The sequence below is a fragment of the Cynocephalus volans genome, chromosome 16 (genome assembly GCF_027409185.1).
Source record: "Cynocephalus volans isolate mCynVol1 chromosome 16, mCynVol1.pri, whole genome shotgun sequence".
NCBI classification, from domain to species: domain Eukaryota; kingdom Metazoa; phylum Chordata; class Mammalia; order Dermoptera; family Cynocephalidae; genus Cynocephalus; species Cynocephalus volans.
The window spans coordinates 26,688,539-26,976,896 of record NC_084475.1 but is presented as its reverse complement, the minus strand read 5'-3'; the positions used below and the strand labels follow the sequence as shown (position 1 = coordinate 26,976,896).

At 38.0% G+C, this 288,358-nt stretch overlaps 1 protein-coding gene across 5 annotated transcripts; it reads left to right on the top strand.

The window, feature by feature from the left end:
• Window positions 1-86,457: 86,457 nt before the first annotated feature.
• Window positions 86,458-260,131, top strand: AGTPBP1 (ATP/GTP binding carboxypeptidase 1). Of its 5 annotated transcripts, none has more exons than XM_063080498.1 (27): window positions 88,818-88,872; window positions 97,295-97,403; window positions 106,872-106,937; window positions 120,691-120,815; window positions 130,828-130,895; window positions 133,272-133,335; window positions 133,752-133,898; window positions 137,215-137,346; window positions 139,547-139,640; window positions 146,402-146,439; window positions 150,040-150,248; window positions 152,054-152,111; window positions 159,013-159,110; window positions 161,805-161,921; window positions 172,496-173,208; window positions 182,575-182,658; window positions 184,276-184,362; window positions 184,447-184,595; window positions 198,769-198,856; window positions 208,707-208,851; window positions 211,651-211,804; window positions 212,828-213,008; window positions 214,353-214,482; window positions 215,475-215,606; window positions 220,957-221,133; window positions 223,569-223,729; window positions 259,039-260,131. In XM_063080498.1, exons 3-27 carry the CDS (start codon window positions 106,906-106,908, stop codon window positions 259,214-259,216), a joined length of 3,561 nt encoding a protein of 1,186 aa, XP_062936568.1. In that variant the 5' UTR covers window positions 88,818-88,872; window positions 97,295-97,403; window positions 106,872-106,905; the 3' UTR covers window positions 259,217-260,131. The 5 variants fall into 5 exon arrangements, with proteins under 5 accessions (XP_062936566.1, XP_062936568.1, XP_062936564.1 ...); XM_063080494.1 differs by having other exon boundaries at window positions 151,934-152,111; XM_063080499.1 differs by lacking the exon at window positions 133,752-133,898 and having other exon boundaries at window positions 151,934-152,111.
• The last annotated feature ends 28,227 nt before the right edge of the window (window positions 260,132-288,358 follow it).

The following is a 288,358-nucleotide window of genomic DNA, read 5'->3' as shown; positions in this document are numbered from 1 at the left end:
GCAGAAAGAAATATGATTTTTTTAAAAATAAAATATAGATACTATCAGTTTTGTTAGTCCTACTATATTTATGTTCTCCTTTTTTAAAGTCCTACATTTACTATGTCTTAAGAATACATAATAATCTTGGCTGGCCGGTTATCATAGTTGGTTAGAGCATGGTGTTATAACACCATGGTCAAAGGTTTGGATCCCTGTACCAGCCAGACACCAAAAAAATTTTTTTTCATAGAATTTTTTAATACTAAGAAGTTATTTGCGTTTAAACCCAATGTATTTTTAATAAATGTGCTCCCTACTTAAATCATCAAGGGTCAGTTTCTGTCACTTAAAACCATAAACCGTGGCTGATAGAGTCTCCTTATTTGTGTCGAGGCTGTGATTGACCAGAAAGAAACTCAGTTTTCTCATCGTAACATGGGATGTAATAATAACACACACTTCATAGCATAATTAGGAAGATAAAATAAGATTACATACGGAAAGCTTGGAATATAAAGAATTTATTTTTAACAATGTCTGGCACATAATAGATGCCTACATCTTGGCCCTTGGAAATGGTTGTATGGGAAAAAGAAAGCAAGATATCATAGGCAGTGGTGGGATTCTAAAGAGTCAACGAAGCAGTGGAGACAAGGAGTCACTCACCCCAAGCTATGGGAGCAACCACTGATGTCCCCACAGGAAGTGGATGAGGGGATGGGATATAGTGTTTCAGGTAGGGGTATAAAGAGTTCCCCAAAGCAAGAGGTGGAAAGCACGTCTTGAAAATCTAGTGACAAAACTTAGCGGACAAGAAGAAACAGAAACACACTGGCAGAAAGCAAAATCCGTACTGTGGGCAAATCCCAGAAACCCTGCCAACTACAGCCTACCCTTGTGCACCAACTCAACATGGAATGGACACAGATTGCCTGCTCTTGAAAGGCAAGCCCAAGATGAACTGAAAAAATCCATGATCAATAGTAGAAGCTGCTGGAAATTATGTTTAATCACCAAAAATATTTCTCTTTCCCATTTCACAGCCTTTATTTCTATAGCAGCAGTGGTTCTCAACCTTGATTGCACACTGGAATCACCTAGAGAGCTTACAGAAAAGATTAATGCTTGGATCCCAACTCCAGAGACTCTGATTTAATTGGTCAGGGGCAGCCTAGGCACAGGGACTTTAATAGGCTTCTCCAGTTGATACAGAAGGTGCTGTTTTCCTGGGCTTGGGTTTCAGGACATGCCTCTGGGTTTCCAGCTGCTCTCTAAGGTCTCAGGCCCCCTCCTCTGGGCTCTCCCCTGGAGGAAAGTGACTTGCCAGTCAGACCTATTTTTAGCACCAACACAGGGAAAATGAGACCACAGGAGGCTGGCTTATGCAAATCCAGTAGCTGGGCACGCTCAATAGAGAGCACAGAACATTCTGGTGCATACAACTGGAAACCACCACCTTAACTGAATATTTACTAGATAGAAAAACCATAAAAGCCGAATCCCAGCTGAAGGCAGGGTTGTTGCTCACTTTCCTGGAGGCCACCTGCACTTCCCTGGCTGAGGTATATATATTTTACTTTGTATCTAGCTTACTTTCAGCAAGCAGCTGCTCATTCTCTTGAGCCAGCCTGCACTTTGTACTGAACTCAAGGATGTTTCTCTGGCTTTTGTGTTAGACTTGATGTCTGTACTGAACTTACTTTTGTGTTCGACTTGGTGTGGGCCCTGCTCAGTGTCTGGAGCATCCCACACTCTCTCTATGGAACCTGTATTTCTTATCTATTATATTAAACCAGTTCTCACTGTCTACTGTGACTCTGCCCTTGAATTCTTTCCTGTGGCAGAGTCAAGAGCCTGGTAAGAGGACAGGGTGGGCTGAGGCCGACTATCAGGCCCCCTGGATCCTACCTCTGACATCACAATGACTCTAATGTCCAGCCAAGGTTGAGAACCAACTATCAAAGTCTTCATGACTCTTCCATGCTCAGTTTCTATAAAGCAAAAAACAAATTAACAACAGATCTTATTTCAAAGAATCCACTATCAAAAATGTTTAAGTCGATGGTCGAAAGCAGTTTTTACATTGAGGCTTAAAAGGGTCAAAAGAGAATATGTTAGGAAGGTTTCCTTGGAGAGAGTTGTTCTATGACTCCTACCTCCAGAATGAAGGGATAAGGGGTGCCTTCTGCTCCTCCTCAGTTAAGAGAGAGGGTCTTCAGCAAGACTACTTAGAAAATTTTATGTTCGTCCTAGGTAGCCAGGGAAACATAGTAGCCTGGTATCTGGAATTTTTTTTTTTTTTAGTTAAAGATCTCATTGGCTTTATTGCAACTCTAGAATTGGGCAACACGTCATACCATCAATTAGAATAAGTGTTCCCCTAATAGAAAATTTTAAAGGCAGAAGGATAATCACTACTTCAATGTGGGGATGCAAGGACAAGTTAGCTGCTTTGGGATGGGCCTGCACTTCCAGTTTGTCAGGGCAAAGGAGGCCTAAGCAGACTGCTCAGAAGAAACAAACTTGCATGGCCCTGGAGCCTCATTCCCTGTTCTTTTAGTAAAGAGCTGGCTCACAAAGTCTGATTTCACTCAAAGGGAAAGCAGCTAGTCCACGACAACTTACCTTAGAAGGCTTCCTCTTTCTAGTAAGGTCTCTTTCCCAAGTAGGAATTTTCCATCGTTGCACAGGCGCACAGGTGATTCCTATCCCTCTTCCTGTGAACATGGAATGCATGTGGGAGTGAGGCTCCTCTCTAGGGAAAACGGCCATGCTGCTTCCAGTGCACACAGGCTGGGTCGAAGCACCGTTCCCGGTGGAATAATGGGAGCACGAAGTATTTTCTATACTCTGCCACATCTCTGCTTATACATTTCTCCCAATAAGCCTTATTTTATATTTGTAACAAGTGGCATTGATGGAGTGCATGAATCCATGCCCCCTCTGCAAAAGGATCCCTAAGGAGAAAGCGCTAATCTGGAGCCTTTTAAATCCCACCCAGGAAGGACTGCCTGGGGGAGCTACAGGATCCTAACAGAAAAAGTCTTTGGGGAGTAGGGTCAGCCAAAAGACTAGGGGCTGAAGGGGAGCAGAAAGTCAGAGGAAACTCTAGCGCTCCTGTCATGGAAAGTTGAATGTCCCCAATGGAATCCTCTGAATAACCCACATACAAAGTATCAGCTTTAAACACTTACTAGGCCCATAAAACACTGTCTTACAATACTACTCAGAATGTCCCTGACTGTTTACCCCCTGTCCCTCTCCTTCCAGATAGAAAGAGGGGAAAGTGAACACAGAGAAAAGAAAGATGGTCCTTTCCCTGGTAGAAGATCCCATCAAGGGAAGGAGAGAGATTTTAGCTTAATTCAAATTTGAAGATTTCATAGTTAACATACTTTTAGTTACTGAACCAAGACTATGTTTTTAATCAAGGTGACCAAGATATTCTTAGTTTCTGAAAGTAAGAGAAATGTCATGGGAATGCCGAAATTTTCAAGCAGGAAAAGGGAAGTACTTTCCCACTGAATAAATTTAAGGGGAGTGAAAGTCAAAAGATGGATGGAAGGAAAGAAGGAATTTTATTGTTACGTTCCTTGAATCAAGTCCAGCTAGATTAAGATACTGGGCATACTATTTATACCCATAAGATTGGAAAAACTTAGAATATCAGATAACACTAAATATTAGTGAGAATGCAGGAAAATGGAACCCTCATACTCTGTTGGGGGAGTCATTCAGTCATGTTTATTCTGGAGAGTAATCTGTGAATACTCATTTGGATACATGTACTATGTACACTACGACCGAACAATCTCATATCGAATACACCCAGAGGAACATATGCACAGGTCCCAAAGGCGATATGGGCAAAGATATTCATTGCAGCATTATTTGGGATGACCAGCAATTGTAGGATATGGATAAGTGAGAGAGTCTAGTTTCCAGCTTCTGTATGGAGCAGAGTGAAAGGGCTGTTGAATCAGGCAATCTACAGTATCCCAGATCATTTAAGTCTGGCTTAAACCGGAATTCTTAAGATCACACAAGAATATCTAATGAACCTTAGAGAACACCTGACTTCTGGAGTCCATGTCAGATATAACTAGACACTAGCAAGGTTCCCTTGTATTTCTCCAAACAGCAAGCCTCTATGACTTTTAAAAATTCTGGATATCAACAATGTATTCATTGATTTGGTTCTTTTCATATAGGTTCTACATTCTGTGCTTATTTTTTATAGTTGTGCTGTCTATATTTTAAGGGCATATCGCTACCGTATATTATACCATCTCCCTTACTAGCGTGATGTTCTAGAGGTAATGTACACTGACCACAAGACTTATGTCAATATGTCTCTCTTCTGTTTGTTCATTTGAAGCGCATTATGTCTTAGATTTCTCAGGAAATCTAAAATAACCACTGGAATAATACTTTCCAAGTGTTGCATGTTCATCAAAATTTGCAAAGGCCTTCATTTTTTTTTTTTTCATTGAGGTGAAATTCACATAAAAAAAATTAACCGTTTTAAAGTGAACAAATCAGTAGCATTTAGTACAGTGTTGTTCAACAACCACATCTAATTTCAAAACATTTTTATTACCCCGAAAGGAAATTACCCTGTCTCCATTAAGCAGTTACTCCCAATTCCTACCCCCTCCCTGACCCCATTTAGCTCCTGGTAACTGCCAATCAGCTTTCTTTTTCTATAGATTTACCTATTCTGGTTATTTTATGTAAATGGAACTACACAGCACGTGATCTTTTGTGTCTGGCTTCTTTTACTTAGCATGATTTTTTTGGCTCATCCCCATTGTAACATGTATCAGTACTTCATTCCTTTTTATGGGTGAACAATATTCTGTTTATGGATAAATCACATTTTATTTATCCATCCGTTGATGGATCTGTTGCTCATTTTCAAAGTGAAATGACATTTTCTGTAATCATTGGAGGGAGGGATGAGCTAGGACATATTTTCAAGATTCTCAGCTCTAGATTTCCCTCTTCTGATGTTGGCATGAAGTGATCTCAAACATGTCCGCTCACTTTCTGAGTTCTACCTCCTCTGCTCCCCTCTCCAACTTTTAACTGGACCTCTTTACATTTGCCCTGAATTAGTTTCCCATCATTGCTGTAACAAATTAACACAAAGTTAGTGGCTTAAAACAATAGAAACTTACTGTCTTATAGTTTGGAGGCCAGAGGTCAAAACAAATCTTATGGAGCTAAAAATCAAGGTGTCTGCAGGGCCACCCTCCTGCTGGAGGCTCTAGAGAAGAGTCTGTTTCCACGCCCGTTCCATCAAGTGTACTGAAATGCTGACTGCAGCACCGTTGGTGATAATGAAAACCGTCAAAACATCTGAGGGTATAATCCACTGATGGATACTTTCTCCTCTCTCCAGGAGGTTTGAGACCTTTTGCTTTCTTGCAAGGTTAAAAAATCTGGTCTGGCCAATTAGCTCAGTTGGTTAGGGCACAGTGTGGATAACACCAAGGTCAAGGGTTCCTAACTCCATAAAGCCACCAAAAAAAAAAAAAAAGAAAGAAAGAAAGAAAATCTACAACAGTAGCAGTCATAATTCCCAAGTCTTATTTGAGGTGCGTTCCTTTCTCACCAAGTAATTTCAAAACTCCTTAATATCCATTTCTCTTGGGGGTTCCAGTACTAAATTTAGTGACAGAGAGTCCAGTCTGTCTTAAGTAGTGGGCCTTTTCAGGCTGAAGCCACAATATCAATTTCTTCTGTATAAGGCTATAAGAACAAGAAATCGCTTAAGATTTCTCTTATGCTCCTCCTTAGGATGACCACATAATCTATCTCCAAACCAAGACTGGTTTAGGAATGGAAGTCACTCTATTAATAATTATCATACGACAGTAGGTGAAAATCAGGACTATCCGAGGCAAACTGGTATGACTATCAACTTATATGTAATTAACCAATCCAGAGCCAACCAGTCTATGTAGTGGGCAACTCTTGAGCCCTTGACAAGCGACATGAATTCAGTGTTAGATCCTTCACAGTTCCCTACCTGGTTCTGAAAGCATAATGAAATAAGGGATATCTTATTTACTAAGGACCACAAAGAGAAAGAAAAACAACTGACTTGTGATTTAAAAGCAACAAATATTGTTCTCCCCTCAAGGAATAGTTTTTCTAGAAAATGTAAACTCCCAAATCTCAGAAATAAAAATCAGAATGTACCAATAACCAATCTACCAATGTCAGTTTTTATAAAGGCAGTGACAGTAAAAAAAAAAAAAAAAAAAAAGGGCCATCCCCGATCCCTGACATAAAAGCCCAGGCACTGATTTTTGTAAACTATGTAACCAAAAATAAGAGGTTCCGCTTTATTTAAATATTTGTATTTGATTGACTTAAAATTAATATTTTAACTTTGATACTTGATATTTATTAGTTTAAACTTTATATTTTGCCCTTTAATTTTTTAACATGAAGAATAATTTACATTGAGTTAAATACACAGATCTTAAACTCACAATTCAATGCATTTTGACAAATACATACACTAAATAATCCCACATTCATCCCACACCCATAATTGATACGGTAATAGTTTGGGTACATTTTTGAAAATCCTGTCTGCTCATCTTTAGCTCTTAATTAGAGTATTTGGCTTTTATATTTAATGTAATAATTAATGTGGTTGGGTTTAAGTCTACCATTGCTACTCATTTTCTATTCATCCCATGTGTTCTTCGTTCTGTTTCTTTCTTCCTGTCTTCTTTTGGCTTAATCACTTTCTTTGTTGTTTTTTGTTTATCATTACCATGATGATGATATATATATCTATATATATTCATTATCATAATATAGGAAATATATATGAAGTAGAGTTGATAAACTAGAATAAAATAAATATAATTATATATAATCATATATATCTATGTTCATTATCACAATATATATATCTTTGAGTTATTTCTATAATTATTAATCATACACATAATACATACATTATAAATATATGTACGTTATAAATATGTGTATTATAAAACCCAATATATTGATGCATTAGGTTTGCTTTAAAAATCAATAATATTTCCTAGAAATTAAATAGTGTGATTCAATTTAACATATATTAAAAGGTCTTTAGAGTGTTTATACACTTACTCTTTCTGATAATACTCCTTCCTTTTTGCAGGTTCAGTTTTCATCTGACATCACTGCCCTTCAAACCTAAGGCACTCCCCCAGCATGTCTTATATACTGGTCTGGTAGAAACTCCTTTTGTTTTTGTTTGTAAAGGTACTATTTTACCTTAATTTTTGAAGGATATTTTCACTGGATATAGAATTCTCGGCTCACAGTTTTTCTTTCAGCATTTTAAAGATGATGTTCCATTGTCTTCTCACTTCCATTGCTTCTGATGAGAAGTCAGCTGAAGTTTTTGTCATTATCCCCCCATCTGAAAGCCTGGATCTGTGAGTTGTTTCCCTGCTTCCCATCAGTATGGGGAAGTTATTATCTATTATCTCCAAGTATTTCTTCTTCCCCATTCTCCTCATCTTCTTGGACTCCAATTATACATACACATGATAATTTTATTTTGACCCACAGGTCTCAGAGGCTGTGTTCAATTTTTTCACTTATTTTTCTCTTTCTGTTTCAGTTTGGATACCTTCTATATTCAAGTTCATTGGTCATTTATTCTACTCTATCAAGTCTGCTACTAAACCCAACTGATGAAATCTTTGTCCCTAACACTGTATTTTTCAGTCCTAGCATTTCCATTTGCATCTTTTCCTTAGTTTTCATTTCTGGGGTGAAAAACCCCACTGCGTGTTGTCCATCTTTCCCCTCCAATCTTTTAACATATATGCTGTTGTTATTTTAAAGTCCTAGTCTGCTAATTACAACATCTTGTCCCTCTTCTTTATGTGTCTCACAATTACAGCAGCTCTAGCAAACTAATATACTGCCTGCTTCTCAATTGATTCAGAACTCTGGAGAGTGAGGATGTGTGCTATTTACCAGGTGCACTAAAATTCCTCAACTACATGGCAAGCTGTAGTGTTCAATAATTGTGTGTAGAATCAGAGCTTTAACATCTTCTTGATAGGACAAATCTAAAAGTACAAATTGCTTTTGGTATTTGTTCTGAGTTTGTATGCCCAACAGTACAATATCTTTACAGAAGTTTAGACTTTGGCACTAACTATCTACTGCAATGGGCTTGGGAGAGCAGTTTATGCCACATTGATAAGGGTAAACACTGCACAGGAAGAGAGATGGCTGTACTGAGCATAGATCCAAACTCAGATGACCTTCATGTTTTCATATGCAAGGCAGCCTTAAAAAGGGGGTTAAAACCACAGCTGAAATCATTACTCAGTTGGTTTGAATCCTATCTCCAGAACTGAGTGACCTGGCAACTACCTAATGTTTTGGTGTCTTAACTTTTTTTATTGAAAAGTGAGATGATGCTAAGGCTTCGTCTCACTTTAAAGCCCTTAGGACATCAAATGGCACATGGTAAGTCATAAATGTTAGCAGTTGAATTTTTGAGGGAGGGGTTCAATAAATAGTTCCTCTCTTTCCTGCCTGTATTCTGAATCATTTCAGAAATAAAACGGTAGAGCAGAGGAAACATCAAAATAACACCTATGTTACTGGTAAAGCTATGTCGGAGAATTTAACTTATTGTAGAACAACAGGGTCTTGAATTCCTCATTCCAATGGTCCTCAGAGTGTGTCCCAGGATTACTGGTCTCACCTGGGAACTAGTTAGAAATGCACATTCACGGGCCCCACCTCAGATCTACTGAAAGATACTCCTGGGGATGAGGCTCAGCAATCTGCGTTTTCACAAGATCTGTGAGCTTGACAACCACTGCCTTCTCCACCCCACTCTACAGCTTGGGAAAACCCACGCTAGAGAAAGACTGTCAGATCAGAAGCCCTTTCTCATGATCTAGATGGAGGAGAGTGAAGAGGAAAAAGTAGCATTTAACGTGACCATGGTCAAGAATGTTCAATACATGTCACGGAAGAATAGGCAGTAATGAGAAATAGCCCTTTGAGGAATTTCACTACAAAGGGAACAAAGAGATGGAGAGGTTCACTGAGGGGCACATGGAGTCAATATGAGCATTATAAATGGGATTGGCTTCATGGATTCATGGTCTATCAACTTAAAGATGATTCCTAAGGAAATAATTCCCACAATTTAGAATTTTGACAATAGCATCATCAAAACAAGGATGTAATTGAGTTCAGGAGTGAAAATCGTTTGATTAAACTAAAGTTTGCTGAACACCAGATGCGTTATGTATATTTAAGATTCACAGATTTAGGGCCGAGCCCGTGGCACACTCAGGAGAGTGCGGCGCTGGGAGCGTGGCAACGCTCCCGCCGTGGGTTCGGATCCTATATGGGGATGGCCGGTGCACTCACTGGCTGGGTGCCGGTCACGAAAGAGACAAAAAAAAAAAAAAAAAAGATTCACAGATTTATAAATTAGGTGTCATTATTTCCATTTTATAGAGATTAAGGAGTAGGCCCCAAACTGAGAGTAGAAATTTTAAACCAGGCATTCCGACTTTTCATGTAGTTACCTATACACATACCAACTCTCCTCTTATAAAATAAAGAGAATTTAAAAGACTCTCTAATCAAGGTCTAATGCCCAAGAATCTGTATGCACTTCAGCAGAAGAAATATAAATACTGACACCATTTTCATTCAGTGGGGAGATGAATCAAGAAGCATGTTATTATTACAGAATCACAAGACCTCAGATTCAAATGTCACATTAAGTGACATTACCATGACTGGCCACGCCTTATTTCTGTCACTTTTCCTTGAATAAATCAAGAAGGAATCAAATGACTTATTGGATTGGTAAAGGGTATTATTTCAAATACACAGAGAAAAGGAGCTGCTTTATTCCTATTGGAGTTTGGGGTCCCAGATAGGCCCTATTTGGTTAATGAGAAATCTGTGTATTGTGCATAGGAGAAATCCACAAAAGCAGCTTTGTCCATGATGAAATGCCTCCCGGGGTGACGAATCCTTTGGAGCCTGGCTGTTCTTACCACTACTCCTAGAGGGCAACACTGGGAAGGTCGCACAGGGAGAGAACTTGGTTTCCAAGCTGTGAGCCTCCTTGGGAGCACCCAGTCAGCCCCAGCCTGTCTCTCCCACACTGTCAGGTCCTCCAAGAGAGCAGACAGGCACAAGACGGGAAGCCATCAGGCGCTGGGGACTAACGTAGCATGTGACTTCCAGGCTCCAAGGACCATGGGAAACTCCTTCCATTCCTTGTCTCATTCCACCTTTGCCCTAGCGGGAGAGCGCTGATCAGGACAGCAGGAGTGTTCCAGGGCTCTACCAGGTCCCTCACTGACCCACTCTTCTCCAAGGTTACCCTCCAGGATAGGGTTGAAGAACGTCCCAGGGTGGCAACAGCAGAGGCAGCTACAGAGCCCCAGCAGTGACAGGGTTTTGGACCTTTGTCAGCAAAGTCTTCTCTGAATTGTTGCTGGGAAGGAAGGTGAGAGTTCCTAGGCCTGATGCAGACTGTGGCAGCCAGTAACACAGGGATCTCCTGGCTGCAGGAGGAGCCCCCCAAATCTCACCAGTGTGGTGGCTCCCTGAGTTCCGACCCCCATGTGACTGAATTGTAGCCACCACTTTGGAAGCAGGAGCAGTCACCATATACAACACTGCCTGGAGTCAGGGTGGAGCTGCCAATGAAAGAGCCTGCGAAAGGAAGCAAGCAGAGCTATCAGTGAGTGGAGTGGAGTGCTCGGTGATGAGAGCGGTGGAGAAGACCTGGCCCAGCGCTGCAGATCATGAGCCAGAGACTTCCATCCTGGCATTAAGGCAGGAGAGCACCAGCATTATTAAGTTTGCAATAGTTCTTTTAAATTATTTTTGAAAATGCTTTTTTAACCTTTAAGAATCAGAACACCTGGATTTGGAGCACTTTCTGTATCAGCCAATTTTTAGGTGTTAGAAACTGGTATTAAGCCTAAGTGGAGGCTTAATTGTGGAAAGTGTCTTTTACAACAGCTTCAATGTTGAAGAAAATATTTTTAGAAATAAATTTTGGTTCACAGGAACACACACTGATAAGCTGAGGTGTCCTGATGTCTGATGTGGCCACGGTTTTCAGGAGAAAAAGCAAGTGCTTGCCACTCTTTGAAACAAGCTCTGTTGAAACATGCTGTTGTGTATGCATATGAACCCACTTTTATGCTTGTATTTTTTTGTTTACTATATAGATACTATATAGATAGATAGATAGATACTATCTATATATATAGTATCTATATATATATAGATATATATATATATATCTATATATATATATATGGGGATCCACACCCATGACCTTGGTGTTACAAGGCTGTGCTCTAACCAACTGAGCTGACTGGGCAGCCCCCTATATTTTGAATTTGCATAATTTTGATTTGATTCTTCATCATTTTTCATTTTGTGGAACAGCTTCCACTGATCATGAAGGATAAATAAAAGAAATAAATGTGTGGGGAAAAAAAACCACCCTTAATGGGAGGTGAGCCAGTTTAGTGAAAATTGTGATAGGGAAGAGCTAAGATGAGACCCCAGCATTTCATTTTGCATATGTTGCTAAGCCTCCTTTGAAGAATCGTATTCAGAGATTTACTACTACTTAATAGTTTGTGTAGGCAGAGGTCCATTTCCTCCTCAGCCAATTCCTGGGGCCTCCAAAAAGATATCTCGGCTGCAAGACACCGGGAAAGGAGAGAAAAAGAAACTGCCAAATTATGGCTCTCCCTCTGTCCCCAGCCCTGCTCCTTTACTACCTTTGAAGGGTTGGATGGATGGGTGTGCCTGATAGGAACAAACCTGAGAGAGCAGATTTTCAGGTTGAGCATGTTTTGAAGCTGGAGAGAATTAACTCCACTCCTAGCTCAAATGGCCTGATGTCCCACCCAGCTTGGGTCTTCTTGCAGCTGGCAGGAGTAATGCAGAAACCCCAAAACACTTTGTTCTTGCCTGTGTTACAAGGGTAGACCAAGTTCTTGTGGGGGTGCCCTTAGCTCAGCCCCTCACCCAAGGCTGGTCAGGTGGGTCCGAGTGTGGAAAAGGGATAGCCTCAGTGAAGGTGGTGTTAAGGGCACTGGTTTTGAGCTTGCACTGATTTCCTATTTGTTAAATGAAGAAATGGTTTCATTCCCCAGCCCCACTTCCCACCCTCCCCTCCACAAACAAGCTTGCAAGGAAGAGGCACTTTAGCTTGGATCCTGGCAGTACCAATCTTATGGCACAAAAGGTGGCACAAAGGAACATGCCAAATGAAATGCAAGTGAAGAAGTATGAAGCGGACAAAAGGACAGAGTTTGTAGCATTCTGAAGTTCAAGTGCAACACCTGCAAAAAGAGTTTGTGCATGAGCGTGCCTGAAATATTCAAAATGGCCAACGCAGAGGGTTCTCCTGTAGATCAGAGATGGTGGAGAATAGAATTTTAGCCTGCAGATATACAGGAATCCTCTCTTTAATGACTTACAATTAAAATGTTCATATGATACCTTGAAAACAATTAAAGAAAATGCAAAGAGTTGTTAGAATACCATGAGAGAAATTTGTGGAGGTAACCACGCAAATCATTTTGGTTCACCTTTTCTATGATCTTGATGGACCATGTCAGTTAAAGTACGTTTAAAATAATTTACAATAAGCAGTGAAGTTTTTGAAGGCCTTTCTTCAAAGTCAAAGATCTTTGCCCTCTGTATTCAAAAAACAGAATGGCATTAATTGACCAACTTGCCAAAATTAACCTTACTTATAATGAGATAAACCAACATCATGTGCTTCCTGATATGATGCACCAAGAAGAATATTATTTCTACAGTTTTCTTTCCAAAAATGCATAATTTGAATTTAATTACAAGAAAGCATCAGATAACACCCAAACTAAGGGATATTTTGCCAGAAAAACTGTCCTGTACTTTTTAACTATCAAAATCATGAAACACAAGAAGAGACATGAATTATTCCAGATTAAAGGGGATATGGCAACTAAATGTGAGATGTGATTCAAGACCGAGTCCTCAACTGGGAGAGAACGGATAAAAAGGACATCATTAGGACAATTATCAAAAATTGAATATGGACTTTGAATTAAACAGTATTATTGTATCAATGTTAATATTCCTGATTTTAATTATTGAATTATGATTATGTAAGAGAATGTCCTTGTTCATAAGAAATAAGCACTAAAATATTGAGGAATAAAGAATCGAGATGTCTGCATTTGCATCTGTTTACTGCTTACCTTTTGTAGAAGTTGGGTAAGAAGTAAGACACACACAATAATAAAAAATAAAATTAAAATTAAAAATAAAACACACACAAAAACAATCTACAAAACTACCTGAACAATACTGTTGGGAAGGAAAAACTTTTCTTCTACCTTCCTAGGTTAAGTATCTGGGGACCTGTTAATTTAACTGGCAAAAGACAGATTAACAGGAGAGAAAAAGGCTTATTCGTGTGCATAAGGGAGCTAACAAAAAGTTTGCTAGCTCACTAAATGGTTAAAGTTAAACACCAAACTTAGTAAGCAAAAAGAGAGGGGAGAAAAGGCTTCTATGGAAGAACAAACAGGTTTCTTCAGGAAAGACAAGGGAATTTTTGGAGATAAAGTTTGTGATGTTTGTTTATGCAGGTGCAAGTGGCCTTTCATCTTCTTCACGGCCTCGAAACTCCCCCAGAGAGATGATTTATGCTCGCCTTTGTAGAGCTAAGGCTGGGTCTGGAGCTCACAGACCCCTCGAGCCCATCCACTAGCCCTTCGCACACAGGTCTATGAGCTGGGTAACCAGCAAAAAAGTCCTTGGAGCCTTGGTTGAAGTAAGAACAGTCTTTAACACATCTGAGAGCTGCGCAGTACAAAGAGAAACTCAGAAACAACTGCTACTGTCAAAGCCAGAGAAAAACTGAGCAGCTGCCAGCAGAATAAACATGCTCTATTTTTAGACATGAGCTCTGCTGGCCAGCTCTGCTTCACAAACTGCAGAACACACAACAGCAACAAACTAAAATGATAGATGGGTGCACAGGTGCACTAACTCCACCCACACACTTGTGTACAAGAAATGTGCTGCACAACTCCCAACCAGACCTAAGTCAAGGGAGCTTGACCAAATTATTCTGTTTTCCCCACAGCCTTGTTTCCCAGAAGTGGTGCTTTTGGTCAGATAAGGGAAGCTTGTCTGACAGCTGTTGAATCTCAAACATCTTCAGCTTAAAATAATCTTTATACCAATTCTGGGGTTCCAACTGGGTCTCCACAACATGCTAAAAAAGCCAAAATGGCAAGAAAAAGAGATATACACCAAAAAATAAAAAGACGGAAGAGATGTAAAAAATAAGACATGATAAAAGATAGGCATAATTTTAATGTTAAAATCAGAAATAAGTAAAAGGGAGAATAAAATAAACTGGTAGATAATAAACATAAGGTAAAACAATAAAAACTAGACAATGTAAAAAGCAAAACATTGAAAGTCAATAAAGTACATTAACACAGAAATAATAAAACAGAATAATTAAATCAGTAGGTCTAAATGAGTGTATAAAAAAAAAGATTAGAGGGCAGTACAGTACAGTGTCAAAAGAATGTGATATGGGGCCAGGGACCAACAGGTTGTTCCCTTGGAGCAGTTTTTCATATTCTTTTGGCATGGGGGGTAACTGAAGGGGAGAGCCTAGGATTTAGAGCTTCAGGGCATAGAAAAGCAGCCATTCATTCAGACAGAGAAAAGGTCAAGAAAGCAACAGTTTAATCATAATCTCCACGTTGATACATTATCATGACATCTGAAATTTCTTTCTGGTTTGGTTAATAAATCCCAGCATGTTATACAGAGCAGGCGGCCTGAATCAGGGTTGGTTCAGGCCTATTATTCTGTAGGTATATAAATGCACAGGTCTGAAGTCAGAAACTTCCTGCGTTCAAATTCCGATCCTGCAATTAACTTGGTCTGTAGATGTTTCTACTTCTAAGAAGTGGAGTTGGTAACAGTACCACCACATAGGACAGTTCTGAAAATTAACTGAGGTAATTGAAGTATATGAAGTGCTTGGAACATAGCTAGTGCTGTATTATCTTGGTTCTTTCAGATTGCTACAACACAGTGCCGCAGACTGGGTGGCTTATAAACAACAGAAATGTATTTCTCACAGTTCTGGAGTCTGGGAAGTCCAAAATCAAGACCTACAACTAGCAGATTCTGTTTCTAGTGCCCGCTCCCTGTGCCATAGAACGCCACGTGTGGCAGAAGTGGCGAGGGAGCTCTCTGGGTCTCTTTTTAGAAGGACATTAATCTCACTCATGAGGGCTCCACCCTCATGACCTAATTACCTTCCACAGGCCCCACAACCTAATACCATCATTAAACCTGGGACTAGGTCTAAACATATGAATTTGGGAGAGACATAAATATTCCATCTATAGCATATATGTATTTAAAGAAAACAAAGGATAGTAAGGGAATTAACACCTGAAGGAATTGTATTTCTCATTACCCATATAAAATTGCGAAACAGAGGCATTTGCATTCAAAACAGCAATATGACATTATTCTTAAGTCAATGCAGAACTTTCTGTCCCTTATGGGTCTGAATGGGGGGCCAGCACCTGACAACAGTGGGAAACAGTGAGAGGAAGGAAGTGAGGTGGAAAGGGTGGCTGTGTTGGGATGTATGAGTGTGTAGTACAGCATGATGAATGGCAACTTCAGCACACTAGTTTCTCTAATTTCTAATTTGCTGGGGCTGGGGAAGAGGTAACAGGGGAAGAATTCAAATATAAATCATTTGCAGACCCGTAACATGAGTCCTTTCACTTGCGCCTTTATTTCCTTTATTAGTTACATGGCATACATACTAGTTATTTTCTAATTGTTAACAGAGAACCAAGGCTGCAGATCCAAGTGGGAACCTGGTCAAGGTGTGGGGTTCCTTGTAAGTAGCAGAGGTTTTCAGGAATAACGAAAACTGGAAGAAGTTCTTTTAAAGCAAAACAAGTTCGAATGGAAACAAAACTTGCACAGAAAGTGAAATAAATAATTAATTAAAACTTTATCTTGAAACGTAAAACTAAAGTGTATAAAAAATTTATCTTATGTTGACTATAACTGAGGTTTTAACTTCAGCTAAGCGTCGAATCACAGAAAGAATAAAGAATACATCAAGTATTGAATTCTGCAAGATAATGGAGGATGTCCTCCTTTATAATCGACTTTCACAGCACAAGTATTTTTTGCAGAAATACTTAAAGATGCCATCAGATTTCTTAAGAAGCCTTTCTGAATCCTTTGATGGTTCACTCAAGCTCCTGTCATGCCTTCATTATATTTTTTCCTTAATTTGTTAACTGTCCTAGATATTCAGATCATGTGGCCTCTCCTCTCTTTTTCTTAAATGACTTTTGCTTCCCTTCACAACCTTGTTTCTGCAGGAGTTAAATAACAAGTATTCAGAAGATAAAATCCTCTCAGAATAATTTTTGGTCTCATCTTCTGACAAAGTGTGAAGAACACTGTGTTTGATATCATCCACTTCATGTTTTTTGAACCATTATAAACATTTATAAAAGCATACTATTCCTAAAATTGCTTAAAAGTTCTGTTTTAAAATAATTCTAATATTATTTTTAATATATAAAAATATATTGGTTTTGGAGCAGGAATGTGTCTTGGTCGGTATATTTTTATAAAAGTTTACCAACTGCACTTGTGCTTTTGACATTGACAATGTCATAGCTACAGTGGGAACAAATGGAAATGTTTAACAAATGGAAATGTGTCTGAGACCAGCTACTGTCCATTTTTTGTCATTAAATGATCTATATCCCAACTTAAAAATTAAACAAGAGAGCAGCCAAAAACACTTGCATCCGCACAAAGAGCATATATAATGAGGTTACAGTAATTAAAATTGATTAGTAAAATCAGAAACAGAAGTTAGTAATTACTACTTCTTTAAATCCTCAGGGACCCCCAATCCAGACATCCTGAAGCAGCTGCTAAACCTGTTCATCTTTTGCACGCATTTGACAAACGAACATCTGCAATCATAAGTATTTTATTATAAATGTGACTTTTTTTTCCAATTAAATAAGTGCTTGAGTGCCAACCAGCCACGTTCAAGTGCTGTGGAGTTCTCTCCACACATTATTCCTACTGGAGTAAATACAGATTTCTGTGCTCACGGCTGCCTCCCTCCCATTGTTTTGGCCTCCTCCTTAAGGCCCTTCTCTGGCCAGCTCACACTGCACTCCTGCATCACTATCGTATTATCCTGTCCCATTGCCTTACGACCATTGAAAATTATCTTGTTCATTCATTTGGTTATTTCCTGCCTCCCTGCAAGACTGTAATCTCTACAAGGATAAAGACTGTGCCCATCTTGTTCACTGCTATTTCTCCAGTGTCTAGGGCAGTGCACCTGGCATGTAGCAAATTTGTTGAAGAAATTAATGAACTATCAAATTTTAAAGCGACAGTCTGAGTGAGTCTCAATGTTTCATTGAAATAATTGCATTAATACATTAATTTGCAAAAGGTTAACTTGCAATTATCTACAGAATGCAATGCAAACATCACCTACATGGTCTTTTCCAACCCCAAGATTCCAAGTATCTTTTGTCAGCTCCTGAAATAGCTTTTCTGCACTGAATTGGTAAATTTGGAACAAGTGCCAACATTTGTATGCAAGTCCAGCATTCTCCTTATCTATTTCTTAGAAATTTATATGCTGTCCAAAGGTAGGGAGACTAGACAGAAAATATGTGGCTTGAATGAGACTTGCTTCAACTGGAGGCAATTTTTATTCTGAAAGCCAACCGAAGGTGCACACTCATCTTACTCTAAAAATGAAATTCCCTCTTATCTTTGCTAGAGCAATCCACATGACTAAGACAAATGTAGATGTCTAAGGACACAGAAATCATTCCATGGTAAAAATCAATGTTTTATTTTCAGTAATTACTAGTTTCTCATTTTAGCATACACTGTAAATTTTTATATATATGATACATTGGGTTGTCAAAAATATTTGCTTGTTTTTAAAAATACCTCAATAACTAAGAAAAAACATTATTGCCCATATTATATAGCTAGTTCTTACATATTCCTACTCAAAGGTAGGGGTAGCATAAATTAATGAAGACAATGTCCTGTTTCTTAGCTTATTCAAGTTTATTCATTAGTTTCAGCTTCTCTTCACTAAATCTGCCACTGAAATATAGAATCATGCAGTTAATGTTTTACCATTTGTTGAAATTAGGCGAGGCTGATTCCCACGATTCCCGTTCACTAAGAAGGACCTCAGCCTTCTGGTATTACTTTAAGTCCAATGCCCTGAGAGCATCTTCACCTTGATTCTCTGAGCCCAGTGCCCTCTGAGCCTCAGATGAACCTTTTTGTGACTTTTCGGAGAGTAGGGGAACTTAGTCTACTTTGACTATGGCTTCTGGTATCTCCGAAGGCTATTTCTACTTTTACCTATTATTCATGCTTTGGGACCTGTTGAGTTTCTCCAGGGGTTCAAACATCCAGTGTATTCCAATGTGGCATCTTCTTAAAAGTAATGTCCAGCAGTTCCAGTGCCTGCAGATGAACGAGAAGCTGGATTATCATACTTTTTCTAACCTAAGTCTGCAGATTTGCATGTTACTAATAGTTGCCTCTCTGTCCCCCTCAACTGATGGAAATGAGAGTTGCCATCACTACTGAGACTGTTGGGGCTAGTCTGATAAGCAGACCCGGAGTGTCTGAATTTCAGCTGGACATCTAACAAAGCTGCTCATGCTGACTTCATGGACAAGTTGGAGAAACGTGAGCTGACTACGCAGGCAGATTTATTAATGTTTAAATCCCCATACCTTCAGAAGGCTGATTAATAGGTTAAAGTCAATTTAGAGAAAGTTCTTCAATGCCTGCTTTGAAGCACAGTCATCAGATATGTTATATTCAATATTTTTTATCAATGAATAAGATGAAAACACAGAAAGTATGCTTTTTGTATCATTTCTCAATGATAGGAAACTAAAGAAAGTGCCAATATGACGGATAACTAAAGCAGGACCCAGAAATAATCCAATAAACTGGATTAGTGGCCAACTATATAGCAGGTTGTTTTCATAAATAACATATAAAATGATGATCAAGTAAAAATTATTAAAAAGAACATGGGATATGTAAATGGAAAAAACAGGTAGCCGTATTCATATATTTAAAGGAATGTCATATGGAATTAGGGACAAACACATCGGGTCTCCGTAAAGCAGAAAGATGATATTTGTTTGGGGCTCGATAATGAAAGGACTCTTAACATTTGGAGGCATTAGAAAATAATTATCTTGATTAAGATGTAGTGGAAGTGAGATTCCTGTGGTTTATAAATTTACACTGAAGCTGAATGTCAGCACATAGTCTCATGTAATAGATAACCTGGAGAAGATGAAATCTTCATTTTCTTCCCTGGGGTTTTTTTTTTTTTTTTTAATAGGTTATGAATATTCATGGTACAAAGCTGACTGTCACCACTCGTGCTTGAGTTGTGATGGCCAGATCAATACTGGCAGCATGCCCGTTACCACAAATTGCGATTATACCCCATGTCCACCACCCAATTAATCCCCAACCTCCTTCCCGATCCCCGTTTCCCCCACCACACTTTCTATCCCTAGGCATGCTCTCCTCCTAAACTAGCCTGTCATTCTTTGTGTTTTAATTGGAGAATTTAATTTGCTTTATTTACATTTACCATAATTATTGATGTATTTGGTTTTAAATCTACCAAGTTATTAGGTGATTTATATTTGTTCTGTCTGTTCTATGCATTTTTTCTCCATTCTTGTATCTTTTGAATTGATTTTTTTTCTATTTCTACTTTTAATCTCTATTTGCTAGGAATTGATACACCTTTTACTCTTCCTTTTGTAGTTGCCATAGAGATCACAACATGCAGTTTTTAGCTTGTCAAAGTCTATTGTTAACAGGTGCTTTTGCCTTTTCCCGTACAATGGAAGGTTTTTAGAGCACTGTATGTAACTTTGTGTAACACTCTCCCAAATTATATGCCATTGTGGTCTTATATTTAATTCTGTAGATATTGTAAATTGCATAAGACATTATCATTTTTGTTTTACATCGTAAATATTCATTTAGACTTACTAGCTGCTGTGGTCGGAATTTGTCCCCCAAAATTTGTGAGTTGGAAACTTACCCCCCAATTGAACAGTGTTGCGAGTTGGGGCGTTTGCAGGGGTGTTAGGTCATGAGGGCTCTGCTCTCATGAATGAGTTAATGTGCTATAAATAGGGCTTGCAGAAGTGCATTCAGTCTCTCTTGCCCTTCTGCCTTCTGCCATGTGAGGATGTGGCAAGGAGGCCAGACCAAATGCAGCGGTTTGTCCTTGAACTTCCCAGCCTCCAAAACTGTGAGAAAATAAATTTCTGTTATTTGTAAATGACCCAGTCTCAGGTATTCTGTTACAGCAGCACAAATGGACTAAGATACTAACATAATTATTATTTTCATTGTTCCTCATTCCTTTCTGTATCTCTGACCTTCTGTAATGACTCTTTCTTTTTGCCTGAACAACACCTATTAATACTTGTAGTATGGGCTTGCTGGTGATGAATGCTATTGTCTTGAAAATGTCTTTATTTCAATTTTATTCCTAAAAGATGTTTTTGCTATTTGTAGTTTTTTGTCAATTAACCATGGCAATTATTTTCTTTCAGCAAATTGAAGATGCCATTTAATTGTCTTGTGGCTTCTGTTGATAAGCAAACTACCATTTCAGTTGTTCCTTTTAAGATGATCTGCCTTTTTTCCTCTGGCTGCTTTTTTAGAGTCTCTCTTTTTATTGGGGTTTCAGCAGTTTTACTCCAATGTGCCGCAGTAGGTTTTCCTTTCCCAATCCGGCTTGGGGCTTGTTGGGCTTCTTGAATTGGTTGGACTGATGTCTGTGCAAAGTTTACTTCTCATGTTACCCCAGATCCATGAACTAGCCTTGTTGTCACAGATTCATGTTAACCCCCCTCCCACCTCTGCCCTCTATGGTGGCTGCTCCTGTCCCATGTCCCACTTGAGCACAATCTGCCAGTGTCTTATCTCATGCACTTGCTATGTACTTTCATCCCCTGCCCTGGGGCTTTCCCAGTATGGCTGAAGCATAAGATTACATGGTACACACTCAGTGCTCACATGTGCAGAACCTTGAAGTGCAGGAGTTATCACCCCATGCAGCAAACTCTATCCAATGACAGAGCGAAACTGGTGGATAATTTTCTTTCCCTTCCTCCTCAGAACTGGATTGGTGAAGTATCAGTTGCTCATATACCTTCTCGGATGATGCCTCGTGAGACTACATAATAAACTTGCCGTAAGTGTATGCCACATTGGTGTAACACACTCTTTCTATCTGTACTACTTTCATCTCTCTCTCACACCGCCTTTACCTCCATCCTGTTAATACACATAAGCTTTTGCCACAAGCTCTGTTTCCCAGGGGATCTGGGCTAGGATAATGCCTTTACTCAGTCTGGAAAATTTGCAGCTATAATCCCTTCAAATACTTATTCTGACTACTTTCCCTTTCCTTTTCTTCTGGAATCCCAATACATTGCATGTTAGATGTTTTCACCACATCCTCTGGGATTCTTCTCTTCTGTAATTTTTATCTGTTTGTCTCTCCATGCTTCATTCTGCATAACTTTTCTGTCCTATATCATAGTAATCCTCTTTTTGGCTGTGTTAAACCGTTGTTAAACCCATCCACCAAATTCTTAATGTCAGTTATTATACTTTTTTCATTTCTAAAATTTCTGGGTACTTTAAAAAATCTTCTATGTCATTTCTATGTACAGTTTTCAGTTTTCTGATGAATTTTCTATCCTAAATTTTGTTTACTTGGATACAGTAAGCACAGTTATTTTAATATCTATATCTGATAGTTCCAATATCCACAACCCCTATAGATCTAGCTTTATTGCTTATGGTTTCTACCGGTCTTCATCTTGTCTTGTCTCCTCATGTGACTGGCTATCTAGGAGTATGATGTGCTGGGCATTTTATCTGAAACACTTTCACATAATTTGAGCCCTAGAATGATATCTTTCCCCAGAAAGATTTCCATGTGTTTTGATCAGGTGTCTATGAGCACTATCATCTTGGATCAGCTGAATCCAATTTCAGAGACAGATTTTTATGGGCCACCGAGATAACTGGCATCTGGGCTGCAGTCTGAGGAAGAGCTGTTTTGTTTTGTTTTGTTTGATTCACCCTTAATCCTAGAACACTATCCTATTGGTAAAAGTGGAGGGTTTACTAGGACCTTTCCCTCAGTGAGTCCAGGACTCAACTTTCATCCCACTCTTACATAAAGGCTGTCAAAAGAACCACTCACCCTTTCAGCTGAAATATGTCATAGAGGGAAATAACCACAACTGCCAGGATTCCTATGTTTGAAATTTTGGCCCAGCAATTCTTCACCAGCCTGTTAGCTTTCTGATGACTTCAAGTAGATGCTTTATATATTTTGATCACATATTTTCTGATCATCATCAGTGAGTGTACTGGTCAAGCAGAAGAGAAATTCCAAGTCTTTCCTAAAGACACACTTAGCATCTTCACTTCTGGACTAATATCAATATATTTTATTAGCATTTATAACTTGGAACAGGTATTTTGGTTGCTAGAGAAAGATTTTGTAATGTATATATTTTATTTTTACAATTTCATAAATAATAAAATAGTAATAATGTGTTTTATCATGATAACAGAGAACTCAGACTTAATTTGTCAGACCATGAAAATTCTATTTTAATTTTAATTTTTAGAATGAACATAAAGTTGGAAACTTTTGTTGCCAAATACATTAAAAATAGTAAAAATTAATGTCAACTATCATTTTTTTTTTTTTTTTTTTTTTTTAAAGAGAGCTTTAATGCCAAAAAAATCAGTAAGGACATTATTTTATAAAAGGCCATCCTTTAAATTGCATAAATTATTGTTATGTAAAGCTCACTATTTTGTTGTTATTTTTCTCCTTTCATCGTGGATCAGTGAAAACTTGATGGTCAAGAAGGAGAGGTGTACAGACTGGCATTTTGGAGCTATCAACTTATATTATTTAGTTCATTCTCCAAAACAGTATTTTAACTTATGAAAATACTAAATGTTAAATTTATTATTGAATAAAATGCATGTAGGTTCCCATTGAAAGTCTCTCTAAGTCACCAAACTGATGATAAACTAAAACAGATTCTCAAATTTTATGCCAGCAGAATCAAGCTGGCAATGATCCTTTTCTGGACTGATAAATCTGACAGGTATTTTTATACTTTAGGAATACAGAGACATTCTGAAAAGAAACTGCCACATCACAGCTCCAAGTCAATATTATGCCCAGAGATACAATTTATCAAGTAAAAAAGGCAATCAAAAGTACAGATTATTTTGGAGGTTATTTTCAAAGGACATGACAATAATTTTTAGTGTGTGTTTTTCACGAGGACTCTGGTCAAATAATATTTCCTGGAAAACTTTACATTAATAGAAGACTAAACACATAGATAATGTTAATGCAAATTTGCATAAGTCTTCTTATCTCACAAGCAGAACAAGATGAGCAGTTTTATGAAAGTTTTCAACTTATCTTATCAAATAAGGTTCTTTGAATTTGATTCATGACATGAAGCAAACTCCTCTCTATAGTTGCAGGGGAGATGGTACATCACCTTCATTTTTGAAAAACAGACTCAGTTAATTACAAGGACTCAAGTTAATTAGCATTTTTATATTTTAAAAAAGCCTGTGGAAATTGAACTTACTTGCAGATATGGAAAAAAAAGACAGACAAGGATGTTACCTACTGTGGGGAAAACAGAATAATTTAGTCAGGCTCCCTTGACTATGGTCCAGTTGGGGGTCATGCAGCACATTTCTTGTAAACAAGTTATGTGTGGATGGAGTTAGTGCGCCATGTATCTTTTTAGTTTTGATGCTATTGTATGTTCTTCAGTTTGTGAAGCAGAGCTGGCTGGCAGAACTCATGTCTGAAAATAGAGCATGTTTACTCTGCTGGCAGCTGCTCAGTTTTCTTTGGACTTTGCCAGTAGCAGTTGAGTTTTGGTGTTTCTCTTTGTACTGCCTAACTCTTAGAGGTGTGTGTGTGTGCTGAATAAAGACGACTCTTTCTTCAACCTACGGCTCCAAGGACCTTTTTGCTGGTTACCTAGCTCATAGACCTTTGTGTGAAGGGTTTGTGAATGGGCTCCAGGGGTCTGTGAGCTCCAGACCCAGCCCTAGCTCTACACCTACTAACAATGAAATCAGGAGTTTACAGCATTTTTATTCTCTAGTCTCCCATTTGTGTTGTTACCAGATTTAAATGTGCATGAAATTTCTTATGACTTGAACTTCAAATTTGCTTTCTCTTAAATACAAAATGTGCATTTTTAATCCTTATAGAAAAGAAAGCTTTTGGTGCATTCCTTAAAGACTACAATATACACAACGTTTTATCGGTATTACCACTATATACAGGCTTGCCAGAGTTCACAATATTGCTAACATGCCTTATACAATTTTTACCTCTAAATTTCCCAAATGGCTATCAGTCCATGTAACTCAGTCCCATCTCTCAGACTGTGGAAATATGGCAGCTTCTTTTTGCATGTGAATACACAAATCCTAGACAAGTTCTAATTGATAAGAATATTGGTATTTCATTTATTGGCAATAAGAGCATACAGTCCTCTGTTGACTAAGGTGAAATCTAGAGCCATGAACGTCCAAAGCACCATGGCCTTAGTGGCCACTACATCAGTAGAGGGCAGATTTTAGAGATGTAGCCAAGGCACTGCCAACTTGTTCCAAAAAGGCCAGCTTGGTCCTCAGTCTCTGAATAGAGTATAATACTCCAGATGATGGACATATACTATTTTATTCTTCCAAACTGTAGTGTCTCACATGTCATGGAAACTGTGAACTTTTACCAATATGCAGAATTGGGAGACGACTTGTGTTGGAAGTACTATAACAAATATATATAAGGTGAACATACAATTTCCTACCCAAACTTGGCATGCTTCTGAGAATATAAGGAGGTGCTATTAATAATTATACTGAGATCCCAGGTGTAAACCATCATAGTACTGTGCAAACTTGAACTAGGCTCACCCTACCTATGAGGCCAAATATATGGCAAACAAGGGCAAGCATAGGTACCACAAATAGAATAGGTGCTCTTACGAATTGTAATATTTTTCTTCTTAAAGCTGCAAGTTTCATCCCAGGAACAAAAGGGAAATCTATCTTGCAAAGGTCATAGTTTTTAGCCAGAGCCTAGGCCTGGTGCCACCATTGATATACCACAACAATCCAGGAACCCAGTTTTTCCTCAATGGGATGAAACAGAGAATTACCAATTAGGCAAAGTTAGAAGTCTGCCATACCCAAATCAATATTCAGCTAGAGGGGGCTGGCCGGTTACCTTGGTTGGAACACAGCCTTACAGCACCAAGGTCATGGGTTCAGATCCCCATACCAGCCAGCTGCTAGGAAAAAAAAAAAAAACTATATATATATATATATATATATATATATATATATTCTACTAGAAATTTGCCTTCATCTGCCTAGCCATTACACCTATCATCTGGGTGAAGGAAAGGCAAGACAACATAGAGGTTCCTTACACAGTGATGGTGTGTGAGAGCAAATACATATATTAGAGATATTTACAAAAACGCATGGTTACTGTATTCACAGGCTACCGAGTCATGTAAACAGTCAACAGTTACCAGTTTGGGCCCATTATTTCTAAAGAAGGTCCATTTTACTCTTTCCTTGACAGAGAATCTTGTTCGTCTTACAACTGTGACCTAAGTCCAGGTAATTCGCTGTGGTATTGAGCAAACATCTGGGTACTAAACTGCTGAAACACACTTTTGATTCCACTGATGATCTTTATACAATCTTTGTCGATAAAAGACAGTATTAACAATCTTGCTAAATCCCCACACTGTGTAAAAAAAATCCAAAGAAAGGACTTATTTCCTGATGAAAATAAACTTTAATAAGTTTCTAGCAAAAATAGGTTATCAGTAAATCAGGCTACCCAGCATCTGAACTCTGTTCACAGACAAACAGGGCGGTATTGACAAGACTATTGAGCAATTACAAAGAAATGAGGGATGGAAGCATACCAATCTTACCTAATTATTTCTAGCATCCCCCTCCTGGGTTACGTGAGCAAGGTGAGGGGTACACGTTGGTGTTACCAGGTAACCATATGGGAGCTCCAGAGGATACCGTGTCAGTTTTCTGATCTTGGAGAAGTACAGCAAAGATGTCTAAGGACAAGAAATGGCCACAGCCATGGATGGATTAACAACAGAATAACAACTTTTTATGACACCCACAGCAGAAGGCGAAAAGCTCCATTAGGAATTTTAGCTTGCCCCAAAGTGAGAAATCTTTAAAGGCTTTTGTTTTTGTTGTTTTGCTTCTTACAGTTGTTTATGGACATGAAGCACCCAAAGGCATAACCAGCAGCATGACTATTAACAGGTTTTTGAAAAGTGAGAGCATACACCCGGATCTACCGTGGGAAGAATGCGCAAAAGGCAAAGAAAAGTTGGACTCCCCCACGTGGAAACACTGTAAACTCAGACATGCACTCTTCTGAGCCTCCGGCCCTCTGTCCTCTGTTACACCTGAGATTCTTTCATTCACCAATTCTTTCATACACAGATATCAAGACCTTGATATGTAAGTATACATGACATGTACACAGTCATACCATATCAGACAATGTTTAAGTGACAATATGGTCACAACTCTAAAACTCTAGCTCTTAAAAGACATAACGGAGCGCAGAGCGGTTCTCTGCTCTCCTGCGGGCAGCAGGAGCTGTGGTGGTGGAGCCCCCGGCAGGCCGGGCACCGTGGCCGAGAGCGCGTCGCTGTTACCAGAAAGCCACCGAGCCCCAGAGGCTGGTGAGGAACACCGCCCGGGCTTTCAAACCAGACCTGCAGGCTCAGAGACCAGCTGGGGAAGCTCCCTGCCGGATCTGCTGCGAAACACTAACCTGGGGGCCATCCACGCTGAGAGTCACCAGCACGCCCATAGCATTCAGGTGGCTCGCCGGATATGTGCAGAGAGCGTTAAAGTGAAGGGCAGTTTTTCTGGCGTTTTATACTAAATTCTGTAAAATACTTTTCGTTTGAGACTTTTTTTTTGGTAAGAAATGGTTTAGAATATGTTGCATTTGTGCTTAAGTCATTCCATCTTTCACTCAGGATGAATGCGAAAGGTGACTGTTCACAGACCTTGGTGATGTGAGCACCACTGGTGGGATGCTGATATGAAGAAGGGATGGGTGACATTTCTTGCTTCTCATGATGCATGTTTCTGTATGTTAACGACTTGTTGGGTAGCTGCTAAGGTACTAGACTTGATAAATGTGTAGAGGGTCCCTTTGCAATAAAACTGGTTATGACTTGATCCAAGTGTTTAACGGTTGGGGCTGACCATACATCACTGTGATAAAATGTGGCCTTTTCCAAGGGTGGAAGATACAAGTCTTAACCACAGTGTAACTTATGGTTTCCTTGGGGGGGAAAAAAAAAAAGGTAAACCTGGCAGCTACAGAATACACTACATGCATTTATAATAGCTATTTTATATATTGTAGTGTAAACAGTTTGAAATTAAACATTTTACATTCACAAGTGGTTAGGAATCTTGTCATTAAGGTGTATGTAATTTTCTCCTAACTAGACTGCACTTTGTTTTCATAGTAGTAAAACGCTATGCACATTATACCTTGCATAAGTCTTCATTCTGCCACATGTTAATTAACACTCTAACTGATAACGCAAACACTAACTGAGGGATTTTATTTATAAGGGCTCTAGAATAAAATGAGTTATTCTCACCAGCATCATCTGTTGTTAATATTATGAACTAGTTAGTGCAGCTTTTCATTGTGTACTAGGTTGAGTTTTTCTTCTCTACTAAGAGGAAATAATACTGAAGCTATTTTCCTTGCGGAGTTTGTATTATAATTACCCTTAGCATAAACTTGCTGTGGGGGAGAAGCACATATCTCCAGCTTACTGAACTTCTGCCAATTAAGATGGTGCTGGGTTAGGTGATATCTGGTCACCGTCCTGGGAAAATCACTTTTACAGAGATGGCCTTCCAAATGGTTTAAAAATTTATCCTTCTATTGAAGTTTTTAGGTCAATTACATATGTTGACAAAATTTACAAATAAACTTGTTTATAAAAAAACATAATATTACTAAGAAGATTAAAAGACAATGATTAAAATACATTGATTGCACCATCATAATTTGAGTGTTATGAAGAAGAAATAAATTTATACCTGACCAAAAATACTTAGTTAAAAAACACATACTAGGAACTTCTGCTTCTGGGACAATGGAGTAGACATACTTTTCCCAATTCCTCCCACTAGATACAGCTAAAAACCCTGGACATTATATATAGAAGAAACATAAGAAGACTATGAAAGATGGGAAAACAAGGCACACCAGCTAGGGAATTGAGGAGTCAAAGAACACAGTGGTGAGTTTTGGGGTTCTCTTTTTGTCTTATATATCTAAGACTTAGAGCTAAAGAAGTCAGCAACCTGGAAACACCAGTGGGCACAGACAAAAATAACCCCAACAAAAGCCTGCTCTTACTAGCCAAAAGGGCTAGAAAAGGGCACCTTAGCAAAACAGAACATTTTTAGACGATAAACACTCTTCTCCAGCCAAACACCACAGAAAAAACTATGGCTCCATCCCCACCCATGCAAACAAAGGAAGAGTGGAAAGTCTAGACATCTAAACTTGGGAGGCTGTAGCAAGGGACCTTAAAACCCCTGCCAGGGTGATATCACAGAAGGCTGAGTAGGGAGTCAGGACTTTTATTCCAGTAACCAAACTCCACCCCCAACCCTGCAGTCTAGACCTCTACCCTCAACTGGCAATAATGAAGCACCCTTCCCTCTCCTTGCTGGGGGTACTGCCAGTGGAGGAGACCAGGAGAGAAGGGAGTCCCATGCTGCACATACTAATGGGGTCGCCCCTCCTCAGGTGTGAATGGGGGCCAACTAGAGAATCTGAACATACACCTCCACCTGGCCGTAATGAGCAGCAACTCCCCCTTTCCCCTGCAGGAGCAGTGCCAGAGAGCGAGCTCACTAAAACAGAAGAAGGGCTAAATTAGATCCATAGTTTCATTATCTAATAGAAAAATAACCAGTTTTCAAACAAAAATCACTCATACGCTAAGAACCAAGATCTCAAAGTGAATGAAAAAGGACAATCAATAGACGCCAACATCAATGTAGCAGAGATGTTAGAATTATCTTGAGGCACCCATGTTCTCCTGACTGTGCCCCACCCTGCTATCATACATATGCCCAGCTGTGCAATGGCTGACACAACATTTGACTTTGCCACCCTGTTGTAACGGCTAATGGACCAGGAACTTTTCCTTCCTACATGGAAGTTATAACCATATAAGGTCAGCCCTTTACCCCACTGTAAAAACTGGAAGTGTGACAATATAAAAGAAACAGCCCTGCTGGGTTTGGGGCTCAGCCTTCGTTACACGAGTCCACTGAGCCGTTGCCAGCATCAATAAACTCTGCTTCCTGCTTGCAAGTCTCGGTGTCCTGCCTCTCCTTGAGAGTTCACTATAACATGACTGTAACATGCTGTTAGCATTTTGGCAAAGATTTTAAAGCAGTCATGATAAAAAATGCTTCAATGAGCAATCATGAACACACTTGAAGCAAATTAAAAGATTGAAAACTTCAGCAAATAAATATAAAGTCTCAGGAAAGATATATAAAATACAACAAACTAAATGAAAAATATGGAATTGAAAAACACAATAACCAAAACAGAATACTTAGTAGATGGGCTGAATGGTAGAATTAAGGGAACAGAGAAAAGAATGAGTGAGGATTTTTAAAAAATTACCCATTCTGAAGAGAAAACAGTCTAAAACGACATCAATAGAATCTCAGAAACTTGTGGAAATATAAAAAGATCTAACATTTGTGTCATGGGAGTCTTTAAAGAGGAGAAAGAAGATGGGGCTGAAAAACTATTTGAAAAAATAATGGCTGAAAACTTCTAAAATGTGGTAAAGCACATAAAGCTTCAAGAATGTGAGTAAACCCCAAACAGGATAAACTTAAAGAAATTCATGCCAAGACATATCAACCAACAGGTTCCAAATAACACTTACAGAATACTCCATTAAACAACAGAAGAATACATGTTATTTTTAGGTGCCTATGGAACATATATCAAGATAGATTATATCCTGGGCCACAAAACATCAATGAATTCTTAAAAACTGGAATCAGTGTGTTCTCTGACCAGAATAAAATAAAAATAGAAACAAATAACAAAAGATAACAGAAAAATTTCCAAACGCTTGTAAACTAAACAACACGTCTAAATAATCCATGAGTCAAAGAAGTCTCAGGAGAGGCTGGCTGGTTGGCTCAGTTGATTAGAGCACGGTGTTATAACCCAAGGTCAAGGGTTCAGATCCCCTTACTGGCCAGCCACAAAAAAATAAAAAATAAATAAAAAAAGAAGTCTCAAAAGAAATTCGAAAATGCAGTAAATTGAATGAAAATGGAAACATATATCAGAATTTGCAGTATGTAGCTAAAGCAGAGCTGAGAGGGAAATGTATAGCACTAAATGCATACATTAGAAATGAGGAAGTCTCAAAAGATTGATCTAAGTTCCCACTTCAATAATCTAGGAGAACAGCAAAATAAACCCTAAGAAAGCAGAAAAAAGGAAATAATAGAGATAAGAACCGGAATTGATGAAATTAAAAAACAGAAAAATAGAGAAAATAAAAGAAACCAAGAGCTGGTTATTTGAAAAGATGAATAAAATTGATAAGTAAATAATAGGAACAAAGCAGAGAATATCACTACAGACCCTGCAGACATTTAAAAAAACAAACAAAAAAAAGCTTTCCTTCTAAGATTGGGAACAAAACAAGAATGTCTGTTTTCATCACTCTTATTCAATGTAGTGTTAGAATTTCCAGCCAGTATAAGAAGACAATAAAAGAAATTAAAAGGCATACAATTTGAAAAGAAAAAATAAAACTCCTTATTTGCTGATGACATGATTGTCTACATAGACAACCCCCAAAAATCTACAATAATACACCAAGAACTAGTAAAATGAGTTCAGCAAGATTGCAGATACAAGATAAACATACAAAAATAAATTACATTTCTATATACTAGTGGTAAACATGTAAAACATGTTTACACTGAAATTAAAAATACAATACCACTTACAGTTGCTCCAACAAAAGAGAGAAACGTCTAGGTATAAATGTAACAAAGCCATACAATACCTGTTGCTGAAAACTACACAATGCTAAAGAAAGAAAAATCTAAACAAATTGAGAGACATACTGTGTTTATGGATTGGAAAAGTCAACACAGTAAAGATGTCAGTTCTTCCCAAATTCCTGTACAGATTTAACACAAATTCTATCAAAATCCCAGCCAATTGTTTTTGTAGATACAGGCAAGATTATTTCAGAATTTATATGAAAAAGTGAAGAAATTAGAATGGCTAAAATAATTCTGAGGAAGAATAAAATGGGAGAATGTAAAGCTAGGGCTGTCCAGACTGGGTCACAAACCCTCCACAGGCAGGTGCAGCAGCCAGTGATGGGAACAGGCCCTGGCAAGAGGTAAGAGGCTTTATTCAGAACCAGGAGCAGCCGCCCTCGTGGCTTCCCGGGGCTACTCGAGAAACTGACTGTATCAGGGCCCTTAGCCCATTATATTCAAGTCCATAACCCAACACACCGTCACAGACGCAGAACCCAAGCCCAGGACCCCAGCAGCAGCGCCATGAGGACCCAGCACCAGAAAGTTCCCTGGAAAAGATGGCGGCAGTGGGCGGAGCCGCACATGCGCAACCACATTACACAAGAACAAGGAACACCTGTGCGCACGCGCATATTTACATCAGATGCTCGGCAAGATGCTGAACATGAGGGGCCATGACCATGTTTTACGTTTTTCCCAACAGAGGAATTGGTCTACTTGGTTTCAAGATTTATTGGATAGATACAATCATCAAAACAGTGTGATATTGGGAAGAGACAGACACAAATATCAATGAAATAGAACAGAGAACTCAGAAACAGACCTGCGTCAATTTTTGGCAGAAGTACAAAAGCAATTCAATGAACAAAGAATAGCATTTTTGACAAATGGTGCTGGAGCAGTTAGATATTCACAGGCTAAAGAAAAGAAAAGAAAAGAAAAAGAACCCTGACCTAAGTCTCATACCTTATACAAAAATGAACTTGAATGTAAAATATAAAATTATAAAGCTTTTAGGAAAAAAGCATAGCAGAAAATCCTTGGGATCTAAAGCTAAAAAAGAAGTTCTCAGACTTGACTCTATAAGCGTGATCCAGAAAAGGAAAAATTGATAAATTCCTCAAAATTAAAAACTTTTGTTCTGTGAAAGACTGATAAGAAGATGAAAACAAGGTACACACTGGGAGAAAATATTTGAAAACACGTCTGACAAACAAATGGTATCTAGAATACATAAAGAACTCACAACTCACCAGTAAAAGAGCAAACGGTGCAAATAAAATATGGGAAAAGATGTAAGGAGACATTTCACTGAAGAATATACAGATGGCAAAAAAGTATTTCAAAAGACGTTTGAAGGCCAAGCCGTGGCGCACTCGGGAGAGTGCGGCGCTGGGAGCGTGGCGACGCTCCCGCCGCGGGTTCGGATCCTATATAGGAATGGCCGGTACACGCACTGGCTGAGTGCCGGTCACAAAAAAGACAAAAAAAAAAAAAAAAAAAAGACGTTTGACGTCATTAGCCATTAGGAAAATGAAAATTCAAACCACAATAAGACGTCACTACACACCTACCAAAATGACCAAAACAGAAAACAGTGACACCACCAAGTGCTGGTGGATTACTCATACAGTGCTAGTGGGAATGTAGGATGGCACAGCAAAGTCGGGGAAAGTGGCAGCTTCTTAAAATGCAACATGCAACTAGCCTACAATCCAACACTCCTGGACATCTGTTCCATAGAAATGAAAACTTAATGTTCACACAAAAATCTATATGTGATATTTATCGCTGTATTCACAATAACCGCAAACTGGAAACAATACAGATGTCCCTGAATAGGCAAGTGGTTAAATAAACTGATACATCTGCGCTGTGGGACACTGTGAGACATCTGTACCATGGAATATGGTTCAGCAGTTGATACATGAAACAATCTGGATGAACCTCCAGAGGATTAGGCTGAATGAAAAGAGCCAGTCCTAAAAGGTCACATATTGCCTAATTTCATTTCTAAAGCATTCTTGAAATGGCAAAATTACAGAAATGGAGAACAGAGTAGTGGTTGCCCAGGACAAAGGGTGGGGTGAGGGTGGTAGGAAAATGGGTGTGGTTATGAAAGTGCAACTCCTTGATGGAGCTGTCTCCTGTCTTGATGTATCAATGTCAGTATCCGGGTTGTGATACTGCACGATAGTGCTGCAAGGTGTTGCCATTGGGTCCAACTGGATAAAGCTTACATGGGATCTCTGTTTTTCTTACAACTGCATGTGAGTCTACAATTATCTAAAAATAAAAAGTTCATTAAAACACACAGTATATCTCTCTGTCCCTCAAAATGTTAACTTTAGAAAATTTCTTGGTGACTTAAGATTCCTCATTAATTGCCTCAATTTAGTGTTATTTTACGGTATCTAAGTTGACATTAAATTGTTTAATCATTGTCGATATTAAGAATTAATAAGTACAGCCATTATGGAAAACAGTGTGGAGGTTCCTCATATAGAACTACCATATGATCCAGTGTAAGGAAAGTAGAAAAAGTTCAGTCAGGCTCACTCACCTCACATCTGTTACAAATAGGCAAGATTCAGCACATTCACTAGAAACAAGTTATAAAAGTAGTGTAACTGCTCATGCCTGTCCATGTACTGATTCAGCATGATTGTTGTAATTGTGTAATGCTTGGCTTGTAGCTGCTATTGTGTGCTCAGAGCACGGAGGGTCGGCAGAGCATGGAAGGTCAGTGGAGTAGAGCCCGAGTAAGTGTCTGACAATAAAGTTTGTCTGTGAAGCTCACATCTGAAGAATAAAGTATATCTATGTTGCATAAAGCTGCCAGGGTCTTCTTTCAATTACCTGACTCACAACCTGCACAGGAAGGGACAGAAGGATCTGAGATCTCAGCACCATCCAGCAATCCCACTACTGGGTATGTTTCCAAAGGAAATGAAATCAATATGTCTAAGAGATATCTGCACTCCTGTGTTCCTCACAGCATTATTCACAATAGCCAATATATGGGATCAACCTCAGTGTCTACCAATGAATGAATGGACAAAGAAAATGTGGCATGTGTACATAATGGAATACTATTTTGCCTTAAAAAGAAGGAAATCCGGTTATTTGCAATAACATGGATGAACCTGAAGGACACTATGTTAAGTGAATTAAGTCAGGCACAGAAAAACAAATACCTCGTGATCCCACTTATGTATGGAATCTAAGAAAGATGAACTCATAGAAGCAGAGAGCAGAATGGTGGCTACCAGGGTGGGTGGTGGTGTGGGAATCCCAATTAGATTGTAGGAGAGCCAGCTCTTAATACAAAGATTTCAAAATCCCTCAGCAGAGCCTCTTACTAGCAGGATTCCATGCCTCTCCCCCGCCCAAGCTTGACTGGGCTCATTTTTGTATTTCTATGAGATTTATCTATTTCTTCTGAGGGAAAGAAATAGATTCATCTTGAGCCAGCTTCAGGTTGCTTGGGTAGAGACTAGGAAGGAAAAGTCTTTGTGTCTAAATGCCTTCTCACCTGCAGTGTAAATTTTAAAACATGAGAGGATGCATTCACACATGTTCTGAGCCTCCCACAAGCCAGTCTTTCTCTCAGGTGATCATCCTCCAGGTGGCAGCAGTCCCTGTTACCAAGGAAAGGCCATCTTGCCAGCTCTGGTTTTGTGTCCAGGTGTGTCTTCAGGATATACATCCCAGTTCACCAACAGTGGAAACAAACTCACTCTTCCAGACCAAAATATTATTAAAAAAATCTTCACCTAAATTGTAACCCGAACAACTCTCAAACCTAGAAAATAGCCTCCCAAATAGCTGTAATTATGAGTGGCGTCTTACCAGATGTGGAAGAAACTATTAGCTATGCATATACAAAGCATTTCCCCCTCCTTAAAGGCACAGTTAGACTACATTTCCCAGCCTTCCTTACGCTTAGATGTGACTAGGTGACTGCATTTAGCTGATGGCTTATGAGTGAAATTGATTTTAGAGAAACAAGTGTACACTTTGTATTGCCTTTTTCCACTTCTGCCTCTGGTTGCAGACAAGGAGCCCCTAAACTAAAGCCACAAGATGGAAGAGCCTGGGTTCCTGAGTGACCTCCTGGAGAACAAACACCCTTATCCCATTGACCAGGACTGTTACATTAATGAGAAGTCTCATTCTAGTGCGGTTGAGCCCTTGCATGCCTTGGGATTACTTTGTTATAACAGTTTAGCCTAACCTTACACTATACTTAATAAACTATTACTCTGGAGATAATGTTAAAATTGACATATCTGAATTTTTCTTCATATATAAGTGTGATCAGTAGGGACATCTATTAGATATGTACAGCCTTGAGTAAATTAAGACATTGACTTAAATCTCTCTTATAATACTTGCTTCCAAGTAATACAAAATGTTTGTTTCAAACTTATCTTTTCACTTTCAATGCTTCTTAAAGGTAGTTTCCAAATATTGTCAAAGAATATTCTAGAATGCATGCTTTTTATAAGACATGAACATTTATTCATTTATTTTAAGGCATAGTGTAAGAACCCACCTCTTGTGTTCTAACGCTGAAGAAATAGGATACATGCATAAATAACATTAGAATAATAATTAGTGATAATTCCAAGAACTGGTTTAGAAATTGTTAAATTTGAGAACATTCAGTACCAAAAAAGTATGTATACATGTTTGGGTGACTCATAATTGTCTCAGAAATGCAAAATGTAATAATTCTAATAAATTGTTTACTAAAGAACAATGATTAAATAATTTCTACTTTTAGTTATAGGAATGGAAAAATAGAAAAAAAAATTTTAAATGCTGTACAGATGTTTTCAATGTTCAAAGACCTCAAGTACTACTAAAATAAACAACTATTTTAAGATCTGTGGGAAAAGACCAAGAGAAAACCACCAGTCTTGAATGTAATCAGGGAAATTTTAGAAAGACTCAGACAACTATAAAAAAAAGGTATATCTAACATTGTTGCAGCCAAAAAATGACCATTCCTTATTTCAAAGGTCCCAGGTTCTTAGAGGCATGAAGAACCTGCTTTGACTACACTATGTTAGTGAAACTCCTACATGTACTTTAGAGTGGATTAAAACTGGTTTTACTAATTGCTCAAAATTGGACAGCTCTCTTCAGCTTCTAGATGGTGGTCTGATAGGTGCAGCTGTTCGGTAATAATTCCAGACTGAGACAACACTTCCAAATGCTCACTGTAAGGAAGGTAGAAAAAGTTCAGTCAGGCTCACTAGCCTCACATCTGTTATAATTGGGCAAGATTCAGCACACTCGTTAGAAACAAGTTATCAAAGTAGTGTCATTGCACATGTGTGCCCATTTACTGATTCCGCGTGATTATTGTGACTATGTAATGCCTGGCTTGTGGCCACTATTGTGTACTAAGAGTATAAAGGTAACTGCTCTGAACTGCTGGTCAGCAGAGCATAGAGGGTCAGTGGAATAGAGCCAGAGCTCTTGTCTGAGAATAAAGCATGTCTGTGAGGCTCATATCTGAAGAATAAAATATGTCTACCTTGCATAAAACTGCCAGAATCTTCTTACAATTGCCTGACTCACGACCTGCACAGGAAGGGGAAGAAGGATCTGAGATTCCTGCTCGACACTCACTATGGATTTCATGAAATCTTGAAAGCAGAATAAAATTTTTATTCTTGACTTTAGTGAGGCTATTAAATTATCAAAGGCACATTTCACCTTTTTATAAGGAATGTGACAATTAATGGTAGGCTTTCATGGTCAGCAAGACGGTTTCCACATTTTCTTCCATCATGTTCATAGTTCATTTCTTCTCCCCTACTATATGAATGCATGTATTTGCATAAATATTATTGCTAAGATCCTTTGAGGCCTACCTAATATATGCTCCAATGTGAGTGATTTTAATTTGAGGGATTCAAGAATGTTTTTTTCTAAGCAAAAACTTTTCTTTTTTGTTTGTATGCTAGATTTACTTGCAAAATAAGTAACAGCTCTCTGCTAATTGAGCAAAAGCAAACTATGAATGGATATTAGTGAAATACATTTTTTACATTCTAATTTTCCCAATGCTATACGGTAGAGGTCTAGTACTCTATATGAATTTAAATTATATGAATTCAACTACATGCACTTGACAAAAAAGAAAAAACATTACAAATATATACACATACATTTTTATGTGTCTGTCTGAAGGGATTTTCAAGAGTAATTCTGACTAAATTCAATTTTGGTCTTTTGTATTAAAACCTAACTCCCAGGTATTAAACAATTCTATAGTATCTAATTTTTTAAAATCCCATTACCAAAAGAAAACTGGAGCTTGGCAGCTTTCCTTAAGGTGTAAGTTGAGTTCGATAATATTTTTTAGAGTTTGTACATAATAATTATCAACTTTGCAGTCTTTATAACATAATTTTAGATTTACTGAAGATAAAGTCTTTTAGCTGTCTTAAAGGTTAAACACTTAATTACCTAAAGAACTCTGGACTTATTTCAGCTGAATCATCCTTGCCCCACAATCTGTGAGAAAATTTCCTTCTGTTGCTTAGCGAAGCACCCAGCTGACAGTCACTGTTTTCATTTTGCCTTTTTAAATGCTTTTGGATTAGCTGCTTGATTTTGATGCACTTAACTTTTGAGATACTATTCTTATTCTATAGCTAGTCTATTTTAAAACCAACATTTTTAATTCAAGAAGCAATTATCAAGTACTTTTTATGAGTCACAGTGCTTGAGAAAAAGAGAAGAGACAGCCATATCTCTGCCTTCATAGTAAATACTTGTGATACATGGAATGTGTGGAATAGCTACTAAAATGAGTTTTGAAAGTAACATGAGATAGGGGCTCTCAAAAATTAATAGTTAATTCCAACCAGGGAAGGATCTGGAAAGACTTCAAGGAGGAGGGTGCATTTGAACTGGACACTAAAGGGTAATAGTGGGAGTGAGTCTGGATTTCTCAAGTCATAAAATCAGTGTATAAAAATGTAACTTTATTTTCCTAAAAGTGAACTTAATTTCTACCTCAAGTCTCCATTCCTGCCTGATATCAGAAAACTTAATCTAGACACTTTCAGATAAGCTCAGCCAAACATAGAGAATTCTTATAAATTTCAGCTGAAATGCAAACTCAGCCTTGCTACTCACATTGTGGTCCATGGGCCAGCAGCATCAGCATCAGCTGGGAGCTTGTTGGCACTGCAGACTCTTGAGCCCCATCCCAGATCTCCTGAATCAGAATCAAGAGTTTATCAACATTCCCTGAATCAGAATTCGTAGTTTAACAAGATTCCCAGGTGATTTGTATGCATACTAAAATTTGAGAAGTCCTGAAATATAGTATTTATCTCCCCGCTCCTCTTCAGAATGGAATCTGAGCTCCGGAGTTCCTGAAGTGTGCTGGAATCGGGGGCAGGCATCTAGGTGTGTGCTGTCAGCTGCTGAAGTTGCTACAGGGAGTCAACCAGTCTGCTTCTCGGATGGTTGAGCCCTCCACGGTGGCCAGCCTCAGCTCAGATGGAAGCTTGTCTCCATCTGATTTCTAACCTCAACTTCTCTCCTCTACAGTGGTTTTCTCTTGCCCCGGCTGCAAAACCTTTTTTTTTTTTTTCCTTCCCATCCACTCTGGCTGCAAAACTCACATTTCTCTCGTGTTCTGAAAACTCCTCCATTTCCCCAGCAACTTCGTGGCTTGTTCAGCCTTTGTGGAAGCCTGCTAGCCCAGGCACCTGAGATTCAGTTAGTCAATTACTGTGCCACAGGGGCAGTGCTGGCCTCCTAATAGTTGGGGGATAAGTCGCAGAGGCTGTGTTTGACTGTATACTGCTGAGTTCATGATAGGCAGATATCAAGTGGAAGTGAAACGGAAAAGCTGCTGAGTGTAAAGTCTCAAATTCTTCAACAACTTCCTTAATTTAGACGCCACTGATTTACTTGACAGTCCAGACAAGGTCTGGGATGATGGTTACTTTATCTGAAATAGTATCTGATAACCAAAGTTCTTTCTAGCTGCAAGTTTATCCTTCCAATGAACATTTGATAAGTGATCAATATATCTCAGACACTGGACTAAGAATTGGGATTGAAAAGATTATAGTCCCTATTGTCAAGATTAGGTGATACACTAGTTATGCATAAGGGAAATAAGAGTAATGAGAAGAGACTGTAGACACATAGGACACCTTATCAGTGGGGTGGAGGAGAGAAAGGGCAAACTTAAAATCCTAATAAAATTACAAAGAATGTTAGGCATATATTAATAAACAAATTGCTTTCCTACAGTTTTAAAATCCAGTTACAGATATTGTACTACATTTGATGATTCTTATATTACGAAAAGCAATTCCTTTATTAGTAAATGAGAACTTTATTAGTCAGTGCAAAATTGGCTATTAATTTCCTAACTCTACAAATGTGAAAATAATAAAACTATTTTTAAAAATTATTTAATTCAGTTTGTCTTATTTCAAATTGGTCTTCCAAATGGGAAAGATTTGAGTGCTAAAGCAACAAAATGACACGGAGAATAAAAAATAGAGAACCCAATCAGGCATTAAAATGTAGTGCCTGTATTCTTTTATGAAAAGAGTCAGGATATCAGTGAAATATTTTTTGTTTTCTAGAATAAGAGTGCCCATAAAAATAATATCCTCAAACTAAATATAGTCTTAACATATGATCCAGCAATCACACTACTAGGTCTATCTGCCTATTTGAGATGAAAACCATGAGTGCACAAAAACATCTGTAGTATATCTATACAATGAAATTTTATTCAGCAATCAAAAGAAATGAGCTATCAAGCCACAAAAGGACATGGAGGAAACTTAAATATTGCTAAATGAAAGAAGCCGGTCTGAAAAGGATATGTACTGTATGATTCCAACTGCTGTATATGACTTTCTGAAAGAGGCAAAACCAGAGACAGCAGCGAAAAAGTGTAGTTGCCAGGAATTTGGGGGGAGGGTGGAAGAGATGTACAGGTGGAACACAGGGGATTTTTAGAGCCATTAAGCTATTTTTAAGACATTGTAATGGAACATACACGATGTCATGCATTTGTCAAAACCTATAGGACCTTACAACACAAAGAGTAAATCATAATGTATATGATTTTTTAAAATCATATGAGAAGTCACGGGATACCAGGAAAAAAGGCGAACTGTGACAACAGAAAGTAACTGTACAGATGCTCCTTGACTTTGATAAATGCATCAGAAGTTGAAAATATCGCAAGTCAAAAATGCAGTTTCTACTTATGTTATTTTCAACTTACGATGGGCTTAGCAGGATGTAACGCCATCGTGAGCGAGGGGTGTACTGAATGCATATTGCTGTCACACCATTGTAAAGCTGGAAAATTCGTTAAGTCGGGGACTGTCCGTATTACACATGTATGAAACAACCTTCCTGAAGGGAGCAGGGGAAAAGTTGCTGATCTAAATAACTTTGGAAATGAATGGAGTCTGTAAGACTAAGGGCAAAAGGAGCTTCACATGGTACTGTACTCTAGTTGCTAAATGTTTTCCCTTGGAAGTACGGGAATTCTGAAGCTGCTCCACTGAAACAGAACAACTAAGTTGATGGATGACATGTGTGGAAACCAGGTTTCTCATTGTTGAAATGAGAATTGACAGATCACTAAGGTTAGGAGACTAAAGTGATCCATGCGGTAATGGATTAGAGTTGGAGTTATCAGTAAGAATTTACGTTTAACTTCATATAGATACAGATGATTACATATAAAAATATTGATGTTTGTGTGTATATACATAGGTGTTTTAGTTTGCTGTGACTGCTGTAACAAATTACCACACCTGAGTTGCTTAAAACAGAAAATTTATTCTCTCACAGTTCTGGAGGCCAGAAGTCTAATATCAAGACTTTGGCAGGGCTGTACTCTTTCTGGAAGCTCTGAGGGAGAATTTGTCACTTGCCTCTCCCAGCCTCTGGTGGCTCCAGACATTTCTTAACTTGTGGCTGCATCACTTCAACCTCTGCCTCTGTGGTCACACCGTCTCCTTCTCTTGTATGTCTCACCTCTTTGTGTCACTTTTAGAAGTATATGTGTGATGGCATTTAGAGCCCACTTCTAATACCATCTAGGATTAAGACCCTTAATTTAATCACATCTGCGAAGACCCTTTTCCCAAATAAGTTAACTTTCACAGGTTCCAGGGATTTGATGTGGGTATATTTTAGGGAAGCCATTTTGGGGCCTACCACAGTCCACCCTCTAGTTCCCACAGATTTATGTTCATCCCACATGCAAAATACATTCACCCCATCCCAGCATTCCTAAAAGTCTTAACCTGTTACAGCATCAACTCAAATCCAAAATTACATCCAAAAAAAGTGTCCCAGATCTCATCATCTAAATCAGTGATGAGTGAGACTCTGGTCTGATTCATCCTGGAGCAAAATCTCTTTCCAGCTCTGCACCTATGAAACTAGAAATCAATTATCTGCTTCCAAAATATAATGGTGGGTCAGGCACAGGAGAACAGTTATAGATATTTCTATTCCAAAAGAGAGAAACTAGAAGATAGAAAGGAGTCACTGGTCCCAAGCAATATTAAAATCCAGCAGGACAAATTCCATAAGGTTTCCAGAGTGGAAAACAATCCCCTGCGGCTTGAGGATCAGCACTCTGTGCCCACAACTCAGTCCTCTCAGTCATTTTTCCTTTTCCCTGGTGGATAGTACATGTTTGCTGCTGAGTAGTTTTATCAGCCTGTGTCATGACTGTACAATCTTAGAAGTCTGATAGGTTTCTTTCATTGTGTGTTACCTCTGTCCTTTTCGTGCAAAACTGACAGTGTTTCTGCTGATAGGACATGCTCAGAAACCTTGTGGGTCTTCTGTGTATGTCATGAGGATCTATGCCATTATACAAGAAGGTCCTCCTCAAATCTTTCCTGGAAAACTCCATCTCTATTCCTGGCTCTTGTTGAGGTGGTTGAGTGGATCCACAGTCACATGCCTGATATCTTCAGCAAAAGGACGTCCAACCATAACCTTGGCCTTCTTTCCAGAGTATGCTTTTCCCAACAGTGAACCTCTTGCATTCTAGACAGGCTGAAAACATCTCAAATCATCCACTGATTTTTTTTTTTTTTTTTTTTTTTTTTGCTTAACAATTTCTTCCTCAATATATCTCTTTCCACTTGCATTTTACTATAATCAACAAGAAGAAAGTAGGTCACATGTTCAACTCTGCTCAGAAATCTCTTCAGCTAGATATATAAGTTCATAAATTCTGCTTTCCAAACAAATATGGGACACAATTCAGCCAAGTTTTTCTTGCTATATCAAGGATTATCTTTCCTCCAGTTTTAGTAGCAGTTCCTCATTTCCTTCTGAGCCCTCCCTGGCAAGGCTTTTAGCATTCATATATTATCTGTCTGTTCAAGGCAATCTAGAGTTGTTTTTATCTTGTGCTTCAAATTCTCTCAGCCTTTACCCATTACCCAATTCTAAAGGCATTTCCATATTTTTAGGTGTTTGTAACTGCAAAATCCACTTCCAAGTACCAAAATCTGTATTAGTTTGCTATGGCAGCTCTAACCAATGGCCCCAAGTGGGTGCTTAAGACAACAGAACTTTATTCTCTCACAGTTCTGCAGGCCAGTGATCTGAATTCAAGGCGTCATCAGGACTTCACTCCCTCCTAAGTCTCTAGGTGAGAATCTTTCTTGCCTCTCCCAGCCTCTGGTGGCTCCAGGGATTTCTTGGCTTGTGGCCATATCACTCTGATCTCTGCCTCCACAGTTCTCTGTGTGTCTCTCTGTCTCTCTTATAAGGACATTTGTGATGGCATTTAGGGCCCACCCAGATAATCCAGGATTATCTTCTCATCTCAAGATCATAAACTTAGTCACAATAGGAAAGACATTTTCCCAAATTATGTAACATTCACAGGTTCCCAGGGATTTGAGGTAAACATCTTCTAAAGGGGCATTTTTAGCCTAATACACACAGGTTAGTATATACACATATATTTCTCTATTCTGTCAGCTAAGAGGGCCTAAAAGATACAACATCCTGGTAGCAACAAGCACACTCACCGTCGAGAGCTTGGTTTCTGAGACTATCCTCCAGCAGGAGGAACCAGGGCTCCTCGGAGAAATGGCTGATTCTAGCACTGGGGCAGAACGCATACAAATGAGCCTAGAGCTTCCCATAGTGCCAGAAACTAAGACATTGCTCAGAAACAAACAAAAAAGCACATTTATGGGAGTATTTAAAAGGGGCACAGGAGCCAGCTGCAAGAACTTTCAATGGCCACATCTAGAAGAATTTGAATAACAAAATAAAGTAATATTGGATTACAACACAAAGTACAAAATAAATATCCATGAGTTCATACTGACACAAATAAATGGTTGAATTAATAAATGGAGGAAACCACTTCTTGGCCTTTTGGCTAAGATCAAGTATAATAACTGGGGGAGAAGAGACAAATCTGTGTAGAAAGTAACGTACGTGGATGCTCCACTCTACAGAAGGGGAGCAAAGCTTCTCACCCCTCAAGTGTGAGCTGCTCATTTTTACTTTCTTCCAAATAACACAGCATGGAAAAGGGGGAAAAGATGATAATTTTACTATGGAGAAACCTGACCGACCCTCCTTTTGCCGGGTGAGGAAGGGTCAACACCAACAGTTATGAATCATGCTGATCATCTGTGCCACTGACCTGATGGGGTGAAAATGACAAGTTTCCACTTGACCCAGTGATCTTCCTCCACGAAATTCATACCTCTAGTCTTATCGTGATAAAAACAGAGGCAAACTTAAATGAAGAAACATTCTCAAAAATACCTCACCAATACACATCAAAACTGTCAAGGTCATTGAGGACAAAGAAATTCTGAGAAACTGTCATAGCCAAGAGGACCTAAAGGGGTATGATGATTAAATGCAATGTGGTGCTGTATAGGGTAAATGCTGGACATAGACCTATCCCCTCCCCACGCACACCAGCGTGCCCCTCCCCACTGGGAAACTACCTGGGGCCAAGGTAGTTCCCCAAGGAAAGGCAGGTCCCCTGTAGCAAGACTGGAGGAAGCCAGAGCCCTGAGTAAATGAATGAGCGTGCAGGAGTTAGCACACTGGTGTTAAACTACTCAGGCACCCAGAGGGTAGCCAGTAGGTTACCTTACTCTTCAGCCAGATGCCCCAGGGCACTCTCAGTTTTGTGAGCTAAGTGAGGGTCTGTGCATAAGCCTGCAAATGATTTACATCCCTACTTGGATCTGTTCACTGCATAACTGTTGTACGTACCCCAGGGTGGTGCAGATTTCCAGCTGTCCTGCTGCCTCCAGCAACTCCGTACATCTAATAAACCGATGTCTCTACCTATCGGCCTGAGCCCGGGTGAGTTCTTTGGAGTAGGCAAACTCGACGGAGTGCCCTCTCAGATTTGGGGCTCCTGTGATACAGGTATCCTAATGGGATTCTCAAACAAAATAGTTATTAGGGGAAAAATGAAAATCTGAATAATGGACTTTAGCTAATTATAATATATTGATATTGACCTGTTAATCGAAACAAATGTTTCATACCAACATAAAATGTTACTAATAGGGACCGTGTGCAGAGATTGGGGTTAATATATTGGCCCTCTCCGTACTATATGCTTAATTTTTCTGTAAATCTAAAACTGTCCAAAACATGATGAAATAATATCTTTATTATCTCACTTTCTTCACAGTTAGCCTTTTTTGGGCGGGTGGGGGGGGGCAATTTAAAGAAGAGCTTCTAGCTACTAACGCTAAGGGGTGGGAGAATGTGTGCATGGGGTGGAGTGAGCCAGGATCCTGCCTCCCTCAGTGACCTGTGTGAATTTCCACAAGATTCTTAACCTCACTGTACCTCAGTAGCCTTGTGGATATGATAACAACATGTTTCAGTTGCCTCATGGAGATCATAATATTGTACCTCTTCCCTTAAACTTGTGAGATTCAGATGAGATAGTATCTTGGGGGTAAGTTCCATGAGGCAAGGGATCAGTGTATATTTCACCCCCGTCTACCTAGTACAGGGGTACAGGGGTTGGAAAACTTTTTCTATAAAGGGTCAGATAGTAAATATCTTAGGCTTTGTAAGCTATATGGTCTCTGTTGCAACAGTTTAACCAGCAAGTTCTTGGAGGGAGCCCTCCCAGGGATGGGAAGGGATGCTTCAAAGATCTCTGAAGTGCCTTCCAGGTTCCTCCCATACTCCTGATGATTCCTTCTTTCTGTTCTGATCTACTTAGCAAAAGGTCGCTGGGCTGTACCCTTGATTTTCTCTACCGAACAGGCTTTATTACTCTTTATGTGTCCTATGTCTTCAGAAAAGCAGGCATAGACAATATGTAAATGATGGGCGTGGTAAAACGCCAATTAACTTCATGAACACTGAAATTTGAATCTCAAGTATAATTTTCATGTGCCATGAAATATTATTCTTCCTTTGATTTTTTTTCCCGCCAACCATTTCAAAATGTCAAATCTATTCTTAGGCAGGATCTGAAGTTCACTTCAGACCTCATGCACATAAACCACTACATACCAAAGTCAGCGAGCCAGAAAGTTAAGCTCTTTAAATTTCCAAAAAGGAAAAATAAATTGGCTGACTATGAAGAAACTGAAATAGCAATGAGAATTTTTTAAGATCCTAAATCCAGACAGTGAGCTAATTTATTTATTTAACATTTATTTGTTTGTTTGTTTTGAATATTCATGAGATACAAAGCTGATTGCCCCCCGCCCCCGCCCATGATGTGGGGGCCAGATTCATACTGGGGACATACCCATTACCAGAAATTACTTTTGTACCCTTTGTCCCCTTCCAATTATCCCCCAACCTCCCTCCGCCTCCCGCTCTCCCCTCAACTTCAAGATGTAGCTCTAGGAATGTTCCCTCCCTCTGTTGGATCATGGCACTACTGTGGTCTTTCTTTCCTGCCTTCCTTTCTCTCTTAGCTCCCACATATGAGTGAGCACATGAGATATTTATCCCTCTGTGCTTTGCTTCTTTCACTCAACATGAGTTTCTCCAGGTTCATCCATGTTGTTGCAAATGGGAGAATTTCATTCTTTTTTATGGCAGAGTAGTATTCCATAGTGTATATATACCACAGTTTCCTTATCCAATCATTTATTAATGGACATTTAGGTTGGTTCCATATCTTGGCAATTGTAAACAGAGCTGCAACAAACATGGGAGTGCAGGTATGTCTTTGACATGATGGTTTCCATTCCTCTGGAAATATACCCAGAAGAGGGATTGCTGGATCATATGGAAGATCTATCTGTAGTTGTTTGAGAAACCTCCAAATTGTTTTCCAAAGTGGTTGCACTAATTTACATTCCCACCAACAGTGCAGGAGCGTTCCCTTCTCTCCACACCCTCGCCAGCATTTGTTATTCACCATCTTTTTGATTATAGCCAGTCTAACTCGAGAGAGGTGGTATGTCAATGTGGTTTTAATTTGCATTTCCCTGATGACTAGTGATGTTGAGCATTTTTTCATGTATCTGTTGGCCATTTGTATGTCTTCCTTTGAGAAATGTCTATTCAGCTCCTTTGCCCATTTTTTAATTGAGTCATTTTTTTTTTTACTGTATAGTTGCTTGAGTTCTATGTATATTCTGGATATTAGTCCCTTGTTGGCTGCCTAGTTAGCAAAAATTTTCTCCCAATCTGTAGGTTGTCTTTTCACTGTTGATTGTTTCTTTTCCTGTGCAGAAACTTTTTAGTTTGATATAGTCCCATTTGTTTATTTTTTCTTTTGCTGCTTGTGCTTTTGGGCTCATGTTCATAAAGCCTGTGCCCTGACCTAACTGCTGAAGTGTTTCACCTATATTTTCCCTTAGTAATTTTACAGTTTTGGGTCTTATACCTAGGTTGTTAATCCATTTTGAGTTGATTTTAGTGTATGGTGAGAGATACATATCTAGTTTCATTCTTCTGCATATGGATATCCAGTTTTCCCAGCACTGCTTGTTGAAGAGGCAATCTTTTCCCCAATGTAGATTTTTGTTGCTTTTGTCTAATATGAGATGGCTATAAGCCTGAGGAGTGATTTCTGGGTTCTCTATTCTAAGACACTGGTCTGAATGTCTATTTTTATACCAGTACCATGCTGTTTTGGTTACAACAGCTTTATAGTATAATTTGAAGTCAGGCAGAGTTATGCCTCCGGCTTTGTTTTTTTGCTCAGGATTGCTTTGGCTATTTGGGGTCTTTTGTTTTTCCATATGAAAGGTAAGATTGTTTTTTCCATTTCTGTGAAGAATGTCATTGGTATTTTGATGGGGGTTGCATTGAATCTGCAGATCGCTTTGGGTAGTATAGACATTTTCACAATGTTAATTCTTCCAATCCAAGAGCATGGAATATTCCATCTTTTTGTGTTTTCTTTAATTCCTTTCAGAAGTGGTTTGTAATTCTCATTGTAGAGGTCTTTAACCTACTTGGTCAAATTGATCCCTAGGTATAGTATTTTTTTGGTGACAATTGTAAATGGGCTTACTTTCTTTATTTCTCTTTCTGTTAATTCATTACTTGAGTATATAAATGCCACTGATTTCTGGGCATTTATTTTGTATCCTGCAACATTACTGAAGTTATTAACCAGCTCTAGGAGTTTTTCGATAGAGTCTTTAGGTTTTTCTATACATAGTATCATGCGATCTGCAAATAGGGAAAGTATGACTTCATCTTCTCCAATCTGGAATCCCTTTATTCCTTTCTCTTGCCTGATTGCTCTAGCTAGTTCCTCCAGTACCATGTTGAATAGAAGTGGTGAGAGTGGACATCCTTGTCTTGTTCCTATCCTTAAGGGGAAGGCCTTCAGTTTTTCCCCATTCGGAGTAATACTGGTGGTGGGCTTGTCATAAATGGCTTTTATTGTGTTAAGATATTTTCCTTCTATACCTAATTTGTTGAGAGCCTTTATCATGAAGGAATATTGAATTTTGTCAAATGCTTTTTCAGCATCTATTCAGATGATCATATGGTCTTCATCCTTGAGCTTGTTGATGTGATGTATCACATTTATTGACTTTCATATGCTGAACCATCCTTGCATCCCTGGGCTGAATCCCACTTGATCATAGTGTATAATTTTTTTAATATGTTGCTGTATTCTAATTGCTAATATTTTGTTGAGGATTTTAGTATTTAGGTTCATCAAGGATACTGGCCTATAATTTTCTTTTTTTGTTGTGTCTTTATCTGGTTTTGGTATCAAAGTTATGTTGGCCTCATGGAATGAGTTTGGGAGAGTAGAGTCTGTTTCATGAGAATTGGTATTAACTCCTCTTTAAAAGTTTGATAGAATTCAGCTTCAAAGCCATCTGGACCTGGACTTCTTTTTGTTGGAAGATTGCTAATTACCGCTTCAATCTCCTTGCTTGTTATTGGTCTGTTCAGGTTTTCAGTCTCTTTTTGGTTCAGTCTTGGTAATTTATATGTGTCTAGAAAATTATCCATGTCTTCCAGATTTTCAAATTTATTGTCATACAGTTGTTTATAATAGTCTCTAATGATTCTTTGTATTTCTGTGGTGTCAGTTGTAACGTCTCCCTTTTCATTTCTGATTTTTATTATTTGGGTCTTCTCTCTTCTTTTTTTTTTTTGTTAATCTAGCTAATGGTGTGTCTATTTTGTTTATCTTTTCAAAAAACCAACTTTTAGTTTTGTTAATCTTTTCTGTTGTTTTTTTGGTCTCTATTTCATTCAGTTTTGCTCTGATCTTAATTATTTCTTTCCGTCTACTGCCTTTAGGTTTGGATTATTGTTGTTTTTCAAGTCCTTTGAGGTGTAGCATTAGGTCATTTATTTGGAGTCTTTCCATTTTTTTTCACCAGTAAGGAGATCGCAACCTTCGGCATGGTGTGGTCTGCACCACGCTCAGCCAGCGAGCGCACCGGCCATCCCTATATAGGACCCGAACCCATGGCCTTGGTGCTACCAGTGCCGCACTCTCTTGAGTGAGCCACAGGGCCAGCCCTCCATTTTTTTGATATAAGCATTTACTGCAATAAATTTCCCTCTTATTACTGCTTTTGCAGTATCCCACAAGTTTTGGTATGATGTATCTTTGCTTTCATTAGTTTCTAGAAATTTTTTGATTTCCTGTTTAATTTTTTCTTGGACCCATACATCATTCAGGAGCCTTTTATTTATTTTCCATGTATTTGTATATCTTCTAGCGATTTGCTCATTATTTATCTCCAGTTTTAGTCCATTGTGGTCTGAAAAGATTGTTGGAATTATTTCAGTTTTTAAAAATTTGCTGAGACTAGATTTGTGGCCTAATATGTGGTCTATCCTGGAGAATGTACCATGAGCTGATGAGAAGAAAGTGTATTCTTTAGCTGCTGGGTGAAATGTTCTGTATATATCTGCCAAGTCCAGTTTTTCTAGGGTGTAAATTATATCCTGTGTCTCTTTGTTGACTTGTTGCCTGGAAGTCCTGTCCCATACAGAGAGAGAGAGGTGTTCAGATCATCCAATATTAATGTATTAGGACCTATCTCCTTCTTTAGGTCTAAGAGTGTTTGCTTGATGTATCTGGGTGTTCTGGTATTGGGTGCATACAAGTTTATGATTGTTATGTCTTCTAGCTGGATAGTTCCCTTTATCATTGTATAATGGCCTTCTTTGTCTTTTTTAAGTTTTTTTGGTTTAAAGTCTATTTTGTCTGATATAAGAACAGCTACTCCTGCTTGTTTTTTGTTTCCATTTGCATGGTATATCTTTTTCCATCCCTTCATTTTTAGTCTATGTGTGTCTTTACAGGTGAGGTGGGTCTCTTGAAGACAGCATATATTTGGGTCTATCCTTTTAATCCAGTCAGTTAGTCTGTGTCTTTTGAATGGGGAGTTTAGTCCATTCACATTTAGAGTATTTATTGAGAAGTGTTGTTTAATGCCTATCATTGAATTGCTATTTAGGTGGTTTAAATATCTTTTGATCATTATTTCCCCTTTTATTTCTCTTCTTCAATGTGAGTTGGGGATTTAAGGTGGAATAGTTTAGCTTCTTTTTCTTTCTTGCTGGTATTTTTGTTCTAACTGTGGGTTTTGCTCTTTCTTGTGTATTCATGATAATGGTCACCATTATTCAGATTCCAGATGAATGACTCCCTTGAGAATTTCTTGCAGGGCTGGTCGTGTGGTGGTGAACTCCCACAACTTTTGTTTGTCTGGGAAATACACTATTTCTCCCTCATTTCTGAAGGAGAGACTTGCTGGGTGAAGAATTCTTGGCTGGCAGTTTTTTCTTTTAGTATTTTGAATATATTGTTCCATTTTCTTATGGCCTGTAGGTTTCTGGTTGAGAAGTCTGCTGTTAGTTTGATGGGGGTACCCCTATAAGTGACCTGACACTTTTCTCTTGCTGCTTGTAGAATTCTCTCTTTGTCTTTGAGCTTTGCGAATTTAACTATAATATTTCTTGGGGAGGATCTTTTTGGGTTGAATCTGTTTGGGGACCTTTGAGCTTCCTGGATCTGAAAGTTTGTATCTAGCCCTACACCTGGGAAGTTTTCTGTTACTATTTCCTTGAGTAGGTTTTCGATACCTTTTCCCTTCTCCTGCTCTTCAGGAATACCCACAATTCGGGTGTTAGAGTACTTGAGATTGTCTGCTATCTCTCTTAGGTTTTCCTCATTATTTTTAATTCTTTTTTTTTTTTGTCTGCCTGAGTTATTCCAAAAAGACCATCTTCAAGCTCTGAAATTCTTTCTTCTGCTTGCTCTACCCTGCTGCTCAAGCTCAGTCGTGTTTTTTATTTCATTGAGTGAATCTTTCATTTCTAGAAGTTCTGCTACACTCTTTTTTATGGTATTAATTTCTTTGTAGATTTCCTCCTTCATATTCTGGATGTTTTTTCTTGTTCATTGTGTTCTCTAATTGAGTCTTCCTTTATTTCTTCAAGTTTTCTTAAGATCATTACTCGAAATTCTTTTTCAGACATTTCAAGGATTCCTTGCTCCATGGAGTCTGACTTTGGGGCATTACCGAATCCTTTTGGTGGTGTCATTTCTTCTTTATTTTTTATACTTGTAGTGTTTTTTTTTTTTGCTGATGCTTGGTCATTTGGTAGGGGGTTTGCTTCATCTATTACACTGAGGTTGGCTGTGGAGTGGCCTTGATTGCTACTGTTGGGGGTGAACTGTCTTATTTGACAGTAGGTGTGGTGGTAGTTATGTTAAACCAACTTGGTTCCCATTTGGGACTCTGTGGTCTCGAACCCCAGAATGAGCCCCTAACGTGTGGAGCTCTGCTGGTTCAAACTCGGTGGGTCAGATCTGTAGGCTGGTGCTCCCCCTGCCTGGGTTCAAAGCAGCGGGGTAGGGGGCCATGTGGAGCCACATGGTTCCACTGGCTGGCTGGCGCCAGTGGGCTCACAGTGAGCTAATTTAGCCTGCAGGTCATAGTTTGCTGAGCCCTGGTCTAGGACAAGGTAAATAATATTCATTAAACTCAAAAGGAATTTCCTAGTATAGTAATAGTATCATCTATTTATTTTATGTTTCTAGCAGCAAGAAGATGCTTAGAAGATCATGCAATTTTGCTTTATACTTTTAATTGTATATTTGCAACAACCTCCTTTAGAAACACCAAAACAGTGCCTTCCTATCCCAGACCTTAAGTTTTGCACTGACTGATCTTTGCACCCTTAACTTTGGGAAGGGTTAACAACACTGAAAAACAAAGTAAAATCATTTTGCCTTTTCTTAAGTTTCTTTCCTAATTCTGAGGTTTTAGAAGTAAAATATGAAATAAAAAATTAGTGAGTTCACTTTTTAAAAAATAGGTACTTTGTAAAACTGTTTCAACCAACTTTTATAGAAGGTTTTCTGGAGATTCTAGTTAAAAATTTCAGAGAGAAAAACAGCTGTTGCTATGTGGAAATATTACATAATTCTTTCTGACAGCACATTTACCTTGTCTTCCCCTAGGCTCTGTTCACAGTGGGAATAGTCTGTGTGTCTGAGGGACCTGCTGTGCATTACCTTATTTCTCTTACCCTGAATAGAATTGTGGAAGCTCTTCCCAGGACGAGGGGTATGAGCCTAAAGCCAGAAGACAGGTTTTCCACCACTATTCTGAAGACAAAAAAGAAGCAGCATTTTAATTTATTCGCAAACCCTGGTTCAAAGTCTTAACATTTAATGAAGCTTCCCAGAAAAGTATGTATTGTATGCAAAGTAGTGCTGTTTTCAGGGAACAAAACTGCTTGGAGATTGTTGTAATGGCTTTTTAAAAATCCACTTGATTCTTTTTTTTTTTTTTTTTGCCTTTTTCGGGACCGGCACTCAGCCAGTGAGTGCACCGGCCATTCCTACATAGGATCCGAACCCGTGGTGGGAGCGTCACCGCTCTCCCAGCGCCGCACTCTCCCGAGTGCGCCACGGGCTCGGCCCAAAAATCCACTTGATTCTTAGTTTCTAGAGTCAAGCACTGGGCCTTGCCTTCTGTAGTATCCCCGACAGCACCTAGCAACCACTTTCCAAATCATGTGCTGCATTGTGAAAGGGAATTGCAAATTCTTATTAATTTAATTAGCTATTGGAGTGGAATCGAGAATGTATAGAGGGGTCTGAGCCAGATAACAGTTGGGAAGAAATGTGAGTTAACCTCCTTTCATTACATAAGGCTCACTCCAATACACTGGCATGCATGCCCCATCTGATGACTTGGGGCAACAAAGTACAAATCGCCAATTAAATCTTTATAATTTTCAGGAGAGGATGATGTGCATCTTTTAGAATCACATCTCACTTGAGAATAGGTCCACAAAGAGCCTTCGTGAATCAAAGATTTCTGTAAACTGGGACGTTCTAGGCAAATGTAAGGTTTAACAAAATGACTCTTATTACCAAACAAAATAATTTATCTTATTTAAAATTGCTTACGGAGATGACTTCAAATTAACAATCAAATGGAAGGACAAATTTTAAAAATAGGTTACTGATAGGGAGGAGAGAATGGAGACAAAAGACAGAGAAGCTCGATTTCTTCAAATACGTTTTGTTTATATATTTGATTTTGGAACCAAGTAAATGTTTTAAATAATTATAATGTAAAATTAATATCCAAATAAATGAACTTAAAAAGAGATCCAGTTAATGGCATAACTACAGAGAGGCATCATTCTGAATGTCTTTAAAATACAGCAGTTTGATTGCATATACCTAGAGACATATACCCTAAAGACAAAAAGAACTAAAAATAACCCTAGCTATATTCAGTGATCATATTGTTGGGGATGGTGGTCGACAAGGAAAGTGCTGCTCGGATCCCCCCATAAAGGACGTCTTGCGCAGGGAGTGGGTAGCCCGGACTGTCACCTCCTCCAGAGCTGACCTCAAACGCAGAGCCACCACTCCTAACGTCATGCCCCTTCTGGGGCACCCCACCTCTGGTGACCAAGTAGGACAGGAATATAAAGTCTGGCCAGTTTGGCCCAACACGAGACATCTGTGACGGGCATTGTTTATTCCAGAATTCCTTGCTGGGTGGGCCAGGGTTTTGAGTGACCTGATCACATTAAATCATGTTGGACAGTCTTCTGCTCAAGTATTCCTGGTCCCCCTTTCTTTTCTCATATCGTACCCCAAACTCCACTTCAGTGTCTGCTTCCAGAGAACCCAACTTGTGACAGAGGTAGCATTAGTACTATTTTTCGGAGACCTTTATATGTGTAGATTAAGATAAAGCAAGTGAGTTATTATGTTTATTTTGTTTAAAATCAGAAGTTTTGGAGTAAAAGTCTCAGTGAAAGATAACTACAAGGCTTAAATAAAAACCCTGTAGATTTGGATTTTAAAGTATTAACGTGAACACATGATGTACTTTATCTTTAAAATACATATTTTTGTATCAGTCAGCTTTTGCTACTTAAACTACCCCAAAGCTTAATGGCTTAAAACAATAAATTTGTATTTCTCATGATTCTATGGGTCAGCTTGAAAGAGGAGGTACTCAGTGTCCGTGGGTTGGGGTTTCAGACACGCCTCTGGGTTTCAAGCCAGTCCCTGCGGCCTCAGCCCCCACTCCAGACCCTCCCCTAGCCCAGAGCTACTGTTGCTGGTTGGACCTATTTTTGGCCCAAATAAGAGACCTCAGGGGGTTGACTTATGCAAAGCCAGTGGCTGGGTGTGCTCAGTAGAAAGAGGTTATATAACCCTAATAGCCAAGCATGCTCAGTAAAGTGGAGTTTATATTCATTAGATAGGATGAATATGTATTAGACAGTGAGACTATAAAAGTTGAAGCCCGACAGAAGGTGGGGTTGTTCCTCACCTTCCCAGGGCTAACCTGCACTTTGCTTGCTGACGTGTGCATCTTGCTTCTGTATCAAAGCTCCTTTCAACAAGCGGCTGCTCAGTCTCTTGAACTGGCCTGCACTCTGTACTAGACTTTAAATGGGTATATCTTACTTTTGTATTAAACCTGGTGCAGGCCCTGCTCGGTCTCTGGAGCTAGGCCGCACTCTCTGTGTCTCTTATTCATTGCATTAAATCTGTTCTCACTTTCTACTGTGACTCTGCCCTTGAATTCTTTCCTGTGGCGGAGTCAAGAAACTGGTTAGAAAACAAAGGTGGATTGAGGCCGGCTATCGGGCCTCTCAGACCCCTTCCCCTCTGGCATCAAGCCGGGTGGTTCTTTCTGGTTTGGGCTGGCTGGTTTGGGGATGGATTGTATAGGATGGCATAGTTCTCATCTAGGGCCTCAGCTGGGACAACCAGAATGGCAGGTACCACTTTCAATGCGTTCTTTTATCCTCTAGGAGGCTGAGCCAGCCTTGTTCCCAGTAGCTCGGTGAGTGAGCCACACGTGCTTTTCGAGTCTCTCCTTTTGTCACTTTTGTTGTTGTCCATTAGCCAAGTTAAGTTGCATGGCCAAGTGCAGATTCAAGGGATAGAGAAATAAGTTCCACCTCTCAATGGAAGGAGTACCAAAGTCAGATTGCAAGGAGACATGTTGCATTCAGGAAGGGGAGGAATTTGTGTCCAGTTTTGTAGTTTACCATATTTTCCTTACACTATTTAAAAGACCTAGAAACAATGACCAACTGACCAGGAAAGAGCACCAGGACACCCTGGAGAAATGGCTGATTCCAGGTTTGGGGCAGGAAAAGTAAAAGATAAGGCTGGAATATCGTATAATACCAGACAACAAGAAAACTATCAAAGACTACCAGGGTGGTATCAAAAGGACTTGTCACCAATTTGAATGGACTCCCACTGGCTGGAGATGGATGAATTTGAGCATTAATAAGGATAATAACTGCGAGGGATTGAAATACTTCAGGTATGTTTAAAATCTATGAGTTCATAGTGATTCTAAGGAAAAATTACCATTGGCCATCTTTGGAAGATGCTGGAGAACCTACTTGTTACATTGAAAACTGGCAATTAAAGGGGAAAGAATAAAGCATTTATTTAGTCTTTTGTATATCAGTTGTACCACAAGGTAAACCAATAGCTGATGAGTAGAAGTTTCTCTTTAATAGGTATATTCCAGCTAATAAATGAAAAAGAACAATAAAATTAGGCTATCACCATTTTCACTTCCTAATAAATTAATCAGTCTAGGCAACCATCACCACCAGCTGCTAACACACACACAACTAGACACCACGTGCCTCCTGAGGGAAGAATGTACTACCACCTGAGAAACAGTCTTGCCAAAAAAAAAAAAAAAATTGAACCTGAATCTGATCAAGACTTTAAATTGAACCACTGGTGTAAAGGTTAGTGGAATATGTTAAATGACACCCAAGGGACGTAATCAGAAAACCTAGCCCTGTGGTAAACAACCTTGTTTCTTAAACAAAAAGTTGAGTTGCAAGGCAAGGCACAAAAAAGAGGGGGAACTTTTAGATTAAAAGAGGCATATCAACCAATTGCAATATATGGACTTTATTGGTGTCTGGCTAGGCTAAGGCCTGAAATCCTCACAGCACCAATTGTCTAGCTCTTAATCCTGTTCGTGACGCCAATTGTAAAGCTAGGGGACCATGTCAGTTGTCGGACTCTTTTACCTGCCGGTAATCCTGCACCAACTGGCCGATGGTTGAGCTAGGGCTGGGTCTGGAGCTCCCAGACCCCTCAAGACCATTGTCCAGACTGGGTCACAAACCCTTCATATACCAGGCTGGGTCACCAGACCCCACACATGCCAGGCTGGGTCACCAGACCCCTTCACACAGGTCTGTGAGCTAGGTAACCAGCCAAAAGGTCCTTGGAGCCATAGGTCGGAAAGCATGGCCACACCAGGTGGATGCCCAAGGCCAACGCCCACCCGCCTGCTTCACTAAACTCTCTCTCTCTCTCCCCTTCTACACCTCTCTCTCTCTCTCTACCTCTCTCTCTGCCTCTCTCTTCTTTCTCTCTGAAGAACACAAGAATTGCAACAACACTAAAAAAATACATTGGTGTGCATGCACACTAACTCCACACACACACACACACACACACACACACACACACACACAATTTGCCTACAATGGACGTGCTGAACCACACCCAACTGGACCTGAGACAAGGGCCCTGACCAAACTATTCTATTTTCCCGACAATTGGGATTCTGACTCAAAAAACAAGAGCATAAAAACAAAATTTTATAAGAAAATCAGTGACCTGTGAAACCTGACTGCATATTTGATGATATTCAGGTGCTGACAAAGGTTAATTTTTTTTTAGCTGTGGTAATGATATTGTACTTTTGTTTTTAAGAGTCTTCATATTTAGCAATATATTCTGAACTGTGTATGTGTGATGTCTGGAATATGCTTTAAAATAATTTAAAATTATCTAGAGTGGGCAGGAATGGGACTGTGCAGGAGAAAAAATTAGCCATGAGTTTTTAATTGTTGAAATTGATATAATAGAAGTTTATTATATTCTCTTTATTTCTATATATGCTTGAAATTTTTTGTAATAGTTAAAATACACTTGCATTCATCTATTTCTGTTGCTTATGACAGAATACTTGAAACTAGATAATTTATAAAGAAAATAAATATATTTCTCACAGTTTTGGAGACTGGGAAGCCCATTGTCCAGGGGATGCATCTGGTGAGGGCCTTTCTCTTGGTGGTGGCTCTCTAGGGCAATGCAGGGTGTCATGTGGCAAATGGCACGAGCAAGAGAGAGCTGACCTCATGTGCTCTCTTATAAAGCCATCAGAACCACGCCCATGACCACCCATTAAACCGTCAATAGATTAATCCACTCACAGTTCTCACAATCCAATCACCTCTCAAACGTCCTGCCTTTCAGATACCATGATTGGATTTCCCACCCTTTTAACACTGTTACGACAGGGGTCCAGTTTCCAATACATGAACTTTTGGGGGACACATTTAACTCATAGCAATGCTTAAAGACAACATTAAGATTAGGGCAATAATAAGGTTCCAGCGAAAAAATAATAAATATATGTATGACAAGAAGGAAAACTCTGAGAGTGAAGGTCAACACACCTGACACTTAAGTTGAAGATTTCTGTCACGTCTGACTTTCACTTTTCTGTGGTCTGTTTTCTTTATTCTCTCAAGGGAACCTTCTTTTGTGTGCCTGCTAGTTATTCTCCATTTGACCACCCAGGATCCGTTCTCTGCCCTTCTTTGCCTTTTTGATGTTCCTGGAGGCCACCTCTAGGGATTGTACGACCTGTGCTCCCTTACAAACGGCCTTCTGCTTGGGTATAGTAGGGCAGTGTAGAGGAGGTAACGTGGCACTAATTCCACCATCTCCTCCCTACTTGGGCTCTGTAGTTTGACAGTGGCACTTTGTTCCACAGCTATAGCTCTTGCAGGACGGTCCTTCCCCCCAGCTCTGCTCCAGCTGGGCTCTGCTAACACTATTTCCTCCCCTTGCACCTTCAGCCCTTGGGATGGTAATGGATTCCCACTGTTTCAAGCTCTAGGTGCTTCAACGTCCCTTACTTGGTTCTTATGTGAAGGGACTCTTTAAGGAGTCCTTTCATCAAAGCCTCCTCATTTAAAACATCTGCGCCTGATTTTTCCTGCCTGACCTGAATGAATATAGCTCATGTTACATTCTGTTTTCAACATTAACCTTGTTTTTCTTACTGTAGTTTATGTGATTTAAATTTGGAACTGAATTAATTATTTAACAAATATTTACTGAGTACCTACCACGTGCAAGGCTCTATGTGTATACCTAAGTGTACAACGGTGAATGAGACAGATGAGGTCTATGCCCTCACGGGGAATGTCTTAGTCACTCAGGCTGCTATACCACAGTACCATAGACTAGGTAGCTTATAAGCAACAAGAATTTATTTCTCACAGTTCTGGCATCTGAGATCAGGGTGTCAGCATGGTTGTCAAGTTCAGGTGAGGGTCTCCTTCTGGCAGACTGTCCACTTTTCCTTGTATCCTCACATGGTGGAAAGAGGGTGACAGATCTCTGTGGGGTCCTTTTCATAAGGGCGCTAATCCCATTCATATGGGCTCCACCTTCATGAACTAATTACGTCCCACAGGCTCCACCTCCTAGTACTATCATATTGAAGATTAGAATTGCAACACATGGATTTTGGGAGGACACAAACATTCAGTCCACTGCAGGGTGTACAGTCTACTAGGAGAGTAGGACGATACAGCAAGATCCTTTGAGTTGTGAATGATAAAAAACCCGAACTCAAGGTGGCTTGCACTAGTCTGGAAATAGGGCTTGCTTCCTATGAAGTTTTTTCTAGGACCTCAAGCAATGTTGCCAAAACCCAACTCCTCTTTCTCTCATGCTTCTGATTTGACTTTCCGTGTGTGAGCTCAGAAAGCTCTCCACTCAGTGCTGCAAACGTGCTTGAACAGTTATGGGGAAAGCGCAGGTCCCATAATGTCTCATTGCTTCTCGTTGGCTGTTAGGCCAGGGAAACATGATGACCTGGCTGGGCCGAAGCCTCTTGGCCATTATGAACACTGGCAGTGGAGCCTCCACTTGAAGCACCAGAACTGAGAGCGGAGGAAGGAGCTTTTCCAGAGGAAAACTGCAGCGCTGTTTCCAAACGAAAGATGCCCCAGAAGCATCAGATGTTCACAAGCACAGACAAACAATGACACCTCCTGAGACGTAGATTAAAGATGATCAGCACTGGAACGCAAGATGATTTAAGGGGTGCTTATTTTAGCAAGGCCATGCTCTCCAGTTGATCCCCTGGTGATTTCAGCTGCACCTCTGGGGTCAGTTCCCATGCTTGTGGAGAGTGTTCCACCTGTAATTCTGCCTCCGGGCTTCCCTGGCAGCATCGGTCCTGGCTCTGCTTTCATACAGGGCAAACTGGAAGGGTGCACCTGGGGCACCCTTAACCAAAAGAGGAGAGAAGTTGGTGGGTAAAAGCTCAGCCCCCAATCCTTCACGGACAATTCTGTAACATACTCTCCGTGGTTCATCAGAAGGTTCCTAAGGAGTGGGAACCTCAGTTCCTCATAACTATAACCAGCCAACAGGGGGGTCCTTGACTGGGTTTTCCTCCTTTCCTGTCTCTCCATTTCCTCACTGCTCCTTCCAGAAATCACTTCCAAAGTGAGCCCTTATCTCAGTCTCTGCTTAGGGTATATCAGACTGAAACCCGCTGAGACCCATTGTTAGAAAGGAGCTGGCCACGCAAAGAGCAAGGGGAAGGGGACAGTTTTGAAAAGGAGAGCAGAACTCTGTGATCAAACAGGACACATAAATTATGTCCTCTTCAGGCTGTAGGGCCGAACTAGGAAAGGCTAAAGTGATAAAGTGCATCTAATGAAGGGAAAAGTTTATAATGTTGCTTCTATAGTTTTATATTAATAAACATTCTTACAATTGTTTGCATATTAACATAGTTTATCATGTACCTAAATGTAACGTGTATAATTATTGTTGTTGATTAGTTTTTCGCCCCATGTACTGCAAATTTTTTGAAAGCAGGAAGCACTCCAAACTGACACCTCTAAATTAAGTTAAATTCAGCAAATGTGCATTGAGCACATACTATATTCAAAGCACTTTTGAGTGCTATAGAACAAATTGCCTTGCGCAACAGGCCCTCGGAGTCTAGTGGAGGCAACAGATAGACATAAATGGCCAGCTTAAGACTTATCAAGGGAACAACGAGATTATAGATATAATGCCAGGCACCCGGTAGCCACTTAGTAAAGATCATTCATTCATTCTTTCATTCACCTTTTACTAAACACATATCTGATACCATATCTGTAGGTGGGGCTGTCTTTTTTAAATTGTTTTTACTATTCAGGTGCAAAAAATATTAATGTGTCTTCAAAAGCCAACTCTTCTTATAACTACCTGCAAGTTTCCTCCCTTTGCTGTAAGCATCTTTCCTGCCTTTATGAGATTCCCGAAAGAAAGCCCCCCCATTTGGCCTTTTCGTGGCCTTCCACACATATTTCCTGAGGACATGGAACCTCTCCCTCTGGAAAATGCAAACGATACTCTTACAAATACACAGAATGTTAGCTCTGAATAGGACCATGATGTTTTCCAGTGTTCTTCATAGAAATTGGTATTTATACTGCATACCAAGAAAAATGGATAGGACAGTTTGTGGCTGGAAGGGGCAGGCCCAGGATCTCCAGCTGCCCTGAGGGCTGAGGGGCTCAGTATCTCTGATACCAGTGACCAGAGGTGATGCAATATTAACAGCTTTAATATCAACAGCATAGGCACCTACCAATCAGAATGGACACTGGGCTGGCTAGTTAGCTCAGTTGGTTAGTGCACAGCTTTTAAACACCAAGGTCATGAGTTCAGCCAGCCACCAAAAAAAAAAAAATTGGACTTCCAATCAAGACCGTGGAATAGACGGTCCCCAGCATCACGCTCTCCCACAGTCAACCAATTTACAACTATAAAAAAGCAACGAGAGCCAAGCTGGGGCTACTAGAGCTCAGGGGAAGAGGAGGAGAGACCTGTGGAGCATGAAGGTGGGAGAAGCCACGATGAGAGAAAGAAAGGGTCGCTCCCACCATTTCAAATCCCGGCTGCTTCAAGACTGGCGCTGGTGAGCACATTGAGCAAGAGCTGGCAAAAGCCACAGCTGTGCCCTTCGTATGAAGTTGCTTGGAGGTGGCAGGGAAGAAGAGGGTCTTGGCCCCCAGGCCAGCAAGACCACTGACAGGGTTCCTGTGGACCCACATAGGAGTGAGGGGCCACAACAACTGAAGGACAAGAGCCACTCAGAGGCTGGTGAGTCATTGTGAGGGACTGGCATGTGGCCTGCCCCATGGGAAGTCTTTGGAGTGCAGGGGATGGGGGAGATGGGCCTACCGAAGGAACACTGGGGCACAGCAAGGACATCTAATCTACCCTCCAATCAGCACAGGACCACTCAGTGGAGACTGGTCAGGAATACAGAACTGCAGGGGGTGCAGTTTGATGAAAAGACTCAGGTCCAGACCAGAGTTTCCACACAACCCAGGTGCACCAGACCTCACAAGACCCAGAAATGCTTAGAAGGTCAACCATTAAAACCTGAGCTGCACAAAAAGCCTTCCCCAGGGAATCGGCAGCAAAGCAGCAATTTAGCTCAACCACAGGGCTCAAGGGCTGGTCCCCACAGGAAGTTCCCTCATCTTAGAAGTAACCAAAGGACAACAAATTAGTTCTAGTGCATAGTTTAAGTGATGGGAATAGAGACTAATCCAAAACGGAACTGAAAGGAAAAACAAAAAACCCACAAACAGAGACAAAGTTTGATATTAACTAGTAAAGGTCCAGCACCACCAAAGAACACCTGTAACACCTAGAAGGACTGGAAGCCCCTGGGCTCCCAAGCCAGGGTGGGGGAGGCCACGGTCCTCAGCCACACTCCCTGATGTCTGCACCCAGCCCAGCTATGACCGAGCCACCGCTGGGCTCTGGGGTGGTGGGGCGACCATGGGCCTCAGCCACACACCCCAAAGTTCACATCCAGCCCAACCCCAACCAAGCTGCTGCGAGAAGCCCCCGGGGTGCCCCTGCCGGAATGAGGGCGTGCGGCAGGCCTCGACCATGCTCCCCAGTCCTCCCTTCCCCCGCCCTCTTCCCCTCCCCCAACTGGCCTGCAACATCTTAGAATGTAAAAATAAATCATACTAAATAAATTAATTTTTCAAAAAATTTATACTTTCATACCAATCTGGTATTGTCCTATCTTTTAAGATGAAAGCTATTCGTATACTTTAAAAATCAAGGGGCACTTGGAAAAGAATGAAAAATCACCTGAGAGATCATAAACTCTTGAATAAAACAGTAAAAAAAAAGACACTGGGCACCAGGATGGCCAGACAGGGACATCCACATGACTGGCAGTTTGCTCATGAGCCACCCCCGTCACATTAATGTTTCTTGGCCCACCTGCTTGAAGATAATGCTTTAGAGATTGTTGAGCCCAGCCCTCTGTTTATTTTTCAGCTCTTCAGTGTTACAAAGGAGAGACCCAAGGCACAGAGAGGCGGCAGGGCTTACCCAAGGGCACTCACTAATCTGGGCTTGTCCCCACTCCATCTACAGGAGGGTCCTTTCAACCTGTAAGGTCCTTTCACAGTGCTTCTAATCCCAACTCCCTACGCATTTATGCTTTGCCTTTTGTCTGCAAGGCCCTCTGTTCCATTTTCCCACTCCCAGCTCCTCCTCTCCTCTTGGTAACTGCCTGTTCCTCCGTCGAGGCCCAATTATTCACTACCTCCTTCGTGGAACCTTCCCTAACCTTTACCCTGGCCAATCAGTCACTCCCTCTTCTTTTACCATTCCTTTCTTTTTTACCAGTGATTTTTTAAAACAAACAACTTTAATAAGGTGTAATTTACATACAATGAAATGTACCCATTTTAAGTGTGCAGTTCAATGAATTTTCACAAATGTATAGACCTGTGTATCCACCGCTAGGACCTGTATACAAAACATTTCCCTCGCCTCTAAAAATTCCCTCCTGCTCTTTTCAGGGAGTCCCCCCCACCCCCATGCAGCCCTAGGAAATCACTGATCTGCTTTCTATCACTACAGGTTAGATTTGTGTTTTCTAGGATTTCATACAAATGCGATCAAACAACACGTACTCTCGTCTCTGGCTTCTGCTCGGCAGGATAGTTTTGAGATTTGTCTCTGTTGTGTGTTTCAGTAGTTCATTCCTTTTGTGGGTAATATCCCATTGTACAGATAGACCACAATTTGTTTAACCATTCCCCTGCCGGTGGGCATCTGGGTTGTTTCCAGTTTTCAAAGCTGCTCTGCACTCCCAGTGTTTGACAGTGACTTGTACTATCGCACTTTTCATATTGATTGTAATTATAATTTTGTAGGAGGGAAGATGTACCCTCTACCCTCTGAGGGTTTGATAACTGAGTCTGTGAAATAACTGACAATAGGCAGACTAACAGGAAAGTGCTTTATTTATTATGTGCACAGGGGCATCAAGGGAAAGGAAAGTGGATAACCAAAAACCCAGTTAGAGCTGGAAGCTTCTATACTGTTCTCATAGGGGAGACGAGAGGGGGTAGGAGGCAACTTAGGGGACAGTAAATGATTTGGGGAAAAGATGAATGGGCCCTTGGGAGAATAGGTGACAGTTTGGACAGTCTGTCTGGGCGTGGTGCTGATGTCCAGGCTCCTCTCCTATGACAGGACTTCAAATTCTCTGGTTGATGAGCACCCCCCCAGGGAGGGGACTGATGACAAGTAAGTTCTCTTTGGAGCATCTGTCTTTCAGCAGGTAAGGGGAGCTCAGAGAAAGTCTCTCCCTGCAACTGCTGTCCCCCAAGTGACCTTGGTTCAAAGTAATCAGCATACCAAAGTGGCATATTTGGGGGTGGCATTTCCTGAACTCCTCTAGTTTATACATAGTGGAAAGAGCACGAAAGCCAGAGCTGAGCCCTATGTTTCTGATTCTACTGCTGTTCTTTTCAGCTCTGTAACTGTCACTGTTACTTAACCACTCTGAGTCTCAGTTTCTTCATACGTAAAATAAGAAATTTCCAGGGTCTTGCCCACATGCTGACTGGCACTGCGAGGGTTCCCCAGCAATCGACTAGAGGCTTGGTGGGGGATGCTTTCCAGTGGTCAGTTTAACCATGGAGGGTCTAACTTGAGACTTGTTGGGAGGGATATGCTAAGCCTGTGCAGGGACAGGAGCACTGGCTTACAATGAGGGATGCAAAAGACAGTAGATTGTGCCTGTGAAACAACTATGTATAGTTGAGAGGCAGCAGGAAGCTGGGGAGGGATGGGTGCAGGGGCAGCAGTGACTTTAGTGGAAAGTTACCTGCAGAAACACAGGAGGTGGGTGGAGCGTTCCTTTGAGCATGTCCAGGATGGTCCTAGGTGTTGAAACCAGTCAATTATGATGATTCCCCCCAAATAACTTTGATTTAGAGCTAAGGATACCCAGCCAGGCTCAAGGTTGCACAGTCTTTTTTTCTGCAGCTCTTTGCTAATCAAATTAAACCCTTCTTGCCAATAAAGGAGTCTTCCAAAAAGCTGACTGGAAGGATCGATTTTGCACATATTATGATCTGGCTTTCCAGTTGCTTCAGGCTGCCTGTCTCAGCTCAAGTCCCTCTTTCTTTTAGCTACTGTCTCCTTTCATCTTCCTGTAATCGTTAGTGATACCTGATCCCATTACAGACTGGTGACCTTCCAGAAGCATTCTGTTGACTAACACTCATGATAGCTGCTAATTCACAGAGAAAAAGGCTCTGTACTGGGCCGGTACATTTTCACAGCAGTCTCATACACTTTGCAGTTTCAGCTGCAATGCCAATGGAATTTAAAGCACTTTAGTTAGAAAAGAGAACACTGTGCTTCATTTTCCAGAATCACGTATGTGCAAGAACCAGTGCCAGCAACAGAAATTAAAAGCTCCCTGTGCCTTGCTCTGCCTGGAGCTTGCACACAGCACTCTTCCAGGCTCTGAACCATTCCTTCATGACAATCTCTCTTCTGTGGCCTGTTTTCTTTTCCTTGAATTCATAAATATCTAAAATTTGTGTTTCTAACTGCTAAGACATCTCCTTCATAGGTTAAATATTTCATAGCTATAAATTTCTTTGGAGAATTGTAATTACCCCAAACAAATGACTTCTAGGCTGAGAATTCCAGGCAACTTTATGTACATGTAGTCTTGAAGATACTTTGGGGTCGGCTGGTATTTTTACTTTTCTTTACATCACATCAGCCACTAATGCTGGCTAGCTGTATTAGTCTGTTTCTGTTGCTTACAACAAAATACCTGGAACTGGGTGATTCGTAAGAAAATGAAATTTATTGCTTACAGTTTCTGAGGCTGGGAAGTCCAATGTCCAGGGAACACAGCCGGTGCAGGTCTTGGTGGTGACAGTGATGACAGGGTATCACATTTTGATATGGTGGAAGCAGAGAGAGAGAACCTCTCATGTGCTCTTCTTTTAAAACCCTCAGAACCACACCCCTGACCACCATTTTTAATCCATTTACTATGGCACGGTCCTACAATCTAATCACCTCTTCAAGGTCCCACCTTTCAATTATCATAATAGGATTTCCCACTCTCTTTACACTTTCACAGTGGGACTATGTTTTGGGGGGACATCAATCTATAGCACTAGCATTGCCTAGGAGATAAATAGAAATATTTTACAGTGCACAAGATGGTAGCTGACCTTACATGATTCTTCAAAAACTGAACAAGGAACTATTATGGAAAACAGAACTGGTCATCCTGGTCTTCAGTATGAACTAGAGCAGTGGATAATACACAGTAAAACTAGACTAACCCAATTATTTGTTCAGATCCAAATTTTCCATGGCCATGTAAACACAGCATTTTTTAAATTGTCTATCTGGCTTCCAGGAATACACAGTAGCATGATTCATAAGGCAGGAAAAGTCCTGTAAGGTATGAAATCATCAGTCCAAAGGGATGTCTACAATTTGTCAGAAATTGCTGCGGTCAATAAATAGTGGAGTTTTCGGAACGTGGCTGCTCTCTGAACAAATCCAGTAATGATAAACACATGACAAATCGATTTACCTTTTACAGGAACCATCCAGAGATGGTTTGCAGGCATAAGATTGTTAGAGTTTTAGAAAACCCCTAAATGCTATAAAGGTGATCTAGACATAGGACAGGAACATCACCAAAGAAAGCTACAGCCTAATAAGCTGTATGATAACCTGAGTGTAGGAGCTAATAAGGGAGGAACAGCAGGCTGTGTTCTGTGTGGGCACACAGGGAATTGGAATCAGCGGGGGCTTCTGCCACTGTTGTGCTGGAGTCAGCCAGACAGGTTTACAAGAACTGGCCAATACTCAGGAATTTCACAAGCCCTTGTGAAATTCTGCTGGTAGCTTGAGGTCAGCCACTGTGGGAGTGTTTGTACCACAGAAAATGGCAGCTGTTGTAGACCAGGGCTTTCTTGGGTAGTTGCATTTTGTTTGTAGCAGGCTGGTTTACCAGCCCCCCACTGTCTAGGGCTGTTGAAGGCAGAGTGATTCTGTCAGGAACGTGTGTCCCCAACTCTCAGAGTGGTACGTGCTATTTGGAACTGAAAAAACTCACTGGGCTCTTCCTGGAGCCTGGATTTAGTATTCTTCCAATTCTCTTTGCTTCAGGTGTTTGCTCACCACGCAACCTTTGCTTATCCATTTGGTACCAGATGAATAGGTGTTAAATTGTATTCCTTGAAGTCTTGGGGACTCTAAGGAGCCCTCTCAGGGGACATGTTGGGGAAGGGAGGGGAGGGCACATGAAGCTGACCAGGTCCTTCCCCTGTCTTCAGCCCAAGCAGCTTCGTTTTCTCTGTTTTACATATTGGTCATCCACAAAAACAAAGCAAAACAGTTGCTTGAAGAAAAAGCATACCACTGCTAAAATTAAAAAAACAAAAAACCACAGCTTTTGGAAATAGTAGGCCAGAGCTTGTTTGTTCACCAGAAAAGCACCTGCCTTAATGTTAAATTATTATTCAGCCACTTGTGAGTTTAGTTAACATCAATTACTTTTCTATCAACTGATAAAGCTGGGATGCACCTACTGAAATAGTCAAATTTCTTGGCCAGCCCTGTTGAAGAGCAGACCCACAGTGAGGAATTGCTCTTGTGGGATCTTTGCCAGGGTGATCAGCAGGCTGTCCTCTCTGACTGCTGTCTCAAATGCAGCAGCTGAGCAATGTTCTCTTTGCTACAAGGAAACCGGAAAATGAGTCCATTAGCTGAGGTGGGCTCAAGTCATAGGAAGTTTTTGCCTTTTAAAATGGTTTGGGGGGTAGAGGGAAGGAGGAAAAGGAGGAAATGGTAAAGGGACACGAAAATCAACTTGTTGTATATTATAAATTAAAAAAACAAAACAAAACAAAACCAAAAAACATTCTCCATGGGGGGAAAAATGGTTTCCCTATTTTTTTTTTGTTTTTTTATTGAAACATAATTGATTGTTATTAGACACACTTCAGGCTTTCCCATTTATGAATTATTTCACCTGTCCTTCCATATTTGTTTTAAGAGACGATAATAATATCTACCTCTCAAATTTATTGACAATGTGCATAACACTAAGGTCAAGAGTTCGGATTCATACCAGGCAGACGTCAAAAAGAAAAGAAAAAAAAAAAGGCTTTCCTTCCAATTAAAAAGTGACCCTGTGTTCCTTATAAAAATTTAGAAAATTAAGGGAAAAAAAAGAAAAGAAACAATAAAAATTTAGAAAATTAGAAAACCAAAAGCGAGAAAATAAAAATCACTTATCCAGAGAGAGAGAGAGAGAAGGAGAGAGAGAGAGAGAGGCAGACTCACCTCTTCTTCTTCTTTTTTTTTTTTTCGTTTTTGTGACCGGTAAGGAGATCGCAACCCTTGGCATGGTGTCGGCCGCACCGCACTCAGCCAGTGAGCGCACTGGCCATCCCTCTATAGGATCCGAACCCGCTCTCCCTAAGCTCCCAGCGCCGCACTCTCCCGAGTGAGCCACGGGCTCGGCCCCTCACCTCTTCTCTTAAAGCCCTCAGAACCACGCCCCTGACCACCATTTTTAATCCATTCACTCCTGCAGGGTCCTATAATCCAATCACCTCTTCAAGGCTCCACCTCTCAATTACCGTAATAGGGTTCCCCTGCTCTTAACAGTCACAGTGGAGGCTAAGTTTCTAATATATAATATAAAACTTGGGGGACACAATTCAAGCTTCCATGAGTTTTGGGGGGACATAATTCAATCCACTACAGAGAGCATAATGTAATGCCACTTGACTGGTTATCAGCATGGTTTTCTCATCCGTAACACATGAGTATGGGTTGATCTATACATGAAAAGCCTCTTATGTAAAATCCTAAATCGAAGCTAACGTAAAAGCTCCACGTTTAAAAAAATTCAAGTACGTAGTTATTGTAGTAGGCACTATGCACGTGTGGCATAATCTAAAGGTGAGATATGGTATTCAACAAGCGTAAGTCTTCCTCCCACCTCCACCCCACAGCCTACCAGTTCTTCCCAGAGGTAACCACTGTTATCATTTCCTTGTTTATTTTTCAGATACTCGGTGCATATACAATCATATATGTAAATTGTACTAATTAAGAAAATATTTCTGGTTTATACAAAGGTACTTCAAAAAGTTCATGGAAAAATAGAATGAAAAAATAATATGAATCTTTCCATGAACTTTGAAGTACCCTCATATATGGAAGTAGAACTAAAACATTTTCAATCTTTACTAGAACCTTTTTAAAAAGTGTTTTTTGTTTTGTTTTTATGCTTTATTTTCCTTTATGGCTAGAGAAAGCGTCTCATCTATGTTAATTACTATTGTCACAACCATCAGCAAACAGGTATTAAATACCTACTGTATACAGGTTACTATAATAGCATCTTCACTCAGAGAATTAATTAGCCTCATTTGGTGAGGGGAGAGTTTTTGGTAAGATGATAATTGTATAACAATGAGACTTTCTCCAGTTTAGAAGTAAAGAACATATCTTCATTTTCTGTCTAGAAAATGAAAACGAGAAAAATGCCAGCATAATCACATTTAGAAGTAGGTAATGTGTGTTTAAGAAGTCAGTGCAGATATAAATAATTCTCAATGGTGGGCCCATTACTTATGCATAGCCAACATGAAGGTGGTATCGGTTTTCTATTGCTGCTGTAGCAAATTACCAAACCCTAGTGGCTTAAAATAACACAAATTTATCATATTCTAGTTCTGTAAGAAGTCCAACACAGGGCTTATTGGGCTAATATCAAGGTGTCAGCAGGGCTGCAATCCTTTCTGGAGGCTCTAGAGGAGAATCTCTGTCCTTGCCTTTTCCAGTTTCTAGCAGCCACCCCCACTTCTGGGCACATGCCCCTTTCTCTATCTTCAAAGCCAGAAATGTTGCATCTCTCTGACCCATCTTGTGTAGTCACATCTTCTGACCACAGCCAGGAAAGGCTCTCTGCTCTTAAGGTCCCATGAGATAAGACTGGGCCCAGATAACCCAGAATAATCCAGATAATCCAGAATAACCTCCCCATCACTAAATTCTTAATTTAATCACATCTGCAAGCCCCTTTGCCATGTCAGGTAAGATATTCACAGGTTCTGGGGAGTAGGATGTGAACCTCTTGCAGGGAGGGCATTACTCAGCCTACAACAGAGAACGAGAGAAGTGATTTCCAAAGGAAAGAGACATTCCTTCTATGCTGCAGTGTGTTAGGAGTGATTCTTGGGAAAAAATCCCCAGATGGAGCCTGAGATGTCCAGCCCTCCCTGAGTAACAGTTTTTCATTTCTTATGGGAACAAAATATTAGCATATTTTACCATCATTCATAAGCAAGGCAGGCCAGGGTCACTCTGCTTTTCCCTGTAAAATGTTCTTCACGTTTCACTGACTAATACCCACTAATCCTTTGACTGGCATCCCTTTCATTTATGAGTCCTGTTTCTTCACCGTGTAAGGAAAAGACAAACTGTTTTTCCTCTTCATTACTCTCACAACACTTCTGCTCACTAAAATTGTCAGGTTCCTTTCCCACACACCAAGCAATTCCCTACTTCTTGGCAGACACCGACTGGGGGTCCCGCAACCTAACCGAATTCTAACACTCTACCTGGAGATACTGTCAGACTCACAGGTTACCAGCTCAGTCCCAGAAGGCGGCCCTCACTTCAGACGCTAATCACAAATCCAGGTTGTTACTTGTGCTTCTGACTGACCAGCATAAAACAGCGGTTCCCAGGACCCCCTTCTCGGGTTTGATCCTTTGCTAGAGTGGCTCGTAGACCTCAGGAAAATGCTTTCCTCACTATCGCCATTACCTTTACTATAGAAGGATACAACTCAGGACCAGCCGGATGGAAGAGATGCGTGGGGCGAGGTGTAGGGGAAGGGCTGCGGGCCTTCCACGCCCTCTCAGGGTACAACACGCTCCCAGAACCTCCACATGGAAGCTCTTCAAGCCAGATTTCTACATTTTCTAATTATTTCCTTATAAAACCCTACAGTGAATTCCTATGATTTCATGTTGCCTGAACATCTAATTTTAAATCCTCCCCTGTGTCTTATCTAAATGACATACCTAAACCTAATTCTGTCTTATCTAAATGACATATCTAAACCTAATTCATGCTCCATCAGAGCATGCCTAAAAAATAGCTGATAAAACCTGTCAGGCCAGAACTAGAGTTTATAGCCACTTTCCAGAGAGAATCCTCAAGACTAATTAAAAAAAAAAATACAGCAAATGCAGTTTTGAAGAAAATGGTATTTTGTCCATCCAGAGGAGCTTTGGAAACATTCAGACTTAACAGACAACATGCCTTAGGCTCTTTGTTGAAAAAAGAAAGTCGAGTTCCTTCTCTGTGCCTTTAGATACAGATCTTCTATCTTGTTCCATCTAGGAGTTATTCCCTTTGGAAATAAAAATTTAGGGCGGCTTAGTTACCAATCGCTTGGGACAATGAAACAGTAATAAACACTGATAGTCTGAGAGAGAAAGAAATTTTCTGTGTTTTTTTTGTTTCTGTCTGTGCTATTCGTTTCTGTCTGCACTTGGGACCCAGGATGGTGAAGGGGGGAAACATGGACAAGAGCTCCTATATCTATCCAGTATCTCAAAGGCCCTGGCTAAGAGAAGACTGGTTGATGCAATCTTGTTTTCTCAAAGGGAAAAAATTTTTAAAACAATATTCTGATATAACAGAGGAAAGCGTCATAAGTCACCAAAATAATACTCTTTTAAACATCCCTTTCTGATGGCCGGTGCGCTCACTGGCTGAGCGTGGTGCGGACGACACCAAGCCAAGGGTTGCGATCCCCTTACCGGTCACAAAAAAGAAAAAAAAGAAAAAGAAAAAATAAACATCCCTTTCCTTAATGAACTTGATGAGAACCTACTTAGTTCAGTTAAAAGATATTCATTAAATTGGGCAACTGCCCAGACTCATGATCTTTCTAATTTGACTAATCAGCTCTCCAAAAAAAAGATAAGAAAAGCAAGTTCTCTAAAGACATAAGCTTAGAACTTCAGCAGCTAACTAGTCAAACTATCTCTTTTAAGAGAACGCAGATTGCCACAGGCAAACAAAAAAGTAAGGGAGGAGGGGGTCTGCTTTCACTATAACAAAGCAGGCCACCTCAAAAAGATTACAAATAACTTAAATGGAGGACCTTGTTTTCCAGAAAGGCAGTTCAAATATACCTACTTAAAATAAGTAAATTAGGTAAATGGTATTAAGATAAATGTTTATGCATGAACTTAAGATTAATTTCAAAAAATCTTCAGTGATTTAAAATCTTAGATTTGGCACGTTCAGGGTGGTATGTCCACAGACGTCGTCATCAGTCATTTAAAATTTTAAAGTCATGTTATGTTGAATTAAGTAATAGGTATTCATAAGATGTCGGAGTCGTTTCTAAGTAAGTTAAAATACTAAAAACATTAATTATTAAACATGGATTTAAGTTTATATATTTTGACATCTTTTTTTATATGGTATAAAAAAGCCAAATATATTTAGATCTGTTAAAAAAATGAAAGAAACATATCTTTCAAAAAATTAGGAAATGGTTTCATCTACAAATATTGACATAAAACACTTCAAAATTGCTTGATTCCTAGGTTTTTCACTAGAAATTAGGGTTACTAAGAGTTAATACTATAGTTATACATATGTAATTAAAACCACTAGGGATAAGAGAAACAATTCTACATACAGAGTGTATAAGAAAAGTAGGATGTAAGGAAGTAAAATGTGTTTTTGGTAAAAAAAAAAAAAAAAAAAAGGACTATAATAAAGACATGAGGATATGGTTTTTTGGAAGGAAAAAAACATGTCTAGTTTAAAGTGTATTCAGAGGTTGTTTAAAATTGAAAAAATATTACAGACAAAACTAAATGAAAATAATTGAAAAAAATTGTAAGAGCTTATAAAAGGTTTATAAAAATCATATCTTGTATGGTCAAACCTGACTGAAACTGGATAGATTAATTTATAAGTGCTTATTAAAATTAGCTTTGATATTAATAATACACTGATTCAAAGGTAAAATTTGGTGTTCTCTTTTAAACAAGATTTTCAGGTAGTATTGATAAAAAAAAGTAAAAAAATTTGTGTTCATCTTTTGAGCAAACTGCAGGAAAAAAAGTGGAGGGAGTAAGAAACAGATTATGTCTTTATTAGTTTTGATTTCTTTGGAAAACTGAATTAAAAATTTAAGTTTTTTCCCTCAATATAGATAATTTTATATTTATATAAATGTGTTATCAATATTGGTTCCAAAATTATATAAAATTCCTAACAGTCTGACATGTCTTGGTATATGTTATCGGTCATAAATACGGATATTATTTAAAATTGTTGTAGGCCATAGAAATAACCAAATTTCTTTGTCAATTGTATCTTCAACCATTTTAAATCTTGATCGTCCACAGTAAATTGTTTTACTCTGATGCTTCTTCTAAAAGATCTTCACAAGCAACTATAATCCCAAAGTGTTGTATCTTCATAAAAGTTCATAAAAGGGATAAAAAGACTAACAGATACTCTAAAATACAGACCTCTACTAATGATTGAGACTATTCAATTGGACAAGGTAAAAAACTTCAAAACTCAATGAAAAAACTGGACTTATAAAATTGCTAACCTAACATCAAGGAAAACAAAAGTTAGTTACATGGGACTGAACTGATAAAGAACTAAAAGAATTTTTAATGATTTTTTAAAAAACCATTTCTAATTCTTTTTATGTTTTGTTTTCCAGATTTAAGAAAAAAAAATTTTTTTTTCTATTTTGGGCTGTTTATAACTTTACAGCAATTTGGGTAAGTAACTATGGTGCACCTAATTCTAGCCCTGTCCATTGTACTCGAGTTTTTATTATCTCAACTGAATGCTGAATTTTTAAAAATCTCCTTTCCTGAGGAGTTCCCTCTGGGCTCCACAATGATCAAGAAAGATGCTTCACTGGTCAAATAACTTAGTCCATTTGCAATATATGCCTGAAGGCTCTTGCACTGCTAATGGCTTAGCTTGTGTTCTACACTGTTTGAAAAGTGTCCGCTTTCTCCTTTTAAAATAATAACAGGTAGACCTATGTGCCTAGACAAATGGCTTTATAAATCAGCTCTTCTAAAAAAGTGATATTCTTTATTACCATCAAGGCCTTATAAAGCTCCTCACTAAAATATTCTAAATCTGTAAAGGATTCCTTCCACAGTGAGCTCTCAGGGGACGAAGACATTAAAGACTCTGGTCTGCAACCCAGAGACTTTGCTTATTGACAGCATCATCAGGTGAACAGGCTGCTTCCATCTACATTGAAAGGGATTATGTCAAGTATTATTAACCAATCCCTGTGCATGTGAGCTTAAAGCATTGACTAATGGATTCATGTTTCTTATTTTAAAAAGGCAGATCCACCTGAATGGACCTCCTGCATTACTGGAGATCTTCGGCTGAAGCTAACTCATACCCAGACACCTCACTCTTGCAACCAGGATGAGTAGATAGCATCGGGACAGACAGCTTTTCCCAAGACCCTTGATGTGACCTAATGACAACTCCTGATCAACACTGCTGAAACATTTTGGACTTCTACTTTTACTCCTGTAAATTGTTATGGTCTCAGGCTTTTGTCAGACTGTGGGTCTTATTTCTTAATTCACATTCTAACCAGGTCATATGCTTCAAGATTCTTTACAAAGTTAAACTCTTGCTTTAATATTCACTTTCCAACGCCTATGCCAAGTTAAACTTACCAGCTAGTTTAAGTTGCCCTTAGATTTTTTTTCTCTGTTTTTGAACATATTTCTATAATGAACACACTCTTTTGCCCAAGGGCACAACTTCTCTTCCTGTCAGATGTGTGACAAATGCCCCTATCTAGTTTTTCAGGTTTGCCAAGAATTAAAGAATCTGACTACCATCCCATCTCAACTCCCATGTTGCTTAAAATTTGGACTTATACCTAGAAGGCAGAGCCTAATTTCTTTCCCTCCTACATGGCACATGACTTTCTAGGAATCAGCCTTCCCAGCTATGAGGCACCAAAATGTCTACCTGAGTTGATCAACAGTGCTTTCAGATAAAAGATTTTTGATCACAAGGGGGAAAATCTCAAACAATACAAAAGTTGTAAAAGTATTTTTACCCAGAATTAAAGCCTGCTGAATGTGCAGTAAGGTCATGGGAAACCAAGCTGTTGTCTGCCCTTGATATATCAGGAAAGAATTACAGGTCTAGAGTCCTTTGAGAAATTGAAGAGTCCCCCCTATAGGAGGAAGGCTGAAAGCATTACCGATAATACGTAGATATTTTTGGGTTGCATACATGACCAGTTGTCTGAGGAAGAAAAAAAATCAGGCCTGGTTTACAGATGGACCTGTACAAATAATAGCACTATCCAAAAGGAGAGAGTTGCTGCACTACAACCCATCTCAGGGGGGACCCTGAAGGACAGTGGTGAAGGAAAATCCTTCCCAGTGGCAGATCTTTGAGCAATGTATTTGGTTGTCCTTGTCTGGAGCGAGAGATGGCTGAAGAATGGAGCTACACTGCTTCATGGGCATTTACCAATTGTTTGGCTGGGTGGGGGCAGTGGGGAAGCAGTTAGGGGCTTGGAAGAAACATGATAGAAAGATTGGTGACAAGGAAGTTTTAGAAAGAAGTGTGTGGATGGGCCTCTCTGAGTGGGCACAGGCTGTGAAGATATTTGTGCTCTATATAAAAGCTCACCAAAGGGCATCCTCCGCAGAGGAGGCACTTAATAACCAGGTGGACAAAATGATGCTCTCTGAGGGTGTGAGTTTCTTTCCCAGCCATCTCAGTGTTTGCTCAATGGACCCATGAACAAAGTGCTTGTGGTGGCAGGGATAGAGGCTGTGCATTGGCTCAAGAACATGATCTTACCATTACTAAGGCCGACTTGGCTAATCTGCCAACAGCAGAGATCAATATTAAATGCCCTTGGGCACCTTCTCCAACACATGGCTTCTGTGACACATGGAGACTACCAGCACCCAGTGGCCAGTAGATGGCACCCTTTCAGACAGTTTCACAGTGGAGCATCTCGGGTGAGACACCTCCCTGGGAACAGCAGGGAGATTTCCAGAAAGTTCTGGAGGATATATTTCTAGCAAGTTCCACTGACATAGCATCACAGCAACTTGTCAGCCATCCAATGAGTCACTGCTGTGCTCTCTCCAAGGTCTGGATCTCAGACCTGGGGGGTGGATACAGATAGACGATAAATAAGCCCTTTCCTTGATTTGATTGATTACTGTACTGAAATTTAAGAAGAATCAAAGTTTTGGTCTAATCCTGAAAGGATGAAGGGATCCTCAAATACAACATACAACACTAAATACAATATTAGTAAGTAATATTTCTTCAAGAATTCATGAAAATTTGTTTCTTATATTAAAACCTGAAGCTGAATATAGTAGATAAATCTGGAAAATTTGGCTTTGTAATTTGAAAAATCTAAATCCTTCATATTTGCATAAACTGTTGTTTTAAAGATTGTGACATAGGGGATGATTGAGACTTTCTAATACTCGCCTTTGATTTCAAGCTAATTCAGTCTTTTGCTCCCTGTGTTGCTGCTTTAAAGCTGGAAAAATAATAATTAACATTTGTAAGTGCTTTATGATTTACAACCTGCTTTTACATACACTATATCTTTTAATCTACTCAAAAGCTTTCAAAGTTATTTATTACAATTTAAATAATGAATGCTTTACTTTTTCTTGTTAAAATATATGTTCATTGTAGAAAATTTAATAAACATTGAGAAAGAAGAAGAAATTTTAAATGACCTATAATTCCACTATCAAGTGATAACTACTGGTAGAACTTTAATGTGTATTCTTTGTTTTATTTTTTTAAAGATAAGGACATGTTTTTATAAAAATGAAATCATGTTGCGTGTAATCTGCTAATTCATCTAACAAAATATTGTAAATGTGTTTTTATGTCATTTAAGTGTATTCCTCTTAACCCATGTTTTTAATCCTTTTGAATTAGGACCTCATTAAGAATTTAACAAAAGCCACATTCCCTAGGCTCCAAAAGAAGCAGCTATGCAGATAATATACACATGTCAACTTTATCATTGAATCATCAGAGGAGGATCCAGGATTTGTGGGACTTGAAACATATAATTTTGGGGGCTGTGTTTTATTTCTTTGTTTGGAATTTTATTTTATTTTTTTGTTAGGTTGCATGTTTATTTTAAGAATATTTAACACTGCAAAATATAGAAAGTAGCAATACCTACTGCACTCTAGCCCCAAGTAATTCTAGTCAGTAGAATGGTATTTCTTCTTACAGAACTCAGTTTATGAAACTATGAGTAATACTTTCTATTGTATTGATTTAAAAAACATAAATGGAATACAAAGAATCATTAGAGACTATTACAAACAATTATACACCAATGAATATGAAAACCTGGAGGAAATGGATATATTTCTGGACACATACAAACGACCAAGACTGAACCAAGAAGAAATAGGAAACCTGAACAGACCAATAAAAAGCAATGAGACTGAAGCAGTAATAAGCAATCTCCCAACAAAGAAAAGCCATGATTACATGGCTTTACTGCTGAATTCTATCAAACTTTAAAGAGTAAATAATACTAATTCTCTTCAAGCTATTTCAAAAAATTGAAACAGAGGACATTCTCATAGAATGAGTTTGGGGCCAACATCACCTTGATACCAAAACCAAAGATACAACAAAAAAACAAAACTACAGACCAATATCTGTGACAAATACATATGTAAAAATCCTCAGCAAAACATTAGCAATCAGAGTACAGCAACACATCAAAAAAATTACACACCATGATCAAGTGGGATTCATTCCAGATGTACTAGGATGGTTTAACATGTGCAAGACAATAAATGTGATACACACATCAACAAAATAAAGGACAAAATCCATATGGTTATCTCAATAGACACAGAAAAAGCATTCAACAAAATTCAACATCCCTTCATGATAAAGGTTCTCAGCAAATTAGGTATAGAAGGAAAGTGTCTCAACACAATAAAAGCCATATATGACAAACCCACTGCCAACATCATCCTGTATGAGGAAGAGCTGAAAGCTTTTCCTTTAAGACAAGGATGCCCACTCTCACCACTTTTATTTAACATAGTATTGGAAGTACTAGCCAGAGCAATCAGGCAAGAGAAAGGAAAAAAGGGCATCCAGATTGGGAAAGATGAAGTCAAACTGTCCCTGTTTGCAGATGACATGATCCTGTATATAGAAAAATCTAAAGATTCTACCAAAAAAACTTTTAGAGCTGAGAAATGATTTCAGTAAAGGTGCAGGATACTTAACAATTTGCAAAACTCAGTAGTGTTTTTACACTCCAGTAATGAACTAGCAGAAGAAGTCATGAAAGCAGGCCCATTTACAATAGTCACCAAAAAAATAAAATACTTAGGAATCAATTTAACCAAGGAGGTGAAAGATCTCTACAATGAGAACTATGACACACTACTGAAAGAAATTAAAGAGGACAAAAAGTTTGAAAGACATTGTATTCTCTTGGACTGGAAGAATTAACATTGCAAAAATGTCCATACTACCCAAAGCTACCCACAGATTCAATGCAATCCCCATCAAAATACCAATGACATTCTTCACAGAAATAGAAAAAAACAATCCTAACATTCATATGGAACAAAAAAAGACCATGACTAGCCAAAGCAATCCTGAGCAAAAAATAAATAAATACAAAATAAAGCCAGAGGCCTAACACTACCTGACCTCAAATTATAGTACAAAGCTATAGTAACCAAAGAAGCATTGTACTCAAATAAAAACAGACACTTGGACCAATGGAACAGAATAGAGAACCCAGAAATCAACTCACATACTTGTAGCCAACTGATCTTTGACAAAGGCAACAAGAACATACATTGGGGAAAAGACTACCTCTTCAATAAATGGTGCTGGGAAAATTGGCCATTCATATGTAGAATGAAACTAGACCTATGCATCTCACCATATACCAAAATCAACTCAAAATGGGTTAAAGATTTAAGTATAAGACTTGAAACCATAAAACTACTAAAAGAAAGCATAGGGAAAACACTCCAGGAAGTAGGGCTGGGCAAAGACTTTATGAATAAGACCCTGAAAGCATAAGCAACAAAAGAAGAAATAAACAAATGGGATTATATCAAACTAAAATGCTTCTGCACAGCAAAGGAAACAATAGAGTGGAAAGACAACTTACAGAATGGGAGAAAATACTTGTAAACTACACATCTGACAAGGGATTAATGTCTAGAATATACAAGGAAGTCAAACAACTTCACAGCAAAAAAAAACCAAATAATCAAATTAAAAAATGGGCAAAATAGCTGAAGAGATATTTTTCAAAGGAAAACATACGAATGGACGACAGGTGCATGAAAAAATTCTCAACATCACTAATCATCAGGGAAATGCAAATCAAAGCCACATTGAGATACCATTTCACCCCAGTTAGACTGGCTATTATCAAAAAGACTGAGAATAGGAAAAGCTGATGAGGATGTGGAGAAAGAGGAACCCTCCTGCATTGTTGGTGGGAATGTAAAATAGTACAAACATTATGGAAAACAGTTTGGAAATTTTTCAAACAACTACAGATAAAACTACCATATGATGCAGCAATCCCGCTGGTAGGTATATATGCAAGTAATGGAGATCATCATGTTGCAGGGATACCTAAACTCCATGTTCATCACAGTTGTATTTACAATAGCTAAGATTTGGAACCAACCTAAATGTCCATCAACGGACTACTGGATAAGGAAAATGGGGTATATCTACACAATGGAATATTACTCAGCCATAAAAAAGAATGAAATTCTGCCATTTGTAGCAACATGGATGAGCTTGGAGAAAATTATGTTCAGTGAAATAAGCCAGACACAGAAAGAGAAATACTGCATGTCCTCATTCATAAGTGAGTGCTAAGAAAGAAAAGAAAAAGAGAGAGAGAGAGAGAAAAGAGAGAAAAGAGAGAAAGAAAGAAAGAAAGAAAGAAAGAAAGAAAGAAAGAAAGAAAGAAAGAAAGAAAGACCACAATAATATGATGAACTTTCAGAAGGACAGAACAAATCTATGGTTACTAGCGGTGGGAAAGTGGGAGGAAGATGATGGTTAGGAAGAAATTGGGTAAGGGGCACAGCACAGATAATAATTACAATTTGTTGTTGCTTTGCCTCCCATGGATTTGTCACCCCTTTTCCGCTGGGTGACAGAGCTGCCAAAGATTACTCAAAGCCCATCTCTTCTGAGCAGTGAGAAGCCCCGAAAAGGAGTTAATCTCCCAGAATCCTCAAGAGAAAGGCATTCCTTCCATTTGGGAAATTAACCCCAAATTGGGGTTCTCTTCCCGCATTTATTCTCTAGACCAGGAAGTTACAGGAAGAGAGCATGTGGGGTTTTTGCTAAGTACAGTTTAACAAGTTTAACAACAGAAGCTGGTAACATTCAGTAAGACAAGCAAGGTGACCTTCCATAATGCAATTTGCAACAAAAACTTGATTTCAGCAAACATTTTCTTACAGCAATTTCCAAGTATCTTTACATATCAATCAGTAACCTGTCTGTCTTTGAGCCAGGAACCTTGCTGTGTTACCATTCTTTATCTTACAAAAGAGATTGTAGCTTGGGGAAAATTTCCTGTCCTTTGCAAGGTCAGTATTTGAAACTGCAAGGCTTTGAAAAACCAGGCCCTGTGAAGTACATTTGCTTTATGCATACTCCACAATTTGTAATAATGAATATGCTAATACCAATGGTTTGATCATCACATATTGTTTACAAATAATGATAGTCAACACTGTACCCCAGAAATACATATAATCAATTATGCTTCAAAAAAAAAAAAAAAACCCACACAAATGGGATCATACAATCAATACAGTTCACTAACTTCTTTTCTCACTTAATGATATACTAGACATTGAAGTATATTTCATGAATGTCAGAAAGTGAATTTAGGGCCGACCCTGTGGCTCACTCAGGAGAGTGCGGCACTGGGAGTGCAGCAGCGCTCCCACCGCGGGTTCGGATCCTATATAGGGATGGCCAGTGCGCCCCCTGGCTGAGCGTGGTGCGGGCGACACCAAGCCAAGGGTTGCGATCCCCTTACTGGTCACACACACACAAAAAAAGTGAATTTAGACTATCGAATTTTATGCTTTGATCTAATTAATGGCTGATATAAAACTATGTTTTTTAAATGTGTTCAAATCAGCTACTTATTAGTTTATTTTTTAAAGAAATCTGAACAGTTTTATTAAATAAGAAAAGGAAGTGCTTTTCATGTTAGAGATTTTTGATAAAAAGTTTATTATTTTATTTTGGTTATTAAGAACAAAACAAAACACTTGTCTAGACTGCAGGATTGAGAAACTGACTGAAAGTGATGGGAAATTTCCTTTTTCTCACACGTTGGGAAGGGCCTCTAAATGAAAAAACCCACAAAATTATATATAAATATGAATATTTATTTAAAATGAGAAATCACAATATCTTAATGGACACTTGGAGATTCAGGTCGTTTTTAGGTGAGATCTGTTCAGAAAATTTGGCAGAAATGTTCATGTAGAAATGTTTCTGATTGGGCTTCAAGTCCCACCTGGCTTCTTCCTCTCAATTAGAAAATTCTTTAACTCTGTAAGTCAGCACTCATAGGTGCCTGTTTAAGTGAGTGGTTCTTTGGCTCTCTTAGCCCCTGCACTAGCCTTAAGGCAAATGCATGTCTGTTCATAAATGAAACCCGTTGGGCCCAGATTAAGGATCCCTGCTCTACGACATCATTTTTAATGGCTTCCTAGTGATCTACTGCATGGATGTACAAAAACTTTTTTTTTAAAAAATTTTTAAATTTTTTTTAAATTTAATTTTGTTGATATACATTGTAGCTGATTATTGCTCCCCATCACCAAAACCTCCCTCCCTTCTCCCTCCCCCTCTCCCCCCCAACAATGTCCTTTCTGTTTGCTTGTCGTGTCAACTTCAAATAATTGTGGTTGTTATATCTTCTTCCCCCCCCCCCGGTGTGTGTGTGTGTGTGTGTGTGTGTGTGTGAGAATTTATATATTAATTTTTAGCTCCCACCAATAAGTGAGAACATGTGGTATTTCTCTTTCTGTGCCTGACTTGTTTCACTTAATATAATTCTCTCAAGGTCCATCCATGTTGTTGCAAATGGCAGTATTTCATTCGTTTTTATAGCTGAGTAGTATTCCATTGTGTAGATGTACCACATTTTCCGTATCCACTCATCTGATGATGGGCATTTGGGCTGGTTCCAACTCTTGGCTATTGTAAAGAGTGCTGCGATAAACATTGGGGAACAGGTATACCTTCGACTTGATGATTTCCATTCCTCTGGGTATGTTCCCAATAGTGGGATAGCTGGGTCGTATGGTAGATCTATCTGCAATTGTTTGAGGAACCTCCATACCATTTTCCATAGAGGCTGCACCATTTTGCAGTCCCACCAACAATGTGTGAGAGTTCCTTTTTCTCTGCAACCTCGCCAGCATTTATTGTTCAGAGTCTTTTGGATTTTAGCCATCCTAACTGGGGTTAGATGGTATCTCAATGTGGTTTTGATTTGCATTTCCCGGATGCTGAGTGATGTTGAGCATTTTTTCATATGTCTGTTGGCCATTTGGATATCTTCCTTAGAGAAATGCCTACTTAGCTCTTTTGCCCATTTTTTAATTGGGTTGCTTGTTTTCTTCTTGTAAAGTTGTTTGAGTTCCTTATATATTCTGGATATTAATCCTTTGTCAGATGTATATTTTGCAAATATTTTCTCCCACTCTGTTGGTTGTCTTTTAACTCTGTTAATTGTTTCTTTTGCTGTGCAGAAGCTTTTTAGTTTGATATAATCCCATTTGTTTATTTTTCCTTTGGTTGCCCGTGCTTTTGGGGTCGTATTCATGAAGTCTGTGCCCAGTCCTATTTCCTGAAGTGTTTCTCGTACAAAAACATTTTTAACCAGGTGATCTGTTGAACATTTAAGATATTATAAACCACTCTGGGATAAACATCCTTGTAAGTAAATCTTTTCACACTTCCCCAGTTATTTCCTTAGGATAAATTCCTATAAGTGGATCACAGGGTATGCCAAATCTTAAAGCTTTGATTTGTCAGGAATATTTAAGTTCCATTTCACAAATGCAGAAAAAGAAGGTATAGTGGTATGCAGATATGGATCTTTAAATTCAATTTTCCTGACCCTGGATCATATATTATTCACAGTTTACCATACGGAAGCCATTTGCCACTGTAAGAGATTTTGCACCCAGAACCACTCTGTTGTGTGAAATGCGGTGGTCGTTTCCCTCCTTTGCCCAGCTTTTGGCACATTCATTCAGATTCAGGTTCAGCGCAGGTTGTTCTTACTGCATTTCTGTTCCACGGTCTATTTGTGGTAAAGTTTGACACAGGGCTACTTTTAGGTATTTTGTTGAGCATTATCATTTGCTTAATTCCTCAGATCTTAGGAGGATCTTAAGACATCCTTAATAAATTGTTGATTGTTGAATGATGTTGAATAGTTACAACAATCCTACAACTCCAGAGGACGGCTTATGTTTCAGAAACCTCATGATCGATGTTGCTCTACCAACATTTATGTTCTTGTTGGAAACTTTTCGTCAAAGTAGACTTTTTGAGAGGTCCATGACTGTCCTAAAACTTAAAACTATAGTGTTTTGTTATAAAGTTTGTTGCATTTTGTATGTTACCTTACTAAAGGCATGGAGGTAAGGAAATTAGCAAAAGGAGAAACAGTAAACTGGGTTCCAAAGCTCACCTTTCTGTCCCCGTGCCTAGTCCAAAGTTGAAACAGTGAACGTTTACTGAACACAAGGCCGTGGCTACACTGATTTGAGGAATCCCAGATAAATGAATATCATTATACGAATAGACTCTGAACTACACCTACAATTACTTATATTTAGTTTTATATATAATTATTTATATTAGTTTTATATATCATAAAGGTTTGTTGAGAAGCTATTTAAAATAGTGAAAGAGTGACCAACATAGACAGGCTCTGTGCTTTGTGCGGTTCAAAGAAAGGAGATGCTCAAAGTGTGATTTCACAAATCACATGGTTTATAGCCATAAAAACGGAAGTTTTTTTCTTAGGTTCACAATGCTTAAGGGGGGGAGAGGAATAAGGAGAACGAATCTCACAGATATTACACTCCATAGACTCAGTAATTCCCTAAATTATGAAAGCCTAGCTGTTCTAGGACGGAAGCAGGCCAGTGTGGAAAGTCAAGTCGAGTTCAAGATTGAGGCAAGGTCCCTCACGGCTAGAGGACGGCGCCAGTGTTGGCAGGTCAGGCTTCAGAGATTAGCTCCAAGGTTAACAGGGTGCGGCCCAGTCCCAGCCCGAGCTGGCTGTGTTCATAGAAGCAGCTGGCACAGGGTAGCCTGCCACTGCCTGAGTCTCGCAGTGTCTGTCAGACTCTTGAGTTTATACGTATTTTGAAGTCCAGTAGTTGACGTCAGTAAATCACACATGGGGTCTGATAAGGTGTGACGTAACATTCCCAGAGGGAGTTCACGCCAACTTCGTACACGTGGGGTCCCATAAGGTGTGAAGTCACCTTCTCCAGGGGAAGGGGAGAACACTGCAAGTTCTTATCACAGGAAAACGTATCACTCACTCCCAAAGCAAACTATGTGGCTGGTATCACTTCAACACTCTGCTATTTACCTAGTTGTGTGGGTTCATCTCCTGGGTCTGTGTCCTGGCCATCAAACCACACAAACTCTGCTTTGCTAAAGTGGAATTCGAGTTCTACAAACACACACTTACCCACATTTATATCTATATCTTTCTATAGTGCAAGTTGATTCATTTGGGAACATGTTTTTGGATAAAGTTTCGTGTATATTACATATATTTCATTTTTGTAAAATGCTAAATATTCTTAGATAATTAGGTGTTTTTAGGCAATGCTTTTCAGATTGGGTGGTTTGGGGTGGAGTTTTAAAATTATTTTAAATACTGCAACCTACCTTTCGGTGCTCACAATGGGGGAAACAATGACATCTGTAAAACGGGACTCCTGTTATCTGAGTAAAGGCATCTGCCAATGGCAAACGGCAAGAAGCACTGTGGTGCAGCTGAGATGATTTCTGAATAGCCCTCATACCTGCTTAAATTTGTTTAAGCAAGATCTTAGGAAAGCAAAACAAAAACCTCACAGCTCTCAATTTATTCTCTTATCTAGCTGTAATAATTTTACATTCCTTACCAGCTACCGTAAACAGCAGCAAACACGATCTATGCGACGTAAATAAAAAGTGGATGATGTACTTATTAACAACATATTACATGCATTTAAGTGCAGTCAAAACAGAAGGCTGTATCGGTAAGCGCTTTGACACATGACTGGCTTAGATAGAACGTTCTGTCTCTGCCTTCAGAGGCTATAGCATTACCGTTTTCCCGACTATGTATGTGCATGCACCTTAACAAAAAGCCAAAAGAGAAATCAGAAAGCTGTTGTGTTCGCCGCCGTACTCGGCAACTACTCCGTCGAGGTCCGACCGCAGGTGCAATTTCGTTGTTTGCTGGGAGCCCAGCTGTGGTCACTGCAGGTCCCCTCCAACCTCTCGTCAAGGTCTCTGTTCGAGGACAGGACAAGTCTAAGCGTTCCCGCGGCCCCCAGGGTTTGATGCGACCTCGGCATCACGTGGAGAGTGAAGAACGGCTTGTCCGGTGCTAAAGGCGCTACAGGCCTTGTAGGACGGTGGGTGGTGGAAGGCGGTGGGAGCGGGCGCCGGCTTAGTCACGACAAATGGCAGAAAGGGGATTTGAGGAACGTGGGGAGCCGCCCGCAGACCAGTTCGGTGCAGTTGGGCGGTGGCCGCGGGGAACCAGGGGCCGGAGGCGCGCGCAACACCACCCCCACCCCACCTTCGCGCGCGCGCGACACCACGCCCACCCCACCCCACCTTCGCGCGCGCGCGACACCAGCCCCCACCCTACCTTCGCGCGCACGTCTTTCCCCTCCCTCTCGCCCAGCGCGCGCAGAGGCGGGGCGTATCGCGCGCTCCCGTCCCCGTCGTCCTCCTCCTGCGCCCGCCCCGCCCCCCCGCGCGCCCCCGTCCCCCTGGAGCCTCCTTCTGCGCCCGCCCCGCCCCCCCGCGCGCCCCCGTCCCTCGGGGGCCTCCTCCTGCGCCCGCCCCGCCCCCTCCCGCTCGGCGCGCGCCAGCCGGCAGGACCAGGCGTGTGGTGGGCGGGGCGCCGCGCTGACGTCATTCGGGATGCGGGCAGGTTCCGCCGCCGCCTTCTCCGCCTCGCCTGCCGCCCGGGTTTGTATGAAAACACCGGGCAGCGGGCGGCGAGGGATTCGCCGTGGGCCGGTGCCGAGCCCGGTGCTGCGGCTGTGCGCAGCCCCCGCCAGCGCCCCATCGGAGCCGGTGAGCGGCCCCCACCGTCCTCGCGTCCCTCGGCGCTCCCGGAGTCGCGGGAGCAGCCCGCAGCGGCGTCCTGGGGCGGGAAGGGCTGAGGGAGGAGCGACCCCGGCCCCTCCACCCCTGACCTGACGGGTGTGTCGCGCACGTCTTTCGGGGGGCGGGGGGCAGATTCAGTCGTGAGGGAAACCGCTGGCGGGCTGCGGCTCTGGCTGGTGTCTGGAAAGGCCGCCGCCCGCCCCGGTGTCCGCGGAGGGGTCCCGGCGCGGTCCCTGGACGGGGGAGGCCGCCTTGCCCTGCCCTTTTTTTCGGGCCGAGACTCGCCCGGGGGCGCGAAGCTGGGGGCAGTCGCTGGCCTCTGGGCTTCAGCGATGCCAGGGTACCGGCCGGGCGCCCGCAAGGTGGGATTGGGCTGAAGCGTGTTCTCTGTTTACAACCTGTCGCCTTGTCATCTGATTTGAATCTGAATAAGACCCCTCTAGGTGACACTGCAGAGTCTCTTGCCGCTGCCTGCCTTCCTGAGGTGCGGGTTCTCAGTTGCAAGTGTGCAAGGCTGGCTCGGCAACACGGCTGCTTTCCCCTGTGCCCGGGAAGCCTCGTGTGAGGACCAGGACAGTTGGAACTGCTTGGGTTCCTTGCCTGAGCTTCTGTCCATTGTACAGCGAAGTTTGAATACATCGTAGTGTAAACGATGTGAACGTTGGAAATGTAAAGGCCGCTTCCTGTTTTAACGTAGCTTGTTCAAGTGCTTGAGGGTAACAGAGGAATTTTCTTGGCAATATTTATTCTGTCTGCCTTTTTTTTATCCTTCAGGTGTTCAGAATTGTGTTTAACTATAATGCTTGACAATTTGTAGTTAGAAAGGGCTTTAATAGTCTTGAACACTCATTTTAACTTTCCTTTTATGTCCATGTTTTAATCTTTATGTAAATCGAATGACCACTGTCTTTATTAACCTCTGAATTATTCTTACAGATTTTTTTCCCCCTGAGAAAATCAGAAAGTTATTTTTGAAATTGTGTTGTGGAATGTTTTCAGTTCACTAGGCCATAAAAGAAGGGATTTATTTAAGGCACTTTAAATGGTACATATTTTAAGACGTGCCAAATGTTAAAGCCAAACAAAACCCTGGAAGATCTGTATTTCCTATGCAGAATTACTGTGAGATACTTAGCAATGCCTTATCCACCCCTAGTTTCTCATCCTGAAGTCAGAGTTATAATATGACTTGTTCAGTTTCCCATTACACTTTTGAGTTAAATTCTACAGTGAGGTTATAGGTTCATTTTTAATGACCTCAAAACTCTCCCTTGAAATGATTTATCACATATTTAGAATTACAGTCTCACTTTGAACACTGAAATGAAGGGAGTAGGCTTAAAGTTATCCTTGTATTTAGCCAACATTGCAAAACATTCAGATGTATTAATGTAATTTAAACTTTTGTAGAAGCAATTTTTATAAAGCTTTTTCGATTGAATCAAGGCATTATTCTCTTTAGAAAAGTCTAGCTAGACTGCTGTATAATAAGCAGAGGGAAAAGAGGTTGAAGACTTGTGAAATTTTGTTTTGTAATTTCTATTTTATTCTACATTTTGGATTTTTAAAAAACCTCCTTCATGGTGTTCATCTACCAAAATCTACTCTAGCTTGAAATCTCCCAGTTCCTGGAAGTTGAACAGTGTGTGCACGGTAAAGGACAAACCTGTCACAGAATCCTCTGCAAGTTGGGAGCTTCCCATAGGTAGTGGGTCTCAATGTAAACAACAGAAATTGTCTAGGCTGGGCACCGAATTTTATTTTACTTATTTATTTTCTTTGCAGCTGTCTGGGAAGAGGATCCGAACCGTTGACCTTGGTGTTACAAGGTGGTGCTCTAACCAACTGAACTAACTGGCCAGCCATATGGGCACTGAATTTTAAGCTTCGTATGTTATTGTTGGTTGCTGTGTCTGTGCACTGTAGTACAGTGGCTGAGGTGCTGGGCTTAGAGCCAGATTGGCTGGCTTTGAAGCTTGGCTTTGCTTTAGGCAAGTTATTCATCCTCTTTGTGCTTCAATTTTCTCAACCCCCAAAATGGTGATAATAGTGGTGTATATCCTCGGTGATCTCAAATATTAAATGAGTTAGTAAATGTCAAGTGGTTAGTCCATAGTACCTGGCACATGATAGATGCTCAGAAATATTATTACTGCTACTGCTTTTCCCTAATCTTCCAAGGGATCTAGTAAGCTGAAAAAGGGCTTTGGGCTGATGGAGCAGTTTTAGTGCAAATTAATTCCACTATGACCCATTTGCTCCTTTGGGGATAAATGAGAGCTTAGTCTTACTGTCCTGCCTTGGAAACATGTAAGTCAGTTATATATATTATATATATGTGTGTGTGTATATGTATATATATATTTATTTTTTTTTTTTGTGGCTGGCTGATAAGGCGATCTGAACCCTTGACCTTGATGTTACAACACCTCTAACCAGCTGAGCTGATTGGCCAGCCTGTAAGTAAGTTTTAAATAGAACAGCTAGACCCTGAGCTGGGTGCCCTGGGATGCTGCTGGATAACTGCTGAAGTGTCCCTTACTGCCCCTTGGAACAGAACCTTGGATTGTCTTCCTCATGGTGGTGGTGGCTGCTATTTTAATCACCTATTTTTGAGTTTGTGATTGGGTATTTCCTTGAGCCATGTGCTCCTATAAAAAAATCATCTATCAAAATATTAATAGGTATATATGTGTTTACCTGATCATGATATTTCCAGGATATAAAAAATCACTCTCATTGAGCACTCTTTGTTTTGTTTTGTTTTCTTCTTTATTGATGTTACATAAAGTTAGTTTTGATCTGACATTGTGTCATTTTCAGCTTTCATGTAAGTTTCCTAGGAAAGTTCCCCCCCCCATTAATGATTTTATGTACTTGTCGGTCTTCTTGGTTTGCAGGGATCTTATATTAATACTGTATTTTTAAATCAGATGTTCTCAAAGTTTTGGTCTCAGGACCCTTTCGCACTGTTAAAAAATTACTGAAGACCTCCCGAAGTGGATGATCTCTATCTGTATTTACTGTATTATAAATGAAAACAAATATAAAATTTTTTGTTAATTTACTTAAAGTGACAATTATGAACACATTACATGTTAGTATAAACAACATATTTTTAATGAAAAATAACTTTTCAAAACAAAAGATAAAGGAGTGAGAAAAGTGGCAGTGTTTTACATTTTTGTAAATCTCTAATGTCCAGTATAATAGACACAGCTGGATTATCATATCTTCTGCTTATTTTGCAATATGTTGTTTGGGTTGAAGTATATATGAGGGTACTTCATTTTTTTTTTTTTTTTTAAAGATGATCGGTAAGGGGATCTTAACCCTTGACTTGGTGTTGTCAGCACCAGTGAGCTAACCGGCCATCCCTACGTGGGATCTGAACCCATGGCCTTGGTGTTATCAGCACCACACTCTCCCGAGTGAGCCACGGGCTGCCCCTATATGAGGGTCCTTCAAAAAGCTTGTGGATAATACACATCTTTCCAATAACTTTTTGAATTCCCCTTGTATATGGAGAAAATTCAGCCTTACACAGTTAATGGCTGGAAAAAGGAGGGGCATTTTAAAAGCATTTTCAAATAATTGTGGATATTCTCGTTTGGTATTACATCAAAACTCAACAAGTAGTAGTTTCTTAGAATTTGATTGCAATGTGGAATCTGAAGTCATGTCAATGGGTTTTTTAATACTCTGTTACATTAAAATCCATTAGTCTGAACTTTAAGCGGATTTTATACCCATGCCTGAATTTGTAACATCATTCCTTGGTCATTTGTAAACATTGGTTCAGTGAGTTATGCAGATCCTCCAAATTTTGACATATTTCATTATATAATATCAAAGAAAGTAACATTTGTCAATATCACCACCCATTCCATCAGAAACAAATTATTGGGAAGCTGTCTAGGTTGTGACATGAAGGTGGATATGAATTTTCCTTAATTTTGATTTTTGTTTGAAAGTTCAAATTTTATCATTGGCAATAAATGTGACTGCCAGTTGTTTCCTTGAAGTGACAGGCAGTCTTACTTCATTCATTTCTGAGAAAACCTCTGCCACAATACCCTTTGAACAGCCACAGTCTGCCAGTCATTCTTTCAAAAGGGTGTTTCACGAAAAAGGAGGCTAATTCAAACTCTCAATTCAGTTACAGGAGTACTTTGCTTTGAGACAGCTGTGAACTGTTGTAATTCAGTATGTAGCAGAAATGTTTGAGGCGCACTTCCCATTTTGTCACACACAATATTAAAAGGGCTGGGATTTAATCAAATTAATAATTTTTACTGATTCAAGGACATTCTTAAGTGAAACTGGCTTTTTCTTTCTTTAATCGATGCTTTAACCATGGTGCTCGATGGTTAAAAATATGACAAATACATTTTGGTGCCACTACCTTAATTTGTTACAAGATGCCAGTAATTTTAATTTAAGATTTTAATCTTAGTATTGTTATAAAAAATTGTTTTGGTCTTGTGGGCCCCCTAAAAGAGTGTCAGGACCTTAGGGTTGGGGGGAGGGGGTGTCTATGGACCATGCTTTGAGAACTTTTGGATTTAAGTCTTAAATAGGATTCCCACAAAATTTTGATTAGGAAGTTTAGTGGCAGTAACAGTCTCTAGTCTGTTTTTTGCTTCAGACTTTCGGGCACTGGTAAAGGCCTTATTAAAAGAAAAAAAGTACAGTAAAGGTTATTCACAGAAAGTTGAGAGATTTCTAAATGGTTTTAGTCAGGTACTGAAACAAGGAGATTGATAGTAATTTGGAATGATACCATCTAAAAACAAAAATCAGATTTGGTAGTGCATTTCTATATAAATGTTCAAAGCTAACTTTTTTGGGAGTTTTTAGTGTTAAATAAATAGAGAATGCATGCTGTGAAAAGCTCAACTAATATCCAGCTCATAAGCTAAAAAAAAATAATCTGCATGGCTTCCTGTCTTAATCTCTGTTCATTTCTCACTTAATTCATGCTGAGAAGGAACCATCATAAGGAGACGTGTCCAGCACTTGCTGTCTTTGCCTCACAGCTTTCTTTATGGGGAAAATGATGTAAGATTATGAAGATTATAAGGATATATGTTATGTTGGGAGTAAAAAACAATAATAATGTCAGTGAAGGTTTTATGGTAGACTTTAATGTTAATGAAAATTTGAACACTGCCTACATATAATAGAGTTTTTAATTAATTAAAAAGAATACTATTTTTGGCAATAACTTCAGATTTATTAACTTGTGGTAGACATACTTTCTAGGTTTTGTTTCTTTGCCTGGTTAAATTTAAATTTCATCTATTTAAATTTCATCTCAATAATTTTACTTTTTATTTACATTTGAAATGACTTTTCCCCCCAGTTTTTAACACGAGGTTCATATTTTGATTTTTTAAAAAATTGTTTATTTAAAAAAAAATAGTGGTAAAATATACATAACATAAAATTTATTTATTTAATCTTTTTTAAGTATTTAGTTCAGTGGCATCAAGTACATCCACACTGTTGTGCAGCCATCATCACCATCCATCTCCAGTACGTTTTTCCTTTTCCCAAACTGAAACTCTGTACTCATTAAACAGTAACTGTCTTTCCCTCTCTTCTTCCATCCCCTGGCAAGCGCCATTCCACTTTCTGTCTCTATGAATTCCACTGTTCTAGATATGTTGTATGAGTGGAATCATAAGTATTTGTCTTTTTGTAACTGGCTTATTTTATACAGCACAGTGTCTTTAAGGTTCATCCATGTTGTAGCATCATCAGAATTTCCTTTTTAAGGATGAATAATATTGTATGTATGTACCACATTATCCATTCATCTGTCAGTGGACACTTGGGTTGCTTCTGCCTTTTTGCTGTTGTGAATAATGCTGCACTGAACATGGGCATGCACATATCTCTTAGAGACCTTGCTTTCAACTCTTTTGGTTATATATTCAACACGGGAATTGCTGGGCCATATGTTAATTGTATTTTAATTTTTTTGAGGAACTCATACTGTTTTTTATAGTGGCTGCACCATTTTACATTCTCACTAACAGTGCCCAAGGATTCCACTTTCTCCAATTAACACTTGCTATTTTTTGTTTTTATTTTTATTTTTTGGTAGTAGCCATCTTAATGGCTACTATTATAGTTTTGATTTATGCTGCTGTATTCAGTTTGCAAGTATATTTTTGAGGATTTTTGCATCAGTGATCATAAGGAATATTAGTATGTTTCCTTGTAGAATCTTTGTCTGACTTTGGTATCAGGGCAGTGCTGGCTTTATAGAATGAATTAATGTTAGTTAATGTTCCTTCCTCTTCACTTTTTTGGAAGAGTTTGAGAAGGACTGGCGTTTGTTCTTTAAATATTTGGTAGAATTTAACAGTGAAGCCATCACATCCAAGGCTTTGTTTTATCGGGAGGTTTTTGATTACTAACTCAATCTCGCTAATAGTTATGGGTCTATTCTGGTTTTTGATTTCTTCGTGGTTTAGCCCTGGTAGGTTTTGTGTTTCTAGGAATTTGTCCATTTCATCTAGGTTATCCAATTTGTTGGCATACTATTGTTCACAGTACTCTCTTATAATCCTTTTAATTGCTGTAGGATTGGTAGTATTGTCTCCACTTCCATTTCTAATTTTAGTAATTTGGGTTTTTTTTTTTTCTTTTCTTAATCTTGCTAAAGGTTTGTCAATTTTGTTAATTTTTTCAGAAAACCAACTTTTGGTTTTATTTTCTCTATTGGTGTTCTACTCTTTATTTTATTTATTTCTGTTCTAGTTTTTATTATTTCCTCCCATCTGCTACTTTTGGGTTTAGTTCTTTTTCCAGTTGCTTACATTGTAAAGTTAACTTGTTGTTTTGAGATCTTTCTTCTTTTCTAATGTAAGCATTTATAGCTATAAATTTCTCCCTTAGCACTGCTTTTGCTATGTCCCATAAGTTTTGGTATGTCATATTTTCACTTTCTTTCATCTCTTAAGTATTTTCTAATTTTCCATGTGATTTTTTTCTTTGACCTATTGGTTAAGAGTGTGTTGTTTACTTTGCACAAATTTGTTAATTCCAGTTTTCCTTTTATGGTGTAGGGTAAATGCTGGACATAGCCCTATTCCCCCTCCCTGTGCATACCAGAGTTCCCCCTCCCCCCTGGGATACTACCTCTGGCAAAGGTAGTTACCCAAGAAAAGGCACGTCTCCTTTAAGATAAACAGAAGACTGGAGGAAGCAGGAACCCTAAGTGAATGAATTAACACGCTGGTGTTAAAGCACTCTGGTGCCAGGAGAGTAACGAGTAGATTAACTTATCTACTCAGCCAGATCTCTTGCACTCTGAGTTATGTGAGTTGGGTGAGGGTCTGTGTGTAAGCCTGCAAATGATTTACACCCCTACTTTGATAACTGTTGTATCTACCCCATGGCACGGGTATCTAGCTGGCTGGTTGGTCGTTGATGTCTCTACCTGTTGAAATACTGGGTGAGTCCTTTGGAATAGGCAAACACTGCATGAGTGCCCTCTCAGATTTGGGGCTTCTGCATTACATATGGATTTCTAATTTCTTCCTGTTGTGGAGTCAGAGAAGACACTGTGTGGTCAATATCTCTTAAAATCTATTGAGGCTTAATTTGTGGCCTAATATTACAGTCTATCCTTGAGAAAGTTCCATGTGCACTTGAGAAAAATGTGTATTCTCCTGTTGGGTACATTATTCTGTATATATCTGTTAGATCTAGTTCATTGTGTTAAGTCCTCTATTTTTTACTTTTGTTTGGTTGTACTGTTCTTATTGAGAGGAGGGTATTGAAGTCTTCAGCTGTTATTGTAGAAGTGTCTAGTTCTCCCTTTAATTATCAATTTTTGCTTTCCATATTTAGATGGTTAAGGTGCATAGATATTTATAAATGTTATATTTTCTGGCTCTGTTGAACCTTTTATTAATATACAATATATTTGGTCTTTTGTAAACTTTTTGGATTTAAAGGATTAAAATGTTTTGTCTGATATTAATAAAGCCACTTTTGCTCTCTTTTGGTTCCTATTTGCATGGAATATCTTTTTCCATCCTTTCACTTTCAATGTATTTGTGCCTTTGGATCTAAAGTAAGTCTCTTGCAGACAGCATGTAGTTGGATCATGTTTTTTAATCCATTCTGTCAATTTCTGTTTTTGATTGGCAAATTTAATCTACATTTAAAGAAATTACTGATAAGGAAGGGCTTATTTCTGTTGTTTTACTGTTTGTTTTCTATATGCTTTATTTTTTATTTTATGCTTTTTTTCTTCCTCATATCCTTTATATTTTGATTTTTATTGAGATATTTCTGGGAGTTGACTTTGAGCTATGGTACTTTCCTTAAAAAAAACCAACAAACTTTCAATCATTTTAATGGGTTCCAAAAGAATTTTAATGTCATCTATCATCTATACAGACTTAGAAAATTTAGCATTTGATTAGTTCTGAAAATAGTTGAAATCTGGGTTGGGGAAAGTTATTTTTAATAAATTATTTAATAATTGAAGTGTAATGAGTTTCTGCTTCCCAAATAGTGAGACTTCATTTGTTCATAGTAAATTTAATATGTTACATAGCACAACAAATTAGACCTTTTATAAAATGTCTGAATACCTTTTCTGGGGTACTGTGTGAACCATCCAAACTTGTTTGTTTTTAATAAGGATGCATGATCAGGAAAGATATAAGCTTTTTATATGCTTGCTGTTACCTACATTTTTTGATAAAATTAGTGATAATAATAAAGGCAAAATAAATTTGCTGGTTTGTAGACCGGGCTAAAAACAAAATAATCATTGAATGTCATATGAACAAAATAACTAGATAAAAATGTATACCTTAATGTAGTAATTTAGACAGATTAACATAGCATGAGCCACCTCCAATGTACATATTTCTCTCTTAATTTACATGCTAGGCTGAGGTAATAATCTGTCTATTGCTGGGAATGTTACTCCTCTTTCCTTTAGATTATAAGACTTATTTACCTCCCTCCCTCAAAATTTCTCATTTTTTTCTTTAGTGATTTTGCCAAGGTTATGGACATCTTTGGGATGTGTCTTATTAAATAATCAGGATTTACAGTTTTCCATCACTTTTTTTTTTTTTTCAGTTTTCCATCACTTTGACATAGCTGATATGGGGGAATAATAGCTCCCTTTGCCTAGTAGCTCTGAAAGTGATTTCCTTTCAAATCATGGAGCATTTAGAGAAAGCTGATAAAAGATGATGCCTTTTCAGTGAACTTGTTTTTCCACCCTCCATGGCAGAACTGCTACCTAGATCTTTTTCAGCTGCAGTCTTTCCCCAGTTGCCACACCCATTCCAACAAGAACATTATTTAGTATCTAGCAGTAAAGGTTATCATTTTGGATTAGAGCAATGTTTCACAAATGTATTTAAACAGTGGAAGATTTTTGTCTAATGATATCTTGCAGGGAGACCCATATGTGAACAGATGAGAGTAAAATAGTGAACATGTTCTGGTTCGGTGGGAACTGGACCAAGTTATTTAAAGCAGGGATAGTCAAAAGGGAATTATGTCTCCTTACATTGTATGAGCTGTGCATGTTTTTACTTTTTTTTAAGCAGTTTTTCTGACTTAAACTTAAAAGCATGTTTATTTGAAATATTTATGTACAACTTTAGTTTTGGGGTGTGTGTCAGAATTTCTTCTATGGCTTGTTTGCAGAATGAAAATTAGAACAGTTAAAGTGTGTGAAATTCTGATGCTCTGTGTGTGTTTGTGCTGCTGGCTAGCTGATGATCTTGATTTTCAGCTTTTTTTTTTTTTTTTTTGGTGGCTGGCTGGTACAGGGATCAAACCCAGGACCTAAATGTTGTCAGCACCACTGTCCAAACAGTCGAGGTAATCAGCCAGCCCTGATTTCAGTCTTAAGTCAGTGAGAACACAGGTTTTCAGTTTTTAGATTCTCTGTGCTCTGGAACTAGCTCTAGTTGAGAGCAAAAGATCAAGATAATCTCAAAACCCAGGGCTGGATGAACCTTGAAAACATTAAGAGCAGAAGCCAGTCACAAAATACCACATTATTATATGATTCCATTTATTTTATTTTATTTTTTAATATTCTTTTTTTTTTGGCGGCTGGCCAGTATGGGGATTTGAACCCTCGACCTTGGTGTTTATTGATTCCATTTATATGAATTATCCAGAATAGGTAAATCTACAGGGGAGAAAAGTAGGTTAGTGTTTGCCTAGTTCTCAGGGAAATGGTTCCCTAGGTTGGGAGGTGATGGCAAAAAGGTGTGGAGTTTATTTTGGGGGTAATAAAAATGTTCTAAAATTGATTGTGGTGATGGCTGTATAACTCTGAATATGCTAAAAGTATACTTTAAGTAGGTAAATTGTATGGTATGTGAGTTATATCTCAATAAAACTTTTTTTTTTTTAAAAGCCAGTCTTTTTGGGAACTTTCACAATTTAACCATTCCTAAATTAAGGTTAGGAACTTACGGTTCCTCAGTGCCTGTTTCCCATGATAGAATACAGGGTCCTTTTACATGAGAGCAAAACTACCGAGCCACCTTAGTTCCAGAGCACAGGGAATCTAAAAACTGAAACCCTGTGTTCTCACTGACTTAAGACTGAAACCAGGCTGGCCAGTTAGCTCAGTTGGTTAGAGCATGGTGCTGATAACACTAAGTCCAGGGTTGGATTCCTGTACTGTCCATCAGTACTTCTTTCTATGACCTAATACTAACTATTCCATTGTATGGATATATATCACATTTTGTTTATTCATTCATTAGATGATGTACATTGGGTAGTTTCTACTTTTTGGTTATTATGAACAATGATGTTATGAGCATTCATGTACAGGTTTTTGTGTGGACATAAATTTTTATTTCTTTTCAGTGTGTCCGTGGAGTGGAGTAGCTGAATCATATGGTCACTTTAGCCTTCTGAGGAACTGCTAGAAGGTTTCCAAAGCAGTTGCACCACTTTACATACCCATCAGCAGTGTGTAAGGGTTCCAATTTCTCCATATCCTTGCTAACACTTGTTATCTGTCTTTTTAATTTTTTTATTAGAGCCATTCTAGTGGTTGTGAAGTGGTACCTCACTGTAGACTAAGTTTTAAAATAGCAGTTAGGCATAACAGGAATGATAGTATTCTAAGGAGGAGTTATTACAATTAAAGTGTTTAATAGGTTGACTTAGGGATATAACCATCAGTAGCAGTTCTTAACCCTGGCTGGGCATGATTAGTAAGTATCACTTCCTAATTAAACAACAACAACAAAAAATTGATGTTACAGCTCTATCTCATCTTTTAGGATATTGCAGTATTCCCTCCTCCTACCTACCCCTACCCAAATCCTTTATTTAAAAGGAAAAGAGTTAAGATTCAGTTGTAGAGAAAGAATCCACTCTACCTTAAGCAGAGAGGGTTTACTATAGGCTAGCTTAAAGAATCATTGGGATGTATCAGTATGGGCTTAGTCAGGAGATAGAAACTACACAGTAATTTAATACGGAAAGATTAATATAAAGAATTAGTGAATCTAATAGAGGATTGGAATAAGGAGGGATATACCAGTAAGTAAGGATAACTCTAAGGAATATAGGAACAGCAGATATAAGGAGCAGTGACTACCCCTAGGGCTGAGATAGAGTACTTCCCCATACCCCAGGTGAGACTTAGACCTTGTTAGAAAGGGCAAGGTCAAGGCTAATACCTATGGTCTGTCACTAAGGAATTTGCTGGAAATCTGCCCTTTAGGGTGCCAGGGAATGCTGTTCATGGGGAGGTGTCTCACCAGAGGCACACTGCTACAAAATTGCCTAGGCTTTTGTTGGAGAAGCTGAACGTGCTGCAGGAGCCTGTTGGTGGAGAAGCTATTCCTGTTGTAGGAATGGGGCCCTAGAAAAGACTTGCTTGCTATAGCCAGGTTAGCACCTGGCCCCAGAAAGCAAAATGCTTCTTCTCTGCAATATCTTTCCAGTGCCCTCTACTGACAAAGCTTAATATCCATGCCAACTGCCAAAAGAAAAAAAATCTTTAAAGGCACAAATCTTTTTCATAGAGCAGATGAAAAGTGTGAATTTGGAGATGAGGGACAATAAGTCAGTATCTGGCACAGGCATTAAGTGGCTTATGGAATTGTTGGGAGATCTAAAAAAAGAGACTCTTGGTTGAATTTTAAGGAACAATTCTCAAAATCTTAGCACAGAGCCAGGGAACCAAGGAAGGTATTGTCTCTTATAATTAGGAAAACTCCTGTCTAATTTTGAAGTTGCTTCTAGAGCTTCCTTTCTGGAGCCAAACCGCTGTTTCAAAATCTGGAAACTATTGAGGTCAGGAGGCTATGGTTATGAGAAGCCTCCTGCTATACCTACTAGCTGTAGAACCACACTGGGCTTGTTCTGTTCTGTCTTCTAGTGACTACACTACCCAATCTTTATACCTCAGAGGAACCATGAAATAATTTTGAGGTCTCTTATCTTTGTAATAATAATCATCCTAACAGGTGTGAAACGATATCCCATTATGGTTTTGATTTGCATTTCCCTGACAGATGATGTTGAGCACCTTTTCATATACCTGTTGGCCATTTTTATGTTGTCTTTGGAGAAATAAATGTCTGTTCAGGTCTTACGCTGATTTTTTAACTGAGTTATTGATTTATTGTTTTGTTCTTTTTGGAACTGAGTTGTGTGAGTTCCTGATTTATTTAGGATATTAAGCCCTTATCAGATATATGGTTGGCAATTATTTTCTCCTACTTCATAGGCTGTCTTTTCATTTTGTTGATTGTTTACTTTGCTGTGCAGAAGCTATTTAGTTTGATGTAGTCCCACTTGTTTATTTTTGCTTTGGTCGCCTGTGCTTTTGGTGTCCTAGCCCCAAAATCATTGCCAAGACCAATGCTGAGGAACTTTCCTCCTTTGTTTTCTTCTGGTTTTATGGTTCCAGATCTTAATGTTTAAGTCTTTAACTGAGCATCATGTTTTTAAGGTTCATCCGTGCTGTAGCATGTATTAGAACTTCATTGCTTTTTATGGCTGGATAATATTCCATTTGATGGAGTTTGGATGTGTTGTCCCCTCCAAAACTCATGTGGAAATCTGATCCCCAGTGTGGCAGTACTGGAAGCTGTTTGGGTCCTGGGGGTGGATCCCTCATGAATGGATTAATGTTCTCCCTGGGGGAGGGGGGTAGTGAGTGAGTTCTCACTCTGTTAGTTTCTGCAAGAGCTAATTGTTTAGAAGACCCTGGCACCTCCTCTTCTCTCTCTCTGTCTCTGTCTCTCTCTCTCTCCCCCCTCCCCTCTCTCTGTTGCGCTCGCGCTCTCTCGCTCTCTCTCTCTCTCTCTCTCTCTCTCTCTCTCTCTCGCTCTCTCTCTCTCTCTCTCTCTCTCTCTCTCTCTCTCTCTCTCTCTCTCTCTCTCTCTCGTTTTCTCTCGCCATGTGATCTGCTTTTACCGGCCAGTTGCCTGCCACTTTCCACCGTGAGTAGAAGCAGCCTGAGGCCCATGCCAGATGCAGCTGTCCAGGATCATAAGCCAAATAAGCCTCTTTTCCTTATAAATTACCCAGTTTCAGGTATTTCTGTTATAGCAATACAAACAGACTAAAACACCATTGTGTTTATACCACATTTTGCTTGTCCATTCATCTGTTCGTGGGTACTTGGGTTGGTTCTGCCTTTGGGTTATTGTGAATAATACTGCTTTGAACATTGGCATAAAGTATCTTTTTGAATCTTTGTGTTTAATTCTTTTGGGAATACATCTAGGAGTGGAATTGCTGGGTCATATGGTAATTCTATGTTTAGCTTTTTGAGGAATTACCAAACAGTTTTTCATAGTGGTGGCACCATTTTTTCCACCAGCAAATACAAAGGTTCCAGTTTCTCCACATTCTTGCTAACACTTGTTATTTTCCATTTTAATGATTATAGTTATCCTAGTAGATGTGATGTAATATTGTGATTTTGATGGCATTTCCTAGTGACTGATGATGTTGCTCATGTTTTCATGTGCTTATTGGCCATTTGTATATCTTCTTTGGAGAAATTTTTATTCAAGTCCTTTATGCATTTGTAAATTGGGTTGTTTGTCTTTTTCTTTGTTGAGTTGTAGGTGTTCTTTATATATTCTGTGTACTCAACTCTTATCAGATATATGATTTGAAGATATTTTCTCCCATTCTGTAGGTGCCTTTTCACTTTCTTGTTAATGTCCTTTGATGCACAGAAGTTTTTAAGTTTATGAAGTCTAGTTTATTTTTTCTTTTGTTGTTTGTGCTTTTATTGTCTTAACTAAGAATCCATTTCCAAAGGCATGCAGGTTTACTCCCATTTCTTCTTCTAAGAGTGTTAGCTCTCATTTAGGTTGTTTATCCATTTTGAGTTAATTTTTGTATATGGTGTGAGGTAGGGGTCCAACTTCATTCTTTTGTGTGTGGAAATCCAGTTGTCCCAGTACTATCTGTTAAAGAGACTATTCTTTCCTATTGAATGGACCTGGCACACTTGTCAAAAATCAATTGGCCATAGGTCTGGCTGGTTAGCTCAGTCGGTTGGAGTGCAAGGTTGTAACACCAAAGTGAAAGGTTTGGATCCCTGCATTGGCCAGGTGAAACAAACAAACAAACAAAAAAAACCAACAAAAAAATTGACTATAGGTATATGCATTTATTTCTGGACTTTTCATTCTATTCCATTGGTTTATATGTCTGTCTTTATGCCAGTACCACTGTAAGTTGATTTTAATTAATGTTATTTACAACATGAAAATTATTGACAGTGTCAAATAGCAAAGCTACTAAACCATAAGCCAAAGCAATATTAATAAAAATGTAGCCTAAGACATAATTTATACAAGATTTTGAAATAAACTTTTTGAAATAAACTATTTTTTTTGACTGGCATGATGAGGCTCAAATATAGGTCCAGAAATTATAAAATTATTATATGTATGTGTTTTGATTTCTTGATCTTTTATAGGCTTTGAATGTATAAAATAAAATTATTTTTTGAAACTAAAAATAATGAATGAAGTTTTTCTCATCACATGAAACCTGTTTTTGTTTACTTTTGTTGAAATTGAGGTATGCATTCACAGTTTTCATTTTCAGCTGATTGAGATGATTCCTCCTTGCTCTTGATGCTTGTATTAGTCAGTTTTCTGTTGCTTATAACAGAATACCTAAAACTGGGTAATTTATAAGAAAACTAAATTTATTTCTAAAAGTTTTAGAGGCTGGGATGTCCAAGGTCCAGGGAGCATATCTGGTGAAAGCCTTTTTTTTGGTGGGAACTCTCTGCAGAGTCCTTAGGTGGCATAGGTTATCATATGGTGAGAGTGGCAAGAGTACTTTTTTACATGCTTTCTTCCTTTCTTTAGAAAACCCCCAATCTTCTTCCTGATAACCCATTAAGCCATTAACCCATTAATTCACGAGTGGAATAGTCCTCACTATTTCATTGCAAAGATCCAATCGTTTGTTTAACCAGAAATTTATTTAGCCCCTGCAATATACTGGCACCATTCTAGACACTTAAAGATCCCTGCCCTGATGGAGATTTAATTCTAGTGGAGAGAGATAGATAATAAAAAATACACATCATTAAATAAGTTATCTAATTTATAGTATGATTTGAGTCAAGTAGTAACCACTGAAACATCAGATATTATATCATGTGACTTCTTATGTGAATATATAAAGAACGTTGAATTTCCACCACTTTTCCCCCACAACCTTGAGGAAATAAGGGAACCTATTGTGATTGCTTTTGTAGTCATCAATGGTGATAAGCTGGGATGAATTAGATTGCAGGAATGATGTATATGGTATGATGAGGCATATACTGAACATTTGTAAGTTTATAGAAATAAACTGATTGTTCCCTTAATTGGTTTTGTTACATGTTCATATATAACCAGTTATTCGGTAATAATAATTTTCAAAGTCATCTTAGTCTGGGATGCATAACAAAAAACCATAAACTGGGTAATTTATAAACAACAGATGTTTATTTCTCACAGCTCTAGTGGCTGTGAAGTCCAAGAGCAAGGTGCCAGTAGATTCAGTGCCTTGTGAAGGTCTGTTTCCTGGTTCATAGATGGTGGCCTCTCACTGTGTCCTCATGTGGTGGAAAGAGTGAGCTAGCTCTCTGGGTTTTTTTTTTTTTAAATGAGGGCACTAATCCCATTCATAAGGGCTCTACCCTCATGATCTAATTACCTTTCAAAGCCTCTGCCCTTTTTTTCCTTTTTTTGGCAGCTGGGTGGTACAGGGATCAAATACTGGTCTTTGATGTTATCAGCACCACACTCTCTAACCAACTGAGCTAACTGGCCAGCCCTTGAAGGCTCAACCTTCTAATACCATACTTTGGCAGTTGAAATTTCAACATATGAATTTTGGGGGACACCAACATTCAGACTGCAGCACAAGTGCATAGGTTTTCAGTTATTTTTGAGTCATCCAGTATTAGAAAGCAGTAAGTGCTGTGGAGGAAGTCAAATTAGAATTAGGCAAGGGGCAATGGATATGCTAAAGTCCGGAGATGGTTTATAATATTAAATAGGATGGTTGGGGTGGGCTTTATTGAAAAGGTGATACTTAAGCAAAAAACGTAATGGTGTTAGTCAATGGTATATCTGGTAGAAGAGCATTCCAGGCAGAGGGAACAGCTTGAGTAAAGGCACTGAGGTGAGAGTGAGCCTGGAATGTTGGAGGAAAGCAAGGAGGCCCAGCTAGTACATCTTGAGCAGAGTGAGCCAGGAGACTAGTAGATAGGAGATGAAGTCAAGGTGGTAAAGTTTGAGGGTGTTCCCCTAGGGCCCTTTATGCCACTGAAATGGGCAGCAGTGCAGGGCTTTGGGCAGAGTGGTGACAAGATATAAGGCTTTCCTTCCCCTTTTTCCCTCAAGGGTTTAAAAGGATCACTGAGGATGTTGTGTTAAGGATGGGCTGTAGGGGGCCAAAGGTAGAAGGGAGACTGGTAACAACAGTGGCTTGACCGTCTTAGTAGATGTGGTGAAGTGATCAGGTTCTGATTATGTTTTGAAAGTAGAATTATGACGACTTTCTGATGGATTAGATGTGGGTTGTAAGACAGGAGACAAGGGTGAAGCTGAGGTTTGAGACTGAGCACTCGGAGAGGTAGAATTGTCTTTAACTCAGATGGGAGAAAGCTATGGTAGAGCATGCTTGGAAGGGAAAGTCAGATCAGTTTTGGATATGTTGGATTTGTGATATTTAAATTAGAGATCCAAATGGAGATGTTGAGTAATCATGAGACTAGATTAGATCATCACAGAGGAGACTGTAGTTAGAAGAGGACAATAAAGAACTGAGCTCTTGGCATTCTGGTAAAGGAAACTTAGAAGTGGTCAGTGAAGTGGGCAGGAAACGGAGTATAGTCAAATGAACGTGTTTCCAGTTGTATCAAATGCTGCTGATAGGACAGGTAGGATGAGGACTGAGAATTGACAATTGGGTTTAGTAGCATGGACGTCATTGGTTATTGACAAAGAGCAGTGCTAATGTTGTTGTGAGGCTGCCGCACGGAAAAGGAACCAGAACACCCAACTGAGAATTTAAAAGGGGGTTTTGGTTGGCCAGCCAGCGACTGTCTCTCCAAGAAAGTCTCGGAAGGAAGCAGCCCTGAGTTTAAGTTTAAGGGGTCTTTTAAAGGCACATAGTCACACAGGCAAAAAATCATATAGTCATATAATTATATTTATCATATAGTTACATACATACTCTCCTGGCATGAGGAGGGGGTTTGGGGAGGCCCAGCGCAAGATGATAACAGAAGCTGAAAGAAGCCAGTTAATCACTGAGGGACAGCAAAAGCTTTCACAGGGTGGTTTACTCCTTAGGTTGTCTAGATACATCTGAATACAGCTCTTGATGATTGCAGTTAAGGACAGCATAGGCGGGAAACAGCAAAGGCAGGCAGAACTTAAAATTTTTCTAAGTACAGGACAATTTTTAACCTTCAATTTTCACCACAGGTGTTGGGGGGCTTTCAAACACGAACACTTTTCAAACAGAAAAAATGGCATAAGCTAAATCAGTCTACCTCGTCACAATATAATGGGGTGCGGAAAGCCTTTTATAATGGGGTGTTGGAATGTATTTAAGAGAGAATAGGAAGAGAGGACTTGCTGACAGCTTGTATAAACAACTCTTTGCTTTCAGGAGGAGAGAAATGGGGCAGTAGCTAGGCTGGGGAAATTGGAGCAAGAAAGTTTTTTCCCCAAGGCACAGAAATAACATATTTTATGGTAATGAAATTATCCCATAAACAGGAAAGAGTAGATTATACCTCAATTCCAAGGTCAGTTATGGGCTCTCCTTTCTGTGCACTCTCAGCTTCTTTGCCCCTCTCTTGCTTTGTCACACTTGCTTGGCAAAGCCAGAAACTTGGTGAGATGCAACACTTGCAGCTTCTAGGTGCTTGCTCTTTCTATTACGCCATACTGTAGTGAATGCAAACTTTCACAACAAAAAGAAAGTTTTTCGTTTTGAAGTGCCCTGGCCTCAGTCTTCAGTAATAAAAAACAGATGTAAGGGACACATTGGCTTAGCCTAAGGTTGAGAGCTGGCCTTTTTCCTGGGGGACTCTTAAGCCTAGAAAGCAGAATTCTTTGAGGTTGTTGGTCTTTAGTGAAGATTATTTGCTGTGGGATAAATACTTGGCTTTTGAGCATTTTCTGTGATGGTGGGGCTTGGAGATATTGAGGAGGTAAGAAGTTATTTGCAATTACAAAAAAAAAGTTTAGTTAGTCTTTTCATTTGTTGTTGGTGGCATTTCCAAGTCCCTGGGTTCCCAGTTTTCTTGGTTCTTCTGGGCAGAGTACCAATTACCCCCTTCTCCTTAGTTTTCTTTTTTGTCACGTGGGCTTAAACTTATTTGTTTACTTATTTGTTTACTATCTACTTTAATCTAGTCACAGGAAGGAGAGGAAAGAAATGCTTATGGTTGAACAATTTTATTGTAAACTGCAAGTTCGAATCATTTCTTAACTGTTGAAATACAGTTCGCTCTAAGTGCCCAGCATTAATCTTTTCAACTGTATCAACTCTCATAAAATTCACAGTGAAATTTTCATGAGATGTGCTGTTAATGTAGTTTTAGAAAAAGTCATACCACTCAATAAGTAGAAGTGAGTTAACCTGTTTATGGCATCAGTAGTGCTTTCGAAAGCACAAAAGATTTTTTTCTCCCTGTGCTTGTACAGTAATTCTTAATTAATTTGGAAACTTGAAAAAGTTACTTTCACTTTGTTGTCATGTCTAAAAAAAGAAAGAAGAGTTAGCAGTTTAAAATTTCTCACTGACTTTAAAAACAGTCCATGTAATTTTGTATAAAGTTCCAAATACATTTCCTTTTTTTTAACGTAATAAGAAAAAACAGGTTGAAAGTTCTCTCTACTGCAGAAAAACATCGAGAATTTCTGTATCTTCCAAATCTGTCAAGTTAAACAATGTGAAATCTCTTCTTTTGCATGTTTGTTGTTTAAATATAACATTACTAACTTGTGCGTAAAACGAGGGTACTTCACACATTTCCTGGAAATATTCGTATTATCTTTTAATACTGTTTATCCACAAACTTTTTGAAGTACCCTAGTATGTGATTAACTTGTTGAATTTGCAGTAATTGTTGCACTTTTTAGTGACGCCATGAAATTCTGCTTCAGTGAACATTAGGATATAAAATTAAAAGATATTCAAGGTGTTTTGGGGTGAAGAGTTGCAAAATAAATCTGAAGAATTATAAAAATGGTATGAATCAAGATTTAAGGTTGTTTTAAAGTGTATAATGTATACTTTCTAAAGATGAAAACTTTATCAATTGAGGGAAGATGTACATTAAATACATTAAATGAAATAATGTTACAGAAGCCTTTTACTCTGTCTAAATACTTTGTTATTAATTTAAAAAATTCTCATTTAGAAATAATGATACATATTTGACTACTGTGTGAATGGTGCACAGTAAGTATAAGAGTACTTCAAAAAGTTTGTAAAAAAATAGAATTAAGAGATGATATAAATCTTTTCATGAACTTTTTGAAGTACCCTTGGTCACTAATCACAGGATTCTGTGGTTGGTTTGAGTATTTTAAGGAGGAAAACTAGAACAAGAAAGATAACTTGAACTGTCTCAAAGAAATCTTAACACTAGATCGCAAACTGTGTTATGTTAAGTTTCTGCATTTTTGTAGCTCCAGGATTTTGATAACATTTCCTGGCTGATTTTAGGTATTTTAGTAGTCACACACTTCACATTGAAGAGACCCACCAGAACTGCATAAAACTCCAACATTCTCTTTTGGTTTCCAGTATTATCTTGTCTTGCCCATAATGAAAACTTTCAGTTGTATAGCTTTTATGACATCTGTGATTTAATGTATGGAAAACAGAATTATGTAAGTATTTAATATCATCAACATTTTTCTTTTAGAGTATCTGCAATGGTGAAATGAAGTAACTCAAAGATGAGCAAGTTAAAAGTCATATCAGAGAAAAGGTACTGTAATTCTAAAAATCAATATGTGTAAATTATGGAAATAATACATGACAAAATGACTTGAGGCTCATACTTTAAAAATATTATTTATTTTTAAATAGTAGTAAATTATATTAATGCTATTTTATTAATATTTATTAATGTTTAACTTTCCAGTTAAGGTAGGAGTCTGCAAACTATGACCCACAGGCCCAATTTGGCTGTCCTCTAATTTTTGTGTGGCCTGTGAGCTAAGAATGGCTTTTACATTTTTAAATGGCTAAAAAAATCGAAATAATAATATTTTGTGACACATGAAGATTATATGAATTTCACATTTCTGTGTACATAAAATTTTATTGGAACACAGCTATGCTCATTCATTTACATATTGTCTGTGGTCACACTTGCACTAAAATGGCAAAGTTGAGTCATAGACTGTATAGTCCACAGTGCCTGAAATATATACTATCTAGCTTTTTACAGAAACAGTTTAACTGACCCCTGAATTAAAAACCCATTATGTCATCTCCGTTACAGCTCTTAAGTGCTGAGAAGTTGTCTTAATGTTGGTTTTATTTCTTTCAGTTAAAACTCAGACAACTCTGGGGCCGACCCCGTGGCGCACTCGGGAGAGTGCGGCGCTGGGAGCGCAGCAGCGCTCCAGCCGCGGGTTCGGATCCTATATAGGGGTCGCCAGTGCGCTCACTGGCTGAGCGCGGTGCGGCCTGTCACATAAAAAGACAAAAACAAAAACAAAAAAAAAACTCAGACAAATCTGATTAATTCTATATTGGAATTTTCTTAGCTATACAGCCTTTAACAGATTGTTTAATCCTGTTAAGCCTCACTTTTCTCATCTGTGAAATTATTTTAATGATAATGCTGTCTTTATAAGGTTGCGAAGATTAAATGGTGCCTCAGTAAATGACAGTATATTAATACTGATAGTAATCAAAGTTTCTGCTGTGTAGCAGTGTTATATTTTATGTTTTATGTGTACAATTTTGCATTTATACGTATGATTTAAATCATTTTTATAATGATTAGTATACACACAGTTTATTTAGATAAAGTTTGTTTCTTAAATTGCTAGGTTTTCCAGTTATTAACTATGTAATACATCATAACAAATTGCATTGTTCAAATACTTGTGTAATTTCTTATAGTAGAGAAATTAGGCATTGTTTGGGTTTTAAAAAGGAACAGCAGCCTTACTTTTTGGATCAGGCCAAACAAGTACAGTAGTTTCCCCTTTTTCATAGGGGGTTCTAAGATCCCCTGTAGATGCCTAAAACTGCGGGTAGTAACTAACCCCATATACACTGTACACCACAGTCGATCTGATAACCACGATGGCTACTAAGATTTTTCACAGAATCCGACATCTGTATTGGATAAAAACTCCCAGCAAAATGGAATGGGGAAGTATTCCCTCCTTTTTACATTTTTTGGGAAGAGTTTGTGTATAATCGGTATTATTCTTTAAATGTTTGGTAATTTTCACCAGTTAAGCCATCTTGGCTTGGAATATTCTTTGTGGGAAGCTTTTAAAGTATAAATTTGCTTTTTTTTAATAGATATAGCACTATTCAGGTTTTTCTGTTTTTTATTGAGTGAGCTTTGGTAATATGTGTCTATGGTAAGCTGAATATAATGGCCCTTAGAAAATTTCTGCTTCTTAATCCCTAGAATTTGTGAATATGTTACTTTACTTAGTAAAAGGAACTTTGCACATGTGAATAAATTAAGGATCTTGAGATGGGGAGATTATGCTGGATTATCTGAATGGGTCCAATATAATCATAAGGGGGAAGCAGGAGAGTCAGTGTCAGTAGTAGAAGATGTGATGATGGAGCAAGAGGTTAGAGTGCAGGAGCCAAGGATTGTTGGTGGCCTCTAGAAACTGTAAAAGGTAAGGAAATGGATTCTCCCTCAGAACCTCCAGAAGAACCATCCCTTCTTACACCTTGATTTTAGCTTAATAAAACTGATTTTGGACTTCTGACTTCTAGACTGGTAAGAAAATAAATTTGTGTTGTTTTTAGCAACTAAGTTTGTGGTTATGGTTATAGCAGCAATCAGAAATGAGTAGTATCTGTCAAGGAATTTGTTCATTTCTTCTGTGTTGTCCAATTTATAGGCATAAAGTTGTTCAAAATATTCCTTTATTATATTTTCATATCTAGAATCTGTAGTGATGTTACCTCTCTCAGTCTTGATATTGGTAATTTGTGTCTTTTCTCTCTTTTCTATATCAGTTTGGCTCAAAGTTTAAGTTTTATTGATATTATCAAAGAAAAAGATTTTGATTTCATTGATTTTCCTATGATTGTTCTGTTGTCTGTTTCTTTGATTTTATTTCCTGACTTCTATTTACACTGTCTCATCTCCTCTTTTTTCTTGTTTCTTAAGTTGGAAGCTAAAGTCATTTATTAGAGACATTTCTTCTTTAATAATATGGGCATTTATTGTATAAATTTACCCCTAAATAATGCCTTAGTGACACTGACACTAATTCTGAAATGTTGTATTTTCATTCAGTTCAAAATACCTTCTTATTTCTTCTTTGATCTGTGGATTATTTAGAAGTGTGTTATTTAGTTTTTACTATGGTTTGAATGTTTGTCCCCTCCAAAATGTGTGTTGAAATTTAATCCCTAATGTGGCAGTATTGAGAGCTGGGGTCTTTAAGAAGTGGTTGGGTTAATAGGATTAATAGGTTAATGGATTAATGGGCATTGGGACTGGTGGCTTTAGAATAAGAGGAAGAGAGTCCTGAGATAGCATGTTAGCATGCTTAGCCCCTTCTCCGTGTGATGCGCTGCACTGCCTCTAGACTCTTCAGAGAGTCCTCACCAGCAAAAAGGCCCTCACCAGATCTGCCTCCTGTTCCTTGGACTTCCCAGCCTCTAGAACTGTAAGAAATAAATTATTTTTCATTTAAAAAAAATATTTATTTATTATTTTTTTTACATTCTAAGATGTTGTGGAACAGTGGAAGGGGGAGGAGAGGAGGGGGGAATGGAGGTGGGAGTGGAGGGTGGGGCTGGCCCATGGCCTGCTGCTTTGCTGGCCTGGTTGTGGAGGGCAAGGGTATGTGTCTGAGGCCCTTGCCCCCCCCCCCGGCTCGGGAGCCTGGAAGGCTTCCAGCAACAGATTGGTCATTGCTGGGCTGGATGCAGATGTTAGGGGGCATGGCTGAGGCCTGAGGTCCCCCACCCCAGCTTGGGAGCCTGGGGGGCTTCCGGCGGCAGTGTGGCTGTCACTGGGCTGGATGTGGAAGTTGAAGAGGCTTCTTCAGAGGCTTGGTCATCACTGGGCTGGATGCGGATGTCAGGGAGCCATGGCTGAGGCCCTGGGACAACCAACCCCAGCTCAGGAGCCTGGGGACTTCGTCTGGTGGCTTGGTCATCTCTGGGCTGGATAAGCATGTTGGGGGGGCATGGCTGAGGTCCTTAGCCCCCTTCACCTTGGCTCAGGAGCCCGGGGGGCTTACAGCTCTTGTAGGTTTTATAGGTGCTCTTCGGTGATGTTAGACCTTTACTGGTTAATAGTAGAAATTTGTGTCTGATCCATGGGTTTTTTGTTTTTTCTTTCAGTTCTGTATTGGATTATTCACTGTTCCGACCATGTAACCTCTGCACTGGAACTAATTTGTTGTCCTTTATTTACTTCTAAAATGGGGAACTTCCTGTGGGAACCAGCACTTGAGCCCTGTGGTTGAGCTAGATCACTGCTTTGCTGCTCATTCTCTGGGGAAAGCTTTTTGTGCCGCTCAGGTTTTAATGGTTGATGTTGTAATTACTTCTGGATCTTGTGAGGTCTGGTACACCTGGGCTGTGTGGAAACTCTGGTCTGGGCCTGAGTCTTTTCAGCACACTGCATCCCCTGCAGTTCTGTATTCCTGACCAGTCTCCACTGAGTGGTCCTGTGCTGATTGAAGGGCAGATCAGCTGTCCATGCTGTGCCCCAGTGATCCTCCGGTGGGCTCATCTCCCACAGCCCCTGCACTCCAAACACTTCTCATGGGGTGGGCCATGTGCTAGTCCCTTGAGATGACTCACCAGCCTCTGAATGGTTCCTTTTTTTTCAGTTGTCTGTGGCCTCTTGCTTCTATGTGGGTCCACGGAAAATCTGTCATTGGTCTCGCTGGCCTGGGGGCCACCAAGGCCCTCCACTGCCCTGCAGTCTCCAAGCAACTTCACAAAAAAGCTGTGGCTTTTGCTAACTCTTGCTCCATGTGCTCACCAGGGCCAGCCCTGAAGTGTTTGGGGCTCGGAACAGTCGGAGTGGTTCCTTCTTTTTCTCATTGCAGCTTCTCCTGCCTTCATGAACTCCGTAGATCTCTCCTCCAGTTCCCCTGAGCTCTGATCTCTTTTTCTTTATAAATTATCTAGTTTCACGTATTGTTTTAAGCATCAGAAAACGTACTAAGACAGTTTCCAAATATTTGAGGATTTTTCAAGGGTTTTTACTGATTTTAGTTTAGTTTCCTTGTGGTCAGAGAACGTACTTTGTATGACCTGAATCATTTTGAGTTTATTTAGCCTTGTTTTATGATGCAGGATATCGTCTATCGTGATAGATATTCCACAGGCACTTGAGAAGAATGAATATTCTGCTATTGGATGGACTGTTCTGTAAATGTTCATTAGGTCATGTTGGTTGATAGCCTTCTTCAAGTTTTTTATGTCTTACTCATCTTCTGTCTGCTTATTTTGTGAATTATTGAGACGGTGATATTGAAATCTCCATGAATTTGTCTATTTTTTTCTTGTTTTTCTAACAACTCTCCTTCATTTACTTGTATTTTGAAACTCTTGTTATTATGTTTAGGATCATTGTGTCAATGAATTTGATAATGATTGAATGACCTTTTATTCTTGGCAGTTTTCCTATGAAATTTACTTTGATGTTAATATAGCCATTTTGGCTTTCTTTTGGTAAGTATTAGCATGATGTATTTTTTCTGTTCTTTTACTATTAGCTTATTTCTGTCTTTATATTTAAAGTGCGTTTCTTGAAGGCAGCATGTATTAGTTTTGCTTTTTATCCAGTCTACTTTGCCTTTCGGTTGAGGGTTTCAGACCCTCTACATTTAATGTATTTAAAATTATCGTCTTACTATTTATTTTCTGTTTGTCTCATCTGTTCGGCCTGTATTCCTCCTTGTCTGTTTCTTTGTATGCCTAGTGTTTTTTGATTGGTGAATTTTACCTTGTGTTGTCCTGGACATTTTTATTTTCTTTAAATATTCTTGAGCCTTGTTCTGGGGTGTAGTTAAGTTACTTGGAAACAGTTTGAATCTTTTGAGTCTTGCTTTTAATATTTGTTACTGGGGACTGGAGCTATTTTCAGTCTATAAATCATTACTTACTACTGAGGCAAGACCCCACCTAGTGTGTACTGTAGCCAGTGCCCTGCTGATCATGAGATTTTCCATTTTGACTGGTGGGAATGAGCACAATTCCCTGTCCTGTGAGCACCTAGCAGTATTACCTTGAATCATTTCAGGTGGTTCTTTTTCAGTTGGTTTCCTTACACTCGTGTGCTGGTCTGTACTCATCTGTAGATTTGAGGGGGGGCGCTCTGTAGATCTCTGGAGTTCTCTCTCTGTGTAGCTCTCTCTTCTGTGCTAGTCTCTCCTTCAAATTCTAGCCACCTTGGTCTTTCTTTGTCTCCTTAACTCAAAGAGTTTGTTGGGTCTGCCTGGGTTCTCCCTTCCTACATTACCTGGAACTCTCAAGGCTGGAAGCTGGGACAGTTGTTGGGGTCACCTTGTTTATTTTCTGTCTTTCCATCTTTGTGTCATATGGAAGTCAAGGTCACTGTTAGTTTTTAGTTGATAATCCAATGAATTTTTTTTTTTTTGCTTCTATCTTATTTAACCTCCAAGTAGCAATTGACATTTCTTTTAGAACCCCCCTCCCTGCCTTTTGAAACATTCTTTAATTGGTTTCTGTGGTACTGCTGTCTCTTGTTTTTCTTCCTACTTCATTGGCAAGTGCTTCTAAATCTACTTATGGAATGACTTCTCTGTAGAACTTCTAATAATTTCTCAGGGCTCAGTCCTAAACCTTTTTTCATCTTATCCTATGTAATCCCCTTAGGCAATTTCATCTGAGTCTTGTTGATCTACGTCTCATTTGTAGTGGAGACCAGCCCCTCTATGTCTAAATACCTATTAGGTGTAGTCATCTGGAAGTCTGTCAGTGCTCTTCAACATAATGTGTTCCCCAAATTGAGCCTTTGCAAATCTTTTTATCCTCTAGCGTTAGTCTGTCTTAGATGATGACATTCTAGCCATGCACAAGTGCAAACTGTAAATCTGGGAGTCTTCCTTGACACTCATGTTAGCACTCCACAACCTGGCTGTCGGTGAATTCTGTCAGTTTTATGTCCATCACTAAAAGTATATCACTAATCTATGTGTTTCTCCATGTCTGCTATTGCTACCGTGACTAGGCTTTCATCATCCGTCCTGTAGACTACTGTAATAGTCTCCGTACTTAGTCCTCTTCCTCTATTCCTGATTCTTTTGTCTAATCTAGTCCCTTCACAAGAGCCCTTTAAAAATTGTGTAATTAAACTTCCAGTTTGAACATCACTGAATATTGTGTTTTCCCCATCTCCTCCTGGAAATTATTTAACAAAACAAAACAAAAATCTCCAAAAAACTAGTAACACTAAACAACGCAATACTTTGGAAAAATCAGTTTTTGGCCAAATTAGGGAATATTATCTGCAAACTCAGAAATATATGTAAGGGCTGCCAGCAGCCGGGACACTGTGCTGAAGCCATTTGGGAGGAAGTGAAGAAAAGTGCAGAGAGGGATCAAAGGGTCCAGAATAGAGATCTCAGAAAAATCCAGCAAGAATATACTTGCTGAAGGTTTAGAGTAGACTCTTGGCAACAGTTTTATAACCCACTGTAACTGGGTTATGCAGGAGTAGGAGCAGAAACTTTCTTGGAAGGATTGGTTCAGACAAGCAGAGCAGGTGAGCTATACAACAATTATATGAATAAATAGTATTTATCCAAAGTAGTCTGTCTTGGTGGCAGCAAAGGAGAGACCCATAGAATTGTGAGACCTACCTGGCCTGGAAAACTAGCCTGGTCTTCCTCCACTTCCCATCTTTCTAATAGGAGCTTGTACAAATTACTGGGGAAGGAAAAGTCAGCTTATTCAATGAGTAATAAACAGTTACTATAAGAAAAAGGGAGAAAAAGAATAGATTAACATCTTCTAACAGAGAGTCCTTACCAGACTAACATTATTATGAAGCAGGTGAACATTTTCAGGAAATATTCCACTACAAATTTAAAACACCTGATGATATAGTTATCTCTGTGAAGGAGGTCATAAAGCAGAAACGGACAAAGTAAGAGATGATATAATGAGTCAGCATGAAGAGAAGAAATGTGAACTGGCAGTATTTAAGGAAGAAAAAATGATCACAGAAAGGTTGATTAAATTAGAAGGAGCACAGGGTAGATAGATACTATAAAAGTACAGCAAAAGATGTAGAGAATTGTAATAAAGAAAGTGAACACAGTGTAATGGATATAAACAAAGAATTAAAAAGGCATTGGAGAACAACATGTTAGACATTATAGGCTGGCAAAAGAAATTCAGTGTACTTGTAACTAAAATTCCCAAAGAAGGAAATTGTAACAATGGAATGAGACATATTATAACACCACACTCTAACCAACTGAGCTAACCATCTAGTCTGGAACATACATTTAAAAGATGTGTTTTAGAAACATATCAAGAAACCTTTTGATCGGGTGTGGAGTAGGGGAGGGAAGGAGAGAACAGTGATAACTTGAAACATATAGGCTGTGTCAGGGAAAAGTGACCGACTAGTCAACACCAAGGTATTCTAGAAAAGTTTGGGACCTTAATAATAGTCTTTTGGGTAGCCAGGTAGAAAGAGCAAATCATTTATATGGGGAAAAATAATCAGGCTACTTACAACAACAAAGCCCGTCTACCTTGAAATTAAATATCTTTTGAATAACTTGAGTCAAAGAGGAAATAGAAATTAAAATTGTGGAATATCTTGAATATGGTAATGAAAGCACTAGACACAAACCTTTGGAAGCAGGTAAAGTGGTTCCCGAAAATGAGTTCATATTTTTTCTTAATTGACCTATGGGTAAAGATAAATAAAAGGTAATACAGTGTTCAGAATATGCAGATCACTATCTCCTCAGTTTTAGTGTATTTAGGAGTGTCAAAATGGAAAATGGATTATCTTTTCCTGTTCATAAAATAATTTGGTTTTGTCTTTTATGGTGTTTTTACATTGTTTTCTGTTAAGACTGTTAACCTTATGTGGACTATTTAACTACTCGTATAGTATAATTGATTTAATTATGTATAAGCATTTAGTTTCATTCAGATAAAAAGTATTGTGTACTTAATATAGCTGTGTATTAGTTCAGATATTGTTGCTTTGTCTCACATGGATTTATCACCTCTCTTCCCCTGGGTGATGGAGCCACAAAAGGATTACTCAAAGCTCATCTCTTCCGAGCAGTGAGAGACCTCAAAGGGGTTAATCTCCCAGAACCCTCAAAAGCAAGGCATTCCTTCCTTGGGAAATTAACTATGAATTGGGGTTCTCTCCCTACATTTATTTTCCAGACCTGGAAGTACAGAAAAAGAACATAGGTGGGGTAATAGTTTAACAATAGAGGTTGGTAACAAGCAAAGTGACCTCCCATAATGCAGTTTGCAAAGGGTTAAGTCGGTCCACGAACAAAAGCTTGATCTTAGCAAACACTGTTTTTCCCTACAGCAATTTCCCAGTATCTTTACATATCAATCAGTAACTTGTCTGTCCTTGAGTCAGCAACCTTGCTGTGTTGCAATTCTTTATCTTACAACAGAGACTTTTAGACTGGGAAAGTTTCCTGTCTTTTGCAAGGTTAACATTTTATATGAACTTTTAAGAATTAAGGCTAACCCTGAAACTACAGGGAACTAGACTCAGTGAAATATATTTGCTTTATAAATGTAAGTATACTCCACAAGATATAGGTTAATTTGATGTAATAGATATCTCATAATGCAAGTGGCAAAATATTCAAGTTTATTTCTGTCTTATTTAACCTAGAGGTAGTTCAAGGGTTGTAGAGTGGCTCTGCTTTCCTCAATATGTGTCTTGCGTTTCTCGGTCCAAGGCGTTTTCTCTAGTTCTCACCATCTTACAAAAAGTGGGAATGTGGAAAGGATGCACCTCCTATTCCTAGAGGCAAAACCTGGAAAATAGCCTTTATCGTGCCTATTTACATCTCACTGGCCAGAAATTTGATCCATGGCCATGCCCAGTGCTGTGGTCTTAAGGATTGCTCACAGTATTATAGTTTTCCTTCTGGGCACATGCAGGATTGTATTACATTTTCTCTGAGGTTAATCTGTGGCTGTGTGACTTGCTTTAGCTAGTGAAATGTGAGCTGAAGTGATATTTGTCATTTCCGGATGAGAACTTTAAGGGCTCTTTTTCTCCCCTGCTGTTGTGATCATGCAAAGATCTTTGGCAACTTGGCTCACCGAGTGAGTAGAATCCCTGCTTTCCTTCATTAAACAAGTAATGTGAACAAGTATTACACTTTTGTCGTGCTGCATAAGCCAAGGGGGTTGTGGAGGAGTTCATTCTAGCAGTATAATGTAGCCCAGAGATTCTCAAGTTGTGATCTGCAGACATCAGGGTATGAGGTCAAAACTGTTTTCATATAATACTGAGGCATTATTGGCCTTTTCCACTTTCATCCTCTCATGAGTGTAAAGTGGAGTTTTCCAGAGGCTGCACAATGTGTGATATTGTTAACAGATTGAATGCAGGAGTAGTTATGAGACTTTTCTATTGCATTAGTGTAAAACAATGCCACTTTTTGTTGAGAATGAAGGTATCTTTCATTAAAGTGTGTTAGTTATATAGATTTATTATTTTAAGTGAGTTAATAATTGTTCTAAAGTTCATGGAAAAATGAAATTAAAAGGTAATTTGAATCTTTTCATGCATTTTTTGAAGACCCCTCATATATAACCCACAAAAAATGGAGGAAAACAAAATTGTGTGTTCAGTAGTTGGGGAGAAGCAGTAAACATATGATTAAAGCAAGAATAATATTTTTAAATAAGGAGCAAACATTTCTGAAAGATAATATGCATTTTGAAAGTAAATCCAGGAAGATACATCTTCTTCTAAGTGTTTTTATTTAAAATGTTTTCTGTTCTGCAGTGTAGTATTTCACACTGATCATTGTGTAGCTTTTTTTCCCTTTCCGTTTTAGTCCTATCACCCTCAGATTTTCCAGTCTAACCGTCAGAAGGGAGAGCTGTCCCCTGGTGTTCACCCTGTGACTTCCAAATCATAGTGTCAGCAGTCTTGAAATTTCAGAGCTGAGTTTTGAGGAGTGGCTTAGAATGTAGTTGTGTTCAGTTTTCATGATGTAGATGAAAAAAATAGAAGTAGAGAGGGAAGTTGACTCCCATTTATTTGCCTTCTTTCAAAAAACTCATCTATCCATCATTTGCAAGAGCACAGTTCTCACAAAGGAATCACTTAGATGCAAGTCGTTTTTTCGTAGTGGTGTAATTTAAACTTTTCAGGGTTACTGACAAAGCATACTCTTAATTTGAAATGGAATAAGACCTGTGTTATGTTCAGAGTGTTTTGTATGTTTGTGAATTGTTTTATATTGAATTTTTGGGATAGTAGATGTTTTATTAGCTACTGAAAAATAACAGATGACTTTTTAAGAGAAAAATAATTGGAGAAAATAAAATGCTCAATTATTAAATTTCAGAATTTTGGTTTCTTTGAAGGCAAATTTCTCTCAAATCTGAAATTTTTAAAAAGATGTATTTGCTCCCTAGTATGCAGACTATGGTGTCTTAAATACCATTTCTCACCAAAAAGAACCAGAACTTTTTGGAGAAAGGTGTCAATTCCAGATCAGGAGCACAAAATGTACAATATAAGCCTAGGGTGACAGTTCTCAAACTTTTTGACCTCAGAACCCCTTTCTATTCATAAATTAATGATGGCTCTGAAAAGATGTTCTTTTTTTTTTTAAATCTATTGATATTAACCATATTATATTACAAATTAAAACTGAGAAATTAAAATATTTCTTTAAAAATAATAAACCCATTGTATAACATATAACATTTTTGTGTTAAAAATAACTATTTTTTAAAACAAAAATATTTAGTAAGAAGAGTGGTATTGTTTTTTTACGTTTTTACAGACCTCTTTTATGTCTGACTTAATGGAAGACTGCTAGATTCTCTTATCTGCTTCTGAGTTCAATCTGTCATGATATATACGAGTGTGTATATATATATGTTATTTGTATATATATAAAATATATACACTCATATATCGTGTATGCATATGTATATGTATAGTGTATATATGTGGTATGTGTGTGTATATATATATATCTGTGTACATGTACACACACAAACATGCACACATTTTACATACATATATATCACACATATATATTTTTTATGTGTGGTGTTCTTGTTGAAGGACAGAGAAAAAATATTTGGGTTCACTTAGATATGAGGGGTCTTCAGAAAGTTCAAGGAAAGATTTGTATTATCTTTTAAAGTCCATTTTTCCACAGACTTTTTGAAGTACCCTACTATATAATTAGTAAAGGAAGGAATGCTTTAATAGCCTTTTCAGATTATTGTCCTTTGATTTATGGTGGAGTAAAATAAAACTGTGTTTGGTATTTGGAGAAAAACAGTAAGAAATGTGATTAAAGCAAGAGTAATAGCAGTAGTAGATTAAAGCAAGAGTAAATGAGGAACAAACAGTTTTGAATGATAATGCACTTGGTTGGTTAGTTTCAATGTGTAATCTAAAACCATATTAGTAAATTTTTTGTACTCTATTATATTAAAATCCATTGATCATTCTTGCACTTTGAATGGTTCTTTAACCCATGTCTTCTGAAATTGTGACATGATGGATTGGTCATTTGGAAAATATTGATTTAATGAATTATGCAGATCTTTCAAACATTGACACATTTTTAAGTATAAAATTAAAAAATTAAATTTGTTAATATCACCGTTGATATCAGACAGTTCTTTGAATATTGGGAAGCTATCAGGGTCATGATAGTTGACTGATGTTTTCCAAAATTCTAATTTTTGTTTGAAAGCTCAAATTTTATCATTGGCAACAAATCAGATAATCTGTTGTTTCCTTGAAGTGACAGGATCATTTTGCTTATTTCCATGAAAATGTCTGCCAAAATATCCCAGTCTGAATAATTATTGTTTGTCTATTGTTTTTTAAAGTAAAAGTGATGTTCTATGAAAAACAGTAGCTAATTCAGCTTGCAATTCAAACAGCTGCACAGTTTCCTCCCAAGATAACTGTCATATTTCAGTGTGCAACAGAAGTGTTGTATGTGCACCCTGAATATTAAGACGATGTACACTCATGAGTGGAACTGGCATTTTAAAAAAAATTAGCTGAGAGTGCATGGTGGTGAAGAATATAGTGACCACTAGTACAGTTTAGTGTCACTCTCTTGATTTGCACTGTGGCATCAGCTCTTTACCCACCATTGCCTTTGGATCGTCAGTACAAATGTCAACATAGTGTCCAAGGTAAATAGTGTCTTAGTACTTTTATGAAAATAGTTTTTCTGAAAGGATTTTAGTATGGTCTACAAAACTCTAAAGGTCTACCCAGATTTTGAGAACTGCTGGTCAGTAAGAGCCTTGTCAGATCAGAAAACTAGTATGCTATCAAAGACTAGTGTTGTATCAAAAAGACTCAACAACCAACTGCTGATCAAAGATGGGACAGTTTTGAGCATTAATAACCGCAGTGGATAAAACATATCAAATATGTTTAAATCTACATTGGACACCTGTGTAGGATTTTAGGAAATGAACTCATTCTTCTGAAAACTGGTAAATATAAGTAAATTAAAAATCCAGCATTTATTTTGCCTTTATTTGATGAACTTTACCTCTTCATAACCAGATATGGAGTGGAATATTTATGGAATTAGCCATAGTTCTCTTCATGGAATTATCCCAGTTAACAAATGAAGAAGGAATAGAATGATAAGTTGTCACTAGTTTCTCCGTAGCACATCCCACCACCTTACATACTGTATAATTTACATATTTACTTATTTAACTTGTCTTTCACCCTTAGAATGTTTACTCTATGAGGAGCAGGAATTTTTGTTTTGTTTATGGTATGTTGACAGCACAAAGAATGGTACTGTGTGTGCAAACGTTTGTATAATGAATGGGAACAGGGGAGAAAAAATATAGATGGAGAACAGATGGGTTTAAGGATTTGATGGTGGGATGATGATGTATTCTTGTTTGATTTTATAACAGTTATGAAGTAGGACATTAATAGAGAAGGAGTAGGGCGGGAGGAAAAGATCGTAAGAGTTTTGAGGAGAGCAGAGAAGTGTAAGAAGTCATCTTGAAGAATGGAAAGGTGAGTTTTCAGGGTACAATGTAAGATTACGGGACAGGGTTGAACAGACATTTGTGATTTGTGATTTTCTGAAATAGAATGTGTTTCTCACTTAAATCAGTAGAATTTTAACTATATTAAGCTATAACACAGATTAAGGAAATATGATGTATAAAAGCTTAATCTTTTTAGAAGAGTAGAATTTTTTAAAAAATAATAATCTTCATAGTATTGAATTTACAATTGATGTAGAATGTGCCCTAATGTAAAGTAACATTCTTTTTAGCCTTACCAATAATTCTCGGGTTGTGGGACTCCTGGCTCAGCTGGAGAAGATCAATACCGAATCTACAGAATCAGATACTGCCAGATATGTTACATCAAAAATTCTTCATCTGGCTCAAAGTCAAGGTAAACTTTAATCTCTTCTTTGTTTTTGGAATGCTTTTTTGATTCTTTAAAAGCAGATGCTAAAAATGCTTAAACTTTTGATAAACGGATCATTTTCTGTAAAAATTGAACTTTCTCAAATTGACTCAAGAAGTAGAAAACTGAATAACTTTGGAGGAAATTGATCTTCAATGTATTGTTTCTAATAATGATAATGATTTTACTTATATATGATTGCCAACTCCCCTCCTCCCTGTTTTCAAATTGCACCTAATTCCAATGCTACTTGTTGTAGAATTTTGACAAAAAGATGTCGAGTAACATGGAGTATTTGTTATTAGTATAGTCCCCACTTTGAAATTCAAGCTGTGTCATCCAGTGGCTGGATACCTTAGGGAAGTTATTGAATTTCTAGGGCTTAGCTGAACCATCTCTGAAATAGAGATAACAGATATCATGGGTGGTGGGGGTGTCAGGAGATTTACATGAGAAGCGTCTGAAGGGAATGTTAAAAATGTTCAATAAATGCCATCTGTAATTAGGCATTATTTCTCTATTTTATGAAGCTAGTGCTACTAAATTAGTATAAAAAAACCTTGAGAAAATGGTTTAATATCGGGAAATATATCATTGTAACATTATCTGAACAGGTCAAATAAAATCCATGTAATTATCTGAAAAGATAGTAAATAAGGACTTTGATGAGACTCTGAGACCTGTGCTTTATTTAAAACACACACACCCATCTTTTTTTTTTTTCTTTTTCTTAAGAGAAAGGCATTTCTATTAAAATTAAGTTCCAGGCAATTCACAATTATTATCTTAATTTACTTAATTTTTTGTTATCATTTCATTATTCTGGAGGTTCAGGTCATTGAAATAAAGTGATTAGCAAACATTTACTGTTCTTAAGAGAGCAGTATCTACTGACCTGTCTTCATGGTCATGGATCCTTAATTTATTGTGATAACTTCCTCCTCTTCAGCTCATGTGTTTGGAGGATAGTTGACAATACCCCAAAACCCAGGAGAGGTCTCTAAGAGATTGCATATGTCTCTAGCAAAATTTAAAATACCTATATGTTTTAATTTTGAAAGTCACTATTTGGATTATAGGCTTTGGAAATACTGTGTGTATCAACAAAGACATATTATTGTACAAGGATGTTTATTGTGTAAGCGCAAAGTTAAATGTACCAGGAATATTCACAATATTATCATATGAAATTCCTCTTCCTCAAAAAAACAAAATAAAACAAAAGAACCCAGCAAAAGCAAAAGAAAACAAATTCCCTAAATCTGTAGGTAATACTTTTGTCCATTGCTCCCACCACTGTAGACTCTTAACCATAACAGCCTACTCCACATGAGGCTCCTACTCCAGCGTCACCACTGAAAATTTTCCCAATGATACTACTGCAGAGATTGCTGCTCTTTCCACCCTGCCACCCATCCCTGTGGGAACTACCCCTGAATACTGTCCCTGAAGTTGTGTAATAGAAGGACTTTGTTTATAGTACCTTGAATTAGCCAGCCAACACAGTATAAATTAGCAGTGAAAGATTGTCCCATCATTTATAGGATAACCCAATTGGCTATCCATTTGGGAGAGAGAGATTAGGAATTTATAATTCAAAGAAGAAGAAATGCAAACACCCACTAAACATACAAAAAGTTTACCTCCTTGAAATTCAGGAACTGCTAATGAAAACAATAAAGCTAGTTTTCACTAATCAGATTGGCAGAAATTAGACAGAATGACAACATCCAGTGCCACTGAAGGCACGGGGAATATAGTACTCTTACACACTGTTGGTGGTGCATTAGTTATTACAAACTTTGGAGAAAATAATTTGGCAATGTTTATTAAAATTAAGTGTGCCTGGTATTTGACCCAGCATTTCTACTTTCAGAAAAGTATTAGACTAAAATAAAAATGCTAGTATAAGACCGAATGTTTGGGGATTTTTCTTGCAGTATTGTTTGTAATATTAACGATCAAGAAACAACCTCAATAATCATCAATGTGATAATAGTTGAATAAATTTTGATATAGTCAAACTGGAGTTATAATCATATTCGCAACTATTATCAGTAATAAATTATTTATCTTGGGGGCTCTTGTAACCCTAACACCCAGCTCACCGCAGACCAATGAAATCATTATCGTTAAAGCTTTTCAAATGGTTCAGAAATTGAGAGCCACTTCTCTAGACCAGGGATTGCAAATGTTTTCTGTGGAGGCCAAGATATTTTAGGCTTTGCAGGCCATACAGTCTCTGTCACAGCTACTCAACTCTTGTTGCACAAAAGCAGTCAGAGATGATACGTAAACAAACTGACACGGCATAGTTTATGGACATGGAAAAGAAATTAACTGTGTGTGGAACATACAGTTCATATATGGACCTATATGAATTGTCCTGGAGGCCTAAATTTAGTACATTAAGTAAAAAAGCAAGTTTCGTTGGTTCATATAACTCTATATGTATAGTCCCGTTTTTGTACAAAATAAAAAATTTGTAATGTTTGTATGAACAAGGCCAAAAAAAAAAAAATTACATACCAAATTGTTAGCAGTTATATTGATGGGGTAGAAATGGAGTGGAGTGAGGTAAGCTAATTTTATTTTAGACACTTCTGTTAGAATTGTTGCAACAAGCATATACTATTTATGTATCTAAATGATTAAAAAAAACAACCCTCTACAACACATCTTATTCACACAGTTGAAACTCATCAATTTCCACAATTTGCCCCTAGTTTTCTTTGGATGCATTGCATTTTCTGTCTTTAGTGATGTACTACTTATTTGCAGTATGCATGGTACTTAAAATTTACCCCTCCTTTTTTTTTTTCCCTAGAAATATTTATATTATCCATTTCATGCAAATCGTCTAATTTGTTGGCATAAAGTTGTTGGTAATATTTTCTTTTAATGCTTTTAGTTTGTATCGAGTAGGAAGTGATGTCCCCACTTTCATTCCTGACTTTGGTCATTTGTGTCCTCTCACTTTTTTTTTTTTTCCTTGCTCTTGCTCAGTAGTTCTGAACCAGGGGCGATTTTGTCTCACTTCTTTCTGCAGGGACATTGGCAATGTTAGGAGACATTTTTGGTTATAAATTTTTTTTGCGGGGGGGAGTGGTTACTATTGGAATACACTTAATAGAGGCCAGAGATGCTGCACTGTGTAGGACAACCCTCTTCCACCAAAGAATTAATTATCTGGCCCCAAATGTCAACAGTGCTGAAGTTGAGAAACCCTGGTCTATTCATCAATTTTGTTATCTAATGGAAGAACCAACTTCTGGTTTAATTGATTTTCTCTGTTCTTCTGTTTTCTCTATCATCGGTCTCCTTTCTTAATTTACGAGGGTACTTCGGAAAGTTCATGTAAGATAGAAATGAAATGTAATATGAATTTTTCCATTAACTTTTTGAAGTACCCTCATATTTATTACTTCATTCTGCCTGCTTGCTTTGAGTTTAATTTGCACTTGTTTTTCTTTTCTTTCTTTCTTTTTTTTTTTTTTTTAACTGTGGAAGCTTAGATTGTTGATTTTGAGACCTTTCTTTTCTAATGCAGACATTTAAAGCCGTAAGTTTCCCTGTAAACAGTGTGTTAACTGCATTCTACAAATTTTGGTATGTTGCATTTTTGTTTTAATTCAGTGCATAATATGTTCCAATTTCCTTTGTGATTTATTTAGAAGTGTGTTGTTTAATTTCTCAGTATTTCAGAATTTCCCAATTTTCTTTCTGTTTATTTTTAATTTAATTTCATTGTGGTTGGAGAATATACTTTTGTTTCTATCCTTTTGAATTTATTAAGACTTGTTTTATGACTTAGTATATGGTGTTCCTGAAGCATGTTCCTTGTGCACTTGAGAAGAATGTGTATTCTGCTCTTGTTGGGTAGAGTGTTCTTTAAATGTCAGTTAAGTCACTTTGGTTGATAGTGTTGTTCAAATCATCTGTACCCCCTGTTGATTTTCTGTCTAGGTGCTCTCTCAATTATTAAAGGCTGGATATTGAAATCTCCACCTATTATTGCTGAACTGTATATTTCTCTTTTTAACTGTGGCTGCTTTTGGTTTATTTATTTTGAGGCTCTGTTGTTAGCTGTGTATACATTTACAATTAATTATTATATCTTCCTGATGGTTTTTTCTTTCATCGTTACAAAGTGTTTCTCTTTATCTACAATAATATTTCTAGACTTAGTGTCTGTTTTGTCTGATAATTATATAGCCACTATAGCTGTCTTCTGTTACTTTTTGCATATTATACCTTTTTCCATTCCTTTTACTTTGAAACTTTGTGTTTTTGAATCTAAAGTGTGTTTCTTAATGATAATATATTGTTTGATTTTGCTTTTTTAAAATCTAGTCTGAGTGTTTAGTGCTTCCAATTTAATGTACTTATTGGTATGATTGGATTTCCATCTGCCATTTTACTTTTTGTTTTTTACTTTTAAAAATTTTAGTTCATTGCTTAGGGGTTCCTGTGGGGATTAAAATATGCATTTTACTGCGGTATAATTCAGTATACTTAAATTCCAGCAAAATATTGAAACTTTCTTCCAATATAGCTCCTTGTCCTTCTCACTTCTTTATGCTGTTATTGTTATATAAATATGTATTATATCTATACTTGTTAGAAACCCAACAATACAGTGTTATAGTTATTGCTTACACAATCTTGTTCCTAGTAAAGAAGTAAGGAGAAAAAATGGAAAGCTCACTACAGAGTTCTGAATGAAGAGCAGGATTAAAAGCCAACAGATTGATAGTTAAAATAATGGGATTGGAATGAAATTTTCTTGGGAGGAGGTGTAGAGTGGGACAGCTGGAGTTTTGTGTCTTGGAAACTGTACACATTTTAGATATGGCTATAAAAGATGATAAAGTGCATTCACATTTATGATTTTTATGTCTCCCTGATGAATTTACCTTTTTATCATTATGGAAAGTTCTAATTTTCCCTGACAATTTTCTTTGTCTTGAACTTTATTTTGTCTAATATTGGTATAGCCCCTCATTTTTCTTATGGTCATTGTTTGCATGATAAAGCTTTTGCCATTTTTTTACTTTTAACCTTTTTGTATCTTTGAATACAAAGCATGTCTTCTGTAGACAGCATGTAGTTGGATCTATTTTTTTAAAACTTTATCCAGTTTGACAATATCTACCTTTTCTTTTTTTTTTTTTTTTTAGCAGCTGGACACTTTCTGCCTTTTAATTTAAGCATTTAATCTGTTAACATTTAATGTAATTGTTGATTGGATTTAGGTCTACAATTTTATTAGTTTTCCTTTCTGTTTTTTATTGCTTATTTCTTCCTGTTCTAGTTCTTTTGCATTCTTAGAACATTTTTTAGAATTCCATTTTAATTTATGTGTTGGTTTTATAGTTATATCTCTTTGCATTTTAAAAAATTTATTTCTCTGGAGATTGCAATAAACATTAACATTTCACAGTTTGTTTAGATTAATATTGTAACCTCATGTAAAACTTAGAAACTTGGAACATTTTATCTTTACCATTCTTCACCTATAGTTGTCATACATATCACATCTATATACAGTATAAACCCCATAAGACAATTTTTGCTTTATCCAGTCATGTGTATTTTAAAGACATTAAGAATAAGAAAAAGTAGTTTTTGTATTTACAGAGATATTTACCATTTCTGAAGTTCTTTATTTTTTCTTAAAGATGTGAGTTTGATCTGGTCCCATTTCTCTTTAGCCTACAGGATTTCCTTTGGCATTTCTGGTAGTGCAGGTCTGCTGTGGAAGAATTTTGTTTTGCTTTGTTTTGTTTTATCTGACAATGGATTTATATTACCTTAATTTTTGAGGGATATTTTTACTAGATATAGAATTCTGGGTTGACAGTTTTTGTCTTTCAGCACTTTAAAGTACACTTAAAATAGTGCTTCTGCTATTTTATGGCCTCTATAATTTCAAAGGAGAAGTTTGCTGTCATTTGAATCTTTGTTTTCCTGAGTGTTATGTGTCATTTTTCTGTGGCTGATTTCAGGATTTTTATTTTTATTTTATTTTATTTTATTTTTTAGAAGTTTTCTTCATATTTATCCTGCTTGGAATTCAATGAGATTCTTCAATCTGTAAATTTACGTCTTTTGCCAATTTGGGAAATTTTTTGCGTTACCCAGTCATGTATTTTAAAGACATTAAGAAGAAGAAAAAGTAATTTTTATATTTACAGAGATATTTACCATTTCTGAAGCTGTTTATTCTTTCCTAGAGATTTTGGCTCAAAATTTTTTTCTTACCTATTCGTTCTTATCCTCTTCCAGGACTATGATTATACATATGTTAGATTTTTGAAATTGTTTCAATCGTCCTTGAGGCTCATATTTTTCTCTCTGTTGTTCAGATTGGATAATTATTATTCTTCTGTTGTCAGGTTCACTTCCTTTTTTCTTTTTCCCCTGCATTCTGCTATTAAAATACCTGGTAATTTATTTCAGATATTATATTTTTCTCTTCTAAAATGTCCATTGGTTCTTTTGTTTTTGTAGTTTCTCTTTCTCTGCTGTGGCTTCCTATCTTTTCATTCATTGTGAACTTATTTTCCTTAATGTCATTTATTATAATTGTAATAGCTGCTTTAAAATATTTGTTGGGCAGGCCAGTTAGCTCAGTTGTTTAGAGCACAGCCTTATAATACCGAGGTCATGGGTTTGGATTCCTGTACTGGCGAGCTGCCAAAAAAAATTTAAAAAAAAAATCTGTTAAGATCCAACATTTGGATTGTTGGAAGTGTTGAAGGAATGTAGCAGTGTTAACAACTAGGAAGGATTGTATTAAAAAAAGCTGAGGAGGAAAGCAGTAGTCAACAATGTTGAGTACCATAGGGAGGCTAGTTAAAGTAATGGTCTTTTTGACTTGACAATTAGCAAATTATTGACCACAACAAGAGCACTTTCAAGTGGTAGGATTAGAAGTGAGATTGTAGTATGTCGTAATGTGAGTGGCAAATGAAATAATGACAGAGAACTTGTTTAAGGCATTTTACTGGGGAAGAAAGAGAAGTAAGGGAAATAGAGGGAGAAGCAAGGTAAAACAAGGTTTTTTTCATATGTGGAATAATAAAAAACACAGTTATTGATTGAAGGGGAACAGCCAGTATGTTGTTTGAGGTTGAAGATACAGATTCATGAGAAGGTAGAAAGGATGAGATTCAGAACATAGAGGAAAGGACACTTCTTCTCAACCCCTACTTCTTTGTCTCCTACAAACCGGGGAATAGAATGCAAGATTGTCAAGAATTTTGGTCATTATTTGTAAAATGTTGTCTATGTTTCTGATTACTTTGCTTCATTCAGTGAGGAAAAATGTAGGTGCTGAGAGTTTGGAATAGAAGTTCAGAGATGGAGAGGAACAACTGAGGACTGGTATAAATTTTGGAGTAGCTGTGGGCTGTGGTGGGGCAGATGGTAATGGATATGAGCAGTGAAAGGAGCAGTTTTGTGTTCCCAAATGAGGTTGGAATTGTGACTTTTATGGTACTAAGAGTCTTCAAGTTTGAGAAAAAATTCTTGTGGCATTACTTTTCCTTTTCATTCATGTAGCAGTAGAAAAGACACATTTTAGGATTTAATTCTGTATAAGCGTTTTGGTGGGAGAGTTGCAGGGGGGGCCTGAAATCAAAGCCCAGGTATGGAGAGAATTGATATGGTGCTATAGTTGATGAATTAGAAGTTTCAATGAAGGTGACAGGTTTACATATTCTTCATAAGGAAAGAGGAGTAGGAATGTTAGGAGATCATGTTCTGAAAGTGGGAGATTAGAGGTTAAGATGTAAGAGGTGGACCAGTTTGAGGTCCTGAGAATGGCCATTGAGAGGGTTGATAAATTGGAGTACAGCAGGAAGGATTTTGTTTTGATGTCAAGAAACTAGGGAACTAGGTGTTTGACTGAATTATCCACATTGACATTAAAGTCTCCCAAGATCATGACAGAATCTGGAGTAGAGCAGAAAACTGTTAGTGTAACACGTAGTTTTCATTTAGTGTGAGGTGTGAAGACGATGATGGTAGATGTTAATAACAAGGAGAGTTAGAGTCTGCATTGTACTGTCTTCAAAGGAAGAGAGTCCTCCCCACTCCCCCCAATGAAGGCAAAAATATAATTGTTAGTAGTTTTTAGTAGTGGGGATTTCTATCTTCTGAATATTCTATGTGATATTAATATTGACAAATAATTTGGCTTTAATATTAAGTCATTGGTCTTACTTGAAAATATTACATCAAAGATACATTAGATATTTGAAACAATATGTTATTTTCTTTTACAACTTACTCCTTTTTGGTGGAGGCAGCTGGATTGGGGAAAGGGTGAAGGACAGTTTGGATTGTCAGAGGATTCATATTCTTTTTAAATAAGAGAATCTAGTTTTACTAATTTTAATGAGCTTTTCCTTTTTTATAGGTAAAGAAATTTGCCATTTCTTTTTAGCATTAGCAATGTGGCAGTAGGGAGCGGAGATGAGCAGTGTTTTAGATCTTCATATCCGTTATGAGAGTTTCTATCTTGAAAGATCTTAGGTTTCTGTAAATTTAACAAAGTTCATTAACTGGATGTGAGATGATGCATGATAGCATGAGATTGTTGTTTTAAAAATAAATTTTGACGTAGCATATTTATTTTGTAGGTAGGTAGGTATTGATAGCTGCCATAAATAACTTTACACTATAACTTCTCTGTATTGCATATGTCCCTCTCTTTAGTAACTCCTAATTTAGAGTAACTTAATTTTCAAATGAATGTCAGACTTAGGTAATGGAACAGGATTTGCTCTGGGTAAAAATGTGATTTTTCTGAAGGTATAGCTTGAGGTTTTGTTCCCTATCTGTGTTGATATTTTTCGCTCATCAGGGCCTCAGTGCTCTTGCTCTGCTCTTAAACTACCTTGATTACCTTCGTGTGCAACATTGAATTTGGTAGTACCAGTCTTTTGAACTTTATTGTGGGATATGTACTGTTATGAGAGTGGATTGTTTGTGTTCAGTTTCTTAAATCTCAAAATGTGAAGTGAATGGCATTGTCATCCTGTATTAAAAGAATTTCTGGCATTAGTATTCAGGTGTGAGAAGGTTGAGAGGGGCACTGAGTCTCTTGTGTAATAATCCTGCTAAAACAATGATTCCTGTGACTCTTTTAGAAGCGCATTAAATTAGTGAAAGACCATAAGCTTTGGGTTTAGGAACACCTGGGTCACCTAGTCTGTTTAACTTATTCACTCAAATTTTTGATCCATGACAAGAATAATTTTTCCCCCAGAGGGTTAAAGTGAGGCATCAATAAGACATTGTAGGTAAAGTACATGGAATAGTAAATGTTAGTTTCTTTGCTAAAAGTTGGCTTATGATATACTTTTCTTCTCTTGTTAATCTAAGGAGAAGAATTGTGAAGAAGCTTCAGGAATCTTTAAATAATAGAAATATTTTATATTTTATTTTATTATTTTTTTCCCATCCCAGTGATAGGAAAAGAATCATTTGGGTGATCTGGTTTCCAGATTTTTACAGAAGTAGGTATTCCTTAGTTTTGTTTATTTTTGTGTGATTCAGAATTTTAAAATAGTATTAATATAATCAAAACATTTGAAAATTTTACTAGATTTCTGCTTTTACTCATTTTGATTGTCTTCTAGTTCTACTTGTAAAGATGAAGAAAGAGGCCTGCCATTACAACTCCTACCTCACCTCCAGTTCTGGCACCTGTACTGAATTATTAGATTTAAGGTTTTAGATGGACTGACAGGGACTCACTTAGTCTGTGATAGGAGCTGTGATGAAATGCAAAAGAGGTCTTGTTAACAGAAATCTGGAAGTCTCCACAGAATAGAATTAGCAACATGATAAGGAGGAATATCTAGGAACTGATTTAGAATGTTTACTGGACCAATAAAGACATGTCGATCCTGTGTTAGCTATATGTAACAAAATTATGTATACTTTTTTTTGTTCACGTTTTAGAAAAAAATTTTCTACTTTTCAGAAAAAACAAGGAGAGAAATGACAGCCAAAGGTTCTACAGGAATGGAAGTTCTGCTGTCAACATTAGAGGTAAAAAAACCCCAACCCCCCCAAAACCAAAAATCCCCATCATTAACAGGGTTTAATTATGTAACTACTAATACCAAGGAGTGCTGAAGAAAAAAGCCCCCATGTATATGATGAACTGTAAAATTTTTACCTTAGAGGCATAGTCAATGAATCAAAGCATATCTTATGTTTTAAATTATTATTTGGAATGGTGGCATAAAATTTTAATATATATTAGGTGAACATCTAGGTATATTTCCCTATGGTTTTAATGATAACTGTAAATTTTAATGCTAACATGCCCTTCTAATTGGTGGTAGAAAATAAAACATTAGCTGGAAATAAATCTTTAGCTTAAAATAAATGATCAACATTGGAAATTCTTATTTATTATATGGTGTTAGCTGATGCACATTTGTGATTTGTTTTACTACATATATTGGTTGAATATATTATATTGATGGTAATTGAATTTCTATGCCAACATAAAAATTTTGGGCAGACCAGCAGGGTGTATTAAGAATTAGCATTGGATGTTTTATTCAGTGTACTTATTAAGAACAAGGGAATTAGTACGTGTTCTTCAGTAGGAAGTCTTAGCATCATAAAGATGTCATTTCTCCCTAAATTGATTTGTTAGTTTAGGGCAATCTCAATAAAAATACTAATAGTTTTGTATCTAAAGTTCAAATGGGGAAAAAAGCAAAAATAGAGAGGACATTTCTGAAAAAGAAGAGAAGTGAGAAAGGGCTGTCCCCACCAAATATCAAAGAACATCACAAAGCTCCAGTAATTAAAATACAAGGGTACTTGAAAAAGTTAATGGAAAGATTCATATTATCTTTCAGTTCTGTTTTTCGACGAACTTTTTGAAATACACTTGTAGTTTAGAAACTGTGCTTGAGTAGCAGATAGACATCAGTGTAATGGACTAGAAAATCCAAAAAAAAAAAAAAAAAAAAAATTAAAATGCTTCTGGGAGTCTAGTATTATTTAATAAAGGTAGCATTTCAGGTCAGTGAGGAATAGAGGGATTATTTAATAGTGGAGCTGGGACAGATTGACAGCCATCTGGAAAAGTGTGATGTTGGGTCCTTACTTCCTACATCCTACCCCAAAATAAATTCCATATCAAGCAAAGATTTAAGAATGGAAAATGAAATCATAATTCTAGAGGAAGCAATGGGAGCAGTTTATTAAGGAAGGCTTTTCCAAGTATGGAAAAAACAAGAGCTATAAAAGAAAAGATTGGTAAGTTCAATCACATCAACAAAAGTGCATGGAAAAGCACACCATAGATGCTTAGAAAACCGAGGAAGTAATATTTCAACTCGTAATTTCCTTATCACATAAAGAAGGTCTACCAATCAGTAGTAGATTGTAAACCTAATAGAAACTCAGTAGAAAACTGAGTAAAGATTATGGAGAGACATTTCCTAGAAAAAGAGACACAAATGTCACTTGAGGTTGACCATAACTTTTAATAAGAGAAATGTTAACCCAAGTACAGTATTTAAATATTTTCACTTATTAGATTGATGGTCCAGACTTTGAGAAATAGTTACTCTCCTACGTTGCTGATGGGAGTGTATATTATTCCATGGAGAACAGCTTGTTAATATCTATCAGTATAAATACCCATATTCTTTGACCCAGAAATTCCAGGGATTTATCTCACATACAGATGTACTTTATCACGTGTAAATATATGTACTTAGTTATTTGTTGCAATTTTTTTAATAGCAAAAGCTTAAAAACAACCTAAATATCCCATGGGTAGGTGACTGGTTACATAAACAATGGCATAGCCATATAATGGAATATATCCCATAGCCCTTCAAAAGAATGAAGAAGCTCTTTATTTATTGATATGTAAAATATCTAGGTACAAAATAGTATCTACAGACAATACCATCTGAAGAAATAAATCTGTATATACATATATATTTACATGGATTTATTTTGTGTGTGCACATTATCTTTGGCAGGGTACACAAGAAATTGATAACATGATTGCCTTCTGAGAGAACTAGGTGTCTGGGCAGTCACCATATATACATTGTAATGCCATTTACATTTTGATTAATGTACATTTATTATCTATTTTGTAGAAAGATGAGGAATTCAAATGACAAATTAATTCCTTTTGTAACAATGTTGATACTAAATAATAAATAAACTAATAAATAAAATAATAGCTCAAATGATTTGTAAAAATTCTTGAAGTCAAGAAGAAGAGACTGAAGTGATAAGAGAGTGGTGGAAACCTGAATACATTTGTTCTTAAAGAATTTAGAAAGGAGATTTGTAAAATATAGGTAGTTTCTAACAGGTACAAAAAGTTTCAGGATCACAAATTTACAATTTTTAATAAAGCAAATAAACTGTTTATTTCAGAACACAAAAGATCTTCAAACTACCCTTAATATCTTAAGCATTCTTGTTGAGCTGTTGTCAGCAGGTAAGTTTTTGTTTCCTTTGGTTTAATATCTGCTTGTAAAAAAAGATCAACAGTATACCATCTGTACTTTATTTGGAATTTTCTGATACTCATATAGAGGCTATTCTGAATATTGGAATTTGGAAAGTGAAACATCATACTTTTTGTTGTTACTTTGCTTTTAGTATTTTTATCAAGCCACCCCTGCAGCCATGCGTTTCAGAGCCTTGAGACTAGAATTTTGGCATTAATTGTGTTTATTTACTCTTTGTGTGCTATTTTCTAACTAAATAAATGAGATAAAGCAAAATATGACTTCAATAGAATTAGTTTGATTTTAGAAGTCATCACTTTAAACATTTCTTGAATGCCAACAAGTTATGATACCTAATATGGGAGAATTTGCTGTGTAAAAAAATCTTTTAAAAAATTTTTAGGTGGAGGTCGAAGAGCAAGTTTCTTAGTTGGCAAAGGTGGTTCACAGATATTGTTACAATTACTTATGAATGCCAGCAAAGAATCTCCCCCACATGAGGAGTTAATGGTACAGATTCATTCTATTCTTGCAAAGATTGGACCAAAAGGTAAGGGTTTCACTTGTATGGTCATCAAATCTAGAAACGTCTTTGTAATATTCTTTCTGCCTTAAGACTGCTTAATTTTTAAAATCTGAGGTGCTAGTGCTTTTCTTGGTCTTAGTAATGGAATGTTTATTACAGTCAACTAGTAACCTGCAAGGGTAGAGGATCCAAAATTCACAAGAAATTCTATTACATGTGGTAGAAAAGGAAGAAAAATGTCAGGATCACAAGTGTCTCAGTTTATACGTGTGCCTGTATACATATGTGTGTAAAGGATACACATAATATGGATATTGTTGAAACTAGAAGGGGGTAATATGTATGGGAATGTTTTAGTAACATGGAGGTAAAATATGTCATTGCTTTTCATTAATAGTCATATTTGTGAGGCACAGTCTCAATGCTCAGGATACTTATAGTGTACTTTAAGAAGACCAATATAGGGGCGGTTGGTTAGCTCAGTTGGTTACAGCCTTATAACAGCAAGGTCACAGGGTCAGATCCCCACACCAGCTAAACACCAAAAAAAAAGAAAAAAAACAAAAAACAAACCAATATAGACATGAAAAATTACAAGACTGATTATCACAACAGTGAGAATGCAAAATATTAAAAAATACAAATTGAGAAAAATGGAATATAGAATGAAGGAAGAAGCTCATGTAGGTTAATGGAGGAAGGCATCCTTTGAATAGAACTGAAGTTCAGTTTATAGTTGTTTGACTGCACAAAGATTAAGATGATTCCCTAAACTCTTAGAATTATGTTTTAAGAGTTTTGCCATTGCTATGTGGCATTCATATGGGTTTTAAACTTTGAAGTATTTGGCTAAAATGGTGATTCAAAAAGGTACTGATGTATATTTACATAGTTTATTTCTGTTTTTTTCTTTTCTTTTGTTTTTTTCAGTTTTTGTGTTTTTATGTATTTCATGTGTATCTTATGTATTGTATAATATTTAACTAGTTCTTTTAATGGGTATTGTTTTAAAGAAAGGCATCCTGAGGTGACTTTACTTATCCAGGTATACTAGGGGCATTAAGACTTAAACATATGAGGGGGCTTAAAAAACTGTGGAAAAAAGAACTTTATTTCTCAGCATAAGCTCCGTCAAGTTCCAGACACTTTTGTAAGCAATGACACCAGCCATTTAATTCATACCTAAAGAACTGAGGGTTTTGGAAACTTAGCCATGTCAGTGTATTCTTTTTATATTATGAACTGAAGAAAAATGGGTGTCCTTTAAGGATTTGTTAAGTTTAGGGAACAAAAAGAGGTCAGAAGGAGCTGAACCAGGACTGTAAAGTGAATGCCTAATGATTTCCTATTGAAACTCTGACAGAATTGCCAATGTTTAAGGAGAGGAATGAGCAAGAGCATTGTCATGGTAGAGAAGGACTCTCTGGTGAAGCTTTCCCAGGTGTTTTATGCTAAAGCTTTGGCTAACTTTCTTCAAACACTCTCATAATAAGCAGATATTATTGTTCTTTGGCTCTCCAGAAAGTTAACAAGGAATATTCTTTGAGCATCCCCAAAAACTGTTGCAATGACCTTTCCTCTTGACTGTCTGTTTTTCTTTTGACGGGGCCATTTCCACCTCTTGGTAGCCACGGATTGTGCTTTGTCTTCAGGATCGTTCTGGTAAAGCCATGTGTCATGTCCTGTTACAGTTCTTCAAAGAAATGCTTCAGGATCTTGATCCCACTTTTTAAAAATTTCCTTTGAAAGCTCTGCTCTTGTCTGTATCTGATCTCTGCACAACAGTTTCAGTTGGAATTGTGTAAACTGAACCAATTGAGACGTCTGTGGTGTTGGCTCTTGTTTCTGCTGTTGATCTTGAATTAGGACATGAACAAGATTAATATTTTCATTGAAAATTGATGTGGATTTGCTGCTGATTTCTTTGTCCCCATAAACTTTTTGTAAAGCATCAGGATTTCATCATTCTTCCACTCAAATGTCACCATAAATTTGAAGTTTGTTCTTGCTTCAATGTTAGCAGAATTCATCACACTGATGTCTTATCTGTCTTACTGCTTCAAACTAGATCCCATTCAGACATGTTATAAAAAGTTAATATGAGTTTATTTTGGCGCAAACTAATTTGCAGTCCATGCATAGTTTTTTCATAATATGCATTTTCCATGAACTTTTTGAAGACCCCTCATATATTCAGTTTATTTAAGAAATATATTAGCTGTCTTTTATTTTTCTTTAACTCTTAAATTTGAGATTTAAAAACTCCCTTTTTTCATTTAGGAAAATGAAAATGAAAAATAAAATAAAACCTTATTTATTTATGAATCTTGTTATCTCATGCTTCCTTCTCTAATTGGAAGCAGGTTCTTTCTTCATAAAATTAAATTGAGATATTGATGTATTTAACTTATATTTGTATTTCTTTAATATCTCTCTTTTGAGTTGTAGGTCATCTTTGTTTTATTTTCTTCTATGTATTTTTAAAAATTTCATTTTCATTTTATTCAAGACATTGTACAGTAATATCTTGAGTGATTTTTTTTGTGTGTGTTAGGTGAAAGTAATTTTCCTCAGGATTATTTAGTTCTTTTTGACTTAAAATTCCTGTTGTTAACAAAGTATCTCTGTTTGCTGGTCCTGCTTACTTTCATTGTTCAAATCTTAACATTCTTAAGTTTTTGTCATTTAAATCCCTCCACTGTTGGCCCCCCCAAAAGTTTTTAAAATATTTTAATCTCTTTGTAGGAATGAAAATTAAGAACTTCTCTTCCTTTTCGATGTTAAGAATTTTATCCCATTAGAAATTTATTTGATAATATTTGCCAGATTATTTTCTACATAAGCTGTTCATTTTTTTTGTTAGTTTATATTCTTTTGTATGTTTGATAAGAATATGGTTCATATTAAGTAAGTAATATTGGTAATGGACATTTAGCTTCTTTACTCTTCCCATTAACTATGTGATGACGTTCCTGGAAAATGTGTTGAACTAGACAGACTTACATGTGTAGTGGGTTAAGTTCTTACTTTCCTGACAGTCTAAGTGTTGGGCTACTGCAATCTCCATCCTCCTGTCCTATCCCATTGCCTGCCCTTTAGTACATCCTTCCAGACCATTCTTCAAAAGTGTAAGGGGTATTTTTAAAATCACACATTGGATCTCCATACTGGCTAGCTGCCAAAAAAAAAAAGTCACACAAAAAATGATAACAATTTTAATTATTTCAGGTCAACTTTCTATTTGATAATATAAATTCATAATATAAATTTAAAATATCATTGCCTTATGATATATCTTCATTCAAAAGTTACATATGAATAAAGTTTTTTTTTTTAACAGATAAAAAATTTGGAGTGAAAGCTAGAATCAATGGGGCTCTGAATATAACGTTGAACTTGGTCAAACAGAATTTGCAGAATCATCGCTTGGTTCTACCTTGTCTTCAGCTTTTACGAGTATATTCTGCCAACTGTGAGTATTCAAGTGGCTTTTAGTTAACTCAGTGTTGGGAAGTTACACAAATGAAAATTTTACAGTACCTGAACTCTATAAACTTTTAAAATTTGTGGAAAAGGAAAGAGAAGATTTAATATGGCCCATTGTATCTCCTAACTCTGACCGCAACAAAAATGATGTGGGGTAAGAAGGTGAGTTGACAAAAATCTTGAGAATTCTCACTAATTCCCTCAATTTGTAAAAGACTGGAGTGAGGTGGATGAGTAGGCATCCTGTGGAAAAGATGTGGAGGAATATGAGGGGATTGGCAGCTGGAAAGAGTCCTGTGTCTCTTTGGATTTTCACAGAGGAAAGCTGAGAAGGAAGACATGCAGTAGCATAGTCACCTGGAGCTAGTTATCTTCAGCAGTCAACAGGGAACTAGCAGAACAGCAAACAAATCGTGCAGTAGCCTCTGAGGAAGCTTACAGAAGAGGGATAATAGAGACATTCTCAGATAAAATGGGTCCCCAAACACATACTCTCACTCACCAGCATTAGGTCCCGTGACACGTGGGTTTTCTTTCTGTTCTCTGACTGTGGTATTGAAGTAGTTAATGAAAGAAGCTAAAGGTGAAATTGTGGAATATGTGTTATTGTGGAATATCATTGCAAAATAATGATAAAATGCTAGATATGTGTGTTTATATACATATATATGTAATATATAAACTTATATGTGTTTGTGTGTATATCTATGCCATGACAATATGACTGAAGGTGTGCTCAGAGGAAAACAGCTTTGAACCCTTAAATAATTAAAACACTTATATAGTTAAGAAGAACATCGGAAATGAATGAATTAGATATCTAATCAAAGAAATTAAAAACAGACACAAGGAAAGTAGAGGAATGACATGAGAAAGGAAAAAATGAAAAACATACATGAGAAAATGGAAAAGTAGTTGATTTAAAAAATAAAACTGAATTGGATTAAAAATGAAACATAAACCATCAAATACTGTAAACAAGGAAAAAGGAAGACAGCACAGACATGAGTTAGAAGGGATAATGGAGTAATAAACAGATACAGAGGAAGTTAAGATTATCTTACAAAACATCAGGAGCTGCTTTTCTAGTGGTGTTTTGTTGAATTAACCATTAGAAGGCTAGCAAATGGTTTATTTATAATTTTTTAAAGTAATGTTTGTTCAGAATTGTAAATATTTGGCACTGTTTTCGAGTTAGGCAATTGTTTGCATATTCTGTGTGAAGTACTGAAATTGTTTTCTTTTTCCCTGCTATGATTGATTTAATTAAGGTCCTCATTACCTCTCACCCAGACCACATAGCCACCCAATGTATCTCTCAAATCCATTTTGCCCAGGTTCCTATGGGTTCTGACCTGTTTATTTAAAGTACAGATCTGATTTGTTTTCTTTTTGGGTGATTTCCTATAGCTGAAAGAATTAATAACTTCTAGGTCCCTCCATAACCTGTTTCTTACCTTCTTTTCCCACCTCATCTTCCCACTTGTATATCTTTGTCTGATACTGTGTGTTTTAACAATGTGTAACTGCTCATACCCATGATGTTCATTGTCTCTGTTCTGTTGTCGGTGTTACCCATCTCCAGGGATAATTCGGAACCACATCTACCCCTTAACTCCAATTTCTGTCCTGGCTAATTCCTAATCATTATTTAAGAGACTGAGCCCTGGCATCATTTTCTTCCGAAATGCCTACTTACTCTGGATTAGGGACTCCTCAGCAGTGGGACCCAAATAGCCTACAACTCTTAATCTATTTAGAAAGTAATTTAGTAGTTCTTTGTTTATTGTTTCTGTCATTCTCTCTAGACTATTTTCTCTGAGTGCAGAGACTATTTATTCTTGTCTCCAAATCCCCATGATCTGGTATTTAGTGAAGTTCATTATTATTGAAGAAACAATGCAGCAACTGAAATTTAAAAAAAAAATTTTTTTTTTTGGTGGGGGAGGTTGGTATATAACTTGTTTCAGAATTTCCCTGCAACTTCACATAAAAAATAAAGCCAAAAAAAAAAAAAAAAAAAAAAATCCTCCCTTCAAGTGATTAGGTAAGGTGGACTTTATGAGTGACTTGAGTTTCTAGATTCTAAATAATTTGTATAGGTTTTTGGCTATGTATCACTAAGTTTATGCAATTTTAGTTGTCGATGTTTTGAAATCATTTTGTATCTTTTCTCCTCCTCCCAGCCGTCAATTCAGTATCCTTAGGGAAAAATGGAGTTGTGGAGCTAATGTTTAAAATCATCGGACCATTTAGTAAGAAGAATTCAGGTATTATGAAGTGAGTAAATGTTTTGAATGTAAATTGAGGTATATCCTTTGTTATTCTGGGCTTCATTTTCTTAATATGTACAGTGAATGGGTTGAATTAAGTTGTGTCTAGGGTCCTTTCTTAGTTCTTAAATATTTTATCACCATAAAGATTTTCTTCAGTGTAAAGTTTATAATCTTCAAAAATACCTAAAAATTAGAAAATTTAAAATTCATTGAATGTAGTGTTTATAGAAATGTGGACTTTGAACATTCCTAGATATTGAACATTCCTAGATCATTTATAGAGTATTATGCATTCAGAAACGTTTATTGAGTGCCTACTATATTCCCCACCCATTTTTTAGTCTTTTAATGACTACTTCATTCATTCGCTTGATTATCTGAACATGTTTTAAATTATACATTTTTATTTTATTGAAATAATGTATCTTTTTCTTTTTTTCCTACTTATCTTGAGATATATATTTATATGTATGTGTGTGTGTTTTCATTTGGTCATAGGCCTTTCACTTCAGAAAATGAAAGCAGCAGTTAGTTATTTGTTAGCATTTTCTTAAGCCACATTAGAGGTCATTTTTTAAAAAAATTTTTTATTGAGGAATTTTTCAAACATATATAAAATAGATTTATATTATATTAAGCTAATTATGTTGAATTATATTAATTACTTATTATATTCAACAATATCAACATTCTGCCATTTTTGTTTCATTTATTTTCTCTCCACACTTTGTTTTTTCCTAGGGTACTTTTAAGCAAATCTCAGTATATATCTCTGTAAGCGAATCCTAGATATTTTTTCTGAATATTATTAACATTTCTCCCCTAAATACTTTAGCATACTAAATGTTAACATTTCTCTCCTAAATAGTATTTTTGTAAGTCTTTATTTAGTACTCTATTAAAATAAAATAAGTAGAGTACTAAATAAGGACTTAAGAAAATATGCACAATAGTATTCCTCAAAATTAGTAATTTCTTAGTACAGTCTAAAATCTAGTCTGTGCTCAGTTTTTTTCCAGTCATCTCAAAATTGCCCTTATATAGTAAGTTGTTTGTTTGAATCAGAATCCAAACAAGATAAACAGATTATTTCTCATTATATTTAGAAAATTTCCAAGCCTGCACAAAAGTAGAGAGAATAGTATAACTCTGATATATTTGTCACCCAATTTCAACAAAAGTCAACATTCTGCCGTTTTTATTTCATTTTTCCCTTTTCTGTCATTTTTTCCTGGAGTATTTTAAAGCAGATGTCAGTCATTACATTTGATCTGTAAATTTTTAAGTATGATCAGTATCAGATACAGACCTTTTTCTTTAGAGTTACCACAGTATCATATCAGCTTTTTTTGAGTTATTGTTCGGTGTATTATTCTGTTTGGGAAATAGGAAGATTGGAAAAATATATGAGGAAGTATAAATTATTGATACTGAGAAATTTTAATCAGCATAATACAAACTTTGCACTTCAATCTCATTTTAAAATTCTTTTGTAACTTTTATAAATTCTTACTAGCTTATAAGTAAATAGAATTTCAGAAATTACTTTGTTAAATACCTATAAATAACGCTTTGGTAAAAATTAAAAATGAGTTTGTACCAAACTATAATTTTCTTTTGATCTAGTGAAACTATGGGATAAGCACGATGGGTATTAGAGTCAGAAAGAACTGGGTTCGTATTCTAGTTTTCCAGTGCTGAAGAATAAATGTCAACAAAAATCCCAGTTTTTATAATTTCAGGATTAGAAACTGTCAGAAGCACTTTTATTTGGTTCCAATGTGTATAAACAACTGCCAGCAAGGAGAAGAACTTTCTGAAAGTACTCTAGGATTTTTATAATTTTGAATAAAGAAGTAGCTGTAGGTGGGAAAATCCTGAGTTCATTGCAAGTGATTGCATCTGAGATATTTTATTAGTTTTCTAGGGCTGTTATAACAAAGTACCACAAACTTGCTGGCTTAGAACAACAGAAATTTATTATCACAGTTCTGGAGGCTAGAAGTCCAAAATCAGCTTGTCAGCAGGTCGGTGCTCCCTCTGAAGACTGTGGGGAAGAATCCTTCCTGGCTTCCTCCTGGCATCTGGTGGTGTGTTGGCAGTCTTCTGCATTGCTCGGCTTACAGCTGCAGCCTTTCGGTTGCTTCCTCCGTCATCATTTGGCGTTCTCCCCTTTTATGCCTGTCTTCACATTGTCTTCCCTCTTCTCGTGAGGACACTAGTCATGGTGTATTAAGGGCCCATCTACTGCAGTATGACCTCATCTTAACTAATTACATCTGCAGTGATCCTGCTTCCAAATAAGGTCATTCTGAGGTTAAGACATCAACATATCTTTTTGAGGGACACAGTTCAACCCATAAAAGTGATATTGTTAATACAATAAGTTAATTGCATGTACTTTATACTAAGTACAATATGTGATCTTTCACTGTGTCCTGTGTTAGCTGTGTCTTCACTTTGCATAGTTACCTGGAATGTCTTTCATACACCTTGACTTCTATCAATACGTAGATGTTAATGTTTAAGTGGGTCATGAGAGTCACTGTAGTAAAACATTTGACAAACAGGCTGTTTGTGGTCTCATGGTGAGAAATACAGAGTGGAATCTGCTGCTTTAGAGAAAATGTGTAATGCTGTGTCTTGAGACTTTGCTTTCTTAACATGATTGTTTAGTGCTTGGGAGAGTAAATATTTTGTCTTAGGTAACATCACTTTTTAAATAAAAGGGATTATAACATATAGCAGTTACGTGAAGTGCCATAGGAAGAGAGTTTTACTTAGTTTCTCTTATATTAGGCCTGATTGCCTTCTGTTTTTTTAAATACCTTTCTGAGATATAGTTGACGTATAATAAATTGTACATATTCAAAGTATACAATTTGATAAGAATTGACATATGCAAGGTTGACTTAGCCTTTAGGCTCAGTAAACACAGTGCCCAGGGCCCACAATACTTTTAGAAGCCTACAAAAATGTTTTAATTTCTTTTAAAAATCATAAGGAAAATATGAACTTTTAGGCTGAAGTAAATGTTTTAATCTATGATATTATTAATAGTAATCTTTATACCAACACAGTAGTAAAACATAAATTTTAAATAGTTTTTGTGGGGAAGGGGGGGCCCATTGAAGGCAAAAAAATGTCTAGAGCCCATGAAAACCATAATGTGGTCCTGGATATGTAACTAGGCCTGTGAAACCATTACCACAATCAAGATAATGAACATTTTATCAAAAGCTTTATTGTTCCCCTTGGGAATTCTTCCCTTGCTCCCCCCTGGCATTCACAGCTATGCTTTCTGTCACTATAGATTCATTTGCATGTTCAGGAATTTAATTTTTTTATTTAAAAAATTTTTTTAGGATATCACTTTTTTTAAAAATAAGATTTTATTTTATTTTGTCAGTGTACAATGTGGTTGATTATTGTGGCCTAGGAATTTTATATAAATGGAATCATATAGAGTACTCTTTTTGGGGGGTGGGGGTTTGGCTTCTTTCATGCATCACAATTATTTTTCGATTCACTTATTTTCTTGCATGTATAATAATTTATTCCTTTAATCACTGAGCCTTCTAATCACTGAGTACTATTCACAATTATATGGATATATCATAATTTGTTATTCATTCACCTGTTGGTGGATATTTGGCTTGTTTCTAGGTTGGTTGGTTTTTTTTTTTTTTGGTGGCTGGCCAGTATGGGGATCTGAACCCTTGACTTTGGTGTTAGAACACTATGCTCTAACTGACTGAGATAAGTGAGCAGCCCCTGTTTCTAGTTTTTGACTGTTACAAATAAAGCTGATGTGTTTATGTACAAGACTTTATGGCTTTATGTTTTTATTTCTGGTGGGCAGATACTTAGGAGTGGAATGGCTGGATCAAATGGTAGCTGTATGTTTAACTTTTTAAAAAACTGTCTTTCCTTAACATGTTAAATGTTTCTTCTAGCTATTTGAACACATGGTGTACAACTGTAATAACTGTATTAACGTTTCCTAACATTTATGTCATTCTGAGTTGGTTTCAGTAGGCTTGTTTTTCCTCATCATTATGGGTCTGTTATTTCCCTGCTTTCTGCATGCCTAATAATTTCTGATTAGGTACCAGATATTGTGAATTTCACCTTGTTGTGTGCTGGATATTTTTATATTTCTATAAATAATCTTGAGGTTTGTTTTGGAATACAGTTACTAGGCAATAGTTTGATCTGTTGAAGTCTTTTCAGATTTGTTAGATGGGATCAGAGCACTGTTTAGTCTTGGACTGACTATTTCCCACGACTGAGGCAAAAATCCTTCTGAGTACTCTACTACATACCCTATGAACTATGATTTCCAGTCTGGTTGGTGGGAACAGGCACTGTTCCCAGCCCTGTGTGAGTACTGGACGCTGCTCTGAAATCCTTTTGGAGGCTTTTCCCCCAGCCTTGGTAGTTATTTCACACACATGCACTATTCACTTACTTGCTGAATATTCAAACAGAACCCTCTGAAAATCTCTGGGCTTCTCTTTCTGTACAACTTTTTTTGGGTGGGTACTCTATCTAGTGAACTCTAACTGACTTGGTCTCCCTGGACTCTGCATGCCCTCTACCACGGAATTCATGTGCTCACCTCAGGAAATCTGCCAGTCTCCGCTTAGGTCCCATCTTTGCGTGCTGTGTCTTGGTAACTCTGTCAAGGTGTAGTAAGCTGGGGCAATTGTAGGGTCCGCCTCATTCATTTCCATCTCTTATGGATCTCTATCTTTCATTGCTTAATATCCAATATCATAAACAGTTCTTACGTTTTGTCCATTTTTTGAAAAGTTATGTGAGGTGAGAGGAACGATCCAGTTCCCGTTAGTTCATCTTGTCTGGAAGTGAAAAGTTCAGATTGCCTTCTTAGAGGGAGACTGATATTTCTGATTTCTTAATTTCCTTTCTCAACAAGAAGCTTATGTTATTCATTTTCTGTATTGTTGAGTTTCTGTGTGGCCCTAGGCATGTTATATTCTAAAATCTGTACTTTCCTTATCCATAAAACTTGCCGATTATGTGGACCAGGACTGTTTTAAGAATTAAACTGGAAAACACATATATTAAACACCTATATCGGCATCTGACATTTAACAGGTCTTGCTGAACAGTAGATTTCTTTTCCACTTTAGTTTTTATAAATTGCGGTTTCACTTGGAAGATCCATTCAGTCCTTTGTTTAATTTTAACCAGTTTTAAAGCCACCCTTATTCTTATAGTTTTACAGTCTCTTGTATATTTTATTGCATAGCTAAAGAAGTATGGAAAGTTTCTTACTGATGATTCGATGCATTGAAAATACGCATTTTCATAATGTTCATTTACTTTTAACTCACCGTTACCAACACCTCACATTGTTCTGAGAAAGTTATAGGCATGAATTTATAATGTTTTAAAAAGCATATACTTTGTTTTTGTCTTAGAAATGTTATTATAAATAAACGTTTTGTGTGGTTGCTTTATTTGTATCAGTAAGCCCAAGTGTAGCTGTTGAGAACTTCCTAAACTGGGCATTTATTGAGCACTTACTCTGTGCCTGGGCCTGGATTATTGTTGCAAGTTTTGCCATGAACTAATGTCCACATCTTAAACCTCCTCATCATTTATGTTTTTTACTTTTACCTACATCTGATCATGCTGCCTCTCCTATGCCCAATGTATGCAACATTTATTTCATTGCCTTGTTTTGGGTTTTAATTTTTTGAGTAGTTTTTTTTGTAGGTGTGTACATTTTATTACATTATGTAGATTATAAAATTATTTGTAGAAGACATAAGTTTGTTTTCTAATTTTATACTCATGAAGAACTTGCTATTGTGGGTATCTAGTAGGCATTCAACAAATGCTTAATGGTGAGTGAAATGCTTAATTGAGTTTGATAACATACTTATTTTTAATGCAAATTAATTATAGTTGTTGGCATATTGCTAAGAGATGCCATAGTATGTAGCCATGTATATTTTTAAAATTACTGAAATTAGTGCCATTTCTTTAGTAACTCATTTTTTAAAAACTATTTGAATTACAGGTTTTTCACAGTGATATCATACGTATTTTTGCAGATGATTAATGGCAGTTACTTCACTGTGTGTTACTGAGTATTTATGTTCAAGGAACATATTCCTTTGTCCTCTAAGAGGCAGTAAGAACTTTTGAGATATTAGTTAGGCTCATTATTCCCATTGGTACCTCATGGCTTATACTTCCTTTCCCTAAACTTGCAAGTTCCAAAATATTTTACAGTTGTTATGACCTTAGATATGAGGATTATAGCTTGATAGAACTGAAATACTTTAAAGTTAGGAAGTTAAAATATCTATGGAATTTTGTAGTTATGAACTTAATTTGTGGTAAAACTGTCGTTTTAATTCCTTTTCAAGTCAGGGCCTATGATTCTTAATCATACAGTTTCTTTGTTCACTCTCTCAGGGTCAGATACAGGTGCAGTTTTTGATTTCATTCATCGAACTTCTGACGTGAAGACTTAGACATTGTTAATCTTCTTTTTTTTCTTTCTTAGAAAAATTTTTTTTGGTGCTTTTCTTTTGCTATTTTAATCTCCCTCATTTTAAACTGAAGGGAGAGATACATACAAGGAAACATCATATATAATTGACTATAACAAGAATAAATTTTGGAATAGATAATAGAATAATTATCTGAAAAGATTGTATAAATTTACTATTGTAGATTAATTTTACTAGTTTTGTTGTTGTTTGTGTTTTCTCGTTGTGTTGACAGGGTTGCTTTAGACACTCTTGCTGCATTGCTAAAATCAAGTAAGTTTTTAAATACTAGAAATATTAGATACTATTTTTCTGAGCATTCTGTGTACTATGTTAAAGAAACTGGAAATGTAGATTTACTCTATATTATAAAGCTGGTTTATAATATTCTAATGTCAAAATTGATTTTACCTTCTAGAGCAGTTGATATGCATTATAACTAAAGCCATATTATGTTTATTGGGCTATAATTTATATAATTTATTAAAGCACATTGATTTTCTAAGTTATTTGTATAAACAAAGTTCTGTTAGTAGAGGAAAATGTGTTAATATTATATATTTCATTTTTTTAAAAGTGAAGCTGACATGGTATGGAGAACTTTTACTATGAGAAATGTCTTGAACAACTACTGTCTCTGTATGTAATACCTGATTTTAACTTAGAACCCTATTATTAGAAATTTAGTTTCTACCGTAAATTCATATTTATAACAATTAAAAAAGTGACTTAATATAAATTTGCAGTCTAACAAATTCATTTACAAAATCAAGCACTGTTTTCTTTATCTTCAAAATTGAAGCTTGGAGTAGATGTGTTTCATGATGTGAATCCTTTGGAGAGTGATTATCTATATTTGTATATTTTTTCCCTCCAAGATAGTCAGTATCCCCATTTTAAATATTAATTTTCATTAGCACTCCCATGGATGATTAGTTGATTAACATTTTGTTTGACTGCAATAACATTTAGTCTTAAAGATCTGTCCTGATGGCTTTTATGTCCTCCCCCCTGCCCCTCGCAAAGGAGACATAATTAACAGGCAGTTCATCAAAAACTGTCACCAGTGAGACCAACATGCCTTGAAGTGTGAATGACCAGAATTGTTTTTGAATGGTAGCAAATGATTGATTGAAAATCTAATATTTGGTAAAGTAATGACTTATTAAGTTTAAAAAATCACTTTAAATATTGGTATTATATATCAGAGTTCTCATTTAACAGTTTTATTCTTAAACTGAAATTTATGGATGAGGAGGAAGATGGTGATGAAAAAGTTGGTTCTAGTGCAGTTTTTTTTTCTTGTCTATAAAGCATTTAACCCCCCTATACACAACTCACTTGTTTTAAATTAAAAAATTGAAATGTTAAAAAAAAAAAAGGAAACTTATGGTCCTCAATTAGATTAGCTGTGTAGCTTTAGTTTTATATATGATATGATAAAGTTTAGACTAAGATCACAATAGGTGGATTAACTTTAAAAGGTATTAGTAGCCTTGTTTTGGTGTACCCTGACTGTGTGGTTCAAAGTGTATAAAGATTAATTCTTAAATTAATTTTGTAATATACTTTTGATTTAGAGTGGATTAGAATAGCTATTAAAACTAAACTTTTATTAAAGCTTACTAATTTTCAGAATCACTGACAGCAAATTTATTAGTTCTAAGTCAGTAAAAACTAAATCTCTCATAAGTTTCAAGTATTTTACAGAAATGAATTAACCTAAGATGATAGAAATCTAATATCTAATAGTCGTAAGTAACAGTCTTTCTTTTACTCCCTCCCAGCTTTTTCAAAGGAGTGTGGTGGGCAAACATAACTGTTTACTCCATCAAGATAAAAAGTAATTGACAAGTAGAATGACTTTAGTTTTTTTTTTTTTTTTTTGGCAGCTGGCTAGTGCAGAGAATGGCTCTAGTTTATATTTAGTATATTGTACTGTACCAAATATGGTACAGTACACTAACTAGGATTGAAATTTAATAGAGCAAAATATTTAGTAGTACACTGCATATTTTAAAATAAACCATGACATTTTGAAGCATTCTTATTTATTCACTTTTTAAAAATTCCTTTTTATTTGTTTTGGGGAGAGGGCAGTCATTTACTTTAAAAGGACAAATTAGGCTACTATAATAAATGTGAGAGTGTAAAGCAAAGACTATGTATATACTCACAGTCCAGAAATATAGGCAGCTCAGTTGCCATTGCTGGGGTGTATATTAGATGCTGCAGCCTAAAGGTAGACCTGAGTTGTCTTTTAATCAGAGAGTGAAGAAGAGACATAGGTTGATTGGGAGTTTGGTCCCCTGAACACAAGAATAAAAACCCCTTTAATCTGTTTTAACTGTTCAGTGCAAATGCTGTAGCTGTGTTTGGTTCTTTAAGGGTCACTTAGCACCTGTATTTGAATTATGGGCAAGTTTCTTATTTTATCTTTCATACAGAATTGTAATATTTCTCATAAGTACCACTTAGGCTATTGGAAATTCCTGGCCAGAAACATACAAAGTTTGTAATAGAGGTACAATGATCATAATGGCTTTTAACAAATCATATTCACAGCTGGCTTCTATATTCCAATTGGTGTAAACAAAGTGTATGTTCACTTAAAGTACAGGAAACTTTTGTTGGTCAAAGCAGTAGAACTGATTTTGTGAATAGCTATAGCCTTAGCAGACGAGGTATTTTAGACACGATAGAGGTTTGAAAGTTTCTTTAGAAGCTTTCTCCCATGGTTAGTTTCTTCTGCCTCTCTAATATCAGAACATATTTCTGAGAGGGAATTAATAACCTTATCTCAATGTTTTAGGTATGTGTTAGCACATTTGGAAATTGTAATAATTCTTTCAAGCAACTAGAATGAGTGGAGCCATACTTTTGCATTATTTTAGTGCCCATGCCATGAACCAGGGGGTCATTTTATAGGTAAATTTGAGATGAAGAAGAGATTAGTATTACTTGGTAGCTAAACAGCCCCAGATGGGTTGGTATTCCACATCATCTTGCACTGTCTATAATTGTCCCACCACAGTAGCATTGGGTGGCTTGTTATGTTGCTGTGATGTGATTTCCTTGCCATTATCTTAGTAGAATGCACCCTTTTTGTATATTAATACTTTAAAAATAATAAAATTAGGTCAAATTTATGGATTTATTTCTGTTAATTTTACTCCAATAAAATTGACCATTTACGAAAACCTTTAATGTAGTTTTCATCACATTAAAAATTTAATGACTTAGAAAGCACTATTTCCTAATCATGTAATGCTCCTTATGTTCATTTACTAAAAAGTTGTATAAGTATTTAAAATTTAGCATTGTTATGGCATGGATATTTATGGAATTGTGTGGTAATGAGATAACAATTAATTTCAGTGGAAATGTGAAGTTTGTAATGAGCTACAATCCAAAGGGTTTAATTTCAGTGGGAACACAAAGTTTATAATAGAAGTTACAAAAGTAGTAGTGACTTTTCACAAAATCATATTCACAGCTAGTAAGATAAAGCCTTATATATTCTGTTTGGTTGTAATCGAAGTCAGTGTATTCATAGGTTTTAAAATACGTGAAACTTTTGTTAGTATTAACATTTAAAAAGATGTAGCCTTAATTTTGATAAAGAGATATTGATATTTATAAACCATGAAATGTTATATGGGCAGGCTTCTGAAAAATGTTATAATTTGCCCTCTGGAACTTGTCATATTTATTTTGTTGGAAAAAAATATTTAAATATGTGGCTGACATTTGTTTTGGAAAAAAAGCATTAGAATTCATCACAATATTGAGGTTATATTTTTAATTTGCTTTATTTTACCACTTTCTCTTGTCATTTAAAAAATATTTTTTCTCAATTTTCTTTTGTTAAAGAAACAAATGCCAGGAGAGCTGTAGACAGAGGATATGTCCAAGTGCTTTTAACAATTTATCTAGATTGGCACCGTCATGATAATCGGCATAGAAACATGCTCATTCGGAAAGGAATTTTGCAGAGTTTAAAAAGTGTTACAAGCATCAAGTTGGGAAGAAAAGCATTTATTGATGCCAATGGGATGAAAATTCTGTATAACACTTCACAAGTGAGTTATTTTCTTCTTATTTTTCTGATCATGTACTAATGATATGATTAAGTCCTTAAGAAAACTGAATGAGTGTGAAAATAACTCAGAAAAATACACATATGGTAAAATATATTTTTTAAAAATCTTAAAACCAAAAGACACAATCATTTCTCACGTGTAACCTCAGACTGAGTTGGAGAAAGTGGTCAGTGCATATCTCTGCAATGTGAAGCTTTTTTGCAAAGGTAGAAGGAAAATGTGTAAATCCATCCACTGGGCAGGAAGAGATTCCATGTAGCCATGCTTTCTAGTATGTGTAGCTGGCTGTATGCAGTTTTATGTGCTCCCCTCATAAGGTATTTGTGGATCCTTTATAGCTGATAGGGCAATTCTATTGTCTGTGAGTGTTCTGCCTGTCTTCCTGCTGAGTGGAGGAGGAGGTGCAGAAGTGAAACCTGGAACTGGGAATGCTAATTCTGCCAGCCATCCTAAGCATAAACATTCCTGGAGTGTATTCAGCGAGATGCTTTCCGTCATCTGTAGAAGACCACCAGCTGTGGGGAATGGGATGTTGCAGTGCAACCCTTTAGTTTTCAGAAGGTTAGAACCTATAATTACTAGAAAGAAATCTGTTGTTTTGAAAATACCAGCCAATTATCTTGATTGTGTCCTTATGGTCTTACATATGACAAACACAATCTCTTTCTACATGACAGTAATTAAGATACCTGAACACAGGTTTATGTTTACCCTTAGTTTTTTCCCTTTTAGAACAATCATACACACTTGTTTTTACTATTCCTAAATAGACAGTGATGGATATTCAATATATGAGGAAGAGTTAGGTGACTTTGTTTATGCCACTTAACATTTCTGAGTCTTAATTTCTCATCTGTTTTGACAGGTTAGATGTCAAAATGTGTACTTGAAATTTTTATAGTGTATCAAAGTGCCATCAAAATGTCAATTGTCATTAATAATAATATTGTTATATAACATGGTCTCAAATTCCTGTGCCTCAGCTCTTCTCAAGATTAGATACCAGGACAGCAAATCAAACTCATAAAACTTTAAATCATAATATTCAGGCTACTCTTTTATAAATTGAATAGTCACCATGTGAGGGGTACCATTGCATTTGAATTTTGAGAAAAGCTCGGGCAGATGCGCTTTCTTTTTTATTTCTTACACCTTTCTTCTCACTTAATCCTTTTTCCCTTTTCCCCTTAATTTTTTAAAAATTTATTTTATGCCCTAGGCTTGCTAAATATCCCAAGTTACTCATAGATAGTACTTAGGTAACTTTCGTACCAAAGATGGTACTGCTTTCTGCTTAGTTATACTACTTAAGGAAAAATCCTACTCAATTTGCCACATGAGGTTCTTATTAACAAATAGGTATTTCTGGGGCCAGCCCTGTGGCTTACTCGGGTTCGGATCCTATATAGGGATGGCTGGTGTGCTCACTGGCTGAGCGTGGTGCAGATAACACTGCACCGGGGGTTGCAGTCCCCTTACTAGTCAAAAAAACCCCCAAAAAACAAATAGGTACTTCTGAACACTATTTATAATTATAAAATACTAGTTTTTGTGATATTTGTCTCTAGAAAATAATTAATGTTTTCTTATCTGAAGTAATGTAAAATTGGTTCAGTTATTCACCAAAGCACATTATCATTTTTTTTTCTTTTCATAAAAAACAGGAATGTTTGGCAGTCAGGACTCTTGATCCTCTTGTCAACACCTCCAGTCTGATAATGAGGAAGTGTTTCCCCAAAAATCGCCTGCCACTCCCAACGATTAAAAGTTCTTTCCATTTCCAGTTGCCGGTTATTCCTGTGACTGGCCCTGTGGCCCAGCTCTACAGCTTACCCCCTGAAGGTAGGATCACGGGGCCAGCCACTGCTGACTTTCATGGGTTCTTAGAACTGTGTGACTCTGTCGATTTTTTTTTTTTTTAAATTTTCGTTTGATAAGAATGTAAACATTAAATATTTAGGTAATTATGTTTGGGTTTACATTTGTAGCTTCTTTAGTGAATTTTTTTCCTTAAGTTAAGAGAGCATAATCACCAAAATTGTTATGGATTTATGCTCAACAAAAGCTTGCACATGGCTTACCGGGATGAAAATACGAAATTATTAGAGGTAGGTTACCATTTTCTGTATAATACCGTAGGTATGTAGTAAAGGAAGTAAGAATTTAAACTTCTTAATGTAGATTCTTTATTTAAAAAGTACCGATGTGAAGTAAGCACTTTAAAATAATTTTCAAGTAATTATAATTAGTTTTATTATCCTTGATATTGATTTATTAATGGTATATATATCATAAGATACAGTATTATGATTTTATTTTAAAAATATTTAATTATTAAAGCACAAGTTTAGTTGACAGAATATCAAAATGGATTATTTAGAAACCTCCTTTAAAAGGTTTAAAAGTTAAAGACTAAATCTAGTACCTATGAGCAAGATAGCTAAGTGAAAACAATGGTCTAATTTCTTTTTCACATTCCATTCGAAATTACCAGCAGAGTTTAAAAGTAGGGCAAAATCTGTATCAAGTCTGAAACCTAGGTAAGAGGGGCATCTTCGTGGAACAGACATAGAGAACGTGGAATAGATATGGTAGAGATATGAGTGGATTAAGGAAGAGCATGGCTCTACTCCTCCTGTGAAATGCAATATCCTGGTTCAAGTTGAGGTGCTACTCGCACCTAGTTTGGAGGGACAGTCAAGGAGCAGTTGGAATCCCTTTCTCTTCTCTTTTCCAACATAGGATTATGGGGGTTTAAATGGTGGTTCTAACTGGTAGAAAGTGGTGAGGTTTCCCTGTGATGTGGCAAGTAGTGACACCATGAAGAAGTAGTATATACCCCGTGGTGTTCTTTATTCAGTGTCCGGATTGATGGATAGAGAAATCTGACGTTTAGTGTAGTGAATTCACCAGACGTGGGAAAAACGAGAGAGTAGACATTTTTCTGCTGGCTTTTTTTCCTGTATCTTTCTCACGCTGCTAGGTTACTGAACTAGAAATGCAGGTTTACATTGACTGACAAGCCTTCGTGATTAAGATGTGAGGGCAGGGTTCTAATAGCAACAGTATAGGTACAAGTAGAAGACCCTCATTCTGTTTTCCATTATTTTCTCACATATCAGTCTTCATTACATGTATCACCGTCTTCATTATTTTTTACCTTCCTCAGCTAGAATGTAAGTCCCACAAGGATAGGTCTGAGCTGTTTTACTCAGCAACATTTATGACACTGAATGTGTTCATTTTTTCCTCACATCAGCCAATTCTCCAATTCTCTGGACACCAGTTGGGTGTTCTACAATTCAATTCAATTCTGACACTACCTGGAGTTAGTGTAAACCCCACAGGTTACAGGCTCAGTCCCACAAGACTGTGCCCACTTCAGACGTCAGGTACAGGTATGGGCCACCTGTGTTTCTGACTCACTGGCTATAAAGTTGGTGGGGGGTTCCCATGACCCCTTCCTCAGGGTTGATAATTCTCTAGAATGTTTCACTGAACTCAGGGACACTCTTTTCTTAGATTTATTAGTTTATTGTAAAAGATGCCACAACCTAGACAAGTCAGATGGAAGAGATGCAAAGGGCCAGGTACGGGAGGAGGGTGCGGAGCTCCCGTGCCTCTCCAGGTGCGCCACCCTCCCAGCACCTTCGTGCAGCACCAACCCTGAAGCTCTCTGAGCCCTGTTGGTTAGAGTTATGGCAGTTCCATAACATAGAATGATGGTTTAAATCATTGGCTATTGGTGATTAACTCTAGCTCCTTTCTCGTCCCTGGAGGTTGAGGAGGGGGGCTGAAGTTCCAAAACTCTAATCATGCCTTGGTCTTTCTAGCGACCAGCCTCCATCCTGAAGCTGTCTAGGGGCCTACTTAAAATCACCTTATTAGAACAAAAGATGCTCCTGTCACCTAGGAAATTCCAAGGGATTTAGGAACTGTGTGCCGGGAACTGGGGACAAAACTCAAATATTTATTAATCACAATAGGACTGTTATTTTTTCTTCATTTTATCTTCAGCATCTATTAGATTGTATGGGATATAAAAAGTGTGAATTTTTAAATTATTTGTTGAATGAATGAATTGAGCTGGCCTCACTCTTGAATGTTAAATGCCAGAAGGCACTCATAGTGAAGCAGCATCTATTACGATTTGAAGGAACCCTTATTATTAGTTGCCATCATATGTAAAGTTAACATACTCTTAGGTAAGGGTACAGAAGTATATTACCTAGGTACCCTTCCTGAAGCAGTTATGTGAAACACAAGGCTGCTTCAAAAAGTTGGTGGAAAGATTCATATTATCTTCTAATTCTATTTTTCCACGAACTTTTTGAAATACTCTAGTATTACTCACCAGGCAAGTGATGAATTAAACATGTCACGAATGCAGAAGACATAGTAGAAGAGTAATTGTGTTAAATATTACAACCTATTAACTATATAATACTAAATAGTTGCTGCGTTATTATCATGAAACATACCAACTAATTCTTGGCCAATAAACATGAAACAAAGTTATCATAAACTGAGTCCTTTACACAAACTAAAATTCATTTTGATAAGTTTTATAATGTGATACTATTACACTATTTTTGCATTTCCAAAATGATAGCTATAGAAATAGTAGTCCAAATACGTATTTTCAATACAAAAGTAACATCTACAACAGAGATACTTAGATCCTTTAGTGGTCCATTGAGCGATAGGAATACATGGATAGCCTTTAGAGACTACAAACACTTTGAAATTCTATGTAAAATTATGTAATTTTTTTCCCCCATGGAAAAATCCTTTAAGGGGTCTGCTGCTATATAAAGACGAGGAAATTTCAAAGATACACCAAACCCTGAGAGTGCTAAATACAAAGCAAGACAAAGTAAATCAATTTTAGTAATTAAGAAATCTAAATGGATAAAACACTCCTATTAAAAAAGAGACTCAGATTGGGTTAAAAAACAAAATCCAACTAGCTTATACGTACCAGAGACTTTTAAAACAGCAGGATGGAAAGCTTGAAAGGTGAACAGATTGGTAAACATGTGTCTGTTATCCCCAGCCCAAAAGGGATGAGGAAGGCAGTATTGCTATCATACAAAGTGTGAATACAGAACAGAAAAAATGTTAAAAGGGCAGAGATATTTTATACAAGCTAGATAATAACACATGTGCCAAATAATAGAACAAAGATAGATAAAGCTATAATCATTTGAATAAGGAGAAATTGGTAGAAACACGGTGCTAGTGGGTGATTTTAATATACCTCTGTGTTCTTGGCAAATTAGGGATAGTTAAATCAATCTAAGTGGGTGCTAAAGCTACTTCCTGTTAATACATTTGAATGTACGATTGAAATGGACAGTATGTTAGGAAAATATGAATAAATTAAATAGTAAAAAACCTGAAACTGAAAATGCACTTACATTTCTTCACTGAAGATATCAAATGCTGATGACTTCATAGATTAGTTCTCTCAACTTTCAAGAACTTTTCCTATGCTTCATTTTCCAGAGCATAGAAAAAAAAAAAAAAAGAAAGTTTAGAAGCTCGCATGATGCTGAAAACAAAACCTGGAAAGAATAACCTGAAACAACCTACAGATCAGTGTCACTCATGAGAATAAATATAAAAATCCTAAAATACTAACAGATTGAATTGAGCAATGTGTTTCATGTATAGGATACCTTGACCAAGTGAGCAGTGTTTTTAAGAAAGTAAGTTTGCTCTAATATTAAGACTTTAATAAAATTTATTAACAATAGGCAAAAGGAAGCAAACTGAATGATTCTCTCAGTGAATGCCATGAAGAGATTTCATAAAAATCTTATCAATTGCAGATAAAATTTCTTAAGGAAATCAGGAATATATCCTACAGAAGCTGAATATTATCTAACTGAAATCAGTAGCCAACATCACACGTAGTAAACAAACTTTTACAGGATGTCTCTCTCAACCATTATTATTCAACGTAATTTAGAAAGCTCTAGCTAAATTAATAAGGCAGGGAAAAGGAAGGTCTTAACTATTAAAAGAGTGAGATAAATGTATCAGTATCTGTGGAGGATATTACTGTCTACATAGAAAATCCAAGTGAATCAATTGTAAAACATGGCTTAGACAAAAGAAAAGTTCAATAGAGTACTAGTTACAAGAAAAATGAACAAAATTCAGTAGCTTTCGTATGTACATGTATATTATATATCAACAAAAACCAGTTAGAAAACATAAATGGAAAGCAGATTGCATTTACAAGAGCAATAGCAGCAACAAAATAAAACCCTTGGAATATCCTTTCCAAATCCTTACAGAAGATGCTGACTCATTCCTTTTAATGTTTACATCATATAGATAATAGTAATTTATTTAACTATGTAGTTTCCTACTGATATATAAATTGTTTTTCATATTTCTGTTTTTACTATAAATGAGACAAGGGCATTTTGAAAACTAACGACAAGAATTTTGATTTGTAATTCTTGGCTTTAATTATATGATTAAGCTATAGTAATTAATATTATTAATTATTGGTAATAGTATGGGAATAGATCTTTGGATTAGAAGAAGAGGTCTCAGACACTGTAAGCTATATGGCATTTCACATCAGGAGTATAAATCCAAAGGAAAATATCATATAAAGGAAAATATTTGAAAGGTTTGACTAAAAATTAAAACCATATTTTCTTTCTGATGCTGAACTGACTTTTCTTCTCTCTCTATCCAAGGGGTCATTTTTCCTATTTGCAATAGGCTTTTCTAAATTCAATTTCTTTATTTTCTTCTTAAGAGTTCTTTTGCTGCTTTTCTATCTCCAAATGCCAGTTCTTCCCTTGTTTATCCGTGACTAACTGCTGTTAGGGCATAGCCATAAATAGACCCAGGTCACCATATGCAATATGAATACTTATTTTTTGCTGTTGACTTCTAAAAAGAATTTGAGGCAATTTGGTACCTGTATTAGGATAGACTGAGCTGCTGTTTCGAAGAGACCCAGTAGCACAGTCATTCAAACAACAATAGTAATAAACATTTTTGTAACCATGCTTTTTATCTGGCACTTTACATGTATTAACTACTTTAATGCTAACAAGAACACTAAGAGTAGGTATCTCCATTTTATAGGTGGGAAACTAAGACACTGAGAACTTAGGTAACTTGCTCAAGGTCAAACAGCTAGTAAGTGGGGGGAGCCAGTATTTGAGTTTGGAGAGCCACTTTGCTACATTGTCACGTATCCATCCAAAAGATAGGCAGGTGATCCCTGGGTAGTAGTCCTCTGTTCCACTAGGAAACAAGGTTTTTTAAAATTTTGTTTTTTATCATCTCCTGTGGTTTCCTCATGTGCATGTGGGAAATGGGAATGAAAGAAAATGGATAGTGCAATTTTCTTTTTAAAAACATGACCTGGAATTCATATTCATCACTTTGCCTTATATACCATTTGCCTAAAATTGGTCATATATATGGCTATAACTACAGCAAGGGAAGCTGGAATCCCTGTAGCTAAAACTCAGGGGTTCTATTACTAAAAGAAAGGACAGGAGAACAGACACGAGGAGGGCAGCTAATAATCTTTGCTGTAAGTCATATTGGAAATGGAAGTACAGAAGTTTGAAAGCACCGTAGCTTACACGAGAAGCCTCCAAGTGTGTTCTGCTCTTCTTTCCCTGTCTTCCCATGTCCATGATGCCATGTCCTTTTATATTCTCCTCCTGAGTTTTTCTTTAATGTTTATTCTTTCTTCGTTCCCATTGCTACCGTATTGGTCCAGACAGTGTTGTCTCTCCCCCTATTAACTGGCCTCCCTCTACCCATTACTCCCTCTCTTATACCTGCCAGAGAGATCTTTTGAAAAAGATACCAAAGCTGAATTAAGCCGTTCTCCTCTTGAAAATCCTCAGTGCATATCTTCTCTAGGTTAAAAATCTAAACTGTTTGGCCTACTTTAGTATATCTTTCATTTTCTTATTTTTAGTTGCTTTTTGGTACTTTCCTAAGTATACGGTGCATCCTAGTCATATATTATTTTCCAAAGATACCATCTCACTTCCTTATTTCGACATTATTTTCTCTTTTTAAAAGCCACACTAAGCCACCCTTCTGTTCATATAGAAATCTCGTGTACTTTCTTCAAGATGCTGATTTTAAATATCATCTGTTCCATGAAGTTAGCTATCGCAATTAGTTATTACATCCCTGGTTTTCTCACTAGCATTTTGAAGTTTATGCCTTCATTAGCGTTTATCTTCTGTATTCTAATACTTGTTTATTCCTTTATGCTTTAACCTCATGGGCTCCCTGAGGGCAGAGACTATGTTAAAACATCTTTTAAAATTTTTCCCAGCATACAACACAGTACATGACACATGGTAGTCATTGTATCAAATAAATGTAAGGTGAATTATAAAGGGATGAAGTGAGTCATTGAAATTTATTATAAACAGAAAATATGATGTTTTATTCAGGCTGTTGCAACATAAGACATTATCAATCTTTTAACTGAGAACATTAGTAAAAAACCCATTCATTTCTACAGTGCTTTCCAAATTTGAAGCACTTTCACATACTATCTCAGATTTTACAATAGCTGGGACAGCCATAGAGACATTTTAAATAAGAAATCTCATTTATTTTGGTGATTGAAAAAATATTTACGGGTACATAAATATAAACAAAACAGTCTGTCTTTGGATGTGCATGTTGTAGAATGCTTACCTCTGACCTACTTATAGTGCGTTTTGTGTCGCAGTGGATGATGTAGTGGATGAAAGTGACGACAACGATGATATTGATGGAGAAGCTGAAAATGAAATTGAAAATGAAGATGACCTAGCTCAAAATTTTAAGGTTAGTACATTTCTATCATTAGCCAACTTTATAAATCATATACTACATCTGAAAAACAGAGATTGGGTAAATAGATATATATATAACAGCAAATTAATTTGCTTTATTCACATCTTTTTATTGTGGATGACTATATAGACACTATAAACAATTAAAAGGGCAGGTAATGTTTTAAAGCCACTGGTCTGAAAAGGCCTTAAAGTAACTTAGATTCACTCTCTCTGACCAAAAAGATTTTATCTAACTTTTCTGACTTAGATTTTGAAATCTAAGGAAATCTAAAGCATCTAAGGAAAGTGGTTTGAGATTCTATTGTGGCAGCTTATTCAAAATGCATTACCCTTTGTCAGGAATCTTTTGGGGATACAAAAATAGTAGGAAAATTTCCTATAACTGATGCATTTTTTATGAGAATTTGTGTTTACATAATGATTCCTAGGTTTCAGTTAATTGGTTAAGGAAGTGGAGAAAAGTGTTTATTGAATTGAAAAAATATAAAATTATTGTCATGTTAGGTAAAAGAGGCAGGTGAGTTTTCAGAATTTTATAGCAACTGTGGAAGCCTAGAAACTCTACATTTTGCTTTATTTAGTGCTAGAGGAGGTCATTTTAGCATCTGTCCAAAAAGGGTCTTGTTCATTTATCAACTGTTTAGCTTATTGCTGGGTGTATTTGGGAGGAGAGATTAATTTGACTCTAGTGTGCTTGGGCCTTTTTTGTCTTGGAATACTACATCAAAATTGGGTCACAGTAAGTATTTGACTCTCTTCGGAGATTGAATCTAAGATACTGGAAGATTTCTATCTTAATAGCAGATCATAGAAACAATTTCATAACCACCAAATGTGATCACCAAGGCAGGCTTTGGCAAAATTGTCAAGTTAGCCATTCTGGATGACATGATGTCTGTGTCCTGGCCTCAAGAAGCTATAAAGACGAAAAATAGTGCAAGGTCTGATGGTCAAGGCACGAAATCTGGGGTAACTTTGTGTTTATTTTTCTGAACCTGATAAAAGTGAAAGAACTGGTAGGATCCAAGTTAGGAGGATTGAGATTCTATATGTAAAGTGTTCCTTAGATAACAGAGGCAATATTAAAAATATTTAGGTTCTTTGGAAGGTTAATGTTTGGGGGTAGTAAAATTCCCAGACTAATAGTGACTCTATAACATTAAAATGTTGTATTTTGATAGAAACCTTGTATGTGCTACATGTTTCCATGCCTGTTAAAAGCCAAGTATGTTCAGTATTACTTAATTACACAATAATAAATTATACTTTATTATGCAAATAATAGCTAAATTCTTGAATATGAAATAATAAACACGTAGTATGTTTTTCCTTTAAATTACTAGTTAATGTGTATAAATATAGTCATATATGTGTATGTAAAGCATTTTAAGGATGAAGTATGATAGAATACATTTGTTTTAAGGCTGTAAAGTAAGTAGTTTACTCTGGTAGTAAGATAAATACAAAATTAAAAATGAGGGGCCGACCCCGTGGCTCACTTGGGTGAGTGCGGCGCTGGGAGCGCTGAGGCCGAGGGTTCGGATCCTATATAGGGATGGCCGGTGCGCTCACTGGCTGAGTGTGGTGGGGTGACACCAAGCCAAGGGTTACGATCCCCTTACCGGTCACAAAAAAAAAAAAAAAAAAGTACCAATTAAAAATTAATAAGTGGTCTTATTATCTCCCTTTAGCCATCAGTAAAGTTAATGATGATTTTGTATTAGTGTGAGTCTGTAGTTATTGAGGATCCTGGAAAATAGCTTGGATAGTAGGTAAACTGATCCTTGCCCTCCTATCACAGGGAGCATTAGCTCTTCTCTGAAGAGCACACAGACCAAATTGATTCCAGATACGTATCTTGTTTCTCTGAGGACATTCTTTTTCTTTAAATTTACCCTCTTCTTTTCCAAAGGGACATGGAAAACATTTCTGGCTGTTCCACTCATTACTTTTTTATCCCCCTGAAAAACAGAGTGAATGGTGACACTGAACTTTTCTAAGGAATTTCTTTACCATGGAATGTGAGAGTGTGTGTTAATCATTAGTCTGTATTGAGGCAGTGCATCCTACTGCCTGACAGTGTATGCTCTGGGATACTCCTACTGGTTTTGCATCCTAGCTCCTCTCTTTGCAGATGAGTCATTTTGAGCAAGCCACTTAACTTCTCCATACCTCATTTTCCTCTTCAGTTAATTGGGGGTAATGATACTGTCTATGTCATAGTATTAAATTAGATAGTATGTGCATAAATGCCTAGCATAATGCATCATATATTTTCAGCACTCAATAAATGTTAGCTGTTTTGATTATCACCACCATCATGTTTTTCAATTTAGTTTTCTCAAGTTTTACTTCCTTTTAATAAGACCAAAATGATGGCAGTTAAGGAGACGGAGAAAAGCATACTTTAGTCTTGATCTTGACACAGGGTTTCTGTCTTGAGGAGCCCAAATACCCTGTTATATTAGAATAACCATGATAAAAACAAAACATAAAAACTACCGATAATGCAACACCTCAAAAATAATAAGCAAATTTGAATCTAGGGTAAAATTAATATCTTTATTCAGAGATTATTCTCTAATTACTTGTAATTAGTAATTTGGAACATTTAAAATTTAAAATGTATTTTGTAATTTTTATGAATTTTTGAAACTGCTGACGTGCTATTTTTATATTTCAGAATGATGATATTGAGACAGATATTAACAAACTAAAACCCCAGCAAGAACCAGGACGAACTATAGAAGAACTAAAAATGTATGAACACCTTTTCCCTGAACTTGTTGATGATTTTAAGGTATAAATATAGAAAATTCAGCTTGTTAACTTATTTTAATAAAAAGTTTTCCACCCCCTAGGCCTTATAATAGTTTTATTCTGTTTTTCATTTAAAATGAAACTAATATTGCTTTTCTGAGTGACATTGGACAATTATGTCAACATTCTGAGCTACAATTTAGTTATTTGTAGAATGAGGGGAGATGGACTAGCTTTTTAATTTTTTTTTTCTTTTTCTAAAATGACATTTCAAAGTCTTATTATAATCTTCCTTATATCAGTTGTGTTCAGCCGAGGTGAGAACATAGAAAGTGCTGAATTAAAAATATAGTATATATGTGCTAAATTTTTTTCTGCTGATAGTTCACTGTTGGGGTTGGTGAAAGACTGGGAAGAGGAAGAGAAGGCTTTATGTCTGAGTTGGTTCATAGGAATAGTAACTTGTTATTAACATTTCTAACCCTCATTTGTTTACTGGAGTATAATTATTCAGCCTGGATTATACAGCAAGTAAAGTTGATTGAGTTGTTGGCAATTAGTAGATCTAGTTTCTTATTCTGTCTGTTGCTGACTTGTTTGAAACTACCCAGGATCTTAAAGTGTAAAATAAAGAAAATACGAACTAGATAATCTCTAAGATTTGTTTAGCCCTTATTGTAAACCTAGTTGCTTAAAGGAAAAAGACTTTAATGTGAGGTTATATATGAGAAATGAAAAAAAAAAATTTGTCAGCTAGTGTTCCCATTTCACAGTTCTGTTATTCAGGTTTCTCTTTGGGAACTTATGAGCTTTGAATTCAATAGAAGATGAAGCAACATCCTCCCCGTAATCCCCCCCTCCCCAGGTGTCTGGTTACTCCCTATAGATTTGAGATACATTGGAAGGTACTTTGAAATCATGGGTAGAAGGAGGGAAAGAATGAAGAGAAGGTATTTGTAACAAAAAAAAAAAAAAAAAAAGGGAAAAAAAAGCTGGAAAAGACATTTGGGAAAGGGTATGCGTAGAGCTAGGGCTGGGTCTGGAGCTCACAGACTCCTTGAGCCTGTTCACAAACCCTTCAGATGCAGGTCTATGAACTAGGTAACTGGCAAAAGGTCCTTGGAGCCTTGGTTGAAGTAAGAACAGTCTTTACTCAGCACACACAGGTCTGAGAGCTGGGCAGTACAAAGAGAAACTCAAACTCAACTGCTACCGGCAAAGTCCAGAGAAAAACTGAGCAGCTGCCAGCAGAGTAAATTCACTCTATTTTTAGACACAAGCTCTGCCACCAGTCTGCTTCATACACTGAAGAACACACAACAGCAACAAAACTAAAAAGATACATGGGTGCACATGCGCACTAACTCCACCCACACATGACTTGTTTACAAGAAATGTGCTGCTGGACCCCAACCAGACCTGAGTCCAGGGAGCCTGACCAAACTATTCTATTTTCCCCACAGTATGTATGGTATGATTTTCTTTCATTCAACCTACAGCAAGTATCTGGCTGCTCTTTTAACACATTTGTGCTTGGCTAAGAACCACATGAAAATAAAACACCAAAGATAATAAATATGAAAGTACTTCAAAAAGTTCATGAAAGATTCATATTATCTTTTAATCCTATTTTTCCGTGAACTTTTTGAAGTACCCTTGTATTGCTAAATCAAGGCATTTATCTCTTATTAATTTCCTTCTACTGTTTCAGCTGTATCTTATGAACAGTAATTTTAATGTTTAGTATTTTCATTATCTCTGTTCAGAAACTTAATTTCCATTATTTTTTTCTTTGATACATTGGTCATTTCAAAGTTGGCTTTTTAATTTACACTTTTTTATTTATCTTCTACTGATTTCTAGCATATTGTGGTAGGATAAGAGGGCATACTCTTTGTGATTATAATCTTCTGAAGTTTTTGAAGCTTGTTTTATGGTCAACTTTTGTTACTATTGCTTATCTTCTATAATTTCTTTAATCAGTGTTTTATAGTTTTCCTTCTAGAGATCATTTACCTCCTTGGTTAAATTTATTCCTAGGTATTTTATTTGTTTTTGTTGCTATTGTAAATAGGATTGCTTTTTGTTTTTTTTTCTTTTCATGCTAGTTTGTTGGTGTATAGAAATGCTACTGATTTTTGTATGTGAATTTTGTATCCTGCAACTTTATTGAATTTGTTTATCAGGCCTAAGAGGTTTTTGGTAGAGTCTTCAGGTTTCTCTCTATATAAAATCATGTCATCTGCAAACAGGGACTGTTTGACTTCCTCCTTTCCAGTTTGGATGCCCTTTATTTCTTTCTTTGCCTCATTGCTCTGGCTAGGACTTCTAGCTCTGTGTTAAATAAGAGTTGTGAGAGTGGGCATCCTTGTCTTGTTCCAGTTCTTAGGGGGAAAGCTGAAAGTTTTAGTGTGATGTTCAATATGATGTTAGCTGTGGGTTTGTCGTATATGGTCTTTATTGTGTTGAGATACTTTCTATACCTAATTTGTTGAGAGTTTTTATCATGAAGAGATGTTGAGTTTTATCAAATGCTTTTTCTGTGTCTATTGAGATGATCATATTTGTTTTTTTTTCTTTTATTCTGTTGATATATGTTGACCATCTTTACATCCCTGAGTAAATCCCACTTGATCATGGTGTATAATCTTTTTCATGTGCTGTTGAGTTTGGTTTGCTAGTATTTTACTGAGGATTTTTGCATCTGTATTCATTAGGGATATTGGCCTGTAGTTATCTTTTTGTGTTGTGTCCTTCTCTGGTTTTGGTATCAGGGTAATGCTGGTCTCCTAGAATGGGTTTGGAAGAATTCCCTCCTCTTTAATTTTTTGAAGTAGTTTGAAAAATATTGGTTTTTCTCCTTTAAAAATTTGGTAGAAATTGGCAGTAAAGCCATCTGATTCAGGGCTTTTCTTTGTTTGGAGACTTTTTATTACTGTTTCAGTCTTATTGTTATTGGTCTGTTCAGATTTTCTGTAGGTAATATGTGTCCAGGAATTTATCCATTTTCTCTAGGTTTTCAAATTTGTTGGCATATAGTTCATAATAGTCTCTAAAGAACCTTTGTATTTCTGTGGTGTTAGTTGTAATGTCTCCTTTTGTATTTCTGATTTAATTTATTTGGGTCTTTTTTTTTTCTTGATTTAGCTAATGGTTTGTTGATTTTGTTTATCTTTTCAAAAAAACAACTTTTTGTTTGATTATCTTTGATTTTTTGTCTCAATTTTATTTATTTCTGCTCTGATTTTTATTATTTCTTTTCTTCCACTTATTTTGGGTTTAGTTTGTTTTTGCTCTTCTAATTCCTTGAAGTATATCATTAGGTTATTTGAAATTTTTCTGTTTTTTTTTTTGATGTGGGCATTTATTGCTACAAGCTTTCCTCTTAATACTGACTTGGCTGTATCTCATAGGTTTGGTGTGTTGTTTTTCTGTCATTATTTGTTTTAAATTTTAATAAATACAAAATTATTTTAATAATTAAATTTATTATTTAAAATTATTCTTTTAATATCTTCTTTGATTCATTGGTTGTTCAGGAGCATGTTGTTTGTGTGTTTTTATTGTTTCTTGTTATTCATTTTTAGTTTTATTTCATCATGGTCAGAAACTATGCTCGATATGATTTTGATTTTTTGGAACTTGTTGAGATTTGTTTAGTGCCTAATATATGGTCAATCCTGGAGAATGTTTCTTGTGCTGATGAAAAGAATGTGTATTCTGCAACTGTTGTATGAAATGTTCTGTAAATATCTGTTAGGTCCATGCGGTCTGTGATGCAGCTTAAATCCAATGTTTCTTTGTTAATTTGCTGTCTGAATGATCTGTTCAATGTTAAGAGCAGGTGTTGAAATCCTCAAATATTATTTTAGTATCTGTGTCTCTCTTTAGATTTGCTAATAATTGCTTAATATATCTGGGTGCTCCAGTGTTGGGTGCATAAATATTTATAATTGTTATATTTTCTTGCTTTATAGAATCCTTTATCATTATAAAATGTCCTTCTTTGTCACTTAGTCCAGTTTTTGTTTTAAAGTCTGTTTTATCTGATATAAGTATAGCTACTCCTGCTTGCTTTTGGTTTCCATTTGCATGAAATTAATCTTTTTTCATCTCTTCACTTTCAGTCTATTTGTGTCTTTATAGTTAAAGTGGGTTTCTTGTAGACAGCATATGGATAAGTCATATTTTTTAATGCATTCAGCCAGTCTGTAACTTTTAATTGGGGCATTTAGTCCATTTATATTCAAGGTTATTATTGATTGATATGGGAAGTCTTACTCCTGTCATTTTGTTGGTTGTTTTCTATAGCCTTTGTTCCTTTTTTCCTCTCTTTATTGTTTATCTTTGTGATTTGGTGATTCTTTGTATTAAGAAGTTTTGATTTTTCTCTCTCTAAGCTATGTATCTGCTCTACCAGTGAGTTTTATACATTTGCATGTTTTTATGATGGTCGGTATCATTCTTTTTCTTCTAGATGTAGGACTCCCTTAATTATTGTTTTGTAAGGCCGGTCTAGTGGTGATTAATTCCCTTAGTTTTTGTCTATGAAAGACTTTATTTCTCCTTCATTTCTGAAGTATACCTTTGCTGGGTATGTAATTCTTGGCTGGCAGTTTTTTTTTCTTTCAGCACCCTTAATATGTCATCCTGTTGTCTCCTGGCCTGTAATGTTTCTGCTGAGAAATCTGCTGTTAGTCTAATGGGGATTCTCTTATATGTAACTTGACACCTTTTTCTTGCTCTCTTTAGAATTCTCTGTCTTTGACTTTTACCAGGTTGACTAAAATGTGCTTTGGTGAGGATCTTTTAGCGTTGAATCTGTTTGGGGTTCTTTGAGCTTCCTGTATCTGGATGTTTGTATTTGTTCCAAGACTTTGGAAATTTTCAGCTGTTATTTCATTAAATAGTTTTTCTATTCCTTTTCCCTTTTCTTTTCTTTCTGGAACTCCTATAATGAGGAAATTTGTTTGTTTAGTAGTCTCTCATAATTCCTGTAAGGTTTCTTCATTCTTTTCATTATTATTATTATTTTTTTTTGTCTGACTGGATTATTTAAAAAGCTCTGTCTTCAAGTTCTGAAAATTTTCTTCTGCTTTATATAGTCCATTGTTGAAGCTTTCAAGTGTAGTTCTTATTTTATTCATTGAATTCTTTGGCTATGAGATTTGTCTTTTTTTTTTTTTTTTAGTGATATCAGTCTCTGTTGCATTTGTCATTCATATCATGAATTGTTTTTCTGATTTTGTTGAATTGTCTGTATTCTCTCATGTTGAATTGAGTTTCCTTATGATTATGCTTTTGAATGCCTTATAAGGAATTTTGTCAATATTCTTTTCTTTGGAGTCTGTTGGTGGAGACACTGTGGTCTTTAGGAGGTGTCATATTTCCTTACTTTTTCATGTTTTTTTGTGTTTATACAAGAATAGTCACTTTTTCCAGTATTGTAGAATAGCTTTCATAGTGATAGACTTTTTCCTCTAGGTGGGTATACGGTGTTGATTGGGAGTGATTATGTTGACTTTAGTTCTAGGTGGGCACAGCTTGTGGTTTTTGTTGTTTCTTTAGTTGTAATCTTTATCAGCTATGACTGTAATTGCCTGTGTTGCCTGGGCTCTGCAGGTTTGTATTGGTGGTAGTGTGGTTTTGCAGTGGGTAGGGGAAATTGACTGGTTTTTAGGCCAGCATGTTTGGGTATAGCAGGCTGGCCAGCTGTGCATCAGTGTCTCCTAGGGGTGGGGCCTCATGTGGGTATGAAGGAATAACCTGTTGTGTGGCAGTGGCTCCTGAGGGAGTGGGTCCATGGCTGGGCATTTGTCAGGGACAAGTGTAGGTGCAGGCTGGTGCAGAGGGCAGCCCTGCTATGTGGCAGTGGTTCCTGAAGGGCACAGACTCCTTTGGAGCAGCTGACAATATAGGCATGGAGTGCCAGACTGCTATTTGGTGGTAGGTCCCTAAGGGCAGGGCCACCTCCAGAATGGCTGGCAAGGCTGGATTTGGGTACACACGGATGCTGGGGTACTGCTCGCTATGGAGTAGTGAATCCTAAAGGGCAGGGCCACCTACGGAGTAGTTGGTAGGGCCGGACTTAGGTGTACACCTGGGGAGGGAGCTGGCCTGGTCTGTAGAGGTTTCTCTGGGGTCCTGGTCACTCTGTTGGGCCCAGACTCCAAGCATTTAGGATTGTGGCACTGCAGGCACCCCAGTGGGCAGGGTGAAACAATGATGGGGCCTCAAGTATAGGGACAGATAAAGGCCATCAGTTCCTAGTGCTAGATGTACTCCTGCAGTGAGTCTGATTTTGAGAAGGCGTCTTACTGCTGCAATTTTGGATGCAGCCCTTGGAGTGTACTATGGGGCTCCTACAGCCGTGTGAACTCCCGGCAGACTTCTAAACAGTCCCTGTGTGACTTCTGTAGCAGAAACTCACGTGTCTGTGGTGGCTAAGGGGGCCACTGTGAATCCCAGCTTACCTTTTCCCCATAGGAGGAATTCCCCCCTCACTGTGAGCCAGTCCTGGTGGAGGAGCTGGTGTGGAAGAGGGAGGGTGGCCTGCTTCCCTGTCGATGTTGGTATCCTGGGCTTTTGAGCTCTAGAGGGGTTTTGCTGCTCTCCATTGTTTCCGGCATGCTTCCTCAGGCACTCCTGTTGAGATGTGGTTGTTTATTCATTATTTAGGTCCCCTTTTTATAGGGTAGATGATTGTCAGTTGACTGTGGTCAGCTGTCTTGCAGACACTCTGGACTTTCTTTTTAAAAATTCTGTTTGGGATTTAATTGTGTTTGGATTCTGTAAGTTGTTTTCTCTTAGGATTTGGAAAAACTCTCCATTCTTTTTTTCAGATACTGCTTCTTGCCCTCCCCCCGCCTTTGTTTTCAGTTCTAATTGAATGTAGACCTTTTTAACTCTCTTCCATGTCTTTTAACCTCTTTTCATGTTTTTCTTCTTTTTGTCTCTCCCTTCTATATTCAGGTAATTTCATCAGAGCTAACTGCCACTTCCCTAATTCTCTTTTTGGCTCTGTGTCATCTTTTTCTGTCATTAGGATTTTAATTTTGTTTGATTTCTGATTTTTAGAAGGTTTAGAAAATGTTCCTTTAATCTTTTATTTGTTGTTTTCTGTATTTTATCTCTTTGAACATATTAAATATAGTAATTTCTTAGCCTTATAATTTTAGTGTCTGAAGTTCTGGTAGGTCTTTTTCTATCTCTGTTGTTTCTTTTGGTTCTTTCCCTTTCTACCTTGTTTAATCGTATGTTTGTTTATTTTTTTCTAATTGTGAGCTGCTCTTTTTTTTTTTAAAAAAAATTTGTTTGTGGAAATTATTTGGAAACTGCAAAAGTTTTTGTTGTTGTTGCTGCTTTTAACAGGTACTGTTACAGATTAAATTCCTCCTTGAGGGTTTTATGAATATGAATTCAGTCTGCAAATCTATGTGATGTGATGGCAGGCTTTGGTACCAATTTGTGAGTAGTGATGTTTTTCACTGTTATAGTGCTAAGGTTTAAGACAGTTGGTTTTTCTTGTTATTGTTTTGCGGTGGGGTTATTTCTAGGACTATGTATTGAAGGTTTAGTTCTCTGAGATTTCATCTTTATGGAAGGAAGATCTTCTGTTAGACTCACTGCTTTGTACTACTTCTGGATTTGTCTCTTCTTCACGCTCTTTGAGATGGAAAAACCTATACACGAGGTGACCTGGTTTGACAAATGTTTTCAAAGTGAAAACCATCTTCAGTTTTTATCTTATGAGTTAGGGATCCCCTCTTCATTTAACATTTGGCCTTTATGCTTGCTTTCTTACCCATTTACTGACATACTTAAAATATTTTAATATCTTGTATAACAATTGTAAATGTTTCTGTGGGGTGGATGCCCATCTCACCATATTTCCTACAAGTGTTTTTTGTGCAAATTTATTACCCCTTCAGTCCTTTTGCTGCAGAGCCATCTATTCCATTCTTCTTGCCTCCAGTGTCTCCTTGGATTAGATACAGTATAGGGGCTGGTGTGAATCATCTTTGAATCCTTGGTTTTTTTTTAATATAGGGGCATTCAAGGAATGAATCACAAAGGAAAGAACCCTGAATTTTGACTGCCAAATGTATGTAAAGAATTAACCCAAATTAAAAGATGAATCGCAAATCCAGGAAAATATTTGCAAAAATAGGGTAGATAGAAGATCAGTGTATGTGTGTATACATATATATATATTTTAACATGAATATTTATTTAAAAAAAAAAAAAGAAAAACCGTGTATTCCAGGAGTCAACAAGTTACCTATGAAGAATTGCAACTGATAAACAGATGTGTGAAAAATTGTTTGATTTTCTAGTTGTCAAAGAAAAACAAATCAAAATAACAGTAAGATAATATTTTGTATCTATCACATTAGAAAAATTAAAAAATAAACTGTAGTCCCTAATATTGGCCAGGAAGAGAGCAGTTGAAATAAATTCTCTCCTATTCAGTTATTGGGAATATACATTAATACAAGTATTGTTGGAGAGTATCTGGACAATCTGTATTAAGCATCAGAATTGATTATAGTATCTATCCCTGTTATTCCATTTCTGTACTGGATATTATACTAAATGAAGCAAAAACTTGTTGCAAAAAGATTTTCACTACTGAGTTCTATAATAGCAAAATTTTGGAAATGGCTTAAATACACACCTTACTTATCTGTTTGTTTAAATCATTCCTTGATCTATTAAGGACAAATGCCCAGCAGTAGGAGAATGGTTAAATCAATTGTGTCTTTCCTTGATAGAATCTTATATAAACATAAAAATATTTCTAAAATTATAAAAGGAGAAAAGGCTATTTGAGCTATAAGCAGCATCCTGTTTTTTACTTGAGCTTCCAGAACACTTTTCTTTCCTACTTTTTGTCTTTCTTGACTGGCTTTATCTCCTCCATCTCCTTTTCTGTTTCATCTTCATCTCCTCAACCTCTTAAGATTAGAGTTCCCCAAGCCTCAGTTTTTTAACCTCTTCTATGTTTCTTCCCATTGATTTCCAGTCTCATAGTTTGGAATAATATCTCTATGCTAACAACACCCAAATTTGTATCTTCTGCATGGACTTCTCTTCTGAATTCTGTACACATATCTAGCTGCCTCTTGTACATCTTCATCTCTCTGTGACTTACATGCTTAACATGTCCAGAGCTGAACTCCTGATGCTGATGCTCTTCCTGTTGTTCAATCAAACACTTTGGCATCATCTGTGACATGTTTAGTATTTTCTATCCTATATCTGCTCTATTAGGATATCATGGTGATTCTTCAATATGTTCAGAATGCATTCACTTCTTACCAAATTCCCTGGATTACTGCAACAGACACTTAATGGGCCTTCTATTCTGTCCTTCTCAGACTATTCTTAGAAGAGAACCAGAGTAGAGGTTCTCAACTGGGTTGATTTTGCCTCTCAGGGGGACATTCGACAATATCTGGAGACATTTTTGGTTTTCATAAGTGGAGAGGAAGGTCTGCTACTGGCCTTTGATGGGTAGAGCCAGGGATGCTACTAAATATTCTGCAGCATATAAGACAGTGCAACCTACCCCCAACTAAAAATGAAAACTGAGCAAAAAAGAATGATCTTGCCCCAAATCTCTGCTGCTGTGGTTAAGAAACCCTGCACTAGGATATTATTTTTAAAACATAAGTCATGACGTGACTCTCAATCTCATTCGAAGTAAAAACCAAAATTCTTGTAATAGCCTGTAAGGCCCTACAGTACCTGGCCCTCTTTTACCTCTTGAAATTCATCTTGCTCGTTCATTCTTGTTCCAGCCATCCTAACCTTGCTGTTCTTTGAACGTGCTAGGTGTTCTCCCACTCTGGCGCCTGTGTGCCAGCTGTCCTCCGCCTGAAATGCTTCCTGTGCGTGGTGCCCTCACTTCCTTAAAGTCTTTGCTTATATCTCATCTGCTCAGTGAGGCTCTCTAACTATTGGTATTTAGAATTGCCACCCACCACTCCTCTCCCTGGCATTCCCAATCCGCATGATGCTATCCCCTCTTTTTTCTTGCGATGGCACTTTACCCTTTTAATGTTCTATAAAATATATAGTGTTTATCACTTGTGGAGATAATCCTCTCCCTTCTACCTCTGTAAGAATTTAAGCTGTAACAGGGAAGAGGTTTTTTTTCTTTTCTTTTTTTTTTTTAAAATGATAAGTGTTAAGTGCCTGAAACAGGGCTTGACACAAAATGGACACTCCATAAATATTACATATAACAGAAGCTTCATAAATATTGCACAAAATAGACACTCTGTAGTATTTGTTGAATTGATGAATAACAATTTAGTCATTGTGTTTTTCCTAATAGGACTTTGGATGATTTTAATGTCTTTCTACTTTTCTAAAATTTCCCATATTTCTGTGATATATAGAATTATTTTTATAATAGAAAAAATAAGTGTTATGAATTTTGTTGTGTTTAAATATTATTAGTGAAATTAAAACACATTCTATTTTATCCATCTTTAAAATTTTTAAATGTTAGTTTCTGAAGCAGAATATAAAATGAATATGATCTTAATTTTGTTAATGTATTTTTACATTTTCAGATAAGATTAAACATATTTTTTATTTTCAAAGGACTATGACTTAATCTCCAAAGAACCAAAGCCTTTTGTATTTGAGGGAAAAGTACGTACTCCTATTGTTGTGCCTACGGCAGGAGAGGAAGCATCTGGGAATTCAGGCAAATTAAGAAAAGGAATTGTAATGAAGGAGAATGTATCTTCTAAAGAAGATGAAGGTGATAAGAAACCTACCTTTATGAATCTAGCAAAAGAAGATATTAAAGATAATGACAGAACATTACAACAGCAGCTAGATGACCAGAATAGAACTATTTCATCAGTCCGTGGCTTAAACAATGATATCGTAAAGGCCTTGGACCGAATTACATTGCAGAATATTCCTTCTCAAACAGCCCCAGGTTTTACTGCAGAAACAAAGGACTACAGTCTCCCCCTTAGTGTTCTTACGTGCACTAAAGCATGTCCCCACATGGCTACTTGTGGAAATGTTCTGTTTGAGGGAAGAACAGTTCAGCTAGGGAAGCTTTGTTGTACTGGAGTTGAAACTGAAGATGATGAAGATACTGAGTCTAATTCATCAGTGGAACAGGTATCCATTGAAGTACCTGATGGACCAACACTGCATGACCCAGACCTCTATATTGAGATTGTGAAAAATACAAAGTCTGTCCCGGAATATTCAGAAGTGGCTTATCCTGATTATTTTGGTCACATTCCGCCTCCATTCAAAGAGCCAATTTTAGAAAGGCCTTATGGTGTACAAAGGTGAGTTGCAGATGTCTCCCGCCTTCTAAGTTAAGACCATTGTCAAAATATGAGGTATACTTAAAAAATTACTTCGGGTATTTAGGAAGAAAATTATTCTGAATTAAAGTAACTATTTTTTTTATCCTGTTTTGGAAATTTCGCATTGTTTTGAAATTGTCTGTGTGAGTTTACTTTTTTTTCTAAGCTCTCTATTTATCCATTGAAGCCAGAATAATAAACCTGATCCTTAGTTAAATTAGAAATTTTCTACTTAGACTGAATCTCAAAATATAAAAGTAGATTATTTAATAATCGTTGAATAAATATTAGCTTAGCAATATTTATTAATTTAGTAATTTATCATTTGAACTTGATTTAGGTATATGATTTAAAAATAGAAATGAAAGAATATGGACAGTATTATTTGGCCATAAAATTTGAAGTTTTAATTGCAAATATACAATGTAGAAATGTGGGATTCATAAAAGCAGTAACTAAAGTTATTAAATATTACCCAATAATATTAGATATTATAAATAGTGAATATTCGGCATATACAATACCTTTCTTGGTGCATCTGAACTATTTTTGGTGATTATGGTTAAGGTTTTATGATGATGGCTTACTAGTATCTATCTAAAAAAAAATCTGTATACTTTTTTTATGAGTGTAGTGTGTAACGAACAAGGAAGACCTTGTTGTGAGTGTTTGATTCTCCTTACACTATAAGCCCCTTTAAGGCAACAATTATATCTTATTTATTTTTATCTATAGCATCTAGTATTATTGATCATTTTTACTTGGCAATTTTGTGTATGTTTTATGCTACCAGTTGGCTCCTTGAACTACAGGTGTGGAATCCACACAACGTAGCACCAGAATAGGGGACCAACTTTCCTGGGAAAAGTGTGTGGGAGTGGGCCTGTGCCATGACATCTGCTATATCACAGGTGGTACCATATGGGGGCAGCCAGCCTCATGGAGTGCTGGAATGGCCTTCAGAAGGCACAGGTGTAGCTTGAACTCGGATGGGTTGCCGTCTTTCAGATGCAGTATATGCACTAAATTAGAAACTTTCTCATAGTTTTGTATCTCCAATAGAAGGAATATGTGGGTCTGAGAACCAGGAGGTGGGAACAGAAGTGGCCCTATTTAGTGTAGCTCCTTGAGTCCCACTGGGGTACTTTGTGCTTTTGGTCTCTGCACCTCTGGGCTCTGCAGAGTTAGAAGTCCTGGTCCTTGAAGTGGGTGCAGTCTTACCACAGGGTACACAGCAAGGGTACAATATAACTATAAGCTGTGGTTGCTCCTTGGGTACTTTAGACTCCTTGTGTCTAGCACCAGCAGGGGGGAAGAGACTTCACCATCTTGACACAGGTAATTGACCCCGACAGCTAAAGGAGGTAGGGTTGCTTACACAATGGCAACAGGTTGAATGTGTGTGGAACTCAGGTGATTCACTTATTGGCCTTTTACTATTCCCTTGCACAATTATAACTGAATGGACACATCACAGCCATCCTGGAATGAAAATGATATGGTTTCCAGGGGCTCAGACCCATTAGGAATGAGAGTTTGGGTCACTTAATCAGAGAAGCTATGAAGACCTGCAGAGGTGATGGGCAAGAGGGTTTAAATATGTAGATGCTGGAGGCTGGCAGTGAGGAGTGTAGCCCTGAGGACAGTTGTGGTGGTGGGACTTTGCCTACTGTTTTTCTTTTAAGTTTCCCCATAGAAGAAGCCCACGGGAACTGTGGGGAGAAGGGTCTGGGTAGTGCAGGTGGGCTGTGGCAACTGGGGCAATGAGCTGGTCACATCTCCCTTCCTGAGCGAACCTGCCATGAGGTCTGTAGTTGCCACACCCGTGGCTGTGTCCCAGCATTTCTTGCTGAGGGCAGGCCCTCTCTGCCTTGCTGCCGGCCAGTGGTTGACTGTGGTGGGACTCTAGAGCTGAGGCACTCCCGACCAGTGTGGGGTCTGCTCAGTGCCAGTCTTTGCTTGGGGCTCCCTGTCGGTGTGCAGAGGCTTCTGCAGAGCTTCATTCAGCCTGAGCTTTTTCCACTCAGTGGCTGTCCTTTCCCAGGTGTCACACCTGCTTTTTGTCTGGAGGCCTGCTGCTGCTCCCTCTGCCCTTTGTTCTTCATGTGTGTGTCCCCTGGTAGGTCTCTTGCATGTCTCATTGTGTCTTTATGTCTTCTTTTTGACCTGAACTGACAAAACTGGAGTGAGTCAGAATAAACAGCGACTTGATTTTTCTCCTTTCCAAGGTCACATTTTAGGCTCTCCACCTTTCCAAAGTCAAAGGTGTCATCTTGACTACAGAAGAGACTTCCTGAACTTTAAGTGCTCCTTAGACCCTGAAAACAAGTTTCCTTATTAAATTGACTCCAACTGAAAGTATTTTCTTACTAGCCTTTAATATCTGAGGTAAGATTTGAAGAAAGAAGGATTGTGGAATAGAGTCATAACTATTGTGTAAGCCTCTGAGTCTAAGCCTTAATTTTAACCACCAAGGGTCTTCATATTTCCCCTTGTGGACTTTTCATGTTGTGAAAACTTTGATCAATCAAAACTCTTATTTAAGTATTTTACCCATTTATGTTAATATAGGACATATATTCCTGCCAAGCAGAGCCCAAGATCAACATTTGATAACCAGGGCTAACCCTGTTCAGTTAATACCTTTCTAGACATCAATACATGAAGAAAAGTAATGATTTAAGTGTAGCCTTATTGCAGATAAAGGTATGATGGTCATGAATAGCTGTCATACCTCTGAATCCTTATCACGTCAGTGTTGCAGGTGAAGAGTTACTATTCTCAGCTTGGTGACTTCTGTCCTCTTTGAGCAGCTGTTTCAGATGATGCGCTTTGTCGTTGCCTAGAGAATATTGTTCCGTCCACAGTCCCAAGTTCTATTTCTCTCCCCAGGACTGGTGATGATGGTGGAGGAATTTAGAGAGGCAGGGAATTACTGTGGTTCTGTAAGACCCGTGCTCCATGCACAAATCCCACACACACTCCAGGATGGCTCACCTCACAAAGACCATGAGACTGAAACCGATGCAATCAAGCAAGAGGGACTTTATTCCAGCATGCTGGGGTCACTTAGTCTCCTGGACAGAAGCCACCCCGAGTTTGCAGTACAAGCACCTTTTATACAGTTTTTCTGAACAGATCTTTGTGACAGGATGAGTTGTTGGTTATCTGTGGCACCTTTAGATTTATGGGTAGGCTTTAGCAGGCTGGTACCCCGATAGATCTGTGGCGCCTTTAGACTTACAGGTAGGCTTTAGCAGGCTGGCTGGCACCCCGATAAGGAACAGCGCATTTCTCAATCGTTTATCTTCCTCGGGGTCTGGCCAGGTGGCCTTTAGATAAGGAACTAGTCAGTTCCTGGAACTGGGTGGGGGTCATTCCCTCCCTGGAATGTTTAGTGTGCTTGGGCCTGCCTGACCTTTGTACGGCCCTTAGAAGCTGCTTTACTTAAAATGTTTTTAGCAAGCATTTGTTATAAAACTGCGTATACTAAAGTTATACTTTTCTACAATTCCCCTACAATTCATTCCCCTACAGTTCTTCTCTGACCCTCTCCTTCCTCTTAATATTTATGATGAGTTCTCTCACCTTGTCCCTGAAACGCAGACGTTGGAAATACATTTTAAAAATCACAACTCTAGAGAGAGAGAGAGAAAAAGAAAGTGAAACCAAAGGATTATGAAACAATACTTAACTGGACTACATGTGACACACGGTTATTTTCTTTCTTAATCTTGGGTACTAACAGGTACCAACCCAAATTTGAATAACACTTATCTAATCAAATTCTCTGATTTTTTTTTTTTTTAAAGATGACCAGTAAGGGGATCTCAACCCTTGGCTTGGTGTTGTCAGCACCACGCTCAGCCAGTGAGCGAAACGGGCATCCCTACATAGGGATCCAAACCCGGGGCCTTGGTGTTATCAGCACTGCACTCTCCTGAGTGAGCCATGGACTGGCCCTCTAATTCTCTGATTTTAGTTGAGAAAATTGGTATCTAAAGAAATAAAGTCATTTGCTCAAAACACACACACACACACACATACACACACACACACACACACACACACGCACAGAGTTCATGGGAAGGCAGGTCTAGAACACATGGTGTGAACGTCTCGGCACAACATCCAACCTTACCACTTGTATTTCTTACTTGTTGGTCATAATCAAAAAAGTTTGATAGTCATTCACCTAGATCAGAGGTGGCAAAACTGTGGCCACATGCCAAGTCCACCCTACTGTCTGTTTTATGTTCAGCCCACAAGCTAAAAAATGTTTTTTACATATTTAAGTGGTTAAAAAATTTCAGAGAAAAATAACATTTTGTAGCACGAGAAGTATGTGAAATTCATATTTGTGTTGACAAATAAAGTTTTATCAGAATGCAGCCCCCTTTTTTTTTTTTTTTAAAGTATATTATCTCTGGTGGTTTTGTGCTGCAATGGCAAAGTTGAATGGTTGTGACAGAGACCAGTATGAACTGTGAAGACTAAAGTATTTACTATTTGGCCCTCTATAGGAAGTTTGCTGAACCTGAGGCAAGGCAGTCTGGAGAGGCTTTATGGTTATAGAACCATTTGTGGTAAAATATCAGATAGGGGCCAAGTAATAGGTATTTCTAAAGCACTCAGAAATGCTTATTTTTAAAAAAATATATTGAGGATTTTGATTCTAGTTTGCTTATCTTATTTGTCTAGTCTTCTGCAACTTATTTTTTTTTTGAGTAAATGAACATTTTGTGGATTATTTGCCAACTGTAGCCCAGTCCCCATCTGAATGCAGTAGTTTTGTAAATGAATGATGTGAAAATCAATGAGGATTTACTGTTTCATCATTTTCAGAAAAGGAAGCATTAGACACCTTAAAATTATTCAGTGAAAATATCTTTATTATTGTTTTGAATTTCTATTGAATGATTATCTTTCTTATATGCAATCACTTTAAAAAAAAAAGTTCAGTATAAAATGAATAAAACTTCATTAAAAATTTCTCTGCCTCATTATGAAGGGAAAAAGTCCATTATAAGATTTATATCTCAATATAAACAACACAATAACATTTAAAACATTTTTATTGTAAACACATACTGATGGTTACTTAAACTGATATTTAGTTTAAGTTGGGTTTAAAAATTAAAACAAAACTCATCCTCTATTTTAAAGTATGCTCAGCATTTTTGGTGCATTTTTCCTGTTTTTATATTTCATAAAATTAGAACATGAGAAAAAGAAAGAAGGTCCCTTTTTTTCCTGTCTCCCAGTGATAACCGCTATTAGCATTTTGATTTTTTTTTTCCATATGTCTAAAAAAAATTAGCTGTATTTTATAATATATATTTTATTATAAATTATAATTTTATATAATTTATATTGCCTGTTTAAAAAAGAATGTAAGGTATTTTCTAAATACATATTCACCAAAATAAAACAAAATGAAAAAATAAGGAAAATATAATGACTCTTAACGATGAAAAATATATTCAACTTCACTAAAAAGTAATGGAAATTAAAATGTACTGAGGTATTGTTTCCCACATACCAAATTGGCTAAACTCTAGAAGCTTAAAAACATATTCTATTGATGAGGCTGTGGAAGAGCTGGCTCTCTCATATGTTGAAGGTGGGAGTGTCAATTGATAATACTTCTTGTAGAGGGTGATCTGTCAACGTTAATGGTATGTATTTTCTTTGACCTATTAATCCGACAACTGGGAATTTATAAGATATATTTACCTCAAATTACATGTGTGTGCATACACACACACATAGTTTGCATATGCATGAAATGATATTCGAAGTTTTTCGCAACATTGTTTTTAGATTGGAAACAACTCAAATGCCCATCAGTTAGAGACTTTTAAATAAATTATGGTATATCCATTCTATGAATACCATGCAGTGGTTGAAAAATAAAAAACTCTCCGTGCACTGATGGAAAGAGCTGCGAGATGAATTATTAAATGAATTAAGCAAGATGCTTGTTTTATGACATTCTAGACTTTGTATCAGAAAGAGGGAAAAGCAACCTGAATTTGTGTTTTCATAAAATAAAATTTGGAAGGAAGGTAATAAAAGTTATTACCTAATTGGGTGGAATGGTGGGCATGTGTTGAAAGTAAGGTTTTCATTTTAGGCTTTTATGTCATTTGATTTTTGTACAATGTCAGTATATTACCTACTCAGAAATTTTTTTTAAAAAAATTTTATTTTATTTTGTCAACCTACTCAGAAATTTTAAATTAAAAAGTAGGTGAAGAATTGTGACAAAAGCAAAATAAGGAGAGCAAAACCCTGGATTTCTTTATATTAAGTTTAGAATGGCTTATGAAACAAATACTTCTGAAATTGAGGCAATAATAGAAATACTGGTAGGAGCAAAAGCAGCAAATAAGTTTTGTTGACAGCAGATAACATTTATTAAATTTTTTTTTATGGATCAGACAGTAATAAGCATTTTATATGCAGTGTATATATGTGTATAAAGTGTGTCTTTGTATGCTATGACAGCTCTGTGAGGAAGGTACCGTTCTTTCTCTTTATTGTTCAGAAGAATATGTTGAAGCTTAGAATTGTTTGAGTAAATTATCCAAGGTTATATTGCTAGTAAGTGGCAGAGCCAAGAGTCAAACTCTGGTCTAGATCATGCGCCTATCCTGTTAATCATACATATGTAGCGATCACATATGTGTGGTTATACTATACTCTCTGTAAAGAGGAATATCTTGGATCTTTTTTTATAGAAGATATGGATCATCAGAGAACACTATTATGTAATGAACAACATTTCCTATAATATCTTTACAGTAAATAAAGCCGTTAGGCTCCCTAAATTGTTTCTTAAAGTGTTGCTGTGTGGCTGCAAACCTAACAAAGTACAGTTTTGCTGGTGGCCACATACGGTGCTATCTTTTGAGTATGGACTGAATGGGCTGCACATTTTCCAGAATGCCCCATGTAAATTATTCTCTTTTGAGCCAACTCTTTGATAAATGTTGAATGTCAGTAAGTCTGAGATTATAGTTCCTGAGAGGACCTGGAAAATATTCGTTGTTTTGTTTTGACTGGAAAGCCATATGTTTTAATAGACAGCTGAGATAAAGGAAGGAAGGGTTGACATTCTTTATGAAAGGTGAGCTGTTTAACGCAAATATATGTCTGAATAAAAAACTGTTTTTCCTGTTTATTAAAGAGGGCTTAGATCAGAGCAAAGATTTCCCTCAAGTGTTAATTTTAGGTCTAGTCTAATATAAATAGGCAGTGTCCCCCAAAATAAATATTACAGGTTGAAAAACAGTGGCCTGTAGACCATGTTCAACTTGCATGTGATTTTGGCTTAACTTGCAGTGGTTTTTTTTGTGTGTGTGTATGTGTGGTTTTTTTCCCCCCACAACTGATTGTCAACATTTAAAATTTCTAGATTCCACATAGAAATCCAAGTATCTGGTGCTTCTTGAAAAATTAGATATGACAGACTTTACCTCTGTTTCCTACTTGGCAGCAATCAGCTTGTTTTTAGACAGAACCTATGTTCCTTAATTTTCCAAAGTCCCACGAGTCAGCTTCACTCAGTTCTGTCAACCTGCTGGCCCCTGTAGGGCCTGTACTTTTGACTCTGTTTTACACTATGGAACATGGCTGTAGAACTGAGCTGTTATAATCAGCCGTTTAATATCAATTTTGTTTAAAAAATAAAACAAAGATACCTTTGTAAGTAATTAATTTTTGCATATTTGTAGTCTATATCAACCTTATTAATTAAATAAATTGTCCTGACAAACAGATATATTTAGTCATTCGTCCATACTTGAATACTTAAATTTCTTTTGTGTGGTATATTTGAGTATATATGTAAGTGTCTTCTCCTTCATTGTTGAAGGTCTAGTTAAAGTAAATTCTGAATTTATTTATTACAATAATTGATAGCTTTTTAAAAAGTTTGCTTCTTTAGAAAGAATTTGGTATTTTAAAATAATGATATTGAACCTAATCAAGAATTTATAGCTTAATCCTTTGATAGTAGATCTTTTTTCCTGATGAACCACTTTGTTAGTAATGAGGTTTTTTTGTAGAATAAGATTAAATTATGCTTAACTGCTTAACTAGTAGACTAATAATTTTAGCATTGCACTTTCTTTTTTTGTATCCTTTTTTCATATGTTTAACTATATCTCATATTTTACTATTTTCCTGATAATTTTTAATTCTTCAATTAGAATAGGTTCTTGGCTTATTTCACATTTAAGGTTATACAGTAATGTGATGTTAAATATATTTCTAAACTATATTAAAGTTAGTATCCTTTAATCACAAAGAATTATCATTATCCAGGAGACTACTTTCTGATTTGCCTGAAATTAAGGAGACTTTTCAGTGTTTAGTGTGTTTTTGAGATTTTATTATCACCATTTTGGCAAACTTCCTCACTCTGCTCTCAATAAATCTGTAAACCATAGTTCTAGCCTGCATTACCTATCTTAGGCTGAAACAAACAAACTTGAAATTTAAATCAGTTTATATAATCAACTTTCTCTTTAAGAATAAGTCATACTCTGAGAAGTAGCTATGTGTTGATACTAGCAGGACTTTTTGGCCAATCTACCTGGAGTTCCAGGCATCTGGCTTTAGGATCTGTATCCATTCTGTTTCAGCTACAGTTTGGTGCCACTTGGTGATTGTTGTCTTCTGTGGCTTACATATGATGGGAGGAAGATTGTGGGTTCTGTGGGTGGTTTGGATTTTAGGAATTTTCCAGTTAGGTAGTACTCATTTTGTTGGACTGAGATCAGGCCTGGAGAATCCTGGGGATGCAGGGACCACCCTCTGCTCTCTGACACAGGTGTTTTCCTCCCTTCCACCTTTGCCTTCCTACCACAGAAAAGAGGGGATTCTGCAGAACATGCAAGCTGACTGCCAATTACATTTTAGGTAAATTCTAGCTAGGTGGGTTTTTAAAAATCTTCTTATATAATCTGTTTTTTTTTTTTAACCGCTTCTAATAATGTTGTTATTATGTATACAAAATGATTTGCCTAAAGGTTAGATAGTGAATTCATACCATTTTTATGTAGAAAGGCGTAATAGACATTCAAAGTTTTTTTGTTTTGTTTTGGTTTTAAACTGTTCGACTTGTGGCTCTATTCTACATGGTTATTTTCTAGAACTGAGACTCTGATAAGTATTGATTTTTGTCTTGTTATGTACAGATAATTTTTTTGTACACAAAATATATAGATAGAGAAACGATCATTTTACACTTTTTTTATTCAAAACTTAGTTTTGGAGAAAGTTGTGCATTGGCATATAATAATGAATTTTGGTCAAACTTCTCTTTTATGATTTCAGGACAAAAATTGCCCAAGATATTGAGAGACTAATACATCAGAGTGATATCATAGATCGAGTGGTATATGATATAGATAATCCAAAGTAAGTCTGATTTTTAAAATTTCAGTGTTATTTCTAAAAGATAAAAAATATAGTTAACATTTACCTAGTTTATTCTTGCTATGTTTTCATCCTTTGGCAGGGATGTAATGGTAGGGGAAAGTCATTTTATTCCATTTAAATTGAATATGTCACAAGCTTTTGTTTGTTTCTAGGTGGATTTTTAATGTGTTTAAGGTAAAGGTCATGAACTGATGCTGGGTTTTTAAACAACTGAAATTACTTCCACTTAGGAGAGTGGAGATTTCACATGAATGCTTGCTTGCCATGCAGTATTTAGCCTTCGTTCCTTAGGACACAAGTTACCATCCCCTTTAGAAGGAGTACATGCTTGCTAATCCTCCACAGTCTCCACCAGTCTCTCTTGTCTCTTGCTGCTTAAAATGTGCTTCAGTCATTTAAATTACCTTCCTCTGCTGGCTGGTTTGCTCAGTTGGTTATAACACCAAGGTCAAGAGCTCAGATCCCTGTAGTGGCCAGCCGCCCCCCAAAATAAATAAATAAATAAATAACCTGCCTGGTCTTTGAAGCCATTTATTTGTGATTTTTGGTGAGTTAATCATTTACTATTTTGGATTATCACTGCTATCACATTTTAGGACTTAAATATAAGTAAGCCTGAAAATTAAAAATGCTGAATGTGACTATTGTTTAGTCATTTGCCTCCTTAAATGAAAAATTCAGTTAACCCTCAGTGGGTTTCTCTTCTCACTCAACATTCTGATATTTTTGGGAAATTTCACATTTCACTGATATATATGGAGGAAGTAAAACACTTTTTAAAGGTTTTTCTTAGATAAGAATAAAAGCTATATCAAAACTAATGAATGAATTTTAAATAATATTATTAGAAAAGAAACATCTACATTGTTTGTTTATAATCCCTTAGTTATTTCAGTAATTATAATTCTTTGTCAGATAAACCAGGCAGAAGTGGTAAAAACAGAAACTCAAGATCATTGACTGTGGTATACCAGTGGTATTCCGAACAGAAATGACTTCGGGCAAATTATTGAGCTTCTTGGAATCTTAGTTTTCTCCTATTGGAATATAAACTCCAGAAGAGCAAGAATTTGCATTCAATTAGGGAATCATACAAATAACTAAAACAGTATATGGTACCTAGTAGGCTCTCAGTAAATACTTACTAAAATAATGAATATGTAAAATGAGAGTACCTGTACTTTTTTGGTGCTGATTAAATAAGGTAGCTCTCTAAGTTGAAAATAATATTTTCACCTGAGAAATGCATGGTTCATTAAATTTATTGCTTCTTAGTATAGATCATATGCAGTTTAAAAAATAGGTCTTTTTTTCTATATGATAATTAGTACTTTAGAAATGACATTCGGTGAGGCAGAAGTTCTTCTTGTATCAGTATAAGCATAGTAACAAATCTTTAATTATGTATTTTTTTGTTTATAAATATAAGCCAAAGTTTGTACTTTGCTTGTGCTTTTCTTTGGTTTAAAAATAATGAAGATGGTCATGTGGCAGTAGTGATGCATTTTTAATCTGTAGTGTAGTTTTATTTTATTTTTTGCTCATCTGTTTAAATGCAGTGTATTTTAATATACTTGCTTTAAAAAATTCATTTAGTTACACCATTCCAGAAGAAGGAGATATTTTAAAGTTTAACTCCAAATTTGAATCTGGGAATCTGCGCAAAGTAATTCAAATTAGAAAGTAAGTCACTTAAAGTTTTCTCATTTTTTATGTGCACAGATATTTTCCTAATTTTCATCAGATTTATTTACCTTCTATTTTCAGAAATGAATATGATCTGATTCTGAACTCAGATATAAACAGCAATCATTATCATCAGTGGTTTTACTTTGAAGTCAGTGGAATGCGGCTAGGTGTTGCTTACAGGTTTAACATCATTAACTGTGAAAAGTCCAACAGTCAATTTAATTATGGTAAGACAATTTTCTTTTTCAATTGAGAGAACATTGCAGGCATTTTAACTGTAAGACAAGATTTTTTAAAAAATCGCTACTTTTTTTAATGTTTCAATATCTTCTTTTGTTTTTTTCAGTTCTCAAAATTCAAATATTTATTATGCAAAATTTGAAACAGGTTAAGCTTTGGTTTGTTGGTGAAAAGAGTTACATTTGTATAGGCAAGCCCTTTAAAGTTTAATGGGTATGACTGATTTCATCCATATTGAATACACCTAAAGATTTATTATGTATATTCTAATGCCTCCATTTGATCACATCATTTTTTCTTCCTTAGCCTGTTAATATAGTATATTACATTGATTGATTTTTGAATATTGAACCAGCCTTCCTTATTTGTGGAATAAACCCTGGTTGGTCAATGTGCGTAATTGCTAATACTTTGTCAAGAATTTTTGCATTTATACTCAGGAGGGATATTGGACTGCAGCTTTTTGTGTGTGTGTGTGTGTGTGTGTGTGCGCTGTATCTGCTTTTGGTATCATGGTAATACTGATCTCATAAAATGAGTTGCGAAGTGTTCCTGCCTCTTATTTTCTGGAAGCACTTGAGTGGAATTGGTGTTAATTCTTAAATGTTTGATAGAATTCTCCAGGGAAAGCATCTGAACCTGGAGATTTCCTTTTTGGTAGTCTGTTAAACCAAAAACTCAATTTCTTTAATAGTTTTAGGGCTATTCACATTAGCTGTTTCATCTTGAGTTAGTTGTCATAGTTTGTGCAATTGGGCCTATTTCTTCACGTTGTCAAATGTATGTGTATAATTGTTTGTAGTATTCTCTTACTGTTTTTTTGATGTCTGTCGAGTCTGTTTTGATAATATCCTATTTCATTCCAGCTAATGATAATTTGTGTCTTCTCTCTTTTTTTAATCAGTCTAATGAGAGGTCTGTCAATTTTATTGACATTTTTGAAGAACCAGCTTTTTGTTTTATTGGTTTTCCCTACTGTTTTTCTCATGACACAATTTTTAAAGAACTCAGGTGTTGTGCCAGCGAAAATCTTAAATATATAGCCTCATTTAAGGCTTTTGTGTTTAGTACTTTAATAAATACAAAACTAAGGGTTGTTAGGCATCTCTTTGTAGACAAACATTATGTCTGTGGAAGATAATGTAATTGTATAAACTTAATACCAGCATTTTTTAATTGAAACATTAGGTTTCAAGTATTTAATCTGATAATAGCAAATTTTTGGTGTAAATGAAAACAATTTCTTTTCCGGCATACAAAAAAACTTATGTTGTGGGTTGAGGAGAAACTTACTATGTATGACAACTTATAAAATCTCAGAGGTCTCAATCATTTGTTGTAAAGACTGAAAAGCTTTTAACAGCCGAGGCATGAGATGCTGTATTATCTGTTTCAAATAAATCCTATAAATTGTTAAAAACACGAATATTATGATGCTCTTTAAGGAGGGCATTTCTGAAAATTAAGGCTTTCAAGAGTTGTTCCCAATTGTCATTATTTATGTGGAAAACAGGAAATTGTATACTCTAAAGTTACTTCACATGAGTGGGGTAAAAGCTTTAGTCAGATTCATTTATTTAATGCAATAATTATAGGAAGATTAGGTAGTATAATATCTGGTTTAGATATAAATACTTTTCAAAGATTTGAAAATGTTTTAAGTAATCTAATTTTTAAATGATTTATTCTTTAAATATGTATATTTTGACTAAAGGTTCAGTGATTTTATTGATTTGAATGAATAGTGATATTTTTGATATGGTCTATTTCTATTCTTTATTTTTATGATCATTGAATGTGATGTTTCTCAGAGACATTTATTTGTTGACCTTAACCCTTCATATAACTTAAAAATTAGCTTAATTGAAACTCATTCATAGCATTACCCAAATTAGTTAAAAAGTCTAATGTTTTCCCTATTTTACTTGTAAGAATGATGCTAACATAATATTTGTAGAGGAGAAAAGAACAATTAATTAAATATAATTTTATTTGTATTTTGAGTGCTCCTTAAGAGTAAAATATAAAGGCATATATTTATTCCTTATATGATAGTCAATATGATTTTTAAGTAGTGCTACAAGTAGATAGCATTTATTACATTTAACTACAATTACATCTAACGATAATTACATTATTATAATTAACTACATTTATTATTCGCTTTAAAAAAACAGTACTCTTAACACTTTAAACTTCATTAAATATTTAAAAGTTTTAATTTTGAGTACATGAGGGTACTTCAGAAAGTTCGTGGAAAAATAGAATTAAAAGATAATATGAGTCTTTCCATGAACTTTTTAAGTACTCTTGTACATTTTGGAACAGTGCCTCTCTGTTTTTGAAAAAAACTTATCCCTCCATGTGATAGATAAAATGTTCTCTTCTTTTAGTGTTATTTGAAATTTTAAAATGAATAAAATTTAGTAACTAAAACTAAATCATTGCAATGGAACAGATGGCTGCTTTATTTTTAAATTTCCTCTCCTCTTTCCCCCTTCTTCTTTGGATATTCTTGTATGAATATCACGCTTTCCAAACTTACTTCGTAGAGAATTTGGAAAACAGAATGGTGTTAAGAAGAAAATTAAAACCATTGACAATGCATCATCCAGAGATAATCTCTTTAACATTTGTTTTTTCCTACTAGCCTTTTTTATAATGCAGTATGTGATTTCTACATATAGTTGTGTATTTATTTTAAAAAATAAGGCTCATAACCCATGAGTTTTCTATTCTATATTTTAGTCACATATTATCAACATTTTTTCTAGTCATTAAATACTCCTCTGCAACAGAGTTTTAATGGACATCCTATGGAGGTACTGTAACTTATTTACCCAAACCTTTCTTTGTCAGACATTTAAGTTGTTTGTAATTACTTTCTATTTTAAATGTTGCTGAGATGAACGTCATTGTTCTTAAATATTTGTGTGTATAATTATTTAGTTACAAATTCATGGAAGTGAAATTTCTTTATGTGCCAGCTATAAATGCATTTTTTTCTTATTATAAAATTGAATATTTAGTGTGGAAAATTTGGTCAATCGAAAACAGTTTAGAGAATAACCTCTACGAAGAAAAAAAGAAGAGAGTATCCAGAAAAACCACTGTTTAGCATTTTGTTATCAGGGCTTAAACTTATTAACATTCACATAATTTTAAAATTAAATTTTACCCTTTTAAAGATTTGGAATTACAGGATGAAAGTCATTTGTAACACTACCTTTTTTTTTTTTTTTTTTACTACACAATAATTTGTAAAAAATTTCCCCATGTGATTAATTATTATTCAACATCATCATTAGTAATGTCTGTAATATTCTGTTGAGGTAAGGTACGATAAATTATTTAAATGATAACAGACTAATGAAGATTTAAGTCTTTTTTTTTTTAAATTTTGATTTTTATTGAATCAAAATTGATTGTATATATTTTTGGCTTTCAACATTGAGATATGTTGATCAAATCAATATTACTAGCATATATATATTATTACAAATTGTAATTATTCTTTATGCCCCTTGTCCAATCCCTCCTCATTCCCCTGTTCCCCCCCCTAATTACCCTAGATTTCTTCTCTCCCTCTGAAATAATAATGGTTACTCTGTTGATTTGCTGCCCAAATGATCTGTCCAATGCTGAGAGGCATGATCAGGTCCCCCAATACTATCATAGAGCAGACGTCTCTTCCATCACTATGAAATGGGCTCTATGGAGACAGACATCCTTCTCCTGTCTTTATCTCTGCTGGTGACTCTCCTTGTGTCAACTCACTCCAGTGGCTGGCGGACCATCTGTGTGGTGGTTGTGGCATCTAGCCGCCTTTGCCACAGCCATGGTTATTGTGGTAGCTGTGGTGGGCCACCCACATGGAGGAGATGTTTTTGGCATGTTCTGTGGTGCTGGCAGTGTGCCTGGTTGTGGAGAGTGTCTGATCCCCAGTTCCATGCCCTGGGTCACTGAATGGGCCCCCAAGGCACTGACACAGTATGCCTTTGCGGGGGCACGCCTAGGGTTCTCCCGCAGACCCAGAAGGAGAAGGAGCCAACAGGATTACCCCTGGTGTTGGGACCGAGGGGTCTCGGGGAAAAGTGAGCCTGCTGCCCGCCCACCCAGCCCCCTGAAAGAGACTCAGACGTGGCAGGGGTTCTGTCAGGGCAGTTCCACTTTATTGCCATTACACTGCAATTTATATAAGAAAGCACGTAGGGGCTCTCCATGAACTAACCAATCAATTAAAGGATCACACAGGCATGCATTTTGTATTAACATGTTGAGCATAGCGATCACGCAGGGTTCAGGAGTGTGGAAATACTAGAGGACCAATAAAAACCTTCTGGAGCTATCTTGGGTTATGCCTCCCCTACTTCCTGCAGGCACCATCTTCATCCTCCAACCATAAGCACCATGTGGCTCACAGATAATGTTTGCTCCTAAAAATGGGCCCAAAACCCTTTCATAGTATAAAATAATCACTTTTATCCCATCCAGTATCTTTTGCTCTGAATTCTATTTTTATATTGTTTTTGCTTAAATTTGCTTACTGTATCTTTGCCTGTTTTTTTTTTTTTTTTTTTTTTGGTAGAGGTTGGGTTTTGTTGTTTGACCCTTTGTCTTATGATACATGATTTTAATCTATTTAAAATTCTTATAATTAATATGTTTGGATTTTTATGCTTTTTATTTTTGTGTTTATTGTTTTCTTTGTTATTCTTGAAGGGACTTCAAGATGTTTTGTGATACTTCTTTTAGATCCAAAATATAAAATACAAAAAGAATCTGAGGTATATTCCACATTGGATTTTTCTTAGTCTTGCTCTATGTGCTGTTAGTTTAGTAGAGGTTCCATCCAGATTCTGACTGTTGTCTGTTGTGGAGTTTTCTTTTTATTTCCATATGTTTATAAATGTATTTGTAACTAGGAAATTACAAGAAGCTATAGAAGGAGCTGTTTAGGAAAATGTAATTTTTAATGAAACTGTCATTAGGTTTGTCAGGTTAATACTACATAAAGCAAATCTTTCTTTATCTTAACATAAACAGAATTAGAAGAAGAAAGGGACCACTATTTTGGTAAACTAGAATTCATTATTGTAAGCAATTGTAAGTAGCTATGTAGTGACTATTGTCATCAGATCCATTTTGAATTCATTTCAGGGATGGTGCTGATGAGTAAAGAAAATATTTTTAGTGGAAATTTCTTGTCAGAAGTGTTTATTTAATTATCGTACATGATTAAAATGAGGAAGTAGTGTTAAGTAAGAGAGTAGCTTATTCTCTGTAAAGTTTTTCATTTTTTGATTGGGGCTTGCTGATTTGGGGAGTATTTAAGTTCTCTAGGAAATATGCCCAATAGAGAGGTCTTGTTTTGTGGCAGTGCTTCAGAAAAGGGGTAGGCTGACCATTGCTTTTGTTTAAGTTCTTTGAGATTTTAAAAATGATTCTGTTAAGTTCTTAGTTTTCTTACAAATGAATGATCTTAAAGTTAAGCAGTTTTACAATATATATATTTCTTACTGTGTTCTTAATTGTAATGATAATGCTGAATTTGAATTTATGTCACTACTACGCTATATATATCTGTTTCAATCCATCACCCCTCTCACCCTCCCGTTACTTGAAAGGGATTTGCTCACATTACCACTAGATGGCAGTCTTGCATTTTTGTAACTTGGAGCTTTAGTAGCCAGCTTCTCTTTCATTCTTTTCTGGTCTCCATCTCTCCTAGATATATGAGGATTTTAAACTACCTTCTTACATAAATTGAACATGTATGGAACCAGGCAACAAAGTAGAATTTTGGAGTCTAGTCTGTGGAGTTCCCGCCCCCTTTGCCCATGTTAGTGAATTCCGTACCTTGACTAGGGAAGTCTTCCCTGACTCCCAGACTGGATCAGTTTCTCTGACAAAGATTCCTCATAATTTTTTTCTTTTGGGGTGCTTTTCATAGTTTTATGTTATTATGTGTGTGGCTGATGCCTTTCCTGCTTGCCCCCCTCCCCCCGCCCCTAACTTGTTTGCAAATTTCTCGAGATGAGGAATAACAAATTGTTATTAACATATAAATTGTTATCAACATTTATAGCATAGCATTTAGTAGATGCTTAGTAAATATTTGTTAAATGTATGAGGCGATGGATGATATGTGAAGAAGATCCTGTTAGGAACATAAAACAAACATGCACAAAATATATGTGAAGAAGTTTAATTTATGATTATCAACTTTTTCTAAATATTTTATTTTGAAATAATTTCAAATTTTAAAAAAAGTTGCACTCTTTATCTAAATGTTGAGCATCTGAAATGATGCCTCATTACCCTGGAATACTTTGGGTATATTTTCTACAAACAGTGGCATTTTTCTGTATAACTATAATACAACTATTAAAGTCAGGAATTTATCATTGATACATGAATCTCATGTAATCTTTATTTATTTTTAATGATTATGTTATGGATTTTTTAAATTGGTTATGAATATTCATGGGGTTCAAACTGTTACCACTCATGCCCAAGATGTGATGGCCCAGATCCATACTGGCAGCGTGTCCATTACCACAAACTGCGGTTATATCCCGTGTCCCCTACCCAGTTATCCCCGACCGTCCTCCCCTCATGTAATCTTTAGACCCCCATTTAAGTTTTACTCCTTTTCTCTGTAGAAGGGTTCTGCTCAGAACCACATGTTCTATTTGGATGTCAAGTCTCTTTAGACTATTTTAGTCAGGAAATAGTTTTGCAGTCTTTGATGTTCATGACCTTCACACTTTTGAATATTGTGGTTGATTATTTTGTAGAATGGTTTGCAATTTGGAATTGTCTCATGTTCCTTATGATTTGATTGAACTTATGCATCTTTGGCAGAAATATCACAGAAGTGATGTTATGTTCTGGTGGCACAGGATTTTGTTTTATCCCATTCCCTATGATAATAATTTGATTACTTGGTATCTACCAGGCTTTTCCATTGTAATGTTACTACCCTTTTTCCCTTTGTAGTTAGTATTTTATATCAAGTTACTTTGAGACTATGTAAATATCTCTCTGCTTCTCAAGCTTTCAATTTATTAATATCAGTGTATACTTGGTTTCCTATTTTACTCAGTGGGTTATAATTTGTAACTATGATTGTTTATTTTGATTCTCAAATTGCCTGAGATGTGGCAGGGAGATCCCTTTCACGTTGGATTATGTGCCCTTTTGACATATCTCCATCATTCCTTGTGGATGTCCTTGCTTTTTGGCACAACAAGATGTATAAAGGCTCATCTTGCTTTTTTCTGCTCCAGCCTGAAATCAGCTATGATTTCAAAGTCATGACTTCAGAATCAGAATCTTCAAAGAACCCTGGTTTGTTTTACTAGATGTAGTGGATTGAATTATGTTCCCCCAACACTCACTGAAGCTTGAATTGTTTCCCCCAAATTTTATGTATTAGAAACTTGGTTCCCACTGTGACTGTTAAGAGGGTGGGAGATCGTATTATGGTAATTGAAAGGTGGAGCCTTGAAGCGGTGATTGGATTGTAGGACCCTGCAGTAGTGAATGGATGAAAAATGGTGGTCAGGGGTGTGGTTCTGAGGGCTTAAAAGAAGAAGAGTCTGTCTTTGTTCTCTCTGCTTCCACCATCTTGCAATGTGAGACCCCTGGGACACTGTGGCCACCACCAGATGGACTTTGGACTTTCCAGCCTCAGAAACTGTAAGCAATAAATTTCATTTTCTTTATAAATTACCCAGTTCCTTGTATTTTGTTATAAGCAACAGTAATGGACTAATATGATAGAAAACAGTATTTTAAAACCAAGACTGTACACTTAGTATGCACGTTGCTATCGGGCTGTTGCTGCTTCTAAGCCATCTGAATGGACAGAATTAGGTAATATATGTTTGTACATGTGTAATATTTTTATGGAAATTTACATTTGTATTAGTTTCTATATTTGTACATGTATATTTATGTGTGCGTATGTGTAATCATATACCCACACCACTCCATGAGGTTACACTGATAGCTTCAATTTCAAGTCTCATAACACAGGCTTTATTCTAGTTTTCTTTTCATATTTATAACCTTCTTGTCCAAATGGGAGAATTTTGGTTCCCATTGTCTTTAATATACTTACTTATTTGATCAATTCCCTTGTATGTAAAAATCTCCCTGTTGCCCCTTTGGGCAGATGCCTTCATCACCCCATTCAAGGTCTGACACCCCAGATCAGCCTGTCCTCCCATCCCTCTGCATGGGTGCCTTCCTTTCTCATTTTTCATTTTGTTTTTAATTTCTAATTTTATTACATCGTGGTCAGAGAGTTTTGTTTGTAATATTTGTATTTTATGACACTTATTGTTGTTTTCTTTGTGATGTGATCAATTTTTGTGAATGTTCTATGTGCTCTTGAGAAGAAGGTATATTCTCTGTTATCAGGGTGAGATATTTGACATTTGTACGTAAGAATTGCCTTATTGATTATCTTATTTACATCTTCTATATATGTATATTTTTTGTTCAACTGATCTTTTACTGAGAGTGGTGTGTTGAAGTCTGCTATCAAGAGAGTTTTTTTGTTTCTCCCTGTATCTCCTGTAGTTTCTGCTTTATATAGGAGGTTGATCTTATTTGATGTATAGATCCTAAGTATTGTTATATTTTCATTGTGAATTGTGACTTTTGTCATTATTAAAGTTTCTTCTTTGTTTCATTTAATTTTTTTTTTTTGGCCTGAAATCTACTTTGATCTAAGGATTTCAACCCCTACTTTGTTTTTTCCATTTGCCTACTATATCTTTGCCTGTGTCTCTACTTACAGGTAATTTAAAGTTTGTTATATTCTGTCTTCTAGTAATGCTGAAGTCCTGGGTCATGTGTGGTTTTATTTGTGTTGCTTGGTGAATTTATTTATTAATTGCTTGGTGCGGATATGTGGAAAGATTCAGATTCATATGGCTGCCGTTAACTTCCAGCCAACAAGCCAATCTTCCTATTTTTAGTGTAAATCTCTGCTGTAACTAGCCATATTAGAAGAACATATTTTTTTTTTCCTCTGTAGAGTCACTGAGTCCAAATAACATATGCAACTTGTGATAGTTGGATCTGTTAAATGAGTGTGTTAACTTAAACTCCAAAATTCTGTGAGTCTGTGCTTAATAGTACATTGATGATTAGGGCCTAAAACACCTCTTCATTCTTGGTATTAGCACTTAATATTGACTATGTCCTCAATAAAACTTTGACCTTTACTTGAATATTATTAGAGGCCAATACCATTACATGTTACTGTGGCAATTTAATATTTCAATTGTTTATATTCAAGCGAGAAGATGGACAATTTTTAGCATATTTGTTTTATGCACATAAAGGTTTATACTTTGGCTAATGAATAAATTACTCAAATATACCTTTTAAAAAAATTTAATTTAATTTTATCAATGTACGATGTAGTTGATTTTTGTGTCCCTTTACTGAATCCTGCCTCCCCCTCTCCCCCCTCCATCAATATCATGTCTGTTTGAAATACAGCCTTTCTATATCAAGTTGATCAAATTGTGGTTTATTGAGTCTTAGTTACTTCATTTGATTGATTCTTGGCAGGTCAACCCATTTTGTCCGAACGGTTTTTATTATAGTGAGAATTTCCAAATATAGCTCCCTTCACTGTGACCAGAATTTAATACTATCATTTTAAAAGTGATATAAGAATACATTGTCTTTTACTAAAGTGCCCTTTCACCTGAGCCTATACCTTTTTCTACCTTACTGTAGTTAACTACTATGAAGAGTTTTGTGTGTCTGGAGCAGATTGAAATTTCACATTGAAATGGTTCACTGAGTCCGAGGAAGGGATAAGGAAGACAGAGATCTTTTATATGTACCAGTGAAATTCTTGAGTTTCAAGTGTAAAGAGAAAAATCTTAATAGCTTCCACTTTACAAGGATGGGTTACTTAAAAGTAAATGATGATAATATTAACAGTAGCTAACATTCATTGAATGTTTACCATGTGCTTGGCCTTGCTCTAAGTGCTAAGTGCTAACACATGTGATAATCCACACAGCAAACAACCCAGTGAGGTTGTTACCCTCATTTTACAGAAGGGAAAATGGGGGCATAGAGGGGTTAATAATTTGTCCAGGATTGTGCATCTGTTATGTGGTGAACTTGGAATTCAAACCCAGGTAGTCTGGTTGCAAATTGCATGCTCTTAGTCACTATACTGTTCTGCATATGAGAAATTTAGACTTGTATTGGACTCATCTGTGGCACTGAAGCTAGAAGACAGCCAAATGTCTTTTGCAAAATCTGCCATTTGTTTGTCACTGCCAACAAACTACATCTTGGTGTATATAAGAATTCAGAAAATATGCTACTCTGAGGAAAATTGAGTAAAAGGATCTCAAGGTAGAACACTTGGAATATATAAAATGTGTTAAGTAACAACATTCTAAAGGGGGTAATATGAGAAGAGTGAAAGTTAACTTGTCTTAGTGGGATGGCTTAGTTATTTAATTTGGTATAGTGTTAGAAAAATATCAGTTAATCGTAGCTACAGGATGGGAAGTGGAATTGAAAAGCACGATAGGAAGTTTCCAAGTTAAGGAAGAAGAAAAGGAAATGTGGAGAAATGCATCCAAACCAGTAAAAAGAAGAAGGTAAAAAAGAAGAAAAAGCATTTGATATGTAGTTGAAAGAAAGTAAGATAAAAGGAATAATATGAGATGTACATCTGTAATCACTAATTTTGAATGAGCTAAAATGCCCTCAAAAGTCAGATATTGAAAGTTGCATAATTAAGTAGTGTGTGTGCGTGTGTGTTAGTTCAGTGACAAAAAAAGCTTGAGAATGAATGATTGGGCAACGATAAACTTGGAAAATGCAAATAAAATAAAGCAGAAGTGTCAATGTTAATGTCAGACAAAGAAAAATTCAAGTTCAAAACAGGGAGTAGGCCAAAGGCAGATATTATGTATTTATGTTGCAATCCTTGAAGATGCTGTAAATCTTTATACAGCACAACCATAATCACATTGCACCCACACATAAATAGAGCAAAAGCTCCAGGAAATACAACTTGATTAGAAGACAGTTATTATGAGAATTTAAAATACCTCTTTCAGAATATGACATATCAAGAAGACAAAAAATGAGCAAGGACTTAAAGAATTGGAATAATGCAGTCAACAAGCTTGAGTTTTGTTTTACTAGGATCCCACGTTTGAGAACATCCCATAATTGAGGATGTACTCCGGTTGTCTTGAGGGTGAAATTTAAGGAAGAGGAACATGTGAGGTGTAAGAAATGGTGGAACTAATTTGGGAGTCTGTGAAAAGACATAGCAGGATGAAAGCTGAAGAGCATTCCTAGAAAGCAGCTTTCCGATTCCAAATTAGAATCGGAAGTTAGTGGGTTTCTGAAATTATGCTTAAAAAAAAAAGTAGCATAGATTCTAAGACATAATATGATATAATGTGATTAAAAAATTGAAAACTATTAGTGATATGGGGGGAAAAAGGCCTATGAATTTTCTCCCAGTAAAAGGGTAAAACAGCAACAGAAAACTGCAAAAAAGTGATGCTGCAGATGTGAAACAAACTAAATTGTCATGTCAGTTGGAGGATTTGATGAAGTGTATGAAACAATTCATTTGAAATGGATGCTAGAAACATTTTCTTTTGGGGAACATACACCTTGGCTTTGTAGTGAACTGTATTTATAGAATAGTAATGTAATTAAGTACTATTGCTTTTCAACTTTTACAATCTGCTTGTAGAAGAAGCACAAGAAATTATCTTCTTTGTGTTCCTGAAAGATTTAAAACTTTGTTGTATATTTTGTTACAGGGAAGTTATTGATGATTAAAATTCTACAGATTTCATTGTTTATGATCTAAAATATTAGTAGAAATCAACAAAAAGTTGAATAAAAATGGGTACTTGGGAATTATATAATATTCATTAAAAAAAACCCCCAAAGGCAACATTTAAAACTGATGTTACAAATACCTAGAACTGTGCTGTCCAATACGGTAGCTACCAGCCATGTGTGGCTACTTAAATTTAAATTAATTAAAATTCAGTATTTAAAACATTGAATTCTTCAGTAGAGCTAGGCTGTCTTACAGTGCTTAATAGCCACCTGTGGCTAGTGGCTGCCACACTGGACAGTGCAGACACGCAGCATTTCCATCCTCGCAGAAAGGTCAGTTGGATAGCTCTGATCTAGAAAGCAGTGCAAGGAGAACACTTCAGACTTAAGGGACATAGCTAAACTGGTATTCAGAGGAAATTTGAAAGCCTTTAATACCTTGCATTATTTAAAATAAAGACTGAAAATAGGTTAACTACCTCCTTAAAAAATTAGAAAAAGAAGAAAATAAACCAAAAGCAAGTAAGAGAAAATTAATAAAAATAAATGCTGAAAATAATGAGAAAAAAATAAACCAAAACATAGAAATACCAAAAATGATGGGAGAAAGTAGAGATTCTGAACAGGCTATAATTGTTTACAAGGAAATAAAAAATGATTTTATTAGTCACAATATTGAGATGGTATTCCAGCTGAATTATATTTACCCTTTAAAAAATAGTTTGTGCTTTTATTATCTATTCTAATAAATGATGGTAAGCTTTTAAATTCATTTTTATGAAGCTAGTGTATTCTTGATACCAATACTTAGTAAAGGTAATTTAAAAAAAACCCCAAAACCAGCTTAAGAATTAAGATGCAAAGATTCTAAATACTAGCTAATTTAATCACATACTGTTAAAAGAACAGCATTTTCCTGGAATGTAAAAAGAGGAAATCTACCTCATGATTTATTGCATCAATAGTTGAAAGGAGATAAACTGTGTGATTCTGTTAGTAGACGCTGAAAAAGCATTTGATGAAATAATTAAAACTCTTATGTGTAATAAGAATTACACAAAACGACTCAAGATATGGGAATAATACTAGCACTCACCACCTAGGGTGGTTATGAGGATTTCATGAATAAATATATGTGAAAACCTTTGAGCAGTATCTAGCATATAGCAATTGTTTAATGTTAGGTATTTTTATTACATAAACATGATAAAGTTGATTTGTGAAAACAAGGCAAATATTACATTGAATGGTTGAACATTTTGGTTAAAATCACGAACAAGATAGGGTTATTTGTTCTTAGCACTATATTCAGCATCATAGCATTTTTTGAGTTTGTTTCATTTCTTTAAATGCAATAAAAGTAGGAAATGAAATAACTAATATAAATACTGGAAGAGGAGATAAAGTATTTTAAATTACAAATGATATGATTCTACCTAGAAAATTCAGGTGACTACTATAGATCTATTAAAATTAGTGAGTGTATTGGATAATATGAATACAAGATAGAGAAAAATGAATAGTTCTTCATTGTTGAAATGACCAGTTAGAAATGGAAATTAAAAAAAAAAAACAACATAAAAATATTCACAGGTATGTTTAAGAAAATGGTCTGTATCAAGAAAATGAAGATAATTATTATATCCTTAAATTAGAATTTAAGGTAAGTGAAACCAGATTTCAATTAAAAATTGTCAGCTTTTCTAAAATTAACATGTGAATTCAATTCCAGTTAGAAACCTAGTGCTTCAGGAAATTAGATGATTTTAAGGTTCAAGTGGGAAATATATTTCTAAGAATACTCTAGGAAGTAGACTATGTATTTAATCCTTTTTTTGTTATGGTCCCTCTCTTCTTCTTCACTACAAACACATGTTGTATGGAGAAGGGTGGGGAAGAAAAACATGACATCTTTATGGCATTTTCCCATTAACCTCGATGTGAATGGGAATCCGTGGAGAGTTAGAGTGATCATACATTATTTCTCTCTTTATTTTTTGACTCTTTCATTTGTTACAAGGAATGCGTTATCTTTAATTGATCTAATACAGAACATTGATAGAAGAGTTTAATGACTTTATACTCTAAAATTGTAATCTATTTTAGTTAAAATAAAAAAAGCATATCAGTGGTTGATTTAAGAGATTTTTGAGAAATTTATCTGATTTTTTTATACAGACGAAAAGACTGAAATGTTATTTATTTCAGCTTTGTTGAACATTTGGTGCTTTCTACAAAGGCAAGATTAATTTTTAATTCAAAAATTCTGATCTTTTTTTCCTCCGTCTCTTAAAGGTATGCAACCACTCATGTATTCGGTTCAGGAAGCGTTAAATGCCAGACCATGGTGGATTCGTATGGGGACTGACATTTGTTACTATAAGTAAGTATTCTAAGAATAATAGGACATTATAGGGGATAATAACTTTATTCTATTTCAGTGTAAAGGTAAAAAGTAGAACTATTATTGTATTTTTGGAATTGTGATGCTGTGCTTTTGTAATTCTAAGGAGTACTTTAGAATTTGAGGTCCATTTAGGCAGTGTGTATTATAGAAATAAAATGTATTTTGTAGATAGGCAGATTTAGGTCCAAACAGGCAGACATAGGTCCACCACTCAGATAGTTGTGTTCTCATCTTTTTCACCTTTAAAACTCTGTGAACTTCAGTGAATAAAACTGAAATCAGAAGTTATATGTAGTAATTTGCAGTGGCTTTTTGCTGTTTCTGTGATACTAAGTATAATTCTTACCTTTTCCCTTCTTGTATTAACACACACATAATTACCTCATTTTAATTTCCAGAATATGTTAACTGGAGATGTGTTCCATAGTTATATTGTATCAGCTTACACAGTTCATCTTTGACTTCAAATAGGTCATTTACTTAGCAAATTAGAAATGTGTTAGAAATCATTAAATGTGTTAGAAATCATTTACTATTTCTATGGAATAATTGGATTATTCTTTGACTCTATTTCTAAGTAATCTAGTATTCTCATATACCTTGCTTCTCATTATTACTCTATTTCTGCATGTAATATGTTTACAGAAAACTTGCACTATTAAATCTACTTGGCATCTTTTTTATTTTGCTGTTATTAATCTTAATCCTGATGTTTCTGTGTAGTGGATTTTGCCTTTTTATATTGTGCTTAATTAGTGCTAATGTCCCTTCTTTTTTAGCTTTGTCAATTAGAAGAAATTTTTAAAAATTTAACTGTTTTAACAGTTTATGATATGGCTTTAGAAACACCTTGATCTTAAGTGCTGTTACTTTCTGGGAAAGAAAATGTTTCTTGGGATTCATCTCTGTAAGGTTTCCCCCTACTTGTATTAGCAAAATAAATAGTAAATTAATGAGGAACAGAAATAAGGGTAATATGTAATCATCTGCACCTGAATATATCTTGTTTTTCATTCAGTGGTAAGCTAATATGCCTTTTTTGTGTGTGTGTGTGGTTGGTGGGCACAGGGCTTGAACCTTGGACCTTGACTGATATTATCAGCACCATGTTCTAACCAACTGAGCTAACTGGCCAGCCCATAAAAATATATGCCTTGATCATTTGTCTCTTTTAAAGTTTTTTTTTTTTTTTGAAAGGAGTGAAATATATGGCATTTATTTTTTATTTATTTATTTATTTATTTTAATTTTTTATTTTATCGATATACATTGTGGCTGATTATTGCTCCCCATCACCAAAACCTCCCTCCCTCCTCCCTCCCCCCATCCCCTCAATAATGTCCTTTCTGTTTGCTTGTCGTATCAACTTCAAGTAGTTGTGGTTGTTATATCTTCTCCCCCCCCCCCAGTTTGTGTGTGTGTGTGTGTGTGTCTGAATTTATATATTAATTTTTAGCTCCCTCCAATAAGTGAGAACATGTGGTATTTCTCTTTCTGTGCCTGACTTGTTTCACTTAATATAATTCTCTCAAGGTCCATCCATGTTGTTGCAAATGGCAGTATTTCATTCGTTTTTATAGCTGAGTAGTATTCCATTGTGTAGATGTACCACATTTTCCGTATCCACTCATCTGATGATGGAGATTTGGGCTGGTTCCAACTCTTGGCTATTGTAAAGAGTGCTGCGATGAACATTGGGGAACAGGTATACCTTCGACTTGATGATTTCCATTCCTCTGGGTATATTCCCAACAGTGGGATAGCTGGGTCGTATGGTAGATCTATCTGCAATTGTTTGAGGAACCTCCATACCATTTTCCATAGAGGCTGCACCATTTTGCAGTCCCACCAACAATGTATGAGAGTTCCTTTTTCTCCGCAACCTCGCCAGCATTTATCGTTCAGAGTCTTTTGGATTTTAGCCATCTTAACTGGGGTTAGATGGTATCTCAGTGTGGTTTTGATTTGCATTTCCCGGATGCTGAGTGATGTTGAGCATTTTTTCATATGTCTGTTGGCCATTTGGATATCTTCCTTAGAGTAATGCCTGCTTAGCTCTTTTGCCCATTTTTTAATTGGGTTGCTTGTTTTCTTCTTGTAAAGTTGTTTGAGTTCCTTATATATTCTGGATATTAATCCTTTGTCAGATGTATATTTTGCAAATATTTTCTCCCACTCTGTTGGTTGTCTTTTAACTCTGTTAATTGTTTCTTTTGCTGTGCAGAAGCTTTTTAGTTTGATATAATCCCATTTGTTTATTTTTCCTTTGGTTGCCTGTGCTTTTGGGGTCGTATTCATAAAGTCTGTGCCCAGTCCTATTTCCTGAAGTGTTTCTCCTATGTTTTCTTTAAGAAGTTTTATTGTTTCAGGGTGTATATTTAAATCCTTAATCCATTTTGAGTTGATTTTAGTATACGGTGAGAGTTATGGGTCTAGTTTCATTCTCCTGCATATGGATATCCACTTATCCCAGCACCATTTGCTGAAGAGGCAGTCCCTTCCCCAGTGAATAGGCTTGGTGCTTTTGTCAAAGATCAGATGGCAGTAAGTGTGTGGGTTGATTTCTGGATTCTCTGTTCTATTCCATTGATCAGTGTGTCTGTTTTTATGCCAGTACCATACTGTTTTGGTTATTATAGCTTTGTAGTATAGCTTAAAGTCGGGTAGTGTTATGCCTCCAGCTTTATTTTTTTTGCTCAGCATTGCTTTGGCTACGTGTGGTCTTTTATTATTCCATATAAATGTCTGGATAGTTCTTTCCATTTCTGAGAAAAATGTCATTGGAATTTTGATGGGGATTGCATTGAATTTGTATATCACTTTGGGTAGTATGGACATTTTCACTATGTTGATTCTTCCAATCCAAGAGCATGGGATATCTTTCCATCTTCTTGTATCCTCTCTAATTTCTCTCAGCAGTGGTCTGTAGTTCTCATTATGGAGATTTTTCACCTCCTTGGTTAACTCAATTCCTAAGTATTTTATTTTTTTGGTGGCTATTGTAAATGGGCAGGCTTTCTTGATTTCTCGTTCTGCATGTTCACTATTGGAGAAAAGAAATGCTACTGATTTTTGTGTGTTGATTTTGTATCCTGCTACTGTGCTGAAATCATTTATCAATTCCAACAGTTTTTTTGTAGAGGTTTTAGGCTGTTTGATATATAGGATCATGTCATCTGCAAACAGGGACAGTCTGACTTCATCTTTTCCAGTCTGGATGCCCTTTATTTCCTTCTCTTCTCTGATTGCTCTGGCTAGTACTTCCAACACTATGTTGAATAGGAGTGGTGAGAGTGGGCATCCTTGTCTAGTTCCTGTTCTTAAAGGAAAAGCTTTCAGCTTTTCCCCATTCAGGATGATATTGGCAGTGGGTTTGTCATATATGGCTTTAATTATGTTGAGATACTTTCCCTCTATACCTAACTTATAGAGGGTCTTTGTCAAGAATGAGTGCTGAACTTTATCAAATGCTTTTTCAGCATCTATAGAGATGATCATATGGTCCTTGTGTTTGACTTTATTAATATGGTGTATCACATTTATTGATTTGTGTATGTTGAACCAACCTTGCATCCCTGGGATGAATCCCACTTGATCGTGGTGAATAATTTTATGTATGTGTTGCTGTATTCTGTTTGCTAGTATTTTAGTGAGGATTTTTGCATCGATATTCATCAAGGATATCGGCCTGTAGTTTTCTTTTTTGGTTATATCTTTACCTGGTTTTGGTATCAGGATGATGTTTGGTTCATAGAAAGAGTTCGGAAGACTTGCGTCTGTTTCAATCTTTTGGAATAGTTTGTAAAGAATCGATGTCAATTCCTGTTTGAATGTTTGGTAAAATTCTGCTGTGAATCCATCTGGTCCTGGGCTTTTCTTTGTTGGGAGCCTTCTGATAACAGCTTCAATCTCCTTTATTGTTATTGGTCTGTTCAAATTTTCTACGTCTTCATGGTTCAGTTTTGGGAGCTTGTGTGTGTCCAGAAATTTATCGATTTCCTCCAGATTTTCAAATTTGTTGGCGTATAGTTGTTTATAGTAGTCTCGAATGATTCCTTGTATTTCAGATGAATCAGTTGTAATATCGCCTTTTTCATTTCTAATTTTTGTTATTTGAGTCTTCTCTCTTCTTTTTTTTGTTAGCCATGCTAATGGTTTGTCAATTTTATTTATCTTTTCAAAAAACCAACTTTTTGATTCATTGATCTTTTGAATTGTTTTTTGGGTTTCAATTTCATTCAGTTCTGCTCTGATCTCAATGATTTCTTTCCGTCTGCTAAGTTTAGGTTTGGATTGTTCTTGTTTTTCTAGTTCTTTGAGGTGAAGTGTTAGGTTGTTCACTTGCCATCTTTCCATTCTTCTGAGGTGAGCATTTAATGCAATAAATTTCCCCCTTAATACTGCTTTTGCAGTATCCCACAGGTTTTGGTATGATGTATCATTATTTTCATTAGTTTCAATAAATTTTTTGATTTCCTGCTTGATTTCTTCTTGGACCCATATGTCATTAAGTAGAATGCTGTTTAATTTCCATGTGTTTGTATAGTTTCCAGAGTTTTATTTGTTATTAATTTCTAGTTTTAATCCATTGTGGTCTGAGAAAATGCATGGGATAGTTTCAATTTTTTTGAATTTATTGAGGCTTGATTTGTGACCGAATATGTGATCTATCCTGGAGAATGATCCATGTGCTGATGAGAAGAATGAATATTCTGAGGTTGTTGGATGGAATGTTCTGTAGATAACTGCCAATTCCAATTGGTCTAGAGGATTGTTTAGATCTTGTGTTTCTCTACTGATTCTTTGCCTAGATGATCTGTCTAATATTGACAGTGGGGTGTTCGGGTCCCCTGCTATTATGGTATTCGTGTCTATTTCCTTCTTTAGGTCTAATAGAGTTTGTTTTATAAATCTGGCTGCTCCAACATTGGGTGCGTACATATTTATGATTGTTATGTCTTCTTGATGGATCAGTCCTTTTATCATTAAGTAGTGTCCCTCATTGTGTCTTTTTATGGTTTTTAGTTTAAAGTCTATTTTGTCAGATTTAAGAATAGCTACTCCAGCTCATTTTTCTTTTCTGTTTGCATGGTAAATCTTTTTCCATCCTTTCACTCTTAGTCTATGTGAATCTTTATGGGTGAGGTGGGTCTCTTGTAGGCAGCATATAGTTGGGTCCTCCTTTTTGATCCAGTCAGCCAGTCTGTGTCTTTTGATTGGGGAATTTAAGCCTTTTACATTAAGAGTTGTTATTGAAAGGTGTTGATTTATTCCTAGCATTTTATTGGTTGTTTGGTTGTCTTAGGTGTCTTTTGTTCCTTGCTTTCTGATTTACTGTTTGGTTTCTGTGTTTGTTGGTTCCTTAGGTCATAGATAGCATTTTTGTTTGTTTGTTTTCTCTTCATGAATGCCATTTTTATTATACTAACGAGTTTAGATTTTTCTTGTGTTTTTATGGCAGTGGTAGTTATTTTTCAGGAACCAAACCCAGTACTCCCTTGAGGATTTCTTGTAAGGGTGGTCGTGGGGTAGTGAACTCCCGCAGTTTTTGTTTGTCTGAGAAATATACTATTTGCCCTTTATTTCGGAAGGATACCCTTGCAGGGTAGAGTATTCTTGGCTGGCAATCTTTGTCCTTTAGTATTTTGAATATATCATCCCATTCCTTTCTAGCTTTTAGGGTTTGTGATGAGAAGTCTGATGTTAGCCTGATTGGGCTCCCTTATAGGTGATTTGACGCTTCTCTCTTGCAGCTTTTAAGATTCTCTCTTTGTCTCTGAGTTTTGTCAATTTGACTATAACATGTCTTGGAGAGGGCCTTTTTGGGTTGAATACGTTTGGAGATTGTTGAGCTTCCTGGATCTGAAGATCTGTGATTTTTCCTATACCTGGGAAGTTTTCTGCCACTATTTTGTTGAATAGGTTTTCAATGCAATCTCCTTTTTCCTCCCCTTCTGGGATACCCATGACTCGGATATTTGAGCACTTAAGGTTGTCTGATATCTCTCTCAGATTTTCTTCAATGTCTTTGATTCTTTTATCTTTTTTTTTGTCTGCTTGTGTTATTTCAAACAGCCCATCTTCAAGTTCAGAGGTTCTCTCTTCAACTTCGACAAGCCTGCTGGTTAGACTCTCCGTTGTGTTTTTTATTTCGCTGAATAACTTCTGCAGTTCAGCAAGTTCTGCTACATTTTTTTTCAGGACATTGATTTCTTTGTACATTTCCTCTTTCAGATCCTGTATACTTTTCCTCATTTCATCATGATGTCTAGCTGTGTTTTGTTGTATCACATTCAGTTTCCTTAGAATTATCACTCGAAATTCCTTGTCAGTCATTTCAAGGGCTTCTTGTTCTATAGGATCTAGAGTTTGAGATTTATTAACTTTTGGTGGTATACTTTCTTAATTTTTTGTATTTCTGGTATCTTTTTTTTGATGTTTATTCATTGTGGCAGGGAGTTTCACAGTCCACCGGTTTGAGACTAATGACTAACTAGGATGTTGCTGTGGTTGCCAATTTCGTATGGCTCCCTCCGTGGCTGCTCAGTTGGCCTCTAGTGCCTTGTGTGTGTGGTTGCCTCAGGTCTTGGGCTTCTCCGGGGAGCCACCTTTCTGGTCAGCTTGGACTCTGCTGGGCTGGTGGATCATGTACCACAGGGTGTGTGATCGCTGTTGAGCTTTCACTTCCTGTGCAGGATTTCTCCCTGTTCCGTGTGCTCTGGCCCAGGCTGTTGGATTGTGCAGTGGCGACCCCACAGGGTGTGTGGTTTCTGTCAAGTCTCCGCCTCCCTGGCCGCACGTCTCACCACTCTGTGCGCACTGTGCTGGGCTGGGGCATGTCTTCTGCGCCCCTCTTCTATCAGCTGGGCCTTCAAGACCCTGCTCGGCACCGCCTCGCCCAGGAAGACTACCAGGTTTTTGCTAGGCACAGACGACCGGTCGCTCTGGGTGCCTTTGTAGCACTGTGTAGATCTTTCTCGGGTCTTGTTCACCTTTGTATCCCCCCGGTATAAACCGAGTCTAGCGCCCGCCTGCAGCCAGCTCTCCGGCAAGTTCAAGTGGACCTGGGAACTCTCCTACCACACTATTCCCAACCAGAAATTGGTTAGGCTTTTTTCCGAACTGGTGGCCACAGAGATGGTAACTGCCTCCCAGTAACAGGAAGTTTACCGGGGGCCGGGGTCCAGGGTGTGGTTGAGTGACAGTCGGCCCGCCCGTACTTCCTTGCCCTCCCGACACTGGCTGGGGACGCCCCACGCCACCAACCCGCCAGAGAACTCCGGAGGGAGTGGGAGGGGAGGCCGGCCCGCAGGCTCCGGAAAGCCCCGTGCCAGGCCAAGCAAGTGGGAAGGCTCAGTGACAGCCGAGCCGGGCGGAGCTGCCCGCACCTGGGAAAATGGCAGCAGCCCCGGGGCGGTGAGTGGCCCCCGAAACAGGGCTGGTCCAGTGGTCACTCACAGGGCTGTGCCATGTCGGGCGCTCACTCTCTGCCTCTGGTTTGCCGCCTTCCCCGTTCTCGGCAGCTGCCGCCTCGGGCTGTTCAGTCGCGGTGCGGCTTGGGCGCTCCCAGGAATCTTCTTTAATGCCGGCCTGAAACCTCGAAACCTGAATAGGGCAGCTGGCCGCCTTCAGCGCGGCCCTGGCCTCCGGGATCCTGTCTGCATCCACAGCAGCCCTGGCGCCGTGTTCCCTGTTTTGAGACTCGATTTTGCAGCTAAGAAACAGTTCTTTTCCAGCTCCACACTTCAAAGCTGTTGTCTGTAAGTGAGGCAGCCTCTCCTGCCGGGGGCAAAGTCTGTCTCTTTTAAAGTTTGAGTGAAGCAGTGATATCATGGACAGTGCTTGGCTAGCTTTTGGCTGAATTGTTTAGACTTAATAGTTAGACTGAAACAGTTTTTCAAAAAGTATTATTTCTTTCATGCTTCTGTGCTTTTGCACAATGGTAATCATCAATAGACAAATGCTTTTTTCACATTGCAAAATGAATGATCATAGCATGACAATTTGTTCTATGTAACTGGGGTGACAGCAAAGTTTTTTATTTGTTTAGTTTTTGTTCTCTCTTTTGGCTACTTACAGATCTTCAACTGGAGTTCAGTTCAATTCAACAAACATTTGTGAACCATTTTCTATGTAATAGGCACTGTGCTAGTTTCTTTCCTGAAGCCTAAAGTTAAGATAGTAAGGATTAAAATCTATTTTTCTTTTGTCTTAACTTTTTGTATCAGCTAAGTCTTCTTGATGCTTGTTTGTATTATCTCTAAAATTAATTAAAACTACCTTCCACCAATATGTGATCTAGTGTATGTTTTACTGGTTTATAACCTATATAGTGTCATATAGCTATGATGTGGTGTGATATAAATACCTCTCCAATTAGATATTAACCTTTTGGGGAAAAAAGAGTTGGCAGAGATTAGTTCTTGAATTTGTTTTGCATTTTCCTTAATCCTTAACACCTTGTTATCGGTTATCTATTCAAGATACAATGACTCAGTTAATGAAGAGTATACTGATTTGAAAATACCTTGAATATTTATGTGTGTGAATAAAGCACCTATAGGCCCTGGTTTTTCTTCAGTTTGTGGCTTGAGTAATACAAATGATTTAGAATATTTGAAATTAAGTTGGTAGACAAAGCATATTTAAATCAGCATATGTCAGCAATATTTAAAGTCTGGAACGTAATGTGTAGTTTCGGAAACTTTTTTTTATAGAAATCCTCAAACATTTACAAAAGCAGAGAATAGGATAATGAGGTCCCATGTATTCATTACCCGATTTCAGCAATTATCAGCACATGCTGAGTTTTGTTTTAGCTGTACTTTCATGCTGAATTTTTAAAGCATGATATTTTATTTGATTATAATATTTATATATTCTATTTATTAGAATACTTTATTCTAGATATTTTATCCATAAATACAAAGACCTTTTAAGACAATTTAACTGTAATGCCGTTACTACACCTGAGAAAAATTAAGAAAATTCCTTAATATGATGAAATATCCAGTGTTCCTTCCTTAATTGCTTCATAAATGTTGTTTTATAGTTGGTTTATTTCAATCAGAATCCAACTGAGGATCACACATTGCATGAGATTTTTGTTGATATTTGGTTGATATGTCCTTTGTCTCTTAATTTAATTTATAGGCTCCTATTTTCTTTTTTTAAAAATTTCTCATTCATTTGGTAAAGAAACTGGATTGTTTGTCATGAAGGGTTTTTCACATTTGGATCTCGCTAATTACATCCCTGTGATGTTAACAAATTCTTCTATCTCTGATTTTCTATCTATCTGATTTTCTATAAATCGGTAGTTAGATCTGGAAGCTTGATCAGCTTCAGGTTCAGATTTGATATTTGGCAAGAATTCATTGCATCACATCAGGAAACCTCATCTCTGATTATTTCTTATCTGTTAATCTTAAGATTGATTAGTGAATTCAGGTATTGTGGCCTGATCCATCTACTTTAAAGGTGTTGATCAGCCTTTCATCTAATGGTTTGTAGCAGCCACTGATAATCATTGCCTAGATCCAGTAACGTGTATAGCTCTCAAAGAATGGAGTTCTAAAAATTTTATTGATTTGTAAAGTATTATCTCCATTTAATTAATAAATTAAGAAGTGCAAAATAAGGTCATTGGCTAATAACAGTTAACTACTTCATTAATACTAACTCTGTTTTTAGAGGGTATTTTTATTAAACTTTGTACAGGTTGGGATTTTTCTTTTTTCCCTGAAGTTCTATCTAATAAAAGTAGCAAGATTAATCAGAATTTTGTGTGGATGAAATAAACATGTCTTATGCTTTCCTGTTGCAGAAATCACTTCTCAAGAAGTTCGGTAGCTGCAGGTGGACAAAAGGGAAAATCCTACTATACAATTACATTCACAGTCAATTTTCCACATAAAGATGATGTTTGCTACTTTGCTTATCATTATCCATATACATATTCAACTTTACAGGTGAGAACTCTAAATTAAATTGTATTATGAGTATTATTATATTGAAAAGTTGCCTTTTTTTTTTTTTTGGTGGCTGGCCATTGTGGGGATCTGAACCTGTGACCTTGGTGTTATAAGACTGCACTCTAGCCAACTGAGCTAACTGGCTAGCCCCCAAAAGTTGCTATTAATTAAATATCTTAAAAAAATAAAAGGTTCAGCATTGAAGATTTTAGAAAATACTACAGTATTTGTTGAAAACATTAAAGGGAGAAAAATGGTAATGTGGTCCTTATTTTTTTTTTTAATAGAAAGAGTTGCTAAGGAAACTTGACATGATTTTTACTTACCATCTTTTGTAGAAACTGAGATTCCATGATTTACAAATTTTAAGTAGGAGAGATTTCTACTTGATTAACCAGAAGCTTTGACTCTCATAGACAATGTAACAATAAAAAAATGTAAATACAATTTGAATTTTTCTGTAGGAAAAATTGAAAAAAATTTCCATAGGAAATGTTTTCATTATGTAGTCCTAGATTCAGATTCCTTAGAATATGGACTATGAAAGTTGTTTTGTACTTTTGAGATTTTTGAATATTTGTATTGTAAAACAAAACTAAACAAACTAAATCAAGTAATTAAATGATCAGCTGTTGTTGATTTATTCTCCATACAGAATATCTGTTATAGTGGTTAAGGATCATGAAGGTATGATCCATTTAGCAGGAAAAAAATTGGAGTACTATGAGTAGAAAGAACCTTCCAAATATTAGAGAGGGGACAGTGAAAGAGAAGCTCAGTCTGTAGAGCAGAAGCCTGAGCGCAGCAGAAGAGCCGCACTGTATTTACTAAAGGTTACAACCTACGGTAAAGGTATAATGTCGGGTAGCTCTTGGTGCTGAATTACATAGCATCAGAATACACACTTAATGACTTAGTAGTTCTATTTTGGGGGAATGTATCCTAGGAAAATATGAACAAATATAAAAATATAACTTAAACATTTTTATTTGCCTGGTTATATGTTGTTGTTCTTTACTCATCTTACCTTTTTAGTATATTTTGAATTCTCTTACTTTCTTCCAACCCCATTACATGACCTTTTCCAGGCTTTACCATTGTTTCTCACCTGGACTTCTGCCAGCCTCTTTCTAACTGGTGTCCTAGGATTCACTTTTGCTCCTATTCCTCTTCATCAGTCTTTTTTTCCAACTGCAGCCAGAGGGCTCTTCTATAGCACATCTCATCATGTAAATTCTCTGCTTAAAACTCTCTAGTGATTTCTCTTGCCCTTTTGTGTGAAGTCTTAAATTCTTACCATGGTTCATTCTGTCCTTTCTTGACAATTTTTCATATTTTTTTGCCATATCCACATACTGTTTGTACTATTATTCATTTAATATTTATCTTTAAATAGATTTTAAAATGTTTCACTCTTTAAAATTTATCCTTGTCCTAAGTTAATATCCAAGGAATTACAGGTTTAATGTACTAGCCTTTTTCTAATTCACAGTAAAATATATATACCTATTAAACGTTTTTGAAGGTTATCCGCTATCACTTAGTTATTTCAATTACCAATAGAAGGTATACTGTACTTTGGGAAAGATTGGTTTACTAGGCCCTCCCTTATGTATCAGATTCTCCGTATTTTTCACCCGTGTTCTATCTGGTCTAGCTGTAATGAATCTTTTTGAGTTCTTTGAAATGCCCTTTTTCTGTCTTATCTTGTGTTCTTCCTTTATACTTTTCCTTCTGCCTGCAGTGCTTCTCTCTTTCCTCTTCACCCATCCTTTGGATCTTAGTATAAAATGCAATTTTCTCTAGATGACCTTTCTTCACTGCCCAGACTTGGGTAGGTTCCCCTCCCCTTGTTAGAAGCTCTCTCAGCATTCTGTATTTTCCCTAGGATATAGGGTCCATTGTTCATTGTTACATCCCTAATGCTCCGCACTGTTTCTGGCAAATAATGAACACTCAGTCAATGGTGATTATGTGAAAAACCATAGGCAAAAGTTTGAAAACCAATTAAGTATGTAAAGATAAGGGATTGGACAGTTTATTTTTGGTATAACCATATATTAAAACTTGTGTTTTCAAAAAACATTTAACATATTTGATGATATGGTATAGTCTTCATATTTATGAATATATGTGTATGTATAAATTACTAAGTGATAAAATCGTATTATAAAATGTCTTACATGTAATCATGGTTTTATTTATGTACATTGCATTTGTTAATAGTAATCTAGGCAGTACAGTTGTGGGTGTTGTAAATTTTTTCTTTGTACTGTGTCTTCCAGACATTTTACAATGAGCCTGTCTTAATCTTGAAATCAAGACAAGAAGTTCTCAAGAAAATTTGTGCTATATGATTTTTATTCTTCAAATTTCAGGTTGCTATTACAGGTCTACAGTCACAATTCCAAAATTCACAAATCTTTGAAAACCAAAAGGTTTTTTGTGACTCATCAGTAGCAAAGCCTGACCTGAACTGATATGAGATTATTTAGAATATTGATTCCACTTAGGCTGACTCTTCATATGTTTTGCTGCACAAATAATAATGCATTTATTACAGGCTGCTGCCCTGACCCGCTGGTGGTGTTGCACAATTAATGGTATACACATTCTGTCACCTTTCTCAAGTTCCCCAAATACTGATGTTGAACTACATCTGGCCCTGAGGGTTTTGGATAAGGGTTTAAGAATCTGATTCACTTCTAGTTATGTGGAGATCTGGATGCATTATTTCTATATTATCATAGGGAGTTTTAAAATGATTGTATACTTTGCTTTTAAATTTTTATCAAGATGCATCTTCAAAAATTGGAATCAACACACAATCCTCAGCAAATCTATTTTCGAAAAGATGTCCTATGTGAAACCTTGTCTGGAAACAGCTGTCCTTTGGTGACTATAACAGCAATGCCAGAGTCTAATTACTATGAACATATCTGTCAATTCAGTAAGTCTGACTTCTTCACTCAAAATATAAATCATTCTCACATATTTTTCTTTGCTTATATGTATATTTTATAATGGATATAATACTAGAACAGGCATCAAAGACTTGGGATCTTGTCTTGGTCCTGTTAGTCCCTAGCCATGGGCCTACCTCTGGGCCTCAAGTTCCTCATGTTGAACATAAGGGAGCTGCATGAGACATTCTCTCAGGTCCCTTTTGATACTCATATTTTGTAATTCTTAGCCTTAGAAATTGTACTTGAAGTAGAATATAACAAATTGACAACTAATTTTATAAATAAAACAGAAATCTTTCAAGTGTTTTGATGGCTAGCACCGAATAGGTACTTGTTTTTCCCTGCCATTTATATTTTAAAAATTGCCTCAGATGTACAGCTGTGGTAGTAAAAATTAGAAAACTGTTCTAATTTTGATAAGAAGGTAAAGTATTTTCAGGAAAGAAAAATAACTTGTTATGTATGAAAATATGAGTGATAAGCTGAGTGATATTTTGTAGACTTGTGTGTCTAAATGTACAGTGGAAAACTTTTTTTTGGTAACTCTCTGAGCAGCTGTATTTTTTTCTTTGTGCTTATCATAGAGACTATAAGACAGGGATAAGACTGTATTTTCCTTCCTTTCCCCATGATTTTCTGAAAAATCATGTTATGTTTTAAACTTCCCCAGCTACTTATATGTTATATAAAATCAAGATTACCTTAAAGAACTAATTTGACATGTTAGATTAATCATTGGGAGATAAGTAAGAAGTGGCTCAAATACTATTATTGTTTTATGTTCTTATTATGAACTCCTTCTGGACATGGTTTATATTGAATTTATATTTGTTTCCTCTGAAGGACTTAGTATGGTGCTTGTATATAGTAGGTGCCCAGTGAGTTCTCCTATGAATTTATATCAGAATTCACAATTGAATAGAGACATTTCTAAAGCCCCAAAGTAAAATATCTTATAGACTTTTAGTAGCTATTTATTTTAATTTGAGATTTTATGTGTACTTTAGGAAATCGCCCTTACATTTTCTTATCTGCTCGGGTACATCCTGGAGAAACTAATGCAAGTTGGGTTATGAAAGGAACATTGGAATATCTCATGAGTAATAACCCTACTGCTCAGAGCTTACGAGAATCTTATATTTTTAAAATTGTCCCTATGCTAAATCCAGATGGTGTCATCAATGGAAAGTAAGTTAAGCAATAGTTATAGAAATATTATAGATTATTGTGGTTGTCCTGTATAAACTTGTTGAAATAAGTGTCCAAATTAATTTGGAAAACAAATCTAGTGATTTTTCTAGAACGAAGGAAGTTTTGGTGGGGAATTTATCTAAAATAAACTTTTAAATGAAAATATATTTTGTATGCTAGTAATAATATGATATTTTAAGAAATTCTGTAGCTATGAGAATATGATTTTATAGAATGTCTTCGTCTTGCTTGAATTGTTTTAGAAAAATCACAATGTTAGGATATGAGAAAGATTAACACTCTTATATTCCTTTCTTTTTTGATTTGTTAGGGATGTGAGCTTAGATTTTTCTAAGATTTAGAATCTTCTGGGATCTCTTTCCACTGATATGGAAAGTCAGCCCCATCTGCTAACGTTTTCCTGATATGAGGAGGTTATAGTTTCTGTCAGAAGGAATTCTTTAGACTGAAAATACTGGAAGATAGTTACTTTTTAAGCAGAGGTGGCTTATAGTTAGTACAGTAAATTTTTTCTGGCAATTTGACAAGGTCTTTGTAGTGCTTCAGAAAGATGAGATTTACTCCAGTTGTGCTGAGCATCTCCAAAGATGAGGGTACCATATCTTATTTATTCAGTAGGCATAGCATAGATATTTCTTATATTTTAGGAAATTATTGAGTTAAAAAAGATAGAATTTCTTTTTAGTTAATGTTATGGCTGTGAAACTGAAATGTCTACTTTGAATTCAGAAGCATAGTGACCAGTTAGAATTCTATTTATATTTCTGTTGTCACCTTCTTATTGTTTGCTTAAGTTTTTGCTTAATGTCTTTAATACTTAGTATGTATGAATAAATTAAAGTATATTTGAATTTTTACAAGAATGTATACTTTTCATATACTTGTCTTTCTCAGAAGAAGGGCCTAGATAGCACTTTTACAAAATATTGAATGCACTCAAGGTAGAGAATGTTAGCATATAGCATATGATTGTTATGTAGTTAGAATGGAAAATGTGACCATTAATGTGACCATTAATAAATCTGACGAAGTATGGAACAAAACCCCATAATTGAGAATTAATTTTTTTCTGTAGCTTGAAAATTTTGATTATAAATCTGAAAGCTTACCACAGTTACTTGCATGTGACACAAGATCTTACACATAGTAAATGCTCAATAAATGTTTATTTAATATAATATGCATTCGGTTGAGCCACTATCTATACCTATTTGAAATACTTAGTGGAATGGAATCATAATATTACATCATATATCTTATACAAATATATAAGGCTTTATTGGTACCAATGTTGTTCTGTCTTTGTGTTTACATATGTAGTCACCGCTGTTCTTTAAGTGGAGAGGATTTGAACAGGCAGTGGCAAAGTCCAAATCCAGATTTACATCCTACAATTTATCATGCTAAGGGGCTGTTACAATACCTAGCTGCAGTGAAGCGTTTACCCCTGGTAAGTTGCAGTATTTATTTTTACTTTATATTGTCAAATGTTTTTGTTGATTAATGACTTCGTATTTTGTACATTATATTATGGTTGTAAAAGCTAAGTGTTAAAAATTTCAAAAGCAATTTCTTTAAAATGTCTTTTTCTATTATCAGTCATTTTTATGATAATTAAGGTGTCAAATTAATACAGTATATCTATATATTTATTTTATCAGGTTGAATGTTTAGAATTCTCATAATTCTCGTAAGTCCTATACTTTTTTGTTTAGTTTTTTGCTTAAGTTTTAGATATTTAACTTCTCTATTTGAACAACACTAAGGTAACAATATGTATCTTCCAGATTCTCAAACTAGTAAAAGGTTATTTCTGAGTTTTTTAGTCAGCTCTGGAACTGTTAAGTCTCCAATACACACCTTAGAAGTGTAGTACAGGCGTTGTGTGAGACTGTGTGGACTGTATGTGTATATTCCTTCTGTTGTCACCAGCTTTTGATTAGAATGTTTCTGTTACGTTAGTTTTTAATTTGGGTAAAGTTGACATGTGAGTCTGACCTTTATTTTTCATTTTTAAAATGATGCTCTTAAAAATTAAATAGAAACCGTACCCTTTCTTATTGTGGTTTTCATAAGAATGTTTTCATGTTCCTTTAAATTAGGTGAATATTTTAACAACCTTTTGGGGCAGTGATGACTGCAGTTATAGATTTGAACTATAATTGAATTTACTATCTTTTTAAATATAGATACAAAGAAAGAGTGGAACTTGTGGCTTGATAGAGGACCTTCAAAGGATTTAGCAATTCTAAAATTAATCATAGATCCTTTCCAAAATTAGATATTATTACTTTTATTGGTTCTACTTGTTAAACAGTGGTTCTATTACAGTAAAAAGGCCAAGGAACACAGACTTCTTCATTGGCTTGATATTAACTACCTTTACTTGACGATATATGAATTTGAAGGCTTTTAATTTTTGAAATATATTATCTTTTCAAGGTTTATTGTGATTATCATGGCCATTCCCGAAAGAAGAATGTATTTATGTATGGCTGCAGCATCAAAGAGACAGTGTGGCATACCAGTGATAACGCAACTTCATGTGATGTTGTGGAAGATATAGGATACAGGGTAATTATTATGGATGATTCATGAGTTTTTGAATTTCAAACGTGTAAAAGTACAGAAAATAATTTAACAGATACACACCACTCAGATTCAGTCAGTGTTGACATTTTGCCATTTTTATTTCACATTTTAATTTTAAGTTTTGTCTTATCACATTTAGATTTTTTGTCTGTTTGGAATTTATTTTTGTGTGAGATGTGGTGGGATCTACCTTTATTTTCCCTGGTGTACCAGTTGTCTCCGCACCATTTACTAGACAGTGCATCCTTCCTCTATGGATTTGATGAAGCTGTCTGTTAACGTACTGTGTTGCCACCTGGATGGGTGTGATGTAAGGCTCTCTGGTATTGCAATCATTCTTATTTCTATCTCTTTGAATACCACATTGTTTTAGTTACTGTAGGTTTATAATTAGTATTGCTGTTTGGTGGGACAAATTTTTCATATCCTTTTAAAAAATTGCCCTGGCTCTTTTTTGTCTGTTATTCTTTCTTGTGAATTTTAGGATGAGTTCATGGGTAAACTTTGTTGGACTTTGGGTCAGAATTGTGTTGAATCTAAATTAAGTTGGAGAGAATTGTTATGATGATGATATGTAGCATTGCTATATACGAACATTGCCTATCTGTCTGTTCAATTGAGTCTTTTATATTCTTCAATAAAGATATAAAATTTTTCCACATAGGTGTGCTATTTTATTTTTGTTAGACTTATTTCCAAATACAAATACTTTATTAATTTTGTTGCAGTTGGGAATGGGATCCCCCCCCCCCCCCCCCACATATCTGCCCACCTCCAATTGATCAATGATGGTGCATAGGAAAGCTATTAACTTTTTTCAGGAGAAATTTCTACAAGTTTCATATCCTTCTATAAAAGATTACAGCAGCAACACAGGAAGCAGAAACTTCGTTTAGCAGTGCCCTCATAATTCTCAGCAGGATTTCCAACCTATGCATTTTATACTCTGTCCTAACTATCAGTAAATGTGAAAGTAAGAAAGGATGTTCTCAGACATGGAAAGTCTCAAACACTTGCCTCACAAATTGCCTTTCTCTGGAAGCTACTGGAAGATATTCTTGCCAAAATGGAAGAGAAGAAGAGAAAGGCTTGGAAATTAAATCCAAGAGGGAGACAAAGCGCAGAAGAAAGGTGGAGAGCCCAAGAACGTATGTAAAATGGCCCATGTGTCAACATTCAATAAATGTTACTGCCACTCTACCTTCAGAGAGTTTAGAAGCTGTATTAAATGAAGGAAACAGATTAGCAGAGCTCAGGGATATAGAAGAAAAATGGGAATGTTTAGTCCCAGATCAACAATATAAGAAAGTGAGACTAGTGAGAAGCCCAGAGAATGGAGAAAGCCAGACAAAAGAGCACACACGCAGAGCCCTTCTGTGTGCTGCTCTCCAGAATGCCACCATCCCTTTCCCTAGTCATTCGTTTGTTTATCATATGAAAGCAGATTACACATTCGCAAGATTATCTCTTCTTCATGACACTTAAGAATTCTAGTTTTAACTTTTTGTATGTTATTATTTGCTTAACATGTTTCTCTTTATACTAGATAGGATGCTCCATGTGCCTAGCAATCATGTCTGATACGCTTACTCTTGAGAACATTGCTACTGCATGACATAGTGCCTCATTCACCACGAGTATGCAATAGTTTCAGATAGGTGGATGGATGAATGGCAGGCTGACGTGGGAGGGTAAATACAAGACATGTTTTCCCTTTGTAAGAGATAAAATTAATTAGCTATCTTTGATCTCAATTTTTCCATTTCATTAATTCTCTCTTCCCAAGTTGGTTTATTTAGTTCGTTCTCTGGGTTTTGTTGTGAAAAGAAGCATTAGATGATGTTGTAGGTTAGACAGAATTAATAATGCACTTTTTCCCAAAGTACATTTCTCAGGACGTTAACAGGTGTTTTCTCCCCCACCCGCAAATAGTTTTATGATCAGATATGTCTGGTAATTGCATTAGACACCATTAACTTTGTTTCTTGTCTTTAAGACTCTTCAGAATCTTCACATGCTAATGAGCCTTGTACATTTCCAGAGTTATTGGGGTGTGTGTGAAAGTGGGGCATTTCCCACAATTTTATGATCGTGTGTTAGTTCCTATTACTGCTGTAACAAACTATCACAAATGTAGGGGCTTAAAACAGTACAGATTTATTAATTTTCAGTTCTGTAGAGCTGATGTAGGTCTCACTAAGTTAAAAATCAAGATATCAGCAGGACTGCATTCTTTTTGGAGGTTCTTGGCAAGAAATGTTTTTCTGTCCTCAGCCCCCTTCTAGGGGCTGCTGTGTTGCTTGCATCGTGATCCTTTCCAGCCAGGAATTAAATCACTTTGTAGTATCACCTTCTCTCCTTCTGCCTCCCATTTTCTCTAGTGAGGGCCCTTGTGATGACACTGGTGCCACCAGGATAATCTGGAATAATCTCCCATCTCAGAATCCTTAACTGAATCATATCTGGGACAGTCCCCTTTGCCATGTAAAGTAACACATTCCCACGTTCTGGGGATTAGGACATGAATGTCTTTGAGGGGCACTGTTCTGATCATGGAAACCTGTTTTTGCAGATGGTTTGGGAAATGATGGATAAATATACATAAATGCTGTGTTTCTGTTGATAAATCATAGTACTCCTTTGTGCTTTTAGTGCAAGTGTTTTGTTTTTGGGAAAAATACAAAAAATTATGGCATATAAATTGAGGGCATTTAACAAAATAACTGATCAGTACTCTTCAGAAGTGTGAAGATCATGAAAGATATAGAAAAACTAAGGACCTGTTACAGACTGCAGGAGACTAAGGAGAAATAATAACTAAATTCAGTGTGAGTTTCTGGGTAGGATCTTGAAGGAAAATATTAGAAAAACTGGTGAAATGTGAATAATAGCTGGTGAAACTTAATGAACTAGTTAAATTTGTAGTTTAGTTAATAGTATTGAATCACTGTTAATTTGTTTTTGTTCTGATATTGTGCTGTAGTTATGTTAAGATGTTAATACTGGTGCTGCTGATAACACCAATGTCAAGGGTTCAGATCTCTCCACTGGCCAGCCCCCGCGCCCCCCAAAAGAAAGACAGAAAAAGATGTTAACATTGGGATAGCCGAGTGAGAAATATATGAAGATTCTTTGTACTATTTTTGTAACTTTTCTCTAAGTTTAAAATTAGCTCAAAAAGTTGAAGAAACTAACCTCTGTTATTATATGCGGTGATGTTCACCTTATTGAAAGAAAATATATGATTTAGTGTTACTAAAATAACTATTAGCTTTTTAAACACTTTGTAATATTGCTAAGTAATATAGATAGTAGACCATCATTCCTGAAGAGAAGATGACTACGAGTAATGTAGATTAGGACTTTTTATTTCTTTGGTTTACTGAGTATCCCCAGTACTTAGGCATTAAGTAAATATTTGTTGAAAGAATAGATGAATTAATTGTATGTATAGACAAACATCTAACGATTGTATTATCTTATTTGGATAGTGCTCATATCTTTTGGTTTACTTTCATGTGGGTTTTTTGTTTAAGCTTCACAATGCTTTGTGACATAGGTAGGGATTATCGCTGGTACTGTACAGATGAGTCAGCTGAGACTTGTGGGTTGGTTGACATGCCTTAGGCCTTGCAAGAAGTGGTGTGCCTGGGACTGAAGCTACTGCTTCAGGTCCTGTGTGCTTTCCACTTTGTCCCCGTGTCCCTTCTACGATAGTTAGACCTAAGCAAGCACCCCGGATCATTTTCCACAAAAGTTTCAGTGACATATCACTACCCTTAGCAGAACTCCAAAGCACATTTTCTATTTGGTGTCTTCTCTCTTCTTTCCCCTTCCCAAATAAATAAAATGATTAGAATTATATAAAAAATGGAAACACTCCAGAAACGAAGTGGTAAGTGAAAGTCATTTTCTCCCAATCACCCTCAACACTAATGAGTCGGTTTTACCATTGTGTTACTTGCCTCTAAGCACATCCATTCCTAAATGTATATACAGATAGTACTTGCAGTTTTTGTCTATTTTCATTTTTTTAAACACTACACAGCAACTTGCTTTTTCACATAATGTTTGTTGCCATCTTTCCAGGTCATCATCTCTGGATCTGTCTCGGTCTTTTTAACAATTATGCAAGATTTCCATTGTGTACTTTTGTACTGTATGAGTGTACTGAAATTCATGTGTTCAGTAGTTCCCTGTTGGTGGTTATTTGATTAGCACTGCCAAATTGTCCTTTATAAAGACTATACGTATTGATACTCCCAAATACTGTGACTGATAGTGCTGTTTCTCTACATCCTTACTACATTGTATTATCATCTTTGCCAGGAGAAAATACTGATTATTTTAATTTGCATATCTATAAATATATGATGAAGCTGAGTATCTTTACATATATTTAGCCAATTATGATCTCTTTTAAAATAGCCTTTTCTCATATTGTCTGCTTACTTTTGTACTGGTCTTCTAATTATGATTGTTTTAAAAATAAGAACTGTTTATATGTATTACAAATAATATTTTCTAATTTTTTCATTTATGGTGGATAGTAATATGCTTTCATGTTTACTGTTTTTAGTTTCATTTTAAAAATTTTACTTATTTTAAGCTTAAATCCTCAATCCAGCTAGAATTTAATTTGATGAAGAGCATCTTCAGATTGTTTTTCTCAGTGCTATCCAGTTCAGTATTGTGCCAATATTTAATGAATGATCAATCTTTTCTCCTCTAATAATAATAACTTTAATACCTTTGGTTCTAATTCTGAACTCTCTTTCTACAGATCTTTCCATTCCTGCCTCAGTATCACAGTTTCACATACTCTAGATATATGGTCTAGATTATTATCTGTTGTGTTATTTCACTAGTCATAGCCCGTTTCCCCCCAGAATTTCCCAGTGTATACTTTCAGGTGAACTTGAGAATAATTTTAAGTTACAGAAAATTTTGGGGTATTTTGATTGTGGTTGTCTTAACTTTATTGATTAATTTAGGGATGACTGACATTTATACTGTTAAATCTCACAATTAAGCTTTCATGACTAAACTTTTTTTGAACATGCTTTTCTTACATGTTTTTGTTCTGCTACTGGTTTCTACTATGAATGTGATCCTTTCTTCCATTGGGTTTTCTAACTGGTTATTATGTAGTAAAGCAGAAAATTTTAAACTAGCAAGAGGGTTGTTTTGATGTTTGAATAGCAGGGGATATAACAAGAAAATGCACATGGTCCTGCTGTAATGACTGTGCTTTTATCAAAATTTGTAAAAGTTAAACAAATCTTTAAAAACATCCCTCTTATTTTAAAAATTATCATTCTTATTTTTACAGACTTTGCCTAAGGTACTGAGCCATATTGCCCCAGCATTTTGCATGAGCAGCTGTAGCTTTGTAGTGGAAAAATCTAAAGAATCCACAGCACGTGTTGTAGTTTGGAGGGAAATAGGAGTACAAAGAAGCTATACCATGGAGAGTACTTTGTGTGGCTGTGATCAGGGAAAATACAAGGTAAACCATGTTAGGACTTCTAGGCATAAAAAATATTTGAAGGCTTCCTTTCCTTTCATATATAATCCCATGGTTTTCAAGTATATATTAAATATTATGTTTGTTTATTGAATTATATGTAATTTGCAATAATGAAGTTGAATCATATGCAGTCTTAAGAACAAGTTTGTTTTTATTTTTGTTTTTTTTTTTACTTCTCTGAACTAAATAGCTTACCTGGGATCTTTAGGAATCGGTGTTTTGAGTCTATTTACATTCATAATTTTTACAAAAGCACATTGGAATACACATTTACATACTAATTAGTATTAAGCTGTGCAAGTAGTATATTATTAGTAAAAATTTTCTATTTTTTTACTTTATTGGCTGTCTATTTCTATACATTTAAAAATGTATTTAATTTATATTTGTTTATATTTATATTATTTATGTTTGTTATATTTAGATTTTTTAATGTATGACTTTTAAATGCATATCCATGTCCCCTAATCATTGCTTTAGTGGACCACGTTTGCTAAGGGTCTCATATTCCATAAATGTGTGAGATGCGAAAAAACTTGAGAATCACTTTTGTATAAGAACATAGGATGGTTGGCCGATTAGCTCAGTTGGTTAGAGCACAGTGTTGTAACACTAAGGTCAAGGGTTCAGATCTCCATACCAGCCAGTTTAAAAAAAAAAAAAAAAAACATAGGTGGCTCCTAGGAGAAAACCTTGGGGTATGTGATTTATGGAAACACACTGTAAATTACTTCTTCTTTTAAGAGGTGATTTATGTAGTTAGGCTGGAGAAGGTGTCTTAAAGCATCACTGTTTCTGAAACTAGCCTCTGGGCAGTGGGGAAAGTAGTAGTCAGGGCAGTTGAGACTTGGGTGCGTCTCTAACGTAAAATAGTAGGGCTTTGTTACTACATTTGGATTCCACTGATAGACTTTCATTGGATTTTAAAAAACGGTCTGTTTGTATTTTGATAAGTGTGCTTCATCATTGAAAAAAGATTTTTTAATAAAGATAAAGTATATTTTGGAACAAAATGTTAAACCAGTTTTCTAAAAAGTTACTCTTGTTTTTTAAGATATAAATATATAAACTTTAAAAAATAAAATGGAGAGCTGATAAATATGTATTTCTCTTTTATATGATTTAGTTTATACATTGATTTAAAACCCTTAGGGAGAGAAGTATATCTTACTAAGCCAGTATTTTTCTATGTCTAAAATGCAAGGCTTTGATCATAACATATATTTTTTAAAAAATTGGTAGAATTTACTTTTTAGAAAATTTTTTTATGTTACTGAACTTTAGGCTGTAAATATTCTTTTATTTTCTATAAACTAATTCAGAAACAGGCATAGCCCTTCTAAAACTTTTAAATTAAGAAGGCAAATAAATGTTTCAATAAAATCAGTTAGGTTGTATTTCTTAGAATATTTGGGAGATGGTCAAACTCTTTATTTAAACCAAAAAAAAAAAAAAATCATTATAAATGCATGTGCTTCATGTAGAGTAAGTTTTTACAGTTCCTTTTATTCATTTACCATGTGCTGTAGGAATTCATTCACCCCAGTCACTGAAAAGCTGTTTTATGATACCTTCCGTCTAATGATGTCTGCTCTCATCTATACCTTCAGCTTTTGTTGGTGTAAGGATTTCATGTATTTTACAGATTCATTTTTATCTGAAAAGTAAATGATACACAGCATCTTAATTTACAGCCCATTTTAATGGTTTTATGTTATAACATTTAACCTTTGGTAAACTTTACATTGCTTATTGGGATACTGTTGGTTTAAAAAGGTAGGGGGATTGAGGTAAAATTTTCTTTTTTCTTTAGCAGACAGAATTTGAAATGGGCATTCTTAATTGACATAGAACATAGGAATTTATTTTACTACTATCTTATTGGCGTAGATTTGTTTGAGTCTTATTTTGGCAGCTATCTTTCTTGTTTTTGTTTTACTTATCAAGTTCTTTTATCATATAATAAAAGTACCTATAAGGTAATGCTCAAGTATACATATTGGAGCCTTGAATTTAACATTATATTCAGCACTGGCATCCAAAGTAGTGGATTACAGGAAATACGAGTAAGATCTTAGTACAATACGGTGTCACACATGAACTCCAAGTGTAGGTAACCACAAAATGGTTGTTTGTTTTTTTCTCCATTGTGTTGGTAGTATGTTGGTGAAAATAGTTTGCATCAAAGTGAGTGAGAATAGACATTTTAGAAATAGTCTTTAAAGACAGTTTCCTTGTGACCTAAAATAATCATACTGTTGACATCGTCTTTGTCAAGTTCTAGTTTTATAGAAAGTACCAACCTTTTAAATTTATTAATATAGTTATAAATTCTTTTTTATGTAATTTTGATGAGATGCAGCCAGAGGATAGCAAACTTCCTAATTATATGTATAATATTACTTTATTTCTAGGGTTTACAGATTGGTACTCGAGAATTGGAAGAGATGGGAGCAAAATTTTGTGTTGGTCTACTGCGTTTGAAAAGACTGACATCCCCATTGGAATATAATCTGCCTTCCAGCCTGCTTGACTTTGAAAATGACTTAATTGAATCAAGCTGCAAAGTAACTAGGTAGAACGCACTTTTTTATTGTTTTATTATGTTGTACACTATTAGACTTTATTAAAAGAGTTTAGCATAGGAAAAAGGCATGGAGATTTTGACAGCCGAGAACATGTTTAGAATTAATATAATTTAAGTTTACATATCTATTATTTGTTCCAAGTTGTGATAATATTCTTGATTCTTTTAATGTTGATATTTGGGTGAGATTTTAGTGAAATACCTTTGTATTTTGAATGCTGTTTTAAGTGAGCCTAATGGTGTACATTTAACCCAAAAATAAGCAATGTGGGAAATATTGCACTTAGAGAATATCCAAATTATGAGAGTTTAGGGTCAGGATTGATATTTCAGAAGAAATTTTATTTTGTTGATGTCTACACACATCAGATGTCTGTCTAATAACCTTCTGGTAATATATATTAGAAACAGCTTATTTAGCATCCCTTTGAAAATTTAACTACATCTGCCAAATATTCTGAATAGGCAGTCTTTTTTTCCTAGAATTCAATGTATATTAAATTTGATCAGTTATGGGCTCATAGGTAATTCAGTATTGTGATTCTTAATCATAATGCCAGAGCTTTAGCATTTTATAGTTTGGTGTATATGGTTAAGCATAGTCCCATTTTATAGAACCTTCATGATTTTTTGCTATAAAATTTGTTAATTTATTACCATGTACTGTTATATATATCAGTGTAGCAGTTTTAAGTGCAGTAAACATTAATTGTAACTCTATTCTCTGTAAAGGTGATCATTTAGACACATGATCACCTGCACTCTCTACCCTTCAAAGTGTCTGCTAAATAATAATGAAAAGGAATATAAAGATTGTCAGTTCTCTCTGATATTTAGAAGTCTCATTTTAAGTTTTAAATATTCTTAACCTGTAGTCAGTAATACATTCGGACAGTTTTCCCCTTGTCATTGCACTTGAGCTCTTTGTCCTGGTTACTGACTTAGCACCACCCGGCAGCCAGGCCCTTCTTCCTTCATGCTGTCATTATTCATTCTCCATCGCAGATGAGTTTTCTACATACTTCCAATTTCTCTTTGACTTTAGTATCTTGATGCTTTTGAGGATTACAGGTCCTCAATCTGAGTTTGTCTGCATCTCCTCACGATATCTTCCAGTTGTATATCTTTGGGAAGAATGTCGTGGATACTGTGTTCTCCTCATTGAATCTTGTTGTCATGTGCAGTTTTAATTCGTCCTATTACTCAAGATGTTCCCTTTATCAGTTGATTAAGATGGTATCTGCCAAACTGCTCCATTGTAAAGTTGTTTTTTTTCCCATTTTGTACTTCAGAGTGTTTTTATGGAGATGTCCTTTGAAACTATGTCAGTATCCCATTTCTCATCAAATTTTCAGTTTATTCATTTTCAATTTATGTGTATTGGTTTTACAATTTACACTTTTAATTTGGTGGATTTTCAACTGTTATTATCACTATTTATTCTGATGCCTAAGATTTCCCTGATTCAGGCCCTTTAAACAACTTCTGTATGTTTTTGACATGTCCCCATCATTCTTTGAGGACTTCCTTTCTTTCTGGCACAGTATTTCCAGGCTCATCTTTGTATGTACTTTATCCCGGGGTTGGAATCAGCCATTTTTTCAATGCTTCCTGATTCTTTTTGGTGGAAAATGATATTTATATGTAAGTCTAGGTGCTAGTTGTATTTATTGTTTTTGTGGTGCCACTGCACTCAAGTTGTGTCAGTGGATAGAGCAATAGAATTTATTTTAAGGGCTGGCCCCATGGCTCACTTGGGAGAGTGCAGTGCTGGAAGCGCCGAGGTCGCGGGTTCAGATCCTATATAGGGATGGCCGGTGTGCTCACTGGCTGAGCGTGGTGCAGACCACACCGTGCCGAGGGTTGCGATCCCCTTACTGGTCCAAAAAAAAAAAAAAGAATTTTTTTAAGTAGTTACATATGCAAATACATATGTATACGCATGCATATACATGCATGCACACACATAAATGCAGATATCATCTGAAAACCCTAAGTTCACAGTGATACTTTTGATTCCGGTTCTGTGCCCAAGGGTTCAATCAATTTTTTCAGATTTCCAACTCCCTTCTTTAACAGTGGAAACCCTGGTTCTCATAATTTTAATATTTTTACTTATTTGATCAATCTGCCTGTGTACAAATAATCTCTCATCTCTGCTTTGCCTTTCTTCAGTGCCTTCTTCAACCTGCTCAGGCTCCAACACTGCAGAGGGAGCGGCTTTATAAAAATGATTTTTGTAATCTTGGTGCCTGACATGTCATAGCTATTCACTGACTGATTACATTCTGTTAATGAGTCATTATATTTAAGTATTTTTTGCAAACCTACTGCAGACATAATGTTGTGCCAGACTCCCAGCAAGAGTGGAAGAAATGGCACATGAGAGCTGGTGTCCCGAAGGAGCTGGCAGTGTAATAGAAGAAGCACAATTTCCATTTGTGAAGTGGCATGACAGTGGTTATCAAAGAATATAGAAATACATTAAAAGTAACAGTTAAAAATTACATGCACATTTTGAGAAAAAAAAAAGAGTTACTAAGTGAAGCCTTTAAAATGGCCTGGGTTTATCTGGAAGAGTTTTCTTAGATTGATAAATTTTATGCTAGGGCTTGAAAGATAATAGACAAGGTTTGATAAGAAATAGCTGAGCACGAAGGAAACAAAGTTAGCAATGGGAAATAGACTAATTTAGGTTAAGGTGGAAGCTTAGAAAGGCTAAGGCTGAAGAGAGCATCAAGTGAACAAGTGTTCAGTTTTGTGCTAATGAGTGTGGATTTAGGGAAGAGGAAACAGCAGTCGTATGTATTCTTAAGCAAGGAATAACTGACATATCCTATCTGTAAAATGTATTAAGATTCAGAATGTTCAGAAGCTTGTGGTTCCAGGTCCTGTGGTGCTCTGAGGGGAGTGCTGACTGCACAGCTTTCTGGGGTTGTTCCTTGAGGTTAATATTCCGGTGTAATGTAACACGCTGCTAGAGTCCAGTTATTCAGTGTGCTGCTTCTTAAATGTGCGTTTGTTGTTAATGTATTTTGTTTTGTTTTAATTGGTTTCCATATAATACAGATAGAGTAAATAAGGGGAATGAGGAAGGTTCTGATGGTGAGCTGAGGATAAAATTCGCCATCTTCAATTTTTCAGATGGCATCACTGGTTATACTTGTTGCTTGTAAGTTTGATTTTACCCCCTATACAGATTGGCAAAGCTTTTTTCCTCATAGTTACTGCCATTAATGATTTTAATATCTTATTTCATCATAGTTGCATATTCATTCAGCTGTCTTTTTATTGCTCTTTGGAAACCTTTCAGGAATAATTGTAAATTCTTGTTATTATTTACATTATTGGTATGAGGGAGTTGTATATATTTTTTATCTTTACCTCTTTCTCTTAGCTTTTTGTATTCACCTTTTAGTTTTTGCTCTGCATTGGTGATCCCTAATAACAGTTATCTTGGAAATAAAAGCCACAGTGAATGTAACACAGGTCACTTGGGTTTATCTGTTGAGCATGGAATATAAAGGGAGGGGTGGTCATAAACTTTCCTTTGGGCATTTCTTCCATCTTCTTTACTTTTTCTCCTCTTTATCTTCTCACCCTACCTGGATCCTGTAGGTGATATTCATTCTTGTGACTTTAAATTCTGTGTGTATGTCAACAACTCCAAAATACTTGTAATCTCCCAAGCCTCTCTTCTGTGCTCTAGACCTGTGTATCCAGTTTCCTGCTTGATTACGTATACTAGGTGATGGAGTTTGGATGTGTTGTCCCCACCAAAACTCATGTGGAAACTTGATCCCCAATGTGGCAGTGTTAGAAACTGATTGAGTCATGGGGCAGATCCCTCATGAATGGATTAATGCTCTCCCTGGGGGAGGGGGTAGTAATGAGTGAGTTCTTGCTCTATTAGGTCCCACGAGAGCTCGTTGCTTAAAAAGACCCTGGCACTTTCTCTCTCTCTTGCTTCCTCTTGCCACGTGATCTGCTTGTACCTGCTGGCTGGCTGCCACTTTCTGCCATGAGTAGAAGCAGCCTGAGGCCCATGCCGGATGCAGCTGTCCCAGAATTGTAAGCCAAATAAACCTCTTTTCCTTATAAATTACGTAGTCTCAGGTATTTCTATTATAGCAACACAAAACAGACTAATACAGAAAATTGATACCGAGGAGTGGAGTGTTGCTATACAGATACCTGAAAATGTGGATGCAGCTTTGGAACTGGGTATTAGGTGAAGGTTGGAGGGGTTTGAAGGACTTAGAAAAAGACAAAAGGATGAGAGAATGTTTGGAAGACTTCAGAAATTGGTTAAATGATTGTGACCAGAATGCTGATAGAAATGTGGACAGTAAAGGCCATGCAGATGATGATGTCTCAAATAGAAATGAGGAACTATTGGGAACTGGACAAAAGATCACCCTTGCTACACCATAGCAAGGAACTTGGCTGCATTGTGTCCATGCCCTTGGACTTTGTGGAAGGTGGGACTTAAGAGTTGTGAACCAGAGCATTTGGCCGAAGAAATTTCCAAGCAGCAAAGTAATAAGAAAATTGCATGGCTACTTTAACAGCCTACTCTTGAGTTATGGCAGCAAAGGCATGACATAAAGCCAGAATTTAAAAGGGAAGCAGAGTGTAAAGATTTGGAAAATCTGCAGCCTGGCCAAGCGGTGAAGCAGATAAACTGTTTCCTAAAGACATTATCTTGGCGGTGAGGCAGCCAGATGCTAAGAACCAGGACAATGGAAAAAATGCCCTAAAGGCATTCGAGAAGTCTGGAAGAGTGCCCCACGCATCACAGGCCCTGAAGCCTAGAAGGACTGAGTTGTCCCAGAGGACAGACCTGGGGCGCAGCTGCCCTCGGGATCTTGCTCCCTGCAATCCTAGCAGCTCTGGCTGGAGCAGCCCCAAGTGTGGTTCGTGCAGTAGCTCTGGAGAGTAGAAGCCTGAAACCTGAGTGCCATCCATGTTGTGTTAAGTCTGCAGGCCGGCAGGACATGAGAGCAGTGGAGGTGAGGCAACCTCCACCCAAATTCCAGAGGATGTCTGGAAAAGCCTGGGGGCCCAGGCAGAGACCTGCTGAAGGGGCGGAGCCGCTGCAGAGGTCATCTACTAGAGCAATGCTGAGCAGGAAAGTGGAGTGAGAGCCCCCACCAGGGAAATGTCTAGTAGAGCCAAGGCAGCAGGGCTGCTGCCAGAACCCTGGAACTGCAGGGTCATGGGTAACATGCAATGCAGGCCTGGAAAAGCTGCAGGCACCAGCACAGCCCAATGGGTTGTGCTTGGCAGAGCTATGGGAATGAGGCTGCCTGAGGCTTTGGGGGCCTATATGCCCATTTGTGCCCAGGATGCAGGACTTGGAGTTGAAGAACATTATTTTGGAGCTTTAAGACATAATGTCTGCCCTGCTGGGTTTCAGACTTGTTTGGGGCCTGTTTTTCCTTTCCTCTGGCCTATTCCTCCCTTTTGGAATGGGAATGTATACCCAATGTCTGTTCCACCATTGTATCTTGGCAGTAGATAAATTTGTCTTTGATTTTTACAGGTTCACAGCTGGAAGGAGTTTTAGCCTTTGGTCTCAGATGAGACTTTGGACTTTGGACTTTTAAGTTGGTGCTAGAATAAGCTAAGACTTTTGGGACTGTTGGTGAAAACGAGCCAAAATGCCGGGTACTGTTCAGGCTTTATTAAAGGAGGAAAAAAACTGCCGGGCTGTGCTCTAAATGGCGGGGCAGGCAGCTAGAGAGAGTACATATGCTTATATGGGTTGCTGGGCACAAAAAACGTAGGTGGGGAGGGGAAGGGGGTGCTAGTGTGTGGGATCATGTTGACAGTTGGTGCGGGTGTGGTGGGTAGAGGTGAGGTAGTCAAGATGGGAGGTACCTCCAGGCGGGGGTGGAAGGGTTTCTTTGTCAGGGAAACCACGAGGTAGAGGGTTTCTTTATTTGAGGAAACCACAGGTAGGGTAAAAGACTGGTGGCCATTTGGATTCAATATGATGCCAGTCATGTCCGTGATGATGTCAGTTGCATCCAAGGTGATGTGACCATGTCCAAGATGGTGCCGGCCACGTCCAAGATCTATCAGTTGGGATGGAATAATTGTATTTTGTATGTGAGAGTGACATGAGTTTTGGGAGGCCAGGGGTGGAATGATGGAGTTTGGATGTGTTGTCCCTTCCAAAACTCATGTGGAAATTTGATCCCTAATGTGGCAGTGCTGGAAACTGATTGAGTCATGGGGGCGGATCCCTCATGAATAGATTAATGCTCTCCCTGGGGGAGGGGAGAGTATTGAGTGAGTTTTCGCTCTGTTAGTTCCTGCAAGACCTGATTGTTTAAAGGACCCTGGCACCTTCTCTCTCTCTTGCTTCCTCTTGCCATGTGAGCTGCTTGTACCTGCAAGCTGCCTGCCATTTTTCTGCCATGAGTAGAAGCAGCCTGAGGCCTGTGCCAGATGCAGCTGTCCCAGAATTGTAAGCCAAATAAACCTCTTTTCCTTATAAATTACTCAGTCTCAGGTATTACTGTTATAGCAGCACAAAATGGACTAATTCACTAGGACATAACATTACCTTGTCTAAAATCACCTTGTGGCTTCTGCTCCCCTACTTCTCTCAAAACAAATCTGTTCATCCTTAGCCACCTCTTTCCATCCAGTTGCTCATGTCTTATTCTTGGCATCACCCTCTCTGTCTCTTACCCTTAATTCAGTCCATCACCCAGAGCTTTTTGATTCCTCTTCCAAACTATTTCTCAGATCTTTACGTTTCTCTCCACCATTTCTACCCTTACACTAGTCCAGGTTACCATCATCTCTTGCCTGGAGTGCTCCAGTAACCTGAGTGGTCTTGCCCCCTGTACTTTTTGTATTCTCCAGCTTCTTTGCATGCAGTGGTCACTCCCTTGCTTAAAAACCTTCAGTTGTGTCCAGGTCTGTGGAATATATCCATTATCAGAGGCTCTGAGGTCCAGCATGAGCCACCCACACCTTCCTCTCCTCCTTCAATTTGTCCTACTCTCACTCTGTATTCTTACCATTCCAACCGCACTGACCATCTTTTAATTTTTGGAGCAGTGCTTCTTTTTTCTTTCTTTTTTTTTTTTTAATTGGTTATGAATATTCATGAGAGTCACTCCTTGTGCCCATGATGTGGGGGCCAGATTTATACTGGCTGTATACCCATTACCACAAATTGCGTTTGTACCTTGTGTCCCCCACCCAGTTATCCCCAACCTCCCTCTGCCAGTTATCCCCAGCCTCCCTTCCCCTCCTCACTTCTCCCCCACTCCACTTTGTAGCCCACAGGTTGTTCTCTCCCTTGGAGCAGTGCTTCTAAGGTAGATATGGCAAAAGCCTGGTTTTTATTTTCTAATTTGTTCTGGATTGATACTTGAATAAAAATATGATAAAAATGAAGTACTGTAAAAATCGAAGAGGAGACCTCAAGTGTCGGGTCTGCCGCCGGCCGACCCGAACAGCCCTAGCCTCTTTCCTTTTGGTAGGTGAGCAAATGGCCTGGATTCCTCTTTCCCTCCTGTCCCCTTTGGAAGGAGATGGGGGAAGAGAGCCGTGAAGAGAGGTGAGCACTGCCGCCGGCCCCAACCAGCCCGTTAAAGTACACTCAGAGGCAGTGGGGGTTCTGTCCAGCAGTTCCGTTTATTATCACACAAGCACTTGCTTTTAAAGGCAAATGGGGAGGGGAGGTTTTTTTACATAATCCTATCAGCTTAAAGGTCAAGGGCATGCATCCTGTCTCAATGTCTAGCTATTGCAATCATGCAGTGTTCACGAGCGTGGAAGCACGTATTTGGCCAATAAGGGCTAAGGCACGGTTCCCGCAGACACTCCCACCCTACTTCCTCCTGACGTGTCTTAGGCTGCCACGTTAATACGCCCTTGTGGGCCCATAATGGCACCGCTTGTAATGTCACTTAAGGTGGCGTTAGTTTTTAAGGCCCAACACTCAAGGAATGCAAATATAATCTCCAATTTCTTATTTTGAGATTCACCAGACGTATAATTTCTGTGTCAAGTTGTTGTAAAAGTTTCTGAATGCTTCATTTTAATTATTGTACTTTGTCGCCTTGGACCAATAACAAAGAGTGTGTGAACCCCACTGGTCTGTGGACCCCACCTTGAGTAGTAGTATTCTAGAACAAATCAATCTGTCATCCCAGAGGCTTTGCATTTGCTGTTTCGTGTACCAATATGTCTGTGCCTCCACTTCAGGATTTTAATTTTTTTTTGGTGGCTGGCCACTTGGGGATCTGGGTGATTGACCTTGGTGTTACCAGCATCACACTCTCCCAAGTGAGCTAACTCACTTCTTGAACAAATCAATCTGTCATCCCAGAGGCTTTGCATTTGCTGTTTCGTGTACCAATATGTCTGTGCCTCCACTTCAGGATTTTAATTTTTTTTTGGTGGCTGGCCACTTGGGGATCTGGGTGATTGACCTTGGTGTTACCAGCATCACACTCTCCCAAGTGAGCTAACTCACTTCTTTTAAGATCGTATCCTTATCCAAAATCCTTTTCAATTTCAGTGCATTGTGTTTAGGAATAGATTTATTTTTAATATACCTTGCTTGACACTTGATATGTACTTTTACTTTGAGTATTCTTGTCTTCAATTTTGTAAAGGTCTCAGCCACTTTCTCTGAAAATTGTATCTTTATCATTCCCTTTATTATGTTCTTCCAGAATTCCTGTGTTGAGCTTGCAGTCTGTATCCACGCATGTCTCTTAACTACTTTTCTCTGCTGCAGGCTAGGTAAATTCTTCAGTAGTATTTCGTGATTCATTAACTACTGTCGTTTCCAGTCTAGAGTTTATCTCATGGGAAGTTTTTATTTTAATGACTAAATCTTTCACATCTAATTGGTTCTTTTTTAGTTTCTGCATGTTTTCATTTCACATTTTCTTGTTTATTCTTATGGCTGTTACATTTTTCCTTCTTTAAGACCCTAAATGCTTTCAAAGTCATTTGTAGATAATGCCATTTATTCTTTCTGTGATGGTAAATTCATCCACTGTTTCTTATGAGCCTACTTGTAGTTCGCAGGCTCATTCTGAGTGAGAGCCCCCTTACCCTAGCCCTTTTAAGTCTTTCCCTTTAACCTCTTCGTGATTTTGTGATTTCTTCTACTTGGCTTTGTCTCAGGGCTCCAGTCCAAGCGGGTACTTTAAAGCGTTGGTGGAAAAATAGAATTGAAAGATAACAGGAATCGTTTCATGAACGTTTTTTTTTGAGATGCCCTCATATTAGTCTTTCATTAGCATTTCAGACTTTCCCTCCTTCAGTGATTGGGGACTTACGGGACAAGTCACGGAGTTCATGAGGGTTCTTCTGGGTGTGATGTCTTGTATTCTTTCTGACTTTTTAATTACAACTTCACAAAATCTTTAGCATTAGACAGAAGTCTCAGCCTTATTTTTTCCGCCTCCTTTCTAAAGCAGGAAGCCTTATTCCGGCTGCTGAATTCGAGTCTGGGTTTAGTTCCCTGCCTCTGTCGTACCTTAAAGCCAACCTGTTGCCTTAAAGGACCTACTGCTGTCTGCTCTTGGGCCTGGAGTTCAGCAGACCCATCACCTGACTTTGCAATTCTATTATTTTTTTGGCCCAAGGAGATGTGTATTTTGTTTTTGCATGCATTCATATCTTTTGGTTCCTTTTTTTGTGTTTTGTCTAATCATTGCTCTGTGTTTGGAGCAGGGGAAACAGGGACCTGAAAGCATGTACTTTTCTAAACCAACTTTTAAGAGAAGTCTTTCACTCACACTTTGCCTGGCTAACTCCTAGTTAATGTCAGGGACCCTATCTGTGCCCTTCACCCCTGTATAATGGTGTCTTGCATGGTGCCAGTCACATGCTGAGTTGAATAAGTGGTAGGTAGCTGTATCAGATTTAAAAATTCAATTGGGTTAGGTTGCTGGGGGAAGGGTGGGGCTTAAGTGTCCTAAATATGTAAGGATGTGAGACTTTATCATTAATGCAATTGGGAGTTTTGGAGTCACTGGCAAAGTATGCTAAGTGATGGTTTTTACCTGAAAATAGTGTATAGATTTTGTTGAAGCTGGGAAGATGGAGGCCAAAAAATCTATTGAGGAAGTTGTTTGGGATTATTTACGTCTGAGAGGAGGATGGGAACTCCAATAAGAATAATAATAAGGGGCAATGATTGTTTGAGGAGATAGTACTGGGTAGTATTGGAGAGGTCTTGATGACTGAATATTGAATCAGAATCAGGTGAAGCCGCATTTCCAAGTGTAAGTGAAAATGGCAAATGATGATACAGAGATGGAACTAGGGAGCCACGTACCTTTTTTAAGATTACCTCCCTGTTCTGTTTTTTTATTGGCTGTGCCCTTCTGGTTCCCTTCTTCTCATTTATTTTCTGTTTTCTTGTTCTAATGTGAAACTGAGGTATCAATTCGATGAATATAAGTCCCCCCAATTTTTTAGTTTTGTTGACCCTTTTATAATTTTTCAAGCTCATCTTCTGTCAGAATTTTTCTTTTTTCAGCCAGTGTGCAATGTGGATGGTTTTATTTCATGCATTAGGCCTCAATTAAATTCTGTCCTTCGAGGTTTTAACTGTTTCACAAGATATAGTATCTATTTGTTGTGAACTAATTTATTTTCATTTGTAGGCAAATTATATCAAGTAAGCTTGAATAGTAGCAGCAACAAGTATAGATGTTTATATTAAATGCCTTTGACAAGGTAATCTAACTCATTTGTAGATGTTGTCTTAGTTCGTTCGGCTACTATAACAAAATACCATAGACTGGGTAGCTTATTTTGGAGACTGGGAAGTCCAAGATAAAGGCACCAGCAGATTCGGTGTCTGGCCCACTTTCTCATGGATGTCTGTCTTCTCATTGTAACCTCATGCGACATAAACATTCAGTCCATTATATTCCACTCTTCCTCCCCCACCCCACTTTGTGTCCTTCTCACATGCAGAATACATGAATCAATCCCACTATCCCCTAGAGTCTTAACTTGTTCTAGCATCAACTCAAAAGCTTAAAGTCCGAAGTCTCATCTAAATATCATCTAAATCTAGGTATAATTTATCCTGAGGCAAATTGCTTTCTAGCTGTGAGCCTGTGGAATGAAACAAATTATGTGCTTCCAAAATGCAGTGGTGGAACAGGCATAGGACAGACATTCCCATTCCAAAAGGGATAAATAGGAAAAAAGAAAGGAATAACAGGTCTTCAGCAAGTCCAAAACCTTAAGGCTTAAGAATAATCTTCTTTGGCTGGATTCTCGGCCTTCAAGGCCCACTGAGGCTGCAGTCCTGCCTTCTAGACACACTGGGATGGAGGTCTTGTCCTTGTAGTTTTGCTGGCCTGGCGTAGAGTCCCTAAGGTTCCAGGAGGTCATGCTGCCATGGCTTTGCTGGGCATTTTCCTAGTGGAGGCTCTCTGTGGTGGCCTTACCCCATGGAGGTTCCTTGCTTGGGTTGTATACCTATGGCTCTACATGGCTTCATTCATCAAAATCGAGGTGGAAGTAGCCACACTCCCCAGGCTCCTGTACTCTGCAGGCCAGCAGAGATGTCATACATGTATGCTGCCAACTGCCTGGTCCTATGAACGAATGGCCACTGCACCCATGCCACACCAGGGCCCTCTGGAGCCAGACCTGATACTGCTGAGGAATGTGGTGCCAGAATGTGGGGAGTGGATTCTGTAATGTGAGGTGGTGCCAGGTGGGCAGTGTGTGCTGAGACTCCACAGTCACATGTGGCCCCTCCTTTGAAACCATTTTGATGATCTCTGGATCACATTGGGGAGAAAGAGGGGACATTCTTCTATTGTTTTGGACTGTAGCTCCTGGCTTTTGTTTAGATGACTGACTCATCTCCTTATCACATGATCCCTTGGCCGCACCCTTGGCATTCTCTCCGGAACATGCTTTCTTATTTGTTACAATGTGGACAGGATGAGAATTTCCCAAATATTTAAGTTCTCCGTCTTTTCTGATAAACAATTCCATCTTTAAGTCATTTCTCTCCTCTTGCATTTTATGATAAATAGTCAAGAGAAACCAAGCCACACCTTCAACACTTTGCTTAGAAATTTCTTCAGCAAGACATCCAATTTCTAATTCTACCTTCCAGAAAACACTAGGACATGAACACAATTCAGCCACATTCTTTGCCACTTTTTAGCAAGGCTTGCCTTTCTTCCAGTTTCCAATATCATGTTTTTCATTTCCCTTTTTTTTTTTTAACTTAACATTTATTTTTACTTATTTGTGGGGTACAGTGTATTGTTTGGATATATGCATATACTGCACAATGATTCACTTAGGGTAGATAGCATAATTTTGTACCCAGTAGTCCACCTCTTCTTCTCCCCCTCCCATCCTGGCTTCTGGAAACCATTATTCTATTCCTATGAGAACCACATTTTTTTTTTTTTTTTTTTTTTTTTAAAGATTCCACATATGAGTGAGTTCATGTAGTATTTGTGTTTTTGTGCCTGATTTACTTCAGTTAACATGATGGTTTCCATTTCAACCTATGTTGCTGCAAATGATAGGATGTAATTTCTTTTTATAGCTGAATAGTATTTATTGTGTATATATACCACAGTTTTAAAAAAATTCACTCATCCATTGATGTGCATTTAGATTGTCTTGGCTATTGTAAATATTGTTGTGGTGAACATGGGAGTACAGGTGTCTTTTTGATATATTTATTTCATTTCCATTGTTATATACCCACTAGTGGGATAGTTGGTTAGTAAGGTAGATCTATTTTTAGTTCTCTGAGGAACTTGTATACTGTTCTCCACAATGGCTATACCAATTTATATTCCTACCAACAGTATAAGAGGTTCCCTTTTCTCTGCATCCTTGTCAGCATTTATTATTTTCTGTCTTGTAGGTAACAGCCATTCTAACTGGGAGGAGATATTTCATTGTGGTTTTAATTTGCATTTCCCCATTATTCGTGATTTTGAGCATTTTTTTCATGTGTTTGTTGGCCATTTGTATGTTTTCTTTAGATAAATGTTCAGGTCCTTTGCCCATGTTTTTTACTTGGGTTACTTGGGTGTTTTTGTTGTTGAGCTGAGTTCCTTTTATATTCTGGATATTAGTACCTTGTCTTATATGTAGTTTGCAAACACTCTCCCATTCTGTAGGTTGTCTCTTCATTTTGTTGATGTTGTCCCTTGCAGGGCAGAAGCTTTTCAGTTTGATGTAGTCCCATTTATGTATATTTGCTTTGGTTGCCTGTGCCTTTGTAGTCTCACTCAAAAAAGGCACTGCTTGCTCCCATTTCATGTAGTGTTTCCCTTGTTTTCTTCTAGTAGTTTCATAGATTTGGGTCTTAAATTTGGGTCTTTAATCCATTTGTAGTTGATTTTTGTGTATGGTGAGAGATGGGGTCTAGTTTCAGTCTTCTGCATGTAGATATCCAGTTTTCCCAGCACCATTTATTAAAGAGGCTGTCCTCTACCCACTGTATATTCTTGGCACCTTTGTTGGAAATGAGTTGGCTCTAAGTGTGTGTGGGTGTGTTTATTTCAGGGCTCTGTATTCTGTTCCATTGGTCTATTTGTCTGTTTTTATACCAGTACCATGGTGTTTTGTTTACTATAGCTTTATAGTATATCCCCTTGTTGAATTGATCTCTTTATCATTATATAATGACCTTCCTTATCTTTTTATTTTTTACTTTCCTTGGCTTGAAGTCTATTTTATCTAATATAAGTATAGCTACTCCTGCTCTTTTTTGATTTCTATTTGCATGAAATATCTTTTTCCATCCTTTCACTTTCAGATGGTGTGTGTCTTTATAGGTGAAGTGAGTTTCTTATAGGCAGCATATTGTTGAGTTTAAAAAAAAAAAATCCATTGAGCCACTCTCTGTCTTTGAATTGGAGCATTGAATGCATTTACATTTAGAGTTATTATTGGCATATAGGGACTTGTTACTGCCAATTTGTTCCTTTTTTCTGGTTGTTTTCTTGATCCCTGTTTCCTTTTTTCCAATCTTACTGTCTTCCTTTGTGACTGAGTGGTTTTCTCTAGCAGTGTATTTTGATTTATCACTATTTATTTTTAGTATGTCTCTTATAAGTTTTTGTGTTATGGTTACCATGAGGCTTACAAAAAACATTATAGTTATTACAGAATACTTTAGACTAATAACAATTTAACTTTGATATGTAAGAAAAAATATAACTAAAGCCAACGTTATGCTTTGGTGTCATTCCCCCTCAATTTCTCACCATTGATTGTATCAAGGAACATCTTTTAATATTGCCTTTCTCTTATACAGTTGTTATATTTGTTGTTGCCTTGTTAGGTTTGTCCTTTAGTCTTCATACTAAGGATGTAAGCAGTTTATTCACCACCTTTATGACATTGGAGTATTCTGAGGTTTTCTCTGAACTTACTAATAAATTGTGTACCTTCAAATGCTTTCTTGCTTACTCTTTAGCATCATCTTCTTTCAGATTGAAGAATCCCCTATGGTTTTTCTTGTAAGGTAGGTATGGTGTTGGTGAATTCCCTTAGCTTTTGTTTGTCTGGGAAAGACTTTATTTCTCCTTCATATTTGAAGGTTAGTTTTGCTGGATGGAGAATTCTTGGCTGATAGTCTTTTTCCTTCGGCACTCTGAATGTATCATCCTGTTCTCTCTTGGCCTGAGGATTTCTACTGAGAAGTATGCTGATAGACGTATTGGGGCTCTGTATTGAATGTTATGTCTTTAGTATTGAATATGTCGTATTGAATGTTATATCTTTCTTTTCTCTTGCTGCTTTCAGTGTTCTTTCCTTGTCTTTGGTTTTTGATAATTTGATTGTGATGTGCCTTGGGTGTTTTTGCCTTGGATTGAATTTGATTGGCAACCTTTGAGCTTGTTACCTGGACGCTGTCATCTTTCTCCATACCTGGAAAATTTTCAGACATTTTCTTGGATATGCTTCTGTGTCTCTTTTTTTTCTCTTCTTTGGGTATACCAATTATGCAAATGTTACTTCACTTGAGGGAGTCCCATATTTTCATATTTGCTGTATTTCTGTTTCATTTTTACTTATTCTTTTTTCCTTTTTGCTCCTCTGATTTGATAATTTCATATGTTCTGTCTTCGAGCTCAATAATTCTTTCCTCTGTTTGATTAAGTCTGCTGTTGGAGCTTTCTATCGAGTTTTTCAGTTCAGACAATGTATTCTTTATTTCCAGAATTTCATTGATTCAATTCCTTTGTGAGGTTTCTCATTCTGCCCCTGGATTGTTTTCTAGATATCATTTAATTTTCTATTTGTGTTTTCTTGTGACTCCCTGAACATTCTTAAGAAGGTTATTCTGAATTCTCAGTCAAACATTTCATAAATCTGCAGATCCTCTGGTTCATTGCTGGTGCTCGGTTTGTTTCTTTTGTTGGTGTCATATTTCTCTGTTCTTTCTTGATCTTTCTATCTTTACAATGATGCCTGGATATTTGAGGAAACTGCTATTCCTAGGTTTTATAGATGATCTTTGGTGGTTTTAGACCTTTACTGGTTAATATCAGAGCTTTGTTTCTGGTGTGTGGTTTCGGTTAATTCCAAAATTTTGGGGGCCAGCACTTGAGCTCTGTGGTTGTGCTAAATTGCTGCTTTGCTGCTCATTCTCTGTGGAACGCTTTATGTGCTGATCAGATTTTAGTTATTGACCTTTTAATCACTTCTGGGTCTTGTGAGGTCAGATACACCTGGGCTGTGTGGAAATCCTGGCCCAGGACTGAGTTCCCAGCAATCTGTGCCCTCGCAGTTGTGTCTGTCTCCTTGACCAGTCAACACTGAGTGGGCCTGTGCAAATTGAGAGACAAATCAGCTGCCTACTCTGCACTCCAACTTCTCCCTGTGGGCCAACCTCTCCTTGCCCTCCAGACTGTTCCTGTGGGGTGGGCCAATGCGTGGGTCTCTAGCAGTGACTCACTGGCCTCTGGGTAGTTCCTTTCCTTAGATGGCTGTGGCTCCTTGCCCATAGGTGGGTCCATGGGAACCCTGTCAGTGGTCTCACTGGCCTGGGGGCTGGTATGGTGCACTTCAAGGCCCTCTTCTCTCCTGCAGACTCCAGGCAACTTTATGCAAAGGGCTCAGCTGTGACTTTTGCTGCTTGTGCTCTGTGTGTTGCAGCTTCTTCCCTCTTCTCAAAGGACTGGCCCTGAAGCATCCAGGGCTTTGAAATGGTCAGAGCAATTTTTTCTTCCTCTCACTGTGGCTTCTGCCTTCACGAACTCCGCAGGTCCCTCCTCCTCTTCCCCTGAGCTCTAGTGGTCCCAAGTTGGCCGTCTTTGCTTTTTAATAGATGTGATTTGGTCGACTGCGGGGTGGAGTAACACTGGATACCGTCTACTCCACCTCTTAATCCTCTCTTCCTCATTTCCTTCTGAGACCTCATCAGAATAGCCTTTATGGTCATATTTCTGCCACCATTCTATTAAGGATTACTTAGGTATTCTTTAAGAAGACTGAGGCTTCTCTGCAGCTCTTCTCTTTTTTTTCTGAACTCTTGCCAGAATCACCCTCAACTGGACATTCACAGAAATGTTGGCTTTTCTAGCATGCACCTTCATAGTCTTTTAGTCTCTACCTTTACTGAGTTCCAAAGCTGCTTCCACATTTTTAGGTATTTCTTATAGCAGCACCCTACTTCTTGGTACCAATTTCTGTCTTAGTCTGTTTGGGCTGTTATAACAAAATATGATAAATTGGATAGCTAATAAATAGCAGAAATTTAGTTTTCAAAGTTCTGGTGGCTGGGAAGTCCAAGATTAAGGCACCAGCAGATTGTTTGTTGGGGGCCTGCTTCCTGATAGACAGCGGTCTCACTGTAACCTCACATGGCAGAAGGAGTGAGGGATCTCTCTGGAGTCTCTTTTGTAAGGGCACTAACCCAGTTCATGAGGGCTCTGTCCTTACAACCTAATCACCTGCCAAAGATCCCACCTCCTAATACCGTCACCTTGAGAGTTAGGGTTTTAACATATGAATTTTGGGGGATATAAATATGAAGTTCATTGCAGATGTCATAATTATTCTTTACAACACTGTAAACCATCACTTATTTGGCACATAATATTGGAGTTTGTTTAAATAAACTAAGAAAAATGTGAAAGACTTATCCAAATGAATTTATGATAATTATGAAAAATAACTTCCTGGTCATTCCATTTAGCTTCACTCAGTAAAAGGTAAGTTTAGTTTTATAAATAACAGTGGAGATTGAAAAATTAAGCATAAGTTGAACAAAGCTTAAAAACTACTAATCTGTGAAACTATTTTAATTGGAAAGCTTGGGTCTTCTGAATAATGACTTCATGTTAAAAAACTGACATTATTAACCATGTTGTTATTACTGTGTATATAAGCTGTAGCTAACTATCTTTTTGTTTAGTGATTTTTTAATCTTTCTGTGTCTTTATATTTAAATATTTCTTGTAAGCAGAGTATAGTTTTTTATACAAAAATTTTGTCTGACAATTAATTGGAGCATTTACTTCATTTACATTTATTGTAGTTATTGACATATTTAGGTTTAAATCTACCAGATCATTATTTGCTTTTTATTTGTTCCACCTGCCCTGTGGTTTATCTTTCTTCTTCTTCTTCTTTTTTTTTTTTTTTGTCTTCTTTTAGATTGATTTTAGGTTTATATTGATTTTATCCTCTTTTAGTGGATACTTGTCATTACTTCATGCATTCACAGTTTATTAAACTCTTAATATAAATTTGTACTTTTATCTCATTTTGAACAGTGTAGAGTCCTTAGAACATGTTAAGCCTATTTAACCCCATCTGGGTGTATGTGCTGTTATCAGATGTGAGTATTTTAAACTTTACAGACATTATTGTTTTATGTAGTCCTCCCATCATCACTCATTTACTCTCTTTCTCTTTCATTTCATTTCTTTCCATATTTTGGGTTTTGTTAAGGCTTCACCTTCCTTTTTGGGGAATATTTTTGCTGGATGGAGAATCTGGGTGACATTTACTGTCTTTGAGCACATTGAAAATGTCATCTGCTGTCCCACATCTCCCACTGTTGAGGTGTCAAGTTAGCCATTAGTCTTACTGTTGCCCCTTTGAGGGTGATCTGTCTTTTAAGGTTAGGTTGCTTTTATGAATTTCTCTTAGCCTTTGGGGTTTTACGTAGATGTGATTTTCTTTTTATTTTGCTTGGGCTTCACAAGTTTCTTAAATTTGTGGCTTCATGTCTTCTATCAGTTTTGGGAAATTCTTAGCCATTTTCTCTTCAAACATATTTTGTGCCCCATTATGTCCCTTTTTCTGGGATTCCATTTATGTTTAAATTAGACCTTTTCACTATATCCTCTGTATCTTTCAGTTTCTTATGAGTAAGGTTCTATCCTTTTGTCTCTGTGCTTTCTTTCGGATGCTTTTTCTGACCCACTTTCTGATTCACCCATTCTCTCTTTAGTTGGGTCCTATCTGATGTTAAATTTGTCTTTTAAATTCTTAATTGTAGTTAATTAAGGAAGTGGGGTTAGGAAAAATAATTTCTGAAAAGACTACTTAAGGTCTGGCTAAAAAGAAAAGGTTGAGAAATGTTACTTTAGGGGAATAAGCTAGGTAGTAGCCAGTGTTTTGGGAGTTCAGTAGGGTTTATTTCTGGGCAGACTTTCACGTACTCTCCTACCCCCACCCACACTTTCTGATTGTGACTCACTTCTGCTTTTTGGCCTTAAGTGAATAGCCTCACAAGGAAGAGTCTTTTGGAAGCCAGCTTCCTTCCCATCTTTGTTAACTAGGGGATTGACTGAGGAAAGGGATCGAAAGGTTTGACTGCGCTTTTAAAAACCTTTTAACAGTCTTCTGTTTTCAATTCCACCCTGAAACCCCTTCTTTAAAAATAACCAGTGTCTCTAATTCTTGAACTTGTATAGGGCTGTGTAATGTAAGTTAGCATTTTTCCCCTTGACTTCGCTTCCTACTTTAGGTACTGAGCCAAATGAAGGAAGCTGGAACTCAAGCCCATTAGTTTCATCCTCTGCCTTGGTCTTCAGCATTTTGTTGATATCTCTTCTTTGCTATTGCCTCCTGTAGAGCTAGGGCTGGGCCTGGAGCTCTCAGACTCCTCGAGCCCATTCACAAACCCTTCACATGCAGGTCTATGAGCTAGGTATCTGGACAAAAAGGTCCTTGGAGCCTTGGTTGAAGAAAGAATAGTCTTTATTCAGCACACACACATCTGAGAATTAGGCAGTACAAAAGGAGAAACTCAGAAACTCCACTGCTACCGGCAAAGTCCAAAGAAAAACAGCAGCTGTCAGTGGAGTAAACATGCTCTGTTTTTAGATGCCAGCTCTCTTCCAGCCAGCTCTGCTTCATAAACTGAAGAACACACACTAGCAACAAAACTAAAAAGATACATTGGTGCGCATGCACACTAACTCCACCCACACACAACTTGTTTACAAGAAATGTGCTGCATGACCCCCAACTGGACCTGAGTCAGGGAGCCTGACCAAACTATTCTATTTTCCCCACACCTCTTCTCAAGTTTTCTTTTTCCTGTGGATTTATCCTTTAAAGAAAAAAGTTATTGTTTTACTGTCATCTTAGAAGCATTTGAGAATGGATCTGAAATAAATGCTTATGTTAGATTTACTATGTTTACCAGAAGTCATAGACCTTCCTTTTCAGTGAAGCCTGTGGTTGAAAATTAATTACGTTTTGTATTCCAGTGTATTCACTGGAAATTACCACATATAAGTCAATTTAATTTTACCTTATTGTGTTTGTTATATGATAAAAATTCCATCTGATGCAACACTAAGTCTGCAGTATGTCTTTCCCGGGGGGATATTTCTCTTTTAGGTCAAAGCTAGGAATATTGATAGGACTCATAAGAGCATATAGCTACATAGTATTTTTGTGCTTATTAGCAAAAGACGTTTTTATTTACCTGTCATCAGAACTATTAAACAATTTCAGTGGCCCTTATTTCTAGGATTTGAAAATGAGACTGATAAAATATTTAAAAATTCTTATTAGCATATGTGAGGTGAATAAATTTTAGAATATTAGGCATATGGAAGAAGTATTTGAAGTTTGAACATTATTAAAACATTATAGGAAAGTGAAGTTGAAAAGTATCAACCTCTATACAGTGCTTTATTATCATTAAAAATACACTCATGTTTAAATGAAGCCTAATTTCATAATCAAATAGTAGTTGGACCTAGTTTTTTTTTTAATTGAGATTAAATTCACACAGCATAAAATTCACCATTCTGAAGTGAACAATTTAATTACATTTGGTATGTTCACAATGTTGTACAACCATCGATCACCTCTGTCATGTTCAAAACCTTTTTATCACCCCCAAAGAAGACCATCACACCCACTAAGCAACCATTCCCAGTCACTGGCAACCACTAATCTGCTTTCTGTCTATATGAATTTACCTTTTCTGGATATTTCATATAAATGGAATCATACTGTATGTGACCTTTTGTGTCTGACTTCTTTCAGTTAGCATATTTTTGAGGTTCATCCATGTTGTAGCATGTATCAGTATTTAATTCCTTTTTATGCATTTAGCATGGACATTAGAAAATTTGATGAGGAATTGTTCCTGATGCAACGAATAAAATAAACAGGACTTAAGCTGCAAAAAACTTTAAAATATACCTGTCATTAGTTATATTTTGTGTTTATGCCTTAAAAAATCTAAATCGGTGTGTTTTGATAAAGTTAAGAGTATATTTCTAATAAGACCAGTTATTGTCATAGTGTTACTTGGTTAAAGACTCTAGTGCTGTCCCCAGCATTACAAGAGAGACTCAGTGCAAATTATTGGTAAAATAGTACAAAAATATTAATTGCTGTAGAGCATTAACACTAGAAAGAAATATTAACTTCTGTCATCTGTATTTTCTTTATATGAAGCTAGTGTTTGTTTGTACATATGTACGAACTTTTTCTTCTGAGAAAATTAAATTAATATAGACTCTTTGTTGCCGAATGTTAACAGCAATTTTTAATACTGTAGCTATGTAGTAAAGTTTACTGGTATTAATGTACTTTATTTTTGATGTATAGCTTACCATTTAATCAAGCTAATCTTTAAAACAAATCTTCCTTTTTAATGGCTGTGATACAGACACTTGAGTCTGGTCTGCATTTCTAAGAGTCTTTTATTGCTACTACACAGAAAATTCTTACAGCTATTGGAATGTTTTCCAGGGAGATAAATCATGCCATGTAACTGAAGATCATATCACAACTTCTAGTCCACTGGAAGTTTTAATTGCGTATAACTAAAAGTGAACTATTGTGTTTGTACCAAATAGTTGCAATGTTATTCATCACAAATACAGAGGAGATTGAAATCTTCCAGAAAAACAAGTTTGGGACTGATGTGAATACTTGAGGATCCCAGGCCAGATTTGATTATAATACAAGCTTTGAAGCTTATTATAAGAGAAGTAAATGCTCCTTATAATTGAGATGTAGATAGGTATCAATTTGTAATTGTTATACTTTAAGACTTAGCTATACAGGAAATTTTCATGATCATGTATATATAAGGGGTCTTCAAAAAGTTCACAGAAAGATTTATATTATCTTTTAATTTTATTTTTTCATGAACTCTTTGAAGGTCTCACGTATTTATAGATATTTATGTTATATTTTTGGTAGCCTCTTAAAGGAGTGAAGTTGTTCTTCTCACATAAGTGTCTCTTTGAGATTTCAAGATAAGAATAGAGTAGATCAGAATAAGGAAGAATACACATTCAGTAAATGTATTCATGTTTGAAAAGAATATATATTTTTAATTGCTGAGTGTACTGTTCCATATATTCCTGATAAGATCAACTTTGTTAATCTGTTGTTCGGATTTTTAATATCATTATTGAGTTTTGGGTCTGCTTGTTTTAGCAGGTGCTAAGAGAGATTATTTTCGGTTTCCCCCTATGATTGTGAATGTATCTACTTTTTCTTTTAGTTCTGTCAATTTTTGCTTTATGTATTGTGAAGTTACATAGTAGGTTCATAGAAGTTTTGAAATGCAGTATCATTGTGGTGGATTGATCCCATAATGCTTTTTGCTTTAAAGACCAGTTTGTTTTATGTGAGCGTAGCTACCCTAGCTTTCTTTGGCTGGTATTTGCATCATCTATCTTTTTCCATCCTTTTACTCACAGCTTTTCTGTGTTCTCATATTTAAGATGTGAATCTTGTATGCAGCATATAATTCTGTGTTTTTTAATTCAGTCTGTCATCTTTGTTTTTGAATTGGAGTATTTATTCTGTTTCCATTTAATGAATTATTTATACAGTTGAATTTATAAGTTACTGTATTTGCTTTCTGTTGGTCTCACCTCTTTTACATTTTTTTCTCCTTTGAAATTACTCAAATTTTTTGTTATTCTATTTTTATCTCTCTATAAGCTTGATCCATTTTCTTTTTTTATTCTTGTATTGGCACCCTAGAGATGACAACGTGAACCCTTGGCTTATCAGAGTATAATACAAATTATTACTCTTGCCTCTTCACAGACAATGCTAGGATCTTAGGATACATTGATTTTATTTACCTTCCCTCCTTTTGTGTAATTGTTATGTATGTTAATTAAGCTACCTGTTTTAAGGCTCATTACACACTGTTACTGTTCTAGACCATCCGAATTTACTTTTCCATTGTTCTTCATTCCCACCTCTCTTTCTGTATTTCAGTTGAGGATTAAGAACTCCATTTCATTTTTTTTTTACTGCCTGTCTGCTGACAACAAATTATTTTAATTTTTATTTATTTGGAAATTTCCTTACTTCAACTTCACTTTTGAAGACTGTATCTGTAATACAGAATTCTAGGTTAGTTCCTTTTCTCTTTCAGCACTTTAAGGATACCACTGCATTGATTTGGCTTCCATTGTTTTTGTTGAGAAATCAGCTTTTTTTTTTTAATCAGAACATAATTGATTGTATGTTTGTGGGGTACAGCGTGGAATATCAACACCTGTATGCAACATGTGATGCTCAAATCAGGATAATAGTATATTCAACATTACACAATGTAATCATTTTTTGTGGCCCTTTACCAATTTTCCTCACTAAAACCCCCTCTTCTTCCTTCTTTCCCACTTCTGGTTCTGTTCTCTCCTTTTGAAAGTTCAATGAACTATTGTGATGTTTTATCTTTTTTAAAAATTTGTTTATTTTTTAGCTACCACTTTAGCTTTCAGTCTTTTTTTTTTTCCTGACCTGTAAGGGGGTCGTAACCCTTGGCATGGTGTCATCTGCACCATGCTCAGCCAGTGAGCGCACTGGCCATCCCTATATAGGATTCGAACCTGCGACCTCAGCGCTACCAGCGCCACACTCTCCCAAGTGAGCCACGGGCCCGGCCCAGCTTTCAGTCTTAATTTTGCTCCTTTGAAGGTAATGTGTCTTCCCTGGATACCTTTAGGTTTTCTTGTCTCTGTTTTTTATCAAGTTTGCTAGCAGTGCCAAGGGTTGGGTTTTCTTTGTATTTATCCTGCTTGGGACTTGTGTCTCCTCCTAAATCAGTGGCTTAAGTCTTTCATTGTTTTTGGAAAATCTCCAGCCATTGGCTCTTCAAATGTTGTTTCTGCCACATTCTTTCTCTTCTGCAGGTTTAATTTATGTGGATATTTAATTTCTTTTAAGTTTTCTATCCATTTTTGCTCTTTTTGCTTCAGTCTGGAAATTTTCTATTTACTTCTCTTTGCTTCAGTAACTCTCTTTACAGCTCTGTCCAAAAGATAGTTTTAAACCTATTTTTGTGTTCTTAATGTCAGTTACATGTTTTTGAGTTCTAGGCTTTCCATTTTTTGTTTTTATTTTTGTTTTAAATAGAAAGTAGTGAAATTCTTCATCTCATCATCTGTTTTCTTGGACACGTTAATCACAGTTATTTTAAAGTCAATGCCTGAGAACTCCCATGCTGGACCACCTGTGGGCCTGTTTCTGTTGGATTCCCTCCACCCGCCTGGTTCTTTTTCTTGATATGCCTGGTAATATTTGATCAAATGCCACGTATTGTGTATAAAAACTTGTAGAGGCTCTAGATATCTTCCTTCAAAGAGGCTTATTCTGTCCTTTGGTAGAATATTAGAGTAAGGCAGATTGCCCCATTCTAGTGAGCCACTGAGCTGACTTGGGTGGGTTGCAAAATGTATGAAACTTGTTTAATCCCTTTCCACTGTCTTAAGTTGTAGCCCTCCAGAGAGCACTATTGAAGGCCTGGAGCTCCTCTCCTCAGCACCATGAGACTGCCCCAAAATTCTGCTGTTCATTTGTTTCTTTTATGTTTTGTTCGTTTTACTACTTTCTGCCTTGCTTTTTAGCCTCTTGCACTATGTAGTGTAAGAATTTGTCAGTGCTTCCAGGAGAAAACTGTCGAGTGTTGGAGTCACATCTCTGCAACTCCCTTCTTTCAGGAAACTTGGCAGCTCTGAACTCCAATTTTTGCCCTGAATCCTTTGAGATTGCTGAAAGCTCTGATGACTTCTCTGCCTCTAGCAGCTGCCCTTGCTTGGCCTTAGTCTCCACTGGACTTTGCCCCACGTACCTATTCTCTTTGCTGATTTTGCTTTGTATCCTTTCACTGTAATAGGTCATAATTATGAATACTGAGTGCTGTGAATCTTCCTAGCAAATCACTGAATCTGGGGTGGTCTTGGGACCCCTGATAAAAGAAAGCCATTCTGAATTTGTTATTGTCTCAGGAATTCTAGCATTCTACTGAGAATAGTCAGAGACAGATGGTATTGTAGTCTTTTTACATATGTGTGCAGCTGAGGATCAGAGAGATGGATTCACCCAAGATGTTATTCATCTAGCAGTTCCTGACAGAACCAGGAATTCGGTCTAGGTCTAACTCTAAAAATCCTCTGTTCCTATATTATATCTGGTATCCCCCAAGTATATCAGCAAAATACATACTAAAATGTACTGTGAAGTTTTAGTTTTTGAAACTCTCCTGCTGCGGTTATTTGGTAATTTAACCATTTAGCGCTTTCATTATGTATAAAGAATCAATAACAAAGTAAGTTGGAGTTTAGTGACTTAGTTAATTACTTAGTTATTTACTGTTTCCAAGAGGCAGCTTACTTATACTTTTTATTTCAACAGAAGTATCAGTAAATTAGCAACTTTCTTTCATTTTTTTCAAATAGCTAAATACTCTCCTGTTAGGTATTTTAAACATTAGCTCTCTATGTGTGTACACGTCTTCTGTGTATATTGTAGACATTAAAACTGAGAAAAATTGTTACTATGGATGATTTTGTTTACTTTGTGATATTTAGGTGATGTTGTATTTATCTCTCATAAGATAGGAGTCAAATTGTAAAAATTACATAAATAAAATATCCTCTAGTATTTGTGCCGATAGATTTTCTTTCCCCTAGACCTGACATTTCTACACAAGAAAGCCAGACACAATCAACAATTCACAAATCGCTGATAATTTGGGCAATGGAATATCTTTCTGTTTTTGCATTAGTTTGAGAAATTCTCCCCCATGATATCTTTATTGTGCTGTCTTAAAACAGGAAGGTTATTCTCAAAATTGTGTTAGAGTGCAGGGTTAAGAGAGGATTCTTAGTTACATTGTAGATGGAGTATTTTCAGTCCTGTTGGGACAGGCCATTGACTGGGCTCTTTAGGAATTGAGAAAGGTTGATTTACTATTTTCTTTAACAAGGTATATCTTATTGTTGTTATAATAACATTTTATATTTGTACAGCTTAACAGTTTATGAATGCTTTCACATTTATTACCTAACTTGAACGAAACAACTTTGTGAGACAGATGAAACTGTTACTGTTTTCTCTGTTGTACCCTTGCGGGAAACTGTGCTTGGAGAGGGTGAGTGCCTGCTCAAGGCTGCACAGCTGGTCAGTAGAAAAGCAGAGCCACGAACCCAGGATTTCCAGCTCCATATGTAGTGTTTGTCCATCATGCCTGCATGGATAGTGGAGCTGAAGATCTGCATTCTGAAGCCTTGGATGGCAAATCAAGCAGTAATGGAAGTAGATGGCATGTATTTTGTATGTTTGAGGGAAATAGTGAATTTTTTAGGTTTAATTATTTGTAGTGCTTGATAGTTTAATGTGAGGGTAGCCAGAGAACTTTCTGAATCTGTATGAAGTAGAATTTTTTCTGTTCTCCTTAGAAACCAGTTGGAATTATAAACCTTTTCTGTGTCATAATGACAACCCGCAGCAGAAAATTTCAATGCATTCATCTTGTGAGAAGGCTGTTTGGGTGAAGGTTTTGATATTTTTCTTGAAGCAGCATGAACAAGATTTGTTTTTTGGACTAAAATGCTACTATATTCTCTTAGAATGAAGTATTTTTTATAGAATTGTTTTTGGCTTGATTAGCTTTACCCTAAGAATTAAAATCCACAATAGAAGGATGTTAAGGCAGGTGTATACAGGGTAGCTGCTGGAGAATGAAGCAAAAACAGGGTAGTAGGAGTAAATTTATGTGAAGAAAATGAGGCAAAGAAGGACGTGGTGGTGGAAAACAAAGTAATAGTGATGGGAAATAATTAAATGCTGATTAGACTTTCTTTTTCCTAATGGTTGCAAGAATGTTTGAATTCTTATCTGCTGATTTAAAGAGATTGTTTGGATTGTTGTTTTTCAAGTTCTTTGAGGCATAGTGTTAGGTCGCTTATTTGAAGTCTTTCCGTTCTTTTGATATAAGCATTTATTGCAATAAATTTGCCTCTTAGCACTGCTTTTGCGGTATCTCACAAGTTTTGGTATGATGTAGTTTTATTTTCACTAGTTTCAAGAAATTTTTTGATTTCCTCTTTTAATTTTTTCTTGGACCCATACATCATTCAGGAGCCTGTTGTTTAGTTTCTGTGTTTTTGTGTAGTTTCCAGTGTTTTGCTTATTATTGATTTCTATTTTTAGTCCATTGTGGTCTGAAAAGATACTTGGAATGATTTCCTTTTTTAAAAATTTGCTGAGACTAGATTTGTGACCTACTATGCGGTCTATCCTGGAGAATGTTCCATGAGCTGATGAAAAGAAAGTATATTCTTTAGTTATTGGGTGAAATGTTCTGTATATATCTGCCAGGTCCAGTTGGTTTAAGGTGTAGATTAAATCCTGGGTCTCTTTGTTGATTTGTTGCCTGGAAGTCCTGTCCCACACTGAGAGAGGGGTGTTCAGATCACCCACTATTAACGTATTAGGGCCTGTTCCTTTCTTGAGGTCTAAGAGTGTTTGCTTTATATATCTGGGTGCTCCAGTATTGGGGTGCTTATATGTTTATGATTGTTATGTCTTCTAGCTGGATAGATCCTTTTATCGTTATATAGTGGCCTTCTTTGTCTCTTTTTATGTTTTTGGTTGAAAGTCTGTTTTGTCTGATGTAAGAACAGCTACTCCTGCTCATTTTTGGTTTTCATTTGCATGGTATGTCTTTTTCCATCCTTTCCTTCACTTTTAGTCTGTGTGTGTCTCTACAGGTGAGTAGGGTCTCTTGAAGACAGCATATGCTTGGGTCTAGCTTTTTAATCCAGTCAGTCAGTCTGTGTCTTTTGAGTGGGGAGTTTAGTCCATTCACATTTAGGGTGGTTATTGACAAATATTGTTTAATTCCTTCACTTAATTGCTTCTTGTTTAGATGGTTTAAATATCTTTTGGTCATTACTTTACCTTTTATTTCTCTTCTTCAGTGTTAGTTGGAAATTTAAGGTGGGATGACTTAGCTTCTTTCTCTTTCTTGCTGGCATTTTTTTTTAACAGTGGGTTTTGCTCTTTCTTGTGTATTTGTGATGATGGTCACCATTATTCAGATTCCAGATGAAGGACTCCCTTGAGAATTTCTTGCAGGGCTGGTCTTGTGGGGTAGTAAATGGAAAGAAATAATTAAGATCAGAGCAGAACTAAATGATATAGAGACTCAAAAAAACAGTAGAAAAGATCAACAAAACAAAAAGTTGGTTTTTTGAGAAGATAAATAAAATAGACAAACCATTAGCTAGGTTAACAAAGAAAAAGAAGAGAGAAGACCCAAATAACAAAAATCAGAAATGAAAAGGGAGATATTACAACTGATACCACAGAAATACGAAGAATCATTAGAGCCTTTTATAAACAACTGTATGACAAGAAATATGAAAATCTGGAAGATATGGATAAGTTTCTAGACACATACAAACTACCCAGACTGAACCAAGAAGAGATAGAAAACCTGAACAAACCAATAACAAGCAATGAGATTGAAGCAGTAATCAGCAATCTTCCAACAAAGAAAAGTCCAGGCCTGTCGGGTCCGCTGCCGGCCGACCTGAACAGCCCTAGCCTCGTTCCTTTCGGTGGGTGAGCGAATGGCCTGGGATTCCTCTTTCCCTCCTGTCCTCTTTGGAAGGAGACGGGGAAAGAGAGCTGTGAAGAGAGGTGAGCACACCGCTGGCTCCAACCCAGCCTGGTTAAAGGACACTCAGACGCGGCGGGGGTTCTGTCAAGCAGTTTCGTTTATTAGCACACAAGCACTTGCTTTTAAAGGCAAATTGGGAAGGCAGGTTTTTTAAATCCTCCAATTAGCTTAAGGGTCCTGTCTCAATGCCTATCCATTGCAATCATGCAGTGTTCATGAGTGCGGCCAATTAAGGGCTAAGGCAAGGTTCCCGCAGACACTCCCACCCTACTTCCTCCCGGTGCTGTCTTAGGCTGCCATGTTAATTCACTTGTAATGTCGCTTAAGGTGGCGTTAGTTTTTAAAACCTGACACAGGCCGAGATGGCTTTATAGCTGAATTTTATCAAATTTTTAGAGAGGATTTAATACCAATTCTCTTCAAATTATTCCAAAATGTTGAAACAGAAGCTACTCTCCCATACTCATTCTATGAGGCCAACACAACTCTGATACCAAAACCAGATAAAAGACAAAACAAAAAAAGAAAATTACAGGCCAGTATCGTTGATGAACATTGATTCAAAAATCCTCAACAAAATATTAGCAATCAGAATACAGCAGCACACTAAAAAAATTATACACCATGATCAAGTGGGATTCTTCCCAGGGAAGCAAGGATGGTTCAACATACGAAAGTCAATAAATGTGATACATCACGTCAACAAACTTAAAGACAAAGATCAAATGATTATCTCAATAGATGCTGAAAAAGCATTTGACAAAATTCAACATTCCTGCATGATAAAGACTCTCAACAAATTAGGTATAGAAGGAAAGTATCTCAACGCAATAAAAGCCATTTATGACAAGCCCACCGCTTGTACCATTCTGAATAGGGAAAAACTGAGGGCCTTTCCCTTAAGAACAGGAACAAGACAAGGATGCCCACTCTCACTGCTTCTTTTTAACATAGTACTGGAGAAACTAGCCAGAGCAGTCAGGCAAGAGAAAGAAATAAAGGGAATCCAGACTGGAAAAGATGAAGTCAAACTGTCTCTATTTGCAGATGACATGATACTATATATAGAAAAACCTCTAAAGACTCTATCAAAAAAACTCCTAGAGCTGGTTAATAACTTTAGTAATGTTGCAGGATACAAAATAAATGCCCACAAATCAGTTGCATTTATATACTCAAATAATGAACTAACAGAAAGAGAAGAAAGTAAGCCCATTTACTGTTGTCACACACAAAAAATAAAATACCCAGGGATCAGTTTAACCAAGGAGGTGAAAGATCTCTACAATGAGAACTACAAACCACTACTGCAAGAAATTAAAAAAGACACAAAAAGATGGAAAGATATCCCATGTTCTTGGATTGGAACAATTAACATTGTGAAAATGTCTATACTGCCCAGAGCAATCTACAGATTCAATGCAATCCCCATCAAAATACCAATGTCGCTCTTCACAGAAATGGAAAACACAATCCAGACTTTCATATGGAGCAACAGAAGACCCCAAATAGCAAAAGCAATCCTGAGCATGCATGCATAAATAAATAAATAGAAAGAAAGAAAGAAAGAAAGAGAAAGAAAAAGCTGGAGGCATAACACCACCTGACTTCAAATTATACTACAAAGCTATTGCAACCAAAACAGCATGGTGGTGCTGGCATAAAAATAGACACTCAGACCAGTGGAGCAGAACTGAGAATCCACAAATTACCCCGCAGGCTTACAGCCATCTGATACTGGACAAAGGCAACAAAAATCTACACTGGGGAAAAGACTGCCTCTTCAACAAGTGGTGCTGGTAAAATTGGATATCCATATGCAGAAGAATGAAACCAGATATGCACCTCTCACCATATACTAAAATCAACTCAAAGTGGATTAAAGACTTGAGCACAAGACCTGAAACTGTAAAATTACTAAGGGAGAATATAGGTGAAACACTTCAGGAAGTAGGTCTGGGCAGAGACTTTATGAACATGAGCCCGAAAGCACAAGCAGTGAAAGAAAAAAAAAAATAAACAAGTGGGACTATATCAAACTAAAAAGCTTCTGCACAGCAAAGGAAACAATCAGCAGAGTGAAACGACAACCCACAGAGTGGGAAAAAATTTTTGCTAACTATGACAAGGGATTAATATCCATAATATACAAGGAACTCAAACAATTGCACAGTAAAAAACAAATAACCCAATTAAAAAATGGGCAAAGGAGCTGAATAGACATTTTTCAAAGGAAGACATACAAATGGCCAACATGTACATGAAAAAATGCTCAACATCATTAGTCATCAGGGAGATGCAAATTAAAACTACATTGAGATACCACCTCACCCCAGTTAGACTGGCTGTAATCAAAAAGATGGTGAATAACAAATGCTGGTGAGGGTGTGGAGAGAAGGGAATGCTCCTACACTGTTGGTGGGCCTGTAAATTAGTACAACCACTGTGGAAAACAGTTTGGAGGTTTCTGAAACAACTACAGATAGACCTTCCATATGATCCAGCAATCTCACTTCTGAGTATATACCCAGAGGAATGGAAATCATCATGTTGAAGGGATACCTGCACTCCCATGTTCATCGCAGCTCTGTTCACAATAGCCAAGATATGGAACTAACTTAAATGTACATCGGTGGATGATTGGATAAGGAAACTGTGGTATATATGCACCACGGAATACTACTCTGCCCTAAAAAAGAATGAAATTCTCCCGTTTGCAATAATATGGATGAGCTTGGAGAAACTTATGTTGCGTGAAATAAGCAAAGCACAAGAGGGATAAATACCTCATGTGCTCACTCATACGTGGGAGCTAAGAGAGGAAAAAAGGAAGGAAAGAAAGACCACAGTGGTGCATTGGACTTGCAGAGGGAGAGAACAGACCTTAGGATACAAAGTGAAGTGGGGAGGGGGAGGGGATGATGGCGCTGGAGGGGGGTGGGGGATAATTAGGTGGAGGACACAGGGTACAAATGCCATTTGTGGTAATGGCCAAGCTGCCAGTGTGAATCTGGCCTTCACATCTTGGACATGAGGAGTGACAACCAGCTCTGTATCTCATGAATATTCATAACCAACTAAAAAAAAGAAAAGATTGTAACCCCAGGGCAGTTTACCTTAAAGTCTTTGAAGTGAAAATTGTTGTGAGAATCATCTGAGATAATCTATATGAAGGCACTTCCTACAAAAGGTGCCCAAAACATGTATGTTGGAATTATTAGTAAAAGTAAAGCTGTATTGCTACGATTGGTCTTTTGTGCCTTAAAGTTTTTTCATGGGAGTAGAATTATTGGAATGGGGTAATATAAAAATTGATGCTCTTGTGAGCCTTGTGGCTTTTCATAAAGAGACCGGGAAACACTTATTGAGGGGGCTCCAATGTGCCAGGCCCTCTGGGAGCTGACAGAGGTACTCAGAGAAAGTCACGGTTCCTGGCCTTGCAGTGCTTACGACTTAGTGCTAAGACAGGCACACACTTGGTGGTTTCAACTGCATATGATGAGTGACCAGATAGAATGTTTGTGCAGGGGACAAAGGGAAGGTAGAGAAAGGGTACTTCTCCCCAGATGGGCTTTAGGGAAGAACATCTGGAGATGAGTTTGTGCTGCATTTTGGAAGAAGGGTGAGTAGTTCAGAGAAGAAAGGCAGGAAGTAGGCCTTACGCAGAGGGGACAGTGGTGAATAAGCCACCTCATGTAAAGTGCGAGTTCAGGGCTGGTAGGGAGACTTGAGTGGCAGGACTTGCTTCAGAGAACTTTGGTTCGTGTGAATCTCTGGGTGCATGATGCTGAGAGCACTAGCAGAGCAGCAGGCTGGATGAGGGGGTGGACAGTGAACTCTCAACATGTTACGTTTGAGGTGCATGGAGACAGAGCCATGTGAACACATCTAGCAAGTCTGTACATGTACAGGAGAAGATCAGTAGAGGACTCGGCTAGAAATTTGGATTTGGAAATGCTCAGAATACAGATTAAAATAAACGAGTTCATTCAAAGAGAGCATGCATATGAGAAGAACTGTTGACCAAGAGAGCATTTTTATAAATACCCTATTTTTGAGGAATACGTAGAGAATGAGGAGCACGAAATCACTATTGAGAAGGGACAGAAAGGAATGAAGCACACCAGAGTAGACAAGTATCAGAATTTTCACCACAGTTGAGAGCAGCAGAGAGACCTAGAAAAAGTGGTGGGCTGGAAAATGGCAATTGGAATAGCAGTGTGAAGGCTGGCTTCGGGGGAGTGTTGGGGGGTAATCTTCTGCCTCTGCCTTTCCCCTAGCTCCTTCAGCCTGGATCCGCTGATCACCGTCTCTGCACACACACACCCCCATTTGTGCATCTCTCTCCCAACTGCTAACTTCTTCATGTCTTTTGCATACTCAGTCCTACTGAGCTAGCACTAGTGGCCCCATCACAGTTGCTGGATGGACTCTATACTTCAGCTACAGTGTAGACCTTAATGAAGGTGAAGCGAGAAACATGTTCTTGTTAGGACCTGGAGAAACAGGAGTCAAATGTTAGGGCCAGTATGGGTTATGGGAGTGGAATTAGAAGAGTGGACCGGTTTCATACTCTTATTCCACACTCTTGTCAGAATGCATGATGCCAGGATATTAATGGAGTTCATGTCACAGTCAGCATGATGAATGAGCCACGATCAAGAGCCGATAAGATCAAGATTTTTCTGGATCCAGAACCCTAAACGTTCCCTTTTTTGATGCTGCTTTTAGTTTCCCAGGCACCTGCCTGCCAGATTGTGCTTTGTCTTAAAAGTGCATTGCTCCGAGTTTCCTGGCTGTCTAGGAGCTTATTTGGCTCAATCTTGGGTAGCTTTCTTGCTCCTAAATCAAGCTTCCTTCATCTGTTTGCTCACTGATTTAACAGTTTATAAGATTAGGCTTTTTCTTTAAACTCTTTTGGTTGAGATTGATGAACTTTCTAGTATTTAGCTCACATGTAGAACTTGATCCTTCTCTGTCCCCAGTGCAGGGGCTGGGCTCCCTGCAACCACTTCCTTTGTGCTGTCTGTTTTCTGATGGGGGGGGTGGGAGGGGGCTGGAATTGTGTTGCCCATAGATCTCTTGAACAATGCGTGCTTGGCTCTCCACCCACCCACCGCGTGGATTTTGCGCTTTTCCTACTTGTCAGGAGACACTGGTCACTGGGCCTCATCTCTCTTGAGCCAGCCTCTTAGTTCTGGTTGCTTTTTCCCCAGTCCCTATATCACTACAGTGCGTGTCTTTTTAGCAAACCTGTCTCCTCCTCGCATGTCCATTATGATTTCTTCTTGTTATGACAGTTTCCAGGAATAAAATAAGCAAGTATGTGGCAAGAGAAGATTTGTCTTTTCTCCCTTCTTTTTTCCCCTCCTTTGCTTCAGTTAGTTTACCGTTCTTCTAAGAATTACCTGGAATTCCTCTGAGAATTTGAACCACCAAGGTCAAGGTGGAGGAATGAATTATCATATTTCAAAAGAAAGATGATAATTATCATTAAAAGACAAACAATCTTTTCTTTTCCTCTACGTTTTTTCCTAAAGACCTAACATCATACTAAATATTTTAGTTGCGTAATTAAAAACTGAATTGTTCTTGTGAATATTAAATATGTTGTGAAGTCTTACACAATCCTTCAGGCCACTCAGCTTCAATTATCAGAACTACTCTATCGTATGTAAGCTCTGAACTTTTAAGAGGAAGTTTGCTGTATTAGATCAAAGTGATTTTGCAATGCATTTTTGTCTTTTCTTTAATGAGCAAGATTTAAAGCAATTCTAGGAAAAAGGTGCTCCTGCCAGATGAAGTTTGCTTTCTTTTCTCAGAAAATTAGAACCATATCATCCTTTCCCACTTTAACTTCCAGATATCCAAACTGAATTTAATACTCAGTTGCAGGGATTACCTCATTTTAGATGCCTAATGACATCTGCTTCTCTGCTCATTTTAACAGATTAATGTTCCCTTTTCATTGTTTGATTTTATAGCTTCTAATTGCATCAGCTATCAGAAATTCTTTTTGGACGCAGGTGGGATTATAAACAAACTACATCTATATGAAATTAAGGAAGTTTTTGTCACTACCTTAGGGATGTTGACATGTTTCTGTAGTGTTTCTTTGATGTGAGGGGGGCGTGTCTGTGTGTGTGTAAAATCTCACAGCTGGGGAGAAATCAAAATAATGTGATTTTTTTTCAAGAGGAAAGAACATGTTACAGAACCTAGTGGAAAGGTTGTCTTAATCCCAGACAACCTACCTAATGAAATATTTAAAAGCAATAAGTGCTTTTAAGCAAATGTCTTATTCTGTGTCTCAAGGGAAGATAATTAATCTGGTGTAGAGTGTTCACTTGTTTTTCATTTTTATTCCTGACCTACGGAAACTGTGGGGATCGGTGTATGGGCCGTTTTATGACAGCTAATCACTTGACAGAGAATAAGTGGTTTCAGTGCATTACTCGAGGAACCAATTACTCTCAATTTCTTATGAGGCCTATTGAAATTATATGTTGCCTGATTTGTAGTGATTAAAATAGAACTTTGAAAATAAATCTTAATAGCCTGCAAATTGATGAAACCTTTCAAAGAACAAACCTAATGAGAGTCCATTATTATTATTTTTTTTAGCTATCTAATTGTAGGATGTATATTGGCACTCTTGTAATATAATTAAGAATTGGCATTTCACCTCTATTGTCAATACAAGGAGCTTTCAACTATTACAACTCTCTCAACTGTTCATTTGGATAAGATTTTTAAAGTTAATACAAACTGCTTATAGCATATTGGAGTCAAAGTTAATCGAGTATGGTGAAATAATGTTATATGAGAAGGTTAAAGTCTGATGAAGTCCTGCGTCTTCTCTATGTTCTGGCCGCAGCCCTACCACTTACGTTTTGGATGAAGATGAACCGCGATTCCTTGAAGAAGTTGATTACAGTGCAGAAAGTAACGATGACCTAGATGTTGAATTGACTGAAAATGCAGGAGATTATGAACCTTCTGCTCAAGAAGAAGGACTTTCTGACTCTGAATCATCAAGAACATACCTACCCTGAGCCCTCTGCCGTCTCTTGTTAACTGCAAAGAAATGAAATATCTTCGTTTTTATTACACAGGAAATTTGAGAGAAACGAGTTTATAGAGAGCTGACTCAAAAAGACAAAAGGAACTTGGGCCTGTTTGGTTTCAAGACAATAAATATTATTAATTCATGATAAAATGGGCACTTGTTTTATTTTAGGTATTCAGTGCACTTTATGTAGCATTGAATTATCAAATATTGGATTTACTTTTTGAAAGAAACCTGAGTATCATTGCATGAATTTTTATCTCCTTAGGGTTATATCCTGCATCAAATGGATAATTTTGAAGTGTGTCAGAATATAAAATCCAAATTCTAGAGTTGTTGAAAATCCGGAATTGTTGAAAACTAATATATGTGTACATGGGTTTCTATAGATGTGTTTGTGTCAGGGTGGGTTGATATTGAAGATAAGACTGTTCTTCATAATCATGTTAACTGTTGGGTTGTGACTGAAATAATCCAGAGTTTGCCTTGAAAACAGTACATTCTACATTTACTAAATTAAACAAATAAAAATTACATTAAGTGTTGCATTCATTTTGTCATCCTTTTTAACCAGCCCAGATTATTTGATGTATAGAACTTTGGGAGAATATTATAAAATGCTGATATCTGAACACATTGATAAAAAGTTTTAAAAGAAATGCCTGATTTACCAGTCGTACATTTTTTATGGTGTAGGTATACCTGTACCTTTCATAAAAGATATATTCGAATAACTCTTTCCTCTAAAATTGTCTCGTGGACACACCTGAAGTTTATCACTGCAAACAGTTTGTTAAGAAACTTTAAAAATGCAGTAAGGATATGATCGATGTTAAATATGCCTTCGTATCCTGAGCTTATTTAGCGCCTTGCGAGCTGTGCTATAGACTTATTAAACTTACTGAAGTAATTTTATTTAGTACATGCTGACACTGGTTTGAGTCCTAGATGACTAAGGAATTTAAACCATTTCTTGTAGTGCTGTTTTCCTGAGTTTTAGCTGTTCTGCTACAGGAATGATTTTGTCTTCAAATAAAATAAAACAATTCAATGATGTTGGATAAGTTAGTCAAACTTTAAGAACTGTTTCTGTTGTAACAAAACAAACCCCCAAAGATACCTCATTAACAGATTTTTGTCAGGACTCAAGTTTTGGCATGTATCTTCCTTGCTTATTCCTAGATTAGAATTTTTTATTAACATACTGGAAAATAAATTATAAAAAGGATATTTCAGATTTTTGCACTTTCCAAATCAATCATTTCTCTTTGTACTATTTAGGGTATTTCATCCACAGTGTAGATTCTTTTTGATGTCTTGGGAACCATGTTTAAAACCGTAGTACGGGGCAATTGAAAAAGAGATCTTTTTCTCTAAATAGCCTAATCCTTGTTAACCTCAGAAAATAAAAATTAAGTAGATTATGAAGTTGAACCAGTCCTCTTAGTGTGATAACTTGATTAAGGAAAGATCAGGATACTTTAGTAAGTAAAGTATTATTTATTTAATCATTTATTATTTATAATTTTAAACAATTATTTATTTTACATATTTTAAATATGAAACAATTACATATTATAATTATACTTTTTTCAAAGAGTAGATTATGGAGCCACTATGTCCATATATGAGCTTTTCTTGGCTTTTACAAAATTAGAAATTAAAAACGAAGATACACTCATGAAAAGCACCTACAATCACTATAATATGTAGAGTGACTCAAAAATTTCTATTTGTTTATGTTAGCTGTGTAAAAACCACTTACCATGTACTGTTACAATATCTTATATTGATGAAAACATTTAGCATATGTTACGAACCTGAATATGTTTTATGAAATATTCATAAGATTGAAGAGAAAATCTTTATACTTAGGAAATGATTCTTTTCAGAATAAATAGCTTTGGAAAGATAAAAAGTAACTAAAAATCCTAACTTTCCTAATTAGAGGTATAACTAAGCTTCGTTGGCTAGTAATAGCTAAAATTGCCCTAATTTTGACCTCTGTGGCCTCTTTTTTCCAGGATTTCCAAAGATGGTTGAGACTTCTTCATTGTCATCGTCCTGAAAATTAATGTTCTATCCTGTGCAGCAGTGATGAGGTCTGATAAACTGAGTCTAATGATGGAGTTTAGATTTATTTAATTTACCTTGCATTTGGAACTTTGAATTTCTTACATGTAGTTTTGGTCTTACCCAGTGGATCTCAAGCTGTAGTGTGCATCAGAATCACCCGCAGGCTTCTCAAGACACAGATTGCTCATTATGCAGATGTGGGATGAGGCCCAAGAATCTGCATTCCTTACAGATTCCGGGGGTGGTGCTGCGGGACCATGCTTTCAGAATTGCTAGTGTAATCTGATGCATTCTTTCAGCATCACAGTTTCCTAAGAGTCACAGGACCTGTGAACTGAAAATTAGTGAGAATTTAGATCAAACTAATTTGTAGAATCAAGGAAACAGGTGCACAGAGGTCAAATAGGGTCACAGGGTCCCTGGGGCAGAGCCAGGGTTTTAGCCCAGGACTCCTGACAGCTGGCCTCGTAATCTCACTGCAGACAGATGCTGTGCTTTGCCTTTCCCCAAGGAGTGAAGACTGTTAAAAACTTAAGGGTCTTTTCTTGAATTTGTGAAATTTGTTTAGGCAAGGTAGAAGGCAAAGACTGACGCTTCACATTGGTTTTTTATTGCGGTCTTCGTCTTGTTTTTATACCAGAAGTGTAATCAGTCTCTGAGACTTTTGCTAGTTTTTGTGTGGTATTTAGAAACATGGACAGTTTTCTGAATCCTAATTAGAAATAAGTAACCTGGAGTTCTGCTTCAAACAGTGAAGTAATAACAATGACTATTATATTTCTAAATTAAGATGACCATATTAGTATAAACATTGGAATGGATAATACAGTAAATGTAACGATGGAATTGTTTTTGTGTATGATCCAGAAATAAATGACAGTAATGAAACTATAAATGTATTCTTATAAATCCTCTTGTTTTCGTACACATACTTGAATCATTACAAAATCTTAATTGAAAATTGGTGAATTTTTCTCTTTTTTCGGTGAAGGTTTAGGAGCCATAAGTAGTTTTTTCCATTAGGAAAAACCTGTTGTAGCAGTATTTTAACTGGAACTCTGTTCTACTTTATACAATAGAATATTACCACAAAGTACTTCTCTGGTTAAAGTACATTCAGATTCCTGCAACATAAAGAAAAGGAAACCTAGAAGAAAGTTGCCGGTCGCGGGCAGATGGAAGTCTACCTTCAGTGTCCTCTTTCTGGACCCTGGATGATCACTTAGGCCTATGGCCACTCCATCTCATGAGCCTCGTTTACACTGCAGATTCTTTTTGACCTCCTGGGCCCCTCTATCAAATCGCGCCATTAATTCGGAGCTTGGCTGGTTATTGGGGGCATTAAGTAATTAACCTATTTATTCAGTTGGAGCTTGCCAACTATGCAGTGCCTAGATCCAAATGAATGGCCCTCTTATGGTGCCATTTCATACGTTGCACCGGCTAGTCAGAGTGATATTTTGGAGTCTGGGTGTGGTTGACCCAGAGTTTTGTGGTGGTCGTGTGTGTGCATTTGCATATGTACGGACTCACAAGCCCTTGTGAAGTGGAAATGGATTTGTGGTGCTCTTTTATTTGTAAACCCAGATAACTTTAAAGGGCTAAAAATTTAGCTTCAAATATTTAGAAAGGTTTAATACCAAACGTGGGACTATCCCTCTCAAAGACGTCATTCATAGAGTGCCAGGTGAGTACGAGGTGAGCAGCCGCAAAAACTTGGTCACACTAATTAGGATGCGTGGTCTGCCAAGCATTCACTGTGCCTTTAAACCACACGAAGAGCTTTGACAAATGGCAAGTGTGAAGAAATTGTAAAAGGCAAAAATGCTTGCTAATGAAAATGAAAATAGAAAAGATGAGGTTTTAATAATAAAAGTGAAGTCTGCACTTTTGAAAATAGATTGGCTTCTTTCTAGATTTTTCTCTAGCTGAACGTGAAATTAAGTAGGGAATTTTAAGACTGGAAACTTATTTTTCTGTTCAGTACTCTATTTACAGTGCGATGGACTTTTTTTTATTATATATACTTGCCCATTTTTACTTCACTTTTTTCCCATTTTTCTCATAGTAATTCTTAGAAGTGTTTGACATATATTTTCTTTTTTTTTCAGAATGTGGGCACTTGAAATTGAATGAATTGTATAATTTCATATAAGAAGATAAATTTCAAAATCTGGAACTATCCCTGTTAAGAGGTTATAATTTGTATTTAATGTAAAGAGAGGAGTGTCCAATGTACACACGTCTACCTTTGCCAACCTTTATTTCTTCCAAAGAGCCACACAAAATGAAAAAATACTGAAAACTAAACCACTATTGTTATCACACATGCTAAAATCCAATTCTCTTACAGGACGGAGTGGACACTTGTGTCGTTGCCTCCTGAATATCCACTCTCCCTTTTGCTCAACAGTGTCCCAGATCTTTGTGTCCTCAGGTCACCAACTTGCCCTGTAATTTCAGGGGTGGAGCATGTGACCTGAGCTGAGCCATCTGGCACATTCCATCTGCTGACCACAGGGATCGGGCTGGGGTGGGCACATGACCTAAGCCAATCCAAGCAGAATGAATGTCATTTGATAGCATTTGATGGCAATGCTAGAAGAAGCTTCTTTCGTGGTGAGGAAGGACAAGGCTGCTGGGGGCCACCATGCATTCCTGAGAGGAGAGCCCTCCCAAGAAGAGCCAGCACTGAAGAACAGAGCCAAGATGTTGGCTTTTATCATTTCAGCCCTGTGTCAAGCTGTACGTGAAACCTCAAACTGTGTCAGTTATACGGACATATAAGTTGTCTTCATTTTTTAAGTTATTTGAATAGAATTTTACTAGTGAAGTATGTCTGTTACACAGGTATGCCTGCAGTGCACCTGAAAAACCAGCAACCTTTAGAGTGCGTTCCAGAAGGGGTGGCTTCACCAAGAGCACATGTCCTGAGAGGAGTTAAATGGAGGAGATGACTTATTTTATCCAAAGGGACACCCTGGGCAGGCAAAAACAGATGTCCACTCAGACATGTCAGATAAACTAGCTTTTATTTCGTGTCTACCAGAAAAATTTGCTGGGCTGGAAATGACCCACATTTTTGTCATCGCTGCTGTAAACTCTGGGACTTTCCTCCAATGATAAGACTTGTTGGCTTGTTCAGAGATAGTGTTGTCCCAAGAGCTGGCTTTTCAGCATCTTGAAAGTTCTGTAGCAGTAATGAAGGACACAGATGTTTTATTAATACTGAAATTGAGTACCTCTTTAGTGGTGCATCGTAGTAGCAAGAACGAGATGGACCCAGGGAGCCGTGGAGAAGGATCAGAGATCTCTTTGTTGAGTTACATCAATTAGACCAATCTGCAAAGACCGAGAACAGGAGCTGGAAGTCTCTACATGAGCAAATATAAGTGGATGAAGTCTTAGTATTATTCAGTTACCCATTTCAAAGCTATTTCTATCCGCCCACCGCAAATTTCTGCCTTTTCATCCCAAGAGATTCATAGATAACGAGCATTTGAACAGCCCTTTGAAGCTTAAGGAGTACTTCCCTAAAAGTTACCTCATTTCAGCATGGCAAAAACTCTTGAAACAGATATTCGCATTTCCATTTTATGTGTGAGGAAACAGGGTCAGAGAGGCCATGTGATTTACCTGCACTCGCTGGTGCAGAGCAGAGTGGAGACTCAGACCCGAGCCCACCACCCTGTGCTTCCTCTCACAGTCGGCTAGCCCGGGGCCTGTGCCACCTCTTTGCAGGTGATCCCATCAGTCAGGCTTGTGTCAGTAAATGGCAGGGAACCAATAGTCAGCTGTTTATGGCGCAATGTTCCCGGGGAGTGTGGGGAGAGCAAAACCTGCCAGGCATCTATAGAGTGTGTGGCAGGCACCCACTTGAGCAGTTTATGAAAATGACCTCAATGGAAACATTTTCTTTTTTAGCCCACAGAATGATTCTCCTATTTTTCAAATAACTGTTTTATGGCTGGTTGGGAGGGAGGAAGACGGAACATCCAGTTTTTGTTTCTAACCATTTTATTTTTCTAAGAAAGGGAAGAGATCCTTGATTCTTTTTTATCTTACATTTAACAAAGTAGGTAATGGTTTAATACAGGCCTTTCTCCATCTGTCTTTTCTGGTTTCTCGTAAGGCTTGGAAAGGTTGCTTTATATAGTGAGGGAAAAGAATTTTGTCTAACACACTTACCTAAAGAGCATTTTGTCTACCAGACTTGTCTAAAGTGAATTCTTGCATTACATTCTTTAAAGAGTTTATATTTTTACTGGAAAGATAGGTTATTCTGCAACTTCATTTTCTCTTGAACTGGCAAGGCCAAGAAATAAGTTTTAGAAATAAGCCCACAGTTATCTATTTTTCTAAATGCAATTTTAGTTAGAGATACATAACATTTTTATAGTACAAAACAAGAATAAGATGACCTAAAAACTCCAACTTCATATTTGTAGTGGTTTATGATAGAGTTGTTGGCAGAACTTTTATATAAGAGAATTTTTTATTCATAGATTGATTAAGCTTAGCTTAGTCATATGCACAATTTAATTCTAAAAGCGTGAGTGCAGTAGTTACGAACTGGAAAGCGGGTGATAGCCTCCCTCGCCATTGGGACCAGGTGCCTCTCTTGTCTGCCTTGTGGAAGACATCCACAAAGGAGGATTCTCAGAACGTGTGTTCCCAACTCAAAAGCAAAGGCTTCTAAACAACGAGGAGAGCTCTGGGACTCTGGTTTTTCTTCTAGTTAACTTGATATGGAAATTTCACTGTGTCTTTACAGATAAGCCCGTCAAACTTACAAGACCTTTTAGTCAGAGCACTGCAAGGCATGCCAGTCTGTGCAACTCTTAGAGCGAGTTGAAAGAATGGCATGTTGTCTGGATAATGTTTAGCCTTGATGGGCTAGCGTTTACAGAGTGCCTGCCGTGCTCCTTATACGTATAAGCCTGTTTTTTCCTCACAGCACTCCTATGATAGGTATTATTACCCCTATTTTACAGATGTGGAAACTGGCTAACGGCCACACAGGCAATAAAAACTGGAAAATCAGTTGATTCTTATTCAAGTCAAGCAAGAAAACAGCTACTGAGAACTACCATTAGGGGTTTTACAAAGTTGTCATCCCAGATTCCACAGTATCTGATGTGGGAGCACATTTCATGGCCTGTATGGGTCAAGAATGGGTTGATGGACATGCCACCATTTTGCCCGCACCCCTGAGGAACAGGTGCAGTGAGACCAGGGAACGTGCACTGTGGCTCCAGACTCTGGACGCTGGAGCTCGGAAACGTCAGCAGATGGCCTCTGTTTTGTCCCATTTAACTTTTCGGGGTTAGCTCTGTTTACACTGCTGATCCCTATCACGTGCTTCCTTGTGGGTAAGAACGATGGGGCTCAGAAAGTGTTTCAGCCACTACGTGGTCTAGTCCCTGGTTATACCCACCATAAACTTTGTTGTTGTTAAAACAAAAAGAGAGAAAACGGAAAAACTGTCCTGCTGTCTAGATAGGGATAAAAAGAACATGGTTAATCGGGAAAAGGTTCATGAACTGAGAAAAAAATAGCAAATATATGGTTCTAAAATGAATATCTTCTGTGCTGTTTGTTTATAAGTCTAGAGGCTCCGTGTGATGAGAATCCACTGATCAGTAAAGTGGGAACATGAGTGCTCCCTCTTGGAGGAAGTACTGCAGGTTACATGTGTCTTGTGAGCTGCCGTGCACCTGCCGGGATGCACTGGAGAGCTCGTGCAGGGGCTGTGTGTAGAGCAGCAATACCCAGTTGCCTCGCAGGCACCATCTGTGATGGAACCTGGGGGGTAGGTAGTCACACACACGTGGGAGGGCTCAGAGGGCTCAGAGGAGGGAACCAATGGGCTAAAAACATTGCTGAGTTGACAGGCAGTGACACGGCCCTGACTCTGAGCAGGGGCCAGCCTATGCCCAAGGAAGTGAAGCTTTGGGTTGTATACAAATGTCAGCTTGTACATGAATGACGAAATGTATCTTTACAGACTTAGAGAAGTGTGAAGTTTCAAAAATTGTGTCATTTTACGAGTCCACATAGGAAGACAAACAGATAAAAGCAGACATAGCAGACCAAGATTTCCTTTTAGTTCCTTGGTGTGTTAATATTTAAATAGTGCCCATCCCACCTCAAACCCATCTGCTTGGACATTTACAGGGACGATGTAACACCCAAAGGTGTAAGTTCACCGCAGGTCTTTCAAATAATTGTCTTAGTCTATAACCTGTTGAACAGCCCCACCCATATGTTCAACAGCACACAGTAGGTGTGTTTTGCTGTCCCAGACTGGGAATCCTGTAATCTTATTAATTATGGATTCTTTCAAATGTCCTGACTTCGTTCAAGGGGACAGAGGATGCCCTTTCATAGGTCCACTTTAATAATGTGGGATTAGTTTGCATTTGGTGGAGGATTTAATGTCCGTCCATTCAATTAAATCACCAAATACTGCTGTATGTTTATAATAAGGAGAGGGAAGGAAAGCAAGAGATTTCTAGTCTTTATATCTTGCTTAAAACTGCCTAGAAATTGCCTCTTCATCTTGGATAAAAAGCGTCCCTAAAACTTCATAGAAATTGCAGACACTTTAGTCAATGAAGGGCATACTCAAGAGACCCTTGAATCTGACTAATTCAGTCTTTGTGTCTCTATCAGACCCATGTCCTTATTTGACGGTCTTCATTGGTGACACTGAGCCATAATATCCCTGGGAAAATGAATATTTCCCTTCCTTAAGGATATCACCAGAAGGGAGACTGGGCCTGGTGTGATCTTGGAAAGCTGCATTGTTGTGTAAGTGGAGACTCATTAATTAACCTATAGGGGCAGCCTTGAAAATGAAAAGTTGTAGATGACCCAAGACAGCAGTATGTGAGATTCGTCCATAATGAGCATTTTGGAAAATGCCCTTTGAAAAAAACAAAACAAAATGGGAATCATAGCTTAGTTGAAAGAGCTTTGGTGCTAGATTTGTCAGACCTGAGTTCATCTCCCACTCCCCTGTTCTTTAAACAGTGGGGTGACCTTGGGCAAGCCACCAGCTCTACCTGAGCCTGAGTTTTCACATCTGTAAAATTGCAGCAGTGATGCTGTTTTGGGATTGTTGTGTGGATTTAGTTACACTTGTAGGATGACAGGTGCAAAGCTCAGCACAAAATAACAGCTCAGTCAATAGTATAACTCTGTAGATAGTGTCCCATTGGGCTCAGTTACGTCTGTTCTACTTAATATTTTAGACTTTTTCTGTTTGCTGTGGATTAAATGTCACCCACCAAAACTCATTGAAGCTTAAATTGTGTCCCCCAAAGTTCCAGGTATTGGAAACGTGGCCTTCACTGTGACAGTGTTGAGAAGGTGGGACATTCTATGTGCTAATTGAAAGGTGGGGCCTTGAAGAGGTGATTAAGTTGATGGTTTAGTAATGGTGGTTGTGGGCATGGTTCTGAGGCCTTTAAAAGGAGAATGCATGAGAGTCTCTCTGCTCTGCCATTTTCTGCCATGTGAGACCCCTGCATTGCCGTAAAGCTACTGCCTACTCGGGTGCCTCACCCATCTATACTCAACAGATGTGTTCCCTGGGCTTTAGACTTCCCAGCCTCTTCGACTGTAATCAGTAAGTTTTGTTTTCTTATGAATTACGCAGTTTCAGGTATTTTGTTATAAGCAACAGAAATGGACTTCCGCAGAACCTTTAGTGCTGAAAGGGCCCTCAGAGGTCATCAAGTCCCACCTTCTTTTTCAGATGAAGAAATTCAGCCCAAGTGAGGTTACGTGACTTGCCTGAAGTCACTCTGCTTTCTGACTCTGCTCCTTGAACACCCCTTCTCAGATCCTTTCTGATGTGTGTGCTGCAGGGCACATCCTTTTAGGCTGAGCAGAGCTGACACCAGTTTCAGACTTGTTTCACATTCTGTTGACAGTTACATCACCCATCATGCTATTTATAGCTTTGACTTTATAGCTCTGGGAAGCACCTTAAAATATAACTGCAAACACTCCACCCATACAAATGTGTACTCCCTACACCAAATAATGAGGCTTTTTTTATAAAATGGTGGCACAGGAGGGCAGCAAGATGTAGCTCATATGAAATGAGAAATCTGAGCAAATGGGATTTGCTAATGGACTTTTCAGTGACACCAGTTGTCTGATCACTGTTCTGTGGTTATGTTGGTACATTTTGTATTTTGAAAGATACAAAATGTCAGGTCATTGCCCAAATACTGGTTAAATTTTTGATTCTTTTGCAGAATTGTAGTAAAGTACCTCAGGATTGATTTCTCCCCCAAAGCTTTATGTTCCACATTTCTGTATGTGGGGAAAATAGAATAGTTTGGTCAGGCTCCCTCGACTTGGGTCTGGTTGGGGGTTGTGCAGCACATTCTTAGTTCTTTGTAAACAAGTTCTGTGTGTGCGGAGTTAGTATGCATGTGCACGCATGTATCTCTTTAGTTTATTGCTATTGTGTGTTGTTCAGTTTGTGAAGCAGGCTGGTGGGAGAGCTTGCGTCTAAAAATAGAGCATGTTTACTCTGCTGGCAGCTGCTCAGTTTTCTTTGGACTTTGCTGGTAGCAGTTGAGTTTTTGAGTTTCTCCTTGGACTGCCTAGCTCTCAGACGTGTGTGTGTGCTGAGTAAAGACTATTCTTTCTTCAACCAAGGCTCCAAGGACCTTTTTGCCAGTTACCTAGCTCAGACCTGCGTGTGAAGGGTTTGTGAACAGGCTCGGAGGGTCTGTGAGCTCCAGACCCAGCCCTAGCGCTACACTGTACTTTGTTTAGCAGTTGTACTTTCTATTGTTTGTAGGTCTATTAAACAAACAAACACATTTTTTTTTCCCTTGGCGAAATGATTTGGTTGCTCTATTCTTGGAGTAGAAATACCAGCTGTCCTTAGATGTGAGCCATATAGATCTGCCTAATAGCTTGGAAGCTCTTGATCTGGAGTATTCATTCACTCATTCAGGCTTCTGTTGAGTAGGGATGGGTGAGGCTCCCGAGTAGGCAGAAGGAATGCAGGAGCCAGTAAGACCTTTTCCTCAAGAACTGGACGTACATGGAGGAGAGAGGATGGTTTCCATAAACAACAATGGTACAACACACCATGGTGTGCCAGGAGAAGGGACACAGTACCAAGGGAGCAGGAAGGAATGGCTCATCCCAAAACAGGTCTCTGGGAAAGATGCTGTGAGACTCTGAGACTGAGCTGGATCTTCAGCAGTGCTGGGATCATGACAAGAGGAGAAGAGGGTCGGTGGGGGGCAGGAGAGAGTGGACGAGATGAGCAGAGGAGGAGGCTGGTAGGCGAGGAGAGGTGAGCAGGGTCTGTTCGCGAGGGGACGTGGGGGCTGTGCTGTGGTGCTCGTGTCCACGGCTCAGTGGGGAGCTGGGGATGAAAGGTCTTAAGCAAGTAAATAAAGAGATTAGACTTATGTTTTAGAAAGAAAGAATAGATTGGAGAGGTATAAACCTCTGATTTCACTTTCAGATCCAAGCACCAGCTGGGATTCTGAGGTTTGCCTCTCTGCTCTCTTCCTTGGGGCTGAGATTGCATCTGACCCCTTCTCCCTCTGGCCGACAGCCAACCCTGGGCAGCAAGCTCCCCGGGAGCTCTGAGAAACAGACCTCCCCTCCCCTCACTGGGCTGGGGCCTCTTGCAGCCTGTCCTAGCAACCCAGAAAGAGAATGGACAGCCATGATCATTTGGCAAAACAAAGTCACTACTGCTTCTGCCTGAGACATCAGACACTTGAATTTAACAAGCACGTGCAAATTAGGGATCTTGAAATTTCAACTAAAAATTCTAGACTAGATCAATAAGCTAGGAGGCCTTATATAAATTGACAATTTTCCTTTTCACCAGAACTGCAAACAAATTTCCACTTAAATAATTGGCTGAGTGTTTCTCCCTATGGAGAGCCGGCCTGGGGAAGTGCAGAGAGCTGAGCCGAGGCCGGGGGTCTACTGAGTCTGCCTCGGTCAAACCCTGGGCAAGCAGTGCATATCCGCAGAGCTGAGCTTCCCACCATGGAAAGTGAAAGTTTTGGACAGAAAGATCCTGAGCTTACTCAGCTCTGTCATTCAATGATTTGGCCTAGCATTATCTGTTAAAACGTGTGACACATAGGTTACTCTGGGTTTTGGTTTTTTGTATAAATCGAGGTATTTTTGGCAAGGGTACCACACAGACAACCCCTTGTGGAAAAAGCAAGTAATTTTTTTAGATGCAGCATTATTCATGGTACGTGTGGACACTTCCTGTTAATGGTTCCAACAGAGAGTGTTACACATCTGATTAAATTTTTTGAAATTAAGTATAATTCAAGGGAGCGGGGGACTTTTGGTTACAGGTGGTAGATTGAACATATGCATTAACTCCACTCCCAGCACCTCACTGAAATGAGACTGGAGGGATTATTTATTCATTTTTTTTAATTTTATTTTTTATAATTACACAATGTAAATGTTTCTTGTGGCCCTTTACTAATTTCTCCCTAACCCCACCGGAAGGATTTAAAAAAAAAAACAACTTTTTATTTTGAAATAATTACCGATTTAGAGAAAGTTGCAAAAAATGTTTAGGAAGGTTTTGTGCACGCTTCACTCATTCGCTACTAATGGTAACATCCTGCATAGTTAAACTACAGTATCAAAACCAGGAAAAATGACATTGGTACAGTCTTCAGAGCTTAATCAGAAAAATTGAGCATGAAGCTTGATTTGCCTTTATTCCCTCTGCACCATGTACAACCTACCATCCAATCTTCTTGTTTTACCTCTACAAAATCCCTCAGGTATCAAGCTTAGAGGCTTAAATCCTTTATGAGGGCAGTAAGCAAGATGGCCTGACTTTTGGCCCAGAGATTGACATTGTGTGTATTGCACCTTCGGCAAACACACAAATCAGATTTTACCAATTCCCCATAAACCTGTGTGTGTGTGTGTGTGTGTGTGTGTGTGTGTGAAGTTCTATGCCACATTATTGCGTGTGGATTTGCATAATGACACAAGCAACAGAACAATCAACACATAGACCTGTTTCTTCACAAGAAGGATCCAAGAGGGATTTGTAATAGACATAAGCCCAGAAGGACGGAAGAGTACGTTCGACAATAGGCTCCTTCCACTGTCTGTCCTTCCTGTACCCCATGAGCCTCCTGTCCAGTGCCCACACTCTCCTCTCCTGGAGCTATGCCACCCTTGCCAACAGTGAGGAAGCCCAGCTGCCTGATATCCTTTTGTCCCTTCAGAATCTTCTGCTTCCATCCATTGGTGTTGACTGAATCTGGTCCTGGGGTGGGCTGGGGAGAAGCAGGGACTTCAGCTCTGGGTTGGCCTCTGTACCCTGAGTCTAAAAAACCTAAAGAACCTCAATTTTTTTTTTTTTTTTTTTTGGTTTGAAAGTGTAACCTTTAATTGAGGTGGGCCATATGGGGTAGGGGGCAGTGGGAAGGTTAAAAAAAAAGAGAGAGAGAGATGGGGGACGTGTGTTACTGACTGGGCAAGGGAGACCCAGGAATGCCAAGCACTGGCTTTGTGTACCTCCCACAGCAGACCCTGGTTCTTCTGAGATGCTTCAGAGCCCACATCTCCGGCCACTGATCATTTGGTAGAGGCCAGCACCCTGTCAGAGGCTGGCACAGGGACACTGACGGGAGGACTTTTCTCTTTCTCAGCAGCCTGTGCTGCGCGCACACCCTGTATCAGGGACTGTGCTCAGTGCCGCGCAGACAGCCGTGAACAGGGCAAGGCCCTGCCCCGACGGGGATGAGTCTAAGAGGGTGAGAAAATAATTGTGGTAGAATTCAATGAGGAACATTGTAGCTCTGGCAGCTCAGAGCTGAGGGGGCCTCCAGCTCTGCCTTGAGGAGTTGGAGAAGATTTCACAGAAGAGGTGATGTTTGAACCGAACGTAGTTTTGGGGTATATGTCAGAGCAATTTAGGGTTGCAAAGCAGTTCCAAATTTATTGCCTCATCAAGTTGTCATAGCAACTCTCTAAGGCCTGTGGTTTCATCCCCATTTTATGACCAAGGAACCTGAGCCTCCAGCAGATGTGTGACATGTGCAGGTCATCCACGTCGTGTTCGCCAGAGCCGAGGCTCAAGCCCATGTTGTTCTACTGCAAGTTCAATGCTTTTTGAATGGCAGAGATGCCACCTTTTAGACACTCCTCAAATCAGAAGAGTATGAGGGGAGCAAAAATCTGTGCTAATTGCTCGGATATCTGTCTATGGAAAAAAGAAAATGAAACCAGAACATTTTAGTAAATGGGAGGGAAAGGAGCTCATGGCAGGCAGGGTTCTAAAGATGTCCCCCAGATTCCTGTCCCGGGTCAGTCCATCAGGCACTAACCCAGGTACTGCTGTGAAGGGACTTTGCAGATGAAATGAAGGTTAGTGATCAGGAGACCATGAAATAGATGATCCTGAGTTACCTGGGGGAGCCCAGTGTGATCGATGAACCCTTAAATGCAGAAGAGTTGGTCAGAAAGATGCGGCAGAAAGAGAGACTCGGAAGATGGAAGAGGGGACCACGAACCACAAGGCATGGGCGGCAGTTAGAAGCCTAGAATGACTCTGGCCAACAGCCAGCCAGGAACGGGGACTTAAGCCCTGCGTGGAAGTGATTCCACCAGCAGCCTGGATGAACCTGGAGGCGGGTTCGTGCCCTGGGCCTCCAGAAGGGTGCGGCCCGTGGTGACTTCAGGCTGCACAGGGAACCGGCGGCCCCGCGGCTGGACGCTTGCCTTAAAGCGGCCGTGAGCTTGCACACTTGCGTGGTTTCCATCTGCTAAATGTGTAACCACTTGTGGGCTGCGATGGAAAACTCACCCAGAAGAGAGGAAGGGAGCCAAAGGGCAGGGACAGCCAAGACCCGCATGACGGCCCTCACTGCCGGATGCCGCACCTCGGGGACACTGCGGCCCGTCGGTGTCCAGAGACTGCCCCGCACACTGCTTGGGTTGAAATGTTCATGGTTGGCTTCAGCTTCAAGGTGATGCTTTTTATTTCTTTTTGTGCAAGTGTGTGGAAAGTTTATTTTAATTCCACTTTGAGTTTTGAGAATATGAAAATGGGGAAAATGTACTTTCCTTATTAAAATAGTCAAATTTTTGAGAATTTGGGTTGAATTTTAAGGCTGTCTATGTGGTTAATATTCAGTGTGGAATAATAGTTTGGTTTAAGTTTTGGGGGAGAAGATAAAAACATAATAGAGGGGATCATTAGCAGCCCGGTGCTGACTTCTATGACTGCCAGGTGGGCTGGGAACTTGCCTGACCCAGTTGGGCCCAAACAGCTCAGCCCGTTTCGGTGTCCGTATCTGCACGAGGCCATTTGCAGTCTGTGGAGGTTCTCAGGGGACAGCTGTGCCACTTTGCAGCCCTCTCAGCTTCCTGTCCTCCTTTTCTTCGTTTTTGAATGAGCTCCATACAACCTAGTGGAAAAATCGCCATTTTCTTGGGGCGATTCTCGCCAACTTTTAACTCTGTAATGTCAGAAAGTGCAGTTTCCAGGCTGTTCCTACCAATTGCATTCATATGTGTGCCTTTGGTACATGTGGGATTCCCGATGAACAAAATTCCCTAAACCAATGGGCCGTGTAGGAAAGGAGGGGGAGGGACGTGTGAGTTTGGGGGGCCCGGGGCGGGGGTCCTGCAGAAGGCAGCTGGGCCTGAGGTGGGCCTCCAGGCTCCCACTTGAGTGCACTGCCCAGTGGGTGGGCCATCCCCCCATGGCGCCATGGCACGTGCTGGAGCAGGGCTGTAGGACCCCACAGGGCCTGGTGAGGGCCTTGGACACCCTCCCCCGAAGCACCTGCCCCGGAGGCCACCGCAGCTGCGACAGCCAGCAGCGAGGTTTCCAAGTGGGCCCCATCTTGTCCTTAAGTCTCAGCCCGAGAAGCAGAGGCAGCCACCTGGAGGGGACCACATTGGAGCCCAGTAAACTAAAGAAACACGTGTTCCTTCCCGGTCCCTGCCCCTTGCCTGGCACAGAGACGAGTGCAGCCCTGAAGGAGGACTCAGAGCCACCCGTGCCCTCTCCCTGGCACTCAGAGGCTCGCTCCAGCTGGCACCAGAGGAAGGGGGACGACGCTTCAACTGAATGTGGACTTAAATCTATAGTACAGGTGCAAAATGTCACCAAAGGAATGCAATGGGAGATGGGACGCAGTAGGATTAAAACCAATCATGGGAGGAAAAGAAAGCCGTTTCGTGCCGGCGCCCTAAGCTGAGGGCTGCTTGGCCGGTGGGCACGGGTGCCCTGCCCTGGAGGCTCCGCACTGGCTCCAGCGGGCCCCGTGGGCCCTGGGCGGGAGCGGGACTGTCGGCAGATTTGGTCTCAGTGTAAAGATGTGGCTGGAGGTGGACTAAGCTGACCAAGGATAAGCGGGTCCCCACCCACACGCGGACAGGCACAGACGGGGTGCGGGGCTGACAGGCGCTCCTCAAAGTCGTTTCAGACCTGCCGGGTCCCTCTTCCTCCTCTGGGACTCTTGGGGGTTGTGAGGGAGTGGCACGGGACGAGACAGGCTGGCGGTGGGCGGTGGAGGCGGGTGTCGTGGTGGGACTGGACTCCCCACTGGGGGCTCCAGTCGCCTTTGCACAGACGGGGGCAAAGGCCTGAGGATGCTCAGGAAAAGCTGAACTAGCTGGTCCGTGGGGTCCGGCCACGGATTCCAAGAAGTGCAGGAGAGACTGTCACACCAGGGTTCGTGCTGTGACCCTTGGGTTGACTCTACTTGGGGACCTTCAGGCCACCTGCCTCAGCTCTGGAGGAGCAGACACTATTCCTCTGGCTTGGTCTGTCGTCTCTCCTCTGGATACAGGGTGCACATGGGTGTCTGAAAGTGGGAAGGGCCTGGTCGTGGAGCCCTTGCCGGGGTAGCTAGCAGGTGGCTGTGAGACTTAGTCATGGGTTCATGCCTGGTTCCTGTTGATCTGAGTTTTTTGGGGGGGTGGTCAGCTGACCTTGGCCAAAATGTTCCAGTCCAACTGAGCGGCTTTAATACCAGGAACCTCAAAGACTCAAGTCAGTTCATATCCCTATGCTCCCAGGAGGGCTTTTGGCTCCACAGCAAATGTCCTCACCTCATCTTTACAGAGCCAGGAGAGGTGGCCTAAGTGACTTTTTCTTGAACAGAATGTGCTCAGTCCACCTAGACAGAAAAGAACTTAGAAAATTTAAGATGGCAGCTTCTTAAAATTCTGCCTGATTAAGCATATTCCTGATGTATGTGCACAGGAGAGAGAAAACGCGGCCTCGTGCTGAGTTTGGCATGGCTGCATCATGTAAGAGTAGTGTGGGTGTGGTGCGTGTGTGTGGTGTGCATGTTGTGTGTATGTGATGTGTGTGGTGTGTGTTGATGTGTGTGGTGTGTGCATGTCATGCGTGTGTGGTGTGTGTGGGGTTCATGTTGTGCGTGGGTGGTGTGTGCATGTCATGCGTGTGTGGTGTGTGTGGGGTGTATATTGTGTGCATGTGATGTGTGTGGTGTGGTGTGTGTGTTGATGTGTGTGGTGTGTGCATGTCATGCGTGTGTGGTATGTGTGTGGACTGTACGTTGTGTGCATGTGATGTGTGTGGTGTGGTGTGTGGGTGGGGTGCTGTGCAGTGTAACTTCAACCAGCCTTTGGATCCCGCTGAGCACCAGTCAGGCCCCTGGAGCAGCTTGTCAACATGCCTTATGTCACGAACCGTTTCTTCAAAGTGGTGAACACACTCACAATCCATGTTATGTTTAAGAAGACAGTAGTTCAAAGGACTTGCCAGACTGTTTTTAACATTGACGTCTGGAAGGAAAACGATGTCACGTGCTGAGGAAAGTGTCCAGATCTTCCAACAGACCACTTGGAAGAATTTGTCATTATCTGTTTCTCTCAGAGTTGCAATCATTCAAAAAAGGTGAGTTTTAGACCCCTCGTTCCAGAAAGCTCTGCCACTGGAATGGTGCCTGCAGAGGCTTTCTGTCCTGTGGTTTGTCAAGCTAACGTGAAGGCTCCTGCAAACCGGGAGTCTGGAACCACCGGGAGGAGCCGGTCTCCTGGCCGCAGATGGACTTTGCATCGCAGGGGAGCAGAGTCCGGCTGTGCTAAAGCGATGGGGAAGGTGATCGTGTTAGGTTTTTCCACTGCTACTGGGGATCTTGGACAAATGACTGAACCTCTCTGATTTTCAATCGTCTAATCTGAGCAGGAGTTACCCTCCCTACCTCAGAAGATCGTGGGGATTGATAGGTAATGAATGAAAACAACTAATGTGCTTCACGTGTCCAAGGTGTTAGACAAATATTAATTATTCGCTTCTCTCCTTTCCTTTGACTTTGTTGTTTCCCTGACCCATATTTATTTTTCCCCTTATTTTTCTAGGGAACAAATGTTACAAAGATCTCCCTAAACTAATCCCGATCACGGCCTTTAAGTGAGGAAAGACACACAGAAGGAAGAAGGTTGTGGGAGCGTGTGGGGAGGGAGAAAGTAGCATCGTGGGGCTTTTCTGCTCCCTGAAGGGGGGGAGCTCAGTTCTGCTCTGAAAGTGGCACTTTTGTCTCCAGCTGGGAGAGACTGAGCAACACAGGCGAGCCGGGCCTGAGCTAGAGGAACGTCAGGCCTCGTGCTGAGGCCCCCGCACCCATAGCTATCGCTCTCACATGTTGGTGCCGAAGCTCGTTTTTCTGAACGGCCAGATCCAGGGAACAGCATGCTCCAGAAAGCAGCAATGCAACTCCTGACCACAGACAAGAATCTGGGCCCAAATGCAAACTAGGCTTCAAGAACTCAGCAATGAACCATGGTCCACAGCCGTCCCATCAAAACTGAACAAGGGTGCATCCTTCATTTGCATGAGAGGCCCTAAATGAAGACCTGGGTGGGGAGTTGGCCACAAACTCAGTCTACTCAGGACACCTCCTTTCCTTTGTTTGGAGAGACACTGCTTTGGGAATTATCCCCAGTGTACTCCATTACTTATTACAAGTAATAAACCTTCTTATCCAAACTTCTAGTCTTGGTTGCATGCACTGGTTATGCTTGCCAAGAGACGGACCCCTTGAGTCCAGTAAAAAAGACCCTGACGTAGTCCATGCACTGGCCTTGCACTCTAGGGATTGGGATTTTCATTTGTAAGTGGTTTAGCAGAGGCAGGACAAACCTTTCTTGGCTGATACTCCTAGAACAACCCAGGACCACTTTTGGGATTTAGATTCCTGGCAAACGGTACCTTAGTCTGTTTGTGCTGCTATAACAAAATGCCACAGACTGAGTAATTTATAAATAATAGAAATTTATTTCTCATAGTTCTGAAGGCTGGGACATCCACAATCAAGGTGCTGGCAGGCGTGGTGTCTGCTGAGGGCTGCTCTCTGCTTCCAAGATGGTGCCTTGTTGTTACAAACCATGGAGAGAGGAAGACTGTCCTCACATGGCAGAAGGGACAGAAGGGCAAGACAGTGCTCCCTCTGGCCATACATAAGGGGGCTAAATCACCTCCCAAAGACCACACCTCTTAACATTGTTGCATTGGGGTTAAGTTTCAACATGAATTTTGGAGGAGACACCGTGATTCATACCATAGGGCTGTCTGGGAGACTCTGAGGAGCCCAATGGCCTCTCGGTGAGAATTGCATGCTTGAACGTCTTATTTATCTTTTGTTCCTTCACCTGGGTTTTTTCTTTATTTGTTAATAACGGGGAGGTCAGACATAGTTGATTAGCAATTTAGGGGAGCAGTGATGCTTTCCTAGGAAGCTCCTGGGCAGAAGGAAAGGAGGAAGCAGCAAGTAGGAGAGACGCGACACTACGTCCCGGGAGAGGAGCAGGAAGCCGCATCTGCACGTCCCATGCAGGGGGCGTACTGGGTCAGCTTTGGTGGGGGAGAGGGGGGTGGCGATTTCGTTATTATGCAAAATCTGCAGTCTCACCCGGTTTCTGCCCCGCTTCTGCTCACTGCTCATATACAGCCCAGTAGCTTCTTTTTTTATGAAAAAAGAGTCTCAGAAATGGCCAATCTGAAGATGAAGGTGCTTGGGGCCCATGAGTTCAGAGTGGGCGCTGCGTGGTGTGGGAGGAGTGTCCTCTGCTTACGAGGACGAGGCTCTCGCCTGCTGTTTGCATTTGTATCAGATCTGCTTGCTTCATCTGCTGGTCAAGCTTTAGTCTTGGGTCCTTGGTCTAGGGGTTGAGGGGCTGAGCACAGATAAACCATGGCCAAGCAGGCTGGGGGGACACCAAGAGACCTGGGCAATGGGAGCTCAGAGGACGGGGGTCTCACTTGGACTGGAGTGGCAGGGAAGTCTTTCTGGAGGAAGTTGTGTCTAAGCTGGTGACCTACAGGATGAACGTCAGACTCTGCAGCCAGAGAGGAGGGTTCTGAGCAGCAGGAAAGGAATGTGCAGAGGCTGAAAGCAGCAGGCATGGAGACTGCAGAGGCTGCAGCTGCTCTATCTGGTCAGTGCAGAAGGTGCGAAGGAAGCGTGACTGAGAGGGCTGGGGAGGTGGGCAGGAGCTGGGCCGGGCAGCTCTGTGCGCAGGCCCGACCGTGCTGGCTGGACTGCAGGCGCCTCCCGCTCAGCACCCGCATGCAGAAGCTCCTCTTCCGGGGAGAGGTGGGGACCTAGAAGCAGGTGACACCTGCTGGTGGTATCCTGTCTGTATCTTCTTGTTGCAACCCCCTCAGTGCACACAGGCTCAGCATCAACACTGCCAGCACCTGCATTGCTCCACCTGAGGGTGTTCTCTGTCTTCCAAATTGACTTTCTTTGCTGTCAGGCTGGAAATGCCCCCAAATTAATTCTCTCGAGAGGAGCACTCGACCAATGACTCTCAGCAGTTGGTGGGAAAACACCCCAGCTCCCTCACCATCAAGGGTGGGATAACTGGAGTGTAGCTTTGACGCTGGCTTTCAGAGATTCCCCTGTGGGATGAAACGCCTTGTGTCCCAGCTTGGACCTTCAAATAACTCCGAACTCAGAGTTTAGCTTCCTGGTGCCCTTTTTATCACCAGGAGCCTGAATACCTTCCAAAATTTGATCCCTTAGAGATGATTATGTTAGTAAGGAAACAGTTCGGTTGCTAAAGAACTACCAAAATAACAGTGCCTTAAATAAAGGTAAAGTTTGTTTCCCTTGTACCAATGTGAGCAATGCAGGAGTGAGAGTGGTGCTAGGATTTTAGGGACCCAAGATCCTTCTGTCTTGTCGCCTGGTGCGTTAGTCAGGAAAGGCTAGGCTATGTTGCGGTAACAAACAATCCCGATCTAAGTAGCTGCAAACAACAAAGTTTTGTTTCTCCCTTATGCTGTCTCTCCACTGAGGCTCATCAGAGGGCGCTGTCCTCATCTGAGACACAGGCTGGTGGAACAGCCACTCTCTGGAACATTTCTGGTGGCCATGGCAAAAGCCTCATACAGCAATTGAATGCTCAGCCTGGGGGTGACCGCACAACTCAATGGCGAGAAATCCTCCTACAGGTGCCCCTGGTGAGACATGAGCACTACGTGCTGGCAGGCAGCTCCGGTGACCAGCGCTCTGCCGTTTACAGCAGGCTGCCTTCCGTCCTGGCAGCCAGAGCCGGCTGCTCCCGCTCCTCCAGGACATCTGCATTCCAGCTGGCGGGAAGGGGACAAAGGAGGTGGGGGACGTGCCCCTTGCCTGCAGGTCCTGATCCAGACGTTGTGCACATCACGTTACACATCCCATTGGTCTGAACGTGGTGCACAGGCTGCTGGGATTGTAGTTTTTATGCAAATGGCCAAATGTCCAGATAAAACTTGTGGAAAAACAGGGGACTGAATTTTCGGACATCTTAAGGCCTCTCCCACTCAGATGACTAGCAGGACACTTTGGCAGAAATCCCTCCTGCTTTGGTTGATGTTGGAGTACCTGGGAGGGGTGTGGGGAGGGGGCTTCAGGGTCGTCTGCTTTCTGAGACTCCTCTGCCTGTTCTGTTTCTGGCCTTAGAGTCTAAACCCTGCCCGGAGAGACCGTCTTCACGGTGTGGTTTGTCGCATACCCAAAATATAGAGGCTCGGTAGGGAACGGTCACAGATACTCTGAGAGTTTTCCCAGGATCTAGTTTTGAGTTGAGCAGCCACAAGAGGTTGTGGCTACTTTTATTTTTCACAGGTGAATTTTCTACTTTATTGACAGCCACATCTTCCAATCGTATTTGAAACAGGCAGGGAGCTTGTGAAGTTTTGTGAAGAATTCTGTATTCAATGAGTATTCCCTAAAACAAAGCCTGGAATTTCTACCTAAAGGAACTTTTTTACCCTCTAATTAGGATAATATTTGCACTTACCTGCAAAAGCTACCGCGTCACTTTTATCAGCAGTGGTGAAGTTTGCGGGGCTGGGGTGGGGGGCTTGGGGATTAGGTGTCCGTTCAGAATCTGCCGTTAACAGCATGTGTGACTATGGATAAGACCTCCCTGGGCCTCAGTTTCCTCGGTTATAAAACAAAGTGTGGTGGACCGAAGATGGCCACAAATTCCTTGCTGCTCTTCCCGCTGATGAGTAGCATCTAATTCCACGTCTCTTGAATCTGGGCTGGCCTACGAAAATTGCTGGTCCCATACAATGTGGCTGGGACCTCTGAGGCTACCTCATAAGGGGACCTACAGCCTCTGTGTGGGCCTCTTGGAACGTTCCCCCTCGTGACCCAGCTGCCATGCTGTGAAAGAGCCCAAGGCTCAGGGAGAGGCCGTGTGTGGGACTCCAGTCTCCAGGCACCTGCTGCAGGAAGGGCCATCTTGTATGTGGAGGCCAGTTGAGCCTTCAGAGGATGGGGACCTTGCTGACATCTGACTGCAACCTCTTGGGAGGCCCTGTGGGGATCTCTAGCTGAGTCCAGTAAATCCACTGAACTGTGACCGAGAATAAGTTATTGTTTGAAACCCTTACGTTCTGGGTGGTTCGTTAGGCAGCAGTGGTTGACTGGAACCCAGGGAGTTTATACAGGTGTCTTCCATGGGACAGTCTAGCTTTAGGGGGCTCTGATTCTCTGGAAGGGCAATGGTGGGCTGTTCTGTAAAAGCAGGTCAAGAGCCTTGGGTTTGTCAAACATGAGGCACAGCGGGACCTGAGAGGGTGAAGTGTCACTCCATTGCCCCCTCAGCACAGAGAGGGACAAATGATGGAACCCTGGGCGTTTCCCGAATATGGAAAGTGCTCCTGTGAGGCCTCAGGGCAGGAGCAGCTCTCTACCCCATGTCAGCAATGAGGGGGTGAGGAAGGGAGTGTTATCCCAAGATGGGAGAAGGGAGGTGACAAGAGAACGGAACTACCTTCCCCTGCCCTTGCACGAAGGGGATCAGGGTCACACCGCATTTAACCTGCAAGAAAGCCCCCATGGCGGAGGAGGTCCCCTGAGTCCTTTTGCTGCAAGGGATGGAGAGAGGAAGGATGGAGAAGAGACACAGTCACTGCAGCAGGCGCTGCCATCGCCCTGCTCCACAGCCTTCGTCCCGCTCCTCACTGACCCAAGCTTGCCTGTGCGTGTGTGCGCGCATGCGTGTGTGTGTGCGTGTGCGCACGTGTGTGTGTGAGTGCGTGTGGTGTGTGTGGTGTGTGCATGTGTGTGTGGTGTGTGCGTGTGTGTGGTGTGTGCGCGCATGTGTGGTGTGTGCGTGCGTGCGCATGTGTGGTGTATGCGTGTGTGCGTGCATGCGTGTGTGTGGTGTGTGCATGTGTGTGTGTGTGTGGTGTGTGTGCACGTGTGTGGTGTGCACGCGCGCGTGTGTGGTGTGTGCACGTGTGTGTGGTGTGTGTGGTGGGTGCGTGTGTGTGGTGGGTGCATGTGTGTGGTGGGTGCGCGTGTGTGCGTGCGTGAGCGTGTGTGGTGTGTGTGCGCGTGTGGTGTGTGCACGTGTGTGGTGTGCGCGGTGTGTGCGTGTGTGTGGTGTGTGCGTGTGTGTGCATGCGTGTGCGTGTGTGTGGTGTGTGCGTGCGTGTGTGGTGTGTGCGCATGTGTGTGGTGTGTGTGTGTGGTGCATGCGTGTGTGTGGTGGGTGCGTGTGTGTAGTGTGTGTGTGTGTGGTGTGTGTGGTGTGTGCATGTGGTGCGTGCATATGTGTGTGCGTGCGTGTGTGTGTGCGTGTGTGTGTGCATGTGTGCGTGCGTGTGTGTGCGTGCGTGCGTGTGGTGTGTGTGTGTGCGTGTGTGTGGGCGTGCGTGTGCGTGTGTGTGTTGGGAATTGGTGGGATGCTAATGGGACCAAACAGAAAGCTACATTCCCAGTCTTTCGGGGTGTGTAGTGGCCGTATGACACAGATCTCACCAAAGAGACATAAATAGAACTCCGTGGGCAAAACTTCTGGAAAGTGTGTGGATGGGTGTGGATTCACTTGGCGTGTGCTCTTCACCCTTTGCCTACCCGCTTCAGCAGGCCTGGGGCGGGGCCTAAGCATCTGGGTTTCTCCCAAGTCCTCTGATAGACGCTGACGCTGCTGGTCCGGGGACCAACTTTGAGAACCTCTCATCTAGGCCTTGGGGCCTGCCACACAAGCGGTCGCCCTAAGCAATGAGCTGGGGAAGCATGTGCGAGTGGTTTGAGATTCTTGCTGGTCCCCTGAACAACCTGAGGATGTTGGGGGAAGGGGCGACCGGAGTCATTTGAGATGCACCTGGATGTGCAGAGGGAATTGGGCGCCACCCGATTGTCATCCTTGGAATAACAACATGAGCTTCTGCTCTTCAGGAAGGATGAGGGTGGGACCAGGGAAGAGTGTCCCTTGGATGGCCTGCTCTCCAGCACGACGCAGTGTCCAGCCTGCCTCGAGCACGCGGCCCAGGTCGCGCAGGTGGTTCTGGACAGCAGGCATGTTGTACCCATTGTGGCTTGGTTGTTACCACACACAGAGTTTATTTTTCTTCATAAAAAGATGCAAGCTGTGCGCCTCCAAAGTCTGGCAGCTCAGAATATTCCATGTGTTTGTGGAGAGACAGACCGGATGGCACAATTTCAATCAAACCATGAAATGTAGCCTGGCATGCCTGGAGAGAAGGATCGTAGCAGTGTGGACTCTTTCCGAGAAGCCAGAGGACTGCACATGCGGTTGACTCATCTGTCCCTGCAAGGCGTGCTGGGGATGTGTCCTGTCAGCTGCGGCTGAGCTGGCCTGGAGCTCTGTCTGCAGCGCCCAGCCTCTTCCTGGGGACGGGAGGGCCACGGGACCCATGCTGTGCGCCCATTGATTTAATCAACGTGCCCTTTCAGTTCCCAAATGGAAATGGCCTAAATAATCATTTAAAAATTTTCCAGGAAAACAAAGACTAACGACCAACAAACAAAAAACAAGAACTCATGAGAACTATTATTTCTCTTGGTATTTATCTGCCTGTCTGTATCAGACCTGCCTTTTTCTACTGTGAGCATCTCTACAAGTTAAGATCTACATCCTAACTGTTAGAGGCTGATTATTATTCCATCATGTGGCTATATCAGCCCCCTATTGAGGGACAGTCATTGGTTGATAGTTTTTTTTTTTTTTTCTTTTAAAAACTATCCTGCGTTGAACAGCCTCGTGCATGTACCTTAACCTCTTTGTTTTCTATTTACTCAGGGCAAACTCTCAGCAGTGGGATTGCTGGGGAAATGCTTTTGGTCAATGTTCCTGAACTGCCCTCTCCCAAGTCCGTGCAATGACACCCACCCCAGCCACCCACCCTCATCCTCACCTCGGAGCACAATCCTCTGTCACTTTCTGGAGCCGTTTTCTTTAGCTTTCTGAATAGTTAGTGTATCTTGACATGGCAAACTTTATACAATAAACATTTTATTTTTTTCTTATTAGCATAAACTGTAGTTATATGGAGTATTTTATTTGGCTGTTACCTTATTTCAGGCTTTTGTTATAAAAATGTTTAAGCTTTGAAAAAATTTGAAATAATAATACAATGAGCACTTATACATCGTCCATCTAGATTAAATTATTTATGTGTTGCTATAATGCTTTCACTGTTGTGATCTGTGTATTTAAATTTTGCTAACAACCATAATACTATTATTACACCTAAGAAAATGTATCAATGATTTCACGATATCATGTAACATCTAGTCAATAATCAAACTGAGCCAGTACATGCCACGTATTATTCCAGCACGACAACTTCTGTGTATGTGTAGAGAGAGTTCTCAGGGGTTTCACTCCCAGCTTGTGCATCACAGTCACCCAAGACTGTATTTCTCACAGGTCCTGGGACTGAAATCAGAATTCTTCAAGGAAGTCAAGAAAAGCAGAAGCTCTTCTGGGAGATCACAGCCTGCATGGGGGTAGAGGTTTGGGATTTGGGGACTAGGGGTGCAGTCTAATGGCAGAACTGGGCCAGAGCAGTGGCCATGTGGCTTCAGGGACGGCCACGTGGGGAAAGATGGACGAGGAGAGACTTTTGTTACCAGCATTTGTGTCACGGACCAGGGACAAGTCATGCATCCCAGAAGGGAGTGACACTGAGGACCCCAGTCCTCCCTCTGATGTCCTCTGTTTCCCAGGTCTGGAGGGGGAGGGGCGCATGGGGGAGGGGGTGAGCCAGGTGTCCCTGTCCGGGTGCTGAGAACCACCTGGTCCTGGCTTAGGCGAGTTCATCTCCCGAAGCGGAGAACAAAAGGCTCTGTCGCATGTAGGACCCTGCAGAGAGCAGAGGGGTGGGGACTGGGGGGTGGGGTGGGGACCGGGGGTGGGTGGGAGTTTTTACACTGGGACGTTTTCCTGCAAGTGAGCAAATTCATCGGTGATGAGCCACGGCCACGTGGGGTAAGTTCCAGGGTGCGGGGACTGTCGCCGCGATGTACCCACATGGAGAAGGCCGTGGGGCTGGACAGAAGCAGTGGTGGCACCCAGGTCCCCGCAGGCCCACTTCTTGTCCGCACGGGGCTGTCGTGCGTCGCCCGTGACCGGTGCGGGGCTGAACGCTCTGCTCTCTGTCCCCGACGCCACCTCTCCCCCAGGATAGCCTGTCCCCCGGCCCATGGGACAGACAGTGCACGTGCGGCCCCAAGTGACCCTAATGTCCCATGGCCAGCAGCGTCGGCTTCATCTGCAACTTGGAGCCAGCACGGTTTTCAACAGGACGCTTAATGAACTGGGTCTGCGACACAGGCAGTGACTTCTGGCCGGCTTAGCTGAGTGTCCTCGCTTCTGTACTGACTGCAGGACTGTGTTTCTTCCCTGACTTTCTAGCAGCCCCCGGCTCGAGGTCGGCCTGCGACAGCCCCCCCACGGCCCGCAACAGCCCCCCACGGCCTGTGACATCTTCCGCAGCCTGCGACAGCCCCCCACGGCCTGTGACAGCCCCCCCGCGGCCTGCGACAGCCCCCCTGCGGCCTGCGACAGCCCCCCCGCAGCCTGCGACATCTTCCATGGCCTGCGACAGTCCCCGTGGCCTGCCTCTCGAGGGTGGTGACAGTCTCGGCTCCAGGGTTGCCCCCTGAGTGCCTGAACTCCTTGGTGGCTCCAGTGGCAGATCAGAGTCACCAAAATGAGATTTCAGCAGTGGCAGTGGCTTGCCACCTTCCATCATTGACAATGCGATCTCTTTTCCTTCTGTACTGGGTTGGATTTGTATTAATTCGGGTTATATAAGCTAGCGGGGTGTTTTTAATGAGATGGGTGATGCCAACATAAAAGAGTTAAAATCCCTCTATAATCACATAAAGCTCACAGAAGAGTGGAGAGGCACGACAGGGACACAGACGCATCTGGGAGCTGAATGTCTGCTCTGTTTCCAAAGTGTGGCTTCCTTTCGGAACATCTTTGCATTAGGTTTGAAATCATCAGTCACTTGTTAATTGGTGGCTAAAATGTGGTATCTGCAGCAAAGGGGAGGTGGGGAGAGAGCTGGGTGGGCGTCAGGCCTAGGGGCCTGGGTGTCCCTCTCTATTTAGCTATTTCTGAGGCCACGGACCCCCCCTGAGCCTCAGCTCCCTCAAGTCCTCTCTTTTCTCTGACCTTGAACCTCCCACTCCAGACTTGGGACTGCATCAGCACAAAGGAGCTCTTCAAAACCAGGATACTGCACTTTCCTTACATTTATCGGGATGGGGAATGCAAATTCCAGACTCTCCCCCTTAGAGCTACAATGAGAGTTTTTTGTTTAACCATAATTAGAAGAAAAAAACCTGTGAATAAATGGTACTTGTAAAAAATAGAGGAAATCCATGTATTTATTCAGTAACTTGTTTAATAATCATGAACAAAATTACTAAAGGGAAGAATAGAAATTCTTGTTAAAAACCATTGTAATGTGGAGCTTGGAAAAGTGCAATAATGTAAGTGTCTATTTGGGGGAAGGAAATTTGTGTAAAGTAGTTTTATATTGACCTAACACCTGAGGGATAAAAGCTTTAAAAAGAAGAAAAAATGATAAGGAAACTGTTCTTATTTCTCAGGTTTTTCTGAGAACTGTTTTATGAACAAGTCCTAATTCTGTCTTATCTGGAATGTGCAAAACTAAAGGATGAACAGTGAGGCTTCAGTGTCCTCTCTGGACGACCTACAGCTACGAGCAGGTGAGCCCCGTCTCCATCCGTCCACGCATCCATCCATCGGGTCATTCTTTCTACTTCTTTTAAGCACCTCCCGTGCTAACCACACGTGAGCTTCTGCAAGGTTGATGCTTCAACACCATCCCTGCGTTCACAGGCTGCACAGATCTTGTTCTGCACAACCCAGCCGCAGGCCTGAGGCACTTTGCCTTGGCCTCCTGCCTGCCTTGCTGTCCTCTCTTCCTCCCAGAAGAGTCCTGTTCCTGGGGCTGCACTTTTCAAATACAAACCAACCAACCCACAATCTATACCCCCATCTATGCCCCTTATTGGGTTCTCACACTTGGGGCCACTTTCCACCTGCTCTAACTGCCCCAGGGCCAGGTGCCAGGTAACTAGGAGCAGCCCCTCTGCCCTGGAGCCTGCCCAAATCGTTCCAGTTAGCCAATCCCAAGCCTGTTGGCCCCACCTCAACTGTTCCTCCCTATGCAGGTCATGGTAAAGGCTCTTGCCCATGTTCCCTTTTACTTCCTCTGCCTGCTGACCGGCCCTGGTGC

Bases quoted from the DNA above. Each gene is read 5' to 3' on its own strand.
- AGTPBP1 (XM_063080494.1), top strand. From the start codon at position 106,906: ATGAGCAAGTTAAAAGTCATATCAGAGAAAAG. The intron at 120,816-130,827 runs GTAAACTTTAAT...TCTACTTTTCAG, and splicing joins TCATCTGGCTCAAAGTCAAG to AAAAAACAAGGAGAGAAATG. The intron at 208,852-211,650 runs GTGAGAACTCTA...ATTTTTATCAAG, and splicing joins ATACATATTCAACTTTACAG to ATGCATCTTCAAAAATTGGA.